At 42.2% G+C, this 259,714-nt stretch overlaps 2 protein-coding genes across 9 annotated transcripts; both read left to right on the forward strand.

Annotated features, from left to right (window-relative positions):
- Positions 1 to 19,834: 19,834 nt before the first annotated feature.
- Positions 19,835 to 214,995, forward strand: MON2 (MON2 homolog, regulator of endosome-to-Golgi trafficking). 8 transcript variants are annotated; one of them, XM_050923165.1, is made up of 35 exons: positions 19,835 to 20,028; positions 44,775 to 44,838; positions 52,045 to 52,172; positions 53,775 to 53,906; positions 71,098 to 71,227; positions 73,071 to 73,168; positions 74,158 to 74,283; positions 75,211 to 75,405; positions 81,588 to 81,712; positions 82,103 to 82,242; positions 91,525 to 91,678; positions 98,605 to 98,837; positions 100,455 to 100,536; positions 103,552 to 103,733; positions 107,720 to 107,832; positions 108,524 to 108,628; positions 109,040 to 109,120; positions 109,206 to 109,279; positions 109,357 to 109,447; positions 110,882 to 110,983; positions 113,959 to 114,069; positions 122,967 to 123,142; positions 138,997 to 139,159; positions 139,720 to 140,013; positions 141,139 to 141,337; positions 148,084 to 148,706; positions 154,696 to 154,839; positions 155,394 to 155,411; positions 155,701 to 155,829; positions 159,195 to 159,385; positions 175,818 to 175,878; positions 178,020 to 178,143; positions 178,870 to 179,095; positions 185,589 to 185,671; positions 214,759 to 214,995. In XM_050923165.1, the coding sequence occupies exons 1-35, from the start codon at positions 19,918 to 19,920 to the stop codon at positions 214,770 to 214,772; spliced, it is 5,022 nt and encodes a 1,673-aa protein (XP_050779122.1). In that variant the 5' UTR covers positions 19,835 to 19,917; the 3' UTR covers positions 214,773 to 214,995. The 8 variants fall into 8 exon arrangements, with proteins under 8 accessions (XP_050779122.1, XP_050779086.1, XP_050779094.1 ...); XM_050923129.1 differs by lacking the exon at positions 214,759 to 214,995 and adding an exon at positions 199,504 to 202,836; XM_050923137.1 differs by lacking the exon at positions 214,759 to 214,995 and adding an exon at positions 199,504 to 202,836 and having other exon boundaries at positions 178,888 to 179,095.
- A 34,857-nt stretch (positions 214,996 to 249,852) lies between these two features.
- LOC127034764 (uncharacterized) lies at positions 249,853 to 252,020 on the forward strand. Its single transcript, XM_050923987.1, has 2 exons — positions 249,853 to 250,259; positions 251,090 to 252,020. The coding sequence occupies exons 1-2, from the start codon at positions 249,854 to 249,856 to the stop codon at positions 251,581 to 251,583; spliced, it is 900 nt and encodes a 299-aa protein (XP_050779944.1). The 5' UTR covers position 249,853; the 3' UTR covers positions 251,584 to 252,020.
- The last annotated feature ends 7,694 nt before the right edge of the window (positions 252,021 to 259,714 follow it).

Here is a 259,714-nt window from a genome sequence, read left to right on the forward strand (position 1 = left end):
GAATAATAAGCACTCAAAAATAAGGTACCATCTTAAGTTTGACATAAGTTTGAGACATAGGAAATGTGGCTCTAATTCTGAACGCATGAGAAAAGTTAGTTTCTGAGTTGTAATGTTTGGAAAAATATTTTTAAATATTTTTTAAATGAAATAGTTAAAGCAACCTATTTTTCAGATACTGAGCTTCAAGCTTATGAGAAGAACCTAAATCTGTAGCCCACACTTACTGCCTGCATTGCTGGTGGTAAATTTAAGTTTTTCAGTTGGTTGTAAATTTCAACCTCTCTGATTGAAAATATTGCTTACTTTTTGTGGTGTTTCTAAAGATACTGCTTATTTTCGACAACATTCCTATAAGTTGCCTCTGACAACTGAAAAAGCCCCATATCGTGATTCTAGTAGTGTGAGAAGTGGGCTTGCTTTCAGGAGACCTAGATTCCCAACTCTGTCACTTTTCTCTCACCCAGTCCTTGTTTGGCATAGCTGGCATTTTTTGGAGTCTTTTTTTCCCTTTGCCTTGAAAAACATTTCTGTGAATATCACCAGTATAGTGGTTATTGAAAAATATGCAACAGTGGCTTCAAAATGTTTTCTTAGGGTGGGACATAGACCGAAATTATTTGATCTCATCTGTTTTGGGCCATGACTAGCTGGACTGCAATACATGTTTCCATATTGGTAGCATATAGGTATCCCTTTCTGCTATGCTGAGCATTCATTAGCCACAGCTCAGCATCAGTCCAGTCCCTTGGACTTTTTGAAGTATTACCCTTTCTGTATAGTAGTTTTGTTTATTCATTTTAAGAGCTAACTTTGGAAACGCTCATTTTGCTGGCAAACAGGCTGTGGCCAAGTAGAAGGGGTTTCCTGGCAACATAAGCTGTGTTTTGTATGCAGAGGGGCTTGGTCTGCAGCAAGGGAGATTTAGAAGATATTAGGAAAAACTTTCTAACTATAAGGGTAGTTAAGCTCTGGAATAGGTTACCCAGGGAGATTGATGACTTCTCAAGGTCCTTTCCAGCCTTACAGCAACTTAAGTATGTTTTTCCAGGAGCACTTTTCCATGTTGTCAAATTGCCATGTCAGTAGTTTAAAAGAATAATTAGAAACAAAATTTTAGTACTTTTGCTTTCAAGGTGGTAATGTATAGGCCTGAAACTCAAAGTTATGCTAAAGGTTTATTAAGACACACATAAAACTTTGTGACATTAGGCTAGGAAAGGTCATACAAAATGTTAACAAGCAGATTTTACATTACTTAGAGCGAAAATATATCTAAAGGTGGTAATCTATTTTTGTGAACTTATTTTTGCAACTGCTTAAATACATATGCTTGTAGTCAGGGAGTATTATATTTGCACCACCTGCAAAATGTGGGAAAGGCCCTATGGTTGTGCTTGTTCTCTATATAACTCAGATGGAGAAAAAAAGTTTAAAAAAAAACCTAAAGAGTTCAAGTGGCAACTTGAGTGTTAGAAACAGAACCTGCATCCTCGCTCACAATTTACAAAAAGCAAAAGATAAGATTAGTAAGAGTACAGCATACTTTAAAAAAAAAAAAAAAAAAGAAGAAAAAGAAAAAAGTAGGAACTTAGGAAGGCAAAGAAAGGTGTAAACAGTTACCAAAAAATAGCTGTGGTGTAACAAAGCGGGAAGCTTCCATGAATCATGCTAAATACAGACAGTCAACCTCTTCTAAAAATAGCTAAAATAACTTGTTCTAGGTCTTATATGTTCAAATGCTTTGCTATTTACCTTGCTAATTTTAATGCCTTTAGAAACTCCTTCCTTTCTGATATTTCTTTAATAGCTAACCACTGGCTTATTCTTCCTTCTCTTTAATTATAAGTTTTAAAAGCAGGTTTAAAACAAAAAGTTTTATCCTAAAATTTATAATCGATCTAAATTATAGGATTTAAATCTAACAATGTACTGGTGTCTACACTGAATTGTTTAGTTTGGAGAGCACCCTGGTGACTGAATGCTGCAGCCACCTTCGCTGATGAGCCACCTCCAGCATGACACACACTGGCCTTTTGTCTCCAGAGGCACTGCCCAGAGCCCCTGAGGAGATTGCATGGTGCGGGATGCCGATCCCTGCTGGTAATGCTAACGCAAAAACACCAAGGCTGCGCATCTCACTGCAATTGGTAACAGCTATTCAGGAGCAACAGCTGGGTGCTGCAGGGAGGGGCTGCTGCTTTGTCCCCCCAGTCTCCGCCCATTCTTTGGAGGCTATCATGGCCACAAAAAGCTCCACTGGTGGCTGCATTTGGGAAATGCTGTTCTAAAATAACTCAATTGCTACTTCAAATACTCAAAAACTCGTATTTTGGCTAACTTGGGATCAATCACCCCCTATCTTAATGACAATGATGTAAAATTAATAGTATTTCAATGGCCAGTCTCCTAAATATTTATTTTATTTTGTATTTGCCCATGTTTAATCCTTCCAGCTAAGTATTTGTTAGGCTAGCAGCTGGCCACTCAATAGGTTACCTGGAAGGAAACGTTAATAAGGATATTAATGTTATAATGCATATACTGGAATTTTTGTATATTGTGATGAATCCAGGATTTGAAGAGCCCCTCACACAGCCTGTTGCTCTGTTAAGGAAATTTTGTATGCATGTAAGTGTGATGTGATTGGCATCACAATTCCAGTCTGTGGATATGCTTGACTAGAAGAGTCCAACAAATCAGTGAGTTAGTCCCTGCTGTGTCTTGCCTGGCTCACCAAATAGCATAATTCAGTTGTGAGGATAACCAGTAATATGAAGGGGATATGACTGTGTAGTACCTAATCACAAAAACTACTAATATGGCTTTCTAACATATTCAGTTACTAACAACTTCCGTTTTACACCTCTGGGAAAAATTATCATTGAACACAGTTATTACTACTGTCTCAATTTGGAAAAAAGAATCCACAATTGATAGTATTTCAAAAGAAACACATCTTGACCAAATGTACCCCAATTCAAGGTCCACATAAATCCTTTAATTCTAAATTTTAAGATATCATGTTATTTAATTAGTAAGAGTATGGCCCAGTCCAAGGAACAATTGAGAGTCTAATTCAAAATGGTAATCCTGAAGTATTGATAATTCCCATGCATTTAAAAGATACAATTTTCTTGTGTTAATATTATTATACTCTATTAATTCTGTTATGCAACTTACAAATAATAGTGCAAAAGCAAAAAAACAAAAAAACCTGCCTTAAGGTATTAAATGGAGCTACTAAATGAACATTTCAAATCACACCAAAGATTAATGAGGTAAAGGCGTCATTATAATAAACTGTTACAGTGACAAGCAGAGGAGGGTGGTAACACATAGGTCTAAAGCTCTATGTGATAATAAAGAATTGTTAATCAAGACTCCTATGAAGCTTTGTGAAGCTAAGCTAAGAAAGCTGCTAATAAATGTTAGCAAAAACATTTGACATTGCTTAGAGGGAAAAATATATCTACAGTAGGACTGTTTATTAATTGCAGTTAACTCACATGATTAACTCAAAAAATTAGTCACAAATTAAAAAAAATTAATTGCAGTTTTAATCGCACTGTTAAATGATAGAATACCAATTGAAATTTAGTAAATATTTTGGATATTTTCCTACATTTTCATATGTATTGCATTCTGTGTTGTAATTGAAATCAGTCTATCTTTTTTTGTTACAAATATTTGCACTGGAAAAATGATAAAAAATATTTTTCAATTCATCTCATACGAGTACTGTAGTGCAATCTTTGTGGTGAAAATGCAACTTACAAATATAGGTTTTTTTGTTACATAACTGCATTCAAAAACAGAACAATGTAAAACTTCAAAGCCTACAAGTCTACTCAGTCCTGCTTCTTATTCAGCCAATCACTCGGACAAATAAGTTTGTTTACATTTACAGGAGATAATGCTGCCCTCTTCTTATTTACAATGTCACCAGAAAGTAAGAACAGGTATTTGTATGGTACTTTTGTAGCCGGAGCGTTGCAAGGTATTTACATGCCAGACATGCTAAACATTCGTATTGTGAAGCAAAGAGATTCTTCCCCCCCAAGAATCAGGCAGGCACAGATAGTACTGAAGGGGGTTTATTTACGGTACCGGGAAGACTGACAAGCAGCTTCAAAGGTGTGGGGTTACAGTGACCAATATTTACCTTTCTCTTATCACCTCACTTGCATTTATCTTGTTCTTATAGAGACAAATATTGTTTCAGAGACAGAAGGCACTTAATATGACAGTGACAGGAACAAAACATATGCATCAAAACTATTTTGATTACATTAATTATCCATGACTACCTTAAGGCAAAGGGGTGGGGTGGGGGTGAGTGTTTACAGATATCCGGAGGGGTGTGAAGGAACAGTTTGTTCTGTTCTGAGATCCGAGTTACTGGGCAGACATTTGACCATATAAGTTTATCAAGTGTTTACAGTTGTCAGTGTCCTTGGGCTTCTGGTGTTTCTGCTTGTTAGTTACGTGGGTTTCTGTTTCAGCTGCTAACTGAATTTCAGCTCTTGCTTAACAGTGTGCCCTTTCATGCTTTGGCCACCATTCCAGAGAACACGCTTCTGTGCTAATGGCGCTCATTAAAAAAAGAACGCATTAATGAAATTTGTGACTGAATTCCCGGGGGAGAGTTGTATGTCCCCTGCTCTGCACCTGTCCTCTGGAATGGTGGCCAAAGCATGAAGGGACATATGAATCTTTAGCGCATCTGGCACATAAATATCTTGCGAAGCTGGCTACAACAGTGCCATGAGAACACCTCTTCTCACTTTCAGGAGACATTGTAAACAAGAAGCGGGCAGCATTATCTCCTGCAAATGTAACCAAACTTGTTTGAGCGATTGTCTGAACAAGAAGTAGTACTGAGTAGACTTGCAGGCTCTGATATATTACATTGTTTTATTTTTGAATGCGGTTTTTTGTATATAAGTTTACATTTGTAAGTTCAACTTTCATGATAAAGAGATTGCACTTACAGTACTTGTATCAGATTAACTGAAAAATACTATTTTGTGTTTTACAGTGCAAATACTTGTAATCAAAAATAAAGTGAACACTGTATACTTTGTATTCTGTGGTGTAATTGAAATCAACATATTTGAAATTGTAGAAAACATCCAAAAAATTTAAATAAATGGTATTCTATTATTAACAGTCAGATTAATCATGCAATTAATTGTGATTAATTTTTTTAATTGCTTGACAGCCTTAACTGTCAGCAAACCAAAGAAGTTAATTATTTGCCCAGCTCTACATACAAACATATCAGAATGTGGTTGATATATTTCTCCTAGGTGCAAAAGTACCTCTTGGTCTCCAGTGACATTTTCAAACCATTTTGCATAGCTCTATTAAACGTATTAACTTTCATTTTCAGACACGACTAATCATTTTGAGTGCTTCAATTTTTGGGTGCCCAACTTGACACACATTAAGGGACCTGATTTTTGGAAAATGCTGAATCCCATTGGCCCACAATGACCAGCTGGTTTCACTGCTGATTTTCTCTGTATGTTGTACCAATTTCCTTCAGTAATTTCCTTTCCCTATTTAGCTTGTAAGATAATACTTAGTGCTGCCATGAGTGCAGCGGACTGAGCTAGATAACATCTGGAGGACCCTTCCAGTCCTAGGATTCTATGATTCTTCAGGACAAAGGTCATTCATTCTGTGAATTTGTACAACACCCACATAGTGTTTTTAAGAGCACTTGCCATATGTATAAAAAGCATAAGAATTGCAGATACAGCCATAAGTTCAGCTATGCTGTGCTTCTTCAATATATTTGACAGGTTTAAAAAACAAAAAAAAACCCACCTTTTCAGTGGGTAGTTCTGTTCAGATTGACTGCCAGTTACAACAAACACTTCTGACAACTGGTTGGCATGATGTGTATTAATCGTTAGTGCTAATTTGTACAGTGATTTGAGAGTTTCCCCTTCTTGCAGCTATCTACTATTAAGGGAAGCATATGGCTCTTTGGTGTTAGGGTTTTTTTGGATGTCTTTCAGATTTTCTATGAAGTATGTTTTTTTCTGTTTCTGTGTTGCCTTGTTATCTGAACAACAAGATTTACACCGAGTTGGATCACTGATTGTAAACACAGCAGCAACTGAGCAAAGATATACATATGGTGAAGGGCTTCTGAGTGAAATGTAGAAAAATAAATATTTCAATAGGAAGTGTATTATTCTTTATAATAGCAACAAAGGTGTGTGTGATACTTTACAGACAGAAAGATAAGACCCCATTACCCCAAAAAGCTCATAATCCAAGCTCCCTACCTTAAGGAGTTTATAATCTGGATCAGGGGTCGACAACCTTTCAGAAGTGGTGTGCCGAGTCTTCATTTATTCACTGTAATTTAAGGTTTCGTGTGCTGGTAATACATTTTAACGTTTTCAGAAGGTCTCTTTCTATAAGTCTACAATATATAACTAAACTATTGTTGTATGTAAAGTAAATAAGATTTGTAAAATGCTTAAGAAGCTTCATTTAAAATTAAAATGCAGAGCCCCCCAGACCAGTGGCCAGGACCTGGGCGATGTGAGTGGCACTGAAAACCAGCTTGTGTGCTGCCTTCAGCACCCGTGCCATAGGTTGCCTACCCCTGATCTGGATAGTTGATGTTACAATTTGTTATAGGCCTGCCTGAGTGGCAATTAAGTGGTCAAATATTTATCTGGTTTTGAGGAGGGTTGTGCAGGAGGTGCATATAAGAGAGGCTGTTTCAGGCATAAGCAGGCAGCATGAAAGAACAGGGCCTGAAAAATCCACTCACCAGCTATAGATTGGAAACTCTGCTGGGTGAGTGCATTTCCCTCTGCAGAATCAAAGCTTTCATTTTAAAAGATAATTGTATTCAGTTAATACATCTGTAGATTTAAATAGCATTATTTATGGCCAAATACTATTCAGCAAATATATTGCTCAGCTAATACTCATTGAATATATTCAGTGAATACTTTTTCTGCTATTTGCTATTATTTCTGCTTAAATAGAAAGTTGATTGGCAATATGTTGCAATCTAATACAGGGTAGAATTAAGAGTATACAATGTTTTATTCTTTTAAACTACAGATTAATTTTGGCAGAATGTTCCATCAAGAAAATTGAACTGAAAGGTTTCAAGGCTGGAATTTCAAAACTTTTAATTTAAATATAAAATGTCAAAAGTAAACATTCTGATATTTCTGGGTCAAAAAGTTTCAGAATACTTTATTTTGTCAAAAGTTTCAATATTTCAACATTTCATCCCAATTTAGGACAAAAAAACCAATTGTCACAGTATTGGAATTTTCTACAGGGCAATTTCCATCGCTGATCAGTTCTACTAGAGGCCTTGTTTAGGTTGGGTTCCCATGAACTAGGCGTTGTTCAGACATATAATAAATGACAGTCACTGCCCCAAAGAGTGCAGTTACTTGCAGTGGGATATATGTATAAGATTCTGGACTCTCCAGGTACACTTGGTAGCCATTTTTCCTTTATATATTTGGCAGTCAGAATGATATATTCAGGAGGATAGTGCTGAGTGTAGAGAGAAAGTAGCAGGATCCACTGCCCATTGAAACCAGAAATCTAGAGGGGCGGGGGGAATGTTAACTCAGATCATTTCTCTGAGACACCAAATGAGTATTTTGACTTTTTAAACCAGAACACTAACAGTGGATACTGAGACTGATAAAGGCTAACTTGAGACACAAAAATCACTGTGGGTCCTCTATCCAGTAACATGCAATCTAGTGTTTTACTGAACTTTTAATTTATTGGCAAGGATGCCCAATACTGGATTTTCAGTGTAAATAAGCATCAAGGAAAGTCTCTAGCACATAGTTATTGTTTATTACAAATATAGTATATTACCTAAGTATTCTATGTTAATATAACTTTTTTCAGTCATCCGAGATACTTCAGGTACAACTGGGATAGTTTTGGTTCAGTTACATTATAGGTATTACCATATTGATTAGGTATGGGAAGGAAGGATGGGCGAGTGGATGGAGCACTGGACTGGGACTTGAGACTTTGGTTCAATTCCGAGTTCAGCCACAGAATTCTTATGATCTGGGCAAGCCTCTTAATTACACTGACGGATCTTCTGTAAAATGGATGTGAAGGATGTGGGGTTTTCTGTAATATTTTATTAATATTATATGTCAATCTGTTTTTCTGTTTACTGGAGTATTACAAAGGGTTAATTCAAGCAGGAGGTAGGCATCTACACAGGAAGACAGTAGACTTCAAAGCAGCAGGTTTTCTGCATTATCCTTTAAGTATTTGTAATTGGGCTATTTGACATTATCTCCCACCCCCTGGTATGCTGACCAAAGCAGTTTGGACAGGCTCAAGTGGCAGAGGGGAAGACAAAGGACTTAGCAGGCTTTCACAGAGGGCTTGTCTCCACAAACATAGTTTGTAGCAAGCTGGGGTGTGAATCTACCTCTCACTAGACCCTACTGTGTCCGTGTGGACCCTACTGATCCATATTAATGTTTGTTAATGCACTTTGATCAAGTCCTGTTTCAAAGAGGATAGATCAAAGCACATTAATGAACTGTTAATGTGCATCAGCAGGGTTCAAATGGAGGTAGGTCATAGAGAATTTAGAAGACAGCCAGAAAAACCAATGACACAAAGCCATACGTTGCTTTTTGTAGTAGAAAGATACTGCAAGGGAAAACCTAATTGTTCATCAAAAAGAATGAGGAGTACTTCTGGCACCTTAGAGACTAACAAATTTATTTGAGCATAAGCTTTCGTGGGCTACAACCCACTTCATCGTATGCATGCAGTGCAAAATACAGTAGGAAGATATATACACACACCTAGAACATGAAAAAATGGGTGTTGCCATACCAACTGTAACGAGTGTAATCAAGGTGGGCTATTGTCAGCAGGAGAAAAAAAACTTTTGTAGTGATAATCAGGATGGCCCATTTCCAACAGTTGACAAGAAGATGTGAGTAACAGTGTGGGGGGGAGGAATTAGCATGGGGAGATATTTTACTTTGTATAATGACCCATCCACTCCCAGTCTTTATTCAAGCCTAATTTAATGGTGTCCAGTTTGCAAATTAATTCCAATTCTGCAGCTTCTCGTTGGAGTGACTTTGAGGTCTGTAATTGAGTGACCAGGGAGGTTGAAGTGTTCTCCGACTGATTTTTGAAAGTTGTTATTCTTGATGTCTGATTTGTGTCCATTTTATTCTTTTGCATAGAGACTGTCTGGTTTGGCCAATTTAAATGGCAGAGGGGCACTGCTGGCACATGATGGCATATATCACATTGGTAGATGTGCAGATGAATGAGCCTCTGATAGTGTGGCTGATGTGATTAGGTCCTACGATGGTGTCCCCTAAATAGATATGTGGACAGAGTTGGCAACGGGCTTTGCTGCAAGGATAGGTTCCTGGGTTGGTGTTTTTATGATGTGGTGTGTGGTTGCTGGTGAGTATTTGCTTCAGGTTGGGGGGGGGCTGTCTGTAAGCGAGGACTGGTCTGTCTCCCAAGATCTGTGAGAGTGAGGGATCGTCCTTCAGGATACATTGTAGATCCTTGATGATGCCCTGGAGAGGTTTTAGTTGGGGGCTGAAGGTGACGGCTAGTGGCATTCTGTTACTTTCTTTGTTGGACCTGTCCTGTAGTAGGTGACTTCTAGGTATTCTACTGGCTCTGTCAATCTGTTTCTTTACTTCGGCAGGTTGGTATTGTAGTTGTAAGAACGCTTGATAGAGATCTTGTAGGTGTTTGTCTGAGGGGTTGGAGCAAATGCGGTTTTATCTTAGAGGTTGGCTGTAGACAATGGATCGTGTGGTGTGAACGCTGGATGAAAGCATATAGGTAAGTATAGCAGTCAATAGGTTTCTGGTATAGGGTAGTGTTTATGTGACCATTGCTTATTAGCACTGTAGTGTCCAGGAAGTGGATCTCTTCTGTGGGCTGGTCCAGGCTGAGGTTGATGGTGGGATGGAAACTGTTGAAATCATAGTGGAATTTTCTTTTCCATGGGTCCAGATGATGATGTCATCAATGTAGTGCAAGTAGAGTAGGGGCATTACGGGACGAGAGCTGAGGAAGCATTGTTCTAAGTCAGCCATAAAAATGTTACCATACTGTGGGGCCATGCAGATACCCATAGCAGTGCCGCTGACACTAACCCTAACCCTAACCCATGAGGTTAATGTACGCCTCTGTTCATTCCTAGTTTTTATTGCACATTTCCAGTTTTGTCTTTCTGTATCAGCATCCATTTACAACTTGCTGCAAGGCAAAATCCTCTCCAGCTTGACTCTACCTTCTCCTATAGTGGAAAAACTCCACAAATTCCTACAGAAGACATAACCTGTAGAAACCATTTACTATATCTCATTTGTATAGTAGTGTGACTCAAGTATGATAAAAGAACAGGAGAACTTGTGGCACCTTAGAGACTAACAAATTTACGGAAGCTTATGCTCAGATAAATTTGTTAGTCTCTAAGGTGCCACAAGTAGTCCTGTTCTTTTTGCAGATACAGACTAACACGGCTACTACTTTGAAACCTGTCAAGTATGATAAGTATTATATCCAATAATTTCTGTATGTATATTCATAATGCACACAGGAATGTTAGTAAAAGGCTTGAAAGGAGAAAGTAAACTTGGGATTCCCCATCCTTAGGGCCTAGTTCTGCTGCAACTGAAAACAATAGAGTTGCCATTTTCTTCATTGGCAAGAAGACTGAGTCCTTAAATGCAGATTAGGAATAGGCATATACCCATTGGGATAGAATAGGAGGAATTGACACCTGGAATTAATGTAATCAGCTATCTTAATATCTTTAATTTAATAAAAGGGACTGAGACACATCCTTTGGAGCATGCATGTGTAATGGTTTCCCGAGGGAACTTTCTGAATCATATGATGTCTCTTGGATATTTTAGCTGGCACCTGGCCATGAAGTAACACTGTGATTCTTCTCACTGTTCACCACAAAATATCCTGTAATTTAATAATATGTATTTTCTGGGAACAAAATGCATATTATAAAGCAATATAACATGTTTCTACTCCAAAATGTGACCACGGATTTGTCTACTACTTTAGACAAGAAAGTCCCACTACTTTAACTTAAGATATGATTTTAAACTGATTTAGTTAAATGAGTGCAAGAGGTTGAGTGGACACACTTATTTTGGGTTTAAACCAGGCTTATTTTGGTTTAGGTTAATTTGATTGGGAACAGTCTTAGATTGAACCAAAATAAGCCACTTCTAAACTGCAATAAGAATGTCCACACAGGGATTTGTACCAGGTCAAACTGGTTAAAACTGATTTAAGTCAAACAAGTGCCACTTCTCCATTTAGACAAGGCCACTGTCAAAACAGAGAGGAAGGCTTGGCCTGTGGTTAAATAACTTATTCTCTCTGGGCCTTTGTTAACCACCCATCAGGATAATAATCCTTCCCTTGCCCAACTTGTCTATTTACACTGTAAACTCCTTGGGGCAAGGATGTCTTTTACTATGCGGCTGTACAGTGCCTAGGACAAAGAGATTCCAGTCTTGGCCAGGGCCATAATTAAGGCTGTGCGTCTTTCAAAGAGGTCATGGAAGTCATGAATTCAGGTATGGCTACATTTGGAATTTCAAAGCGCTGCCCCGGCAGCGCTGCGGGAGCGCTGCCGCGGCAGCGCTTTGAAGTGTGAGTGTAGTCAGAGCAGCAGCGCTGGGAGAGAGCTCTCCCAGCGCTGCATGTAAACCACATCCCTTACGGGTGTAGCGTGCAGCGCTGGGAGCCATGCTCCCAGCGCTGCTGCCCTGATTACACTGACGCTTTACAGCGCTGTATCTTGCAGCGCCCAGGGGGGTGTTTTTTCACACCCCAGTTGCAGCGCTGTAAAGTGTGAGTGTAGCCAAGGCCTCAGTGACTTTTTGGGACCTGTGTGACTTCTGCAGCAGCCAGTGTGGCTGATCCCCCGCGTCACCTGAGGAGCTGGGATGGCCCCAGGGCCAGCTGCACTGGCTGCTGCTCGGGCAGCCCCAGGCATCTGGCCCTAGGTGCCACTGGAGCAGCAACAGTCCCAAGCATGGGCCTGGAGCTACAATGGGGCCTTGGGCTGTCCCACCCCCCTAAGCTGCAACAGAGGCCCCGACTGCCCCCCTGGAGCAGCAGTGGCACCTCTGGACCCTCCTCCCCAGAGCAGCAGCAACACCCTGGAGGCCCCTCGCCAAGCACCTACAGTGCCTGGGAGCCCACCAGAGAACCTAAGTTAGTTAGGGGTATTTATAGTACAGGTCATGGGCCGTGAATTTTTGTTTATTGCCTGTGATCTGTCCATTACTTTTACTAAAAAATACCTGTGACTAAACCGTAGCCTCTGGAATAAGGTAGAGTGTGAATATAAAGCAGAATAGCTATTCTCTTTTTCCAAAACTATTCTGGAATAATTCCATGTGTAGACAAGCCCTTACTCAACAAGTCTGCTCCTGTTGTGTTTTCAGTCATATCTGCAGACTCTAATGACAAAATCATGTTTTTTACACCTGTTAACACTGCACAGACAACACAGCTATGGAAGAATGAGAGAAATTATATTCCTTCTAGTGAGAGAGAATTGAGCTGAAAATTGAAGATGAAATCAGGTTGGGCCCAACTAACATACGTCCCCAGCTGGAAAAACTGCGCAATGAGAAGCAGGTACATCCATCCAATTAAGATGATGCCTGGTCTGCAAGTTATTTTATATTTTACGTACAATATTTGATTCTTTTCTAATTAGTAGAGAATAGGGTTCGGGCTTTACTTACACAGCACAGAAATTCAGATTTTACACTAAAAAAAATTGAATACATAATAGTTTTCAAAGGTGGAAAATTTTTAACTCAAGTAATAACATTTTTTAGCAATTTTGTTATTCTTGTATTGCTTATAGTTCACTTTTAAACAAAATTGTGTTTTCCATATTTGAATACCCAATTTTGCTCTCAACATTTTTTTAAAGTGTAATTTTACTAAAACTATTTGGTTTCAAAGATCTTGAAGCATTTCTTTGAGTGCATATTGCTAGGACTTTATCATTTCAATTGTTTACATTAAAATGAAAAGAAATCGTACATTATTTACTCTATTATACTTTATGTATGTAATTAAAATTAATAATTTTCCTCAAGAAGTGTTAACAGTGGGCCACAGTGCGTATTGCAGCTGCACAGGTGGGCTTCAGGGGGAAAAGTTTGGGAACCCCTGCAATAGAGGTCTATAAAATCATGAATGGTGTGGAAAAAGTAAATAGAGAAGTGTTATTTACCCTTTCACACAATACAAAACCAGGGGTCACCTGATGAAATTAATAGACAACAGGTATAATACAAATACACACAATGCGCAACAAACTTGTGCAACTCATTGCCATGGGATGTTGTGATAGCTGGGTTCAAAAAAGAACAGGATAACTTCCTAGAGGAAAGGTCCATCAATGCTATTAGCCAAAATGGTCAGGACAGAACCCTATGGTTGGGGTGAAACCAAACCTCTGACTACCAGAAACTGAGACCGGAAGACGGGTGGAGCATTCCAAATTTGCCCTGCTCTGTACTTTCCCCCTGAAGCTCTGGTGTGGGCCATTGTTGGAGACAGATACTTACTAAGATGGACTATGGTGTGGCCCAGTATGCCAGTTCTTACATGCTCTTATGTTCTTACCCAGAATATCATTTAGCCCACTTGTTAGATGCATTTGGAGTATAATGTCCAGTTTTAGTCACCAGAGTTGAAGACGGACGCAATTAAGCTGTAGAAAGTACGGCAGAGGACAAAAACAGTGCTAACTGGAATGGATAGACTTGCATTTTAGATGCAGCACTAAAGCAGCTATAGTTTAAGTTTTTGTCAATTTTTATGGATGTGAGGAAACTAACAATCTGAGATTTAGTCTTGAAAGAGGATGATTTAAAATTAAATGATATGTCTGAAGTATTTAAAATTAGCTAAGAGATGTTACAAAAGTAAGCTTGATATACTTGGTTGGCAAACCACGACTAAAAAGGGAATAAGAACTTAAAGAAGCATTATATTAAATTTAGTCAAGTAGCTCACAGGAATTTAAGCAAAAGTTGGATGGCCATATATATTTTAAGGAGTCAGGAATAATGGCCATTTTTGTATTTGGGAATAGCCTACTACCCTTTCTGGGGGTAAAGAGGAAACCTTTTTAGCTGTTCAGGTTCCCCTCCTCTCACCCCATATTAGCAATAGGTTTGGATAGGAGGTTTCTGTGCATTGGGGTGTCATGCTGTCTGGAATGGTTCATAGCAGTAAGTGCCAATCTCAGTTCAGACTGTAAGAAAACAGGGCAAATACCTCAAACTGGTGGTATATTCTATAATTAGATTTCACCAAGCCAGTAACAAATGTGCACTCCTAGACTACTATATTAGTCTTACCATGGAGCCAAAGACAGTACCCTTAAGCTCTCCAGCCCCTACTTTACCATCCAAACTAGACTTTGTGATGAAAGGTTATTAAAACCAAAATTCACCACACATTAGGTTACTTCCGACCCCTAGGGGCCAGTCACTTACCCCAGGTTAATGGATACTCTTGATCTCACCAAAGACAATGCTGTGCCCAATTTATCTAGTAAACTAGTAAAGATTCTTTGCTGCTTTTAGTAAAGATTTATTAGCTAGGAAAAAGAAATGAGAGTTATTGAGAAGTTATGGAAGGCAAAATACATTACAGGTGAGTCTAAGTTTGTAGTCCAAATGATAGCAGAGATGTAGTATCTGCTAGTTCTCTGTAAGTCTCTCAGGGATACCTCTGTCCAATCGCTCAGGATTCCCCCTGTCAGAACCCATCAGTTCAGAGATACAGAATTGCTACCAGGGTTTATTTTTATAGCTGTTTTCTCTGCAAAGCAGTTTGTCAAGTGTTCCCATCACAGCAGGGGTCTGTAAATTTCCCATACTTTGACGTTGGCATGCATCTTCATTTGCAGTTCCAAGGCTCCAGTCCCATTAGATGGGCAATTAAATTACAGATACATAAAGAATACATTTAGTTACAGCAATCCAGACCATCTTTCACTAGTTTTCATGAAGTTCTTACACAGTAAGAAAATTCTCATCCTAATATTAATGCACCTGTGATCTAGGATTATCTAATTACAGGGATATATAATGTAACTACATGTAATCTGATAGCAGAAAACAGAATATAGATAAGTGAAGACAATGCCATTAACATTCCCTAGTTTTCATGAATTTAGAGCAAATGTAATTACTGGGCCATATGCCATGTAAATGTAATGTGATGACATCCCCCTTTGTTCTAGTCTAACAAGTGAATTGGTTCATGCATATTAATACACTTAACATTTCTTTGAAACTCTCACACATGTGAAATGACCTATGACTCCAAACTGAGCTGGTCAATCAGTGTCACAGGTGGGGGAGGGGTGTAAACCAAAAATAACAAATTATTTTGGAAAATTTCTATTGGCTTGATACAGTGGGGTTTCATTAAGTCATTTTAGAAATTAAGGGCTATGGCCTGCTTCTGATTCTATACTACTAAATACCTAGAAAAAACAGCTGAGTGACAGGTACTGTAGCACAAGAGATAATGTGACTGACACTATAAACATCATGAACTAGTCTGCCTTTGATTTATAAGTTGTAATCATATAGAAATAACTATCTGTATTGTAACACACAAACTGCAGGGAACTATCTTAGAATCAAATATTTTACATTCCAAGATATTTATCATTACTATTGTTATTGTCTTTATGCAATATTTTTAAAAGGTGAGCTATATTAAAACCACCAGAGGGCTAGATTCTGTCATGCTTACTCACATAGAGTAATAACTTATTCCTTCAGTAGTCCTTGCTGAAGAGTAAGTCACTACTCTATCTGAGTAAGGGTAGAAGACTATGGGTTGGATTAAGGAAAAAGTCATCTGTCTTCCATACAAGCTAATTTTTCAGGCAGCCCATAATGTTGATTATGGCTGAACTGGATGCTTAAAGTGTTTGTCTTTCTTTATTAAACATAGAGAACATTGTTTACTGTAAATTAACATGTACTGTATTTTATTACATATTGACTAGCTTGCTTGTTTAGGATATGATGAAACAATTCTTATTCATTACCCAATTGTAAGATAGGTAAACATGGCCACATAGTTGTCTTTCCCATATTTTGATTACAGCAATAACTATAGTAGGAAGCTTTAATTGAAAAGCTTGTGTTCAGAAAAATTCCACCCAAAACGCCAATTTTCTTTTACAAAGAAAGATACCCTTCATAGTAGCAAAGCATTTCTATGGCCCCAAATCTACAAAGGCTTGCACATATGCTTAACTTTAAGCATGCAAATAGCCCCAATCAGTGGGAATACTTGTGTACTTAAAGTTAAGCATATATGTAGTGTTTGCTGTTTTGGGGTTTATGTTTCCAAAACAGCAACATGCATAAGTATGAAAAAGAAAAACGGAAGTAAATAATTAAGAAAGTTAACTATCAGAAATACTTGACTATAGTCATAAATTGTATTACAATTATTTCCTCATTCTCTCTAAGGAAGTCATCTGTGTTCTCCTGTGAGCATATAATTTGGATTGGTCTGTAAATTACCATAAAGACTAAACAGCAGGATGTGATAGTTTATGCAAGAAAGATCTTTAGGAACTATTTAGTTAAGTCTTACAGAAGTCAATAGGGCTACTCGTGTTTATAATTAAGCATACTGGATCAGGGCCTTAGAACTAGGTACCATACATACTCGTTCATTAGCCTGTTTGTTTATAAGCTGATCCCCCACCCCACAGTTAGGTAAAAATAGCAAAAACTGTATGACCCTTTCATAAGCCAACCCTATATTTCAGGAGTTGTCAAACTTTGGCTCCTGGCTGTCAGGGTAAGCAGCTGGCACGTTGGGACTTCCCGCAGCTCCCATTGGCTGAGAATCGTGAACTGCGGCCACAGGGAGCTGAGGGGCTCCATGCCTGCAGACGCTCCAGGTAAACAAAATGACAGTGTATTAGATATTCAGTGCAATGATTCCATAGAGTTTAAAATCAAATTTTGGTGTAGACCCGTTTATAAGCCGACCCCTGCTCTCTGATGTGTCACTTTTTTACCAAAAATATTCAGCTTATAAACGAGTATTTATGGTATCTGATGCTTTTATGTTGTTATGGTAGCCAATCTCTCAGTTTAGTGAAATACTGTGGTTGAAATCTTGCCCCACCCTGAAACTAAACATTTTAAAACTCAAAGGATGATATCTTGCTCCCATTGAAATCAATGATAAAATTCACTTTAATGACTTCATTTTTCAACATGTACAATTTTTAAATTAATAGCCACATGATTCAGCATATCTCAAATGATATATAGCAAAACCTTTTGCTGAATATTAAATATATAAATCATTCTCTTTAAAGTGACTTTTCAGCTTTTGACCTCTACAGTGCATATTGAGATTTTTGTTTTTTAAGTCAGTATTATTAGTCCAAACACCAATTTCAAGCATTGGGTAAGAGGCAAGGAAGACTATTGCATTAGCCTCAATTTTTTTACTATGTACTATTTGGTTAACATGTTTCTAAAGGAAAAAGAAGGGCAAAAGGGGATGCCAATTTGTGAGAGAGACCTTTTTATGTTTGGATATAAAATACTCATGAAAGTAAACAAGAGAAAATGAATTATGGGAGAGCCATTGCCATGACACAGTCAGTGCTGTGTTCTGTTTCGCACTTCAAGTGGAAATTCATCATCTTTGTTTTGTATGAAAACCAGAGTTTGTCTCAAAATTTTCCACTCAATCTTTGAGTAAAGCTTGAATTTTCAGAGAAGTTTCAAGAAAATTGGTTACTTTGTTTCCAAATTATCAATCAGTAAACTTTTTGGGGCAGTTCTTAAGTCTCATGATTTTTCAGGCCCCTCTATTTTGAAGTCTACAAACCACAGAAAGTAAAAATATGTATGCGCTGAGACTTTAGTGGGCTGTCTGGTGTTATGTAATTATTTTGTTAATAAACAAAAGAAAAAAATTAGTGTTCCTTGTCACAACTGGATGCTTATGCATCACAGATAGCCAATTGTGAAGTAGCAGCTGGTCTGAAGGCCAAGACCTCTAAGGAAAAGTTCAGCTGGTTCAGGAGTGAAGCTAAAGTGTGTTCAGGAGCTCACTCCTAAACTGGCTAAACAGTTTAATGGAGAATATCATCTTTCACAAAGCACTACCTACTGTGTAGACTAGAATATCCTGTTTTTTGTGAAACCATTTAGCTGGCTCAGCACAGAAGCTCCTAGTCTTTGTGAAAATACTCTCAATTGCTACTTTAATGAATAGGGTCTTTGTGAAAGGAGTCATTGCTGTGTCAGAAATCCCTTCTTAATTAGCAATACATTATAATTGATTTCTTATGCACAATGTTTAACTAATGGAGATCATGGAAAAAAGTTACCAACATGAAAAATTCAGAAAGGAAAAGATTCAGTTTTGCAAAGGAAAATGAAATGTCTCAGCGATAGCAAAGGAAAATGAACAGTTTGTTTCATAAAATGTTGACCATCTCTACTTTTGAATGCTTTATGAGAGCAATATAGTACTACTTACTGTCACATGCCCCCAGTAATGTGCTTTCCACAAAACTAGGGCTTAAAACAGTAGAAAGAGGATTTTCTAGCCTAGTAGCATTTGTGTGGCATTACAGAAGAATATCCTCAACAAAACAGAGGCTAATTTAAAAAAGAAAAAGCTCTTTGTGTAAGTGCCTCTTCATGAAAATGGAACTCCTGAGCTGGCTGGGCAATTTCTTGAATATCTTGTTTTTCATAAATGTGCCCAGCTGCCTCAGAGCAGAGGTGGCCTGTGCACTTTTACAAAGATCCTGTTCTTTTGTGAAACTAGGCACTAGAGTGTTGGCACCCTTTAGAAGAAAAAAAAAAATTAATGGTGCAAAAAATAAGACTTAAGGTTGCACATATAACATATCTACAATACAAAACACAAGGAAATGAAAAAGGAATATAACAATATCTGCCTTCTACTGCTTCACCCCGAGACCATATTATCACTAAAATATCCACCACACAACCTTAATTTTGCCCCAGTAGATACCAACCAGCCTTTCCCCAAATCACTCAGCACCATAAACAGACCCAACCTTCCTCATACTCTGCACTTCGCGTTGCTCTGGAAAACCAAAGTGGCTCATGTTTGGGGGAGGGGAGGTGGAAGTCTGGCTAAGGGGGCAGAGCTGGGGCTGCGGTGTGCTGCAGAGCGGGTGGGTCTAGCGAGGCTGGAAGAACAGGACGGGTCTCAAGCGCGTAGTGGCCGACACCTCAACTTTTAATTCCCTCGCTTGTGTGGCTGCAGAGCCCCCGCGCCCCTCCCCAGCCTGTTCACCTGCAGCCCCCGCGGCAGGAGCGCCCATTGTTCCAGGGTCCCGGGGCCCGCTGGCTAACCCGCCACTGGGTGGTAGGTGTGTTATAGTCGGAGCCACCTGGAGTTACTGTGGGAGCCGCTCTGTCAATAGGCACCGTCTCCCCGGCGACACACCGACGAAAGGCGCTGGGTGTCACTTCTAGTCCCGCGAGCCCGCCTGGGGCGGCCCCCAAAGCACCTCACGGGCCGGTTACTCGCTGCCTACAGAGACGCCAGGGCAGCGCCCCTTCCCGCCTACGTTCACACCGGCCGGGGAGCCCCGCTCTCCCCGCCCTGCGTGCGGAAGCGCGGCTGACGCGGCGGCGGCGCCGCCCGGGATTGTGGGAGCGGGAGGGGACTGAGGCGGAAGGTTTCCGGCGCTTTAGCGCAGACGTGTCCGGCCGCGGCCGCGCGGAGCCTGGCGCTGTCCCGGCCCGTCCTTTCGCAGCTGCCGCCTCAGCCCGGGCTGGCGGCGCCATGTCCGGGACCAGCAGCCCCGAGGCGGTGAAGAAGCTGCTGGAAAATACGCAGGGAGACCTGCGGGGCCTGAGCCTGGAGTGCCGCAAGAAATTCCCCCCCGTCAAGGAGGTGAGGGGCTGGGGCGGGCCAGGGCCAGAAGGGGGTGGGGCAGCGTCCCAGTCTCACCCCCTGCCCTGGGGGCCCCATCAGAGCTAGGCCGGCGCCTGAGAGGCCTAGGGGGGCGCGCTGCGTTGTGCGTGCGCGCTGGGTGCCCGCCTGCGCTGGGCAGCTGCCGGATGCGGGCTGGTAACCCGGGCTGTGTTGCTGACAGTTTGGTTCTGTCTTTGCCCCGGTTTATAACCACCAGGAAGCTCTGGCGCTTCGGGTTGGACTTGGAGCTTTTCAAGCCTAGTCCCTGCCCAGAGATGGGTGTTGTGTGTGGCGGGGAAGAGTTGCGTTCCAACTAGTTCAGCAGGCTGAGCTCAGGCACTGTGTTATAAAACACTGCTCGTCGTCCGTCCCGTCCCGTCCCGTCCCGTCCCCCTAGTCTTATGGGCTTTTCATAATCAGTTCAGGTGCAGGCTGAAAGATGAAATTTAGCAGGGAAAATAACCGTTAGAAAGGAGAAGTAACTCTGAATGATCTGATGAAATTTGCTTGAAGCTTGGCTGAGTTATGAGGCTTTGCACATATTTTGCACATATCTTGTAGATGTTTAACAATAGCAGTATTTTTAACAGTAATCAGCCAACGATAAAAGAAAAAAAAGATAGGTTGCATTAGCTGTATATTGCTAATTTAGCCCTGGTTTTGTGCGGACAGATCCCTTCGCTTGCATGGCACCTCATTGACTTCAGTGAGGTTTCATATATGTACAGGGTTCCAAATTCGCAGATCTAGTTGTGGAACTGAGGTATTACCTATGAGTGGATGTGTACATCTCCCAAATGAAGGTCTCCAAATTCAATGTATCTTGTTTACCTGCTGACAAAGATTTCAGTGATTCTAAAGTTATCCATCATGCAAGGTGCACGCTAAGTGAATCAGAGCTCTTCATGAACTCTTTCTTTGGGCATGAGCTTTGCATGTCAACAGGTTGTTTTGATTTCAGGTGAACAAACTTATTTTCTTTAAAAAAAAATTATTAATGAAATGTCTATGTTAGGAACCAGATTTATTATTATAAGTTCTGAAACCAAAATTAAGGTTGCAAATGCAGTCTTAGATCAATATCAACTTCAAAATCACGCTTGTCTGAATTTTTAATCTCTTTTCTTAAAGTGTCAAGATTACTATTGCCGAAAGAGAGAGGAGTTTCCTTTTTTGATTATTTTATGCATTTAACAATATGTCATATGTAGTTAGTTTTCCTTTTTTCACCTTGGTAGTATCTCGCGTCCCATTTTTTGTGGGTTTTTCACACACAAACAGGAGGAAAAACACACTTAAAACTGTAAAAATGATTGTAAAACCACAAAAACTGAAAGTTTGTGTTACCTGAAACAACTTATTTCTTTTGACTACGTTTTACATTGACAGTGCCCCTTTAACTCTGCTTTATTTTGCATATATAGAATGATGTAGCTTCTAATCACACGCTCATATATCTCAGATAATACCATGTCATAACAGTTTTTCATTCTCATTGTAAAGTGCTTAGTGCAGGGGTTCTCAAATTTCATTGCACTGTGACTCCTTTCTGACAATAAAAATTAGTACAGGACCCCAGAAAGGGGGACTGAAGCCTGAGCCTTCCCAAGCTCCGCCACCCTGGGGAGAAGCAGAGGCAAAACCAAAGCCCCCTGCAGTGGTGTAACAAGGGCAGGGCGGGTGAGGCACTTGCCTCTGGTGCGCAAAGCAGAGGGGCACAGCTCTACTGCCCAAGTGGGGCAGAGGAGACAGGAAAAAAAAAGCCGCGATTGGTGGTAATTCGGTGGTGGGTCTGTCAGTCCCTCTCAGAGGGAAGGATCTGCCACTGAATTGCCACCACCGCTTCATTCATTCTTCTGTGGCAGTTGGGCGGCGGGTCCTTCCCTCCGAGAGGGACTGAGGGACCCACTGCCGAATTGCCGCCAAAGAGCCTGGAGCTGGCCCTTGCCTCAGGCGCAAAAATTCCTTCTTACAGCTCTGCCCCCGTGCCCCAGGCCGGAAGGCAAAGCTGAAGCCCAAGGGCTTCAGCCCCAGGTGGGGGGTCTGTAACCTTAGCCCCGCCGCCCAGGGCTGGAACCCTTGGGCTTGGGCTTTGGCCCTAAGCCCCAGCAAGTCTAAACCAGCCCTGGTGACCCCATTAAAGTGGGGTCACGTTCCACTTTGGGGACTTGACCCACAGTTTGAGAACCTCTGGCTAAGTGAATGAAGCAGAGCTAATCATTAAACATTTTGTCTGAAAATTAATCTTTGTCTGACTTAGAGTAATACCCCGACATGTAAAATGTTGCAGGTGAATCTATGTTGTAGAAAAAATTCTATGATATACTGTTTTACTTGAGAAATAATATGTGAGCAAATATGTTTTGCATTGTGGTTGTCACTTCACCTTGAATGGTCTCTTAGAATATGTATATGTAGTGTAGTCCCAGAATATTACGGAGACAAGATGGGTGAGGTAATATCTTTTATTAGGCCAACTTCTGTTGAAGAGAGACAAGCTTTTGAGCCACACAGCTCTTCTTCAGGCTAGCTTGTCTCTCACCCCCATAAGTTGGCTCCAGTAAAAGATTGTACATACATCACCCAACCTGTGTCTCTTAGGTATATTTCCATTATTATAACTTATCTCTGGATATAACTGGATGGACCCTGAAAGGTCATTGAGTCCAGCCCCCTGCCTTCATTAGCAGGACCAAGTACTGATTTTTGCCCCAGATCTCTAAGTGCCCCCCTCAAGGGTTGAACTCACAACCCTGGGTTTTGCAGACCAATGCTCAAACCACTGAGCTATCCCTCCCTCTATGTTTTAACTACTTATATTCAACAATCTATTCCACATTGTATGGGTATGTCTACGCTGCAGTTAAAAACCCGCGGCTGGCTTGTGTCAGCTCTCTCAGGCTAAGGCGCTGTTTAATTGCAGTGTAGATGTTCAGGCTTGGGCTGTGGCCCACGTTCTGGGACTCTCCCACCCAGGGCCATCCTTAGGCATAGGCAACATAGGCAGCTGCGTAGGGCACCTGAATATTTGGGGCACCACTGGGTCTTAGTGTCCACCCTCTTGTTTTCCTATCTCTGTTCTGACCCTTCCCGCAGGCTCCCACAGATGGCTGCTCTAGCCTGGTGAGTCTTCCCTGGGAGGGAATCTAGTAGTTAAAAGTGAAAAAAGCTCCAGCCTGCCAGACCTATTAGCACAACATTGAAACTGTTAAAGAGACATTCAAGGGGTAATAAAGCCATTTAACAGGCATTTGCCAACCCCAAGGTATATACTGACAGGTTTCAGAGTGGTAGTCCTGTTAGTCTGTATCAGCAAAAACAAGGACGAGTCCTTGTGTCACCTCAAAGACTAACAAATTATTTGGGCATAAGCTTTTGTGGACTAGAACCCATTTCATCAGATGTCCACGAAAGCTTATGCCCAAATAAATTTTTATACTGTCAGTTTCTGACTTTACTGACAAAAACAGTTGTGCATTAATGTAATATTTACACAGAACATATCAGTTTACAGGACCTTAGTTTAAAATTTGCTTTAAAAATATTTCATTAGTGAGCTGGTGAAGATTATAAAATCACATTTCTAAAAAATGCTTGCATAGAGTTTTAGATGCACAATCATCTTTAGCCTTAAATATGTGGATCTTCACACACAGTTTTTTAAATAAATCCTTCAAAAGACCTCCCTTATCTAAAATACACATTTTAATTACTATAGTTTAAAAAAAAGCGCGCTTCCAAGTCTTCCTGTCCATCCCTTCACCACCTCTCCCCCCACTCCCCACTGAAGAGAGCCCTTAAAGGGACAACAGTCCTTCCCTTCCAGATAGCTGGACAAAGAGTTCCTTTTCTTTACTTCTGACTATCTGACAAACTAGTTTTAAAAGAACCCTCCAGCAAAATCAGTACCTTAGTAAGACAAAATCCTTGTTATACCTAAAATCTTTGGAAACATATTTTTTTAAAGTTGGTGAAATTTCATAACCATGTCTCTTGTTATGGAGATCACACAAAGTAAATTATTGTTCCCTTTTTCTAAAAGCAATGAACATTGTTATGAACACACTAAACCTCTCTGATTAATTTAAAAGAATGTCTTTGTTTCAGTGAGTTAAATATGTAGTAATCTGGAATGCTGGCTTAAGATATGAGTACATTTAAAATATAAATTCAACTTAGAAATACTGATGAAGAAAATGTAAAACAGAGAAGAGCTGCATCATGTATTCCATTATATGTAATGTTGTATTCAGCAGAAGAGCTGACTCACCCTTACTATGAAGTTTTTGCAAATACATCTCTGACAAACTTCAGGGCATATCAAAAAACCTGTGACTGACATTTGTTATTCCCAAATTTTAGTGCTTTTAATTAGGTACTTTCTTCATGTCCATTCTGCATGAGGGAGAGTGCATGGAAATCTCTGTGGGGAACTATGACTCTCCGCCACCATGAGGCAGGCTGGGCATCTCATTATCCTTTGCTGTCAAGTCCCTCCTCCCCCTCCCCCACCAGGCTGTGAGCTTGGGCTGCCATCCGGCATAGGGGCACCAATTTAATAATACTGCATAGGGCCCCATAAATCCTAAGAATGGCCCTGCTCCCACCTCACAGGGTTCTAGAGCCCAGGCTTCGGCCCGAGACCAAACATCTGGACTGCAGTTAAACAGCTCCTTACCCCAAGCCCTATGAGCCCAGTCAATTGGTACGGGCTAGCTGTGGGATTTTAGTTGCAATGTAGACATTACCCTACGAGTACCTTTCCCAGATCTGAAGAAGAGCTCTGTGTAGCTCAAAAGCATGTCATTTTCACCTACAGAAGTTCGTCCAATAAAAGATATTACCTTAGAGAAGCCATTGTGTTTGGTAATCTGTGAGGTTGAGAAACCTTGGAATTGTTTCAATTATGAATAACTGTGGCATGAAGAGAAGAGAAATCATGAAACATACTCTTCATCTCTTCCCCCTTTCCCCCCCCGCCTTGCCCCAAAGTCTTAGATGCTTTTTCACAGCATATGTAAGAACATGTATCCTGAAGCTCCGGCAGTTCAGCCAGCATCATTATCCTTTATCCTAGGCTAATATGTTCTGGTAGGAGACCAACAGAGGTGTGCCTGTGATTTACTAGGTGATGTCACTTACAGTGACATTTGATACTGGGCAAAATGGAGCCTACAAAAAACAAACAAAAGTTCTAATGTCTTGAGCATATATTGCTGGCAATATTTCAGGTATAGTTAATATGCTATACTTAACCTTTCTATAATTCAGGGGTTCTCAAACTTCATTGTACCATGACCCCCTTCGGACAACAAAAATTACTACACGACCCCAAGATGGGGGACTGAAGCCTGAGCTCGCCCGAATCCCACCGCATGGGGGTGAGGGTGGGTAAAGCCCAATCCCCAATACCCCAGACGGAGGGTCCAAAGCTGAAGCCCCATGGCTTCAGCCCCAGGTACCAGGGTCTGTAACCTGAGCCCTGCCACCCAGGGCTGAAGCTCTTAGGCTTTTGCCCTGGGTCCCAGCAAGTCTAACGCCAACCCTAGAGACCCCGTTAAAACGAGGACCCACAGTTTGAGAACCACTGCTGTAATTGAATGGAAAAAACATCAGTTTGCTATTGAAGTTGACATTCAGACTACTCCTTGTGTTTTTCTTCATTTTTGGCTGTGTTATGTAATGGTATCCAAGTCTTATTTGTATCTCTCTAGATTTACACTATACACAGAGGTGTTCTGAAAATGAAAAATATATTCTGAGGCCAAAGAGTGATGTGATTATCATAAAGTTGTAAAATGCCTCATCAGTTTTTATTGGCAGACAAAGTTAATTAAACTAATGCAGAACTTACTCCAGTTTACTACAGAATTCTATTTCTATACTATAGAAATTGTCTCTGACAATTGGTGTGGTAGAATATCAGTGCAAAAGTGGAAGATTAAACCACTTGCTTAAAGTACTAATGGTTGAGCAATAGTTGATCCTCATGTTTACTACTCATAACATTAAACAACCTGAATTGTTTCAATATACAATATATGTATTTATCATTTGGTATAATAATTATTTTGTTTAATGTAGTAGGCTTGGTAGTCTTTATCCTTTTTTGGCAGGAAGTAAATGCTTAACTTCTAAATTTGGATTGAGCTGCATGGTATTAATAATACAAAACACAGCTAACCACTATTTTAACCTATTAGGCCTGGTCTACGCTATGGGGTTAGGTCGAATTTAGCCACATTAGGTCGATTTAAACACCTTGCTGGGTCAAATTTAGGGTAGTGCGGACGCAAATTGACGGTATTGGCATCTGGGAGCTATCCCAGATTGCTCCATTGTGACCGCTCTGGACAGTACTTTGAACCTCCGATGCACTAGCCAGGTACACAGGAAAAGCCCCGGGAACTTTTGAATTTCGTTTCCTGTTTGGTCAGCGTGGCGAGCTCAGCAGCACAGGTGACCATGCAGTCCCTCCAGAATCACAAATGAGCTCCAGCATGGACCAAAAGGGAGACACTAGATCTAATTGCTGTATAGGAAGAAGCATCTGTGCAGGCCGAACGCCGATCAAAAAGAAGAAATGCAAATATATTTGCCAAAATCTCACAGGGCATGTTGGACAGAGGCTACAACAGGGACACAGCAGTGCTGTGTGAAAGTTAAGGAGCTGAGGCAAGCCTACCAAAAGACAAAGGAGACAAACAGTCACTCCGGGTCAGAGCCCCATACATGCTGGTTCTGTGACCAGCTGCATGGCATTCTAGGTGAAGACCCTACCACTATCCCACCACTGTCCGTGGATACCTGCAAAGGTGGAGTCTCACGCAGCAGGGATAAGGAGGAGGAGGAGACTGTGCAGTAGGCAAGCAGTGAATCCGTTTTCCCCAGCAGCCAGGAACTTTTCATCACCCTGGAGCCAATACCCTCCCAAGGCGGGATCCCCAACCCTGAAGCTGGAGAAGACACCTCTGGTGAGTACACATTTGTAACTACACCACAAGGTTTAAAAGCAATAGTGTTCAATGTTTGATTTGCCCTGAAGAACTGGATGCATTCACGGTCAGTACAGCTACTGGAAAGGTCTGTTCACATGTCTGGGGATGGAGCAAGAAGCTCTCCTGGAGGTACTCTGAAAGCCTTTGCAGAAGGTTTCTCAGGGGGGCTACCTTATTTAATCTTCCAAGATAGGACACTTTACCACGCCAAGCCAGTAGCAAGTATTCTGGAATCATTGCAGCACAAACCATGACAGTGAAGGCACAGCTTCAGTCATGTGCATTCAGTGGCAGAGGACAAGAGAGAATTAAGTGAGCGCGAAGAGCAGAGGCAGGAGGCGATGCTGAGGCTAATGGGAGAACAAACGGACATGATGAAGTGTCTGTTGGGAGAGCAAATGCCCAAGAATGCAGGGGGTGAGTCTCCGGGCACCCAGCCACTCTACTCCAGAGGATGGCCCAACCAACAGAAGGCTGTCATTCAAACAGTTTGATTGTTAGGGTGACGACGACAAACAATGTGGCCTTGTCCTTCCCTCCTCCCCCACCTCACCTGGGCTACCTTGTACGTTCTTTTTTTTTCTTTTTAATTAATAAAGAATGCATGGTTTCAAAAAAATAGTTATTTATTTCGAAATGGGAGGGACGACTTGGCTCACAGGGAATTAAAATCAACAAAGGGGATGGGTTTGCATCAAGGAAAAACACACACAACTGTCACACCAAAGCCTGGCCAGTCATGAAACCGGTTTTCAAAGCCTCTCTGATGCGCAGTATGCCTTGCTGTGCGCTTCTGGTATCTGGCTGCTCAAAATTTTCAGCCAGGCGTTTTGCCTCAACCTCCCACCCTGCCATAAGCATCTCCCCCTTACTCTCACAGATATTATGGAGCACACAGCAAACAGTGATAACAGTGGGAATGTTGGTTGTGCTGAGGTGTGACCTACTCAGCAAACAGCGCCAACAAGCTTTTAAAAGTCCAAATGCACATTCTACTACCATTCTGCACTTGCTCAGCCTGTAGTTAAACTGCTCCTTACTACTGTCCAGGCTGCCTGTGTAAGGCTTCATGAGCCCTGGAAGCAAGGGGGTAGGCTGAGTCTCCAAGGATAACTATTGGCATTTCAACATCCCCAACAGTAATTTTGTGGTTTGGGAAGTAAGTCCCTTCTTGCAGCTGCTCAAACAGACTGGAGTTCCTAAAGAGGCGAGCATCATGCACCTTTCCCGGCCATCCCGCGTTGATGTCGATGAATCGTCCCTTGTGATCCATCAGTGCTCGCAGCACCATTGAGAAGTACCCCTTGCGGTTTCCGTACTGGTTGCCAAGATGGGGATATGCGTTCCGTCTATCGCCCCACCATAATTAGGGAACTCCATTGCAGCAAAGCCATCCGTTATGACCTGCACATTTGCCAGAATCACTATCCTTGATAACAGAACATCAATGATTGCATTGGCTTCTTGGATCTCAGCAACCCCCACAGTAGACTTTCCCACTCCAAATTGATTCTCAAGTGACCAGTAGCAGTCAGGTGTTGCAAGCTTCCACAGGGCTATCGCCACTCACTTCTCAGCTGTCGGGGCAACTCTCATTTTGGTATTCCTGTGCTTCAGGGTGGGGAGAAAGTAACTCACAGAGTTCCAGGAAAGTGGATTTACGCATGCAAAAGTTTCGCAGCCACTGTGAACCATCCCATACCCGCAACACTCTGTGGTCCCGCCAGTCTATGCTTGTCTGTCTGTCCCAGAACTGGCGTTCCACTGTATCAGCCAGCCCCAGTGCCACCATGATGTTCCAATTACCACAGCCTGTGCTTTCAGGAACATCTGTGTCCATGTCCTCATCAAAATCCTCCTCATGTTGGCGTCTCTTAGCCCAGTTCTACATATACTCCAGGATAATGCACGAGATGTTTACAGTGCTCACAACAGCAGTGGTGACGGTGAGCTGAGCGGGCTCCAAGCTTGCTGTGGTATGGCGTCTGCACGAGTAACCCAGGAAAAAAGACGCGAAATGATTGTCTGACGACATGTACCTGAAACCACCTGCGACAATGTTTTTGCCCCATCAGGCATTGGGAGCTTAACCCAGAATTCCAATGGGCAGCGGAGACTGCAGGATCTGTGGGAAGCTACCCACAGTTCCCCGCTGTGTCAGTCGATGCTAGCTATGGTAGTGACAGTGCACTCCGCCAACTTAATGCGCTTAGTGTGGACATATGCAATTGACTGAATAAAATTGATTTCTAAAAATCGACTTCTATAAAGTCGACCTAATTTCGTAGTGTAGACATAACCCTAGTGTTGTGGTGTTAATGCACAATGGACTGACAACGTTATTTGTAATTATTTAAGTTTGTGCCATCAGAGTGAATGATCTGGCAGCAAGTAATTTGGTAGGTGGGCTACCAGTACTATAGACTTAATCTTAAACAACAAATGCTTATTTGGATTTTGCAGTTATCACAAAGCTACAAAACATCTGTAGCAATAAAGATCTTAAGTTACCACCTTGAAAGCCTGATATTTTACCCTGTTTGAATGAGTTTGGTAGAGGAAGATCATGTTTGTGCTATTGACAGCAGCACTTTCAGTGGTGCTGGCAGTCCTCTGCATCAGAGGTTATTAAATTCTTTCATAGTGTGGACCACACATTTAACAGAGCCCGTGGCCCAGAGACTACCTCTTCCTCCTATTTTTAATCACCCAGACTTCCTGTTTATAATTTGGGACCATATATTGATGTTCTCCATATTAAAGACACTCAATTCTGTATTTCCTGGTAAGTTTATTTAATCACTAGGTGGAGAGAGAACAAAATAACTTAAACTAAGGCCATGGCTACACTAGAGAGTTGCAGCGCTGGTGAGGGGGTTACAGCGCTGCAACTTAGGATGTGGCCACACTTGCAAAGCACAGCCAGTGCTGCAACTCCCTGGTTGCAGCGCTGGCTGTACACCCGGTCGAGCCTCGGGTGTAGGGATTCCAGCGCTGGTGATCCAGCGCTGGTCAGCAAGTGTGGACGCCCACTAGCGCTTTTATTGACCTCCGGGGTATAAGGAGGTATCCCAGCATACCTTAGAAACCTCTCTGGTAATCATGCACACTCCACTGCCCTGGGCTCAGCTGACCCCACCTTTAAATGCCCCGGGAATTTTAAACATCCCCTTCCTGTTTGCTCAGCCAGGTGTGGAGTGCAATCAATCATTCAATCAATCAGCGACCATGCCTCCACGCCCCAAACGAGCCCCAGCATGGAACAATTCCGAGCTGCAGGACCTCATCAGTGTTTGGGGTGAGGAAACTGTGCAAGCACAGCTGCGCTCCAGAAGGAGAAATTATGATACCTATGGGCAGATATCGCAGTCCTTGCTGAGAAGGGGCCATGAACGGGACGCGTTGCAGTGCAGGGTCAAAATAAAAGAGCTGAGGAGTGCTTACTGCAAAGCCCATGAGGGAAATCGCCGCTCAGGAGCTGTCCCCACAACCTGCCATTTTTACAAGGAGCTGGATGCCATACTTGGGTGTGACCCCACTGCCAATCCGAGGAGCACGATGGAGAGTTCAGAGCAGGGAGAAGTGGGGGAAAGTGTAGAGGAAGCCGACAGTGAGGCTACTGGCGTGGAGGGAGACACCCCGGAGTCCCAGGAGGCATGCAGCCAGGAGCTCTTCTCAAGCCAGGAGGAGGCTAGCCAGTCACAGCAGCGGGAAGTTGCTGGTGAGGAAGAAGCTGAGGAGCGTGCTCGGGGTAAGCAGATTTTTATGTTTTGGGAGAGGACGGTTGGGGTTATGGCTGCCTGCATGCATACCTAAATGTGGAATAGCCCATTGATTTGCTCTATCACATCTCTGTAATTGGCCTTGGTAATCTCTTGAAAAGTTGCAGCCAGAGTGTGCGCAATGTGCTTTCGCAAGTTTATTGGGAGAGCCAGCGTGGTCCTTGTCCCGGTCAGGCTAACTCGTCCGATCCACTGTGCAGCTAGAGGTGGGGGGACCATGGCTGCACACAGGCAAGCTGCATAGAGGCCAGGGCGGAATCCACATTGCTGTAGAAGACCCTCCCTTTCTTCCCAGGTAACACGCAGCAGTGATATATCTGGCAGTAGGAAACCCTGTTGAGAATTTAGGGATACTTGAGTGCAGGGCGCCAGGTTCGCTGTCCCCCCCCCCCAGCCCCGCGGTGCGCTCCGGTCTCCCCACCCCCTTCCAGCACGTAACCAGCCCCGCGGTGCACTCCGGTCTCCTCCCCCTCCTTTCCAGCAGGCAGCCAGCCCCGCGGCGCGCTCCAGTCTCCACCCCTCCTTCCCAGCAGGCAGCCAGCCCTGCGGTGTGCTCCGGTCTCCACCCCTCCTTCCCAGCAGGCAGCCAGCCCCGCGGTGCGCTCCGGTCTCCACCCCTCCTTCCCAGCAGGCAGCCAGCCCCGCGGTGCGCTCCGGTCTCCCCCCCCCCCTTCCCAGCAGGCAGCCAGCACAGCTGTGTGTTCCTCCCCCCCTCACCAGCAGGCCGGCAGTTACGCGGACCGCCCCCCCCCGCCAGCAGCTCGCCACCTTCCTGTTCACTACTGTCCCCTGTGCAGGACACCAGCTACCTCCTGTACCCAGTGCAGATAAACCCAGTGACCCATCGGTCAGTTCCCCCCCCAGGTGCAGTCGGGGCAGAAACACTCACCCCATTGCTCGCCATGCCTTTGCTTCCCTGGCCTGTCTGTGTTATGTTAGGTATGTGGGAAGGATGCTACAAAAAGTCTAAAAACACCTTCACTGTGTGATAATAAACAATGCAGCCGCTGTGTATTACATGTTTCTATCTGTGTTTTTTTTAGTGACCTTGACTAATGCAGCCGGATCACCGGCCTCACGTCGCTTGCAGAACTTGAGAAAAAATCCGCGAAAATCAAAAGAAGAATTGATCAAAGCAGTTATGATTCACTACAACAGAGAAAGTAGGAAGACGCAGGAATGGAGAGAGAAAATGTCTGAGTGGAGGCAAACGGAAAGCAGGAGAAAGGAATTGGCTACCAAAAAAACCTCAAAGCAGATGATAAGCCTCCTGGCTCGCCAAACTGAGTCTTTCGAGTCTCTCGTAGCCATGCAGGCAGATCTGTACCGCGGTAACCCACACCCCGCCCAAAGCTCTCTTTCTTGTTCCCCAGTATTTGCACAAAACACCCTTCTCCAGCAGCCAGTTTCTTATTACCCCCAGCTGCCCCCAACACCTGTACGATCACCTACCAGCCCTGATAACTACAATTCTTACCCTGTGCACTCCACCCCCATTGCCCTGCAGCATAGTAATCCTGAAGTGCCGCAGACATTGAACAGTAATCCAAACAGGACATATTCAAACCTCTGAATGTACAGTCCACCACCCTAACCCTCCTGGCCTTTTATGTACTGTACTTTGAATAAAGGATTTTATGGCTTTTACAATACGTTTTATTATTGCAGGAAGTGGTAAATATTGTACCCCAAGGTAGAAAGGAGCACAGCAAAGGCACCAAACGTTACTGTTGGCTCTCAGCATCAAATTGCTCCCTTAAGGCATCCCTAATCCTTGAAGCCCTTTCCTGGGCCTCTCTAGTAGCCCTGCTCTCTAGCTGTGCAAATTCATCCTCTAGGCGTCGAACCTCGGAGGTCCATTCCTCACTGAATCTTTCACCCTTCCCTTCACAAATATTATGGAGGGTACAGCACGCGGATATAATAGCGGAGATGCTGCTTTCCCCCAAATCTAGCTTCCCATAAAGACACCTCCAGCGGGCTTTCAAATGGCCAAAAGCACACTCCACAGTCATTCTGCACCGGCTCAGCCTGTAGTTGAACCGGTCCTTGCTCCTGTCAAGCTTCCCTGTATACGGTTTCATGAGCCATGGCATTAAGGGGTAAGCGGGGTCTCCAAGGATCACAGTGGGCATTTCGACGTCCCCTACTGTGATCTTGCGGTCTGGGGAAAAAGTCCCGGCCCTCAGCTTCCTGAACAGGGCACTGTTCCGAAAGATGCGTGCATCGTGCACCTTTCCAGGCCATCCTGAGTAAATGTCAGTGAAACGCCCACGGTGATCCACAAGCGCTTGCAGAACCATGGAGAAATACCCCTTGCGATTAACGTACTCTGATGCCAGGTGGGGTGGTGACAGAATAGGAATATGCGTCCCATCTATTGCCCCTCCACAGTTAGGGAACCCCATTTCTGCAAAGCCATCCACAATGTCCTGCACGTTCCCCAGAGTCACAGTTCTTCTTAGCAGGGTGCGATTAATGGCTGTGCAAACTTGCATCAGCACCATTCCAACGGTGGACTTTCCCACTCCAAACTGGTTCGCCACCGATCGGTAGCTGTCTGGAGTTGCCAGCTTCCAGATTGCAATAGCCACCCGCTTCTCCACTGGCAGGGCAGCTCTCAATCTCATGTCCCTGCGCCTCAGGGTAGGGGCGATCTCAGCACACAGTCCCATGAAAGTGGCTTTTCTCATCCGAAAGTTCTGCAGCCACTGCTCGTCATCCCAGGCTTGCAGGACGATGTGATCCCACCACTGAGTGCTGGTTTCCCGAGCCCAAAGGCGCTGTTCCACGGTGCTGAGCATGTCTGTTACTGCCACAAGCAATTGAGTGTCTTGAGTGTCACGCGTTTCAATATCATCGTCTGACTCCTCACTGTCACTTTGCAGCTGAAGGAATAGCTCCACTGCCATGCGTGATGTGCTGGCAACATTCATCCGCAGGGTCCTCAGCAGCTCAGGCTCCATTTGTAACAGAAATCTCAGAAATCGCGCTGCAGACTCACAATGCCGCCAAAATGCTCAGAATGTGTAGCAAAGCACCACGGGGCATTGGAACAGGAAGCGGAAAGACCCGCACACTTCCTTCCCCTTCCCACAAGCCACAGCGCCAAAATGGGACGAGGTGCTCTGTGGGATAGCTGCCCACAATGCACCACTCCCAACAGCGCTGCAAGTGCTGCAAATGTGGCCACACTGCAGCGCTGGTAGCTGTCAGTGTGGCCACACTGCAGCGCTGGCCCTACACAGCTGTACGAACACAGCCGTAACTACCAGCGCTGCAAAACTGTAAGTGTAGCCATGGCCGAAAGCTGGTTTCAGAGTAGCAGCCGTGTTAATCTGTATCCGCAAAAAGAACAGGAGTACTTGTGGCACCTTAGAGACGAACAAATTTATTTCAGCATGAGCTTTCATGAGCTGCAGCTCACTTCTTCGAATGCATAGAATGGAACACACAAACAGGAAATATTTATACATACAGAGAACATGAAAAGGTGGAAGTATGCATACCAACAGAAAGAGTCTAATCAATTGAGATGAGCTATCATCAGCAGGAGAAAAAAAACTTTTGAAGTGATGATTAAGATGACCCATAGAAGGTGTGAGGAGAACTTAACATAAGGAAATAGATTCAGTTAGTGTAATGACTCAACCATTCCCAGTCTCTGTTTAGGCCTGAGTTAATTGTATCTAATTTGCATGTTAATTCGAGTTCAGCAGTCTCTTTGGAGTCTCTTTTTGAAGTTTTTTTGTTGCAGAATTGCCACCTTCAAATCTGTCACTGAGTGGTTAGAGAGGTTGAAGTGTTCGCCCACTGGTTTTTGAATGTTATGATTCCTGATATCAGATTTGTGTCCATTTATTTTTTGGCGTAGAGACTGTCCGGTTTGTCCAATGTACATGGCAGAGGGGCATTGCTGGCACATGATGGCATATATCTCATTGGTAGATGTGCAAGTGAACGAGCCCCTGATGGCATGGCTGATGTGATTAGGTCCTATGATAGTGTCACTTGAATGGATATGTGGACAGAACTGGCATCGAGCTTTGTTGCATGGATAGGTTCCTGGGTTAGTGTTTATGTTGTATGGTGTGCAGTTGCTGGTGAGTATTTGCTTCTGGTTGGGAGGCTGTCTATAAGCGAGGACTGGCGTGTCTCCCAAGATCTGTGAGAGTGAGGGATCATCTTTAAGGATAGGTTGTAGACTTTGATGATGCGCTGGAGAGGTATTAGTTGGGGGCTGTAGGTGATGTTTTCTTTGTTGGGCCTGTTCTGTAGTAGGTGGCTTCTGGGTACTCTTCTAGCTCTGTAAATATCTCCTGTCTGTGTGTTTCAGACACACAGAAGAAGTGAGCTATAGCTCACGAAAGCTCATGCTGAAATAAATTTGTTAGTCTCTAAGGTGCCACAAGTACTCCTGTTCTTTAAACTAAAGCTGTGCATCATGGTGCATACAGTCAATAAGACATACTTTGATCAAAAATAATCTTTTATTTTTAAAAAGAAACAAGCAATGATGCTTTAAAATTAGTTTTATTTGTAAACATATTGGATATATATAAAATAATTATAGATAGCAAAGTCATAGCTAGCAAAATATTAATTTCTTTCCTACTAATAGGACACATACTCATAAATTGGAATTTTAAAGCACTAGGAACTTAATTTTTTGTAAACTTTTAGTACATAGTTAGTTTTTCAATAAAATAGTCACCTATCAATATTCTTTTGTTTGTCACATGTAGTAACAATATAAATGTAGACTGTTTGCTTAGTTTGAGCATTGTTTAGTTTTTTTAAATGATCTAATTTACTATATTTCTGTGAATTGGAAAAACAAAGTGTTCTGATATTAAGAATGGAGTAAAACATCTTGCTTTGGTCTCAACAATATCTAGTTGTTTTCATCTAGTTTTATTCTGAAATATCTTTTATTTTTATACAAACATTGCAGAACTGTGTAGCCAGTTCAGGGGCATTACACTATAATGTTGTTTATTCCATTCTCCCAGCAAAGTATGGTAGCATCTGTGAACATCTTATATCCACGGGAAGATTTCATTTTTCTTTGATTTAAATTGAGTTTGTCACTGCTGGCAGGAAAGAAATCAATTTCCAGAAGATGTGATGAGGTTTAGTTTGAAGATAATTGAAGTCAGACTGTGACAAGTAAATCCTTCATATTAATTAATAGAAACAATCTGATATGGCAAGGTACTCCTAATTAGCCTAGCTTTTAGAACTGTAGCAGAACAGAGATGACTTCCTGAAAAATGTAAACATTTCAGCAAATGAAGTTAAGATAGTTAAAATAAATAAGAGAGACATCCAATGCTCTGCAGTTTAAACCATTCCAAGACACTATATCTGCACATCGGTTTATGGTTATTACTGTACGTCAGTTCAGGTATGAGTTTTTGAAGTATAGGAAAGTGATGTTCAGTGAACCTTATTTTCATTCCCAAAACTTTCAGGAATAAATTGAAATTTAACAAAGTAAAAGGCTTGATGCATAGTTCTACCATTTCCTTACCTGGATTTAATTGACAAAATTTGTAGAAAGCTAAAGACATGTATTTAGAATTTAGGTTTACTCTGAGAAATAAAATACACACAGTTATATGAAGGTTTGCAGTAATATTATTGAATTACTTACAGTGACTCTCAAATTTACACTGTCATATTTAAAAAAAAATCACACTTCAGCCCCAGTCCTGCTGAAGGCCTTGGACCCTTCCCCCCTTGGGCAAAAGCCAGAGGTGATGCATGGGAGGGGCATGTAAAATCACGCCCCCTCCCCATTTTTGCTAGTGTTTGCTGGCCCCACTCAGTCACATGATGCTGCTGGGGCCCCTCCCTGCATGGCAGCTGCTGGAGCTGGCAAGCTGGGAGCTGCAGGAGAACACCTGCTTTTGCTGCTGCCTCTCCCCATGGAGCTAAAGCAGTATCTTCTCCCTGCAGTTCACAGCTGTTTGCTGTTGCTTCTCAACATGGAGCTAATACCTGGGAGCTTCAGGGAGGAGCTGCTGAAGGTGAGAGGGGAAGGTGTTCCTGTGGGAGCATGACTCAAACTGTGGGGGATGGCAAACCTTTACATTGTGCTCCCCTCCCTTCCTCTCCCCCCCCCGCTCCGCCCAAGCAGGCACCAGTCATCTCTGGCAGAAGCTCCTAGACCCCCACCACAGGGCAGTAACCCTGAGCTCTCCAGCCCTCAAGACTGGTAGGCGGAGAATGGGGAGGGCATGGGGGGATTCCGCAAGCTGCATTTTGACTATAAAATTGCTACATGCAGCTAACGAGCCGTGGTTTGTCCATCCATGTACTATATCTGTAAACATTTTATTTAAGCAATTATATAGCTTAATATACATTTATTCAGATTAATTTGTACACTTTTTATTATGTAATAAAATAGTGAATAATGCATTCCTTATTTTCTAGATTTTTTTTTTACCTGTAATTTGTCACAAGGTGTGTTTGTATGGAACTGGAATTAAATTAAAAATGCACAAACAATTTGAATTTTTTTTTAAAGAAATCTACCTTGTGTGCTGGATACATAAGGGGGAAAAGGATTAATCAAAATATGATTTGTATTTAAAACTGGTGTTTTTAAACAAAGGAAGTATTATCTGTAATTTAGTGAATTGAACTGATTATTTCTGATCAGTATGTCCTTCAAGACTTTAGAAGTAGTAGATCTCATCCTCTCACACCTAGTGTTTATGGATAGATTGAAAGAGGGGAAAAAAAAACACGCTTTCCTGCTTTTTCAGCTGCCAGTTGTTTTCTCAACTTTAAATGAACTAGTTGTTGAACTGAACTAGTTGAATAAACTGAAATGAAGAAAATATTTTCTCTGCACCCGCAAAAGACTATCAAAAGCTGGTTTACAGCTTCAGCAAATTCTGGTTCTTCTTCGAGTGATTGCTCATATCCATTCCAGTTAGGTGTGCGCGCGCCGCTTGCATGTTCATCGGAAGATTTTTACCCTAGCAACACTCGGTGGGTCGGCTGGGCGCCCCCTGGAGTGGTGCCACCATTGTCCCGGATATATACCCCAGCCGCCCCTCATTTCCTTCTTACCGCCCGTGTCGGTCCTTGGAACAGTGAAGCACGACTTAGCTGATCTCTACCTCCCTAGCTTCTCGTAGTTCTTTCAACATTCTTGTGTATATAGTTCAACTTTCTATATTTCTGCTTAGTTTTATTAGTTCTTTAACGTAGTTATTGTATATAGTTAAGAGGGGTTGGGGATTAGCCCTTTCTCTTCACCCGATGCCGGGACCAATGCCCGGTTTACTGGGTTTCAAACCCTGCTTGGCTTGTCGCAAGCCGATGCCGACAGGAGATCCTCACGACTCCTGCCTTAAGTGCCTGGGGGAATCCCACCTTGCAGACAAGTGCCGCATCTGCAAGGCCTTCAAGCCGCGGACGAAAAAGGAGGAGGACTTTCATCTCAAACAGCTCCTAATGGAGACAGCCCTTACTCCTCCGACCTCGGCACTGAGCGCCGGACAGTCTGCACCGGGGAGAAGTGCATCTTCAGCACCGGAGCGCACTGGCACCGCAAAGGCCCCTCGGCACCAACCGTTGCCGGCCCAGAAGCCTGCCCGGCACTGCTCTCTCTCCCCGCGGGTCAAGAGGCACAAGACTCCTACGACTCCCGTGCCTACATCGCAGTCAGAGCACCCGCCAAAGTCGGACCGCCCGGCACCGACAACTGCTGTGGCACCGACAGCTTCAGCGCCGTTGATTCCGGCCTTGCAAGAGCCGTCGAGTCCGGTGCCTGACAGCTCCCTGGCATGCGCCGTGGTTGAGCTTATTATTCCCTCCACGCCGGAGACATTCTCTACACCAAGGGAGCTGACTGCCCTGACAGAGCCTGCGCTGCCTCAACCCCCGGCACCGCCGGTGCGGGTTATCCAATCAGTAGGCAAGCCTGTCCTGCTGAGACCATCCTCGCTCGGCACTGCGGAAAGGCACCCGTCACGATCGAGGTCCCGCCGGCGTTCTTAGTCCTGTCACCGATCCCGGTCCTGACGCCACTTGCAGTCCCGGTACCGCTCTCCATCTCGGTACCGGTCATACTCGCAGCATCGTTCGAGATCGCGCTCGCCGACCCGCTACTCTCAGCACCGATCCAGCTCCCAGCACCGTTCATGGCACCGCACCTCTCGCAATCGCTCTCGACTTAGAGCTTCGAGGCCTGGTTGACCTCCCGGCACTGCTCCGGTCGCAGGTCCCGGTCTCATTCCCAGTACCGGTATGGCACCCGGTACCGTTCTCCAGTGCCGCATGGAAATGGATCAACCAGACGCAGAGACCCTTCCCAAGTGGTTTCAGCTCCTCCGTGGCCGTCTTGCAATACATCGGTATCATCACATGCGGACAGTGCCTCCTACGCACACGACCGTGATTCGGATACTCACAGCTGAGTCTTCCAAGAGACCCACGGCCCAGACCAGGAACCTCATTAGTGGTCCTTCTGGACACCTTGGGCATATCACCAAGCCCAAGGTGGACCCGCAGTGACATCACGCTCCGTTCCATCAGAACACCGGGTGCCAGAGACCACTGTCAGCCGCCCCCCTCCTGCGTGTACGGAGGAATCTTCCATCCATGCACCGGACCCTCAGGTCCCACTGGTCCCGGACGTTCCCCATGATCAGGAGACCATACAGGACCCACTCGTCCTGGGCCTTTTGTCTTCCTCTTCCCTGGATGAAGCGGTAGTGGGGACATCTTCATCAAGCCCGCCTCCAATTGACCTCAGGGCAAACCAGGACCTCCTGAGGTGCGTCGCCCTGAATATAAACCTCCAGGTGGAGGAGGTTCCAGAGGTTGAGGACCCCGTGGTAGATATATTGTCGGCGGATGCACCAACTCGAGTGGCCTTACCGTTCGTTCGATCGATTCAAGCTAAGGCAGATACCATCTGGCAATCTCTGGCATCTATTCTGCCCACAGCCAGAGGAGTGGAACGGAAGTACATGGTGCCCTCTAAGGAGTACAAGTACTTATATGTGCACCCTGCTCACTGGTCGTACAGTCCGTAAATGAATGGGAGCACCATGGCCAGCAAGCCCCTACCCCAAAATCTAAGGAGGCTAGGCGCATGGATTTGTTGGGCCGTAAAATCTACTCCGCGGGAGGCCTCTAACTCAGAGTGGCCAACCAGCAAGCCCTACTTAGCAGGTATAATTACAACACCTGGGAGGCAGTAGGGAAATTCACAGAGCTGGTCCCACAAGACTCCCGCCAAGAATTTAAGGCACTATTGGAGGAAGGAAGGAAGGTGGCAAGAACTTCTCTCCAGGCCTCACTGGACGCTGCAGATTCGGCAGCCAGAACTGTGGCCTCTGGAATCGCCATGAGGCGTATATCATAGCTTCAGGTGTCAAGCCTGCCACCTGAACTTCAGCACATTATCCAAGACTTGCCATTTGATTGCCAGGGTCTATTCTCCGAGAAGACGGACCCTAGGCTACAGAGTCTGAAAGATAATGGGGTGATTATGCGTTCGCTCGGAATGCATACACCACAGACTCAGCTAAGATCCTTCCGCAATGCCCTTACCCACCGCCTAGACCAAGACAGGACTTTGGCAGGAGGCGAGGCCGAGGCAACCGCAGACGTCGGTCTGGACCTCAAGGCGGTCAGAATAACGGTCCCTCCAAGTCAACGATGGGATCCAAACCGAACTTTTGAAGGTGCGCCCGAGGGCGGTGTACCAGTTGTCTCCCAGGATCCTTTTCAGTTTTACGACTGCCTTTCCCCTTTCCTCCCTACGTGGACCCAGTTAACCTCGGATCGCTGGGTCTGACGCACAGTAGAATTCGGAAACCACCTGCAGTTTATTTCACTCCCTCCCAACCCCCCTCCTTGTCCCTCTTCAGAGACCCATCTCACGAGCAATTCCTCTTGCAAGAGGTACGGACGCTCCTTGCCATGGGAGCTATAGAGGAGGTACTGAAGGACTTAAGGGGCAAGGGGTTCTAGTCCCGGTATTTCCTAATCCCCAAGGCGAAAGGAGGCCTCAGGCCTCTCCTAGACCTGCGGGGACTGAACAAGTTCATGAAAAAGTTGAAGTTCCGCATGGTATCCCTGGGGACAATCATCCCATCCTTGGATCCCGGAGACTGGTATGCCACCCTCGACATGAAGGACGCATATTTCCACATTGCCATTTACCCTGTGCACAGACGGTACCTCCGGTTTGTGGTCAACCATCAGCATTTTCAGTTTACGGTCCTTCCATTTGGTCTCTCTACAGCCCCTCAGCTATTCACGAAGTGCATGGCTGTAGTCGCTACCTCCCTCCGTCGTCGTCGAATACATGTCTTCCCATACCTCGACGATTGGCTCATTCGGGGGACCTCTGAGGCCCAAGTCACCAGTCATGTGGGCGTCGTCAAGGACCTCTTCATGTGACACGGCCTGATGATCAACCTAGAGAAATCTACTCTAGTGCCCACACAAAGAATAGAGTTCATTGGGGCCATCCTGGACTCCAATCTCGCAAGGGCCAGTTTACCACGACCCCGATTTCAGGCAATAGTATCAATTATACAAAGCCTTCAAAACTTCCCGACAACTTCGGCTCGCACTTGTCTTGGCCTTCTCGGTCACATGGCTGCCTGCACGTTCGTGACCAAGCACGCCAGACTACGTCTGCGTCCCCTTCAAACTTGGCCCGCCTCGGTTTACCGCCCAGGCAGGGATGCCATAGATGTAGTCACCATTCCCCCGAGCATCCTAGGCTCCCTTGACTGGTGGCTGACGCCCTCCCTGGTGTGTGCAGGACTGCCGTTCCATCTGCCACAGCCCTCCATGTCCCTAACGATGGAAGCATCTTCTCTCGGCTGGGGTGCTCACCTCGGACATCTTCGCACTCAAGGCCTTTGGTCGTCTCAGGAGCTGGCGTTACACATAAATGTCCGAGAACTAAGAGCAGTCCGCTTGGCATGCCAGGCGTTCCAGCAACATCTTCAGGGCCGTTGTGTCTCAGTGTTTACAGACAACACAACAGTCATGTACTACATAAACAAGCAGGGAGGGACACGATCCTCCCCCCTTTGTCGGGAGGTGATCCAACTATGGGACTTTTGCATAGCCCACTTGATAGACTTGGTAGCGTCCTTTCTCCCAGGAGTTCAGAACACTCTGGCAGATCAACTCAGCAGATCCTTCCTGTCTCACGAGTGGTCAATTCATCTGGACATTATGCATTCTGTCTTCCGGAAGTGCGGATTTCCCCACATAGACCTCTTCGCTTCCTGTGAGAACAGGAAATGCCAGAGGTTCTGCTCCTTCCAAGGTCTCTCCCCGGGTTCGATCTCGGACACCTTACTGATTCCGTGGAAGAGCCAACTACTTTACGCCTTCCCACCATTCCCGTTGGTTCACAAGGTCCTACTAAAGCTCGGCAGGGACAGAGCTCGCCTGATCATGATCGCCCCTGCATGGCCCAGGCAACACTGGTACACCATGTTGCTTGGCCTGTCGATAGCCAACCCAATCACCCTGCTTCGTCATCCAGACCTGATAACTCAGGACCACGGCAGTCTTCACCACCCAGACCTGCAGTCCCTTCACCTCACGGCATGGCTCCTGTGTGGTTAACTCAATCAGAGTTACAGTGCTCTGCCCCAGTTCAACAAGTACTCCTGGGTAGCAGAAAACCTTCCGCTCAGTCTACGTATCTGGTCAAGTGGAAGCCTTTCTCCTGCTGGTGCGAAACGCAAAAGGTTACTCCCACCGAGGTCTCGATCCCCACCATCCTGGACTACCTCTGGTCTCTCAAACAGCAGGGCCTAGCGGTATCATCATTGAGGGTGCATTTGGCGGCCATTTCTACCTTCAACCCAGGAGACAGTGGCCGCTCTGTGTTTTCACACCTTATGGTCTCCAGGTTCCTCAAGGGCTTGGAGCACCTATACCCCCAAGTACGCCGCCCTGCCCCTACCTGGGACATCAGCCTAGTCTTAAACACACTTATGTTTCCACCATTCGAGCCATTGGCAACTTGCTCCTATACCTGTCCTGGAAGACAGTTTTCCTCGTAGCCATTACATCGGCCAGGCGAGTCTCCGAGCTTCGGGCGCTCACGGTGGACCCACCATATACTGTCTTTCACAAGGACAAGGTGCAGTTGCAACCACACCCAGCGTTCCTCCCTAAAGTGGTATTGGCCTTCCATACGAATCAGAACATCTTCCTTCCGGTCTTCTTCCCGATGCCGCACTCATCTCTACGGGAACAACAATTGCACGCCCTAGATGTCCGTAGGGTGCTCGCATTTTAGGATGAAGGGATGAAGCCCTTTCGTAAATTGCCCCAACTCTTCGTTGCAGTGGCTGACCGAATGAAGGGCCTGCTTGTCTCCTCCCAGAGGATCTCCTTTTAGGTGACGGCGTGCATCCGCACTTGCTATGACTTGGAATATGTTCCCTCGGGCCATCTCACCGCACAGTCCACCAGGGTTCAGGCTTCATCTGCTGCCTTCCTGGCTCATGTACCAATCCAGGAAATATGTCGTGCAACTACCTGGTCCTCGGTCCACACCTTTGCTTCGCATTATGCTCAGGTTCAAAAAGGCTAGAGATGATGCAGCCTTTGGCTCAGCAGTTTTGCATTCTGCCACAGCTCACTCCGACCTCATCGCCTGGGTAAGACTTGGGAATCACCTAACTGGAATGGATATGAGCAATCACTCGAAGAAGAAAAGACGGTTATTCACCTTTGTAACTGTTGTTCTTTCAGATGTGTTGCTCATATCCATTCCAAACCCGCCCTCCTTCCCCACTGTCGGAGTAGCTGGCAAGAAGGAACTGAGGGGCGGTTGGGTTGGCAGGGGTATATATCCGGGACCATGGCGGCACCACTCCAGGGGGCGCCCAGCCGACCCACTGAGTGTTGCTAGGGTAAAAATCTTCCGACGAACGTGCACGTGGCACGTGCACACCTAACTGGGATGGATATGAGCAACACATCTCGAAGAACAACAGTTACAAAGGTGAGTAACCGTCTTTTCTAGTGCTTAGTTAATGGTGTCCATGAGTTCATTGGTTTAACTTTAAAACTTTGGCAGCAAACGTATTGTTTAATATTAATTGAATTTAAATGCTTGTAATAGATTATAATAAATGTAAGCCTTAACACAACTTGTTATAATTTCGTATTTTAAATGCATGTATTTTTTAAAAGATGTTTGTTAGATTATTACATTAAACTAAAATGTATATTGAATTCAAGATGAAAAATAGTAGTCTAATTTGATGAAGTATCTCTTGTAGATTAGTTTTGATATTAAGTTCAGCAGAAATCACCATTTCAGAATGTTTTCATATACACTTCCCTCCGATCTTGTAACTATGTTGCATGGTTGTTTTGGGGTTAAAGCTGGAAGTTTTGTCAGCTGATTCAAATTGGACAACAGCCAGTTTTTCTCCTTGCTTCAGCTACTGCATCTGAGAGCAGTGGACAGGTGTGTTACCTGAATACTACTGCTAAAATAATCTGTGAAAAAAATGGTGATGTTTATATTATTAGGCTTTATGAGTCAGTGTTTCAGCTGAGATAAATGGGTGCAATTCATACATCATAGCAATTGTCATGCTGTTCAAAGACTTGGGAAGTCTACATTGTACAGGTTTTGTGTTTGGCAGAGATTATCTTCATAACCATGAACACCAGAAAAGTAATTCACTTTCTTCTTAAAAGTTGAAGTTCTTGATCACAATTGTGTGGAAAGAGATGGAGATTGCGGCTGCAGAAAGCACAAAGCCCTCACTGTCAGATTGGTTGTACATACTGAGAATACAACAAAACTGCACTGATGTTTGTACTGTTAAAATTTTCATTAACCATAGATAACTTCTTTCTTTTCAGATAATGTAGATGTAAACTAGGTGCTGAACTAATTGTTATCTCTTGCTTATAGGCTGCTGAATCAGGAATAATAAAAGTTAAAACGATAGCTGCAAGAAACACCGATATTTTGGCAGGTAATTATATACAGTAACAATACAATTGGGAGATGCATTTGGGTGACCAAAAGCAAAACATTTTTAAAGATGTTTCAGATACGTACAATCATCTTTCAGGTTTTTAACACATGAATCAGTAATATGCTATTGTTTGGGGCACAGCAAAAGAAACAACACAATAATGTTGGAATATCTTGTAGAATATTTGCATTTCCTTCTGTTACTCTATTTGTGTCAGTAAAGGGCTCAAAATTTTCTACGCTTGGGATTCTGCGCCAAAAAATTAAAAATTCTGCAAAATTATGCATATTTTGTTAAAATGATGCAATATAATCACACTGGTTTCAGTTGTTTTGGTAACTTATTTATACTTCAGTACAGTAAAAAGTCAAACTATTCAGCATTTCCTAAACACATGAAAATTAAATTACAAACATTTGGTAACTAATATCCTGCATTCCAGTTATAATTCTGGATTTTCATTTAAACTTCATTACAGAACACCAGACAGAAGAAGAAGAAGGGGGGGGGGGAAAGTAGAATGTCGTTTAAAATTGCTCAGACTTCCACACGTGAAAATCATACAGTTTTGCTAATCATTGTCCTGGACCTGGCTTGGAGCTTTGGGAAGTGTTTGGTTCTGATTGTCCTGACATTTTATTGACTGCTTGGTAAACGTTTCATTTGCCCTCAAAGTCCTTTTTTTTTTAAATCCTGAGCTGTAATCTAACCCCACTGTGCCACTTCGGCACAGAAAAAGGGAGGAAAGCACATAAATCTTCCTAGCTGATTCCCTTACTGTCATTTATAAGGCTTTACCTGACTCTGGCAATGTAGAGGCCTTAAAACTTTTACAGGTTTTATGCTCCTAGGGGAACTGACTGAGAATGGGAACAGTTATCTAACAATAGGAACATTAACAATGTTACTAGACAGGCAGGCAGCTACATTTCTGACTCAGAGAATGAGATCAATTAAGTAGCAGGCAGGCTGCTACGCTTCTGCCTCCAGCATAATAAAAAGCTCTACAGCTCCACGCCCTGCGAGCCACAGTAGCAAGCGAGAGGAACAGAGTCTCTCTTGCTTGTTGGCACACATGCACGCCCAGCCTTGCACCCTGACTGTGATCAATGTCTCCTACGCCCAGCCACTTCCCTCCCCCCTCCCGCCCGGCAGTGATTTGAGGCTCTGAGGCTGATCCAGGAATACTGGAACAGATATGCTGCTGGGAAAGAGGTGCATGTCCCCCGCAGATTTCTTTTGCATTTTTCTGAGTGAGGGGCACAGATATGTGGACCATGTGAGGGTGCACAATTCGGTCAGGGATAATTTTCAGTGGTTTTTCTACTGAACTGTTTGAGCAGAGAAAAGTAACAAATATTAACAACTCTTCTCAGGACTCTCAATATCTCTTGCTCACTGTGCGTGTTCATCTCACCAGTTGTTGCCCAGGGAATTGTACAATATGCCTATCTATCTAATGAGTCTTGCCTGTGGAAACTACAGTACCCAGCAGCCAGTGCTTCATCTTAATCTGGATAGAGGTTGCTCATATTGAGATGCAGTATAGCTTTTTGGGACTGGAAATCCCTGCGGGCTGCAACCGTGCATCTTAAAATGATCTGCCCAGCTTTCTGCAACTTTATTAAATTGCATGTAATCTGTTGGTTTCTTGCATGTTGCCATTAGAGCCCTCAGAAGGGCAAAAGTTTTTGGATTTCCATGAGTTAATACACCAGTGTTTAGCACAGCGGTACTTAAACAAAATCCCCACAACAGAATAATTTGAAAGATTGAGAAAAGACTGTGTAATGTAAGGGTACTTCTATATTAAGAGATGTAAAAATATTGTTGAGAAGGAGATTCCTAGAAGTGTTTGAAATAGCAGTCCCTCCCCTCTATTTTACTTTAATGTGTGTCTTTTATTTGTTTGTTTTTTCTTTGTTTTTACTGCTGTCATGAATGCTGACATAAGTGGGAAAACTATGCCAGGTAACATCAGCTATGCATCAAAAGACACAAATTTAAGACAAATAGACAAAAGAGAAATCTCCATTTAGTCATTAGGAAAGCTAGCAACATTCTGCGGAGTATTAGTTACATAAACAATTTACATTTTAAAAAAAGCTAGTTAATGGTGTAAAATTTTTCATCTTCATTCCAAGACTGAAGAATTGTGAAAGGTCATGGCATTCTGAGTATATCTGGACAGACTTTTTTTTTTTTTTTTTTTAAAGGAACACAAAGTATTTTTCATATTTCATGAATTCTTTTTTTCAAGTTAAAAATGAAATGTGTTTACTATAATTTGTTTCCTTCATCAATAATTACATAGATTTGTTGTTATAGGGCTACTTGTGAGCAGATACAATAAATATGTGTTTGAATTATTGACAAAAATCTTTAAGGTTTTCTGAATAGAGACTTATTTTTATTTTCTTTCATTTGCCCTACTTTGCCGTATCTGTGTTATGACATGATGGTTCCCTGACTGTTTATCTTTGTAGATGGGATTAAATATGTCAGTACGCTAGCTGGGAATCTTGTTATAATATGCAAGTGTTATGCTGCAGTTTAGTCCTGTCTTCACCGATAAGACTGAACCACATTATGACAAGGCTGGAGCTGCATCTTTCATCAGGAAGCTGTTGTGCTAAAGCCAGGCAAGGTTCAATTTGTAGTGTAGATGGGTCTCCAAATAGTGGTAACTAAACCTTGAAGGTAGTGTTCCATTGAGATGAGTGGAGCTTGCACTTCAGTTCTATGGTCTGGCTGCAGACTTAACCTAGTATTATTGTATTAGCTTATACTCTGGACATTCTTTGCAACCTCTTAAACTATAGCCCTTAAAGACAACAGGTTTTATCTATACTGAGATTTAATATGTTCTTAGCATCTTTCTAGATACATTGCAGAGTTGATGGAGCTTTAAAATGTAGTCTGAGATGTTTCCATCTCATTGTGCCTTGAAGCCAGTGCATAGGTTAATACATCAAGCACCAGACTTTTCTGGATAGGTGAAATGGACAGAATTCTCTTCAGATGCAATAGATTTAGATGAAGGAATTTTATTCCCTCTGTGGCCCATTCTGGTCTCAAATAACTTGCTTGCATCATTTGAAAGTGGGATATTAAAGGGATATTGATATTATAAAAAGTATACTTGTGTCTGGTATATTTTTACTTGTATTAAGTAAGTCACAATAGTTAGATGACTTCAACTGAAAGATTAAAGAGATTTTTTGCCATATTTTCATATTTTGCTAATGTTTGTTTGTCAGCTCTTTCAATGTTTGCTCCGTATAATCAGTCATTTTCATGTGTTTCATTGTATCTGACACAACAACAAAAGTTAGAAACTTCAAAGTTAAAAAGCCCTAAAGTTTAGATTCTGAGTGTGTGAATAAATTTAAGGAAACATGGATATTACACATGTGGAGATTTTGTTGATCCTGCTCATGAGTATTGACTAGCTGAGCTTTGCTATTATGTCAGTACTACTTCTCAAACAGAGATTACTTGAGGGGGAGAGAGGAAACACAGCTATAAAGAATGACATGGAGTTTACTATGCCTGTATCTTTTGCTAATGCTTGATAGTGTCCCTTTAAAGATTCTGCCAGTCTTTTCTGTTCAAGATATCAACATTTTCTGGTTTTGCTTTAGCTCAGTGTTTGCACATTTAAACTTAGGTAGTGCCAGTCTGATTTCCCAAATATCCTATTTAAAACCCCAACCTTGTATGGAGACTGTGTACATACATATGTACTGTTAAAGCTGAAAAATATTCTAGTTGAGAAATTGATGAGGCAAACATTACAACTGCTACAGGATTAAGGAAAAACTGCAAGACAGTTCATTGATCCATCATTAGAACGTTCTTATTTTTTGGTGCCAACTCGGTTGTCTTTCTTGAACAGATTACAAAATATCTTTAGCCACTGTACAGGTTTAAAAATTTAAATTTAAAGGTGGACTGAAATGCTTCTTTTAAATTAATGAATGGACTGTATAAGATCATAATTACACACACACACACACACACACACACACACACACACACTTACTTTAAAAATTATAAATACAGTAGATACATTTCAAAAGTAAACTAAGAGTTTTTTAATCTGTCAGGACCTGAGTTTATTGTTAAGCCTTCTCTTGGAAGAGTTTTGACATTGTTAAAAATTGACATCTTCCTTCTGCAGACTAAGTAGGGGTATAAAAGGGAAGTGGAACTTTGATGCAACTGAATTTCTTTCTGTCACTTTTAAAATGGGAGTTAATCTCCCAGATTCTGGTTTTGGTGATAACCTGGAGAAGACACTTTTAAATTGTATATCAGGATCCATCTTCAAAAGTTAGGTACAGATGGACCACAGAAATTGAGATAAATTGGGCTTTGTAGTAGGATAAAATACTTCCTACGACCCTGTCTACACTTGCAGTGGCACGTAGGGTATGTGTAGTTACATGTTGCCATGAAAGTCTGGCTTCGTTCACACTCACTGTGGTGTGTAGGTACATGTGGCAGGAAAAGACTTTGGCAGCATGGAGGCAGCAGGATGCTGTGCAACAAAGGGCTTGTCTACATCACAAAGTTGCAGCGCTGGTGAGGGGGTTACAGCGCTGCAACTTAGGAGGTGTACACATCTGCAGGGCATCACCAGCGCTGCAACTCCCTGTTTGCAGCGCTGGCCGTACTCCCGTTTTGTCTCGGGTGTAGAGGATCCAGCGCTGGTGATGCAGCGCTGGTAATCAAGTGTAGACACTTACCAGCGCTTTTCTTGACCTCTGTGGAATAAGCAGGTATCCCAGCATACCTGAGGAAGCCTCTGGTAATCAAGCAGGTCTCCTTCCCCAGTTTGCTCTCGCGTTCCCCGAACCCCCGAGCAAGCAGGTCTCCTTCCCTGCGGTTTGCAGGGTGGTTCGAGGAACGCGAGAGCAAACCGCGGCGAAGCTGGTCTCCTTCCCCGGTTTGCTCTCGCGTTCCCCGAACCCCCGAGCAAGCAGGTCTCCTTCCCTGCGGTTTGCAGGGTGGTTCGGGGAACGCGAGAGCAAACCGCGGCGAAGCTGGTCTCCTTCCCCGGTTTGCTCTCGCGTTCCCCGAACCCCCGTGCAAGCAGGTCTCCTTCCCTGCGGTTTGCTCTCGCGTTCCCCGAACCCCGAGCAAGCAGGTCTCCTTCCCTGCGGTTTGCAGGGGGGTTCGGGGAACGCGAGAGCAAACCGCGGCGAAGCTGGTCTCCTTCCCCGGTTTGCTCTCGCGTTCCCCGAACCCCCCTTGAAGCCGCCCAACAGCGCTGCAGTGTGGCCACATCTAACACCACTTGCAGCGCTGGTTGCTGTAAGTGTGGCCACTCTGCAGCGCTGGCCCTATACAGCTGTACTAATACAGCTGTAACAACCAGCGCTGCAAAATTGTAGATGTAGACATACCCTAAAAGTAGCACTGTAGAGGTGAAAGGCACCGCTTGGGTGTGTAGAGAGCTATGTAGAGCTGTATAGAGGTTCAGGCATGTACGGCTCATTATTCGCCTAAGCTGTGCCTCACTGTCAATGCTGTTGTTTATGCGCGCCCAGTTAGCACAGGTATAGTCTGTACTCTACTGGCTGACGTAAGCATAGACCTTTTTTTATTTAAATGTACAACATGTGTGATATTGTATTAAAGTTGTTCACCACCTTCTCCACTTTTTATCCTTGTCTCCTAATGATCATCTCTTGACTCCTTTTCAGGACTCTATTGGGAGTCATGTGTGGGGGATAAATTTACAGTATTTTTCTTCTCTTAATTGTTATTTGGAGTTCAGTGACAGTTGTAGAAAAAAATTATAAATAAAAGCACTTCAGTTCACTGATCAATAATTTATAACTCATGTTGTTAGAGAACTGTGGAACGTTTAGCAGAAGAGTACTAGTGCTGGATGTAAATTTGTGTTCTTGTGATTTAAAAAGCAGATTGTTTTGCTTAAAACAGTTTATAGCTGATTTTCAATTCTGATTTCTTTTTTATAGTCAGAATATTGAGGATTAAAAAGTGGCTTGTGCTCCTACACATTCAGGGCTGTCTGTCTGATTTTTAAATAAGCTTTTGATGTTGGCTCTGTAATGTCCAGATCTGTATATCTGTCAATACATTGTTACCCTGTAGTGGCTCTGAAGAAACTGCCATTATAGAATGCAGTTTGTTTAATACATTCACTTTGTCTGATCCTTTTATAAGTCCACGGATATAACATTCTTACAGGAAGCAGATGCTTTTAACAATCCTCTAGCCCTTTTTTTGAGATGTTTTAATCAAGAGGGCCTCAGTTTTAAATACTTTTTTGTTGCTCTTAACTTGATGTTGGTTTTCAGATCAGTTGTTGGAACACTGAGTAAAAAAACAAACTCTCACATATACTCCAAATGTCTTTGAGTGTTACATAAATAAAAAGCTGTTTGTCTGCTATTTGCCATCGTAGCACAAGCATAAGTTTTACTTATAAGAGCTGTGGTACAAAAATGACTAACTTCTGTTTTTCTTAAACTCATCGTATCCTTATGTGAATGTCCTATCCAGGGCTCTAAATGACCAGTCATTCTCACTACACTATACAGGGCCATGTGGTTGGTGATGAGTATTGCTTTGATGTTTTTTCCCCACCCACTCTGTCTGCACTGGTATACATCCTTTATGCTACACATGTAGCACCTCCTTGATGCACTGCTCCATACATGGATATCCAACAGACTGAAGAGAGTACAAGTTTGAAACTCCTTGCAGAGCCCAAAGGGGAAGAGAGGGCTTCTTGAAGATTGGAAGAGGCTTATGACATGGACAAACCAAAGTCACTCTAGAAGGAAGTTTGAGGGTTAGGGAGAAAGAAAGACAAAGATGAGGAGATGCACTAAAATGGGACAGAGTGAGGAGGACAAGCGGGGATGTGGGGATCAGAGCACTGTGGAAAGGGTTAAGAGAGGATAGGACAAGAAGCTCATTGGCAGGTCAAGTATTCAGGAGACTACTGGCATTTCTCTCACTCTTAATCTAATTGCTTCCCCCCAGTGCAAAAATATCTGCCATAAATTTCAATGGAGATTCTTTCTGGGTTTTGTTCTTGTTTAGGATTTGAATAACTTAACTGTTATTCATTATGTGTTTTATGACTAACAAGTATTTGCCTTACGTCGTTCAAATCAGCAAACTGTTAAAAGTTGACCAACTTTCCTTATCTCTGTTCAAAAGCATTGAAAGAGAACAGCTCAGAAGTAGTTCAGCCATTTCTAATGGGCTGTGGAACAAAGGAACCAAAGATTACTCAACTGTGTCTAGCAGCCATACAGAGACTTATGTCACATGAAGTTGTTTCAGAGGTAAGATGGATGTTATATGAAAATATTGTCTTGTATTGAAATATTTGAAGTATTCAGTACTTTAGCAAAGATAAAAACACTTACAAGACTGCTTTCTAAAGCTGAAACACATTTATGTATATTAAAATGGATATAATCGAGTGGAAAATGTTTTTTTGGAGTTTAAAATATCATTGTCAAAATCCAGTCCACCCCGTTGGAGCCAAAGGAAAAGTACATAAAATAGTTTTTTTTTTTTTAAGTATTCTTTTGTAGACTCCATTACAATAGTTGGATTCCTTAGTTGGCTCACTTGCAGTTAGCTAGGAAACACTATTGCCAAACTTGTACTGACATAGTGCAAGAAATCAGTACCACAAACCAGGAAGACCTCTTTTACATGATAAAAATGGCTGATTTGAAAAGCTGTTTTGGCTAGTGTAGTTGTAGTGCTGTATGAAAAGGGCACAGTTAAGCATTCAAAAGTTGGTACGTACCACACTTAAGAACGGAAGTGTAATCTTTACTCTGCCTGTCTCTGTGCATGAATAGTATGTTATTATATTAAAGTTTCAGTGGCATAGTTTTTGAATTCAGTATAATAAGTAACAAGAATAATATGCTTAGACAGCGGAGGTTTGTAGTGCCAAGTGTCCGTGACCACACTGCACAGCTTTATTTGCAGCATTTAAGAACTCCCCAGGTTTATTACTGATCTGGTTCAAGTTAATTGTGGGCAATGTCGTGACTGCCGCCAGTGTATGACCGGGCAGTGTCCTTTCCTGACCTCAAGTCCAATCTTCAAAGCTTGGTATGCAGAGACTTGTCTCCAAGGCAAGCATCATGACCAAAAAGAGCTAGCTATCAGTGGCCAATGATGACTAGTCATCTTGAGGCCAGTTCTCAGTGATACATCTTATTACTGATAAAGTCAAACCATAATGTATCCAGTACTCGCTGCTGGCAATGCATATGAAATGCCTCCAACCTCCCAATGTCTTGCTTAAGCAGAATCCATGTTTCAAATGCATATAAGAGGATTGGACTTACACAGGTTTGATAAATCTGTACTTCTGCATATAGTTTCACCTTCTTTTGGCTCCAGAGCCTATGCAGGGTGTTTGCATCCATTTGATAATATAGCATACAACTATTACTGTAGTCTTAAATACACATGTAATATCTAGTAGTACTGCTTTTTACTGAATATGTCAAACAGTCCATGAAAGTAATACGTACTCTCTGTTTAGACAGAGTAATAGACATATTTTTCTGGCATATATAGGTCACTGAAGTTTGTAGTCAAATTAGCTTTGTAGTGAATTGCCTCTTCCTCTAAGAGAACTTGCGCTTCTGGTTGAAAAATGAAGCGTGCACACAGGTTGACAGAATGATTAAAATATATGCCTTAAATAGAAGAGAACTGATCATGTAAGTCTTTTGATATCCAGGACCATTGTGACAAAGAAATTAGTATTGTATTCCCTGTGTGTTTATATGGTTGTAGGAAAAAAATGAATTTACTATAGTATATGTGAATGATGTATTTTAAATGTGTGTGTAATCTTGGTATTAAATGCCAAGTATAAAATTAATTGTATATATCAAATGATTTCTTCATAGGCTGCAGCTGGAAATATTATTAACATGCTTTGGCAACTGATGGAAAATAGTCTTGAAGAACTCAAATTACTTCAGACAGTTCTTGTTCTTTTAACAACCAATACAGTTGTCCATGATGAAGCACTCTCCAAGGTAGGAATTTGTTTATGTAACTGTGATATTTATTTTAACATGCTAACTTACTTATCTAAATCAGTTCCACTGAAGGAATGTACCTGTTTCCGAAACACAGGCCCTGACTCTGTGAACACTTGTTGAAATATTTAGTCCTTTAGTAAAGATAAAAATACTTTTTATGTAAGAGTGAATACGAAAGGATGCTTTGTCCTTATAAAGAATCTTTAATTCAAACATCACAAAGTACTTTACCAAGGAGGAGAGTAGTATTATTTCATAGAAGAGAAAACTTAAGTATGGAAAAGTTAAGTGAGTTGCTCAAGATGAAATATTCTGCTATTGTCTGGTTGTATATTGTAACTAACAGGCTTAACTGATCAGGAACTACCACTTGGTGTGATACCCTACTTTACGGGTCAGCAACCTTTCAGAAGTGGTGTGCCGAGTCATCATTTATTCACTCTGATTTAAGGTTTTGTGTGCCAGTAATAGATTTCAACGTTTTTAGAAGGTCTCTCTCTATGAGTCTGTAATGTATAAACTAAAATATTGTTGTATGTAAAGTAAATAAGGTTTTAAAAAGTTTAAGAAGCTTCATTTAAATTTAAATTAAAATGCAGAGCCCCTGGACCAGTGGCCAGGACCTGGGCAGTGGGAGTGCCACTGAAAATTAGCTTGCGTGCTGCCTTTGGCACGCGTGCCATAGATTGCCTACCCATGCCCTACTATACTCTGCTGGTGAGAATACTAGAAACTGAAATCTGTTGCATATTTTAAATATTCTTATTTTATAATATGTAGGAGATCAAGTAACAAGAATTTTTTAAATAAGTTAAAAGAAAAATATTTTTTAAAAAGTAATATTGGGAGAAATGTGTCTTGCCTTAATCTAGTAAGCATGGTCCACTATCAGTTATTCTTCTTTGGTAGTTGTAACATCAGTGGCAAAGTTCTGAAGAGTAGAACCTGGCAGAATTTTGATAGTTGGGCAGGAGTGTATGCATGCTTGAAATAAGGAAAACCAAAATAAATGCTAAGAGAACAGGTAGATGAGGTAATATCTTTTATTGGACCAGTTTCTATTGGAGAGAGAGAAGCTTTCAAACTTTCACAGAGCTGCTCTTTAGGTGTGGGAGAGGTACTGTCACTGTCACAGCTAAATAGAAGGGTAGAACAGATGTTGCAAGAGAGACCATTCATGGTGAAACGGAGAGTTAGCACCTGTACCAAGGACCAAGAAAGGTTAGTGGGTTCCACATTGTTATGAGACAAAGACATTAGATTTATATTAAGTCCATGATTTTTGATATCTAACAAAGTTATGAATTTAAGCTCCTAGACTCATATTTTGAAAGTGGTGTTCTACTTTCCTTTGAGGATGAGAATTGAAAGGGTAAATATGGAGTGGTTGCTTTGTGAAAATGTTTGCCCGTGGGTGATACGGCATTTGTCTTTTATCATTTTTCTGGGAGAGTTCATTTGACAGCGTAGTGATTCTCATTTCACCCACATAGTTGTTACTGGGGCATGGATGAAGTACACCACATGTAGTGATAGACGTACGTAGGACCTATGCATTTTGAAAGGTGCATAGTGGGGAGTATTGATCATTAATACTATGGGGGGGTATAAAGAGGAAAAACTAGAAATACTAGTAAATAAACACAACTGTAATATAGTTGGCATTATAGAGACTAAGTAGGATAATGCATGTGACTGGAATATTGGTATATTGATTGCTCAGCTAACTGGTGATCCACTGGATCATGGTGTACGTGCGAAAGGTCTAGTCAGATGCCTAATGAATCTGCTTATGGTTGACATGCCCAATTCAAAAGGGACATAGCGTATTACAAGTTTCACAGATCCATGTGTTGTCTGAGTTGGAGTTCAAGATTACAGCACACTGCTTTCTTCTTTCTCGCTTTGCTTCCATCCTCTGGATCAAAGCCACTTCATGTTGAGCTGTCCCCAGTGCCAGATATTCCTCCAGATTTAACGGAATTCTGCATGCCCCTTCTATTTGTCTACACTGATGTTGAATGATTTCACATAATTTTTGCACACATTGTGGTACAGTCATACCGTCTTTCTAGTGCCGTCTTGAATCTTGCTGTACAAAATATTCTTGTGGATATAGTCACCTCCCATTCTCCTGACATGACTGAGCCATTGCCACCCCTTCTTCTTGATAGTAGTTTCTAAGTGTGTCAATCCTGCATGCTTCAGCACCTCTGTGTTTGGTATTTTGTCTTCCCACTTTATTTCCAGAATATTACACAGGCATCTCATATTGTTCAGTCTCCTAATGTGTTTAGTATATGTTGTCCATGTTTCTGAAACGTAGAGCAGAAATGACAGCACTCAAGTCTCATAGATCCGTATCTTCACCTTAGTTGATAATTTGCTGTTATTCCATGCACGTTTCTGTAATATCTTGAAATTCTTAGCTGTTTTTCCAATTCTGTTAGTTCAATCTGAGGATCAAGTTTCCTGCTGATCATAGAACCCAAGTAGCAAAAGCTGTCAATGATGCAAAGAGATTTATGCTTCGGAGTAATGTCGAGCACTGGTTCTTCCACCCCTTGGTATATGATCACTGTCTTCTTGAAACTGATTGTCATCCCAAAGCTCTTGCATGGTGCAGAAAATCTGCCCAAGAGATTTTGCAGAGAAGAAAGTCAAGAAGGACAGGCAGAGGAAAAGAGGGAAGGATCAAAGATGGATACGCTTGCACTGAGGTTCAGATGGCAATAGGAGACAAACTTGTTGAAAATCTCTGGGTAAGGATAAAAGGGGTAAAAGACAAGGGTGATGTCATGGTAGGGGTCTACTGTAGAGCATATAACCAGGAAGAAGAGGTAGTAAGGCTTTTTTTAAACAACTAACAAAATGATCCAAAGCACAGGATTTGGCAGTGATGGGAAACTTCAACTGCCCGGACATCTCTTGGGAAAATAATACAGCAGGGCACAGATTATCCAACAAATTCTTGGAAATCTTTGGAGAAAGCCAGTAGAGGAGAGGCTGTTCTAGATTTGATTTGGACAGATAGGGAGCAACTGATTGAGCATCTGAAACTGGAAGGCAGCTTAAATGAAAATGACCATGAAATGGTAGAGTTCATGATTCTAAGGAATGGTAGGAGAGAAAACAGCAGAATAAAGATAGTGGATTTCAAGAAGGCAGTCTTTAGCAAACTCAGGGAATTGGTAGGTAAGATCCCATGGGAAGCAAGTCTGAGGGGAAAAACAGAGAGTTGGCAGTTTTTCAAAGGGACATTATTAAGGGGCATAAGAGCAAAATATCTTACTGCTTAGGATAGATGGGAAATATGGCAAGAGACCAACCTGGCTTAACCAGGAGGTCTTCAATGATCTGAAACTCAAAAAAGAGGCCTACAAAAATTGGAAACTAGGTCAGATTAGGAAGACTGAATATTTAAAAAAGCACAGGCATGTAGGGACAAAATCAGAAAGGCAAATGCACAAAATAAGATTAAACTAGCTAGAGCAGGGGTGGGCAAACTTTGGCCTGCGGCCGGATCTGGCCCTCCAGCTGTTTTAATCCAGCTGTTGAGCTCCCACCCCGGAGCAGGATCTGGGGCTTGCCCTGCTCCGGCCTTGGAGCAGTGTCAGAGGCCGCTCCACGTGGTTCCTGGAAGTAGCTGCATGTCCTCCCTCCGGCTCTAACACGTAGAAGCAGCCAGGGGGCTTTGCTGTGCATGCTGCCCCCACCCCAAGTGCCACTCCTGCAGCTCCCATTGGTCGGGAACCATGGCCAATGGGAGCTGCAGGGCTGGTGCCTGCAGATGGGGCAGCATGCAGCAGAGCCATCTGGTCGCAGCTCCACGTAGGAACTGGAGGGGAGACATGCCGCTGCTTTCAGAAGCTGCTTGAGGGAAGCACCTCCTGGAGCCTGCACCCCTGAGCCATCCCCCCATGTCCCAACTACATGCCCCAGCCTTGATCCACCTCCTGCCCTCTGAACCCTTTGGTCTCAACCTGGAGCACCCTTCCACAACCCAAACTCCCCATCCCCATCACCACTCCAGAGTCTGTACCCACAGCCGGAGCCCTCCCCCCACACACACCCTGCTCCAGCCCGGAGCCCCCTCCTGCACCCTGAACCCCTCAGTTCTGGCCCTACGTCAGAGCCTGAACCCTCACCCCAACCCCAATTGCATGAGCATTCATGGCCCACCATAACATTTCTATACCCAGATGTTGCCCTTAGGCCAAAAAGTTTGCCCACTTCTGAGCTAGAGACACGAAGGGTAACAAGAACACATTCTACAAATACATTAGAAGCAAGCAGAAGACCCAAGGACAGGATAGGCCATTACTCAATGAGAAGGGGAAAGACAATAACAGAAAATGTGGAAATGACAGAAGTGCTCAATGACTTTTTTGTTTAGTTTTCACCAAAAAGGTTAGTAGAGATAGCACATCTAAGAGTGGAACACCTGTGAAAATGAGGTAGTATCTAAAGCTAAAATTGTGAAAGATCAAATTAAAAATTACTTCAAGTTGTCATTGCTTGATGAAATATGTAAAACACTCAGGGAGCTGACTGAGGCGATATCTGAGCCATTAGCGATTATCTTTGAAAACTCATAGCAGACAGAGATTCCAGAGGACCGGAAGAGGGCAAATATAGTGCCAGTCTATAAAAAGGGAAATAAGGACAACCTGGGGAACTACAGATCAGTCAACTTAACTTCAGAACCCAGAGAGATAATGGAACAAATAAACAAACAGTCCGTTTGCAAACAACTTGCAGATAATAAGGTGATAAGTAATAGTCAACATGGATTTGTCCAGAACATAATGTCAAACCAACATAATAGATTTCTTTGACAGGGTAACAAGCCTTGTGAGTATGGGGGAAGTGGTATATGTGGTATATCTTGACTTTCGTAAGGCTTTTGACTCTCTCATAAACTAGGGAAATACATCCTAGATGGAGCTATTGTAAGCTGGGTGCACAACTAACTGGAAAACCACTCCCAGAAAGTAATCAAAAGTGGTTCACAGTCAAGATGGAAGGACATATTGAGTGGGGTCTCTCAGGGATCAGTCCTGGGTCTGGTTTTCTTCAATATCTTCATAAATGATTTAAATAATGGCATAGAGAGTACACTTATAAAGTTTGTGGATGATACCAAGCTAAGAGGAGTTGCAAGTGCTTTGGAGGATAGGATTCAAATTCAAAATGATCTGAACAAACTGAAGAATTGGCCTGCATTTGTCTTTACTGAATTTCATCCTATTTATGTCAAAGTATTCCACCTAGGAAGGATCAGTTGCACACATACAAAATGGGAAATTGCTTCCTAGGAAGGAATACTGCAGAAAGGGACTAAACAGGGATGTAAGAGTTTAACCAGTTAACTGATAACAGAAACCAATAAGCATCAAGCTAAATGATTAAACTCTGCCCAGAGTCCCACCTGCTGCTCCTGGGATCCTGAGTTCCCTTTAAGCTGTGAGGCTGCGCAGCAGCCTATTAAGCGCTGCACAGGCACTCAGGGCTGCGTCGGGGAGAGATGCCTCTCCCCTGGCCTGGAGCTGCTGCTGCCAGGGAAGAGGATCCCCAACCCAGTCTCCCTCTGGGCTGCCGGCTCCACACCCGGGCTCCGTCGCACCTGCCAGCCTTGCGCCCAAGGTCCCTGCTGCCGCTCGGGGTCCCTCCAGGTGGGCAGGCAGCCCTGCAACTGAGATCCCTCCTGTGGCAGGGGTCCATCGCAGCAGCTGCACTGCTGCTGCTCAGTATCCGGTGCGGCTGGGGTCCACAATGCCCACCCTGCTGCAAACCTCATGGCTGGGGTCCCTTCGAGCTGCTGGCCCTGTGGCTGGCAGCCAGGACTCCGGGAGTGCTGGGATGCTGACGCGGGAGCAGCAGCGGGGATCCATGCATCCCTAGTTCCCTGGGTAAACATTTAATCCTGTAACTGATAGAATTTTAATCAGTAACATGATTACTGTTTTTACACATTATTTACATCTCTAATCACAGGCTAAATATGAGACAACAGTGTAATACTGTTGCAAAAAAAGCAAACATCATTCTAGGGTGTATTAGCAGGTGTGTTGTAAGCAAGATACGAGAAGTAATTCTTCCACTCTTCTCCTCACTGATAAGGCCTCAGTGTGAGTATTGTGTCCAGCTCTGGGTGCCACATTTCAGGAAAGATGTGGGGAAATTGGAGAAAGCCCAGAAGAGAACAACAGAAATGACTGAAGTCTAGTAAATATGACCTATAAGAGAAGATTGAAAAAAAAAATGAGTGTATTTAGTCTGGAGAAGAAAAGACTGAGTGGAGGGACAAAACAGTATTCAAATACGTAAAAGGTTGTTACGAGGAGGAGGGTGAAAAATTCTTCTCCTTCTGAGGATAGGAGAAGTTGCAATTTAAGACCATTGCTTCAAGGGAGGTTTAGGTTGGATATTAGGAAAAGCTTCTTTATTGTCAGGATAGTTAAGCACCGAAACAAATTGCTTAGGGAGGTTGTGGAATCTCCCTCATTGTAGATTAATTTAGAACAGATTAGATAAACACCTGTCAGGAATGGTTCAGTTATTACTTAATCCTGGCTTGAGTGCTGGGCATTGGACTAGATGACCTATTGAGGACCCTTCCAGTTCTGCACTTCTATGATCATAGAGGTTGAGATACGTCTGCACATTTTGCATCTGTTGGTCTGACAGAGTCTGGCACCACTTTGAGTTAGCGGATCCTGGTCATTGGAGATCTGGCTTCCAATGAGGACTTTGGCAACAAGGTTGGGGTTGAGGGGTTGCTTCAAGACCAGAAGAGGGGGTTCAGGAAAGATTTCTTTCAGGATGTGGTCCCCATCAAGAATGGGTTGTAATTGTTTAATGATAATCCGTATGGATTCTGATGGGGTAGGTGACAGCTAGGTGTGTGTGGACGGAGTGTTTTTTCCCACATTCAAAAAGATTCTCTTGGGTTAGTTGAGTGACTTGTTCCATAATACAATCTACTTCTCTGGTGGAGTGTCCTTGTTTGGTGAAGTTTGTTTTAAAAGCTCTTCCTCATCTCTGTGAAGCTTGAAAGCTTCTCTGAGCAAAAGAAGTTGATCTAGTAAAAGATATTTCCTCACCCACCTTGTCTCCCCATTACTCTAGTCATTTGAACAATTTAATGCAGATCCTAAAAGCTGTAACTCTTTAAACATATTTTCAGATCACCAATAAATATGGTAATATGTATTGCTAATTAATACATACTAAAACATGACCTAATACAGCAAAGCAGCAAGATTCCATGGCTTAATTTGAGAGATTTTAGTCGATTGTATAGGCTGACAGTGCAAGGCCACAGATATTAAATACAAATTCATAGGTGAAATATGTATCAACTAAATAATTATTAAAATTGAAATGATTGTAGTTTCCTATTTTTTATTTAAAATCTTTGAACAATTTTGCCAGTTCACTTTTAGTGACTTTCAGACAGTTGAGAGAATCTAATTCCTGATGTCACAGAAGAAGACTTTTTTAAATCCATGGCACATCCATACTCTAGGTAGCTACATGCAAATCCTCAAAGCAGTGGGAACAAGCTGGTGACTGCAAGAGCCAGGAATTGCCACTGTAGTGTGAATATGTTTTGCATGTTGGGTCTGGATGTGTCAACTCCAGCAACAAAAAGTTAGTATGTGAGAGTGAAATTCCTTTTGGCATTATCATTTCATTGGTTTACCGTCTTTTAGTAAGAGTAACCTTGCAGTGACAAATATCTGTAAGACAGCAAAGGTAGCTTATGTAGCAATCACTGGAAAGGCTTAAGTCTCCTCCTGCAAAACTAATTTATACAAAGCTAGTATTGACAAATATTGTTGATGCCGAAGGCAATGGTTACATTTTAAATACCATTGTAGACTTGGAGGAGAGGTAGGCTATGTAAAATTACTAGCAGTTCAAGTTCTGGCTTCTTGCCACATGTGCAAGCACACGCAAAAAAACATTTTTTTTAAATATTGGTATTTAGAATAAGAATTGTTTCTTAGTCTAAATTTTACTATTAGAATATTTATTCCTAACAAAATGCTGTTTAGCACATTAATCATGACAGGTGACTTCATCCAGAAATGTTTACCTACAAAATGAAAGAGTATGGTGTTATTTTCCCAATCGATTCAATGCACTGGATGGAAGGAAAAAAAATCTGGGTTCTGCTGTTTTAGTCTGTCTTCCTCTGGACTTTAATAACTGGTTTAATTTTAGTTTCTTCCCTTATTCATCTGTTTTTACTGTTCCCCTGTAGCAAGAAATTCCTCTCTCTAAGACTGCAGAAGTGATTTTTTTAAAAAGGACTATTCTGTTGAGTAATAATCTAGTACCTTAAATCCACTACTCTTGTGCATGTGTGCATGTTTTTATGGCAAAAATATCTGGACCCCAAAACATCTTGAGCTCTGAAATCACAGCCAATACACTGAGGGTTTATCCTGACTAGTATTTTAAAGGAGGCATCCCCCAAAAAACCTATTTCCTAAATAGAGCTTGTGTTGGTGGCATGCTTTTGTTTTGAGTTAGAACTGAAATAACATTACAATATAATTTTAAAGATGCATTGTGTTGATGCCACTTTTCAACTGAGACAAAAATGAGGGTCTTAATTCACTTTTATCTTAATTCCATGGTACTTTTTTCAATAATATGTCTGTTGATCTATGTCTTGGCAAAATTTGGATTGAGGAATTCTGTGTACCAAAACTCCCCTTACAGGTTTTTTCTTCACTTTCTATCTAAATAGAATTATAAAAAGCATTCTGACTTGTCTCCTACTCACTGTGCTCTGAAGGCAGAGCATATGTTAATCTAGTCAATGTCACATTTTTCTGGGGAATAGAAATTATTAGAATCTTTTTCAAATGCTGTAGATCTGAACAAAAGGACTTAATTCTTTGTCTTTTCCCAGTTTTGCAGAATTGGGAGTCTCCAGTATCCAAGTTGCAAACAATTTAAAAATCATGTTTCTGTGTAATCTATTTTTTCTGTTACAGATAGTATCTAAGATTACTGTAACTGAAAGATTAGAGAAACATCTTTCATTATTTTTTCAGTGTACATTGTGCATTTGAAATCACGTGTGTTGACAGAGTGACCACATGGTTGAGTGCCTTAAAGGCTGCATGGGTAATTTTTTGGGGGAGGTGCTCTCTTTTCCCTTAGTGTTTATTTTATGTTTGGATGATTACAGTCCACATGTACACAGGAGGGAACGAAGTAGTGTTATCAGGGGCTTCTAGTGACTGCAGCAGCTGTGGCAGAGTAGCCCATTAAGGCAACTGGAAATTGGATAAATGTTATAAAGAACAGAGCAGAGAGTAATTCAGGATCTGGGGGGCTAGGCAGGGCCACCCAGAGGATTCGGGGGCCTGGGGTCTTCAGCAGCGGGGGGCCCCCACTTCAGCAGTAATTCGGTAGCGGGGGGCACTTCCATTCTGGGACCTGCTGCCGAAATGCCCCGAAGACCCACAGCAGGAGCCCCGCGCCGCCGAATTACTGCCGAAGACCCACGGAAGGACCCCCTGCCGGTGAAGACCTGGAGCAGCAGAAGCTCTGGGGGCCCGGGCCTCGCAAGAGTTTTCCGAGGCCCCTGGAGCGAGTGAAGACCCCGCGCCAGGGGCTCCGAAAAACTCTCGTGGGGGGCCCCTGCGGGGCCTGGGGCAAATTGCCCCTCTTGCCCCCCCCCGGGCAACCCTGGGGCTGGGGCAAAGTCACGAAAGAAACTGTAATCTTCACCTGCCTGGCCGCCTAGATGGCCAGTCTTAGGAGCAGTTTGAATATTGGCATGGTGACTTGGGAAAATGTAAGATTTGAAGCTACTTTCAATTTATTTTAATTGATAAGATTTGAAGTAATGTTTTCTGTTTTAAGTCTATGCTATTATTGACTTTTTTTGACAATCCCTTGTTGAAGGTTTTCCTTATAAGCAATTCAAAAGATGATATATCTCATACAGTGCTTTTTAACTTTAGAGTTAATGTATTTAACCTACTTTCCAGTTAGTAGTATGAAAATCTATAGCAACACAGACTTTCCATCTTGTAAGAGATTAAACAATTCATATAAGAATTTTATATTGGAACAATTGGTTTCCTGTGGGAAAAGGTGTGTAAGCTCCTAGATATTGATATCAGACATCTCACGACTTGTAGCTTGAAACTATACTCTGGCTGCCTCTAACAAGTTAATTTCCTAGATGATTATTTAAAGGTTTCCTACTTACATGCAGAAGGGTTTAGTTAGCCTGCCCCAGATAACATAGATCATCCAGTGTTTGGTCAGTTTTAGGAGGTTATTAAAAAATAAAACTCTCTCATGCCTTCATTTCTGCAGTCCAAGTGACAGGTATTGGCACAGAGCAAGGCTGATCAAGATTATTCAAATAGTTTATAAATACTTTTTATAGAGAGAGAAAATGAAATATTATTTTCCGTTCTTTAAGTAATGATTTCACCAAAGTTACTTCAAATACCTCTTCAGCACTTTCACAATTTCATTTTTTCCAGACATGTATTTTAAAAAATGATAATCTGTGTTGAGAGGTAAAGAAGCCATTGTTGAAAGCGACAATAGAGTTATTCGAACAGAAACCTTTCAGGTAGAGTTTTATTCTTGGTACTTCACGCCCTAATCTATGTCCTAAAGAACAGCAAAGCTGGTTGGCTTTAAGCGACTTCTGGAGTTTCACAAATAATCTCTACTTTTTTTTATTAATACTACAAAATGTCATATGTTGTTTTCAGCAAGAACAATGGAAATCTGGCATGAATCCATATTCCCCTGAAACAGTCACATACAGTGTAGTTCAGAAGCAGTCGTACTACGAGAGAGTCACTACTGTTGAAGCTAAAATGTGCCCTTAGCATCTTCACTAGATATATGGATGTTATTTTTTTGGTTGACATTGAATGCAACAGCATAGCAATCCCTGTACGAATACATTATATTGAATCATGTTCCTAGTCTTAACGAGACAAATGTTTCTGAGCCAGCCTCTGGGGGGAATTTACTAATAACTCTCTTAGTGAGGCATTCCGCTCTTGCCTCACTTAACATCAGTATGTCTAATGTTACTTAGTTATTCCTTACTCTGCTATTACGTTTGTAGTTTTTTCCATTCTCTGGTGAAGGAGTGTGAGACACAAAAGATAGCAGCCCTTAGGAGTTCCTTTTCTGATTTCTAACTCTCAGATCCATGTCTTTCCTTGTGGAAGCTGAGATTCAATCTCAAAAGTTCTCCTGTTTTTACAAAATGGGTTTTATCCCTATTATTATTATTATTTATCCCTGTATTATTATCTGTTTGTCAGAGATAGTGTTTGAGCAGAAGCAGCATCATTTGTAGGGAAAAAGGAAATCCCTTAAGAGGAGAGATTGTTAGATGCTGCATCAGGAACATAATAGTTGGACATTCTGTATTTTCTACCAACTGAAATTAAACTGCTGTGTGAATTTTTTAAACAAGAAAAGTTATATGCAGTGAGAGGCAAGGCGTGGGACGGGCCATGTTGGTTCATGTGTTTCCCCCCATATTTTTGCCAGGGTTTGCTGTCCCCGCTCGTCACCACAGGAGCCGGCAAGATGGGAGCTGTGGCCAATGGGAGAGGCAGCAGCAGACAGCTGGGAGCTGGAGGGAAGGGCTGCTGAGGGTGGAGGTCTGTCGTAGGGGGCGGTCACTTATGCTGTTGGGGAGGCAAACGTTTAAGTTGTGCCCCCTTACTATCTGCAGGCACTAGTCATGTCTGTATGCAGCAGTTACTACACTGTATTTTCTGTTACAACCCACTGTTTTCAGCCTCTCAGATTTATCAGACTAACATTCCTGGTTGACATTTTTCATGCTTGATCTCTGTTGGAAGGTGATATTTCTATATCTATGAACAGAAAAGGTTCAGCCATCCTTAAGTGAAAGGAAAGCATATATGAGTAAGAGGTAGGCACTCATATTATGATGGTTGCAAATATAAGAACAGAAAATACTTTAACCATTATATTTTTAACAAGAAAGAGTTGACTGAATTGATTGAGTTTTGAAAGTTGCAATTTAGCATTGAAATAGTCCTCACTGAGGAGTTAAGTATAGCCTATTCCAGGAGAAAAATGGTTTTACTTTGATCAAATTATAAGCCTTTGAAAAATCACATCCCAAGCATGTGTATCTTTCTTCATGAAGTTCAGTGGTGCATATATATACGCATGTAGCTAAGTTAATTGTGCAGGGGAGGGATAGCTCAGTGGTTCGAGCATTGGCTTGCTAAACCCAGGATTGTGATTTCAATCCTTGAAGAGGCCGTTTAGGCCAACTGAGGTAAAAATCTGTCTGGGGATTGGTCCTGCTTTGAGTTGGTGGTTGTGAGATGACCTCCTGAAGTCCCTTCCAACCCTGATATTCTATGATTCTCAGAGTTCCCAAATAGATAGAATTCCTGTTTAAAATTGGTATCTGGCATTGTGGAAGACTTAGCATCTGGTAAAAGATCTTCTACCTGCTGATTGCTTCCAGTGGTTCCCCAGGCCTAGGGAGATGCCTCAGGGGCTGAGAGCCAGTGTTCTGTTCTTGCTTCTTTCTCTGACTGACTTTCATAGTTTCAAACGTCATTGTATTTTTGAAGCCTGGGAATGCCAGTGGCAGAAATCTGAAAATTGCAATTTGATGTGCAGTAGTCCCCACGGAATAAGGGCATGGGCTTTTTCTGAAGAAAAATAATTTTTGTGTGACCTAGTTAAGAGTGTTTGAAAATCATGTAGCAACCATGCACAGTAGATATTTTTGACTCTTTAGTCCTCTAAAGTGCATACTTTTGAATAAATACTGAAGAGCATCACTCATGCAGGCTTAGAAGGGTGAATGGGTTTTGTTGAGTGTGGTTAGCACTGAAATATTTGATGTATTTTTAGCCTCAGAGTTGAATGAGACTTACATTGGCGTGACTAGTGAAGAGTCAGAGACTGCTAGCTGATTTGGTGTATTTACAGTATTTTTTTCTTTGATTTGTGCAAATATTCCCTTTTTTCTAATTACTGGTATCTTGCACAGGTATAGTTGGGATAGCTTTTTGATATTTGTGTATTCAAATTTCTGTTATTTAAACTGTATAGTCAAATCTTTGTTTTTTTTTTTCAAAGCAAAAAATACCCCAGGTAATTCCTCACAAAAATCTGTGAACATTACATTAAAATAGTAAAGCTGAATATTCAAAAGTTAATGTTGAATGCATAACCTTAACTCTGTTCCTTGAATCTGTGTATTACAATGCAATCTTAAGTTGCATAGGCACATGGTATTTTCTAAAATTACGCACACACAAAAGCTATGTTAAAAGAACACTAAGGACACAAAGTCAAGTGCTCAAAAGTTAGAAAGTGCAAGAATTAAGGTTGCCCATGCAACTTTAATTTATCCCTCTTGTGCATTATGATAGTTTAATTACAGTTACTCGTTGCTTAACCTTGTAGTTATGTTCCTGAAAAATGCTACTTTAAGCAAAACAATGTTAAACTAATCCAATTTCCCCATAAGAATTAATGTAAATGGTGGAGGGGTAGGTTCCAGGGAAATTTTTTTTGCCAGACAAAAGACTATATTTTTCTTTATTTTTATATACATACACACACAGGATAAGTTTTAAACAATTTAATACTGCCCACAGCAATGATGATTGTGAAGCTTGGTTGAGGTGGTGAAGTCAGACGATGGGATATTTCCCAGGGAATGTCTTACTGCTAAATGATGAACTAGTACTCCTTGAGTCCTCAAGGATTAACACGTTGTTAATGTAGCCTCACACTTTACAAGACAGGACGAATGGAGGGAGGTGAGATGGCATGGCAGAGAGAGGTAGGGGTGTGTGTGTGTGTGTGTGTGCGAGAGAGAGAGAGAGACAATCACACACCATGTGTGAGAGAGATGCACATTGCCCCTTTACCTACAGTGACCCCACTCTAAGTACACTGCCTTTTTAAGTAGATCAGCAAGTTGAGACAGCAGCTGCTGCCAGCAAGCTCCCTCCGTCCTAAACCCTGTCTTGTCCCGCCCCGCCCCGCCCTGTGAAGATGAAGTATAGGAGCGGTGGGGAGAGGTACACCCTGACATTTGCACCCCTCTTCCCCTGCTCCCCCCTGCCAGCACAGCAAGCAGGAGTCTCCTGGGAACAGCTCCAAGGCGGGAGCAGCACATGACAATGTGGGGAGGGACAGCTGATAGCCTGCTGGGTGGCTGCTGCACATGGAACTTAGGGGAGCTGATAAAGGGGCTGCCAGTCCACCCTGCTTCCAAGCCCCCACCAGCTAGCTTCAACAGGCTGCTCTTTCTGCAAGTAGTGGACAAAGCAGGTGGCTGCCAAACAATGTATAAGGGAGCATTGCACAACTTTGAACAAGCATGTTCTCTGATCAGCCATGTAACAATGTTAACTGGAACAATGTTAAGTGAGGAGTTACTGAATATAATTACGTACTATGCTTTTCACAGGACCCCAGCCTCATTCAGTGTACAGGATGGATGGTGCTCAGAGAATTAAGGTTGTGTAGTACATGAAGCTGTTTCTGTATAACCAGTGCCTTATTTGTTGCTGAATTTGGAAGATTGTGGGAAAAGAAAGAATGGTCTTGAAGTATTGGCAGTCGAATGCTACCCAGGAAACTGAATTCTGTCCTGGTCTCTGCAGCGGAAAATTAGTGGACTTTCTTGACCTTTTTGGCTTTAATCTCTTTGCCTATTTCTCATCTATAGAATAGGGATAATACTGTTTCCCTACCTCTTAGGGGTGTTGTAAAGAGAAGTTCATTGAAGTTTGTGAAGCAGTGAGATATTACTGTGGTGGGCACCACAGAAAAGTCTGTGAGGAAATTAGGAATTCTGTACTCAGTGCAGAATTTGGAAGGCATGCAGTAAATATAACATGCTACGTGTTGAATATTGAGCATCCTCCATTCTGTGCACTGAGTGAGGCAGGATCCAGTGGAAAAAAGTCTCATTAAATAACTATATACTATCACAACAATGCATATGCACAAGAGAACCAAATTAAGGTTGTTTGGGTAACAGTTATTCTGGCGTTTCTGAACTTTCTAGTGCTTTACTTTACAAGCTTAAGTCTTACTGTGTCATTTCCTAGTCTTAAAAATCAAACAAAAGTGTGTGTGCGTGCGCGCGCATACACACTGAAAAAACAGAACTTCTATCATGTGGAGACACTGACCATTCACATGGTTCACTGGCAGGATTGGAATCTTTAGATGCACAGACCTGTACCACTAGAGCTAATGGAGTGGAGTAGCTGATATCAGTAGCTGGCTGTCTTTTGTGGATGAGACATTAAATGGGATGGATGGTTGTGGTAGGGAAGGCACTTTGCCGTTGGATTTCATGCTGTTTTCTAGGTAGCAGAGGAATGTTGAGAATCAGGAACCCTGGATTCTAATCCAGGTTCTGGGAGGGAGCATGGTTTAGTAGTTACAGGAGTTTCTTTCCCTGTCTAACCATCTGTTCCCTCTGCCTCTGTATTCCAGTAGCCTCTCTGTGCCCCCTCCTCACTCTGCAGTCTGCCTGTCTTGATCCCTCACGCTTCATCCTGCCTACATCCTGTTTCTTCTCCTCCTTCTGCATTTCTCTCTTCTCTCAGCAGCTTCTCTCTGCATCCCCCACTCCTCACCTCTTTTCATTCTCAGCAAGTGGCTTCCTCCTCCTTTTTGGTGCCAGCAGCTGAAGCATGCAAGCAGAGGCAACGGAAGTCTCCCTCCTTTGTTTCATTATATGGTAGGGGTCGGCAGTCTTTGAGAAGTGGTGTGCCAAGTCTTCATTTATTCACTCTATTTTAAGGTTTCGCGTGCCAGTAATACATTTAAACATTTTTAGAAGGTCTCTTTCTGTAAGTCTATAATATATAACTAAACTACTATTGTATGTAAAGTAAATAAGGTTTTTAAAATGTTTAAGAAGCTTAATTTAAAATTAAATTAAAATGCAGAGCCGCCAGGACCGGGGCAGTGTGGAGTGCCAGTGAATCAGCTCGTGTGCCACCTTCGGCAAGCGTGCCATAGGTTGCCTACCCATGTTATATGGCATGGCAGCAACCCCTGGTGGTTAAGAAGAGCAAGTGCAGGGAAGAGCTTGCTTAGCCTTTGGCTGGAGCATGCTCAGTACAGACAGAATATAGCTGTCAAATTCTTAGCTATAGATGACACTGATGCTAATGCCTATAATTTTAAAAGTCTATATTTAGTATCAAGTAGTATTTTCTGGAAACTTTTATATGTGTAGTATCTTATGGTACTATGTACTAATCTGTGTGTGCCATGTGAACAGACTCCGTAAGTCAATTACAGAAAGAGAAAGCCAAACAAGGTTTTTAAATATCTGTGCAACTCACAACACATTGCAATGTTGCTATGTTGAAGTGCAACATAAGTGCAAAAAAAAAATAGTAAATTTAATTATAAAATGAATTATTTCAGGAGAAAATAATTTGTCATACAAATGAGAACTTCTATATAAAATACATAGTAAAAAGAAATGATTAAAATATGTACTATTAATGCAACGCAGTGTATTTCTGTGAGAAACATCTTGTGAATTACTGTGATTACTGTGTGAGGTGTTATCACCTTGAAGAGGAACCAACTTCTTACTGTATAGTGTGGTTATAACATCACTTCTCCCTATGGTTTGTATTTTAATTACTTGCCTTAGAGGAATGTGTGATCATGTAATTAGACCATCTCTTAATTCAAGAGGGGCAGAGTTAAGGTTGTGTTTACCTCTTTAGCTTTGGCATTTCCTTTGTGTGACTAACTATATAACCTTAATGTCCTCTCAACATAGTTATTTTAATGGAGAAGTGTTAAATTATATTTTACATGGTCACTTATTGTATTTGAATTGCCTGTAAAATTATTAGTTTTCATTGGCACATCTCTAACTTAGAATGTAGATATTACTTTGTCTAATTTCCATGAGATCATGGGAGCAATGAAAATACATTTTTTTCACAGCACAATCTAGAAATTTTTTGTATCAAACTTTAGTTCAGCTTTTCAGATAGACAGAAGAATAAAAAAAGTCATCTCTAGGTATCTTGATAAAGTAGAGGGAAAAATATTATGGTTAACTATTAGTTTTAGCTAAAAAAAATATACATTGTATTAACTGAAAATTGTTTGGCAGGCAATTGTTCTTTGCTTTCGACTTCACTTCACGAAAGATAATATCACAAATAACACTGCTGCAGCTACAGTACGACAAGTAGTTACTGTTGTTTTTGAGAGAGTGGTTTTTGAAGACGAACGATACAAAGGTAGATGTTTTCCTTTTGTTTTTTTGTGTGTATTTTAACCTGATTTCTAGAGCTGTATTTAAAAACACAGGAATAGTTACCTTGCTTAGACTCTGAAATATATAAATATATTGAAGAACGGAGTTTCTAAATGCTGCAAAAATTGTAGGCATAGCTCATTCAGTTTTGTTAAGTGGAATACACTTTTACCCCTGTGTTTGTACAGAATCTAATGTAGTGGATCCTTGATCCTGGTAGAAGAGGGGATGAGGATCTCATCAGTCTCTTTATATTGCATAAACAGGCCAGAGTGGTGTAAAGCTCTAAAAGCCAGGACAGAATTTCCCCAATGCAGGGACTTCAGAAAACAGCTTTAAGGCTAGGGTTTGCAAGGCTGTCCTTGAGTGGGGGCTGAGGGTAGGATGGTCATGTAGAACTGTGGAGATTGAGTATTTCTGTGAGTCATAGGCAGCTAGGGACAAGCTGCTGTAACTTAGGTAAAACTTTAAAACTGTATTATGTTGGAAGGCTGTGTAGTGGCCCAGAATTGGGTGAACACAAAGGTGGCTTGAAGTTACCATGACTCTTCCTCCTTTGGGCTGTGAATTTGGTGTTTCACAGCACAGAGTCTCACCATGGGCCTCTTAGCACTGCTGTAATACAAAAAACATTACTCTAGTGTTCCTGTTACTCTTGTTACTCCAAAAGAAAATAGGTTAAAATAGAATCTTAAGTAAAATCATAAATAAAAGTATATATATAGAACTTAGTCTTAGATCATTTATAGCAAATATCTTTAACTAAACTTTGTGAATATGAAGTAACTGACTAAGGAACACCTACCATATATACTCATTTATAAGCTCAATTTTTTTAGTAAAAAAGGGAAGCACCCGAGAAGGGGGTCGGCTTATGAATAGGTATAGAGAGGGAGAGGTGGGACACAACCCCTCCTCGCAACAGAGGGAGCAAAGAGAGGCAGCACAGCCAGAAGGGAAGAGGCGGATGCCAGAGTGTCTCCACTTCTGGCCACACTGCTCTCCCACCAGCCTCCGAAGCGGCTGCAGCTCTGGGGCTGGCAGGCTGCAGCTGTGCTGCTTGGCCCCGCCCCCCAGAGCAGGCTGTGGCCACGCCGCCTGGCCCACCGGAGCACGCTGCCCAGCCCACTGGAACATGCTGCGGCTGCGCTGCCTGGTCTGGCCTGCCGGAGCAGGCTGCAGCTGCGCTGCCTAGCGTGCCGGAGCAGCTCCAGCCAGGCCAGAGACATCCTCTCCAGATAAGGTAGGAAGAGATGAGATGGGGAGATTGTGGGGGTCCTGGGCTAGGGGTGGTGTCATGTGAGGGGTGGTCACAGGGGTTACTCCCCTGACCCCTAGCTTCTGCTCTCCGCCTTCCTCCTTCCCCCTACCCCCCGCCCAGAAAAATTCCCTACCAGTTCCACCTGGCCTGTCAGGGTAAGCAGCTGGTGCGCTGGCACACTTTGTTTACTTAGGTTTACCTCTATGCCTTCGGACACTCAAGGTAAACAAACCATCTCGGCCTGCCAGCGGCTTATCCTCATGGCCCAGGAGCCAAAGTTTGCTGACCCCCTGAATTATAGGGTCGGCTTATGAACGAGTTGTAAAAATTTTCCATTTTTACTTATCCATCTTGGGGGGAGTTGGCTTATAAACGAACTGGCTTATGATCAACTATATATGGTATTTTAAAGGAATACTCATTAATAAAAATGAATAAAAATCTGACCTTTATTTTTGAAACTTATTAGTGGAACAATTACCTGTTTGTGCCACTATTTGTCTTATAGGGGTAAATACTTGGTTGTGAACATTTTTTTTTTTTTTTTTTTTTTTTTTAAACACAGATATTATTGAACAACCAGTACAAGCTCCAGGAAACAGTAACAGAAGATCTGTCAGTACTCTGAAACCATGCGCTAAAGATGCATATATGCTTTTTCAGGTATTGGTAGATGTGTTTTAGGATTTGTGCTTAATAACTCTGCAGTTCTGAACAGTTGTTTTTTGTTTCTGAAAAGCCCCGATGAAGTTTCATAACTGAAGTTTTAATTTTTTTATAGTAGAGATGTGGGTCATGTGTTTACCAACAGATATTGAGGAATATTGTATTAGTAAAATTCAGCTATTTGGTAATTTTCCATTGCATAACTAAATTATTGAAGAGATTATAGTAACGAAGCACTTGTGTGACCAAAAAGGATTTTACCAGTATAGTATCGTGTTTTCTTAATTCAGTTTGATAGTCCTTAATAGATTATAATCATATTTGTCTATTCACTAACACATTGCTTATTTTTAGACATTTCCTTTTGGATTCTGTTTTTTGAGCATGCAAGTCATCTTTATGATAAAAGTGCACCTCGCTAGAAGTGATATGGACATCATGCCTATTATTAGAGCCCAGAGTTTTCAATCCTCCTTTTGTATGGTTATCATCAATAATGATGTGTCCTTTCCCAGAGAAGTGATAGGAAACTGAAGATAGGGTGAATGTTGGGAGACACTTTTAAAATAAGATATGTGGAACTGTCTTATGCATATTGACATGGAGTCATTAGTATAATAATTTCAGGAGCTTGCTTTTTTAATTTTATTTAACCAAATACTAAAAACTAGATAAAACTAGAGTGTGTTGCGTTACTAATTACAATAACACTATGAAGTATACAATGAAAATGATCAATACAATATTTGTTACAGCAGTCAGAAGCTTGCTGATTTATCTGACCTGTTAAGATGTTTTGTTTACTTCTGCTTTCAAAAGACTTATGTGCAGTATTTGTTTTGTTCGTACCATCATATTATTCTTGTTCTGTATTTAGTATGTATACAGATGTATTCATATATTTAAGGGGAAAAGTTAACTTCAGGTTGGAAAAGAATAGTTAATGACTGAGAAGGAAGAGAACTTATGTGATATTTGTTTCTCAGGATCTTTGCCAGTTGGTTAATGCTGATGCTCCTTACTGGCTGGTGGGTATGACAGAAATGACCCGAACATTTGGTCTTGAACTTCTTGAGTCAGTCCTCAATGATTTTCCTCAAGTGTTTTTACAAGTAAGTTATTTCAAAAGGAGCTGAAAGTTAACAGACTTTTACATCAGAGTTTTAGTAAGATAAACGTTGACTATTTGAAAGTGGCTACAATTTTTAGTTTGTGTTTATTGGCTTTCTGTTTTTCCTTTCCTAAAAGGTACAGCTTCATTTGGGGGTATCTATATTTGTGATTATGTGTAAATACATGCAACATGTAATTCTCTATAAGCCATAAATATCTTCTTAAGTTTCCAGTGTCAAGGTGTGTGCCAAGCAATGACATTTTTTGTCCTTCAGCATTATCATTTATTATACTTTTGAAGCTATTCTTTCAAAATATGGAAGATATATTGTGGCATCACTGTTCCCACAGCAAGCCTAACTTGGTCCCTCTTGCACAAAACTGTAGGAACCATAATTTTTTAATTTGCATGACTTTGGTGCATGGAAATACTCATTCATAACCTTGCAGTAATCCATTTAAGAGACTGGCCAAATTCAGGAGCAAGGTATATAAGTCATGTATTGGTAGATTAGTTTAACTTACAACCCACAGTGAGAAGGAATGTAGCGTGAAAAGAAACACTGTTTTATCATGCTTTCCTTGCTGCATGTCTCCTTTCCATTTCCTCATTTATATCACTTTGAATTAGGCCACATATATATTCATAGTACTAAGATGCATTCTAAATAAGAAGAATATATTTTTTCTATAAAATTAATCAAAGAATTAGCAAGAGTTGGACAGAGATTAATCACTGACATCTTTCCATGTAACATCTTTAATTTCCATTTTCTTAACTACTGGATTAACTAAATAAAAATGGTTATGGCTATAGCCATTGGTACTGATAGCTACTAAAGAAAGTCTGCTTTAAATCCTGGAACTGACGATGATTTTAATTTATATAACTCATTTTTAACATTTACTTTTTTTTTCCTCTGTAGCATCAAGAATTTAGTTTCCTCCTTAAAGAGAGGGTTTGCCCTCTTGTGATAAAGCTATTCTCCCCGAATATCAAGTTCAGACAAGGTTCCAGCACATCATCTTCACCTGCACCAGTGGAAAAACCATATTTTCCTATCTGCATGCGCCTGCTGAGAGTTGTCTCTGTTTTGATCAAGCAGTTTTACAGTTTGCTGGTAAGAATATATTCAAAGTATTGCTTTCACAGATCTACGCTCATGGGTGTATGCATGCACTCTGCACCATGGTGTGCTAGCGGCTTATAAATGTCAACTTACTAATGGTTATAGCTGTATACACTGTGTATAGCTTTCAGTATTTACATGTTCATAAACTATGTTTTGTGTTTGTGGACAATACAACTATTCTTAATCAAATGGAATAGACTCAGAAACTTTAAGGTCAGAAGGGACCATCATGATCATATAGTTTGACCTCCCAAGCACAATCTCTCCCACCTATTCCTGTATGGGCCCATAAACTCTGGTTGAGTTACGGAAGCCCTCAAATCTTGATTTGAAGACTTCAAGTTACAGAGAATCTGCCATTTACTCTAATACAAGCCAGCAAGTGACCTGTGTCCCACATTGCTGAGGAAGGTGATCCTCTGCCTTTCCAGGGACCTGCAATCTCTGTCCAGCCACTCTCTCTATGGCAGCTGCAGTCCATTGTCCTGGGGCTGCTTCCCAGGCAGCTCCAGCACGCTCTTCTGTCCTTACCTCAGGACCTCAGCTTGCAGACCGTAACAGTCAGCCAGGAGTGCTCTTTAGCTCCCCTGGTCCCAGCTGCACTGCTCTGTCTCAGGTACCTTCTTTCTGCTAGAGGCCTGATCTTCTCCCTTCAAGCTGCAGTCAGTTACTGAACTCTGCTCTGCCCTGCAGCCCTCATTATATGAGCCTGTCGGGCCATGATTGGCTGCTTCTCTCAGCTCCTTTCCAATTGGCTGCCTCTGGCACAATCTCCCTAAGGCTGCTTTTAACCCCTTTTCTGCAAATGAGGGGCAGCCACCCCGTCACATACCCCTAAAGAAGCTGCTGCTTATGCCTTCTCTTTGGGCAACTGCTTCACCCTTGCCCATTTCTCAACTAGAGGATGTCAGAAGAAGGTGGAATTTAAACCACCTGAAGAACTTGTATTAGTAAGATAGGGTGTCAGGGGCCAGTTTCCTATAGTTGCTGTTTTTGAGGGAGTTGTATTCTATCCTTAAACTATTTCCTTGTAAAGTCCTTGTGACATTTATGTATTTTTTAAATAAAAAATATTTCCAAATAGACATCAGTCGAACAAACAGATGTATGATATAGAGAAGTGTGTTACTTCAAGTACTACAGAGATTTCTAAAAGGAGAGATGTTGGAGGGATCTTTGTTTGCTCCTTCCCCACCCAATCCCTGTTAACCTCAACTAATACTGTTTGTTCAGCAGCAAATACTTTTCCTTTATCAGACCTCCATGAAGAGAATCACAGCTCTTGGTGTGTTTCTTTTTGCAGTTCTGACACTTGACTCGTGCTTCAGTTTATTTAAATCCTTTGATTTATTAGTATCTTATGTTGAAGATTTTGCAAAAAATTGGATAAGAAAAATATTAACTCTTGAAATGTGAGGGTGACTGCTAGGACGACCAGAAAACATTGACGAACCTAACTCCTGTGGTATTTTTCTTTTTAATTTTTTTTGGGGGGGTGGAGGAAAGGATAGTTCAGACTTTTGAATCACCTGTACCTGAAGTTTAAAACACCTCAGGTGTTTTGAATGACTCTTAAAAAAGGTCTTAGGCCCTTCATCTGACTATCAATCTGTGGATCCCTTATTGTTTTGTTCTGTGGTGAATAAGGTAAGGATCAGGAAATTAACCTAGCATTGTAAAATTTAAAAAAAGTTATACTGATAATATACATTTTTTTCCTGATCGTTCAAAATATGCTGTAATCTGTTATAAGAAATTTAAAAAAATTGTAATTAATTTTTTGTTTTTGGAATAAAGATATCACTCAAGAACAGTGATCCTTAAGCTCCCAAGTCAGTTGAGGGTTTTGAAAATTTTACCTAGTACTTGAATTATTTTAGTGTTTGGTGAGCTGATTAATTTTTTTATTTGCTTGATCTCATTTCTCATTTGAAAATATAAAGTAAAATGAATGTAGGAGGGCTCAGAGATAAAAAGAGAGATTCGGGAATCATTCATAAAGAGTTAATTGAAATATGTATGTATTTACAAAGGGCTTTAACTAATTTTAGAGATGGGATAAAATAGCCACTTAAGAAGTTAATGGTGAGGAAAAAATTTATTTAAAAAATTGGACACAAATGTAATAAGCTTATGTTTGTATACTTTTGAATGTATAGTTCTTTATCAAAGAAAAGTGCAAAGAATAAAGATATTCACTGAAAGCTCTGAAGCTGTATGCAGAGATCTAAATGAAAATACAGATATTCGAGTAGAATGGAGAGAGGAATCCCTTTCTAATGGCACTTGGATAGATGGTACAACCATCTTTTTTCATTCTTCATGGCAGGTGCCCACATGGTGTAAAAGCACCCAAATCTAAAATCCTTGTTAACTCTTAGAGATTTCAGTAATTTAATTTCCATGGAAATGGAGTTATCATCTAATGGTTAGTAGATGGCTCAGATTTTAAAACGTTGATAGAGCAGTGAAAGAAAGCTGATTCTGGTATTGCTATTGCCTATGCTAAACCTGTTAATCTCGCACATTTCATAAACATTAAATTCCCTGTTTTTAAAAAAAACCAACACATATTTTCACTTATGTATATAATGTAGCGGGGAGGACAGGGCAGGCAAATGTGGCCTGCTTTGGGTACTGCATAACCCAATACAATCTGCCATGGACTGAGTTCCCGGTGTCTAAACCAGGAATTCCACTTCTCACTGAGTAGTGGGGTTATGCCAGATCACCACAGGAATGAAAAACAGTGTCCATAAAGTAGTAATATCCACCTGGTTCTGCTGCCTTGCAGCCAGTTCTTGGTTGAACAAAAGCTAGAGGAGGAAACTCTGAACACAATATGCAGTGAAGAAAACAGACAGGTGTTACGGTAACTCAGCTTTGTCTTCTGGCATCTCTCCTGCATCCATGTCGGCTTCTAGACATTTAGTCCCCAAGGCTTTTGGTTGAGTCATTACTGCTGAGAGGATGGGCTTTGGTTCTAAAGCAAGCATCTGCCTCCCTATTTTTGACGCTTAGGCCTACACACCAAAGGTTTGCGTGTGATGGTTGCCTTCTTCAAACTCTCTTCTTGGAAAGTCAGGACAAAGTGCACTGGTATGTCAAATGGTCTAGAGGAGGTCAATGACCTTAGAAAGTCTGCAGTCATGGATAGAACGCTGAAGAAGTTTGACTTTTGTGTGGCCACTCTCTTTGGCACAGACTCTCTACATGACATGCATTACTCCTTTTTTGGCAAAGAAAAAGCAAACAAGACTGCCATGAGCACTGGAGTGCTGCACTGCATCATGTAGTCAAATTGGTTGACGGGAGGTGGTTGAGAGGGAAAGTGAAGAGAGCAAAGAGGAAAGCACAGCAGGTCTCAAGCACCAAGCATGCTGGTTTCATTTTCTGGCCCTGCGCCTTATACCTGCACCGTTAGAGGCAGGGACTGTCATTTGAGAACTGGAGTTTTTAGCTACTCGCAATGCTGCAGCATGACACACAGCAACTGAATTGCTTTGGTGCTTACACTACATTCATCTTTTGAGACTGACAGTTATCTTAATAAACAGGAAAAGATTCTGTTCACTGATCTGTGGACAGTTAGGAAGCATTGGTCCACTTCAGCTTGAAATTGCTTGTCTAGCACTGGCATATACCTGAGGCTTCAGAGGAAGATGAAAGTCCCCTATGATTGTTTCCTAACATTTTTTTCCCTAAGATTTATCATGGGAGAGCAAGAAGTACTGTGCAGTCGCAGTAGGTTTGGTTAGCTTATCCTGAAGTATGAAGCTTGTTATCAATTTTATTACTACAGCACACAAAGCCACTATTGGGATCAGCAACGCCCTGTTGTGCTAGATGCTATATAAGGGAGTGGGTAGATTTGGTCCCTGTCCCCTTCCCACCGAAATTTACTGATTTAAATTGGTTAGCTTATCCTGAAGTATGAAGCTTGTTATCAATTTTATTACTACAGCACACAAAGCCACTATTGGGATCAGCAAGGCCCTGTTGTGCTAGATGCTATATAAGGGAGTGGGTAGATTTGGTCCCTGTCCCCTTCCCACCGAAATTTACTGATTTAAAGCAAGATGTGCATATTGCACAAGAGAGGATAATGGTAATACATATACAGAATAACATAGGCTTTCACTGTGTACAGTTTGATGGTTCAAAGTCATCTGAACACTTCAAAATTATTTTTCTATCAAACCATCCTTCCATCCTATAATAAAATGACCCTGGGATCACTGCCTAGTATGATATTTTATCATTTTTATTTTTCCCCTTCTAAATAGATTATTCCCAAATTCCTCTGTCCTTACAATTATTAGTATTTTTGTTTTTGTTTTTTAAATCTTCACAGTTCCCTCAGATGAAGGGCCTTCTTTTACATAAGCCTTGCCTCATGGGATGCCTGTTTCTTATGAGGCTAGAAAGCTGAAGGACTGAAAGAAATCTTACTGTTTCAGCTATTGTCCAAGGAGCATCTAAGGATCTTGTCAGATGTTTGGTGCAAAATGGGGGAAAGTCCAATGCTCAGTTACAGAGTTGTATGCTCTGATTATTACTAAGTCCAGGGCTGTGACGGTGTTATGGAGTCTGCCCATTACTGCAGAGTCTGCTCATTACTGAGCTCCCCCCATTCCCACACTGCCCCACCTAACAATGAGTCTCCCAACCCCACCAAACAGCTAGGAGTCGAGAACTGCTAAAGTAGTCAAGACTTCTGGGACTGAGCAGACAGACTTGTGCTAGCTCTGCTTGAACTAGTGCACTAAAAACAGTTGTGTGATGCTGTGGCTTGGGTGGCTCACCTCAGCTGCTGCCCATCCTGCAACATCAACGTTGCTATGTTTAGTGCGCTAGCTCAAGCAGAGCTAGCTTGAGTCTGTCTATGCAGGCTGGAAGGCAGGTTTTCAGCTGCAACGTATATATACCCCCCAGGTCCTTCCTCTTGGTGCTGCTAACATTGATTGCTGCTGCTGACTCTCTTTTTTTTTCTAGAGGATGTTGAGGGTGGTCTTAAAGATCTCCTGCCCCTTGAAAATTCCATGAAAGGTTTCAGCCCACATGGTCTCTCAAGGATAGAGTGTAGGCTGCTGGGGGTTCTGTTGCCAAACTCCTGGTTTCTAAAGCACTATAGGGTGAGCTTGGTTAGTGCCCTTACCTCCTACCCCTTGAGGCTTCTGCTGTGGTGCTGCTGGTTCACACTTTTCATATATGTGTCTATATCCTTTTTAAATTCCACTAAACTATTTGTCTGGATGTTTTCCTGTGACATTAAGTGTACATTGTGTAAAATATTTCCTGTCATTCAGTGTCTGACATTTGACATATCTAATGAGAGATAAGAATCTTAATTTGCAGATATGATATATAGGAACAGGGCTTCAGATTGGGAGAAAAAGATAGTGTGCTCCAGTTTGTTCTCACTTGTTTTTTTTTTTAATTATTTTTTACCTGTAGTTGTGAGACGCTGCAACTATAACCATCTCTTCCTACATTTTTCAAGCATGGGTTGAAATGAAAAATCAGAGTTTGGATTAATAACCATCTTCCCATGCGTGTTTTTTTCCCTTACCATAAAGGTCTTGGATAGCTATTTTATCTTGATTCTTAATTCAGTTAAAGCTCTTTGCGATATTTCTTGCATCAATTTCACACATTTTGGCTTGAGAGCAGTTGTTTCTTACTTCAGTGTTAATAGTTTAGTAAGAGGCTTTCTGACTTGAACTCTTCAAACTGGGTAGGAGCAAAAGAACTCAGATGCCTGTTAAAGCTATTTGTACTATGAAACTCTGTTCTTTCACTAAAGTGATTAACTTTCAGTTGCTGCTGACCTCTCCAGCCTTAAAATAAGCCAAACTAATAGGGACTTGTTCTATGTCATTCTTTAAAACTTTGTTTAGATATGTCTATAAGGAATTTAACTCGTTTTAATGCCTTTGGATGTACAGTATGTGCTTGACATGTCAACACTCCCATGATCATTGGGTATAATTTTTTTTGTGGGGAAAGTATTTTTTTTTCTTATTGTTGACAAGTATTATAAAACCTGTGCCAAGCAGAATGACCCTGTATGTGCCAGGGATACTGGCACTTGCTGATATATTATATGCTTAGGGCTTAGGTGACACGTTGCTTTTTTTCTTTTTATGACTATAGCCTGTTTGTTTTAGGTAACAGAATGTGAGATCTTTCTGTCACTACTAGTAAAGTTTCTGGATGCAGACAAACCACAGTGGTTAAGAGCTGTTGCAGTGGAATCTATCCACAGGCTTTGTGTGCAGCCCCAGCTATTAAGGTAATACTTATGCCATATTTCACTTTATGTATTAAATGAAGAGATCATATTTATCTGTAGCAAAAAATTTCTTTGTGCTAAGCATTTAGGGACTTGAAAGCAATAGAATCTGCAGTGTGGAGTGTTTCTTGAAGTGCAAGGGAATATTTATTGTCCTTGAGTACTGAGCCATTATTAACAAACTTGTTTGTTTTAATGCCTTGAAACTTAAATATTTGTTCCAGAATTTAAAGACTTTATCAGCTCAGCCTATAAATAGTCCAGCCAGAATAAGGAAACATTAACCATACTATACATACATATTCATTTAAATAGCTGGCTTTAAAAATGTAGTTTTTACTCTTTAATTTGTTGATTACGTGCTCAGAAATGTTTTAAAACACTTTACAGGTCCTTTTGTCAATCCTATGATATGAAACAGCATTCTACCAAGGTTTTCCGTGACATTGTAAATGCACTCGGATCATTCATCCAGTCGCTTTTTCTTGTACCAAGCACAGGAAACACATCAACGACAGTAAACCAAACTGGTAAAGGCTTTTTTGTATTTTTTATTTCAAGTAGTTTCCTAATAATTTCTGATAATAGTCAAAAATATATTTGTGAAAATCTGAGGTTTGCTTATTTGATACAATTCTCAGTATAAATTTAGCACTCGTGAAAGTGAGAAACTAGCTTGAGCCAAGAGAAATGTAGTGCTGTGCAAGCTTGTACAGACTGTATTGTCAATATGCCTTTACTTTTCATAGTGCTAAGGTCTGACGGTCTGTTGCAATGGGTACTTCAGCCTGCTTGCAGCTTGGCGGCAGAATCGGACCTGTCAGTCTCTCACAGCAGGGAGATGCCCTGACGCTTGAAGTTCACTGCAGTTTTAGCTGCCTCTGCTGTGTCAGTGAGACCCCACCCTGCTGTAGAGTTTTTCTACGGGAAATTGCAAACTGCGGTTCAGATTTCTAACTGTCAGAAATTTGCCCCAATAATGTGATTGTCAGATTCCCAGTTGTGTCCCAGGGAGACTTTTGCCTTTGCGGAGACTTTTTCCTCCCTGCTTTGCTGCTTCTTCTGAGGTGTTTGCAGCAGCTGATGCCTCTGTGGCCTTTAGGGAGAGAGCTGGGCCAAGAAAGGCAAAAGGGAAAGGTCTTGTTGATGAGCTTTGCCTTCTCTGTGGGCAAAGTGCAGTTTTTCCCCCTTGGCTCAGTCCAGGCAGGGTTGTCTCTGCCTTCCTCTCTCAGGCAGGAAAGGAGGCAGACAGGAAGTAACTCCCCCACTTCCAACTCCAAAAGGGGAGTGGCATTGGATGAGTGGGGCACCAGATGGTAAATCACACTTAAGTCCCTGGAGCCTGCCCCAGCAGCTATGCCTCTGACTGTGGAACTCAGTCACTTCTTCCCCTTCAGCCCCCCTTGGGTTTCGGGTGGAAGGCAGTGGGCATAGTATGGACACTAAAACCACCCAAGTGCAATAAGAGGCCTTTGGGTCCTAGCCTCTCCTTGCTGTGACCTTTGTAATAGGATCCTCCTCCCCCCTTGGGATCCTTACTCAGCTCCTACGCTGAGACCTTCAGGGGAATCATAAACCTATCTGACATGTGTGGCAGAGTGTCTCTGAGAAATAACTTATTCTGAGAAACCCAATAAGGGAGGGCCTCTGCTGGGGAGAGAAGACAGTAAATCCCACCTCTTTGAGAGCAGAGAGATTGCTAGCCAATTTAAGCAATGTCTAAACTCAATTTTACTCCCCCCTGAAGCAGGATTATAGGGGACAAACTTCCAAAGGGGATATGCATAAACAAAAATAGCTCCCTGCTCGTCTTCACAGAGTACAATAGGGTGGATAATCCTCAGTACCCACGTCACCTGCTCAGTTTTACAATGTGCAGTAGGATGAATAATCCATAGTACTTGGTTCACTTTCCCACCTTCTTGGAGGTTCAGCATTGCAGATCTATGCAAAAAAGACCAAGCCAAACATCTGTGCTGGTTCCTCTGGGTGTCCACACCCTCCCCATCCTACCCCACCCCACTTCCTATTCAGGAAAGAGGAAAGCCAGCTGTGCAAATAAGAGTTAGGGGATCAAATAAAATATACATATTTTAAAAAAAAAATTTCAAGCAGATTACTGAGTCTGGGCAAGCATCACCTCCACCCCCTCTCCTGGGCATGAAAGCTCTCAGGTGGCCTCAACCCACAACAACAAAAGTAACTAGAAATAAAATTAAGAAGAGTCACTTCATGCTTTCATGAGCAATATTAACATGAGTGGACAGTGCTGCAGGTATGGTCTCTCTCAACCTAAAAATCCCATGACCAAAGGTCTTGTCCCTGAAAAAAATAGTGGGACACATATCTATTTCATCAGGTATATTATGAGGCTTTTCGTCACTGAGATCAGTTGATCAGGTAAATAAGTTCTTATTCAAGTAGTGTCCTATGGATGCTCCACTGTAGGTGTATCTGTGCCCCTTCGCCTCTAATCTGAGTGGAAAAGTGGAAGCGGTCAGCACCCCAATCCTCATTCTCTCATGTCCCTTCTGCTAAACACTTTTGACAGCTATTCCTTGCAACATCAGCTGCCTTCTACACACCTGTCACATCCCTTTGGAAGTCACCTGGCCTTCTTTCACAGCAGCTGGGAGAATATCACCTCTGACAGATGGGTCTTGGAAATTATTTTGAAGGGTTACACCATTCAATTCATGTCCCACCCCCATTCTCCATCCCTCTTCAGGGACCCTTCTTAAGAGAACCAGGAAGTAGAGAATCTGTTATGCTATGCCAATGAACCAGTTGCAGTGCAATTCAGAGGCAAGGGGTTTTACTCCTGTTATTTCCTGATCCCCCCAGGTGAATGGAGGTTGGAGGCCCATTCTAGATCTAAGGGCACTAAACGAATACCTGAAGGCACAGAAGTTCAAGATGGTCACCCAGCAGCCATTATTCTAGTTAGAGGAAGGAGATTGGTTTTCGTCCCTTAAGCTACAAGATGCCTACTTCCACATCTCAGTACGCCACAGTAGATTCCTACGGTTTACCTTTGGGCAGGACCATTATCAGTACAGAGTGCTCCCCTTTGGCCTCTTGTCTGCACCCAGGGTATTGTCCATGGTTCTCTCCACCATACTGCCTCTCCTGTGAACACTGGGTGTTATTTACCTGCATTGGGATGACTGCCTCTTCAGGGCTCCCTTATTTGAAGATGCAATATGAGCCACTCAGACAACCATGCATGCATTTGCGCAGCTAGGTGGGCGTGCAACTCAACCTGCAGAAATCAATACTGACCCCTGTACAACAACTGGAGTTTATTGCTGCCAAACTCGACACAGCACAGACTTACCACCCTCCTGAGTCTCAGACAGTCCAGGCCAGCTCCCAAATGTGGGTCAGGAACTGCCTGCAGATGTTAAACGCCTGACTATTTGTGAGGTGTCTTCAGATATGACTCAGTTCTGTCTATTCCCTGAACAAAGACAGACTAACCAAACTCTGATCAATGCCCTCCAGAGTAAGGCATTCCTTGGACTGGTGGAAAGACCTATCCAGTGTTCGAGCAGGCATGCCATTCATGCCATCACTACCAACATTGACTCTAACAGTAAATGCCTCCCTAATAGCCTATGGAGCCCACCTACATGACCACACAACTGCAAGGTTCAGGGCAAGTGATTTTCCACAGAAGCAGCCCTCCATATTGATCTTTTGGAGCTGAGGGTACTCAGGAATGTCTATGCATACTTTCTGCCATTCATCAAGAACACTCACACAAAGGTCATGATGGACAACGTGACCTGTATGTTTTACATAAATCACCAGGGAGTCACCAGCTCTTCTTCTCTCTGCACAGAAGTGCCCAAACTTTGCAATTAGTGCATCCATCACAGTGTGCTTTTGTCAGTCACATACTTACCAGGGATACAGAATGTGAATGCCAATAGTCTGTTGGAACTTTTCTCACGATCACAAATGGGAACTGAACTCAGAGGTGGTTCATGACATATTCGCCCTGACTTATCGATCTGTTTGCTGCTTACCAGAACAAGAAATGTTCTCACTAATGCTCCATTACTGGCCAGGAGAAACGTTCAATGGGAGACGCCCTTGTCCTCCCATGGAACAGAGATCTCTGGTATGCCTTTTCCCCATTTCCTCTTTTAACCAAAGTCCTACTGAAAATTTGACAAGACAAAGTGATAGTTATTCTGATTGACCCTTCCTGGTCAAGACAAGTCTGGTTCCCTTAACTGGCACAGATGAGCTCTGGTTTTTTCTTTGGCCCATTCCTCAACTACTCTCTCAAAACGACTGGCTGATCCTTCACCTCAACCTGCAATCCTCTGCCTCCATGCTTGGCTGCTTCTTGATTCCAAGACTTAGAAGTTGAATGCTCTGACAAGGTGAAAGATGTGTTGCTACAGAGCCGAAAGTCGACCCCTCAACATACTTACCTACAAAAATGGAAATGATTCCAAATTTGGTATCATTCTAAGCTCATAGACAAAGCCTTGTCCTCCCTTCCTCTGATTTTAGACTCCATTTTAGACCTCAGATGGTCAGAACTGTCGCTCTGCTCCCTTAAGGTACACATCGCAGCCATAATGGCCTTCCACTGTCATGTAGGTGGATACTTGGTGTTCACCCGTCCGCTGATGTGTAGATTCCTTAGTATTAGGAATATTTTCCTGCATGTAAGACCACTTGCTCCAACCTGGGATCTTAACCTAGTTCTCAGAGCTTTGGCTAGATCTCCCTTTGAGCCCATTGCAACTTGCTCTTTCTTACACCTATCCATGAAGACAGCATTTCTAATTGCTATCACCTCAGCGAGTTACATAGGAGAAATAGCGTCGCTGACGGCACACCCACCATTCATGGTCTTTTTTAAAGACAAAGTAACTCTAAGGCCACATCCCAAGTTTTTCCCTAAAGTTCTCCGCTTTCCATTTAAATCAACTGATCTATCTTCCCCGCACCTCCCCATGCCCTCCCCCCCTCCGAAAAAAAACCCACATCACAACAGGGAGGTGATTCTGCCTATGCTAGATATTAGAAGAACACTAGCATTCTTCTTGGACAGGACTAAGGACTTTAGGAAATCCCCTAATCTCTTCCTTTCGTTTGCAGAAAGATCCAAAGGCTCCATCTCAAAGACTATCCAAATGGGTCTCGGGTTGCATTAATCTCTGTTAGCAAGGATGCAACCTACTGCCTCTGTCTGGAGTCCGTAAACACCTGAGTTCAATTTCAACCTGGCCTCATTCCTTAAAGATGTGCCTATCTCGGAAATCTGTAGAGCAGCAACTTGGACATCTGCCCACACTTTCACAGAAAATTATGTGAAACCTGGAGATTTGGCCTCCAACGCCATCTTTGGCTCCTCAGTACCCTGTAATAACAGACTCCACTTCAAAGCCCCAGCTCTCCATGGGGGATACTGCTGTGAAGTCACCTACCATGGAGCACCCATAGGGACACTACTCAAAGAAAAAGAGAAAGTTGCTCAGCTTGTGCAATAACAATGGTTCTTTCAGATGCATGTCCCTATGCATGCTCCACAACGTGCCCTCCTTCCCTCTAGTTCTCAGTATAGGGCTCTTTGGTAGAGAAGGAACTTGGGGGAGGGAGGGGAAGGGGCACCTGCACAGTGCTACATAGCCTCGAGACAGACCACAAGGAGGAGAGAGCACATGTGCAGGCTGAACAGACACTGTTACCTAAAATCTCTGATTAGAGGCGCACCCATAGAGGGACACATCTCAAAGAACCATCGTTATTACACAAGGTGAGTAGCTTCCTCTTCTCAGCTCTCTTAATTCTACAGTGGGAAACTTCATGGAAGCTGAGGCTAATCAGAGTAATCAGAAAAGTAGATTTACAATCCTGACTCCTTCCAGACGCTATAGAAAGAAATGTATAGATTATGTGGCAAGTGAAGCAGGCTTTGAAGTACAAGAGAGAATACTACTTTGAATGTGTTATCTTGAACGTACTAGGGTGGTGAGATGAGGCACAGATGCCCTCAGTTGCGGGGAGCAATCTGCATGACTCCCAGGCAGTGCTATCTGGAATTGGTGTCCTGTTGGGTAACAGACTCTTTCAGCTAGAGAGCAGATGGCTACCAATAGCTTTGGTCAAAATAAGGTCACTGGGCGTTGTCCAGAGCTGATACTCTTATGGACTTGTGCAGAAATCATACGCACAGTTTTTTCCTATTTCCACTCTCAAGAAGTCCATGGAAATGCCAGAAAGTGAGTGAAAGCATACATAATCTACTTCCGATCAGAGTGATATGAAAGATAGGGACGCACCAGTGATACCCTAAATGCTCATTTACTGAGGGACTATCTACACTCATTCCTGTATTTGCTTTGTAGAGCCAGCTCTCTGTATAACTTTTCCTGAGTAATGTACCCAAGTATTCAAATTCTAGTATCCAAACTGTATTATTAAATTTAGTCACCTTAATTTGGGTTATTGCTGATTATTCACTTTTGTGTGTCTTATGACTTTTAAAATAAAATTTGTATTGTGGATAATCTAAGCACTATACCCAGATGTGCAAACACACTTTTCTTAACCTGTATATTATATAATTTTTTAACATTAGCTTTAATTAAAAAAAAAAATTTTGGAGCACTGAAATGGCTTTCAATCTCAGGCCTAGATTGACCTAGCATTAGATCTTCTGATATTTCTACCTCACAAAGGAGGTCTGCTTTTGGAAAAGAAAATTCTCCATCTAGCACCAGAAAGATTCAAAATGAATATTTGGATGAAGCAAGTGTCACTCTTGTGGACCCTAGAAGTTAACCAATAGTTGTTATTTTTTTCTGATGGTTGATGCAAAGTCCATAGTTTAGCTACTGTATTAAACAAGTGACACTTGGGGATTGTCTATATGAACGCTGTATAAATCTACTCCACAGTAGGTGTCCATTGGACTTTGCTGCTGCACACCAAAAGTTCCCTAGTGATCTGTGATCTTCTACTGTTTCAAAGCGGGATAAATCAAAGTGCATTAGGGAACTCTTAGTACATGGACACTTAGAGAATGGCTCGCTAGTGTGGAGTAGATTTATACCCAACTTGCTGTGAATGAAGTGTTCGTTTAGATGAGCCCATAGCTTGAATTCCACCTCTAATGTGGATATATCCAAGTGTCCAAGCAAAAAGGATAAGTCTCTGAACTATAATGGTCTCAACATATTCAAGAAAAGCAAATTTTATACAAATCCAGTCCAAGATTATAGAACCTAATTCCAGTTCTTACAGCACTGTTCCAATCGAACCTCAGTGGTAAAGGTCATACGTAACAGGAAGTTTATTTTAATGGCTAACTACTAACTCCAGTCAGACACATTTATGAAGTTGGGAGCTTTTTCAGATGAGACCTGTTATTGGACCTTAAATTCAGGCAAGTAGTCCTCCCAACTGTAAATTCAGTAAATTGTTCCTCCTTCTGTCAAGCAAGTCCAATCTGTAGAAACACTAACAAACTTAGAGCAGAGAAATTTGTTTCCTGTAATGAGGTCTGCTAGGTTGCCATGTGGCCCTTAATAAATAAATTCATCATATTCTACATATAGTGCAATCTTTAGCCAGTGATACTTTTGGCAGAAGTCTTCTCTACATCTCACTGCCCAAAGGAAGATAGAAGATATATAATGTACCTCCTTTTGGATGTCCATATTTAAAGGACACTCCTAATTCCCACCCAGGTAGGAGGCACATTGCTCTCAAAATCCAATTGTAAGATATCTGTGGACCATAGTGTGATGAAGAATAGGAAAATTTACTTGTGTTTACTGAAAAACTTCCATTCTTCAAGCAATAAGGTCTACAGATCCAGCCCACCCAGAGACAAATGAATCATCCACGATAGAGATGTAAATTGACATCCAAAATTCAGGTTTATTTTGTTGTGCTTTTTCTTCAAAATATAATTATCAATCCATAAGTTAGGCAAGTACAGGGAAATCATCTTGGCTGTGGAATTTGACTCAGCTGGAGGGAACTGCCTCTGCTGCCAGTGCCGGTTAGGCTCACAGGCTGTAAGCCAGCTGAAGGACCCATTGCAACAGAGATACTTATTACTCAAAGGAAAATTTCAGGTAAGGACAGATGCACTTTCCTATTCCTGATGGTCAAACATCTTTTTTTATTCTAGGGTGATTCTGAACCTCTCTTGAGAAGTTATTAATTATATGTAATTAAGCTAAATTATATAGGATTTGATGCATCTACAAGTGAGGAATAGAATGAGACAACATTTTCATATGTGACCAAAATGAGATATGGACCTAAGTTTCAGTAACTGAAATGATAGTACCACTTTTCCTCCTACCTGTACATTTCTTAATATCTACAGAACACAGACAGTGCAAGAAAATATCTAAGATATGAGGACATTTTTCGTGTTCCCTGGAAATTAAATTTAATCTAAAATTTAGTTTTCCCCACATCCGCATATTCCTTATTAAATTAGTTAACAGGAATGTTAAAAATGAAAAAAGTTACTTTACCTGACGTTTGTTAGACATATTTTGGTAGCTCAGTTATAAACGCTGGAGTCTCCTTAGTTCCCAGTGGAAAAATTTTGGGGGCTTGTCTACATAGGGAAATTAACTAGAATAGCTATTTTGGAATAATTCCCCATGTAGACACTTCCCTTCCCCCCCCCCCTCCCCCCCCAGAATAAGTGTGTGTACACAGGGTTGCTATTTTGGAATAGTTCTTGCTAAATTCACGCCCTAGCTAAATCCAAAATAACTTTCAAGTGTAGACAAGCCCTTGTATCCAGCACTATTATTTTTGCCTTATCTTCCTGTCATGTTTTCTCTATCCTTCATTTCACTCATTTTTCTTCCTTGCTATGTCTCCCTCTCCCTTTGCATGAGTCTCTTTCTTTCTTCCATGTTTCCTTATTCTCTCTCTCCTTCTTCAAACTCATGTCAGAAGCACAGATGCAGAGCGGCTCTGTGCAGCTGGCTTACTAACTGAATCTGTTGCTGGCAATGATTAATCAACTGTAGCGTATTGCCTTGTCAGCTTCTACCATAGGCATTGGCCTACAGTTTTTAAATGAATAGTCAGGTGAGTTGCTTGTGCATAGCAGGAAATTAAGGCCTTCTCTGCACAACAAGGGTGTATCTACACTGGTAAGTGAAGGTGTGATTGTACCGTGGGCAGCTGTACCCCTGCTAACTTTAATCTAGCTAGCACGGGTAACAGTAGCCGTATGTACATGGTGACATGGGCTTCAGCACAGGCTAGCAAGCCGAATACAAATACAAGGTTTCTGGAGGGCTTGTAGTCTGGTTACTAGCTGTGTTATTACATTTGTTACATATGTAAACCTAAAGTGAAAGAACTATTTTACATTTATTTATATCTTTATTCAGTTTAATGGTAACTCAGTAATCTCCTTTTTACTCCAACATATCACAAGGCTTTTTAGGTTTAATTTGCTAATGTTTTGAGCTCTTTGTTGGAAGGTGTTACAGAAGTGCAAAATATTTTATATTCTGAAGTGTGTGTGTGTGTGTGTGTGTGTGTGTGTGTGTGTGTGTGTGTGTAAAAACTGAATAATTTATATTAACAATGCTCCTTTAACTAAGAGAAACATACAAAATATACCTCATTGTGGCCAGCAGGGGCACTCGAAAGATGAGAAATTTTTATCAGGCGTGTGTTCTTGCATTATTATATGCATATCTCTGCACACAATGAAATACTGAAAAAGAATACTTTCTTCTAATTAAAATAAAACTCAAGTGCATAGTTTTTTATTCTTTCTGTTTTTGTTTAATTTATAGGAAGCAATACATCTGGTGGTACAGCCTCATCACAAACCAACCCAGGAATGCTGGGAATGGGTGGAGGTGTGACTGTATTACCTGCATTTGAATATCGAGGCACATGGATACCTATACTCACTGTAACAATACAAGGCAGTGCTAAAGCTACCTAGTAAGTAGTAAAATTACTAATGTCTCTCTAAAAATGAAATTTTGGGAATAAAAACATTTACATGTTAATTATGTAGTTATTCTTGCATTGATATACAGTGACATTCAGCACATTGCTGACGTTAGTCCTACTGTAGATTCTCTTCCTGTTGATGCCTATGCGGTGATCTGACCTTCTCTGTGTACTTGGGATACAGCTATGTCAACAGGAGAAGCCCTCGTTTTAACATAGTGCTGTCTACACCCGGGGTTAAGTCAGTAGAACTGCATCAGTCAGGGGTGTGGATTTTTCACAGCCCTGAGCAACATAGTTATATTGATGTAATTTTGTAGTGTAAACCTGGCCTTAGTGCCATCTCTTTAAAACTGTGATTTAGTTCCAGAACCCATAAAATTGCACCACACTGCTAACATACCTGAAATGGGTATTTTTAAAGCAAGTGGTCTGAATCTTCAAAAGTGAGTGCAGAGGTTTTCTTCTCAAGCTATCATAGATTTTTAATGTTTTTGAAGAATAAATTTCAGACACTATTTTTAAAGCAAGTGGTCTGAATCTTCAAAAGTGAGTGCAGAGGTTTTCTTCTCAAGCTATCATAGATTTTTAATGTTTTTGAAGAATAAATTTCAGACACTATTGAAGGTGTAATAGCATTTTGTGCTAGACAATGTCTATTTGAACAAGGAGATTAAGACTGAGTGTGCAAATACTGTCTAACTTACCCTGCTGTTCTTCATGTTTTAACTAAAAGTAGGTTAAGTATGAAACCTGGTTTATGCTTTGGCCAACAATTATAGTCTCCTGCTTTCTCCCTTTTCCCCCACTCTCCTGTTTCTCTAGAACTCTTCAGCTAAAATCCTCATCATCCTCTGGTTCTCCAACCGTATCCCATCCCTCACCTTTTTATCTGTTCATTGACTCCAGCTCCTTCTGAATTATGTTCATATTTTTTTCCTTATGTGAAAGACTCTATAAAAATTGTCCCCAACCTATGATCAGCTGTGATCTTCTATTCCCCTGCTTATACTCTAGAACCAGATTAAGGAAATCCGGGATGGTAGAGACACACTTGTATGGGAATTTGGGCCCTTGTCCTTGTCTTTTTGCTGCAGCTGCGCTCCCACACTATGGCTGTGCTCCACTTTGGGGTGGCAGCGATAAGGATCACCTACATAAGCCATCATTTGGGTTAATGGAAGTCTCTAGGGGCTCTCCCTACATATTCCTCGCCTTCAAGTGTATGAAGTCTGTCTAGGGGGTGGGAGGACTCTGCTACCATTCACCCTTGTCTGTGTATACTTCTGTAAACACCCCAGCACAGCCATGATAGCGTGATTGCAGGGAGGACCAGGGTCCTAGCCACATGGCAGATATCCCTGCCGGGATGGAGTCAAGAGCCCTCCAGAGCAATGGGTTTGAGTTGACACCCCATTTAAGATAATAGGGCTCTTGGCAGGTTCAGGCAAATATCAGTTACATTTAATTTGTATTTTCAGAATGTTATTTATTTGCAGTCATGAAATAGGAAGTATGTTTAGTGGCTAGTATATAGAACTGTGCCTCAGGAGACTTGAGTCCAAGTCCTGGCTCAGCCACAGACCTCCACTGTGATCCTGGGCAAATCACTTAATCTACCCTGTGTTTCAGTTACCGATCTGTAAAAGGAGGATACGTCTTCCTTACCTCACAGATGTGTTGTGAGGATAAAATTAATGACTGTGAGGCACTCAGATACTACTATAATGAGTCACATAAGTGTCCAGATAGATGAGGGCTCAAAACAGAATTGTAAAAAAAAAACAAAAACAAAAACAGATTTTTGTTTTCATTATGTGAGTCTAGGAGATGGGGTCATAGGTATATGCCTGTGCCTTAATCTGACTTGCCGCCCACTCTCCTAGCCTGTTCCCACTCATTTTGTCTTCTCCCACATGAGATAGTACCTCCTTTTACACTGTCCCCTACTTTAACATCAGTCTCATCCTTCCTTTTTTCCAGGTACCTGTTTCTCTCCTCTTTAAAATCCTTCAAAACTTATCTTTCTCTGCTCATCTTCCATCCTTAAACCCCCCTCCAGAGCATTCTGGTTCATCTCACACCTAATTTTATATTTTATTAATTAAAACAAAACTAACAGTTTTCCCCCAGAAAATAAACCCATCACCAAAACGTTATATCAGTCTGAATTTTTGCAAGTAACATTTCCTCTAGAGCAGTTCATCCTTTTTTCTCCCCCGCTCCCCTTGTTATCTCTCATCCACTGTGTGTCTAATTTTCTGTGTGATTATCAGTCAGACTTAAATTTGTAAACTCTTTGAAGCAGGGACTTTTTCTTTCCTATGAAGTTCCATATACACTGCTTGTGCTGTATATAACAAGGCAGGCAGAGTGATTTAAGTCAAGGTGATTAAATTATTTAAGTCACTGTGTTTAAAAAAAATCATTGATTTAAATTAGGTTGAGGCTTTGTTTAATTAATTTGAAAGTGTGCTATTCCAACTTTAGCTTAAGATTTATAATGAAATAAATTATAAATGTTGTGTTCTAAATGTCACTACGAATAGGGGATCTTATTTGAAAACTACTATAGACAAAACACAAAATATTGAAAATTAAGTCCCAAATTCTGCAAACATTTCAACAGGTTTAACTTCACTCACATGAATATTCCCTTTGACTTCAGTGGAACTATTTATCGTGTTAAATTGATAAGCACATAAATATTTTCAGCATAAGGGGCTAAAACTGTATTTTTATTACACTGTTCTTACTTGCATAAAATCTTTGTCACTTCAAAGCAAAACATGCTTTAATGTTAACATGAAAAGTTATTCAGACTTTTAATACATTAACGAAGTCATAGTGACCTTTTTTATATAGCACAAGTCAAAATTTCCAAAAACAGGAGCCTGTGATTTTAGGTGCGCAAGTTTCATTGACTTCATACTGAAATCCCTGATGGATGAATGTAGCCTGGTCAGAGCATTTCAGTATTCTAAGTATGACATTTCTTAAACAAAAAACACACTTCTTTGTAAAATCTGAAAGTCTGCTGACAATTAGGAAGTTAATTAAATGAGTACAAAATATCAATGCTAGGAATTTATCTCTAAAGTGGAGAGAGAAATAAAAATCATGATTTAAATTTTTTAAAAATTGATTAATTAAAAAAATTACATTTATCAACCCTATTATATAAAGATACATCTGTTGTAGTATTAGGCTGTAATATGATAAATTTGAGTGTCCTTGTTCTTGAGTATTGAAGCAGCAAAGAGTCCTGTGGCACCTTATAGACTAACAAACGTTTTGGAGCATGAGTTTTTGTGGGTGAATACCCACTTCAGATACCCATGAAGTGGGTATTCACCCATGAAAGCTCATGCTCCAAAACATCTGTTAGTCTACAAGGTGCCACAGGACTCTTTGCTGCTTTTACAGATCCAGACTAACACGGCTACCCCTCTGATACTTGAGTATTGAAGTTCAGCCATTCATGTTTTAATCTGTAACCCACGTGCTTCTGTGTAAAGCCACAAAAAAGTTATTTGAAACTGTACATCCAAAGTCCATGGATAATTAACAATACTAGTGCAAATATTATTCTCATTCTGTTTGCTGTACTTTTTATTGACTTGTAAACTTTCTTATAAACAGCTAAGTGATTAGAACATTTATTTAAAAAAAAAAAGATTATAAGGTGAGAGAGTTTTTTTCTGCTTGAATAAGTTGTGATTTAAAGACATTATTTTCCCCACTGAGTTACAGCCTTCTACGGATTAGTGTTTTACCATTTGCTAATGATGAAGCAAATATTTGGGACACAACTGCTGGGAGCTGGGGGTTGGGGCTTCAGCCCCACTCCTGCTGAAGCCCTGAGAACCCCTCCTCCTGCTAGGCAGAAGCCTCAAGACCCCCCCTTATCCCACTGGGCAGAAGCCCCTACTGCACCACCCCACTCGCATGCTAGTTGGGTCACCCCCCTTCTAGACCATTCCTGACCGGTCCTTGTTTAACATGTTACTGAAAACCTCCTATGACGGAGATTCCTTAACTTCACTAGGTAATTTGTTTCAGTGCTTAACTACCCTTACAGTAAGGAAGTTTTTCATAATGTCTAACCTAAATCTCCCTTGCTGCAATTTAAGGCCATTGCTTCTTGTCCTGTCCTCAGTGGACAACCTTTTATGTGCTTGAAGACTGTTATCAGGTCCCCACTCAGTTTTCTCTTCCCAGACTAAACAAACCAGTTTTTTTCAATCCTTTCTTATAGGTCATGTTTTCTAGACCTTTAATCGTTTTTGTTGCTCTCCTCTGTACTTTCTTAAATTTGTCCACATCTTTCCTGAAGTGTGGTTCCCAGAACTGGACACATTACTGCAGTTGAGGCCTTATTAGTGCTGAGGAGAATGGAAGAATTACTACTTGTGTTTTGCTTACAACACTCGTGCTAATACATCCCAGAATGATGTTCAGTTTGTTTTCCCAACAGTATTACATTGTTACCTCACTTTATTTGTGTCCACTATAACTTCCAGATCCTTTTCTACAGTATTCTTTCCTAGGCAATCATTTCCCATTTTGTATTTGTGCAGTTGATTATTGCTTCCTCAGTGTGTAGTAGAGCACTTTGCATTTGTCCTTACTCAATTCCATCCTATTTATTTCAGACCATTTCTCCAACTTATCAAGATCATTTTGAATTCTAATCCTGTCTTTCAAAAGCTCTTTCAGCCCTTCCTAGCTTAGTGTCATCCACAGACTTTGAGTATACGCTTTATGCCATTATCCAAACCATTTATTAAGATACTCAGTAGAACCAGACTCTGGGCCAATCCCTGTGAGACCCCACTTGATATGCCTCTCCAGCTGACTGTGAACCATTGATAACTACTCTGAGTATAATTTTTCAATCAGTTGTATGCCAATTTATAGTAGGTTTGTCCAGCCTGTGTTTCCCTAGTTTGCTTCATGAGAGACAGTATCCTGTTACAGGACAGTTGGTAGGGATGTATTGCTAGTGCTAATCAGCCTAATTTTCTGGGTAGGCTGCTTAGTTGTGTAAGTCTTGTCATAGGCAGTTCTCGCTAAGCAGGACCCTTAAGCTCTCCACCATAATATCTGATGGCTTTGAGTAGGTCATATTCTCCTGCTGGTCTCTGATGTTGCCCCTATGATTACTTTGCCAGTCAACTGTGCTCAAGCCATGGCCTCATTGAATGTCTGAATGCCAAAATGGGCCAACATACAAATACACTCTTACTCTTTTCTTGCTTTTGGGGTAATCAGACCAAGTTTCTATTTTGTTTTCGGCCTCTCAAGTCCCTTGTATATTTTTTCTCATAGATGGAGAACAAGTGACTGGTCTGCCTTACCCTGAGCAGTTGAAAGCAGGTGTGGGATGGGAATGGAAGGCAGTCTTTCCCATTTGTGCTTCCCAGAAGCAAGTTATGGGGGATCTCTCTTAGTATACATACCCAAGTTCTTCAGGGAGGATGCTAAAGGGAATAGCTGGGGCATCTGGGTAAGAGGAGGAGTAGTGGATGGTGCAGGGCGGTGGTATATGTGGATGGTGGGCTAGAGTAATAATGACTTAAGTAATGGGGTTGGTGAAGGGGCCTGGTGCAGCTGGACAGTTGGAGAGCTGCCTGAATTATCAGGTGGAGTTGTTGGGGCAGCGGGTAGTTTCTGGCACAGCACTGTCTCTCCTTGTGCTGGCTTTACTACTGCCACCACCCTTTGCTCCCTCCTCTTTTTTCCCACTGTGCTGACCAGCTCTGTGCTGGTTTTGAGGCAGAAGGGGAATAGCAAGGGGGAGGAGAGGCAATGAGGCTGCAACTGTCAAATAGTGATGTTTTGGTCACATGATATCCAGCAGTGATGAATGTAATCATGAACTTTGTACAGTAAATCCAAAAAGAGGCAACTTCATCACCAACACAGTCTTCAGAGCAGCAAGTTTTGCAAACAGTATGCGACCAAACTGATAAGGAGCTAGGTACACAAAAATGCAGATACTATGTTAAGTACAACACGAGAAATAAAATCTCATGATTAAATGCCTTGAATTTTTAGATACATTCAATGTACTTTAGAAGTCTTAAATGGAGCTTGTGAGCATGAACTAGTGCACTCTGTTTCATGCTTACAACATCCGTACAGGTGTGGAACCAATCAAATTCAATATTCTAGTTTAGCCAGAGACTGATTATCTGTTTTGATGGCTTGCAGGCACTGGGATCTAATCCAGATCCCTTGCTTATCAGTCAGTTGCAACTTCTGTAAGTGATTCCTATTCTACCTCTACCTCTTCTTCTGTGGCTTCAGTGGCTAGAGTTGTCTGACACAAATGGCTCAGTGAGGGATGAGAAGTATTTGGTTACCCTCCAACGTATTGCCTAGCTATGGTGGGCCTATGCAATAACTCTTCATAGGAACAGACAAGCAGTGACTTCCACATGACATATCCTTACTTTTTGTAATTTGTTTATTTTTCTGGTGGTTTTCTGAATTATTTCTTTTCCGATGTTTAAATTCCTTAAATCTGTAAGTGATAGATTTGTGGTACTGTGATTAATTTTGAGTTAATACAATAAGAATAAAAATAAAGTGATTCATTCGGAAATTGGTCAAATATTTAAGCAGATTTCACTAACACAAAGATTCATTGACATAGATATATAATAGTCTCAATATTGTTGTAGCTTTATATTTAGTCATATTTTAATTAGTTTTGGTGTATTTGGTGTAAGGATCTTTTTTTGTACCTTGTTAATACTCATTTAGGATATTACCACGTGACCTCTTGATAATTTAATAGTGGGTAGTGGGAGTATTGTCAGTTTATTTGATCAGTTTTTCATATTGTTCATTCAATTACCTCATCAGTATTGCTGTTAAATATTTTTGTAATGTTTTTAATCTTTCAGCCTAGAAATGCTGGATAAAGTAGAGCCGCCTACAATTCCTGAAGGTTATGCCATGTCTGTAGCATTTCACTGTTTACTGGATCTTGTCCGTGGTATCACTACCATGATTGAAGGAGAGTTGGGACAGGCTGAAACAGACAATCAGACCATGACTGAAGCAACTTCATCACCAATACAGTCTTTGAAGCAGCAAGATTTGCAGTCAGTATCTGACCAAACTGACAAGGAGCTAGGTATACAAAAATGCAGATACTATGTTAAGTACAGCCCAAGAGAGATAAAATCTCATGATTAAATACCTTGAATTTTTAGATACATTCAGTTTACTTTAGAAGTCTTAAATGGAGTTTTATAGAAGCATCTTAGCAGCTCCATAATAAAGATTGCTTGCATATTTACATTTAAAGCAGAGGAGCAAAATCCTCTCTTTGATACTTTATTTTAATTTAGTTTCTAAGTTTTTTATATACGAACTTTTTCTTGGGGCAAATGAATTTAATTTTTGGTCACATTTTTAATAACTTTGACAGAACACGCTTTTGAAAATCTCTTTTTGAAATTTTTTCTGACAACATTTGAGTTTCTGTAGTTGAATGGCCAGTCTCTAGAAACTCTTGACTTGTGGGCACTCTGTTTCACGCTTAGAACATCTCAGACATAAGCCACTTTTTTCAATTTTAAGTTATTTTCCTTTTTTGCTATATACTATTTTATCTGTGCAAGAAAAAGGCAATAGACCAAGTTCTACTAGTTAGTTCTGTTCTCCAGGACTACCTGCTGCCTCCCTGAGTCCTCAACTCAGCATAGCACAGAAACCCTGGAAGGTCAGGGAGACATCCTGGTCAATAGTGGTATTGGGATGGTAGGATATATGGCTGGGAGAAGGAGATCTCTGGCTGCAGAGGACAAGATGGAGGTTCCAGAGAAACAAAAGTTAAATGGGGCTATGAGCAGGGAGGGTGGAAAGGGAGCCTAATTAGAAACATAGGGGAAGAGGCAGAAACAGCAATGATACAGGGAGCTGATTAGTACAAGGAGTGGTGTTGAGCCTACTCCCTGGGCACAAAAAGACAGGGCTCCGATGGTACTGCTGCCTAGTATGCCAGGAAGCTGAGGCAGTAATGCTGCAGGGAGCAGAATGCCTCCATGCTAAGCGTCAACACTCAGTACTGTTTTCCCAGCTATGGGAGTTAGGGGCATATCATCAGGATGGGCCAGGGCGTCAACAAATCCAGAGCTCTCCATGGTGCTGCTGCCATGGCTCCACAGGAATACCTGACATGATGCACCTTCATGACATGCCAAAAGGCGGGGCAGGATGGGAGAAAAAACAACATGGATAATGTTCAAGTCCATCAACTGGGCAGATGCAGGGGATCCACTGGCTGTCCGCTGTGGCTGGGCAGATGCAGCGAAGCCATCGACCATGGCTGGACAGCTGCGCTGGGTCTCCCCGCTGAGGCTGGGAGCTCCAGCCCCCACGCAAAATTCACAGAGTTCAATGAAACTCACGGATTCTGTGACCTCTGTGACAGAATCCTAGCCTTGGTGATAGGGTGAAAATGCAAGGGAATTTGTTAAAAAGGTAAGGAGTCAGAGAGCAATGATTGGTGACTTAACTGGCAGTTTCCTTAATTTTTAATGATTGCATGGATGATATTTTCACTTCAGCAATCTTCTCTCAAATGTAACTACTTTTTTGTTTAGGAGACTATAAAAGTAATTTTGGCTTATACATTACTAACCTTAAAAAAGATCTAACAGCTAGCATTTGTGCATTTGTTATTGCACAGACAAATGCAATTAGCACTATAAAATCTATTAGCACTATAAAATCTTTTTTTTTTAAGTTAACAGAGCTGTTTGGGAAGAAATGGTGAATGCGTGTTGGTGTGGTCTTCTTGCTGCGCTGTCACTGCTTCTTGATGCCAGGTACTCACTCTATGTTAATTTTTGCTGATCTTCATTGGTTATGTTCACAATTCTGTCCAAAACTGTTTTTTTTTAAAGTTGTCTAGTTAGCTGGCTTGGACGAAGAAGCTGTTCACAGGAAATGGGGAATGAATGATTGTGGTGATTGTGATTTAAGGAAGGACAATCTGGCCTTGCAGGAATAATCTTCCTGATGATCCCTAAAAATCTAACATACGTCCTAGTTCTATGTGGAATGAGAAATCATTTTATCAGAGAATTTTATTATTTTTTTTACAACTTTTCATTAAGGCCAAGTTACAATAAAACTTTAACATACTATATTGTACGTTACTTATAACTTAATCAGGATCAGGTTAATATTCAAAAAAACTGGCTGAAGATTCTGGCCTGATGGCTGGGGCACCCTGTTCTTGCTAAAAAAGTTGACCCAAATTTCTAAATACCTATTCCCTTTTTGGTGCTTCTCTTGTGTACATAGTTAGTGTGAAAGTTTTTGCATTACAAGGACAGTCCATATTTTACTAGACCACAATTCCATAGGAGTCAGGGATCACTCCTGGAGCTGCTAACAATAAAAAAAAAAAAAATTGTCATTCTGTTTAAAACGTGTATCCTTTACTGGAGCATTAAGTGAGCAAATGAAGGGATCTCTAGGAAGCTGACATTTTGTTGTGAGATGAAACTATTTAAAAGCTTCCTCCCCAAACTCAAATTCCAGGACACAACCACCACATGTGCAAGTATGTTCCCCTTTCCCCCCAAACACTCCAAGTAGCAAAAATAAGATGGATTTTACCTAGAGTTAAATGCCATCTATAAACTAATTTATATTATTAAAAAAAAAATTGTTATGAGCTAGACAAATTGAAGATGAATTCCCTTTCAGTTATAGAGACACTCCCATCCTGATCAGTGTCTTTGTACCAATGTGTCTTCCAATTTTTTTTCTGGGTTTTTTTTCTTAACATCTTTTTCAGTAAAAATTTTATACATCTTAAAATTTAAACCTTTTGCTCCCACTATAACTGGATTAAAAAAATAGATAAATTCATGGAGGATAGGTCCATCAGTTGCTATTAGTCAAGTTGCTTAGGGATGCAGCCCCATGCTCTGGGTGTCCTAAGTCTCTTAAGTGCCAGAAGCTGGGAGTGGACAACAGGGGATGGATCATTCAGTAGTTGTTCTTTTGTATTCATTTCCTCTGTAGCATCTGGCATTGGCCACTGTTTGAAGACAGGAGACTGAGCTAAATAGATCACTGGTCTGACCCTAAATGGATGTTCTTATGTTCTTAGCTTCCTTCTGGGTCAACTCCTAAAATTGTGGTTAAATGTCTAGAGCAGGCCTGCACAACTCGTAAAGTGGCGAGGGCCACATTACTCCAAAGAAAACAGCTGAGGGCCAAAACCCCCTGGCCTCGCAGAAACACCCCCCGCAGCACCTCCGGGCCCCAGAAACACCCTGCCCCAGCACCACCCAGCCCTGCAGAAACAAACACTCCTTCCCCAGTGTCGCCCCACCAAAACAGCTGTGGGCCAAAAAGGAAGGTTGGGGGTGGGGAGATGATACTTATTTTAAATCAACCAGGGGCTCCTAGCTGAAGAGGTGGCTGGGCGCCCTCAGGGGCAAATTAAAGGGCCCGGGGCTCCGGCGGCCGGGGGAACCGGAGCTTTGCAGGGCTGGGGCAGAGATTTAAAGGGCCCAGAGCTCCTGCCACTGCGGGGAGCACGAGCCCTTTAAATCCTAGCCCCAGCCCGGCCGCCGGAGCCGGTGTGAGATTCAAAGGGCTCTGGGCTGCCCGCAGCCACCGGAGAGCCGTGAGCCGTTTGAATTCTGGCCGCGGCTGAGATTTAAAGGGGTCCGAGCTCCCCGCCGCTGCGGGCTGGGATTTAAAGGGCTCAGGGCTCCCCGCGGCTGCGGGCAGCCCAGAGCCCTTTGAATCCCGGCCGCGGGCTGGGGCTGGGATTTAAAGGGCTCAGGGCTCCCCACGGCTGCGGGCAGCCCAGAGCCCTTTGAATCCCGGCCGCGGGCTGGGGCTGGGATTTAAAGGGCTCAGGGCTCCCCGCCGCTGCGGGCAGCCCAGAGCCCTTTGAATCCCAACCGCGGGCTGGGGCTGGGATTTAAAGGGCTCAGGGCACCCCGCCGCTGCGGGCAGCCCAAAGCCTTTTGAATCCCAACCGCGGGCTGGGGCTGGGATTTAAAGGGCTCAGGGCACCCCGCTGCTGCGGGCAGCCCAGAGCCCTTTGAATCCTGGCCACAGGCTGAGGCTGGGATTTAAAGGGCTCAGGGCTCTCCGCAGCTCTGGGCTGCCCGCAGAGCGCCGTGTGTGCGGGATTTAGAATCCCCCCGCGGGCCGCACAGTGAGCCTCCGCGAGCCACGTGTTGTGCAGGCCTGGTCTAGAGAGAACCACCTTGTATCCAGATTTCACAGAAAAAATGTTTGACTTGTAAATATTAAAAGAATAGGATCTTTATATTATTTACATTTATACACACCTTTTAGTAGGACTTCAAATCGGGACCCAATGAAATTAGACTTTTGAAGATTTACATTTTAATTACTTATTTAATCATTTTTACACTAGCAGCTGGAATTTTTCAGTACGGTGTAATGATACCACTTAAAGGATAAAAGCTGTGATTACTTCCCTTGAGGGATTTATTTACTAGTAGCTATGGTTTTGCAATATTTTTAATTAGATATTTTTCTTCCAAAAACCCTCTTGACTTCTCATAGACATTCTTCTGATGGTAGAAAGCTAATTTAAAAAAATTACACATCCACTCTACACTCCTTATGCTAAATCATTCAGAATAGAAGAACTATGTAATAAGAATTAGAGTTGCAAAATGTTTTTTTAATTGGTTAAATTTGCTCTTTGACGATTTCAGTGTTGACAGTATTGTAAATGAATTCTTGCTGGCTTTTACCATCATACTTCAAACCAGCTGCTTATTTCTGTATAATGACTATCTGACTTGTCTCTATGAAACGATTTGTACTTTTTTCAGCACGGATGAAGCTGCCACAGAAAATATCTTAAAAGCAGAATTGACCATGGCTGCACTTTGTGGAAAACTGGGTCTTGTAACTTCAAGAGATGCCTTTATCACTGCCATTTGCAAGGGCTCCTTGCCTCCTCATTATTCCCTCACTGTACTGAACAGCACAACTACAACTCTCTCCAGCAAATGTAAGGGTATAATTAAGGCTAAATTGTATACTCATTTGTTTATTTAGTCTTATTCGCACGCTACGTTAACCCATGCTTAATGTAAAAAATGTCAAGCCACAATGACAAACTTGGAGTACTTTTCTTTTTCATGACATGACTGTAAACATATGTAAGTTTTTAGTGTCTGCTGGCATAAAATGTTTGGCAATGTGGTATGTGAGACTGGAAAAGCTGATACTTCAAATTGATACTCGTGACTGTGGCCCCACTGTGCACGTGCTGGAGCCTGCCCATGTGCAACACTTCGCATGATTGAGGATTTGATTTATTTATCCACTATAAACTTTGAAAAAGAAAACTGTTTTTGGTTTTTGTTTTTTTGTTTTTTAAAAGTGATGTGTAACTGACATTTCTGGTATTGATGCATCCTAGATATAATGGCTCTTAGGCCTCCATCCATTGTATTCTGAGTATCTATTTTTTTAATGTAATTATATTTTAAAAAATTGCTAAAAGATCTTATTTATTCTGTGCAGAAAAGTTTACTCAGCATTCATATTTTCAAGAAAATTATAAGTATTATTTCTTGCATGAGTCTTTACAGAGCACAAAAATATGTCTAAAATAACCTCTGTTTATAGTAGTCATATTTTTTGTAACTCCATGGGTTGGATCATATTTTCCACATCTGTGAGTGGTAGGGACCCTCTCCTACTTTCATGGAAGCTGGGTTTAGCTGCCACAGCAACACTATTCTCTACTCTCCCCTGCTATCCTTCGATCCCACCAGGGAATGCCTCAAGGTTGTGGGCCCTTGCATGAGCAGGCAATAGATCAGGGGTAGGAGGAGATACAGGTTGCAAATACAGGTAGTATAGTCCTTCTACCTATAATGCAAAATCTACTTGTAAATTGTTGAAGGCTAAAGCTGTTTTAAGCTTTCCTACAGATCCCTGCACTATGCACTATAGTCCCTCTCCTTACGACAAGTTTTCTAGACACATTTACAGACTGGGGAATTGTAACAGCATGTCTTAAATATAGCTCACACCTGTTGGGCAACTAGTGGGGGAAGAACCCTTCATAATCAATGTGGAAGTACAGGGTACTTGTGTTGATGGCACTGTGCCTGTGTTAGATCCCATGAGATGTATGGCTTCTAGGGAAGAAACCACTGATGTTTCTTGGGGAGACAAAAGCAGAAATATACGCACCCCCATTTGGAATGATCTGAGGAAACTCCGATTTTTTCTTTCCTTCATGAGGTTTTCCATAGGAGAGGATGATCTGGCCTATGTTGCAATTGGGACCATTAGCTGCCATGTCATATTATGACTATCATATACTTATAGGTAGGGCTACGTTTTAGTCATGGGTATTTTTAGTAAAAGTCACAGGCAGTAAACAAAAATTCATGGTTCGTGATCTGTCCATGACTTTTACTATATACACCTGACCAAAACTTGGGTTGGAGGGACTGCCCGGGGGCGCCACAGGTGCTGGGGGAGGACAGCCCGGGTACTGGGTGGGGGAGTGTGGACAGCGGGGTGTGGCTCGGGACCCCTGCTGGTGCTGAGAGGGAGTTGGCAAGGCCAGCAGGCTCCCTCGGCGCACTGTCTTCGCCCAGGATGCTGGCTTTGCAGCTCCCATTGACCGGGAACCACAGCCAATGGGAGTTGTGGGGGCGGTTCATGCAGGCGGAGGCAGCATGCAGAGCTGCCTGGCCATGCCTCTGCCTAGTGAGTGAGGGGGATGTTGCCACTTTCGAGGAACCCTCCAGGTAAGTGCTGCCCAGAGCCTGCCACAACCCCATACCCCTTCCCACACACAAACTCTGCTGCTCGAGGAGGGGGGCATGGTGGCTCGAGACAGCCCCAGCAGTGGCTGGTGCAGAAGTCACGGAGGTCATGAAAAGTCACAGAATCCATGACTTTCTGTGACACACTTGCAGCCTTACTTGTAGAATAAGAAGAGAAGCTTTGACTAACCTGGAGATTTGCACCATTGCAACTTGTAATAGTTCCACTGAATCGTAATTTATAATGGTGCATTGCATGCATATTAGCGCTGGTGTTTTGAGTGCATCGCTGCATAATTTGCAGATGCAGCATTGTAGTTACCTATCCCATAGTTCTCGGTACAGGTCTCAAAGAAGGAGCTTCCGGGGTTAGCAATCTACAGTTAAAAGGCATTATACCAATTTTTATAAAAACATGAACAGTATCAGAATTTTTCAGTGTATGAAATATGTATTTTGTAAAATGAAATGGCATTGTTATTGCATTAAAATATTTTTAATGAGGCTTAATGTTAAATATTCTTTAAAGAAGATTGAATGTATTTTATTTTGTCTATTGCATGAATTAAATTTAGGAATTTTCAGCTAAAAACAAAGTGGTGAGGAGTACAATAGTCTTTGCACAGGTTGGTTGCAGAAAGGGGCTAATTATCTTTATAGCTGTAATAGGACAGACCTGCCTGAGATGCTTTCCTATGGCAGGCTGCAGCACGACAGGTGCACCTGTCTGTTTCCCCAGTCCAGGTATAAAAAAAAATAATAAAAGTTCAATCTCTTTCACAGTCCAGTCCAGAGTCATGCCTCTGGGCATAACTTATTCAAATACATGTACAGTAGTCCAGCAGGCTAGCACCTCTGCTAGTTTCCTAGCCAATCCCTCCCTATTCCCAGGGAGGGCCTGCAGAGCTTTCTGTTCTCTTCAGAGTTCATGTCTGTCCTAGGCAGCTCTCACCTCCCCCCTTTCCTTTCTGCTTCCAGGCAGCTGTCACCTGTCCCTTTCCTTGCTTTTTCAGTCTGTACTCTTGGGCAGCTCTCACCTGCCCTTCTTTCTCTTCCCCTTATATGTCCTATGTGCCACCTTTTAACCCGAGTTGGGAGGCAGCTACTCAATCATTGGTGCACTGGCCCTGCTTTCTCTTAGAGGAGTCAGTCACTCTATGACTCTGGCACTGTACTTGAGAGGCCTAGTGCAGCTTCAATATTTTCACTTTGAATACACAAGCTACAGTGGTGCAGAGTGACTTAATTCATGGTAACCACAATGAGCCATACACAGAGAAAATGCAGTTTTAACAGCATTGGCAATGCTTGTGCACCATTTGAAACATTTTGAGTGTGGGTATGAAGTATATTTCAAGCATGACAAATGGCTTATTATGGTGTTTACAATACCAAAATCCTCCAGTGCAGATAAAACTAAAGGAGGACATGTGGTTTGTCATTCTGTAAAATACAGTAATACTCTCATGATCTGGTATTTAAAAGGAACTATCTCCCTGAAGTCCCAGTCAGTTTAAAGAAAAAATTAAAATAATTTCTGGTACTAATCTCCAGAGTCCCTCTCTGAGTTCAGTGGTTTTATAATCCTTTCTTATTTTTCAAATGTTTCTCTTTTTGTGTTTGGAAAAGCCACACATACAAGGGAAGGTGACTGACAGAGCAACTGAGTATGCACAAAGTAAACGAAGTAGAAAAAATAGAGCAAAATCCCTTTTTCTAATCTCTTCCCATTCTAATAATTATTTTGGGTAGTGTTCTTTGAATGGCTTTTGCACATTTCCACTCCTGTGCATTTGGACTGTCTAGGCGGCGGCGCTGGCACATCCAAAGAGTGGGGATGTGTAGAGTCCATCTCAAACACTGGTTACTGGTGAGTAGCCTTTATTTACTTTTAACAATAGTTAGGTACACATTTTTCAGGTAGAAGTGAGATTGTATGAGGTCCTTTTAAGTTAACGGTTTCCCTTTCAAAATAAGTATCTGTTTCGCTGCAAGTCCTATGCAATAATAAATATAAGTGAGAGACTATTTTTATCTATAAAATAAAGTAACATAATGACACTGCTATAAATATAACCTATGGGCTCAGTCCTGCAAAGTTCCCAACGGGACCACTCATGTGAGTAAAGTTACTACTTATGTTTTTGCAGCCAAGTTCATAGAATATTTACTGCATTTTACATGAGGATTTTTCTTTGTTCTCTAGCTTATTCGATTCAGGGGCAGAATGTTCAGATTATCAGTCCATCAAGTGAATCTCACCAGCAAGTTGTGGCAGTAGGGCAACCGCTAGCTCTCCAGCCACAGGGAACAGTAATGGTAAAGTACAATTTCTAAGTAACTTTTTTCTGTTGAATTGCTTCCTTTTTCTGTATCTGATTCTCTCTCAAGCCCTTTCTTCCTGTGTGATTCCTGACTACTACAATGAACTGAACATACTCACTATGACTAGTTGGAATTTTCTTGCGTATTTTCTTGTAGCAGAGATAATGGATAATCTTTTAGTGTAATAAGAGGCCTATTTTTCTTAAAGTAGCCTCCTAATTTTTTCATAGCTGGGAGAACCTGTGGACATGAAAGATCTGTTATCATGTGAGAGGTGGCCACTGTGGCTCTTTGTGCACCTGAATGACCCATTATCATGACCATGAATGTTCCCCTCAACTATGGTTTAAAAATGGTTTATGTAGACAGGGTCATATGATTGAACATCCATTTTTTTAAAAAAGTCAGACATCTGGAGAAACAAAGTGTCTAATTTCTGGAAATAAAACTGAAAATAATTTGACTCTGTTTACACTGTCAGGCTATTCCCAACCCTTATTCAATTGGGAATGGGGGACCAGTTGTTGAAAGCTGTTGAGTTACTTCTCTGGTATGGATGTATCACAAAAGTGCAGGTTTTTTATTTACTATATCATTAAATATTTTTTAAGATTAGTGATTTTACTAGGAATGCCATTGATGTCTCATAATACATAAATATAACAATGTAACATGTTCTGTCTAGCTGACTTCAAAAAATATCCAGTGTATGAGGACGTTACTTAACTTGGCCCACTGCCATGGAGCAGTTCTTGGTACATCATGGCAACTTGCCTTGGCTACTCTACAGGTATGGTGTAGGTAATGCATGTATTGCTTTTTTATTTATTATAATAATTCAGGGTGGGTTATGATTTCTAAGATGTGGGCATTATTGATTTGAACACGGCAACATATGCTTAGATTGTATTTTACTCATTATATGTTCTAATGTACATAAAGAAGTGCTCTAGCACTGTCCTCTGAACTTAGTTTGTTGCATCTGCCTGAGAGAGCAGGTGCAGACTGATTGTTCTCTAAAAGAGTTGAAGTATTAGCTTCTTCTCACAAACTGATGAGGCTTTTCTCATGGAACTCAGAAAAATATTTAGAGATCAGGTATCTCCAAATATACAAATATAGTATTTTATATTCATCGATCTTTATAGTTGCATTAGAAATTTATATTTTACTTTTAATTTAAATTTACTTTATATTTCAGCATCTCGTATGGATTCTGGGTTTAAAGCCTGGCGTTGGAGGTGCCTTAAAACCCGGGAGAGCTGTAGAAGGACCCAGCACAGTAAGAATAATTGTCCATTCTGTAATATAATGATTGTGCAATACTTTCTCTTGAAATCTACAAAATACATTTTTCTGTCCCTTAGGTTCTAACTACAGCAGTTATGACTGATTTACCAGTTATATCCAACATACTTTCAAGACTATTTGAAAGCTCACAGTAAGAGACATCTTCTTATGATCTAAGTATTTGTTTGTATCAGCGGAGACAGTGTTTTGATAGCTGGTATTTTTCAGGTACCTTGATGACGTGTCTTTACATCATTTAATAAATGCCCTTTGTTCCTTGTCTCTGGAAGCCATGGAAATGGCCTATGGAAATAACAAGGTATAGAACACTTTGTTATTACTTTTCAGATATGTATTTGTAAGATAGGCATCAGACTCATGTTTGTTGTTAAGCTAGATTACTGTTTTTAATATCAAAATAAGTTAATGTTACATATGATATGAGCATAAAATTAGCACATTAAGACAAGGAATTTTCTGGTTCTTAATGATTGGCGGTGCTACTAAATCTTCTGTGAATACTTTTGTGCAGTATTTTTATCATGTTTTCTAACATTAAGCAATGTTGAGCATTTCCATTAATAATCAGGTTGTAGATGGATGAGTTTTTAAAAGCTTTGTAGATTTCAGAAAGCTAGGATGTTGTGGAATGACATGGTATGCTCTGGGATATATTACAATGTTCCATTTCAACCAATACCTTCTAAAATGCTTGAAAACTAGTTTGACAGTGTTGGTTTAAAACTAAAAAAGCACATCATTACCTGGGAGTCCTGAGGAGAGAAGTGGAACAACTTTCTGAGCCCGCTACCCTCCAGAGATATTTAAGGAGCTTTAGGGGTGAGGATCCCCCTTGATGGGTGTGGTATTGGGTGGTGTGTTGCTTGTTCTTTTGTTTTGATGGTAATGTTTTCAGGAGAGAAGTAAATACAAAAATGACTAAATGATTTTTGGTTTATGATGTACTAAAATTATAAAACTGGGAGAGGGGACTTCAAAATGCAAAGAAATGAAATTGAGTTAAAATAGTTGGAATTTAATATCAACTAAAAATGAGAACACAGAACTTCACGTTAAGGGGAAATAGTAAAGTGCACTCTGCCGCATAATTGTAATGTGGCAGCCATTTGACTGTGTGGTAATAGTTAATTTTTTTTATAGTTGAGCATAAAATGCTACTGTTTTGTACACAGATCAATTGAATGGGAAATTGATCACATTTCTTCAGGAACTTACAACTTTGATCCTAAATGTAGGATAACAGCAATACGAGCTTTGCTAAATATTTAGATAAAATGATCTCTACTGTTGGCTTTTATATGTTTCTAATTTAAGTCTGTTATGATGGAACAGAAATTAGATTCTTTTGTTAGTAAAGTGTGTTAAGATTTTTCTGTTGGGAAGGATAGCATTAAAAAAATTATTATGCAAGAGAGAGAGCTTTGGCAGGGATTTTAATACTCATGCTACTCAAGCAAATTCAGTGTATCAAAAAAGGAAAAAACTGATATCAAAAGGGAGTGTTTGTCTCTTTTCCTATCCCCTTGTGGCTGGTAATAGCATATTGTTGCTGCATTTGTGGAAACCTCCCAGTCCCATTTAGCTGCAGTATGAGGTCTGTGACTTCCATAAATTGTTAAATACAATTACTATAATTAATGGAAAAATCTTACCAGGAAATCAAAAGAAGGGGAACATTTCTAAAATTGCACTAGGTACCTCTAATCATGTGTTTAAATTCCATTTTACTTAGGAACCATCTCTTTTTGCTGTTGCTAAACTGTTGGAAACGGGACTGGTTAACATGCATAGGATTGAGATTCTGTGGAGACCTCTGACTGGTCACCTCCTAGAGGTAACTGATTTGTCTCATCATAAATACTACTATATATATATATATATATATATATATATATATATATATATATATATATATATATAGCTCTTAGTAAAATCTTTCTAATATCTATCTTTCTGCAAGGACTTAACTAAAAAGGTAAAAAGAAGCATCAATATTCTAAATGTAACTTTTGATTGATCTTTTTAGTTTTAGATTGTCTGACTTCCTGTTTCTAGAATTGATTTATATCTCATTTACCTTTAAAGGTGTTATTGGAATTGTGTATTTTTTTTCCTGTACAGTCTTAAATATCTGCCTTTATATATTTTAAGTATGTTAAAGCAAAATGATTATCAGTTTAACATTTTTATATACTACTTGCACCTCAGAGAAGTTTAATTCTGGATTCATGTAGCCTATTGGGTAGTTAATGTTCTCAAAATGAAGTCAAGCACATTTCCCTGACATAGTAAAGCAATAATCACTATTCTGGGTTGGCACTCTTCAGCATAATCCCTCGGATTTAGCTCATTTCCAGAGCCTTCATCTTCCCCTGTGAGGAAGAATGAGGGTACCCTAGTTGCAAAGACTTAAGACAGAAGACCCTTTATCCTACAGGTCAGCTCAGTGTATTGGCCATCTCTTGGGTCTCTTACTCATATTTTCCTTCAGCAGCTGATTTTTACAGACTCTTGCCCATGCAGGACACCAGTCACAACTTGAAATGAAATGACAAATTCCACCTATAAACAAACATTCTTTTAAAGTGCTGCCTTAATACTTATTAACCTAAAATTGGGCCTTCATGATGTTATGAGAAAGATGGATAACACATAGTGGACACCCTGCCAGACTTCCACTGAGGGGGGAAAATCCTTCCTGATCCCCAAAACTGGCAATTTGGTCCGATTTCCCTCTCCACCCAGCATCTGCGAAACATAGTTGGAACTATACTTCAGTGGTATGTGGCAGGGAGAGCAGAAGAAATCCTAGCAGGATGGCTGCTGTGTACCTGGGATTAGAGCCCTGAAAATCCACGGGTATCCGCTTTATATCCATGGATATCCACGGATCATTTCTGTGGATGTGGAGCCCAGCTGGGGAGCTGTGGCGAACCCTCCACCTGACGGAGTCGGGGGAGCACTGAGAGCAGGCCCTGGCCATATCCCTGCCCCCTCGGCTCCCCACCTGGCCGAGGGCAGGTGGAGGGTCCGCAACTCCCCACCAGGTTCCAGCAGGGGGATGCCTGGGAACCTCAGCCTGGCCCCCAGTCTAGAGCCCTACAAATCTGCAGATAATTTTTGTGGATCAGCTGTGGACACACATTTGTGTATTTGCACCAGGCTCTACCTGGGATGTTTTCCATATAGCTGGGAGTAAAGGGCATGAGAGCCACCCTTCAAGCTTGGCTAGTGACAGGGCCGCCCGGGGGGAGGGGCAAGTGGGGTAATTTGCCCCGGGCCCCACAGGGGCCCCAACCAGTGTTTTTTGGGGCCCCTAGAATGGGGTCCTTCACTTGCTCCAGGGGCCCCGGAAAACTCTCGCTGGGTGAAAGGAACCCCCGCCGCCAAATTACTGCCGAAGCAGGGGCCCCTCGCTGCTGAAGACCCCAGGCCCCCTGAATCCTCTGGGCGGCCCTAGCTAGTGAGTGATAGACGGGGTGGTAGAGACACTTCTCCACTCCCCACCAACACATCCCCAGAACAGTTGAATCTGCCCTTCTCTTTCTCCATCTTCCCTTGGCACATTGCCTATCCCTGACAGTCCCTTACATCCCCATCCCCACTGACAAGAGGTTGGCGCAGTATTGTCTTTACAAATCACTGAAGGCTCAAAACAGTTTTTTCTTGAGACTGACACAGATATATCAAGTATGAAAACATGGAGAACTGCTCATGGTATGTTTGCATGGCTTTGCAGAAGATGATATGCATTTGTAGTGTTTTAATTTCTCTGCACTACAAATAGTGATTTATGAAAATTTAGAATTGGGCAATCTTGATGTGAGTTACATCAGTAAATTAATATCAGAGGGGTAGCCATGTTAGTCTGGATCTGTAAAAGCAGCAAAGAGTCCTGTGGCACGTTATAGACTAACGGACGTATTGGAGCATGAGCTTTCGTGGGTGAATACCCACTTCATCGGATGCATGTCAAGAGACAAAGGCAAGTCAATTTTGAGAGGCCAGTGAAAATTTAGTATCTCTTTGATTTATGGCCTTATACCTATCTTTTTCTCAAGAGTTTGAAAGAGGAATGGCTTGTCATCTTCACATTATATTTTCTAACATTTGTACAATAATTTTAGGGCTATTTAAATGTGTATTTCTATGTGTAACAAACCAAACACAGACAGACACACACACACACACACACACACTGGCTTTTGTTGGTTACTTCCAAACTGTTATATTAAGGAAATTTTTTGCTGTACTAAAAAATAATGAACATGAGTTTGTTTCTTAACAGTTCAAGGCCAAGTTAAATGAAAATGAGTTACAGGCACACCTTCTAGAGCAGAATTTGGTTCTTTGTGTTAAACCATTTTTAAGCTACCAATATCTAAATTAGCAATGATATGTATTGCCTTTTCATTTAATTTGTGAAACTATATTTTCTTGAACTGCCTTGATTTTCACATTGTTTACTTCTGCCTCTCTCCCTATTGCTTCCTCTTGTTTCCTTATTCAGAAGGTAAGCTTTTCCTACAGATGTGTTTTCCTTAATCATTGTTAAACTTAGTCTTAACGTTTGAGGACCTTGCTGTCTAATTGATTGACAGAAGCAGATTGTTTTGAGAAATATAGGAAAAATAGTGAAATTCAGAGGTTCCAGCTATTTGTCTCATTCTTGTAAATTAATATTTGATTATCATCATTATTTTAAAAACACAACATAGTTTATATATCCAGTTTGAATTGTGAAAGTTTACAACTCTTCTTGGTTTAAATGAATGTATCTTTAAATAAGGCTATGTGCTGTATCTTCAGGTTTGCCAGCATCCAAACTCCAGAATGAGAGAATGGGGGGCAGAAGCATTAACCTCTCTCATTAAAGCCGGGCTTACATTTAACCATGACCCTCCATTATCACAAAATCAGGTAAAGTAATTTTTTTGTGAAATAATTCTTTCCTTTTCTGGAATTCATAATGAACATGAAATCAGAGTCTTCCCTACAGGTAATTCAACAAACAATTGAGTTTATAAATACTTTAGATGGAACTTTGTGCATTAAGTACAGAGATCACGCAGTCTGATCAGCTACAACCTCCTTCCCTTCACACATGGAGAACAAAGAATGATGTTGCTAACTCACTGTGTTCATGTAGTGGAACAAAATATAGGCCACTGTCATCAGTACAAAACCATTCTAAAATGGTTAGAGGAATATAGAAAATTTTAACAGAAGGCACAGGATTTCAAGATACAATTTATACACCAAAAGAATCAATCTTTATCCTATCTCCCTATATAAAGCCATTATATATGAGAGAGAAAGTTAGCTGATTTTCCTACACATACTTTGGCTTTTTCTCTTCAGCTGTTTCTTAAATTTTTCTGTCGCCTATTCATTTCTCAGCATTTAATTAAAAAAAAAATTAGCCCTTTTCTGTAATCTTACTCTGTCCCTATAATTTTTTTTTTCTTTGGCAATATATATTTTTATTATCTGACTTTAAAAGTTATGTCTCTTTTTTAAAAGTGTAATAAAACTATGTTCTTTAGGGGTAGTGTTTCAGACACTATCTTTTTATTTAATAAATTTTACTTCAATGCAGATTTCCTACTGCTAATTAATCTTTTGGGCCAGATTTTCTATTTAAATCTGGCCCTTAGGCACTATTCAGTTTAGGAACCAGATTCTTAAAGTGACTGACCAGCTGAGAAAAACCACCATGAGAGAGAGAACTTTCAGCTGGCAGAAGACTGGCAGAGCTGGTTTCATTCACCCTAACATAGGGAAATTGCCAAAGAGAGGATGCAGCCATAGACTCATAGACTCTAGGACTAGAAGGGACCTCGAGAGGTCATCGAGTCCAGTCCCCTGCCCTCATGGCAGGACCAAATACTGTCTAGACCATCCCTAATAGACATTTATCTAAACTACTCTTAAATATTTCCAGAGATGGAGATTCCACAACTTCCCTAGGCAATCTATTCCAGTGTTTAACTACCCTGACAGTTAGGAACTTTTTCCTAATGTCCAACCTAAATCTCCCTTGCTGCAGTTTAAGCCCATTGCTTCTTGTTCTATCATTGGAGGCTAAGGTGAACAAGTTTTCTCCCTCGTCCTGATGACACCCTTTTAGATACCTGAAAACTGCTATCATGTCCCCTCTCAGTCTTCTCTTTTCCAAACTAAACAAACCCAATTCCTTCAGCCTTCCTTCATAGGTCATGTTCTCAAGACCTTTAATCAGTCTTGTTGCTCTTCTCTGGACCCTCTCCAATTTCTCCACATCTTTCTTGAAATGCGGTGCCCAGAACTGGACACAATTCTTGGTTGAGGCCTAACCAGCGCAGAGTAAAGCGGAAGCATGACTTCTCGTGTCTTGTTTACAACACACCTGTTAATGCATCCCAGAATCATGTTTGCTTTTTTTGCAACAGTATCACACTGTTGACTCATATTAAGCTTGTGGTCCACTATGACCCCTAGATCTCTTTCTGCCATACTCCTTCCTAGACAGTCTCTTCCCATTCTGTATATGTGAAACTGATTGTTCCTTCCTAGGTGGAGCACTTTGCATTTCTCTTTATTGAACTTCATCCTGTTTACCTGAGACCATTTCTCCAATTTGTCCAGATCATTTTGAATTTTGACCCTGTCCTCCAAAGCAGTTGCAATCCTTCCCAGTTTGGTATCGTCCGCAAACTTAATAAGCGTACTTTCTATGCCAACATCTAAATCGTTGATGAAGATATTGAACAGAACCAGTCCCAAAACAGACCCCTGTGGAACCCCACTTGTTATACCTTTCCAGCAGGATTGGGAGCCATTAACAACTACTCTCTGAGTACGGTTATCCAGCCAGTTATGCACCCACCTTATAGTAGCCCCATCTAAATTGTACTTTCCTAGTTTATCTATAAGAATATCATGCGAGACTGTATCAAATGCCTTACTAATGTCTAGGTATATCACTTCTCCTTTATCCACAAGGCTCGTTATCCTATCAAAGAACGCTATCAGATTAGTTTGACACGATTTGTTCTTTACAAATCCATGCTGGCTATTCCCTATCACCTTACCACCTTTCAAGTGTTTGCAGATTTCTTTGATTACCTGCTCCATTATCTTCCCTGGCACAGAAGTTAAACTAACTGGTCTGTAGTTTCCTGGGTTGTTTTTATTTCCCTTTTTATAGATGGGCACTATATTTGCCCTTTTCCAGTCTTCTGGAATCTCCCCCGTCTCCCATGATTTCCCAAAGATAATAGCTAGAGGCTCAGATACCTCTTCTATTAACTCCTTGAGTATTCTAGGATGCATTTCATCAGGCCCTGGTGACTTGCAGGCATCTAACTTTTCTAAGTGATTTTTTACTTGCTCTTTTCTTATTTTATCTTCTAAACCTACCCTCTTCTCGTAAGCATTCACTATACTAGACATTCCTTCAGACTTCTCAGTGAAGACCGAAACAAAGAAGTCATTAAGCATCTCTGCCATTTCCAAGTCTCCCGTTACTGTTTCCCCCTCCTCATTGAGCAGTGGGCCTACCCTGTCCTTGGTCTTCCTCTTGCTTCTAATGTATTGATAAAAGGTCTTCTTGTTTCCCTTTATTCCCATAGCTAGTTTGAGTTCATTTTGTGCCTTTGCTTTTCTAATCTTGCCTCTGCATTCCTGTGTTATTTGCCTATATTCATTCTTCGTGATCTGACCTAGTTTCCATTTTTTATATGACGCCTTTTTATTTTGTAGGTCACGCAAGATCTCAAGGGTAAGCCAAGGTGGTCTTTTGCCACATTTTCTGTCTTTCCTAACCATCGGAATAACTTGCTTTTGGACCCTTAATAGTGTCCCTTTGAAAAACTGCCAACTTTCCTCAGTTGTTTTTCCCCTCAGTCTTAATTCCCATGGGACCTTACCTATCAGCTCTCTGAGCTTACCAAAATTCACCTTCCTGAAATCCATTGTCTCTATTCTGCTGTACTCCCTTCTACCCTTCCTTAGAATTGCAAATTCTGTGATTTCATGATCACTTTCACCCAAGCTTCCTTCTACTTTCAAATTCTCAACGAGTTCCTCCCTATTTGTTAAAATCAAGTCTAGAACAGCTTCCCCCCCCCCAGTAGCTTTTTCAACTTTCTGAAATAAAAAGTTGTCTGCAATGCAGTCCAGGAACTTATTGGATAGTCTGTGCCCCATGGTGTTATTTTCCCAACATATATCTGGATAGTTGAAGTCCCCCATCACCACCAAATCTTGGGCTTTGGATGATTTTGTTAGTTGTTTGAAAAAAGCCTCATCCACCTCTTCCACCTGATTAGGTGGCCTGTAGTAGACTCCCAGCACGACATCACCTGTGTTTTTTACCCCTTTTAGCCTAACCCAGAGACTCTCCACACTTCCGTCTCCTATGTCCATCTCCACCTCAGTCCAAGTGTGTACATTTTTAATATATAAGGCAACACCTCCTCCCTTTTTCCCCTGTCTATCCTTCCTGAGCAAACTATACCCATCCACACCAACATTCCAGTCGTGTGTATTATCCCACCAAGTTTCAGTAATGCCAATAATGTCATAGTTGTATTTATTTATTAGCACTTCCAGTTCTTCCTGCTTATTACCCATACTTCTTGCATTTGTATATAGGCATCTAAGATACTGGTTTGATCTTGCCTCCTAGCTTTGCCCTGACCCTCCTTCCTCTCTGCCATTATAGCCCGGGCTCCCTCCTGTTTCCAACCCATATCCCAGGTCTTGTTCCCCACTTTCGTGTGGGCTTTGCTCACCTGTCCCCGTCGAACCTAGTTTAAAGCCCTCCTTACTAGGTTAGCCAGTCTGTGCGCAAATAAGGCCTTTCCCCTCTTCGAAAGGTGAACACCATCTGTTCCTAGCAGTCCTTCCTCGAATAGCATCCCGTGGTCGAGGAAGCCAAAGCCCTCCTGGCGACACCATCTTCGCAGCCAGGCATTCACCTCCACGATGCATCTGTCTCTGCCCGGACCCCTACCTTCAACAGGAAGAATCGAAGAGAATACCACCTGCGCTCCATACTCCTTAACCCGTACTCCCAGAGCCCTGTAGTCACTCTTGATCTGCTCAGTGTCACACCTCGCAGTATCATTTGTGCCCACATGGATGAGTAGCATGGGGTAGTAGTCAGAAGGCCGGATAATCCTCGACAATGCCTCTGTAACATCTCGGATACGGGCCCCTGGCAGGCAGCATACCTCCCGGGATGAACGGTCAGGGCGACAGATGGGTGTCTCCGTCCCCCTCAGCAGAGAGTCTCCAACCACCACTACCCTACGTTTCTTATCAGTGGTGGCAGCAGACCTCCCAGCCTTAGGGGTACGAGCCTTCACCTCCTTAACTGTTGGGGGTGATTCCTTCTCTCCTGTATCACGAAGAGCATAACGGTTATCTTTTACCACAGCAGGAGGGTTCGCAGCAGCGGTGGAGCACTGCTTGCTGCTAGAAGTAACCAGCTGGCTGTGTCCACCCTGAGCCTCCTCCTCCACTGATGTGTCAGATACACCCTGAGGCATCTCCTCCTCCACTGGTGTGTCGGTAGTCCTGTCAACTGGGACAGCACCGTCAGCTGTCTCCACATGGATACTGTCCAGGAATTGCTCATGGATATGGATGTTCCTCAGCCTAGCCACCTCCTCCTGTAGCTCTCCCACCTGCTGCCTGAGAGACTTACCAGTGGGCACCTTTGGATGCCACCCCCAGCCTGGATATCAGTAAGTGGAAATTGCAAATTACAGTCTTTGCAAGCCCACACCAGAATCTGGATAAAAGCATCCATGCTTTGGTGCTCTGTCTGGCTACAGGCGCAGGTGGAGGAGACAGAAGCAGTGCTGGCACAGGTGTTGCGGGTCCTCCTCACCATTGTAAGCTTCCCTCTGTCAAGCTCTCTCAAATTCCCGTCTACAGCTCCCTGTCAGCTCTGCTCTGCCCACAGATGCTCTATGTGTTCCTCCTTCACCTGGAGAACTCCCTTGCAAAACTCCCTGTTAGCAGCTCCTGTTCGCTAAGCCATGTTATATCGGTCCTTCATTGGTGTATGCTAGAGCTAGCACAGACTAGACCACAGAATCAGAGGGCTGAGTGCAGCTAGACAATGGTTGGATGCACTGAGGGAATCAAGTCCTTCACGTGGAATCAAACCAGCAAGGCCTGAGATACAAGTTCAGTGTTTTTTGACTGAGGACTAAGTTCTGGTGAGACCTGCAATCTTCCAGTCATTAGACATTTGGAATGGAAAATTATATCACCAGAACAAAGCAACTGTTAAAAGGAGAACTTTTAAGTTCACTCAATGTATATGTATATTTGTCTAAAAATTAAAGTAATGCATATAATAGAATCATAGAATATCAAGGTTGGAAGGGACCTCAGGAGGTCATCTTGTCCAAACCCCTGCTCAAAGCAGGACCAATCCCTAGACATATTTTTTGCCCCAGATCCCTAAATGGCCCCCTCAAGGGTTGAGTGGTTTGAGCATTGGCCTGGGTTTAGCAGGCCAATGCTCAAACCACTGAGCTATCCCTCCCCCCATAGATGGCTGTGACATACCAAATGAAACAAAGGAACATAAAAGTATTGTGTTTCATTTTAATGTGATATGGTCTGTTCCATTTAGGGTAAAATGTTTTGGAGATTTTTTCGGGGGAGGCGGGGTGCAGTTTGTTATTGAGAAATAAAAGCCTTTAGGACTTTGGCATGGAATGTCCCTGTCTGATACTATGCACTTCTCTTTTAAGTCCTCCTTTCTCCTTCCCATTGCATTTGAAGTTGACTCAGTAGTCGATATTAGTTACTGCTCATCTGTATCACTTCCCTTTTCATTTGAAAAACTGCACTGTGGAAAAAACTGCTAATTATGCTTTCATGGTGAATAATTAAAGATCTGTCAACCATGAAAAATAAATGAAATCCTATATCATCTGGTGCCTCTTAATATTATAAAAATAATACTCTATAAAAATGCTTAGCATTATTATTTTATAAGATTCATAAGCCCTGCACAAAATAATAGTTAATCTTCAAAACACTTCTGTGAAAGATTACAGTTTAAAGATTCCATCCTCTCAACATCCATTACATGAATACAAGATTGCCTGGTAACTCCCACAGCTGAAGAGTTATAGTGAGGTGCATCAATCCCAACATGGACAATTTTCCAATCCTGTAGTGCAAGTGGTACAGTCCACTGATGTTATTAGCTGTCAGTTCCTTTTGGTGTAAAAGGATGGAACATTCACGTATGCACTTTCATATAGGTAAAAATGTGTGACCTCGAAAGCAAAAACCTCCAAACTTTGAAGAGAGGCAGGTGTGGTGATCTATGTGGAGAATAACAGTACTGTGAGAGAACTTCAAAGGACCAGAATTACAAAGTAACTAATTTTCCCAACTTTGAAGATACCATTATCACACTGACTGTTGAGGAGAGCAGTGGCTGAACCACTAACACAAGTAGAATGTATGACCTGTTTTGTGGGATGTAAGGATGCATGTATAGAATCAAAAAAACAAAGAACTGGAAGGGACCTCGAGAGGTCATCTAGTCCAGTCCTCTGCACTAATGGCAGGACTAAGTATTATCTAGACCATTCCTAACAGGTGTTTGTCCAACCAGCTCTCAAAAATTAACCAATGTTGGAGATCCCACAACCTCCCTAGGCAATTTATTCCAGTGCTTAACCACTCTGACAGTTAAGAAGGTTTTTCTAATGTGCAACCTAAACCGTCCTTGCTGCAATTTAAACCCATTGCTTCCTGTCCTATCCTTAGAGGTTAAGAAGAAGAATTTTTCTCCCTCCTTCTGTAACAATCTTTTATGCACTTGAAAACTATTATCATGTCCCCTTTCAGTCGTCTCTTCTCCAGACTAAACAAACCCAATCTTTTCAATCTTCCCTGATAGGTCATGTTTTCTAGACCTTCAATCATTTTTGTTGCTCTTCTCTGGACTTTCTCCAATTTGTCCACATCTTTCCTGAAATGTGGTGCCCAGAACTGGACGCAATACTCCAGTTGAGGCCTAATTAGCACGGAGTAGAGTGGAAGAATTACTTCTCATGTCTTGCTTACACCACTCTTGCTTATATATCCCAGAATGATGTTCGCTTTTTTGCAACAGCATTACACCATTGTCCACTGTGACCCCCAGATCCCTTTCCACAGTACTCCTTCCTAGGCAGTCATTTCCCGTTTTGTATGTGTGCAACTGATTGTTCCTTCCTAAGGGCAGTACTTTGCATTTGTCCTTATTGAATTTCATCCTATTTACATCAGACCATTTCTGCAGTTTGTCCAGATCATTTTGAATTTTAATCTTATCCTCCAAAGCACTTGCAACCCCTCCCAGCTTGGTATCATCCGCAAACTTTGTAAGTGTACTCTTTATGCCATTATATAAATAATTTATGAATATATTGAACAGAAATGAACCCCACTTGTTATGCCCTTGTTATACCCTGCGGGATCCCACTTCTTATGCCCTTCCAGCGTGACTGTGAACCACTGATGATTACTCTCAGGGAACGATTGAGTGCTTGCATGGAGGGATATTGCCCTCCAAGGATCCTTGGTTATGGAAGTTCCCAACCAGTTTCACACCGGTGGCATGAAACTTATGAATGAGACTCTTGTGAAATCGTCATCCAAGAAGCAAAATTACAAGGAATGTGATTTTTCTTAATCCCAGTTTATACATGAGTAAACTGAGATAGTGGTTAAGTGAGTTGCTCAAGTTCACACAATAAGTCATTGCAAGAGCATGAGTGAGAATGTAGGAGTTCCTGATTCTTGGCCATGAGCTCCCAAAACCTGCCAAAGTCAAAGTGTTTGATACTCTGTGAAACAAAGACCCAAAAAGGAGGGATAAAGGTTGAAAGAATCTGGAAATAAATCTTCAGCTGTATCTTCAGTCTAATGATCTAGCACAGGGATGGCCAACCTGAGCCTGAGAAGGACCAAGAATTTACCAATGTACATTGCCAAAGAGCCACAATAATATGTCAGCATCAGTCCCCACCCCCACCCATCAGATCCCCCCACCTCCGCTCCCAGAGCTTGCTGCCCACCAGCTGCCCAGCCGATCAGCGTCTCCCCCTGCCTCCCTGCACCTCTCGATCAGCAAGGGGTGGGGGAAGGAGCGAGGGCACGGCAGGCTCAGGGGAGGACCTGGGAAGGGGTGGAGTGGGGAAAGGGCCTGTGGCAGAGCCAGGGGTTGAGCAGTGAGCACCGCCCCCCGCCCCCCCAGCACATTGGGAAGTTGATTCCTTTAGGTCCAGTCCCGGAGTTGGTGCCTATACAAGGAGCCACATACTAACTTCTGAAGAGCCATATGTGGCTCCGGAGCCACAGGTTGGCCATCCCTGATCTAACATTTGTTTGCAGTTATCAGGATGACAATTCCATTTACACTGCACCAAGTTTGTGTGGTTTGAATACATTTGGGTCTAAAAGAGTAGCCCTCATACTAGGGAATAGTTTGGTGCTTATTTTAAAATAATACATTGCAATCTTTTAATATAATGTTACATTTCCTAAGTTCAAACTTCACCTGCAAGATTTAAAAGTATCTCCAAATTTGTTGGGAAATACAGTACTTTAAGGAGGGAGAAAAAACCTATACCTTAAAATTATCTTCAAAAGTACCTAAAGAAGTTAGATGCCCAGCCTCCAACTAATGGCTTGTAGGCACTTTTGAAAATCCCACTCTAAAAAATGCAGGTTTGTTCTGTGTGGCTTCATAAGAGTGGTTTTAATCTGTTAGTTATTACTCTCCTTGTTGTTTCTCTATTTATTTCTAGAGGCTGCAGTTGCTTTTGTTAAATCCATTGAAGGAACTTTCAAACATTATTCATCCTGATATCAGGCTCAAACAATTGGAGTGTGTATTACAGATTTTGCAGAGTCAAGGTGACAGTCTAGGACCTGGCTGGCCATTAGTCCTTGGTGTCATGGGAGCAATCAGAAGTGATCAAGGGTAAGTGATTGATATAAATCTGATATAGATAAGAAAAACAGAGAAATCACCATTTACTAATACTCATAATTGTTTTTAGTTATTTCTATGTTCTAAATAGCTGGACTCCCCAGAAAAGAAGTTTTATTTAAAGTCACAGATTGTCAGCTTTCTACTGTATTAATCTTTCAAGAGACTTAAAAAAATCATTTGAAAATCTGCAGATTTGTACTGATAAGCCATTAGTATAAATGTTATGGAAAGGTTGGTGCTATGAAAGATGTGTGTGTTAGAGAGAGACCTCTGCAGAGTTTGTTACTGTTTTATATTACCGTGGAATTAAATACATTTTGATAGTAATGGTGAATTTTGACAGTAAAAATACTGATGAATGACAAGAGTAACTTCACAGATAAATTTTACATTAAACCTGGCAGAATAAACCCATGGCATGTTTTTGTTTGTAATATTTTAGTAGACCAATTCCCACAAAATAACTAAGTGATTCACAAGAGAAATTCGTATGACTTTTCCACTAGCTTATGAAAATGCATGCAACAATAAAGAAAAAGGCTGGAGGTGATTTCCATTCCTAAGTACCTTCATTACAGATGTCCTTCCTTTTATTCTTTCAAGCAAGATAGAACTTACTTTATAATATCTCTGCTCTGTATATGCACTCTGTTGGAAGATTAGAAATATTAACAGCTAAACTCAGAAAATATTTAATGGTTTCTCCCTCTGGCCCATAGAGTAATTGCTACATAGTGTTGATCTTATTTTAATAATCTCTGTTTAGAAGCCTAAAAAACAAGTAGAGAGGGCAAGAAATGAGCCAAAATTTTGATACAGAGAATTTAAGTAAGGTGCTTATTTACTCTCTCATAGCACAAGAACAAGAGGCTAAATGTTTAAAATTATTAAAAGGAAATATTTTACAGAATGTATAATTCACTTGCAGAACTCATTTCTTCACAATATCATTCAGATCAAGAACTTAATAGTAACAGAAAATATTAGACATTTAGATATTCTCATTATTCTTATAAGATAAACTACATAGGAGAAAACATTTGCAAAGGACATAAACCCTCATGCTGTAAGGCATAAACCAGCTGCTGACTGACGGGGTTTAGGGAGAAAACCTTCCTTTATAGACAAGTTATCCCATAATTGTCCATTATGGGGTTTCTTGTGCATTCTTCTGAAGCATTTGGTACGGGAGCATTGCCATTGTGAGAGAGACAAAAATATGGTTCAGTAATTTGATCCAATATTGAAATTACAAAAGAAAATTAGAACAGGAGTACATGTGGCACCTTAGAGACTAACAAATTTATTTGAGCATAAGCTTTCGTGGGCTACAGCCTACTTTGAGTGCTTGCTTATATCCATTCCATTCTAGGTATGTTTGTGCCCATGTGCACAGTCATTAGAGATTTTTGCCTTAGTGGTATCCAGATGGTCGTGCTGTGCTCATGTGTTGATATATTAGGCACTGCCGACCCTATGGCCTCTCAGTTCCTCCTTACCATCTGAGACAGTTGGTCAGAGCGCCTTGTCTTGCATCGCAAGAGCATTAGAGGTTCTTCACAGCCCATTGTCTGTCTGTCTTTGTATATAGTTTGTAGGTACTTAGTGTGACCAAGTTCCGAGCCTGTATTGGTGGGTCCTGCGCTACTGGGCAGATTCAGTGGCCTCAGAAACTCAATAAGGCCCCAGTACGACCTCCTTTTCTCATTGTAGTGGCAAGAGTAACTCAGTAGGCAAGAGCCTATTGAGTTACTTTCATCACTGGCCAGTATGGGAGATGGGAAGGGGGAATACCACACAGTCTCTGTTGCTCCATAGAGCTCAGTAGACACAGTTTGGCCCCCTGCCTGGACCGAGTCCTGCTTCCTTTCTCCAGGGGATCTCTAAAGTATGGCGGGAGGAGAACCCGGGCCCACCCTCTACTCCGGCCTCCAGCCCAGGGACCCTAATGGTAGCGGCTCTTGGAGGCTTTCCTTTCATCACTGACCCTGCTTTGATTCCCTGGGCCACTTCCCCTCATGGTTCCCCTTTTCCTAACTTCACCCTTACTTCAGGATTCAGGAATGCTTCCTCTCCTCCAGTTCCTTTCACCTCAGCTCCCCAGAGGCCACTGGAAGGAGAGCTTTTAAACAGTATAAGTGGGACTGTGATTGGTTCCAGCTGTTTCCATTAGCCTAATGGCCTTAACTGGTTAATTGGTGTCCGGTGTCTTAATTGGTCTAGAGTAGCCTTTGTTTGGCTATCCAGAGAACAGGGACCTGCTCATTCTGAAGGCTGATATCCCTGCCTTCCACCACTCTCATGTTCTTCTGGTCTGAATCTGTCACATTAGTTAGCAATTAAATTAAGTGTTAGGTTAGTTTGTAGTTAGAGTCCCGGCTGGGACTTTACCCCTGAGTGGGACATGCCCCTTTCTTCCAGCTTCAAACCATGCTTGTCATGCAACAGGCTGATGTGTATTAGTGACCCATGTGCCAGCTGTTTGAAGTGCTTTGGGGAGTCCCATAGGAAGGACAAGTGCAGAATCTGTAAGAGCTTTTGCCCCAGGACCCAGAAGGAGCAGGATATCCACTAGAGGACCCTCCTCATGGAGGCTGCGCTTTGTCCTATGTTGGAGATGTCCCACTCAGATCCCACACTGCCCACCTCTGCATCGGTGTGGAGCGCAACACCAGCACCATAGATGTGGCAAAAGAAGAGCCCTCTGGTACTGGAGGGGAAAGGGACCTCAGGCAACGGACCTATGTCAGGCTATGTGCCCTTCATGGGGGTACCACTGAGGTCAGACACCTGAGCCTACCCAGGGATCTGACTCCCAGGAGCAGCAGGAGACCTCGGCTTCTCCTCAGGTCCTTGTTGCCCGAAGTGGCCCCAGCAGGTAAAGAGCAGGTTGGGTGACCGGTACTGCAGACGCTGCACCAGGCACTGGACTTGGTAAGGCCCCAACATCTAAGGGCAAGCCAATCATGGGACCACCTCATAGGGCAGTGAAGCACCCTTGGTCCCCAGACCGCAGGTATAGATCACCGTCTCTGCGGCCTAGGACCCTGACACCGTGTCTCCAATCCCTGACACCGCACTCTCCTGCTACAAGACATGGGACACCAGAGTCTAGGCACTGGTCCCTGTACCACCGATACTAGCAAGCTTCCCATGAAAGATCACTATGGTGCAGGTCACCCTCGCTCAGGTAGTCTCCCAGATGTCAGTCCCCACCGAGGCGGGATCACTCCCTGTCATGGCATCAGTCTCCGGCCCCCCCAGTATCACTCGTCGGGCAGTCACCGATCCTCACCTCATCGGAAGTGGACTAGTGTCAGTTGGCAGACTCAGACCTTGACAGTTCTGCCCTGGTCGCCAGAAGAGCAATGGTTAGACTTGGACTGGGAATTCAACCCCTTTCCAAGGAGGGGTGGTTCACCGCTGAGCCGATAACCTGGCACGGCACCTGCAGAGACAGCATGGCAGCAGGGAAGAGGCCTGTTCAATGGCCATACTGGAACCTGTGCAGTGTGTCCTTGATGCTGGTCCCATGTTCCCATCAGTCCTCCCTTGTGGACTCGGACAAACCACCCCCAGCACTGCTGGCGCTGGAATCGGAGTATGGTATCAAATCTGATGTGGAGGCAGTGCATCGAACTCCAGCACCTAAGGAGCCATCCCCAGAGAAGGGGAGGGAGAACACGCCCCTCCCCCAGCAGTGCGCTTGTCATCGTCATCTCCGAACAAGGCAGTGGCAGTCCCTCCTAAACGGGCAGCCCCCCTGCTCCTCCACCATGGCCTGGGTCATGCTGCCCATCCACTCAGGAGTCCTTAAGATTGCCAGATCACTGTGGCAGACCTCCCCTTCGATTCTATCTGCTTCTAAGAAGGTGGAAAAGAAGTATTACCTCCCAGTGAAAGGGTTTTAATATCTGTATATATGCCCTCCAGCAGCGTCACTGGTCATGTCTGCCATTAATTAAATGGACAGGTAGGGCCAAGTCAGTGGTACACTGAAAAACAGACACCAAGAGGCTGGACAAAGCCCTGGCGGGGATGATTTAGTTGGTATTGGCCTTACTTTGAGCAGGGGGCTGGACTAAGTGATCTGCTGAGGTCTCTTCCAACCCTGATATTCTATGATTCTATAGACTTGCTTGGAAGAAAGATTTATTCGATGGCAAGCCTGCAATTTCGGATGCCTAACCAGTAGGCCCTGTTAAGCACGTACAATTTTAACCTGTTGGACTCCCTTAACAAATTCAAGGAAGCCCTCCCACAGGACCGAGCTCAGGAGTTCACCGCTTTATTGGATGAAGGCACAGTGGCAGCAAGGGGGGTCCTTCAAATGGCCTGTCACACTGCTGACTCAGTGACCAGAGTGTTCACCTCTGTGCTGGCCATGAGGTGTAACTCCTGGTTGCAGTCCTCCGGGTTATCCCAGGAGACGCAGGCCACTATACAGGACCTCCTGTTCGAGGGGGATGGGCTCTTCTCCAAGCTCATGGACTTGAGACTCCATGGCCTTAAAGACTCCCATGCCACCCTCCACTTCTTGGGACTTCATACTCCTTAGCAGGCCAGGAACTGTTCTGCCCTCTGCCTCCACAGTCTAGCTCCCCCCGGCTGAGCACCTACAGGAGAAAGGATAGAGACAAGGGGTATAAGCGGCAACATCCATTGTCTTCCCATTCGTCTTCTCAGCCTGGCCCTTCCAGGAACCAAGGAAGCCAGAAGCAGTCATGTTGAGGTTGCACTCGAGGACAACACCCCAGTCACCTCCCAGGATCCACACTTCCACAATTTCCTCTACTGTCTTTGCCGCTTCTGGTCGGCCTGGTCTCAGCTGACCTTGGACCGTTGGGTGCTCAAAGTAATATCCTCAGCTTACACCTTGCAGTTTATGGCTGACCCTCCTTTCCACCCCCTTCCTAGTCCGTCTTCATAGACCCTTCTCACGAGCAACTCCTAGTCCAAGAAGTCGAGAACCTCCTGTGCCTGGAGGTGGTGGAGGAGGTCCCTCAAGACATGAAAGGAAAAGAGGTTCTGCTCCCGCTACTTCCTAAGCCCAAAAGCAATAGGGGGCCTCAGTTCCATTTTGGACTTGCGTCGTCTCAACAAGTCTCTCAAAAAGTTGAAGTTTCGCATGGTCTCCCTGGCCTCCATCATCCTCTGTCTGGATCTGGAAGACTGGTACGCTGCCCTCGACCTGAAAACTGCATATTTCCATCTTCCCAGGGCACAGGTGCTTCCTTTGTTTTACTCTAGGCCAGCGCCATTTCCAATTCATGGCATTGCCATTCGGTCTCCTGTCAGCCCCAAGAGTGTTCAAGAAGTGCATAACACTAGTGGCTGCTACCTGAGGCGCTGGGGTGTTCAAATTTACCCATATCTTGATGATTGGCTAATAAAGGGTTGGTCTCGGGTTCCAGTGTGGCAGTATCGCAGTCCCGTTTGTTCTACGTGTCTCGACCTGAAGTTGTAAATAAATGAGAGAAAGTCAACCTTAATTCTGGTACAAAGCATAGAGTTCATTGGAGTGGTCCTCGACTCTGCTCAGGCCAGAGCCTTCCTCCCCAAGGCTCAGTTCCAAGACATGGTGGACCTCATCTCATGCATGCAAGCCCATCCTCTTACTACCGCTCACATGTGCCTGCACTTGTTGAGCCACATGATGACTTGCACTTACATGGCTTGCCATATGTGGCTCCGCCTCAAGCCCCTGCACAGGTGGCTGGCGTTGGTCTACATCCCCAACAGCCTGAACCATGTGGTCAGGGTCCTGGACCACGTAGTGTCATCACTCACCTGGTTGCAGAGTCCTGTATTGGTGTTGGAGGGAGTTCCCTTTGCGGCTCTATCCACATCGGTGACCTCATCTCCGTTGCCTCAGATCTGGGGTGGGAAGCCCACCTGGGCAATGTCAGCATGCAGCATCATTAGTTGAGTCCCTACATATCAACATCAGGGAGCTCAGAGCAGTTCGCCTGGGCTGCCAAGCCTTCTTACCTCACTTAAAAACAGAGTGGTCCAGGTCCTGATGGACAATATAGCAGCTGTGTTCTATATCAAGCAGTGCGGAGCCACACAGTCTGCCCTTTACGAGGAAGCCCTCAAGGTCTGGAACTACTGTGTACAAAACGGCATCCATCTCGTAGCCACTCACCTTCCTAGGGCTAGGAATGCTTTGGCAGATCACCTCAGTAGGAGCTTTCCATCTCACTACGAGTGGTCCCTCCACCCAGAAGCATTCAGCTCCATCTTCCAGAGGTTGGGGGATTCCCCAGAACCTGTTCACATCCAGGCAGAACAGGAAATGCCATGTTTTCGGCTCAATTCGGGAAATCGACAGACTTCCAGTTCGACTTTTTTCTGCTCCAACGGTTGGAGGCTTTGTTATATGCTTTCCTTTCACTGCTGCTGATTCACATAGTCCTGATGAAAATCAAGCAGAGCGAAAGTGATCATCATAGTGCCACTTGGCCATGCCAGTGTCAAAGTTAGACTCGGGACTCACAGTTTGTCAGACTCACAGTTTGTCAGTCTGTCACTCTGTTTTATTAGCACAGATAATGTGAGCACCATGCAAGACACAAACTGTCTTATTTATACAGATATAAGGGCGAGAACTTAACAAGATAACAAAGGAAGCAGAATCTAATAAGTTTACCTGGGCTGGACATGCCTATCTTATTTCCTTACTAACTATTACCCATCTTCTGTTAATGTTTCGCCATTAACACCATTGTTTATGTCTAATCTTTCTTTTCCTGGCACCTGTATTTCAACATTTCTTATTTCTACTTAAAGGTACCTACAACATTTCTTTAATCCATTCTTATTTTTACAATATAATTCATTCTACTTTCACAATCCCTCCTTTTGGTCAAGCTTACGCCATGACCAACAATTACTGGGTTCCACAAATCAATCATTCTTTATTTCTTCATCAGTGATATTTAAAATAATCATATTAGCACTCTGGTTTGGGGCAGCTATCTGTGTGGCATGTCTTACACCATTTTGGATGCAACAGGAGGTTAACTGAAAACATACAAAATTCAGTAGGATTCCAAACAGGATAGTCTGGGCTCCCTGAAACAACCAGTTTCCTATGCCAGAGAAATTGAACAGGTTACTTAGCCACTTCCATAAAGAACTCTGCTCTTCATGGGGAAAATATGCGATTTGTTCTAAGTAGCTAGCGCGATCTATTACCTCATTAGTATTGTCAGGTATAAACCCACAACACTGTTTTCCAATGAGAGCACGGGTCCCTCCTTTGGCCGCCAGCACTGTGTCCAATGCCTGATGGTTTTGGAGGGTCACCTGTCGGATCGCCCCTGTTTCTTTGGCCAGGGCGCTTAAACTTTCTCCAGTTTTATTTGCCATTATTTTAACTACTGTTTGTAACCTCAGGAGCCTTTTTGCACGGTGTATTACTCTCCCAAGTGAGATAAAGGAACTGCCAATAGCCTCTTCCCAAGTGTCATTACTGTTCCATATTGTGTTAAACGGACAAGGTCCTCCAGTGAGGTCTGGGGAATTGAGTGGGATAGCCAGGACAGGAACACCAGTTTGAGAGTGGGCTGGGATGTGGCTGCAAACCCAGCATTTAGAAATATTAAGGGTCTGAGCTATCCACACTTGCTGCTGGATAAAAGAATTGTCATTGTGGACTCCCCAGACCTTAAGACACCAACAGCCAAGGAACAGGCGCCACCAGAGGCACATGTTGGAGGCAGGGCCCTTCTGGTTCTGACAACCTCTACTGAGGAAACCGCAGTCACGGTTTTACGTCCACCAGGCAGCAGGCGCTAGGCTCGCTACTGCTCCTTCTTGAGCCTTGCTTTAGGTCGTTGTCTGCTTCTGGCAACCCTTACGAGAACGTAGATTGTAAGGTATTGCAGGCTGTTCCTCTACGTCTTCTTCTGGAGTCAAAATTGACTCTGCGTGGTCCCAAGGTGGTGATTGGTTCGCTAGAGGTGGTGCATTCTTACACTGTGAAGCATGTATCTACTCTGCGATGCCAGACAGTTTAACAGCCCTCTGGGTAGTAAGCAGTGCCTAATGATTCTTTGATGTCCTTTAAGTCTCTTTACTACTTTTTCCTTGACTCCGGCTATAACAGTGGCCTTCACACCTTATCTTTTCCTGATGCATATATTCCTCATTCACACAAACAGATTGAGAATACAAACAGCAGTATTTTATATCGAGCAAAAAAGCATTGCAAATTAAACCTTGCTAAGTTTTACAATCAATAACCAAGACAATTTATATTGAGACCCAGGCCTTCAGTGTTTCTCTAATTTACTTAACATAGACACAATAGAGAATGCTGTCTCTTTCTAACTAAATCTTAAAACAAAGAGTTAGAGAGGGCCCAATTTGTAGTGCATATGGGAAAACAGAATCTTATAGTCCCAGAGGGTCATTTCTTTCTGCTATTCAAAAAGAGTGGCTAGCCGGATGAAATCAAATCATACATTAATTCTTGTGGGACATTATAATATCCTGCTCCTACATATCCCCCTTTTGACACTAAGATTATTAATCACCAGTGTCACTTCTTATTTAGTCCACGTAATAGAAAATACTGGGAAGTGATTTGGGCCTGTGGCTGTAGCTTTGCATACATTCGTTTTTCCAACAGCACACTTTAAACATTTCAATTAAACACAGACAATTTAAAACCATAATTGTTTTTTGTAGTAACATTAGTGTGCCAATAGTTGTGGGAGACCGTCCAGAAAATGTTATACCAATGATAAGCTGTTATGTCTTTCTGCAGTGGCAATTCTTAACATGTTCCCATTTGCATGTATAATATGAATTGTCCGTTTCCCACATTGTTTTTTTTCTAGGAACTATGTTACCTTTTTATCTTTTAACAGATGATTGGTAACTGCCATTCAATGCCAAGATTGATAGATAACTTAGCTAAATCAGTGCTTACAGTAAGCTGAGACTTTCTTTTTGTTGTTGTTGTTGTGGCAAATAGTAAATGTGATTATTTGTAAACACAGTACTTACATTAAATTTACATTTGTCTTCTGATGGGTTGCTAACACTTTTTAAACACTTTTCCCCAAGAATTAACACATACACATAGCCCATTATACAGTACTTCAGTCTCATTATTAATTTTATTTCAGGATTCTAGTGAGATGTCTTTACTATAGGGCTTTGGAGCAACAGGCATGGATAAGCATGCCCACTTTTGAGGAGTTCACTTGGTACAACCTCTGGTGTCCAATAGTTTCCCTCCCTCCCCAGCCCACTGGCTCAAGGTCCTGGGTAGCCAGAAGGATTCCAGGTGCAATCTGGGGAGTGGGCTAACTTTCCATATCTTTGCTTCCAGAGTCTGTTTGTGTGCAATTTTAACAACGATTTTTTCACTTAACAAATTTTGTCTCACTGTGCTGGAGACATACTGCATCCATTTATATCGATAGGTATCAAACAATGATTTTTTTCCTTTGCTTTAACAGATGCATTAAAACCTTAATATTTTCTGATATTACCCAAAACATCTTTTGTTCTAAATATCTACATTTCAGTACGTTCCATAGCTATTGCAGTATGGTTTTTTTTTAACTTTCATTTGTTCTGTAGCTGGTATTAGCTTTTTAGATTTTCTGAAAGACAAAATTAACATTTTTCTACCCCTTTTGGGGTAGCATTGATTATTGCCTAAAGATTCCTTTCTTTTACAAATACGCTTGCTGATTGGGGAATTACCTCCATAGTTTCCTGGGTTTTTTGTTTTGTAGGCAGGCCAGGTTTTAATGGCTTCTACTTTTTAAGGATTTGGGGGAAATTAATCCACTGTTCAGTTATTAAATTCATGAGGTGGTATACCTCAGTTTTTCCTCTTATATAGCAGACCAAGTTTGTAATGTTTTTCCTGCTGTGTTAAGCTTTAAGTTTATTCACAGGTAATAGCTGGGAAGCATCATTACCATATTACCTTAAAGGATTTTTCCAAAAATCATACACATTATACATTGTTACAAGGGTATTTACTAACATTCAATTTATTTCAGTGTTTAATATTAACAATAACATTAGCGTTAAATCTATTAAAGGTATCTTGTTATACCATGTCTTTTATTTAGGCAATTTGTTTGCTGACCAGGTATGTTCTCTATTTGCAGCTTCTTTTGTGCTGGCAGTTGTCACCTTTCTTTATCAGTTAGGTAATTTGCATCCACACAGGCTTGGCTTTTGGATTCAAAGCCATCAGCAGAGCTCAGGGATCTGAAAAAGAAAACACAGCCTATTGCGGGTCTTTTTGGAGCCCTGATAAGATTTTAATTCAGCAGCACATTTCATTTGCATTTCTTTTACCCCTTTCTACAATATACACTGCACATGTCCTAGGGAAAATGCACATTCCTTCCATACTATAACTTTTTTTAAAACATTAGCCATATCAATTTTTACATAAGGTGTAACTGATTCTTTTGTTCTTACAGAGTTTTTAAGTACCCTTATCAAAGTGACAGTCTAATTACAGAGAGCCATTTTAAGGCTCAGTGTTTTTAACATTGCTTCTTTTTGTTTTGTGCACCTCACCTCTGCTGTTGCTTCTGGGTCACTGTTAATTTCTTATTCTTTCACTACAGCTCTTATCTGCTATTGTTACAAAAAAAAACAACCAAACAAACAAACAGAGTCCAGAATCTCTCCCTATTCTCCTGATTTGGACTGCCCTGCTGCAGCCATGACTTGGTCTTTATTTAAAAACATTTTAAATTTTGTAAAGACTCAAGTTACCCCTTAAGGGTTAAATGCTAAATCCCAAAGCCAAACAGCACAATTACCTGTGTCTTGCAAAAAGGTCTGTTGGTTTGCAGCTATGAATTAAAGAGTCAAATGAATTTTTAGTGGCATTAAAAACAAAAACAAAACCAATTTATCTTACACCTACAAAATAGGAGTTTTACAAACCAGATGTGCTGGTTTAGATTCTTAGAACTTTACATATTTTCACAGACAAATAGATACATACTCATTTTCTTTTCCTTAACATTCCTTTACACTGCTTTGTTTTTACATAGCTGTATATATATTTGGATTATTTACAGGTGTACTTTTGGAAAAGGGCCCATTTTCCCTTCAGAATGGCTGCAAAGAAACCCAGAATTCTCTCTTTAACGTGGTCCTTTTTAACATTTTCACAAAGTTTAACTGCTTAATTCTCTCCAGCCTCTGTAGAGTTAACTTTTTACTCTCTTTCCTTAAATCACTTGTTTATCTCCCAAAATGACACCTTTATCACCTCAGATTTCACCATTTTAAGTATTGTTCCAGGGGTTCATGTCTGCACTTACTGCTTTTCTTACTCCTGACACTATGCCATTAGGGCTTCCAGCCTGTTTTTCAATTTCTTTATCTGTTGCTTGCCTGCTTGTCTAGGCCCGATCCTGCTTTTTTCAATGAACCGTTTATGAGTGATATTATGGTCACTTCACAATTTTGAATGAAATGTTTAAGAAAAAGGACCAGGAATGGTGGGGTCTAGTTGAGGAGCCCACCATCCTTGCTGAATTGGTAGTGGAACACTTAAAGAATCAGTTTCTGAGGCAGACAACAAAGGGGAACAAAACAAGGGGCTTTTTGTCCTTTTTACAATAAGATGGGAGTATGAAGAGTGTTGGGATCGATCCAGGGTTTGGAGAACGGGGTAAAGGGGAGTGCTCGGTCTGGTGGTGGGAGAGGAGGCTTTTAATAAAGCTTGTAACTTATTTGAATATTTGAGAGAGGCGAGTTTTGATTTTATCCACCTACAATTTGCCTCTTCCCACCACTGCATGAAACAATTAATCTCTCTTTTAGCCAATTTAGTTTTAGGCTGGCCAAGTTTGTCCTTTAAGACGTCCACTAGGTCTTTGTTCCAAGATTTTAACAATGGCCACTGAGTTACGGGATCCCCCTGAGTTAGCCTAGACCATTTTTCCAGAAATTTACAGGAGTCCGGACCCATCCTAAAATACATAAATGAGCCAGCATTCCTTTAGGGAACTGCCCCGATTTAGACGTCTGGTTACCCGTACAGGAGGACTTCACACACCAATCCCACAAGAAGGAAATTCGGGTTCGTCAGAGCGATGCCCGGTGCAACACACAAAAGAAGCCCACAGGCTACTGCCTCAATCACCCTTGCTTTCACACCAAGGGTTTTACCCAAGGTGCAGTGCGGCTGCGATTGTGCAGATTCCACTCACTCAGACCACAGGGACAGGAACCCCTTGGTCAGCCGATCCCCGGACGGAGACGGCACCCAGACTCAAACACTCAACAGGAGAACGGATAGACACAGAGACAGGACAGTCCTCAGTCCGGACAAAACACAGAAATAATTACCTGACCAGATTCCTGATGTGAGATCCCGGGATCCCTACCAGAACAGAGTTGGGAAGCAACAGGTTCGATGGTGTAGACTTCACTGTGGTCATTCGCCTTTCCGTTCAGGTGGAGAACCGCTCGGGCCAAATGCCGAGGTGCTGGCTGCCACGGTCGTCCTACAAAAACGGTCAGGAATCACATGGCCCCAGTGAAGACGGTTGCCATCTCGGTGGGACCTCCAAATTGTCAAAGTTAGACTCGGGACTCACAGTTTGTCAGACCACTCTGTTTTATTAGCACAGCGCTCTGCTAATAACACCCAGATAATGTGAGCATGATGCAAGACACAAACTGTCTTATTTATACAGATATAAGGGCGAGAACTTAACAAGATAACAAAGGAAGCAGAATCTGATAAGTTTACCTGGGCTGGACATGCATATCTTATTTCCTTACTAACTATTACCTATCTTCTGTTAATGTTTTGCCATTAGCACCATTGTTTATGCCTAATCTTTCTTTTCCTGGCACCTGTATTTCAACATTTTTTATTTCTGCTTAAAGGTACCTACAACATTTCTTTAATCCATTCTTATTTTTACAATATAATTCATTCTACTTTCACACCAGCACTGTTTCTGCACGCTGCTGGAGGTCTCAGTGGCTGCTCCGTTATAGCTGCTACTCAGGCCTGACCTGCTGTCCCAGTACCACAGCAGTCTTCTGCATTTGAACCTGGCAGCGCCTAACTGCTTGGCTGCTGCATGGTTAAGTGCAGAGGAGCAGGAATGCTCAGCCACTGTCTAGTGTGTCCTGTTGGGAAGCAGAAAGCCCTCCATCAGAATGACCTACCTGGCCTAATGGAAGTGGTTTGCTTGTTGGACCTCGGATAAAGGTATTCGGCACGAGTGGGCCTTGCTGCAGTTGGTCCTGGACTAACTCCTGCATCTGAAGCTCCAAGGCCTGTCCCTTTCAACTATTGAAGTCCACTTGGCCGCTATTTCGGCTTTCCATCCACTGCTTGAGGGGAGGTTGGTTTTTGCCCAGAACATGACTGCCAGGTTCCTCAAGGGCCTCGAGCGCCTCTACCCACACATCAGGGACCCTGTTCGAGAATGGGACCTGAATCTTGTAACCACCCAGTCAAACAGGGCCTAAGCCTCCTCAGCAACATTCCTAGCCTATCCAGGACATCTGTAGAGTGGCCACCTGGTCGTTCGTCCACACATTCTCGTCTCTTTATGCACTTACCCAGCAGGCCCAGGATGATGCTGGCTTCTGTAGAGCAGTGTTGCAAGCCACAAGACTCTGAACCCAGCTCTGAGGATACTGCTTGTGAGTCACCTAGAATGGAATTGACATGAGCAAGCATTCAAAGGAGAAACGATTACCTACCTTTTGTAATTTGTTCTTCGAGATATGTTGCTCGTGTCTGTTCCATTACCCGCCCTTGTACCCCTCTGTCGGAGTTACTGGCAAGAAGGAACTGAGAGGTCATAGGTCAGCACCTAATATACCAACTCATGAACGCAGCACTCAAGGGGATGGTACAGACGACCCTACAGATACCGCTAAGGCAAAAGTCTCCAATGACTGTGCATGCGGGTGCACACACACCTAGAATGGAATGGACATGAGCAACACATCTTGAAGAGCAACAGTTACAAAAGATAGGTAACTGTTTTTTCTCTTACTTGTAGAGCTTGGTAACTGAAAACAAACATTTTTTCACAGGGCTCAGCTAATATAGAACTGATGCACCTCTATTCAGACTCTGGACCTTGTCTGAATTTATGTTCTGGATTGATCCATGCTTCTATAATCCAAGCGTGGTGAACTCTGGGTCAAATACTAGGGAAGCTCCAGAGTGAAGCTTGATTACAACCGTATATAACTTACATAGGTTATATGTAGGTTATATGTGCTTTGTGCTACAGAACTCTTCTATTTGATTTGCAGTATTTACGTGGAATACAGATGAATTTCCAAAGTAACCCTCTGAATATTAAAAGTGGAAATTATATGATTCACTTTCCTTTTCTTAGGAATCCTGTACCAGTCTCTGCCATAAGACAGTTACACACACAATTAGCTGTTTCAAGTGTCTTTTTACTGAATAACACTCCAAAGATAAACTATTAAAGCACAGCAGTTACAGCGCACCCTCACTAGACTAATCACTAATTAGAGAGTTATTTTTCTTTAAAATGAAGCATATAACACTGGCCTAAATCCTAAAATATATTTATATTTAAACCTCACAGAAAATACAGTCATGGGGACTTCTGGCAATCAGAGATAATCTTTCATATAGTCTCACCGTAGGTATTATATTAACAATTAGATAAAACAGTTGTATCGCATAACCAGTTGTTTCAGCATCCACAATACAGAGTGCACCCACAACTTGAAATAAGAAAAAAAAACTGACAATTTCTTTAGCTGTTAGGCTAAAATGATGTCTTTGATTTAGTGATGTAGTTCAGCTCACAAAGGAGTTGACTCCAGTCCGCGATTCCTCTTGTATGGAGTTTTCTAATCTCAATCCCACTGACTTCTGTAAAATTACAGGAAACTTTATTTAGAGCCAATCCATAGATTGTCTGGGTTACCCTGCCAGCTCCATCTTCTTCCTGCAAGGCTGAGCTGGATCTGATTGGACTAGATCTTCCAGCTTCTAACTAAGGGCATATGTGTGTATGTGCAGAAATATCTGCCCTTAACAAAGACTTCCACATCAGCTTCAAAACAGCTACTGTACATGGATAACAACTTTTGTACACTTTCTAGTGTGCTGAAGTAGCATCTACTTGTTTGAAGCCACTCAAGTTTCTGTACGACCATTTCGTCTTTTAATGTTTCCATGTCAACTCAGAGCAAGTGAAAACAGCAGTTTTAATTATAGCAATAATGTTTTTGGTTTAACCGTGTAAAATGAAAAGAGAAGAAAGAGGGTTACATGTTAGACACTGTCTCCTGCTACATCCAGTTGCTTAGCTGCATCCTGTCATGCATCTTTGGTTTCTTCCTTTCCTGCCACTTTCTGCAGGCCAGTTCGGTCTTGCCACCTAATTTAGGGTTTATATTGCCAAGGATAAAGATGTATTTTAGAATGTTAGCTAACAAGTTCTAAAACTCCAGTTAGACAAGCAAGTTGTACCTCAGCATGTGAAAGCTGGCAGAGTTGGAGGAGCCTGTGCTTCAGTTGGTCTAACCAACATGCTAAAGTACAACTTGCCTTCTCTGCATTAGAATTTAGAATGTGCTAGCTAACACATTCTTAAGAACAACAAAACAAAAAAAAGTCCACACCAAACACAAAACCCACAAACCTCTTTTTTCCCCAGTTGGGACAAATCCTAAATGTATTTCAAATTTTGCTTGAATCTAGAGCAAGTGTGTAAATCTGATTATTCTTCTGTAGTAATGTTGCATCCTGGTGCATAATAGAATAATTTGTACCCTCTTAAAAAAAATAACATGTACCTTATTTCAATTTCCTCAAGAGAGTCCTTAATACGAACTGCATTCCAGTGTCTTCAGCTGGTTGTGACAGACTTCCTACCAACCATGCCATGCACTTGCCTGCAAATAGTTGTTGAAGTTGCAGGAAGCTTTGGACTTCACAATCAAGAACTAAACATTAGCCTAACATCAATTGGTTTACTGGTGAGTTTCATTTGCATTCATAATGAGGATTAGTGTGGCTTTTATTTAATTAATTTTGTTAATGCTAGTTAATGTCTAGACTGTTATCCCGATAAAGGCCGGAAACTGCATGTCATTCTCTCATAAAACTCCCACTGAAGTCAACGTAAATGTACTGATAAGAATTTGTCTTTAGGTAAATTATTATTGAAACAAACATGATTATGTAAAATGAATGGTATTGCAGAGAGATGACGATTATCAACATTTTTAGTAGAAACATTATAGATTTTAATAATCCTTTTCTGATGCTTCAGTTTGTATATATCTGTGTCTTGAGAGCCTAAAAACTGAAGACTGGAAATAAATATAGTTCTTGATAATTGGTTTGTAAGAATAATTAAATGTAATCCTTCTCTAATCAGTAGAGCTGAGAGTTGCTTAGGACATATTTTGCAGTACACTTTAAAATGGGCAAATTAGAAACACTGCTCCTTCACAATCAGAGCAATTATCAATGTGTATTTAAATATTTTATTTTTCCATACATAAAATGTGTTCCTACATTTCTTTGTTTGTAGTGGAATATTTCAGATTATTTCTTCCAAAGAGGTGAAACCATTGAAAAAGAGCTGAACAAAGAGGAAGCAGTATTGCAGAAGCAGGCAGAAGAGAAGGGGGTATTGTTAAACCGTCCTTTCCACCCAGCACCACCATTTGACTGTCTTTGGCTCTGTCTGTATGCCAAGCTGGGGGAACTCTGTGTAGATCCACGACCTGCAGTTAGAAAGAGTGCTGGACAGACATTGTTTTCTACAATTGGTGCCCATGGAACTTTACTTCAACATTCAACATGGCACACAGTTATATGGAAGGTACTGAGCAAAAAACTGCTGTAGAATACAACATCCACATTTTGGTAGTCTCTGTCTCTTACACATGCTTATTGTAATACCAGTTTTAATTTTTATAGGATTTTTAAAGATAATATATTATTTACACATACAGAGTAACTAGGAACTATTTTATCTTAAACGTTCTTAGAGCTTCCAGATGGTTTCTTTTTCCTTCTGTGCTGCCCCTAGGCTAGCTTATCACCATTTTTACATCATCTTGATTTCCCCTCTCTACACAAATGTGCTCATGAAATTGACACCAGTATTTCAGTTTGTATCCTCTGGTCTTGGACTGTTGTATTGCTCATTCTTACACAGATAGATGCATGATTCCTTTGCATAAAATTTTGGTGCCCTTTGTGAGAGTAGCATGGCCATCAAAGACCCAGTCTTCCTTCTACCTCAGATAGAAAGGAAGACCTGGATCTTGTTTCTACCTGGAAAAAATTAAAGCAACTTCCTTTTCCTGGGGAAGAGCACATGGAACAAAGTAATTCCTTATCCATGTGACTTGGATGATCTAACAGGAGGCTTAGCTTTTCTGCCACTTCTGTTTCTGACCCTTTCCAGCCAATCAAGCCTATGTATGAAAATCCTTTTGCCTAGAACCTGGGCAGACTGCTTGTCCCTTGTGGGACTCATGTTCCACTATGATCATACCTAGCTTGATTCTGCTGTCTCACATTCCATCTGCATGGCACTTCAGACCTATTGGTCTCTTGACATCAGCCAATCTAAAAGAGAGACAAAAGCTACTATGGAGGCACTTCATAGGTTTCTCAGATTTTCTCTGGGAATAGAGCATTGTCAGTGTGTTGGTCTTTTATTAGCACTAGGGATATTTTCAAAGTTTCTGATCATGGTAATGGTGGCCCTTCATCTCAAGATCCATGTGCCAGCCTATCCAATCAGCTGGCTGATTCAGGTACCCTCACCACAGGTGCTGAGAAGGCTGGGTGAAACAGAGGAATCCTTCAGGTGCCTTCTGGAATTTAACAGGGAAAGGGAGAAAATGTGCGCTATTTTATGATTTCCTTGTTACATTTACCTGAGTTGAAATATGTGACTGAAATAATCAATGCATCCTTTTTCTGAATATCGTAGGTTCTGTTTCACCTGTTGGATAGGGTTAGAGAGTCTTCCACAACAGCTGACAAAGAGAAGATTGAATCAGGAGGAGGCAATATTCTCATTCATCATTCAAGGGATACAGCAGAGAAACAATGGGCTGAGACATGGGTATTAACATTGGCGGGAGTAGCGAGAATATTCAACACTAGGAGATACTTACTACAACCTTTAGGTAGGCTCTCTTAATGTTTAAGAACTGTTTGTTGTTTGTTTGGTTTTTTTAACTAATAAAACTGGCTCAGACAATTTCAGTGCTAGCAGTTGGCTCACTGGATCCCAGTTCTGTCAAATGTAACAATTCAAATATTTAATATTATTGCCAGATGTTGTAATATAACTTTTAATTTGTTTTGTGATAAGTTTTTTTTTTTTTTAGTTAGATCACTGGCAAAGTGTTTAATCTCACAGCTATATATTCTATAGTATGTGCTTTGAAAAGTGATAGCTGTTATGGAGCCTGCAATCTCAGGTGCTCAGAATTAGAATTCTTAAATACCAAGTGCGGCTACATTTGATGTTAATTCTATTATTCCTGACTCCAGATGTCAAATATTTGTTAAAATCATAATTTTGTAAGCATTTCTTGAATCCTTGCCAAAAATGCTGGGTTTTCCCCTGTCATAAACAGATAGCTAAGGGTTAATGTCTCTTTCACCTGAAGCACCTGACCAGAGGACCAATCAGGAAACAGGATTTTTTCAACTTTGGGTGGAGGGAAGTTTGTGTCTGAGTTCTTTGTCTTCTGCCTGACTGTCTCTCAGCTGTGAGAAGGATTTTTCTATTTCCTGCTTTCTAATCTTCTGTTTCCCAGTTGTAAGTACAAAGAGATCAGATAGTGAGTTATATGGTTTTTTTCTTTTTTATTTACATGTCTGTAGTTGCTGGAGTGCTTTAAATTGTATTCTTTTTGAATAAGGCTGTTTATTCAATATTCTTTTAAGCAATTGACCCTGTATTTGTCACCTTAATACAGAGAGACCATTTTTATGTATTTTTCTTTCTTTTTATATAGAGCTTTCTTTTTAAGACCTGTTGGAGTTTTTCTTTAGTGGGGAACTCCAGGGAAATTGAGTCTGTACTCACCAGGGAATTGGTGGGAGGAAGAAGTCAGGGGAAAACCTGTGTGTGTTACATGTACTAGCCTGACTTTGCATTCCCTCTGGGTGAGGGGGGAAGAAAGATTGACTCTCGGTAATTCTGTTCTCCAGGCTGGGAACGGGGAGGGTGGAATCCCTCTGTTTAGATTCACGGAGGTTGCTTCTGTGTATCTCTCCAGGAACACCTGGAGGGGGGAAGGGAAAAGGTTTATTTCCCTTTGTTGTGAGACTCAAGGGATTTGGGTCTTGGGGTCCCCAGGGAAGGTTTTTCAGGGGGACCAGAGTGCCCCAAAACACTCTAATTTTTTGGGTGGTGGCAGCAGTACCAGGTCCAAGCTGGTAACTAAGCTTGGAGGTTTTCATGCTAACCCCCATATTTTGGACGCTAAGGTCCAAATCTGGGACTAGGTTATTGACATGAGTGGCAGCGTTGGGAAAGATAGAATCCAGAAGCCAGTAGGAATATTATATTTTTCTTTTCTCTGCTAGGGACTTTTTAGCAGAGAGGGTTTGGTTTTCAAAGAAACCAGAGAGAAATTTTTTTTTCTGCTCTCTCTGGCAGTTTGTGGCTTGCATCTTAAGCAAGAAACCATTAAGGTGCTATTAAGAGTCTTTTGTCACACAATAGCACTCCCATTGAGAGTCATTAACAGCACTATATACATGCAAATAAAGTGGTTTTTCAGGTTTACTTAACATTGAAGATTAGCTAAAGGCACTGTTGCTAGGCAGACTTCAGGAGGCAACAGAGAACCTGCAGTTCAGAAGATAAACACCGGAGGGCACCCCAACACAAGAAAACAGGAACCATGACTTCTAAGGCAAAAATTGAGGCCGAAGAACAAATCAAAGAAGCTGAACACAGGCGAGAGAAAGAAAAACTCCAACAGGTCTTAAAAAGAAAGCTCTATATAAAAAGAAAGAAAAATACATAAAAATGGTCTCTCTGTATTAAGGTGACAAATACAGGGTCAATTGCTTAAAAGAATATTGAATAAACAGCCTTATTCAAAAAGAATACAATTTAAAGCACTCCAGCAACTATAGACATGTAAATAAAAAAGAAAAAAAACCATATAACTCACTATCTGATCTCTTTGTACTTACAACTGGGAAACAGAAGATTAGAAAGCAGGAAATAGAAAAATCCTTCTCATAGCTGAGAGAGAGTCAGGCAGAAGACAAAGAACTCAGACACAAACTTCCCTCCACCCAAAGTTGAAAAAATCCTGTTTCCTGATTGGTCCTCTGGTCAGGTGCTTCAGGTGAAAGAGACATTAACCCTTAGCTATCTGTTTATGACATCCCCTCATTTGCTGAGAGAGAATGCCTAACACAAAAAACATGTTCTGTAGTCTCAAACTATTAACGGGCCCTGATATTTTAACATTTATATATAGGTTGCCTTCATGTGAGCATCTGAGTGAACTTATTAATGGAGGGGAAAAAGTTGAGTGTCTTGAGGGGTCCACTAGCACAGTCAGTGATGTACATAATTTAAAAAAGGAACAAGGGAAATTTATTAAGCAAAAAAAATTGAGACTCATGAAGTGGAAGAAATTGAAGATTACACTCTTTCAAGTGATTCCTCTTCCTCTTTATCCATCCACTTTCCCTCTTATGTTATTTTAGTTCAAAATATTTGATTGGCATCTCTTCACTAACTGAAATTAATAGTGGTAAGTCCATCAGTTCTTTTTTCCTTCTAAATCTTTCCTTTTCTCTCCCCTCATCATTCTTTTTGTTTCTTCTCGTATGTTTGCTATTCTCCCCCCCCCTTTTTTTTTTTTTTTACCTTCTCTTCTGTCTCTTTTCTCTCTGCTTCTTCATCCTCTTTGTAGCTCTCTCTGGCATTCCTTACTTATTCTCCTCTCCCTTTTTATAACAACTTACCATTTTGGAATTTGCAAAGTTATTAGTATATAAAATAGGATTAATTAGCAAGTGCTGACACTTCTTGAACTGTACAACCATGTGTAGCATACATGAGTTTACAGTCTAACATAGACAAAATATTTCAGCTGAGTTATGCTTGTACTGAGAGGAGTTCTAAGTTAATGAACTTCATTTTCTGAATACTGTAAAGTGTGAAATGATATCTCTTAAATACATTCAAAATGGAAAAATGACAGATTTAAGGAAGTATATAGTTGGTGAAAAGTAATTTCAAGCTGTATTGATGAATTTTTGCCATCTACTTGGTCACATTGCCATGACAGACTGTGAGAAAAGGGAAAAGAAAAGAAAAGTAAAATTAATATTTGATCTGCTTGTTTCCTTTTAATTAATTTTAATTGAATGTACCAGGCTTTGACTACATGTGATATTCTACAGTTCTAGTACAGTAGAAATAGCCATTTGAATAAATGTGATGAAATAACTTCATACCTCATAGCACACCTTTCATGATCATTTTCTAGTCATGGATTTAAGCTACCTAAAACCAGATTTAAGGTTGCATACATACTAGTGATTTATAAGTAAAAACATTGCAGGAATATTGTAATTAAAACAACCCCAAACATTGCAAATGCTGAAAATTCAGAGTTAAGTTTAAAATTAACAGAAATCCATACATGTTAAGCAGTAGAAAGGTACAGTTAAGGCACCCAAACAACCTTCACTTCCTCCTGTAGTGACAAAAATTGAAAATCTTAATGTGTCCTTAAAAGTCAGTGTAATCCATGAGTACAAACAGTATTATGTACTACCAGAATTGTCTTACTGGGTTACTGAATGATATCACTACAGGTTGGAATTAAAGTTGTTTAGGTACCATAACTGCGCGTTTTACCCTCTCTCCTGCCTCTTACTTTCCATTATGCTCACCGTCCCACTTTCCTCCTTTGCTTTTCCCCCAAATGTCCTTTGCACATCACCTCATGCGTTTCTACTTCTGGTTCTTCCTGTTGAATTGATCTGGTGGAATGTATAGTCTTTTAAAAGAAATATTTAGGATTAATAGTCATTGTGTCATTATTGTTCATAACAGAGTTTCTTCATTTAGCTATATATGTTTTGAAGAGGATGCTAAATTTCTTCAAAGATCAATTTTTGTTATGAATTCAAGAAAATTAACTAATTTACTTGTAAATTCCCTGAAAATTCATTCTGTACTGAAAGATTGAATGCTGCAATTTAGAGGAGGGTACACTGTTCCTTCATTACAAAGTGATTGCAACCCTTCTTCAAATGCCAAACTCAACCTTAACTGTGTAACTGTGAATAGAACTTCCGTAATAAATACGCTGGTTTAACTCTCATCCTTTGAAAGGAGATCTGTGGTTTTGTCATGGAGAATTTTTGGGAAATAGCGTGGTAACAATGACCCAATACAGGGAATTAAAGTTATGGACCTGTTCTATAGTAACCACTTATTTAAACTTTGTAGGAAAAGGCCTCTGCATTTAGCTTTCCTTTGAGGACACTTCATAACTTCTTGCATATGTAACTACTTCTCCCTTTACCACCTTGTATTAAAATTCTTATTTTAATTTAATCTTGTTAGGTTTCTTTTATGTGTTTTCACGCTAGTTTTAGGTGCGGTACCTTGCTGCCACATATTTCCTTACCTAGTTGATGTAGACTGGGATTTTCAAAGGAACCTAAGGGAGTTAGGCACCCAACTTTGAATCTTTTGAAAATTCCTTTCCAATGTCTACAGGCCTCCACTCTGTGGCCACTATTCTTGTACTTTTGTCTCTGTTAAGTCTGGCTTCTACTTTCTTGCATTCTAGTAGTTCTGTGCCATAGGAGAATTGGTCTAGAGCATTCTGGCCTCATTTCCCTGCTACAGGATACATAAGGAATTGGAACAAGTGAGTTACTGTAGAAAACTGGAAATGGAAGACTAGATGCCGTGTTTAACAGCAGAATTATTCTCTCAGTATATTCATTAGCAACCCCCACAATCTTCCCGTAGTTCCCATTTCATTTACTAAATTGTTTTGTTAATCCAAGAAACCATTTTAGGTATTTCCATTAATTTCCAATTTAGTGATTGTGCTTCTAGTTGACATAATTAAGTTAGAGAGTAGTGCCTATCTCTCTTAAATAACTCCCTCAGCATGCCTATGACTCAATGAAGATATAATTATCATGGAATTTTGTTTCATTCAGAGAACCATAGGATCATATTGAATGGCTAGGGATCTGACCCTGCGTCCTTTATATACAGTTAACTCCTGTTGAAATCAACAGACATCTGGGCTTCAGCTTGTTGCCTGCAGGGATTAGAAAGGAATTTTTTCCTCTGATGCACAATGGCCAGATACATTGTGTGTGGGGAGGCGGGTAGGGAGGTTCTGGCTTTCTCTGAAGCATCAGAGATTGTCGACAGCTGGAGACAGGACACTGAGTGGGGTGGACCAGTACTCTGAGATAGTACAGATAATCCTATTTCATAGATGCCTGGCTGGTATATCTTGCTCACATTTTCAGGGCCAAACTGATCACCAGTTTTTGAGTTGGGATGGAATTTTCCTTCAGGTCAGATTGATAAGGACCTTGGAGTTTATTCAACTTTCTTCTGCAGTATGGGGCATGTATCGCCTCCTGCAATATGTACATATCTCAACTAATCAGTTTCCTGCCATTGTAGGGGCCTTGCATGTTCTCTGCAACAAGTTTAGAGCTTATGTACTCTACAAATGCTTTGCTGGTATAGTTACACTAGCAGAGCCCCTTAGTGAGATGCATCTTGCAGAAGGAGTTTTTCTGCTGGCATAGCTAAACCATCTCCACAAACAACATGAGCTATACCAATAGAAGCCCTCTTCTGCAAACATAACTATGTCTACACTGTGGGGTTTTCTGGCATAGCTGTGCTGGCTATGGGTAAGGCTATGATTTGGTCACGGAACCTCCATGACTTCAGCCCTGGCGGCTAGGAGCTGCAGGATCCCGAAGCCTCCTGAAGTGGCAGGAAGCTGTGCGGTACCCACGCTGCCTAACACAGTGGTGCTCCCAAGCCATCACGGGCAGGGCGAGTACCTTGTAGCTCCCCAGCTGCAGGTGGGGGAGGGAGGGCCATGACACTGAAATGTTTTAATCTAAGTAAAATAATTGGGCACAGTATAGGATTATCGGGGTGAAATTTAATGGTCTGAGATGTGCAGAAGGTCAGACTAGATGATCTATTCTAATAGTCCATTCTGGCCTTTGACCCTATGAAAACGATGGTATGCATAATGCTAACAGGATCAGTTCCACTATTCAAGATAAAGAGAATGCGTTTCCAATCATGTGGTGCAACATGTAGGTAGCAGATTTGGTATAAACCAGCGATACTCAGACTGAGGCTCACAAGCCACAAATGGCTCTTTAATGTGTCTCTCGTGCAACTCTCTGTAGCACACATTAAACATGTGATTTAATTATTAACCAATCTAAATTATTAACCAGTAAGGATGGTTTTACTATGTTGTTAACCAATTAATTTATCAACTTGCACTGAGATATTAACTTACTTGCTGTGAGAATAATACCTTCCTTCAAAAGGTAAACCTATATAGGAAGGTGGTATTCTCACAGCAAAAAAAAAATATATATATATATAATATAATATATAATAGCTAGTACTATAGCAAATTAAACAATGAACTCGCATTACTGTGGCCCTTTTGCTAAGTTGGCTCCAGAACCACTGAGGTCTCAGTGTCACTGGTATAATGCATTTTTTTTTTCACAAGCCAATTCTTTCAGAAAGCAGTTGAAGGCAGGTACCTTCCCCCTCCTCCAACTCCTGTGAAATGAAGGGGCAAAAAAAAAAAAAATCCTCAAACTGATTTAACTTTTTTTTTTTTTTTTTTTTTTTAAATAGGAGATTTTTCCAAAGCCTGGGATGTTCTTCTTGATCACATCCAGTCTGCAGCACTCAGCAAAAACAATGAAGTTTCCTTGGCTGCTCTGAAAAGTTTTCAGGAAATTTTACAAATTGTGTCTCCTGTCCGAGACTCAGAGAAACCTGATACGCCACCTGCTATTAATGTGCCTGCCCTCCTAGGGGCAATGACTGCTACTGGTCTGGGCAGATCATTCATGAGAACTGACTCTATAGGAGAAAGAATTGGAAGATATAATGAATCTGAGCCACCTATAATAACAGATGAGATTGAAGATTTAAATCTTTGGTGGGCTGCCTGGAACACCTGGTATAGGATTGGCTCAGAAAGTACAAAGCCTCCAATTACTTGTGAGAAATTGACTTTCATACCCAGCCAACCTTTTCTCACAGCTTTAATTCAGATATTCCCAGCTCTCTACCAACACATCAAAACTGGTTTCAGCATGGATGATCTCCAAAAGCTTGGTGTCATTTTACATGGTGCTGTTTCAGTTCCAATCAGTTCTGATGCTTCCCCTTTCATCCTGCCATCTTATACTGAAGCAGTTTTGACAAGTTTGCAGGAAGCAGTGCTTACCGCTTTAGATGTCTTACAAAAGGTAATATAATAATACAGCTTTAGATGTCCTTTGAAAGGTAATCCATACTATGTAGTGGTTCTTTTGCTTTGCCACCTGCACTATGTTGAGTTAAATTAACCTTAGTTGCCTAGTTACTTCTGGGTTTGTAATGTACTAATCTTCTGTAAAAGATAATTTTGCTTCTTTTGAAGAACAGTCAGAACCAGAAGCTCACCTTGTCTCCTGTCCCTACTACACTAAGCTTCTTGCCATTCAGCAGCTCTATATTGACATGAATCGTGTAATCTTTAATAAAATCTCTTCTGTATCACTGTGAAAATACTTAATATTCAGTACTGCATGTTCAATAATTTGCTTACTTGACTGTTAAGTTTTAGCATGTTAATGGGCTGAAAATGGAGTGGAGGCAATACACTCAGCCTCTGCGGGGACAGCTTTTCTTACATTGTTCACTCCAGCAATGTCTGGAAGGATGATGATCCTAATTTAAGGACTTGCAGTTGTGTAAAGTGGAAGAAAAAAGCATCAGCTCTCTCTTCCTCTTCTCCTCTCTTCCCATATCTACACTGTAAAAAAAAATACTAGTGCTTTGCTGCAGAAATTCTTATCAAAGACCTGGCCCTGAAGAGCACCATTCATTTAAGTGAAGAGTTTCTGTAATAGAGCTAAAACGCAAGGCAGCAGATAAGGGTGATCTGTATGTTCAGATCACATAACTATTCTGTGAAGGAAATAATCTGTTGATTTAGCGACAGAGTCCTATGGCACCTTATAGACTAACAGACATATTGAAGCATAAGCTTTCGTGGGTGAATACCCACTTTGTCAGACACATGTAGTGGAAATTTCCAGAGGCAGGTATAAATATGCAGGCAAGAATCAGTTTATACCTGCCTCTGGAAATTTCCAATACATGTGTCTGACAACGTGGGTATTCACCCATGAAAGCTTATGCTCCAATACATCTGTTACTCTGTAAGGTGCCACAAGACTCTTCGTTGCTTTTTACAGATCCGGAGTAACACGGCTACCCCTCTGATACTTGAATCTATTGATTAAATTAGTTATATCCAGTAGCCTTGATTTTCTTTTAAAATTTATCACTGATTAGATCTTGTTGCTCATACCTTTTAAATTGAAACCACCTGTCAGCACTTTTTCTTAACGTGCTGCAAAATGAGAGCTATGCTTAAAAAGTAGAAGGCATGGGCAGAAATGAAGTAATCCTCCAGGAACTTTCCTGCATTTAAAAGAAATATTCTGAGTGGAGGAACATAGCAAACTACTGTACTTCATCCTACCAATGCACCTTTTTTCTTTTTAGAACTGAAAATTATTCCTTTGCAAAAGTAACTGTCCACATATTCATTCATATTTTCTCTCTCTCTCTCTCTCACATATATTACTAAGATTACAGAGCGAAGCACTCAAATGTTAGGAAAAGCCAGAATTAAGGCTTGACTTCTGAGTACTTCACTTTCAACCTTAATAATGTTCCTTACACACACACACAAAGCTACATTAAATTTTCTAGGTTTTAGAAAAGCAAACTGAAAAAACATGGTGGTATATAGACATGCACGTATTTTGTCAGCAGAGTTGGAACCTTCAGACCCACCAAACAGACCTCCGCTACTTCGATCTAAGGAAGCAGGTAATAGTAATAGTGAGGTTATCATCCTCTATGTGGACCAGCACTGAAGGGGGAAGGGAGACTTTGGCAGAGGGTTTCACAGACATTTGCTGACAGTAGAGGAATGAGTACACTCAGGAATCTTGGGTTCCATTCCAAGTTCTGGAGGGAAGTGTTTTCTAGTGAGCATAGACACATGTCCCTCCAACCTTGAATTTTTCCGCTCCATCCCATCCAGCTTGTCCCTGTTGAAGTCCTGTCTCTTCCTCAGCCCTGGTTTCTCATCCAAACCCCATTCTCTTCGCTTATGCAGTTAGTCTCCAGTCCTCAGACTTCTCACTCCAGATCCAGACTCCTTGCTCAGCAAATCCTAGTCTCATCCGTCTCCTTCCCTCGCCCCCTAGTCTGCTTCCCCAACCAGTCCCAGTCTCCTGCTTACATCCTGATCCCTCATTCAATCTGTATTTCTTCCTTATGCTGTCTTCCAGTTACCCTCCCTGTTTCTCTCCCTGACTTCAAGTCCCAGTCTGCTGCCCAGCCAGTCCCAGTCTCGTCTCCACAATTCCCAGTCCCAGTTTCCCTCTCCCCTCCCTGCCACCCCTCAAATTCCTAGTCCCAATCTATTCTCACAGCACCCCTTACAGATACAGCTCTTGTCCCTTTTGCATCAGATAAGGCAGTGTTCTCCAGTAGTCAGGGCACAGCAGGGGGTCACTCAGAGCAGAGGAGAAACAGGCTTCCTGTTCTCAGTTTAACTGTTTGGACCTGGATTAGGCATGGCCCAGAGCATCCCAGAGCTGCAACCAGGGATGGGTCTAGGTATTTTGCCACCCCTAGCCTTCGGCAGCTTGCCTGCGGGAGGTCCCCGGTTCCGCGGATTCGGTGGCACGCCTGCGGGAGGTTCGCCGAAGCCGCGGGATCAGCGGACCCTCCGCAAGCAGGCCGCCGAAGGAAGCCTGCCTGCCGCCCTCGCAGCGACTGGCAGAGTGCCCCCCGTGGCTTGCCACCCCAGACACGCGCTTGGCATGCTGGTGCCTGGAGCCGCCCCTGGCTGCAACTACAAGCAAAGTCTTGCTGAGCTCCAGGCTGGAGCATGTTCATTCTGAACAGAATCTTCCAAGGAATTTAGCTGCTAAAATCTAAGCCTCTACTGAGCATGTGCAAATTCCAATTTTTCAGAGACTTATAACTTGGCTAAAACTGGGCAAATTTTCACAATTCCTCCGACACCGTGGTCAGATTTCAAGACCGTGCTCTAGAGCATGGAGGTGCTAGACCATTTCAAACAAAAGGTCAGTAGAATTTTTTAATATGGGCAAAACAATGTGTTTTTCCCTACCCTGGTTCTCAGAAATAGCCATACCGTTTTGAACGAAATTCCTCTGCACACCACTCCCCCAATCCAACCCCCACCCCAAAAAAAATAACAAACAGTATTTTCAGTTATTTATAACTTTGTCAAACTTTAACCGTTTGGCCTAAAATTTTCCATGCTGCATGTCTGTCTCATGCTGATTATTTGATTATTATTTATCCTTAGAAAGTAGTAGAAGCTGGGGACACTGCATCATATATGTTCTCACACAAGTCCCACCACTCAAAAGCAATTCATGAAAACAAAGGAATGGCAGTGGAAAAAACCACACATTAATCCTTGGATGTATAAAAAGGGGAATATCAAATAGAAATAGGGAAATGAGCATGGCTCTACACCTAGTATGGATTAAAAACACTACTAGAATACCGTGTCCAGTTCTGGTCCATACTTCAAGAAGGATGTGGAAATGCTGGAGAGAGTTCAAAGGAGGGCCACAAAAATGATCCGAGGGTTGAGGAACAAGCTTTAAGATGTGAGGCTTAAGGCGCTCAACCTATTCAGCTTATTGAAGAGAAGAGTGAGAGATGACTTGATCACTGGGTCTAAGGACTTGCAAATGGAAAATGGGGGGCTTTTCAGCCTGTCTGACAGGCATAACAAGATCCTATGGCTAGAAGTTGAAGTTAGATAAACTCAGCCTTAAAATAAGACACAATTTCCTAACTGTGAGGGTTGTTAAACATTTGATTAGCTTACCAGAGTAGGTGATGGACTCACTATTGCCTGGCGTCTTTAAAACAAGATTACATGTATTTTTAAAAGCTATGCTTTAATACAGTTTTTGGAAGAAGTTCTGTGACCTGTGTGGTTTTCGAATCTATGACTTCCCTATGGGAATACCCTTCCTTCATGGGCCATGGGGAGAACAGGATGGCCTGTGTTGCCCTCGTTATGTTCATAACACTTGCAGGCTGGCATTAAGATAATGACTATAATCAAATCTTATACTTCAGAGCTTCAGACGGGCTCCTGCAGGGGTAAAAAAGAATTTTTTTTCTCATGCACAATTGACCAGATGTATTCTATTTGTTTGTTTTGCCTTTCTCTGAAGCATCAGAGATTGGTCACAGCTGGAAGTGAAACAACGGATGGGGAGGACCAGTGTTCTGAGATGGTACAGGGCATTCTCTTTCTAGATACCTGGCTGGTGTGTCTTGCTCACATGTTCATGAGCATACTAATCACCAGATTTGGGGCTGGGAAAGAATTTTCCCCTGGTTAGATTGGCAGGGACTTTGGAGGTTGTTCACCTTCATCTGCAGTATGGGTCATGGTTCACTTCTTGGGATCATCTGGGCATATCTCACTTAATCAATTCCCTGCCATAGAAGAGGCCTTGGGTATTGATGGCACTGTGATCTTGTCTGTTCTCTATCTGTGATGCACAACAGTTTAGTTTCCTGAGGATTGACATGTTGTAGTCTAAGTACGGTAATGGACTTAATATAGGGGTGGCTGGGGAAAATATAATGGCTTGTGAAGTAGAAGAGTTATTTCTTATATGGAAATTTAAAAACGCTGCAGATCATTTACATACTTGGTCATACTCTGCAAGACTACTTTGTAGTTTCTAACATCTTTGGTATCTGTTTTGGATTATTTTCAAATACAGTTCCCCACTGAAGAACCTTTCATAGTTTTTAGACATTGACCCAAAGTATGTGGATTTTTTAAATATTGTGTATATTCTCTCATGATAGATGCTTTGGAAAATTTAACCCAATGTGCCCAAATGACTTCGGCTTCTAAATCTCATTCAAAGTCTATTTCATGGAGTATTTTTCACTTCTTCCTTTCTAGATTCCAGTGACTGATCAATGTGTGTATATATGATTTGTTTTTTAAAACCTAATAATCCTGTTTTTTATTCTTATACATGCAGTCTTTTTTTAACTTATCAAAATGCAGTGAAGGACTGTCACTCCAGTGTACCAACATCCATCAGACTGAATTATTAAAACTACAGGATATCAAACATTTTTGTTTAGACTAGTGGTTTAGTGTCACACTGATCAGAATTCAGTATTTGAGCTTTCTCATGTCCTGAGGTTATTAAGTGTTTGACAACTGTGATATCTGCACAATCCATTTTTGTTGGGAGGGGGAGTGTTTCATTATCTAGACACGCCTTTCATTGCCTGCAAGAGTGTTAAAGCTGTCCCCGGAGATAGAATTAATATGACATAGGGCCTTTTGTGGAGTAATAAAATGGAAGGAATCTTCTAACATGGAGAGGGGCTTGGAAAACCCCAAGGAGGAAGGGGCAAGACATGTGACGTTGAAGAAAATTAATAGAGTAACTTTATGGGATCATTGGCTTCCGCTTTGAAACTAAATGTCTTGGCTTTGCCTCAGAATTTATATCGCAGCAGGAAGTCATCATCCTGTTCTGTTCCATTGACATCTTCTAAGTATATCTTAACTAGAAAGCGCTGTATTATAAAGCTGTATTATGGTTCTTAGTTCTGTTGAAATCTTCCATATAGTCCTCATTTGATGTACATTGCTTCTTATAATATATCATTTTTGAACTACCAATTAAAGCCTTGTGATGATGACTTCTTGCAGTGTTAAATGTTCCTCAGAGTAGGACTTCAAAACACTGTGGCACAGGTCAACAGACAAGAAAACTTACACAAAGACACAAATTTTATTACTAAGACATCATGCTTGCTGGTTCAGCTTGATCCTGCAGCAGCCATCTTGCATTTATGCCACCAATCTGTTGTTACAGCATTTACTGTATTGTCTTAAAAAATTAACATTATGATAATATAGCAAGAGCAAACATGGATTAAACAAAAAATAGACATAGTTAGCAAATATGTCCAAGAAATTGCTGATAAACCTGCATTTATATTTTTGTAAAGTATATTCTGTTTTTTCTGAGAGTGGTTGTTCCTCTTTAAAAGCTCTTAATATTGGTGCAGTTCTTAAATGCTGAAATTTCATGGGGTAAATATTGAATTATAATGTTTGGCTTTTGGTTTTTATAGGCCATATGTGTAGGTTCAGAAAACATGCAGATAATGTATCCAGCAATCTTTGATCAGCTTTTGGCATTTGTAGAATTCTCCTGTAAACCGCCACAGTATGGACAGCTGGAAATGAAACACATTGCAAATGCAAAATATAATCAGGTAATTTCTTAGGCATCATTTCTGTTCCGTTTTTAATGTGATATCTTGTGAACAGTCCGTTCAGCTTCAGATGGATGTGGTTACCAAGACACATCCATTTTCCCTCATGTGCAAAAACTTTCTGTACATCTTGTGCTATCAATTAATTTATTATTATTTAGTTTTTGTAGGCATTTTCATCCTCTATATAAATTTTCTTTCCTATTGAAACTTTCCATTCCTCCTTAAAGGAAAAGCCTTTAATGAACATCAGACACAATAAATCTGAATCTTCCCAGGGAATCCGACATACATATCTTGCTTTATTTTATATTAAAAATATAATTGGACTTAAAATAATCTTATTTTGAAAAAATCTTCCACCGTAGTCGACAATTTTTTAATCTTTTATGCTGTGGAAATTAGAACACGATAAAATTTCTTTAAATCCATGCACATACTGATGGTTTTCAGTAAGCATGAAAATATAATTTTAATATAATTTGAGGTAATTGTTATATATGTATTAATTTTTCTTATTCTGTTTGTCCTGCTACACAATGGAATCCCACTAGATACAACTATTTGCACCGGTGAGTTAAATTTCCTTAAGATTGTCCTAATATAGTAGTTTTGCATAAAATACAGCACTTGACCTACTAAAATTTACCTTACCCAAATCTATTTCATGCTCTTACTCAGAATGTTATGTTTTTTCTTCATAAACTATTTTTTGCTTGGATCAAAACTGTTACCTTATGAAATATATTCTTGAGAATTTTGCATGCATTAAAACAGGTAAATGTAAAATGTAAGTTTTCTATTACATAACTAATGTTTTTTCATGTTTTCTTCAGTAGTGTACTAATTTTATTTTTCTAGGCAGAATGGGTAGCATTGAATTACGTACCGTTTGCTGAGAGATCTTTGGAAGTTGTGGTGGATTTGTACCAAAAGACTGCTTGCCACAAAGCTGTAGTTAATGAGAAGGTTCTTCAGAACATTATTAAGGTAAAAAGTTTGCATTCTGTTTATGAACTAAAGTAGTGACTTTTATTTGGAGCCACTGGGGAATAGTATAGATAGTACTGTCATGGGTTTCCCCCGGGGTGCCACATGAAACTGGGGTACCACTGAGCCCTTTGACCCACCAGCCTAGGCTCCTTCTCACTCTGTGCTGCTGTGACAAGCTGCAGAGCCAGGTCCTATACTTCCACCAGCATTCACACAGGTAGAGAGACACTCAGCTGCAGTTACATGCAGGCTCCCTGACCAGCCTCTGCTTGAATTAACAGTAGAAAGGCTACAGCCAAAATAACCACAACCCTTCCGCCTGGGACTCCATCTTAACACCACCTTCTGAGAGCTGAGATTCCACAGTCCAACTGCCTAGGCCCTGTGACCAGTGCCAGACTCCCCCACACCCCCAGATTCCCCACTGGCTTAAACACACACTTTCTCAAAACTTGTGGGAACTCTGGCGTATAGGTTTCCACTTCAGGGACATGTGATGGGGAAACACCTAACATACAGAATTTGCAAAGGTTCCAAAACCAATCATGCTTTACTTTAGACAGCATGAGAAATATACATCTAGTAAAAAAAAGTAAAACATTTGTACACCATCCTCTGCCTCACTTTCCTCACTACTCTGGCATGTTCCTCACAAACTGAAGGTCACTTTTTGAGGCTCTAGGTCTCCTCTTTTGGATCCCATTCCTACATTCAGGCTTCTATTCCAAATCACGGAGTTTTTGTCCTCCAGCCAGCTTCCTTTTATCTTGGCTGATCCTCCTGTCAAAGATGTCTCCTCTTTCTCCAAAAATCTGTTCCTTTGTTCCTCCTGTGAGTACTTTCTCTGAGTCCTCTTCCCCACCCCCAAGTCTCTCAGGCTATGTGGTTTTAAAACTTGATCTCTCAGCTCTGCTTCTATTGAAATTCCATTCCTTCAAATGCTAGCTCTCGGAGTTGGAAGAAATCTGGGTCACCTAGATTCAGCCAACCCTTTACCAGAAGTTGCTCACATGTGAATGGACAACCATCAAGGTTTAGCAAACCTCCATTGTCCTTTGTCTGGATGATCAGCCTAAATTCATAAGACAGATTTTCCACATCATGACATTATGAGTTCTTTAACCTTAGTGGACTGAAGTAAGATCATTTGTTTAAATTTATACAGTAGAACCTTGGAGTTATGAACACCTTGAGAATGGAGGTTGTCCATCACTCTGAAATGTTCATAATTCTGAACAAAACATTATGGTTCTTTTCAAAAGTTTACAACTGAACATTGACTTAATACAGCTTTGAAACTTTACTATGCAGAAGAAAAATGCTGCTTTTAACCATCTTAATTTAAATGAAACAAACACAAAGTTTCCTTACCCTGGTCAGATCTTTTTTTAAAACTTTTGCTTTTATTCTTTTAATAGTTTATATTTAACACAGTACTGTATTGTATTTGCTTTTTATTTTTGCCTCTGTTGCTGCCAGATTGCATACTTCCAGTTCCAAATGAGGTGTGTGTTTGACTGGTCAGTTCGGAACTCTGGTGTTCGTAACTACTGTGCTTGTTAAATGTGTGTATTGAGCTGTTTACTGCAATAGTAATATAATTATTCTGAGACAAACTTTTTCCTACAATAACTCTCAAACTCTACTTGGAATTCTAGATCTGAGTCTTGTGATTGTCTTAGGCGGGGGTTAGGCAGTAGGCAATTTTTCGTGCTAAAAGCTATTGACTAGCGATTAGGGCTGTAATATAGCTGAGATCACATAACCCTGTTCATTAGTTTGACTGTGTGGTAGCCGAAGCATGCAATAGATATAGACAAAGGTTAAAAAAAATGTGGATGCCTAAAAACTGGCTTCTAAATCCATATTTATGTATATGAAAATAATGGTGCATGACTTTCAAAAGTGCAGTGTACCTGATTACTGAAAATCCTAAATACAGATTTAGGAGTCTAAGATTAGACATCCTTTTTTGTAAAGTCTTGGCCACAGTATTTGCACCTGTGACTTTGGTAATTTGTTTGGTATGGCCTTCCATTCTAGCTATTATTTTTCAGTGCCTCATAATTTTCTCCAGTATGTTTGATCCAGTTGTTACTCAACCACAGTACTATGGCTTTCAAAATATATTTTAAACACACAGCTCATTAGGAAGTCATCCGCTGTTTATCTTTTTACCTTTGTTATTTAGGCATAAAATCTCCCAAATCAACTAGATGAGGAGTGCGGTTTTCAAAAGCAGTCAGGAGTGGCATAACTGCTTCCACTGAAATCAATGGGAATTTAACCATTGATTTAATTAGAGCAGATAGCACAACCATGAGCACTTCTGAAAATCATACCCTAAATGTTGTATCATTGAAACATACAAAGCCTTTGCAAGTATATTCTTGACCCTTCCACCAGATGTATGAGTACATTCTGGGCAGAGAGACAACTTCAACATCTGCAGAAGAAATCTTTAAAGCAGCAATGTCCTCTCTCTCTCTCTCTCTCACTCTCTCTCTGTTTGCAAGGCACTGCAACTTCAGGATTCTACATCTGCATTCTGTGGCAGAGTGGTGCTCCAGCTGATGGGCTCTAAAACATCTTCCTGTTTACTTGGCAGCAGTGCTCTCACCTTCCAGTCTTCCAACTCCTCTCTATCTGTTCATTCTTAAATTATTTAATTACGTGCTATATTCCCACTCATTGGGATTAGCAAAAGTCATATGACAGAGAATGGAAAATCTTATCTGTGCTAATTTTGTTTCTCAGGATGCCATCTCTGTTACTCCGTTCCACCTTTAACAGTTTGTTGGCCTTTTTAAGATGTCTCCTCTTATTTTTAATAATGACCAGATGCTTCACATGAATGATGTATATTGTTAATTTTTTTACATTTTACAAGAAGTTTGAATTCCTTATGGCCTTTTCTTCAAATTCGTGTCATCACAACTTGGGACACTGCAGAGCAATTCTTCCAAGGTAGACAGGGCTAATTCTTCAGAGCCCCCTCATAATGATGAACTACCTCCAATTTATTTGCAGAGGGAACAGGAACCAATTTGTCAGGATTAGCAGAGATGATAGATGTAGTCTAGAAAAAGAAAATTAGCAGGTAATTTTCCAATGTAATTGCTAATGGATTAACTCTTTAACGCTTCTAACCTTGAATTTGGTTAATCAAATCTGTGCTTTAGCCAGCTGGCATACAATCAGTAATCTAATAATCATATTTAGAAGAGAGCATCCCAAGTCCCACCAGAACATGGAGGGAAATGTACTGTGTGTGTGTGTGTGTGTGTGTGTGTGTGTGTGTGTGTGTGTGTGTGACATTTCTTCAAGAAAGTATAAAGCTTATTTAAACTTTCTTTTCACAGACACAGAGGATACCTCTGAGCCTAAAGTACGCCTGCCCCTCTGAAAGCACATGGAAACTAGCAGTATCTTCTCTTCTTAAAGTTCTTTCTATTGGATTGCCAGTTGCAAGGCAGCATGCCTCTTCTGGAAAATTTGACAGTATGTGGCCAGAACTAGCCAACACACTTGAAGACTTTTTATTCACCAAAAGGTACATGCAACTTTAAAAATAAAGTTGTGAAAAAATGTTTATAAATGTCTTACTATTTTACTAAACTGGTCTTTATGGTAGATAATATATAATTTGGTGTGTGAGCACACAAAACATGCACTCCAGTGAAAAGTCTTATATTTAATCATATTTTTGCTAGGTGGAAGTGTTTTAAAGAACAAATATACAAGTTAAAGAATTTATTTTAAAAAAAAAATAACCAACGTCTTTTGTTTGGAAAAAAGGGAGTTCAGACATTAGTATTACTTGCCATCCTAAACTAAACTGAGTTTGAAAGACAGGGTACAACTTTTCGTATTTGCCAATTGATCTTCATGCAAACCTCAGTGGAAACTTAGTCCTCATGCAGAATTATTAACGTGTATTCAGACCTTGTGGATTTTTCCACTTTATTAGAACTCAATGACTTTTTGTTGTTAATGTGAATGTCATGTTACTGTATGATTTTTTTTTCTTTTTTTTTTTTGGTAAGAGTTCCATTGTGATGCTTTTTTTCTACACTCTTCATGAGTTATGAATATTAAAATTTGTACTGCATGCTTTTCACTTGAAAACCTTTAGTGTTCATGGCTTTTTCTTTAGATCTGAAATTAATAAAATAGCTGCAAAGTATACTTAATTTTGTTAATGATTTGTTGAAAATCTAGAATATAATATTTATAATCCGGAATAGAATATTTTATATCTGTATAATTATCTGTCAAAAGCAAGTGTTGCAAAGGTGATTTCAGCAGCAGATTTACTGATAAAAGAGTAGAATAGTTCTATATAAAATGACAGCTCATGAAAAGCATGACGCTCCCTCCTTCCTTCTACAGCCATCTTTAATTATGATAATCAACAGCAGTTAGCCATAAGTAGAGCTAGAGGAACAAAATTCCATGTTTGACTCTCATCCTTTAGTGCCGTAATGGGTGATTTTGGGCTTCCATTAATAGGGTCACAAGATAATTATCTTGCTACTATGCTTCTTAGGTCTATGTCCATTTCAGAGAAATTTTGTTAAATAAGATGGACTTGAAACATTCTTTTAATGTTTTTCCAGAAAGATTAAAGGTACTTATATTGTCAATCAAGATTTTAATTTGTTTTGACACTAAATTATTGGGTTGTCTGTTGTTGAGAAAACATGGTTTAAATTACTTGTATGGTTGCATCTCCTTCTGCTATCTCTGGTGGGACTCATTCCTGGGATAAGTAATTTGAGTCAGCCTGAAACAATCAGTTTATTTTGGCTTACAATAAACCTAACAAAAACTCTCTCTTAATAAACTGAATCCGGTGAGATTATGGGAGAGGACTGGGTGAAGGAAAGTACATTTACGTGGAATGCTACCTTGGGGAATACATATTACTTGTAAAAAAATGAAAGAGCAAGGTTAAAACAAACTTGATAAATTACTCAAAAACTCCAAGCAGAAAGGATGACCAATTCAAGAAAGGTACTGGAATATCACACTTTTAATTTGTGTATTCCTGAGTGCATAAACAGATAAGTCCAAAACTTACTGTGTTAAATCTATTTTGATCAGTGCTATGAACATAATCAGCCCCTCTTAAAATTTCTTTCCTGTCAACATATTGCTCTGTGAATCAAATATGGGCAATTCATTCTCACCTTCAGGGTCCTCCATGATTTAGCTCCTTCTGTCTCTGATCTTCTCTTTTTATGCTCTTATAAATGGAAGATAGAAATCATTCCCAAGACTTGAGGCATCCTCAGTTACCCTAAGAACTTCCTTAGTTACTACATGTTTTGCTACAGCTTCCATATTGTGATTAATTTACCTCAGAATCATTGATTCTTGCAACCCCATAGTTCACTGGAGATCTGTTCTTCAGCGATAGACAGGTAATACTGCAAAAAAAAAATAAAAAAAAAATCCAAATATTCCTTGCTCACAACAGTCAAGACAGAGAATGAATTTAAAATTTACTTAAACAGATATTTCTTTCATACTTCCTTGCAGTGCTGTTAGAAAATACTCTTCCTAGAGTCCATTTCTAGAGATCAGTCTTGAAACTGTAATCACATCCTCCTGTAAATCAAAATATACAGCATAAATTCATAAGGATCTGTTTTGCACCCAGAAATCTTCTGGGAGACAGTGACTCTCATTTTTTTGGACAGTGGATACCATTTGTTGTCAGCATGAGTACTGGAGCTAATGAACAAGAGAGAGACATCTTGATGTTACATTCTCCACCTCCTCTATTCTTTATCCTCTGACATCCGCAGACATCACTAAATGGGGTCATGGTAGAAGGAATTTCTGTTAGAAACAGTGCCAGAAGCAGAAATATTCTTAGGTGGATAGTCCATATTATTTATCGTGAAAAGTAAAGTATGAAGGTCTAGCTCTGTTAGATGTCGGGAAGTGAATCAGATCAATGAATATGATGAAGTTCCAGATAGGTCCTGGTCACCAGGTCATATATATCGCATTGGAAAACAGTTTCTGAGTATACTGTGTGTACATCCCAATAGTTGGCTGTCACTATCATCTTCTCAGGTTTGCTTTTGGAATATATCACTACCAATAGAAGACTTGAAAGGTAAGCCTCTTCTCAACTATCTAAATACTTTTCTAAAACCTGGTACTGGAGCTTAAGCTGTATAGCTGTATTCTGTAAGGGCAAGTTCTCCATCCTCCCCAAATTCTTCTCTGAAGCAGTGATGTGGGGTGGCATGAGGGAACTGACATCAGCTCCCTGATCCAAAACCCTAGCACAAGTTAGAAGTGCAGAGGAGCATGTCTGACTTGTGCCATTATCCAGCAGAGGATCAAGCATTGCAGAGGTCTTCTCTTACTCTGTTTCACCCTCACTCCCTCCACTTCCCCCCAAATGCTGCTGACATCTACCTCTCCTTTTGTACCAAGTGAGGGAGATGACTGGCCAGGGAGGTAGAAGAGCTGCCTTCACTGGTGGAGAGTTCCCACACACGAGGGATTCTCCACTGATTATCTTGGGCCACTTTAAGTCATCTTTACTTTTGCACTTCTCTCATAGTAATGCAGACTTGGCAGACCAAAGAATCTGGCTCCTATAGTACTATGCATTTTTTTAAATGTTGTAACTTTATGCGGATTCTATTTGTGTTAAATTAAATTTGTCCTATTTAAAATAATGGTTAATTATAGTATTCAGTTCTTTGAACATTTTATTTCATGCTCTTGCCAGTTTTTTCTTAGCTTTGTCATTCTTTCAACAAAGAAAGTGTATTTGGTAGAAAATCTATACGTCAAACACACTGGTATCTGAAATAAGTGTATTTTCGGAAAACAATCTAGTCAGTGTTGCAGTAGTTAGCTACTACCTGTTATTTTTTGACTCTTAAGGCATGTGTGAATCTTTAAGCTTCAGGGAGAAATAGCAAAAAGATGCTTTTCAGAGATAATTAATGTTTAGGCCTTATCATTTTTGCGCAAGCTAGTCCTCTTAGTGACTGTTAGTGAAATGTCTTTGTTATGTTATTGCTTGACAGTGGGTTCTTTTTCTTGGACGTTGATACTTATTTGATGCAATCATAGTTAAGTAGGAGTAGTTTTGATTTAGTTTTCTGAACTATGACAGCATATGCCTTTGGGAATCAGAAAAGATACTCTTCTGCTGAGTCTAATAAGTCATAACATCTGCTTTTGGTATGCTGCAGTAGCCAGCTGATCTTTGGAACGCTTTTGAATCCCAATGACACACTCCAGATCTCTAACCCTCGCAGAGTGACAACAAAACTATAGTATACATGCTCCATGAATGCCTCTTCTACCTTACTCACTGATTTAGGTGGTGATGTATAGTAGAACCTCAGAGTTACAAACACCTTGGGAAGGGAGGTTGTTCATAACTCTGAACATAACATTATGGTGGTTCTTTCAAAAGTTTATAATTGAACATTGACTTAATACAGCTTTGAAACTTTACTAAGCGGAAGAAAAATGTTGCTTTTAACCATCTTAATTTAAATGAAACAAGCACAGAAAGTTTACTTTTTTAGTAGTGTACGTTTAACACGGTACCGTTATTTTTTTTGTCTCTGCTGCTGCCTGATTGCATACTTTCAGTTCCAAATGAGGTGTGTGGTTGACCAGCCAGATTTTAATTCTAGTGTTTGTAACTCTGAGGTTATACTGTGTATCTCTCATTTCACATAGGGTTGGTTTGTTTTTTTTGCTGTTCATTCCTCCATATTTCTGTGTATGTATTTTTGGTATGCCCGACTACTCTGCCTTCTTTTTTTCCTTCTTAGTATTTGCAGTAGAAATTTTATTCTTCTGCATTGATCAAGTTGTGTCATATCCCATATCTTTGTAAAGCCAGCTAAATCATAATTTTTTTCAATAATGAAAGCCTCTAGCTCAGCCTGCTTACTACTTATTCTTCTAGCATTAAAGTATAGACACATGTAAGATTTTGTTGTTGTTGCTCATTTCTTCGTTAATACTTTTGTCAGCATATCTTTTATTAGTCTTTTTTTTTTCACCTTCTCAAATAAGCCCATAGAGTCCCAGTTTGGTGTTTCAGATTCCCTTTCCCTCCTCCAACTCCTTCATGTATAGTTCTCACAAGCAGTTTTGTTAACCTAAAGCTCAAGAGATTAATTTATTTATTGTTCAAGAGAAGTTTCTCCAATTCATATACTCCTTTTAGTGAACTCAGAGGGCCAATGTGTAAACCTTAATTCCCTTATCCGTACACTTCCTATGCTTTTTTCCCCCTAAATAATCTTTCTTCATCAACTGTCAGTACAACCTAATACAACACTATTTTCCCTCAAAGATGAGTGGCAATTGGGAATACTGTTTAAAAAATAAATAAATAAAAATTAAAATAAAACCGTACCACAGTTGGTTGAATCATATTTTGCTTACATTGCTATGCATGGTGTGAAGAACTCTGACAGAGATTTTTGTATCCTTTAGAAATAGGGATTCGTAGTGGGAATTTTTAAAAAAGTCAAAGCAGCAGCTTTGAGGGCATTTTGTGATTTAGTTTTAGTTTCCATTTGTGATGCCCAGCATGGCGATCCATTTGATGTAGTATCACCAATCAGCGCCTTTCAGTGCTAGACTTTTCTAAGGCAAGTCGTACACAGCAAACAGAAATTGATCACATTTTCGACACTGTGATATTAAAACTGTTCAGTTCACCTGTAGCCAAGAAAATGTGCCCCAATATGGCAGGATGTATTAAATTTAATCTTTTCTCTTTTGTTAGGTGGTAAAGTTTATATAATGTGTCATTCAGAAGGAAACTTTCCAGAGATTTGCAATAAAATCCTTAGATTTCCTATTAGATTTTATCTTTGACCTTGATGGAGTGCCAGTTAGATATTCTTAGTACTCATTTCTTGAACACAATGGGTATGATATACTATAGAAGTAAATGCTTCCTTCATGACTGCACATGACTGACAGTATTAGTAAAGGGAAGTAGGTTATAAAGCCACCTGTGCAGCTATAGAATATTTTTATTGCAAAGACTAAGAAAAGTTTTTCTTATACAGTATAAGATTTGAATTGGCTGTTGCAACAAGTCATATGTACTGAAAGATGTGATCTTTTCTGAAGAGTTTGGGGGTTAAAAGTTGTCTTATCCATTTAATAAAAAAAATTGATTCATCCTGCAGTTCTTACTGCAGTGAATTTATAAACTCCCAGTTAAGAAGTTTATAAGGAATGAGTATATATAAACGATGATGCTTTTGGCACAGTGCAAGCAGGAAAAAGTTTATTTGAATCTGTCCTGTAACAGCTGCCATTCTATTATAGTGGAGCACTAGTACAGCAGTTGAGAAGCCCTTTGTTTAAAGGACAACTCTTGTTAGTACTCTAAAAAATCTACCTGGTTACTCAGGTTGTCTTGAAATTTGATGTGTCACATGGGATATGGGTAGTGATCCAAATTTGGGGTCTTTTGGTCAGTGGATTCCCGAGATACAACCCCTTGAAATAAATAGCTTTTTAAAAACTTTTTATTAATGCAAAGTTACAATAAAATATTAACATATTACATTGTCCATTTCTGGTTCAGGATCAGGTCAATATTTAAAGATTCTGGCTTTTTGGATGGAAAGTCCTCTTTTGAGTATACTCGAAATGGTGACCAAATTTCTAAATATCTGTCCTCTTTTTGACTCTTCTCTTGTGTCTGTACTTACGTAGAGATCAAATCACGACTCTGATCCTGGCACAGTGGTTACTCCTAGAGAGTGCGTGGGGACCCTCTAGCCCTGAGGGGATAACAAAATTCAGAACATTACTAGCAAAAGAGTTTGGTTCTCTGGTTAGGCTCTTGAGTAAGGGTCTAGCACAGTAGTTCTCAAACTTTTGTACTGGTGACCCCTTTCACACAGCAAGCCTCTGAGTGCAACTCCTCTTATCAATTAAAAACACTTTTAAATATATTTAAGGCCATTATAAAAGCTGGAGGCAAAGCGGGGTTTGGGGTCGAGGCTGACAGCTCACGACCCCCTTGTAATAACCTCGTGACCCCCTGAGGGATCTTGACCCCCAGTTTGAGAACCCCTGATCTAGCACGAAGCAGATCACACTGAACATATGCAAAGAACGAGGCTGAGAGAATTTATAGTTGGAAGCTATCGCAGCAGCTGGATTATAGCTCTGGGGGATAAGCAGTAAGACTTAGATCCTGAACTCACCCAGCCAGTGACCGTTTAAATCCTACTTTAGGCTGAAATCTGGGAAAGTCTGGAAGTACTGCTAAAATCTGTCTCTGTGAGGGGTTTTTATTTGGGGGGGATATAATCAAAAATAAAATAAAGGTGCGAATGATTGCTGGCATGGGAGGGGCACTTTAGGATGTGAAGGGAATAGAGATGAGGGGTTTGTCGCTGCTTTGGGGAGAGGGATGGGTGGTACTGGAGGTCAGAGAGATTGAGGGGATTGGAGGTGGGACACTGAGAAGGGGACATGGGGCTGAGTAACAGGTCTTGGGGAGAACAGGGACGGGCACCTGTAAGCCGCCATTCTCCCTTTCTGTGTATGTGCTGGGATCTGGAGCCCCCTTGCTCCTCTAGAGGAGTCTGAGCCCCTCTTCCTGCCCCCCATTATGAGAGCTGAGATATGGAGGGCCTTGCTTTTCTGTGGATATCTAACCCCCCCTCATGTGAGCCAGGTTCTGTAGTGGTCCCTGCTCCCTGTGGTGTCTGAGCCCCTGCTTCCCCATTCTCATGTGTGTGTGCTGTGATCTAGGGGGGGCTTGTTAGGGTTGCCAACTCTTAAGATTGGCCTGGAGTCTCCAGGAATTAAAGATTAATCTTTCCTTAAAGATTAAGCCGAATTTTTTAGTAAAAAAGGAAAGCACCAGAGATGGGGGTTAGCTTATGAACAGGTATAGAGAGGGAGAGGTGAGACACAGTCCCTCCCCGCAACAGAGGGAGCAAGGAGGGGCCAGAGTCTCTCCACTTCTGGCCACATTGCTCTTCCCCCAGCCTCCGAAGCAGCCACATCACCCGGTCTGGCCCGCTGGAGTTGGCTGTGGCCGCGCCGCTCAACCTGCCAGAGCAGCTCCAGCCAGGTCAGAGACATCCTCCCCGGCCTTCCTCGGATAAGGTGGGAAGAGATGGGATGGGGAGAGTGTGAGGGTCCCAGGCTAGGCGTGCGGTCATGTGGGGGGGTGGCCCCGGTTGTCCCCCCCCCCCAAATTTCCCCACCAATTGCTGTCCCTGGCCCATCAGAGTAAGCAGCTGGCGCACTGGGACACTTTGTTTACTTAGGTTTACCTCCATATCTGCAGACACTCAAAGTAAACAAACGATCTTGGCCCACCAGTGGCTTATCCTGATGGCCTAGGAGCCAAAGTTTGCTGACCCCTGAATTATAGGGTCAGCTTATGAGTGAGTTATAAAAAGTTTTCATTTTTACTTATCCATCCCGAGGGGGGGGGCGCCAGCTTGTAAACAAACCGGCTTATGATTGAGTATATACGGTATGTCCTGTGATGAAATCTCCAGGAATATATCCAACCAAAATTGGCAGCTGTAGGGCTTGTGCTCACCTATGGAAGACACTCACACCCGCACCATGTGAGGTAGGTTCTGGAGGGGATTTGCCTTTCTGGGTGGGTGTGAGTTTCTCTCCCTACTCTTCCCATCACATGAGATGGGATCTGGAATACCTTTCTCCTCTAAGGGGGCTTGAGCCCTTCTCCCTGCCGTTTTCCATGTGAGCCAGGATCTGGATGGGGAGCTTGCAACAGGCATGATCAGGGCATGCACAAAGAACCAACTGCTGTGAGATGACTGGGATGAGGAGTTGAGAATGAGTATGCTTGACACATATCAGAAACTCTTTCTAACACTGGAGAGGAGGGATGGAAACATCCACTGTCATGAATGCAGCAATTCATGCATCTCAGAGCTATTATTTCAGGCAGCATTCTCCACTGGGTATTTTCTTTCAGCTGCAAACATCTCATTGAGATGAATGGACCACTTCACACCACTCTGACCCTGCTGTGCTGCTGATGTGTAGAGCCTGTTCTCCCCATTCTCCTAATTTCATATAATAATATAATGGAGCGCCAGCTCTACTCTAGCTAAGGTCTGGAAGCTATTCCTGCTTAAAGATTGTCTCTTCTTAGTATTGTAAAATCCATATGCTTACATGGTTTAACTTGAAATTTGCTATACCTTGTGGGAGTGTAGTGTCGAATTAGTAAAATATCCCAGAGTGCATTGTCCCACATGGTGCTATGTGCATGGCCTCTGGGCCTCTATGCCCCCCTGAGGTGTTATAACTTTATCTATATTAAGACCATTTTTTGAAAAGTTTCCACTGTAGTTCATACTGTTTTGAGCTTCACTAGTGTTAGTAATAGTGGGAGCCAACATTTTAAACTTTGTTTCTTCTAAACCTCCTTATAGTACTTCTAATCAACATGGTACTTCAAATGCTGGTTTATAAACACTTAGGGTTTCTTTTGTTGCTAACACCACTAAAACTGAACTAATAACTGGCAGTGGTGACAGGCTTTCTTTCTTTGCAAAATTGCAATAGCATAGAATAGATAATTGCCCAGATTTTCTCAGAGTCCACTGATATTAGACCATCTAAGTAGGGGGTAGTAGGTGTTGCCATGGAAATCACAGTTGTGTTGGTAGAAAAGTTGCTGTGTGGATGCAAACTGAACTGTTTTCTTTTGATCTTGCCCCTTAATCATGATTTTGTAATCAGTTAGGCTGTGTCTACACTAAAACTAAGTCTGCTCCCTGGTTCATTACTTTATTTCTCAGCCTTGAATCAAGCATCCGGGATTCCTTTTTGTGCTCCTTCAATTGCTCTTTCTCTTCTTGGCAAACAGCTGGATTGGCTGCCATGATTTGTCTTCCCCGTTTCTATAACTAGAAGATGCAAAAGCACAAAGAGAAATCTCTGGCCAGCAAAGTTAAGGACAATAAGGTTAAGTACAACAGGAATAAAAGGAACCCCAGCAATGGTGGTATCCATTAATGGAACAACTGTCAATAATGTAAAAGCATAAGCATTCAGTAAACATTTCTGTTCTGTATATGGGAAAAAAGTCAGATGATGTATTCATATCAGAAGATGTTCATGATGAGGAAATACTTTTAACTCCAACAGTAGCTACTGAAGTTAGACACTTCTAAATCAGCAAGTCTGAATAACTTACATCCAACAGTTTGTAAAGAGAAGGTTGAGGAACCTTCTGAATCATTAATGTTGATTTTTAGTAAGGCTTAGAACACTGAGAAGGTTGCAGAGGACAGGAAGAAATTATTCTTTTTAAATAAATTATTCGTTTAGAAAGATGAATGAGATCACCAAATAATAATAGGACTTCCAGTTTGACATTGATCCTGGGGAAAATAATAAAATGGCTAATATGGGACTCAGTTTAAAGATTAAAAGAGGGTAACTAAAGTCAATCAACATGGGTTTATGGAAATCAGATCTTTTCAAACTACATTAATATTTTTGATGAAATTACAAGTTTAGTTGATAGTGGTAATAGTGTTGATTTAATATACTTTGATTTCTGTAGGCATTTGACTTGATACCACAAAATGTTTTGGTTAAGAAACCAGAGCGATACAATTCAACATGGCACTTACTATATTGATTAAAAACTGACTGACTTACAGGTCTCACAATATAATTGTAAATGGAGGGGTTATCACTGGACAAGTATATTTCTAATAGAGTCTTGTAGGGATTGGTTCTTGGCCCTGCACTATTTTTAATAGTTTTATGAGTGATCTGGAAGAAAACACTAAACTTTTACTGGTAGTTTGTAGACCATAGAATCACAGAATATCGGGATTGGAAGGGACTTTAGGAGGTCATCTAGTCCAACCCCCTGCTCAAAGTAGGACCCAATCCTCAACTAAATCATCCCAGCCAGGGCTTTGTCAAGCCTGACCTTAAAAACCTCTAAGGAAGGAGATTCCACCACCTCCCTAGGTAACCCATTCCAGTGCTTCACCACCCTCCTAGTGAAAGTTTTTCCTAATATCCAACCTAAACTTCCCCCACAGGAACTTGAGACCATTACTCCTTGTTCTGTCATCTGATGCCACTGAGAACAGTCTAGATCAATCCTTTTTGGAACCCCCTTTCAGATCGTTGAAAGCAGCTATCAAATCCTCCCTCATTCTTCTCTTCTGCAGAGTAAACAATCCCAGTTCCCTCAACCTCTCCTCATAAGTCATGTGCTCCAGCCCCCTAATCATTTTTTCCAATTTTTCCACATCCTTCCTGTAGTGTGGGGATCAGAACTGGACACAATATTCCAGATGAAGCCTCACCAATGTTGAATAGAGGGGAATGATCATGTCCCTCGATCTGCTGGCAATGCCCCTACTGTACAGTCCCAAATCCTTCTTGGCAACAAGGGCACACTGTCCACTCATATCCAGCTTCTCGTCCACTCTAACCCCTAGGTCGTTTTCTGCAGAACTGTTGCCTAGCCTTTCGGTCCCTAGTCTGTAGCAGTGCATGGGATTCTTCCATCCTAAGTGCAGGACTCTGCATTTGTACTTGTTGAACCTCATCGGGTTTCTTTTGGCCCAATCCTCTAATTTGTCTAGGTCTCTCTGTATTCTATCCCTACCCTCCAGCATGTCTACCACTTCTCCCAGTTTAGTGTCATCTGCAGACTTGCTGAGGGTGCAGTCCACGCCATTCTCCAGATCATTAATGAAGATATTGAACAAAACCGGCCCCAGGACCAATCCTTGGGGCACTCCGCTTGATACTGGCTGCCAACTAGACATGAAGCCATTGATCACTACCCTTTGAGCCCGACGATCTAGCCAGCTTTCTATCCACCTTATAGTCCATTCATCCAGCCCATATTTCTTTAACTGGTACATAATGAAGAAGACAGGTCACTGATACTGAATGACCTAGATCCCTTAATAAGCTGGGCTTAAGCAGACCATATGTGTTTCAGTATGGCCAAATGTAGTGTCATTCATCTAGGAACAAATAATGTAGGCCATACTTACAGGATGGGGGACTCAATCCAGGGAGGGAGTGACTCTGAAGAAGCCTTTGGGGTCATGGTGGGTAATCAGTTGAACATGAGATTCCAGGCTAAAAGGCCTAATGTGACCTTGCATGTATAAACATGGGAACAGGAGTAGGGAGATTATATTACCTCTGTATTTGGCACTGGTGTAACCACTCGGGTCTAGTTCTGGTGTCCACACTTCAGGAATGCTGTTGAAAAGTTGGAGAGGGTTAAAAGAAGAAGCACTTAGAAGCCAAGCCCGCCATAGTGCCAAATTTTGGCTTAGCTCAATCTTTAGTATGTGACTGCAGGGCAGAGATGCAGATAGTTAAATGCGGTGGAGGAGTTCCAAAATTAAAATATTAGATTTGGATTGCAACACTTTGGAGCTTTCAGTGATGGAGCAGTTAGATGCTGGACAATCTAGATATTGACTTGTGACACACGCAACAGGAGAGAAGAGACACAAGAGTGATCAAAAGATTGGGCAATGTGCCTTTCAGTGAAAGACCCAGAGTTCAGTCTATTTAGCTTACCAAAAATAAGTTGAAGGAGTGATTTGATCACAATCTGTAAGTTTCTACAAGGGGAACATAAATTTGATAATTGAGAGTTCTTCAGTTTATCAAACAAAGGTGCAACAACATCCAATGGTTAGGAGTTGAAGCTAGACAAATTCCTACTAGAAAGAAGGTGCAATTAACACAAATTGTAGTGGATTTTCCATCAATGGAAATTAAGTCAAGATTGAATGTTTTTCTGAAAAATATACTTTACTTCAACCACAACTATTGGCCTTGAAGCAGGAATTAATTCAGACAAGTCCTCTGGTCTATGTCATTCAGGAAATCAAACTAGATGATCACAGTGGTCTGGCCTTGGGATGTGTGACTTTACCTGAATAGCCTATTGTCTCTTAAGTTGGGGTAGGTTTGTAAGCTACCTGTGGGGCTGGATGTGGGTAGATTTTTTTTTAAATTTTTTTTAATGAAACCTAGGTAGGAGAGGAGAAACTAAAATTATGTGCAAGGTTGTATGCTAAGCAGTTGTTGGTGTTGCCAATTAGCCCAGGCCAATGAAAAAATAAAACATTAATTTCTCCGTCATGGAACATAACATCTTCCACGCAATAAGTATTGCTTTCTTTATAATGGAAATGTAGAGAACTAGATTGTTTTTTCTAATAAGCCAAAATCATTCTGAACTTTTAGGAGTCAATATATTATTCTTTCAAGTTAAACTTTAATTTGCACCAACAGAGCTGTGAGTAGCATGCTGGTGTATTACTTCATAACAATAATTCTTAGAGACTCTTTTGGAAGCATTATATGACGTAATATTCAAAACCAGAAAAAGTGTGTGCATGTGTACATAGAATGTAACATACCAAAAGCACATCAAAAGAACACTGAGGTTGAAAAGTCAAGCATTCAAAAGTGGGGAAATGCCAGAATTAAGGTTGACTATGCAAGCTTTAATTCAGCCTCCCCTATATGTATGCATTGTGATACAACTTTTAATTACATCACTACAGTTCTTGCATAGACACCTTCACCATTCAGTGTACACGAAGAGAGTGTTCACTGAACAGGTGGCTAATCAATATCTTTATGCCCTCAGCATACAGTATTTGTGGGTCCTGGGCTGGCTTACTGCACAGCAACCAACACTTGCAGCAAATACAGAACTTTAAATTTTCTTACTCCTTTTTTTATGGAACTGATTACCGCAGTATCTGAGTGTTTCACAAACATTATTTAATTTATCTTCACACTATTCCTGTGAGGCAGAGAGCGATTGTTTGTAGTATCTAGATCAGTGGTCCCCTAACTTTTCGTGGTCAGGCCCCCCATGAGAGCCAGGGCCGGGAGCAGGGAGCAGATTGCGTAAAGGGCCAAAACTGGGGCCACAGCTTGGAGTGGGGCTAGGAACGGAAGCCATAGCAGGGCTGCAACTGAGGGCAAGTCTGGGGCTGGGAGCAGAGCCGGAACAGAGCTGGAGGCAGAGCAGGATCTCTTCTTTCCCGATGGGGGCTGGCCAGGGCCTCATTGTGCCCCCCACAGATGTTTGTCCACACCCATCTTGGAGGGGGTGCCTCACAGTTTGGGGATCTCTGGTCTAAATTGTTTTTAAAAACAAACCAGGAATAGAGAATTTCTGTTTGCATCATTGTGAATCTTTATATCCATAGCACAGCCTTTACCGCTTGAGCTAATGGAGTAATTGGTAGAAGTAGTAGGCTTTTATCCTCAATTTACACCAGTCACTAGCTAGAGGTAGGGTACACAGTTTGCAGTGGGTTCTACAAGAATTTTCTAGACAGCAAATAAATTTTAGGACTTGGGTGTTCTGGAGGGGAGTATAGTGGTTACCGACCCTTCTGTTGTTTTTCCTCCCTCAAGCCTATCCCCTTTTGGACATGGCCCGCCTTTCTTTACTTTTATCCACCTCCAAACTACACCTGTCCGTTCTGCTCCTTATTCCTCTGCATTCAAGTAAGGTGTCTTTCTCCTCCTCCTCCATGCTGCTTGGCCGCTAGCATGGAAAGCACTGAAAGCAAAGGAGAGAGAGTCTCCTTCCTTTCAGTTTTAGTGTCAGGTATCACAGTGGCCCCCAGCAGACAGGATGAGCAATTACAGGGAAAGTCCTGAAGCCGTGGAATTAAGTATGAACAATGTGGTTGTCATAAAGGAGGTATGTGGGACTGGAACATGTTCAGTGCAGACAGAATGTTTGGAGAATCTAGCTGCCAGATTCTGAGAGGCTTCCCCTGAGCATGTGCAAATAGCCATTTGCATAGGGTTATAAATTGGCCATATGAATTTTCATGGGAGAAGCAAAGTACATGACCCTGACCCCAAAGGGACCTCTCTGCCCGTCTTCAAGTCTCTACTCTAAAGCCTGGAGGTGCAGGAATTTCTCCGTCAAAATGGTTGTAAGAATTTTTTTACCACTGGCAAAAAAAACATATTTTCCCCTAACTTTGTCCTCAGAAATTGCTGCATCATTTTTACTGCTTGGCAAAGTTATAAGCAACTAAAACCAGTTTCTTATAATGTACATCGTTAGGCAAACTTAACTATAGAAGTCCCTAGACCAATGGTTCTCAAACTTATGTACTGGTGACCCCTTTCACACAGCAAGCCTCTAAGTGCGACCCCCTTTATAAATTAAAAACACTTCAAAATATATGCAGGCGGCAAAGCAGCTGACAGCTCATGACCCCCCCCCCACACGTAATAACCTCATGATCCTCTGAGGGGTCCTGACCCCCAATTTGAGAACCCCTGCCCTAGACAATAAATTACATATAAAATGTAAATTCAAATATAAGGATTGGGTGCTGTCTACCTACAGGACAAAAAGACTATGCCAACTGTTTTGAAACTTACAGACTCATAGACTTTAAGGTCAGAAGGGACCATTATGATCATCTAGCCTGACCTCCTGCACAACACAGGCCACAGAATCTCACCCATCCACTTCTATAACAAACCCCTAACCTATGTCTGAGTTATTGAAGTTCTCAGATTGTGGTTTGAAGACCTCAAGCTGCAGAGAATTCTCCAGCAAGTGACCTGTGCCCCATGCTGCAGAGGAAGGCGAAAAACCTCCAGGGCCTCTGCCAATCTGCCCTGGAGGAAAATTCTTTCTGACCTCAAATATGGTGATCAGTTAAACCATGAGCATGTGGGCAAGACTCACCAGCCAGCACCCAGGAAAGAATTCTCTGTAGTAACTCAGATCCCGTCCCATCTAACATCCCATCACAGACCACTGGACATACTTACCTGCTGATAATCAAAGATCAATTGCCAAGTTAATTGCCAAAATTAGGCTATCCATCATACCATCCCCTCCATAAATTTATCATGCTTAGTCTTAAAGGCAGATATGTCTCTTGCCCCCTCTACTCCCCTTGGACAGACGCTCTCAGCCACATAAATGAAGGGCACATACATTACAAAAGTGATGTGACATTGTAAAGGACAAAACATGAAATTGTTCAGAATTAGTAGTTTGTGAAACACCCACAATACTTCAGTTTCATGTCAGCATCGTGATTTAAAATATGGAACAAGCCCAAATATTTTTATGGAGTAGAATTCAGTGATGGATGCACTCTTGTTAAACAGGAATGAGAGAAAATGAACATTTGGTAGTTCAAATTATGTGTTTTTTGATTTTTTAAAAAAGATGGGAGAGTATTCTACCAAAAACAAAAATCGGATATCTGGTAGACGTGGGAAAATCAAGTAAAGTTCAAATTAAGTGCTTTTTAAGGTAAGCTTAAAAATTAAAATGACAACAATCGTATAACCTTGTGACCAGAGAGGATAAGCAACAATGGTAAAATATGTTTGATCCACTGCAGTGTCTCTGTGGAATCTTTGTAAAGGGTTTACAGTGACAATTTTAAATTTGCTATTATGACATGAACAAAGAGGAACCTGTTGATACACTGATAAACTATTCTTGTACCACAGTCTTTATCTTTGCATATTTCTGATTTTTTTAATTGAAGTGCTGTTTTTTTAAAACACTAATACAGATGATTCCAGACACACACAATAGCTAATGAAACAAAGCACATATCAAAACAATACTGTCAGTGACAAATGATTACTATTTAAAGTCAATAATCAACTGTTTTTGTAACACTTTATTATGGTTTCTTATTTTTTTTTATACAATGTTTTTTCCTCGGTCCTTTTTAGGTTGTTTTGTTTATTCATATGCTGTAAGGTTTGTATTCTAAAATATTAATTAGTCTGGCATATACAGTACTAGCTTTATGTATATACATATTTTTTATTTTAACACCGTGCATGCTGCTTTCTCTCTCTCTTTACAATTTCCAGAAGATTCTATGCACTTTAAAAATATAACATAATATTTTCATGTTTCTTTTTAGTATACCTCCAGATAATCTTTCTATTCAAGAGTTTCAGAGAAATGAGAGTATTGATGTTGAGGTGAGGAGACTAGAGTGTTTTTGTATTACCTTATATATAAACTAACTTGGAATGTTCAACCTCATAGGTAACAGTCATAAATTAACAACTGGAGAAAACTGTGGTTGATATTGAATTTTACTAACTTGGCTGCAACTTCTTTTTTGATCAGTAAAAAAGATGCTAAAACCAGGGTCCAGATTGTGGCTGGCTTTTGGAGTGTGCTTAGGGGTGGGAAGTCATGCACAAGGAGTTCTTTGTTGGGATCAGCTGGGGTGCAGGACAACCCCAAGGAATGGGAGGAAGTGAGACATGTCTCTGTCTCCCACGCATTATCTGGTTCTGCATAGAGGGAATGCATGTGACAGCCTCCTAAGGGATGGCATAATTGCTGCAATTCTCCAGATTTCACTGAAGCCTCCTGCTTTTCTGAATTAAAAAGTCTCCTAAGCTTTCTCTGAGAAGGTGCAACTCCATCCAATCCCATACTCAAGATCATACTTTAATGGCACAATCTGTCCCATAATTGTTAAATAGAATTATTTCTGTATTCATAAATAGTCCTTATTAAATGTTCATAGAGGACCACACTGTGAACCCCTTACTCCCATTTGTGAACTGTTACTCACACAACTGCTTACCATTTGAGAGTAAATGTTCACAACCTGACCTAAAGTGAATGCCTCATGTTGCACTTTCTTAAGAGTGAAGCAACACTCTTGATTAATCAAGAGATAAACATTCAGTAATCATGATTATTTAAGCAGTCATCGTGTTCACCTATATAAAAAAACAAACAAAAAGTAGGAAGATATGATCCTTGCTCCAGGAACTTTAAATCTGAATGGACAGATGAAGCAACTCAGACACATAATGCCCTTGATGACCTCAGGCAGGTTGTCAGACAGCACTGCAGTTTAAATGGGTGTATTACAGTACTTGGTTAGGTTAACATTGGAAAAGCCTTGGAGAACAAAGAGACATTTGAAGGAAGAGAGATTGGTCACTTTTCACATCTGGGCTGAGATAGGAGTTCTAGGTTGAGGGGCAGTGATAATTAAGTGCTTTCAGTTATCTCCCAGGGACTGCAGCCAGGATGTACAGAGCTAAGGATTAAAAATGAAAGCAGGGTTCCCTGTAGTGGCCTAGATCAGTGGTTCTCAACCTACACAAGTCTTCCAGAGGATACATCAACTCATTTAGTTATTTGTTTAGTTTTATAACAGGCTAAATTAAAAAGCACTAGCAACGTCAGTACAAACTAAAATTTCATACAGACAGTGACTGTTTTATACTGCTGTATATACTATACACTGAAATGCAAGTAAAATACTTATATTCTAATTGATTCATTTTATAATTATATGATAAAAATGAGAAAGTAAACAATTTTTCAGTAATAGTGTGCTATGATACAAAAATGTTTTTGTCAGATTTTGTAGGCATGTTTTTAAGTGAGGTGAAACTTGGGGGTACGCAAGACAAATCAGACTCCTGAAAAGGGGTACAGTAGTCAGGAAAGGTTGAGAGCCACTGACTTAGATCTAGTGTGCAGTAAAACAGACCTACTGGTGTGCATGGGACTCTAACTGTCTCATGTTAGTTCCTCTCAGGATCAAGCCAAAAGAGGACTTTCTCTTATAAAGACATTCTTCTGCTTGGTCTTGTTAATACACTGTCTTAATCTTCTAGTTAAGATGGAGTAGGGAGGGGAAGAGGAGGTTTGGTTTTGAAGGTCAGATTGTCCCTTTCCAAAACTGTCTAAATTCAGTCTGAAGTAAACATTTCAGCAATGATTTTCAAAATTCAGTGGGATCTGTTGAGTGATCTGTCCTTCAGATGATCAGGCAAATGCCTAAAATATGAATTTAGAAGCCTAATTTTAAGCTCCTGTTTTTGAAAAATTTAGACATCCTGTATTAGCAATTTTACAGCAGTAAGCATAATAAATATAAAAGATGTTGCTTCTCAAGTTTCACTGAGCATGACGATTCATACTTTATTTGAACATTTTCTTATATTTAATGAATGCATCCAGACTATAACTTCCTGTATCTTGTTCCATTTCTTTAAGTGTAGATATGTCTTCTAAGTGTTAGTTATAATTTTAAGCATTGAATTTTTCCTAGAAAACAAATTTAAATGTATTTCATTTGTTTTAGGTTGTGCAACTCATCAGCACAGAGATACTGCCGTATGCTAATTTTATTCCCAAGGAATTTGTTGGTCAGATAATGACTATGCTTAATAAAGGTTCAATACATTCTCAGTCATCCTCATTTACGGGTATGTAACCTGAATTATAAACAAAAGATAAGAACAGTGTAAAAATCGTATGGAAGGCAAATTAAAATGTGCATATTACAATACCGATTTTACCAAAGATTTTAAACTGCTTGTAGTACTTATTCACCAATATTGTGAATAAATTCCCAGCCCACAAAGGTGATCTCAAATATTATAATTTTTTAATCTATGGGATAACTTTCATGCTATGAAGAATGCATAGTATTCTGTTTGTTTGCCACTTTCTGGTAATATTTCTGCATTTTGGAGTAAATATCTTGTTTAAGGATGCACTCTTGTCTCTTTGTACTTACCTAGGCTTTGAGTCTTTTTTTTTTTAAACTGTCTTTCTCCACTTCCCACTCACTTTGGTCTCCAGCATACAAGTTAAATAGGTACTGGTAATAATTTCAGGCAATTGCAATGCATAAAAAAAAAATCCTGTTCTTTGAGATTGAGTGACTTTGATAAAAACTAAGGGATGTAACTGACTAGACATTGCTTTTAGATTAAAGCTTTATAGCTAAATTAAAACACTAATTGAAAATATGTAGCTGTTTCTGAATTTTATGTGCTATTTAAGAATGGCTGTATGGCTGTCTTTTTTCAGAATGTGTGCTTTACAGTATTTGCAAATGTTACCATTTTAAATACTTTAGATATGATTAAGGCAGCTATTGAAATAAAAAATACAGTATGTTTACCATACTTGTTTCACTGTTAAAGATTATTTTACTTTGACAGAAGCAGAAATAGATATTCGAATGAGAGAAGAATTTTCTAAGATGTGCTTTGAAACACTGCTCCAGTTTTCATTCAGTAATAAAGTCACAACTCCTCAGGAAGGATACATCTCTAGAATGGCACTGTCTGTACTCTTGAAAAGATCACAGGATGTACTGCATCGCTACATAGAAGATGAAAGATTAAGTGGCAAATGTCCTCTTCCACGGTATGTACTGTATGTATTTTACAAAAAAGGGGAGGCACGCCAATATTTTATGGTTGAAAAAAATGTATTTATAATTAAGAATATAATTTGACCTAAAAAAAACCTCTATTCTTCCTCAGGTAGTGTCAATATGGGTGCTCCACCCTAGGTGCAATATTTCACCTGCCTTCCTCCTTTCAGGAACCACCTTTACCACCTGCAGTGTCTTGGAAGTCCATCACTATGGACAAGTGGGTTTTGGAGATAATTTCCTCTTTATACCTGACAACCCTCCTTCTCTGTCCATTTCAGGGACCCTCCCATAAGAACCTGCTATGGCAGGAAATAGATCCCCTTCTACACCTGGATGCTATAGAACCAGTTCCAACACAGCACAGAGGGGAAGGGGTTTTACTCTAGATGTTTTCCGGTCCCAGAAAAGAGAGAGTTGGCAGTTGAAGATCCAGCCTAGATTTAAGACTACTCAATACCTTTGTGAAGGCACAAAAATTCGGAATGGTGACACTTGCAATGATAATCCCATCACTGGACCAAGGAGATTAGTTTTCGGCCCTAGACTTTCAGGTTGCATATTTCCACATTGGAATCCACCCATCCCATAAATGATTCCTATGCTTTACAGTAGGCCAGTACCAATCAATTGCACACACGCAAAATGGGAAATGACTGCCTAGGAAGGAGTACTACAGAAAAGGATCCTAGGGGTTATAGTGGATCACAAGCTAAACATGAGTCAACAGTGTAATACTGTTGCAAAAAAGAAAACTTCATTCTGGGATGTATTAGCAGGAGTGTGGAAAGCAAGCCTAGAAATAATTTTCATTCTACTCCTCACTGATAAGGCCACAACTGGAGTATTGTGTCAAGTTCTTGAGCTGCATTTCAGGAAAGAAGTGGACAAATTGGAGAAAGTCCAGAGAAGAGCAACAAAAATTATTAAAAGTCTAGAAAATATGACCTATGAGGAAAGACTGAAAAAATTGGTTTTGTTTAGTGGAGATAAAAAGACTGAGGGGGGGGACATAACAGTTTTCAAATACATAAAAGATTGTTACAAGGAGGAAGGGGGGATTTTTTTCTCCTTAACCTCAGGATAGGACAAGAACCAATGAGCTTAAATTGCAGCAAGGGCGGTTTAGGTTGGATATTAGGAAAATTTCTGTTAGGGTAGTTAAGCACTGTAACAAATTGTTGAGAGGAGTTGTGGAATCTCTGTCATTGGTTTAAGAACAGATTAGACAAACATCTGTTTGTCTAATCTTAGGAATCGTCTAGTTATACATAGTCCTGTCCTGAGTGTAAGCGACTAGAATAAATGACCTGTTGAGGTCCCTTCCAGTCCTACACTTCCATGATTTTCAGTACAGGGTGGTCCATTTTGGCCTATCATATGCCCCACGGGTCTTTTCAAAGGTCATGTTAGTAATAGTGTGTCACCTCTGCAGGAATGCAATTTTCCTGTTGCCTTACCTAGACGATTGGCTTCTGAAAGGACACTCCTGGGAGGTGATTTCTCAGGCAATGAACTCTTCCTGAAGCAGGTGGTCCACTTTGACCCCTGTGCAAAAGAGCCTTCCTCCCAGTGCACAGATATATGTCCCCTTCAGACTTAATCAGTACGATTCCAATCAGCCCTTAGACCCTGGTCAGGTACTGTCTCTGGCTACTGGGGCATATAGTGGCTGGCACTTTCATTATAGATCACTAAACTCCTACCAAATTCACAGTCAATTTCATGGTCAGAGGATTAAAAAATTCGTAAATTTCATGATTTCAGCTATTTAAGTCTGAAATTTCATGGTGTTGTAATTGTAGGGGTCCTGACCCAAAAAGTAGTTGGGGGTGGAGTGGGGGGTTACAGCATTATTATAGCAGGGGTTACGGTACTGCTACCCTTACTCCTGTACAGCTGCTTGTGTCAGTGCTGCCTTCAGAGCTGGGCAGCTGGAAAGCGGTGGCTGCTGGCCAGTATCCCAGCTCTGAAGTCAGAACTGCAGCCCCCGGCAGCAGCGCAGAAGTAAAGATGGCAGGGTATGATATTGCCACCCTTCCTTCTGCGCTTCTGCCTGCAGAGCTGGGCCCTCAGTCAACAGCCGCCACTCTCCACCTCCTGAGCTCTGAAGGCAGCAGCACAGAAGTAAGGATTGCATGGCATGGTATTACCACCTTTATTTTTGCGCCGCTGCTTTCCGAGCTGGGTGCCCAGTGAACAGCCACCACTCTCCAGCCCCCCAGCTGTGAAGGCAGCACAGAAGTAAGGGTGGCAGTACCACAGTCCCCCTAAAATAACCTTGTTGGACCCTGCCTGCAACTCCCTTTTGGGTAAAGACCCCCAGTTTGCGAAACACTGGTCTCCCCCCATGAAATCTGTACAGTATGGGGTAAAAGCTCACAGAGGCCAAATTTCACAGTCTTTGGTGCATTTTTCATGGCTGTGAATTTGGTAGGGCCCTATAGATCACACATGACTGCTTATGCGGTGCCTTTAAGGGTAGTTCAGGATGGTTTATTCGCTTAGCAGACACAGTCTCAACATGTTGCTTTCCTTACCCAGTTCTGTATAGTTGATGGAAATGTCCTCACAACTTGTGTGCAGGAGTCCCCTTCATCTGTCCTCCCCCCAACAACTTTCATAATGACTGGTGCTTCCCTGTTGGGATGGTGTGCGCATCTAGGCTCCAAACAGTTCAGGGTAGGTAGACGCCTCAAGAAACTTCTCTGCATATCTTCCTCCTGGAACTCAGTGTTACCCTGGAAACACAATTTAGGTATCCCCCAGTAGCTCACCCAGTGACATCTCTAAGGTTTACCAAAGGCTCCCTCAAAACAACCCACATATTAACCATCAGGTCTGAGTCTCCAGGATGGCTAAAGCAATACCTGGAGGACACAGATACAGACTTCTGATAAATGATTGACCCAGGTAGTATAATTCCAAAACAAGTCACCCTTTTATTGGTGCAAACACAAATCCTTAACACAGTAACACAAATCCCCAACACAACAGGCTAAAGCACCCCCCAAAACTACATTACCACACAGCTTGATGTGATGCTAAGTGACTGCACCCTGCTTATGGTGATCGGTCATTCACAGGCCACTGACAGTTCCAGGTAACTGTCTTTAGATTATTCCTTTCTGATCTTCTGCTCTCCTGCTCCTGGTCTTTTCCCTCTTTACTGAACTGCTCCTGGTCTTTCCCTCTACTGGACTGAATGGACAGTACCAAACAGGCAAAGCAAACGAACAGAACACTGATGTCCTCTGTACCTCTTCTTATATCCTCTTCTGACAGGCTTGATTGACATGTTGTTTTGCTTGCTTTTGCTAATATCTTTTTGTCAGAACTCTCCAGAGCACATACCACTTATTTCTAAAATATTTGGTTTCATGATCAACAATTAACTCATTACTTGCTATTTTGCAACATAGTTTATAATATACCTAGTCTTATGATCAACAACTGCCTCATTTCAGGTTGTCCATATCACTTTGCAACGTTGTCTTTAATGTACCCAGAAGGTGCCCAGCCTCATGGTCAATGTTATCCCTGTCAACTTCTCCCATGACAATTTCAGTACTACATGACCTACATATTTTCATCTAATAGTGGAGTGACTCTTGCTTATTCAAAATGGAGGCCTGGGATACAAGATGGAGTCTGGGGCCTTCAAAAAGGGGTTTCTCTGGTATCAAGGGCAGGCAGATGTCTCCAGTTTCCTGCCGCTAATTAGAGGCAAAAACATAAAGATCATGACTGACAATGTGTCATAAATGTTTTATATAAACCAGCAAGGAAGAGCAAGATCCCCCTTCCTTGTGCTGAAGCTATAAAGCTTTGGTATTGGAGTATATTAAATCAGATTTTTATCACAAAATACCTTCCAGGAGTTTAGCGTGTGACCGCGGACAGACTCAACAGGCATTTCTCTCAAGACCATGAGTGGGGGATAGATTCAGCCGTACTTCACCACATATTCTACCAATGGGGTACTCCTCAGATAGACCTCTTCACCCCAGCAATAAACAGGAAATGCACCCAGTTTTGCTCCAGATCTGGTCTGTGTCATTGATCCTTGGGGGATGCCTTCACCTCCAGTTGTCGCCAGGTGTTCCGTAGACGTTCCCCCCAACTCCTCCAATATCCAGAGTCCTACTCAAAATTAAAAGGGACAAGGCCAGAGTTGACAAACATGGTTTCCTTTTCTGATACAGATGACAGTGTTCTCCCCAATTGCTCTTCATACCACTCCTCCTCTCACCTTTTAGAAGAGTGGGAAGATCCTTCACCCCATCTTAGAATCCTTCACCTCAAAGCATGGGCATAGAAACTGCCTATTCACAGCACGTAAAAAGGGGGTTACTGCACAGCAAAAAACAGTCTGCACTTACAGAAATGGACAATATTTGCTCATTGGTGCAATCTCAAACACATTGCACCAATAACCTCATCGCTGCCAGACATACTGGGTTACATTCTAGAACTACAGACCTCAGGATTGTCACTGAGTTCCATTAGAGTTCATCTGGCAGCCATCCTCCAGTGGAAGGTTACGCTGTATTTGCCCACCCAACGACAATGAGGTTCCTCAAAGGCCTGTGCCAATTAAATGCCCTACTACAGTTCAGGACCTCAGTTTGATTCTTAAATGCTTTGTAAGACCACTGTCTGAACCTATGGCTGCCTGCTCACAACTCTGTTTATCAGTGAAATTGGCATTTCTGTTTGCCATCACATTGGCTCACTGAATGGGGGAAATGGGGCTTTTAAGGCATACTCCCCATATTTTTCATACTCCCCATTTTATGACACAGTACCCATTATTTTCAGAGACAATGTTACATTATGACCATACCCCAAGTTTTTGCCAAAGGTACCTTCTGATTTCCATATTAATCAGCCCGTTCACCTCCCTGTATTTTACTATAAACTTCACCAGATAAGAGGGAAGCGTTGCTCCACACACTTGATGTCAGGAGCGCCCTTGCCTTCTACCTTGATAGGACTAAACATTTCAGGAAGACCTCCAGATTTTTGTCTTGATCTCAGACAGAGCAAAAGGAGCTGCAGTCTCTAAAGAGAGGCTCTCTAGCTTGATAACTGACTGTATTAGTAACTGCTACCGATCTCATAATCTTGAAACATCCACTGACTTACAAACTCACTCTGAAATCTATTTCCACCTCCACAGTCTTTCTTAAGAATGTTCCTATCATTGAAATGTATTAAGCCTCAACACTGGCTTCTATGCATACGTTTGCTGACTGCTATGCTATAATTCACAACTCTGCTTCTGATACTGTGTTCGGCTCAGCAGTACTTTCTTTCACACTGAATTAGACTCCAAAGCCGCCTCTTCCTTAAAAGGGAACTTCTCTGTAGTCACCTAGAGTGGAGAACCGATAGGGATGCTGCTTGAAGAAGAAATGGTTACTCATCCTGTACAGTAACTGCAGTTCTTCAAGATGTCTGACCCGATGGTGCTCCAGTACCCCCCCTCCTTCTGCTCTGCTTCAGTTACCTGTCATGGGGCTTCACAGTAGAGAAGGAACTGATGATGGTTAGCCTGTGCAGTGCTATATAGCAACGCCATGGAACACAAAGTGGAATAACATGCATGCTCAGGCTGAAAAGAAACTGCTATGAAAAATCTCCCACAGAAGTACAAGGAGCACAAATGCTCCAAGAGTGGACACACAGAGAGACACATCTCGAAGAAATGCAGTTACTGTACGGGACGAGTTACCATTTGTTATGGAAGAATGTGTAAGGGCAGGGAGATCCAGATCAAATGCCAAATTTGGGAAGGCTATTGAAAGGAAGTGCCTTTAAGAAGCAGTTATCCTCAGGACTATTGCCCAGAGTTCAGGAGTGCAACATATAATAGTACAACTGTATTTCATTGTCTCTGAAAAGTTTCTGTAACCATCTCTTCCTTTATTTCTAGCAGAGCTATTGATAGGTTGATGAGAAAATAATAGTTCCTAAAAATAAAATAAAGTAATAGCAAAGTATTAGTATTTTGAAGCATTAGTCATACCATAGTTGTTGTTGAAATAGAAAACTGAACATAAATATATAGTAACATTTTTAAAAGCACTTAAATAACTTAGGCATCTCAGTTCCATTTAAAAGCTTTTGAAAAATTTATCCATTGAGTACATGATTGAATAAATGACTTCTGTGGGACTACTTATATGCTTGAAGTTAAGCACATATATTAGTCTTTGCATGATTGAGGCCTATGTATTGACATGATTTCAAAAAATTAAATATAAATTGGTCACACTTATGTGGGAAAATGACATCAGTTAAAGATGAACATTAATTACAGCATTAAATAACCTTGGTTTCACTGGGTTGCATCTCAAAGGTTTTGTTATTCAAAATTTGTTTTTGTATTTGCTGTATAAAAGTCAACAGAAAAATCGTATTCTGGGAAACATTTTTTGAAATTGTACAGTTGATAGTTTATATATTTTCCCCTTGTAGGCAGCAAGTAACAGAAATCATATTCGTTTTAAAAGCTGTCAGTACTCTAATAGATTCCCTTAAGAAAACTCAGCCTGAAAATGGTAAGTTGTTTTAATCAGAAGTCTAAACAAAATTGTGTACATAATATGTTTGTGCAAAAAAATATATTTAAAGCACTATTTCATAAGAATCTTAATTTGCCCTTTCATGTTTGTGTAGGTGCCGAGTAGAAATTTTTAAAACATCTCTTTAACGAGTCCATCAGCCTACATAAATAAAATAGTAATATCATCTAACTCTTATATATTGCTTTTCATCAGTCACTCTCACAACACTTTACAAAAGAGCGTCACTATAATATCACTAGAGTAGAAAGCTTCCAGCTGAGGTACCAATGCTCTTTCTTAATCCAAAACATTTTTTGGTAAATAATTACTATAAAATATAAGATCTTAGAGTGATTTTCTTTATCTTTGTATCTTTTCTTTATCTCCCATTGTAGTCTACATTAATCTTGCTAAATCCTTGTTTACCAAGACCATATTCTATTCAGTCTTAAAGCTCTCATTCACTATTAGGTCCATTAAGATTAAGATAGTCATTTTTGTAAAGTGATATGGATGTTTACTTTTCTAAAGATACCGTCTGTGTAATACTTTTACTTCAGAGTGTTGGCTCCCTAATGCTGCACAAGCAGAATTCTTGTAGCTTTTAGAACATTTTTGGTCAGTGTTCACCAGTAGTCTTAACTGTTGCTCTTGGAAAACATATCCAGTTCATTCTTGACCATAGTCAATTAAGGAATGTTCATCAAGAGCTGTGATTCTCCTGCTACCATTCAGCACCACTCGGCTTCTTTACTTTGCTGCTTCACTGAGTCTTTCTTCTGTTTTTTCATTTGCCTTCAGTTTAGTGTTTTAAATATAACTTTTTACTTCCATGTCTCCTCACACTATCCTCAGACACGAGTGTCAGTCACCTCTCAACCTCTGAGCCCCATTAGGTCATTTTCTGTGCACTCCCATAGCTCTTTTGTGTTGGTACAAATCTTTAATTCCTAGAGTATGTCTACACTACAAAATTAGGTCGATTTTATAGAAGTCAATTTTTTAGAATTCGATTTTATACAGTCTCTTGCATATGTCCACACTAAGCACATTAAGTGGGTGGAGTGCAACTAAGCGTATGTCCGCACTAGGCGCATTAAGTCAATGGAGTGGCTAGCATCAACTTAGAGTGGTGCACTGAGGGTAGCTATCCCACAGTTCCCACAGTCTCTGCTGCCCATTGGAATTCTGGGTTAAGCTCCTGATGGGGCAAAAACTTTGTCGCGGATGGTTTTGGGTACATGTCGTCAGGCCCCCATCCCTCCCTCCATCCATGAAAGCAACAGCAGACAATCATTTCGCGCCTTTTTTCCAGGGTCCTGTCTGCCGGACCCGCTCAGCCCACTGCCTGCCTGGATGATCGGAACCCCAGGCAGGCAGCGGGCTGAGCGGGGCCAATGGACGGAGCCCCAGACTGGCAGTGGGGTCTGGGACTCCGTCCACCAGCTCCTGCCAGTCGGGGTCCCACTCAGCTGGCAGACCTCGGTGAGGTCAATCAGGGGTGCCTGGACAGACATGCCTATCTTCCTCTTAGAGCACCGAATGGGAGTGAATTCAGGTCATTCTCTTCTTTAAGTTTCATCTCATGGAGATTCAGTCCTGCCTGGAATATCATGCGAGCTGGAGGCTTCTGCCGCAGGCTGCTCTCCCAGCCAGAATTACCGCGTGGTTGCAGCTACCCCAGCCCTGCCCCTTGCTCCCATGGCTCATGAAGTCTGGACAGTAGTAAGGAGCAATTCAACTTGTGGAATGACAAATCCCGAACAAAGGATTGCGCTCTATGGGCCACATCTAGATTATTTTAGTGTCCTAGATAGCATTTAATTCCTATAAAAGGCTTCATGAAAATTTTCCCCTGCCCCTAACAAAAATTTTAATTTATCAGAGCAGCTGAAGGTAAGGAACCCGGGACTGTAACTTAGAGAGAGCTTCCATATTATTTAACTCATAATTGATATAATTCAAAGTAAAATTTCACAGTGCGGTCTGTTCTAAGGAGGGGAGTCAGAATAAGGAACAGTGGCCTGTTTCTGCCCAGTTTTGAACTGGCGAAGTTTCGCGTGTTAGGGGAACGTGATCACCACTACACTAAAGGGCTTTCACATCTTAGGTGAATGTGATAAACACTACACTATGGGGCTTCTCTTGTTTTGCCACAGACTTTGCTGAATGCACAGCAATGTTTTCTCGCTACAGAAGCTACCTAATGCAAGGTCTATATCTATGGCCTTCCTGCTCACAAAGCGGTCATGCCCCCGCCCAAGGCTGACACAGCACAGAGTGCATGTAACACAGCAACCTGGCTTGGGCAGGATTGCTAGTGAGGCATGATACTTTTGCTGTTAAGCAAACACAGCAGTTCTTTCCTCTGCCACTGCATGCCTCCATGCATTATGCTGTGCCCTATCAATGCAGGAGGACTGCATGAGCTTGGAAAACGTGTCATCGCCAGTGTAGTTTTTTCGCCTTCTAATCTGCGATAACCTCAGGGAGAGAGATGATAGGGGGAGCGTAGAAACTTTCGGGGGTGGACTACATAGTCACCTGCGCTGATGAGCTCCCCACGCTGGCCAAACAGGAAATGAAATTCGAAAGTTCTCGGGGCTTTTCCTGTGTACCTGGCTAGTGCATCTGAGTTCAAAGTGCTGTCCAGAGCGGTCACAATGGAGCACTCTGGGATACCTCCTGGAGGCCAATACCGTCGAATTGCATCCACGCTACCCCAAATTCGAACCAGCAATGTCGATTTCAGCGCTAATCCCCTCGTCAGGGAGGAGTACAGAAATCTATTTTAAGAGCCCTTTAAGTCAACAAAAATGGCTTTGTCATGTGGACGGGTGGAGGCTTAAATCGATCTAACACTGCTAAATTCGACCTAAACTCATAGTGCAGACCAGGGCCTAGATTCTGTGCCGAGTGCACTATTTTCTTTGTGCATCAGCACATTTCTCCACTTGGTTCAGTTTGCCAGAGCTGCTGCTTAATACCCCTGAGGAAAAATTAACACTCCTTAGAATCAGATTACTCTTGACTCTTCTGTTTTTAATTATTGTATTCCAAAATCAAAAGTAAAACTCATGCTGTTGGAAAAAACTTTCTTAGGACAGGGAGCTAAAAATAGACAGCAAACTAAACAAGGCATATAGTTTAAAACTCCAATTTGTTGAACTGGATGAGAAGTACTATCACGGATATGTGTTGTGCTGTCCTTTCATGCCCTCTGCTGTCTCTGTTCTTGCATTCAGGAAGGGTTCTGAAATTGACAAGAGGCGTGGTTCCTGAAAAGCTTCAAAAAGACTGCTGCAGCTATCACTTTGGATGGCTAATAGTCTTTATTTTCCTCTCCTACCCTAATCAGAAGCATATTTTTAACTGCCACTTTTCAAGGAGGCTCACATCTTTTTCAAACATGACCATGTTCCTTAAAGGGCTGCTTGAAAATCCCTTAAAAATGTCTACAATTTTTTTAGCAGAAACAGAAGAGAAAAATACAAAACTAAGAAAGCTTTCAACAAGAATAGAATGGAGACTGCTAAAAAGCTGCTTCTTTTTGCCAGCTCTGGAAGTCTAACATCATACATAAATTTCCTGCGGTGCATTACTGTCTCTGAAATAACGTGCAAAATATGGTAGATTCCACTTAATAGCAATCCTAATATTAACAACTTCCCTAGTTAATAGCAGCATTTTGCCAGGAACCAGTCCCATCACATTGACTTAATGGAGTTCAAATAGTGGCAACTGCATGACACTATTGAGAACTTTTTTTTTGGAGGATAAGTCACAAGCACAGGTAGGTTTGTGGGACTTCCACAGGGGAAAGAAGCACTGGGATGTGCCTTTCCTGGCTGCCTCCCCACAAACCTGACTGCAGCCAAAGACCAGCTGCCAGCAAAGGAGGTAAAGGACTGGGGTGCCTGTATCTCCTGCCAAAGTCCCAGCAATGTGGGCCGGGAGGGGAGGTTGTGGGCAGATTAGCAGCAGGATTGGGGGCTGCATCCCTGATGCTGGGGATTTCCACAGGGAATGGTGGTCATGGGGACACACACAGCTGCGTGGTATCTCTCCATGCACTCCCCAGGTTGCACCCGCATGTCCCAGCACTTCCTTTCTTGGCCACAGCCCCACAAACCTGCCTTCCACTTGTTGGCAATTTCTGGGTAATGGAAACTTTTGTTGGAAACCAAGAGTTTGTTAATAAGTGGAACCCACTGTATCTGAGATTTTCTATCCAGTTTATGATCCTAAAGGATAGCATGCATTACATTAAACCCTGGAGACCTACTAACCTGAAAATGCTTCATCTTTATATAGTAGGTGGTTAACTTGCGCACAGAGCCACAACATAACTTCATTGTCTGTCAGCAATTCCTTTGTGAGGCAAGTTAGTCATCTTTGTGTGTCTACCTTATCCCTGATAAATAGGTTCTTCCTAGAGTAGTTTTCCCTATGGGTGTGCGAGTGTTTGGTAGCACACTTCGGGTGTGCGAGTGTTTTGGTAGCAGTATCTGCCCCTGCACCTAATATGTCCTTGTGCTCCATCTTAGAGCTGCTGCCCCTCCAGTTTTTTCTTCAGCTGCGTGTGCTAGAGACAGAGTTTTTGTGGTGTCAGTTAACTTCAGATTAGCTAGCTTGCTCATCTGGTTTTTTTTATTTTATTTTACTTAAACTTTTTAATGTAATGTTTATTAATTCCCCACACACACAAACTACAGCAAGAGCCTATCTGCAGCTTGTTGGCCATATGCAACCTGTACATTTGTAAGATCTCATGCCAGACTGCATTCCCAGTGCCTTCAAGCCTGGCTCAAGCACAGCTTGTCCAGGAGGTTGTCTATCTCTGAGTTCTCAACTCTCTGTGAATGAAAGGATCCCTGCAAGGTATGCTTGTATTCACTCCCCCACAAGGATCATCATTACAGATGCCTCTCTGTTAGGCTGGTGATCTCCTGGCACAAGGCAGGTGGACCCATTAGGAGTCTGCTCTTCACATCAATCTATTTGAGCTCAGAGCAGTTCAATATAAGTGCAGTAATTTTTTTCCAAAAATCAAGAGTCACGCAGAAGAGACATGATCAACAAGAGAGCTACCATATTTTATGTAAACTGCTGAGGGGGAGCACAATCCCAATCCTTGTGCACAGAAGCAATGAAATTTGGAACTGGTGCATAACCCACCAAATCAACATCTCAGTGGCATTTCTATCACGTCTGCAAAGCATCATAGTAGAAACGCTGAACAGACATTTCTGTGAGAACTACAAATGAGAGCTGAGCTATCCTGTCCTACAGGTAGTGCTCACCTAGGGCAGTACAGGGATAGACCTCTTCCTGATGCCATACAACAAGAAATTCCCACAATTTTGCTGGGTGGGAGGGATGCCACCATAACTCATTAGGAGATGCCTTCTTCACTCCTTGGCCACTAAGGGTATGTCTACACTGCAATAAAAAACCCGTAGCTGGCCCAGGCCAGCTGACTCGGATTCACGGATGTTGGGCTAAGGAGCTGTTTAATTGCAGTGTAGACATTCAGGCTTGGGCTGGATACTGAGCTCTAGGACACGGCAAGGTGGGAAAGCGCTTCAACGTATTTTAGAAAATAATATTCATCAGCTACTTTACAATTCAGGATCACCAACTACCAGACATTAATGGCGAAGTATAACCATCCAAACCAGGCTGAACTCCTTTATTGAATATCTACCAGCAGAACACAGAGTGATTTCAGGCAATTATTACAGAAGGCCAACTGCTTGCCATACCATCTCTGCAGGCCTCTCTTGACACTGCTGATACTGCCGTTCAGTCTATTTCTATGGCAGTAGTTTTGAAGAGGACCACCTGGTTTCAGCTCTCAGGATTTCTAAAGGAGGTCCAGAATATGGTTGAAGACGTCATTTTTTTTGGTACTAAACTGTTCACTGACAGCACAGGATGAGTGCACACATTAAAGGACTCCAAGGGCCACTTTACATTTTCTCTGGGGATCTATACGTGTACACAAAGGAGAGAGTTTAGTAAGTCCCAGACAGCACAGAGATCCTGCCCCATTCAAATTCCCAGAGGCCACATGAACTTCAGTGCAAGAGACAGGCTCCAGAGGAGAAAATCACCCATTTCCCAATCTTCCACTTCATAGCATCAATTTTGACAGGGTGGTTGAGGTCCTGAGCTGCTGTCCCCTTTTCATACCAACTGCAATGTTTCTCTCTCTTTCCTTCCTCTCTTTGGCAACCGCCAAGTGATAGATTCCTAAGCCTAAGTGTAAACACTTTCAGTAGGCTTGGGAATCTATCACTATGGATGAGCGGGTTTTGGAGATCATCCACTTCATTTCTCTTCTGCCTTCCAAGCCCCCTTTCCTGTCCCTCTTCAGGGACCTCTCTCATGAGAGTTTGTTATGACAGAAAATAGACTCTCTTCTACTCTTGGGTGCTCTAGCTTCAATTCCCGTGCATCACAGAGGGAAAGAGTTTTATTCCAAGTATTTCCTGGTTCAAAAAAGAGAAAAGAAAAAAAAAAAAAAGGTTGGAGACCCATCCTCAATTTAAGGCTACTCAACACCTTTGTGAAAGCACAGAAATTGAAAATAGCAACATTTTCAACAATTATTCTGGCACTGGACCAAGAGGATTGGCTCTAGCCCTCAACCTTCAGGATGCATATTTCCATGTAACGATCTACTCATCCCACAAAAGATTTCCATGTTTTATTCTCAGTCAGGACCATTTTTAGTACATAGTGCTCCATTTTGGCTTATCAGCTACCTCAAGGGTCTTTTCAAATGTCGTATCAGTAGTATATCAGTCACATCAGTAGTATATCAGGAGTAGTGGCACACTTCCACAGAAAAGGAATTTTAATGTTCCCTTATCTAGATGTTTAGCTCCCTGGGCCTAACTTCACAGACAACTTGCAAAGACATTGACCTCTTTCTTAGATTGGGCCTGCATTTCAACATTCAAAAATCCACCTTGACCCCTTGCAAAAGTTAGAATTCATAGGAGCTAATCTTGGGCCAGTAGTGGCAAGAGCCTGCTTTCCAATGCACATATCTGTGGCCCTATCCAGCATAGTTAACACAATCCAGATTAGCATTCAAAGCTCAGTCAAGAGCTGTCATCAGCTGCTGGGGCATACGGCAGCTGGTACTTTAGTTATAGACCGCACAAAACTGCAAATGTGGTGCCTTCGAGGGTGGTTCATGACTGTTTATGCACTGAACAGACAGTCTAACTACATTACTTTCCATACGCACCTTCATAAAGGAATCTCTCAAGTTGTAGAAATACCCTCATAATGTTTGTGCAGAAGTCTTTCACCTTCCCTTCCCCAGCAGTTGTTATAATGACAGATGCATCCCTGTTGGAGTGGAGAGCGCATCTAGACATCCACATGGCCTAGGACAGGTGGATGCCTTAGGAAACCACTCTGCACATCAGCCTCCTGGAACTCAGGGCTCATTCTCCCCTGACACCTCTAACATCTAAAGTCCTATTCAAAATAAAAAAGGACAAACCAAGAGCTACTCTTAACAGTCCTGACATGACCCTGACAAACCTAGTTTCTTTATGTGATACAGCTGGCTGTTCACTCACTGATCACTCTCCTGATTGCTCCTCTTTTCCTCTCCAAGGAACACAGAAAGATCCTTCACCCCAATCTTGAGGGTTTTCCTGCTCATAGTACAGCTGGTTGATGATTAATGGTCTTAAAAACAACCTGTAATTATGTGGCACCTACATCTCTGGAGCGCCCCCTGATTGAGTTTGTGTTCCTGCAGTTTTTTCAATTTCTCAGCTCATGGTACCCCGATCAGGTTGCTACTGCACAGCAGAAAACCATCTATGTGCCACACTTACAGAAGCGGACAAGATTTGCCTGTTGGTGTGATCTCAAAACATATTCCAAAACCTCATTGTTGTCAAATACTGGACTACGTTCTAGAACTAAACTGTCATTGTGTTTTGTTAGAGTATACCTGGCCGCCATCACAGATTTCCATTCTCCAAAAAAAGTTATTCCATATTCGCCCACCCATTGATGATGAGTAAGGCTACATTTTAATCATGGGTATTTTTAGTAAAAGTCATGGACAGGTCACAGGCAGTAAACAAAAATTCACAGCCCGTGACCTGTCCACTTGTACTATGTACCCCTGACTAAAACTTCGGCCGGGGGGGTGCGGGTGCTCTGGGAGTGTGGAGAGCAGCAGCGTAGGACCTCAGCTGGTGGTTGGGGAGGGTAGCAGCGTGGGCCAGGGACCCCTGCTGGTGCTAGGGGAGGAGGGACCAGGAGGTGGCACAGGGCCAGGAACCCCTGCTGGTGCTGGGAGGAGGTTTTGCGGGGCTTGCAGGCTGCCTACCTGGCTCTGTTGTGTCCCTGCAGCTTCTAGGGGGAAGAAAGGCCAGATCGGCTCCACGCGCTGCCCCCACCCACTCTGGCTCTGTAGCTCCCATTGGCCAGGAACTGCAGCCAATGAAAGCTGCAGGAGTGGCGCCTCTGGGTGGGGGCAGCGTCTAGAGCCCCCTGACCCGTCTGCCTAGGAGCTGCAGGGACCTGCCAGCCGCTTCAGGGGAGTGCCCCTCCAGATAAGCACCACCCGGCACCCTGAGCTCCCTCTCTCACCCAAACTTCCCCAGCAGCGCCCGGTTTGGGTGACCCAGGAGCTGCCTGATCTGCTCGGGCAGCCCCAGAGCCAGCTGCATCGGCCGCTGCAGAAGTCATGGAGGCCACAGAAAGTCACGGAATCCATAACTTTTATGATCTCCATAACAGACACACAGCCTAAACAATGAAGTTCTTCAGGGGGCTTGGAAATCTTTTTGTCAGTCAAACGTCCTATTCTGGTTTGAAATGTTAATCTGGTTGTTAAATGTCTTACAAGATCTCCATTTGAACCAATGGCTACCTGCTCACGCCTCCATTTATCGATGAAAACAGCATTTCTGGTAGCCATCACGTTGGCTCGATGGGGAAGGGGCCACTTGTTGAATTTCCAGAGAGGTCCACACCTCCATTTATAAATTTTTAGGGGGTTGCAAATGAAAAAAGGTTGGAAGCCACTGTTTTAGCATATCATTAATGACACCCTATGTAGAATAGACCAGAGCTATGCCAAAGATTTTTCTTGCTCTGGGTGGCTGAGGCAAAGTTTACCTCACTCCTGCACCTGCTCCCAGGGTTGGGGCTGGAGGGATTGGTCATTTTGGTGTCAGATGTTGCAGGACACACACAATTCAGTTCTTGTGAGGTAATCAAAGGAAAAACTGACTTAGTTATATTGATTTAAAATGTCTGTACATTTAAAAACTAGATATACATTCTGTTTGTGATTTGGAATTTGAAGCAGTGTATTTTTATAAAAGCTTTTCTGCTCATTTATTATGAGGTTCACTGGCATGAGGCCCACATACCACTTCCCTATTTTGAGGATGAGCATCCCAATAGTTTAGGGTTCTAGGATGCTTTGTAATACAAATTATTCTTCGAGTGATTGCTCGTGTATTCCACAATAGGTGTGCGTGCTTTCCACGTGCACCGGTGCTGGAAATTTTTCCCCTAGCAGTACCCGTAGGGGAGCGCCCTAGCGACCCCTGGAATGGCGCTCCCCGCACCCTCAGTTCGTTCTTGCCGTCAGTGAAAGTGCTTTGGAACTGCTCCAGCTTTGCTGTAGCTCGTCCCCAAAACTGCTTGTTAGTTCAGTGTGTGTACAGTGTACTACCTGTAGTTAGTCAGTCAGTTTAGTTTAGCTACAGCGCCCAGGCCGGGGCATGCCCCATTCCCCAGGTTTTAAGTCGTGCAACACATGTAGTGGTTTGAGCATTGGCCTACTAAATCCAGGGTTGTGAGTTCAATCCTTGAGGGGGCCGTTTAGAGATCTGAGGCAAAAATCTGTCTGGGGATTGGTTCTTGCCTTGAGCAGAGGGTTGGACTAGATGACCTCCTGAGGTCCCTTCCAACCCTGATATTCTGATTCTATGTAGGCGATCTATGTCAGTGAGTGATCCGCATGCGGACTGTTTACGCTATTTGGGGGAAACCCGTGTCAGCAATTGATGGAAGATTTGCAAGTTGTTTAAGCCTCGGACCAAGAGAGAAAGGGACATCTGGTTCTGGGCTATTCTGATGGAGTTGGCACTGGGCACCACAGTGTCGGTGCATGGCGACCCTTCGGTGCCATCAATTAGTTGGCACCGCTCCCTGTCCCTGGGGCACGCCAGGAAGGCTAGGAAGAGGCCTTCTTTGCTGCGGCACTGGAGTAAATCCAGGGCAGAGGCTAGATCCATGTTGGGCAGTCCTCGATCCCCATCAGCTTCTAGGCCTTCAACTCTAGTCGAGTGGAGTAGCCTGGCCCATTCGGAGCAGGCCTGTCAAGATGGCCTCCACACTGGAGGCCTTGCAAGCAGCCTGGGATGTTATGTCCATGCCGGTACCAGGAGGACCGCCGATGTCGGCCCTGCACTCCAGAGGCAAGCCACCACTGGGATCTCCACAGTCACCCCCGGCTCAGTACCAGTCTCGGTCGAGGGAATGTTCCTGACACTGTTCACCGCCCAGCGTCCATTCGGGGCACAGTCCACATGGACTGCCCTCAATGCCCACCAGGCCGCCTGGTTTGGTTCCGTCTGATCGAGACTCTTGGCACCGCTCCGCCTCAAGGAGTGAACACTGACAGGACTGAGGTGGTTGACGCCAAAGATCCTCATCTCAGAGGGCTATAGCAGTCAGTCATGGCACGAACATTGACATCGTTTCCATTCATCGTCCCGCTCCAGGACCCCACACGTCACCAATTCCGCAGCCCTGGGCATTCATCGCCAGCATCTTGCCATTGCGGGTCCACTCGCTGGAGCCGATCATGGAGCAGCTGTTACTGACGGTACCAGTCCTCCATGGAGGGGTCGCAGTCCCGTGGTTGACATCGCTCCTAGCGTCACCACTCCTCCTGGTCCAGGGACAGCGGCAGGTCATATGTCAGCCTGGCCTCTCTTTGTAGTCATCCATTGATGAGCCAGGCCGAACAGCTGGCTCCCGCCGGTGCCACAGCAGGTGCTGTGGTCTGCTCAGTGGTACCAGAGGGCACCGTGGCGCCTGACGCAGCCCCCGGTGGGGGCTCGCTCGGTAGCTGGAGCTTCAGAAGGACCATCAGCCTCCCTCTCCAGACCTCCGAGGAAGGAGTCGGTGGGACGTACATCCTCAGCTCTATGCCCGGAGACCAACCAGGTGGTAGACCCTCCAGTGCCGGTGGGGACACAAAGTACCGTGCCAGCCTCTTCACTCTCACCAGATGAGGTGATTACGGCCCCTCCTCCCTCCGTCCCACAGGAGGACTTTAGGGCTCACCAAGAGCTCTTAAAAAGGGTGGCATCAAGTCTCCACCTCCAGGCAGAGGAGATGGAGGAGCCCTTGGACTCTCTATTTAATATACTCTCCTCCTCAGCACAGGGCAGGGTGGCCTTGCCTCTCCATGAAGGGATGGTGAAAATTTCAAATGCCCTATGGCAAACCCCAGCCTCATTGGCTCCCATCTCTAAGAGAGTGGAACGCAAGTATTTTGTACCCACCAAGAGGCATGAATACTTATACACCCACCCTGCTCCTAACTCCCTGGTGGTCGAGTCGGTCAACTACAGGGCCAACCAGCCCCTACCCCAAAAAATAAAGATTCAAGGAGGCTGGACTCATTTGGAAGAAAATTTGTCCTCGAGCTTCCAGTTACGGGTGGTGAACTACCAGGCTCTTCTGGGCCAGTATGAGTTCAATCTGTGCCCAAGTTCGAGGACTTCCTCCAGGAGCTCAACAGGAAGGAGTTCAAAGTGCTGGTGGAGGAAGGCACAGCGGCTTCCAGGGCAACCCTGCAGGCAGCTTCAGATTCAGCAGATACGGCTGTGCGGTCCATGGCCTCCGTGGAAAGGCGTCATGGCTTCTGCCCTCTGGGCTGTCCAGCAAGGGGCAGACCTACCTGCAGGACCGCCCGTTTGATGGCAAAGCTCAATCTGCGGAAAATGGATACAAAGCTGCATGGCCTGAAAGACTCCCGAACGACTCTCCAGACTCTGGGTCTCTATGTTCCGGCTCCGGCTAAACCTAAGTTCAAGCTGCAGTTCAGGCCACCCAGTCAAAATACAAAACTGGTTATAAGAGGCCCCACAGAGGCAGTCTCGGCCTTTCCCCCCAGCCTGGATCCTCCAAGGGCAAGCAAATGGGGAAAAGGCGGTTTTGACAGAGTGCCCTACCAGTTCTCATCAGGGATCCAGCCTCAATATAGCTTCCCCAGTCGGTTGTGTGCTTTCCTCCCAGCGTGGTTGCGGCTGACCTTGGACCGATGGGTCCTCAACATCATCTCCCGGGATACACCGTCCAGTTTATTTCCTCCCCGTCCAACTACCCCTTGCCCCCATCCCTCTTGGGGGACCCCTCGCATAAGGCTCTGCTTGAGCAGGTGGTGTGGCGGCTCCTGGGCCTAGGGGCGGTGGAAGTGGTACCGGGGGAGTTCAAAGGCAAGTGGTACTACTCCCACTATTTCTTTATCCCGAAGGCCAAAGGGGGGCTCAGGCCCATCTTGGACCTGTGAGGCCTGAGCCAGTACATGGTGAAGCTCAAGTTCTGCATAGTCTCTCTGGCCTCCCTGGATCCCAGGGACTGGTACGCCACCCTTGATCTGCAGGACGCATACTTCCACATTCATATATTCGAGGGACACAGATGCTTCCTCTGTTTCACAGTGGGACAGGAACACTACCAATTTATACTACTCCTGTTTGGTCTGTCCACTTCCCACAAGGTATTCATGAAATGTATGTCACTGGTGGCGGCCTACACACACTGGATTTGCGACAGGCTCTGGCTTTTTACTTGGAGCAGACTAAGCTGTTCAGAAAGTCCTTGCAACTGTTCATCGCCTCGGCTGAGTGCATAAAAGGTCAGCCGATCTCCACTCAGCGGCTCTTCAACTGGATCACCTCGTTATTCCTGTTATGACCTGGCAGGAATCCCTCTGCCACCAATTGTGAAGGCTCACTCGACTCGGATGCAGGCCTCATCGGCTGCCTTTTTGGCCCTTGTTCCCATTCAGGACATTTGTAGAGCTGCCATGTGGTCTTCAGTTCATACGTTCACCTCGCATTATGCGACTGTCTCTCAGACCAGGGAGGACGCCAGGTTCAGCAGGGCTGTTCTCCATACCGAGAGTTTGTGAACTCCTTCCTACCTCTAACGGATATAGCATGGAATCACGTATTGTGGAATACATATGAGCAATCACTCGAAGAAGAAAAGACCATTACCTTTTTCGTAACTTGTGTTCTTCAAGATGTGTTGCTCATGTCTATTCCACATCCCACCCTCCTTCCATTCTGTCAGAGTTGTCTGGCAAGAAGGAACTGAGGGTGAGGGGAGCACACAGTGCCCTTTATACCACACCATGGAGGCACCACTCCAAGGGTCACTAGGGCACTCCTCTACGGGTATTGCTAGGGAAAAAACTTCAGGCACCGGTGCACATGGCAAGCATGCACACTTATTGTGGAATAGACATGAGCAACACATCTTGAAGAACACCAGTTACGGAAAAGGTAACTCTGTTTTCTTTTTCTTTGACTTTTAGTTTTTAACAATGTCCTTCTGTGCTGAATATACATCTTCACCCCTTATGTCGTATTAAAAAAAAAAAACCCATTTGGGGCTCAATGAGATTGAGGTAAAAATCTGGTGTCCCATAGCTTTCTTAGTGTTTTTCTTTACATATTAGTTAAAAATGCTTTTCTACTGTAAAAATATGAACAATATTACATTATTTCATTTTGTACTTTCTGTTACAGTTGATGCAAACACATGGGCACAAGTTATTGCGTTGTACCCAACTTTAGTTGAATGTATCACTTGCTCATCCTCGGAAGTCTGTTGTGCTCTCAAGGAGGCACTAGTTCCCTTTAAGGACTTCATGCATCCACCAGCACCCAAGGTACAGAATGGAGAGTCTTGAAAAGATCAAACTTTTTTTATTTTTGAAAGAGAAAAAGTATCCCAAAAAAAGAATATTTGTTCATAACTGAGACTTCTCTGAGGAAATCTCTTGTGACTAGTACTTGGCAACCAGTGTTGACCTTCTTTCAGTTGTACTAACAAGAGCTTTGTAATTCATGCATACAACAAGCTTACAGCTCAAAGGTTCCAGAGTGAGTAGCAGTGCAAGCCTTTAATAAATTTAACTGACAGGATGGAATCAGTTGTAACCTAATGTACTTGCTACAATATATTGAAGTGGTGACTGAAAAGTGGGCTTATGTATAGCTTGTGGTATATGTGTTAATGATGTAATTAAAAAAAAAGTATTTCAATTCAGTCAGGTTGATTAGGCTGGTGTTTTGCACCATTTTTTCAAGTACAAAATTGTACTAAAATTTTATGCAAGATGGTACTGTAACATTCCATATGATTATCTGTAACCAGCCTTTGTAAACAAAGGGAACTGATGAACTTGTGTGTATAATAAATGGTACAGTTCTGTATAAAATAGTTGCATTTATTATTTAAATTCTTTTTAAAATATTGATAATGTTAAATGCTTGAAAAATGTATTTATTATGAATACTAAGTTGTATGCTTGCATTTTTACGTACAATTTGCCTTCATAATTGGCAGATATGGTTATTCATATCTGATCATCCAGTTAATTTTTTGCTTATTTGAATGTATCTTATTTCAACAAAGATGTCATATGATGAAAGACAGCAAACAGCCAATGATCTGCTGATTTCAAACTTTAAAGTAGGTGATTTGAAATGAGTTTGAAAGTGTGGAAATATACTGTAGCACTCCAACTCTACCATACCTCACATCACAATATATTTGTTTCAACATACTCGTTTACATAAGTCTATCCATTTTTTATGTTTTTGGTAGTTGTCCTGCTTTACAAAAATGTTTCATATTTGGGATTTATATCTCTCTTTTGCCCATAATGGTAGTTGTCATTGTCTTTGAATTATGATCCAAGAAAGGTGATTTCAAATATCTGATATATTTGGCTGTAATTTTTGTTTGTTTGTTTCAGTAATCTTAAGCGCTCTGTTTTGTACTGTCTTCAGCCCAAACAATAATTGTTTTAACCTTCAAGTATAAAATGTGTGCGTGATATAAACCATGAGAAGTGTATTTTTGAAGTTTGTTATTCATTTAGAAGTGCAGTAAACTTTCTGTCATGAAGTAAAATGTGAATTTTGTTTCCCTTTCACGTACTACGTAGTTGAAGCAGAATACTTTTGAGTACTGTTCTTTATAAAGTTGAATTGTGGCATAGCATATTATATTCCTATTCAATGAATTGTTTCAGTAATATTTCACCTGTATTTAGGTATTTATTATCATCCATGTGAAGAGCTTTAAAACATAGCTTTAAAACCATAAAAATCTAAAGTTAGACTCCTGCATCCACAGCTAGGCACCTGCCTGGTTTTTCCAAGGTGCTGAATTCTTAATAGCTGCTATTGTCCTGGCCCAGTGCAGAGGACTGGACTAGATGACCTATCAAGTCCCTTGCAGGCCTACATTTCTATGATTTTATGAAATCAGACAAGGTCCTTGGGAGGAGTTGGGTACTCACTGCTTTTAAAAATTGGGCAGACAGCTTCCTATGGATTATAGAGATTAACTTTAGGTTCTGGACTTCTAAAATATTGTGCAGATATTAAAAACAAGGATCATTCAAACACTTTTGTGAGTTAAAAGATTGGTTTATATGAATAGATTAGGGTTGCTAACCCTCCAGGATTGTCCTGAAGTCTCCAGGAATTAAATATTAATCTTTAATTAACAATAATGTCATGTGATGAAACTTCCAGGAATATGTCCAACCAAAATTGGCAATCGGAGAATTGATGTAAAGTTGAAAGAGTTGCTAGTAGAGTGTTTCATTATGAATTGGTCAGAATTAGAGAGTCTGTAAGTGCATAGTACTATGCAACCATAGTTTTAAATGCTTGCTCCTTTTATGCTCCAGATTATATTATTATTCTCATTTAAAAAATAGGAGAGAGAGAGAACTTTCCTTTGTTTCATTTTCCATCATTGGGGATTTTTAAGAGCAGGTTGTACAAACACCTGTCAGGGATTGTCTAGATAATACTTAGTCCTGCCTTGAGTGCAGGGGACTAGACTAGATGACCTCTCGAGGTCCTTCCCAGTTTTATGATTCTATACTACAGTAAATGCACAACAGGCTTTAAGACCTTGGATAAACTAGTTTCTTCCCGAGCTTTAGAGAACACAAATTTTGTATTAAGAAACCAAATATTTTCCGTAACAGCTGAGTTTGGGTAGGTCTTGAGATGTTTTAGTTCATTTTTAGTGTAAAAATAGCTAATTTTGAGAAGCAGTTCCAAAATGCCACAATATGGAAACCTATACACCAAATGAATGTCAATTTTTGGATTTCCTCTAAAACTGAAAATAACTGCAATACTGATGAAAGCAACATATTTTTAGGGCCAGGTCTTGCTGACTTCAGTGGAAGGATGGTCAGGGCCCATAGTGTCACTTAAAAAAAAAAAAAAAAAAAAAAAAGAGCACAATAATGGTATTTAGACGTCTCTATTTTAGCTAGCTATGTCAGAGCTTATTGTTTTTAATTCCTGTTTATTTTATTTGGGAAAGCAGGCTAAAGATACATCAGACCCAATAAAGGATAACAGTATATGCTCAGTACAGTGAACTTCCTTCAGCTTGATATGTATAAACATTTTCTGTTTTCTTTATGTTCTTTGCTTCTACAACTTAGTATTCTTTATTGCCTGGGGGGTGGGAGGCACACCTTTTAAGAGACATTTAAAACCAACATTCTTCTATTTATTAGCTTATTTTTCCTCCCCTTAGTCACCAAATTATTCTTAGGGCATTGTACATCTGGAACTCACCTTAAAGCTTTGGTCTAATCTAATCAGATATTCTTACCATTTTTTATATACATGACTAGCTTGTGAAAGATAACAACTTAAGCATTTAATTTAGAAGGACGACTTTTCACTGTGGATGAAAGTCAGCCTCTTTACAATGTCATCTTGCTCATTTATAACTCTAGTATTCCTTACATTTGAAGTATTGCTTTCTTTTCCTCTGCTGAGAGTTCTTGTTTTCTAATAAATATTGATACAGGAGCATTGATGCAGACAGTCTTTATGGATCTGTAGAATTTTTATTTAATCAATATTTCTAGTAATGGAGATTCTGTACTTCCTCCTTCGAGAAATATCTTAACCAGACCCTGAAGCTTCACATACATATTTATATTTTTAACTTTATATACATGAGTAGTAGTCCCATTCAAAGAAGTACTCTCACGTAAAGTAAAGTATGCGCATATGTGTTTGCAAGGTTGGAGTCTAACTTATTTTAGTTTAAAATTCACTAAAATGCACTGGATCACCAAAAGTAGCTAGGGAGTCCAAGTAATTCTTATAGCCTTACGAAGATAACTTCTTGAGCTCCCTTCCTGCAATGTACTAAAAGGCTCTAGATCGGGGGAGGTAACCTATGGCACGCATGCCAAAGGCGGCACGTGAGCTGATTTTCAGTGGCACTCACGCTGCCTGGGTCCTGGCCACCAGTTTGGGGGCCTCTGCATTTTAATTTAATTATAAATTAAGCTTCTTAAACAGTTTTAAAACCTTATTTACTTTACATACAACAATAGTTGAGTTATATATTATAGACTTATAGAAAGAGACCTTCTAAAAATGTTGAAGTGTATTACTGGCATGCAAAACCTTAAATCAGAGTGAATAAATGAAGACTCGGCACACCACTTCTGAAAGGTTGCCAACCCCTGCTCTAGATTCTGTGGAACATGTCTTCCAGTAATTATAAAATTACTGAATGCAGCCACCACCTCCTAAAAAAAAATTATCGGCAGCCAGGAGTGAAAATGGGAAAGTCCAGCAGATACATTGAAAGGAACATATACAAGATATTGATATATTGGGGAGAACTTACCTCATCTCCATGCCTCAGACATTGCAACAATATGAGCAAGACTTCGAGCTTGTATATAATCACAGTTTATCTAATAAGAAAAAGTGAGTATATACCCTAATTTCAGTTTAGAACATAGGCTCTGGATGGAGAAAAGTTGCCACAGCTTCCAATTTTTAATAAGTTTATTGAATATTATGTTGAGTATCCTGATATCAAAAAACAAAATACTAATAGGTGTAATATCTGCATTTACTGAAATAAGATCTTAAAAGATTGCATTATGGTTTTGCCCAGATCAAAAGGCATTTCTCCTCTCATCCTGAAATTCAGACAGGTAGTTCCCCAACTAACCCTTTGTCCATGGTTACAAGTGTTAAAAAATGTATTGGAGAAAAACACCAACTGTAGGTTGGGTCTGCAGATGCAATCAGTAGCCTAACCCAGCTCCCATTATAGTTTGTAGAATGTCAGAGTTGGAAGGGACCTCAGGAGGTCATCTAATCCAACCCCCTGCTGAAAGCAGGACCAATCCCCAGACAGATTTTTGCTCCATATCTCTAAATGGCCCCCTCAAGGATTGAACTCACAATCCTGGGTTTAGCAGGCCAATGCTCAAACCACTGAGCTATCTCCCCGCTGGAAGTTCTACTGTTGACTTCAGTGGGAACACATTCTATTCTTGTTCCTGTCAATTTAGGATTATTTTTAAGTGAAGGAGTCTGGAAATTATTAATTTCTCTTGAAAAGAAGACAGTATGCCAATTTACTGTGCATGAAATAATTGCACATAGGAAGAAATCAAATTGTAGTATTAAGAAGATGGTTTAACTTTTATAAGGCCACCTTAAAATAATCTAAATTTTTCTTAACTTTCTGGGTATTGTAAGATATAATTGTAGAGAGTTCATATTAGTTCACTGTTAGTATTACTCTAGCAGTTGAGTAAGATATTTTTTCTAGTAAAGGAGGATGTATTGAATGGAGAAGCTGGGTGAATCGTTAATAATTGATATTTATAGATCAGCTATTCCTATTTTCTTTCTTAGCCCTGGTCTACACTACGAGTTTAGGCTGAATTTAGCAGCATTATGTTAATTTAACCCTGCACCCGACTTAAAGGGCTCTTAAAATCAATTTCTGTACTCCTCCCCGGCGAGGGCTTTAGCACTAAAATAGACCTTGCTGGGTCAAATTTGGGTAGTGTGGACGCAGTTCGACGGTATTGGCCTCTGGGAGCTATCCCAGACTGCTCCATTGTGACCGCTCTGGACAGTACTCTCAACTCACGTGCACTGGCTAGGTAGACAGAAAAAGCCCCCGGAACTTCTGAATTTCGTTTCCTGTTTGGCCAGCGTGGCAAGCTGATCAGCACAGGTGACTGTAGAGTCTCAGAATTGCAAAAGAGCTCCAGTATAGACTGAACAGGAGGTACTGGAACTGATCACTGTATGGGGAAAAGAATCCGTGCAGGCAGAACTCCTTTCCAAAAGACGAAATGCCAGTATATTTGCCAAAATCTCCAAGGGCATGATGGACAGAGGCTACAACAGGAACACACAGCAGTGCCACGTAAAAGTTAAGGAGTTGAGGCAAGCTTACCAAAAAACAAAGGATGCTGGTCAGAGCCACATACATGCTGCTTCTATGATGAGCTGCATGCAATTCTAGGGGGGGCCCCTACCACTACCCCACCACTGTCCATGGACACCTGCAAGGGGGGAGTCTCACGCAACAGGGATGACAATTTTGTGGATGAGGAAGATGAGGAGGAGGAGGTTGAGGATAGTGCACAGCTGGCAAGCAGAGAATCCCTTTTTCCCGGCAGCCAGGAACGGAACTGTTCATCACCCTGGAGCCAATACCCTCCCAAGGCGGGCTCCCGGACCATGAAGCTGGAGAAGGCACCTCTGGTGAGTGTACCTTTTGTAAATATAATACAGGGTTTAAAAGCAAGCGTGTTTAATGATTAATTTGCCCTAAAGACTTGGGATGCATTTGCAGCCAGTGTAGCTACTGGAAAAATCTGTTAATGTGTCTGGGGATGGAGCAGAAATCTTCCAGGGACATCTCTATGAAGATCTCCTGGAGGTACTCTAAAAGCCTTTGCAGATGGTTTCTGGGGAGGGCAGCCTTATTCAGTCCTCCATGGTAGGACACTTTACCATGCTAAGCCAGTAGCAAGTAGTCTGGAATCATTGCAGAACAAAACATTGCAGTGAATGGGCCCAGGCTTTGGTGGCATTCAAGCAACATCCGTTCTTTATCTCTCTGTGTTAGCCTCAGGAGAGTGATATCATTCATCATCAACTGGTTGAAATACAGAAAATTTGTTTTAGGGGGCATTCAGAGGTGCCTGTTCCTGCTGAGCTGTTTGCTTTTGGATGAAAAGAAATCATCCCCGCTGTTAGCCATGCGGTGGGGGGAGGCCCGCTCATGCTGAGCTGTTCGTGTTTGGCTGACAGGGATCTTCCCTGATACTAGCCATGTGTAGGCGGGGAGTGGAGGTGAAGCGATCGTCCCAGAGAATTGGGGTGGGGGGGATAGATTGTGCTGCACATTCACCCTAAAACCGCAGCCCCTCCTTTTAAATGACCAACCTAATGGACTTTGCTTGATATGGGAAAGAAGGGCGCTGCTGTTTGAAACTGTTCCCACATGTTTTGAAGATTGAAGAAACTGAAACCCTTTGCCTTATCATGGCTGCCTGCAAGCCGAATTCTGTTGCCCAGCTGAGTGTGTGTGATATCTCACACCAAACTGGCAGGCACTCAATATAAGAGGCAAAATGCGACCTTGTACCAAAAGCACATGTGCTATGAAATGTGAATCACTTGATTCAGTGTGAAATAGTCTTCCCTTTGTTCTCTAAAATGTATCTTTTAAAATACTACTCTCCCTTCTTTTCCTCCCGCAGCTGCAAATGTTTCTAAACTCCCCCTATCATCTCCATCCCAGAGGCTAGCACAGGTTAGAAGGCGAAAAAAACACACACACAATAATAGGTTTTCAGAGCTCATGCAGTCCTCCCACACTGAAAGAGCTCAGCAGAATACTTGGAGGCAAACAATGGCAGAGTCCAGGAAAGCGTGAAATGAACATAATGAGAGGAGGGAGGAGCATGCTGAGAGGAGGCAGGATGCAATGCTGAGGCTAATGGGGGAGCAAACTGACATGTTCAGGCATCTGGTGGAGCTGCAGGAAAGGCAGCCGGAGCACAGACCGCCACTGCAGCCCCTGTATAACCGCCTGCCTTCCTCCCCAAGTTCCATAGTCTCCTCACCGAAATGCCCGAGAACGCGGGGGTGGGGGGTGGGGGAGAGGCTATGGGCACCCAGCCACTCCACCCCCGAGAATTGCCCAAGCAACAGAAGTCTGGCATTTAATAAGTTTTGAACTGTAGTGTGGCCTTGTCCTTCCCTTCTCCCTTCATCTACCACCCCACCCGGTGCGTCCCTCCTCACCCACCCCTCCCGGGCTACCTTGTGAGTTTCCCCTGATTTGTGTGATGAATTAATAAAGAATACATGATTTGGAAACAGTAATGACTTTATTGCCTCTGAAAGTGGTGATCGAAGGGAGGAGGTCAGTTGGCTTACAGGGAAGTAGAGTCAACTAAAGAGGTGGGTTTTCATCAAGGAGAAACAAAGAGAACTGTCACACTGTAGCCTGGCCAGTCATGAAACTGGTTTTCAAAGCCTCCCTAATGCGCAGGGCACCCAGCTGTGCTCTTTTAATTGCCATGGTGTCTGGCTGCGTGTAATCAGCGGCCAGGAGATTTGCCTCAACCTCCCACCCCACCATAATCATCTCGCCCTTACTCTCACAGATATTGTGGAGCAAGCAGCAATAACAATGGGAATATTGGTTTCGCTGAGGTCTAACCTACTCAGTAAACTGCGCCAGCGAGCGTTTAAATGTCCAAAAGCACGTTCTACCACTTGCTCAGCCTGTAGTTGAACTGCTTCTTACTACTGTCCAGAGTGCCTGTGTATGGCTTCATGACCCATGGCATTAAGGGATAGGCTGGGTCTCCAAGGATAACTAAAGGCATTTCAACATCCCCAATGGTAATTTTCTGGTCTGGGAAATAAGTTCCTTCCTGCAGCTGTTAAAACAGACCAGAGTTCCTGAAGATGCGAGCATCATGCACCTTTCCCAGCCATCCCACGTTGATGTTGATGAAACGTCCCTTATGATCCACCAGTGCTTGCAGCACGATTGAAAAGTACCCCTTGCAGTTTACGTACTGGCTTCCAAGGTGGTCCGGCCCCAAGATAGAGAGGTGCGTTCCATCTATCACCCCACCACAGTTAGGGAACTCCATTGCAGCAAAGCCATCCGCTATGATCTGCACATTTCCCAGAGTCACTACCCTTGATAGCAGCAGTTCAGTGATTGCATTGGCTACTTGGATCACAACAACTCCACAGTAGATTTACCCACTCCAAATTGATTCCCAACTGACTGGTAGCTGTCTGGCATTGCACACTTCTAGAGGATTATCACCCCTCGCTTCACAACTGTGAGGGCTGCTCTCATCTTAGTATTCTTGCGCTTCAGGGCAGGGGAAAGCAAGTCACAAAGTTCCATGAAAGTGCCCTTACGCATGCAAAAGTTTCACAGCCACTGGGAATCATCCAAGAACTGCAACACTATGCGGTCCCACCAGTCTGTGCTTGTTTCCCGGGCCCAGAATTGGCGTTCCATGGCAAAAATCTGCCCCATTACCACTATGATGTCCAAATTGCCAGGGCCCAGGCTTTGAGAGAAGTCTGTCTGTGTCCTCATCACTATTGTGATCGTGCTGTCGCCTCCTCGCCTACTTTTGCAGGTTCTGTACATACTGCAGAATAATGCGCGAGGTGTTTACAATGCTCAGAACAGCAGCAGTGGTGATGAGCTGAGCGGGCTCCATGCTTGCAGTAGTATGGTGTCTGCAGGAGAGAAGGAGAGCAGAGTTGCAGCAGAAGCGGTGGATGACGATGGATGCCACGAGAATAGATATTTATACAGAACGACGAGAGGACCTGCCAGGTGGATTCATGGCACCAGGAGAGCAGAGTTGCAGCAGAAGCGGTGGAGGACGACGGTTAGCACCTCGCACATTTCCTGAGGAAGAACACACGTACCCAGGAGCATATGACAGACAACATGGAGAAATTTGCTATTGAGACAAGAGCAGCAGAGCAGAGTTGCAGTGGAAGCAGTGTATGACTACAGTTAGCAGTCTTACTGCACTGTCTGCTGACAGCAACATCCAGGACACAACAGCGACAGTGTTGGTGAGCTGAGCTGAGTGGGCTGCACGCTTACCGTGGTATGGCGTCTGCACGGAAAAAAGGCACGAAACGATTGTCTGATGCTGCTTTCACGGAGAGAGGGGTGAATGATAAAATGTACCCAAATCCACCCGCGACAACATATTTGTCTCATCAGGCATTGGGAGTTAACCCAGAATTCCAATGGGTAGCGGAGACTGCAGGAACTGTGGGATAGATACCCACAGTGCACTGCTCCTGTCATGGTATAATCCCCCACTCTGAACCTTAGCGTCCAAAAGATGGGGTACCAGCATGAATTCCTCTAAGCTCAATTACCAGCTTAGTACTTGTAGCGCTGCCACCAACCAGGAATTCCAGTGCCTAGTACACTCCAGTCCCCACCCCAAAACCTTGCCCAGGGACCCCCAAGACCCAGTCCCTCTGGATCCTAACACAAGGAAAGTAAACCCTTTCCCTCATCGTTGCCTCTCCCAGGCTTCCCCTCCCTGGGTTACCCTGGAAGATAACTGTGATTCAAACTCCTTGAATCTTAAAACAGAGAGGAAAATTCACCTTCCCTCTCTCCCCCTCCCAGACTCTCCCTGAGAGAGAGAGTAATCCTAACACAGAGAGAAAATTAACCTCTCTCTCCCCCTTCCCTCCTTTCTCCCCACCAATTCCCTGGTGGATCCAGACCCAGTCCCATGGGGTCTCACCAGAATAAAAAACCAATCAGGTTCTTAAACAAGAAAAGCTTTTAATTAAAGAGAGAAAAGCAGTAAAAATTATCTTTGTAAATTTAAGATGGAATATGCTACAGGGTCTTTCAGCTATAGACACTGAGAATACCCTCCCAGCCTAAGTATACAAGTACAAATTAAAATCCTTTCAGCAAAATACACATTTGCAAATAAAAGAAAACAAACATAAGCCTAACTCACCTTACCTACCTAGTACTACTCACTATTCTGGACATATAAGAGACTGTATCAAAGAGATTGGAGACTGTTCCTGATCACTTTCCTCTCCTCTAAATGCTTCAGAATTGATTCATTGAGGACCTGCTAACATAATTTTTCCAGGGACTGAGGTGAGGCTGACTGGCCTGTAGTTCCCTGGATCCTACTCCTTCCCTTTTTTAAAGGTGGACACTACATTAGCCTTTTTCCAGTCATCCAGGACTTCCCCCAGTTGCCATGAGTTTTCAAAGATAATGGCCAATGGCTCTTCAATCACATCCACCAACTCCTTTAGCACCCTCAGATGCAGCACATCCGGCCCCATGGACCTCTGCTCGTCCAGCTTTTCTAAATAGTCATGAACCACTTCTTTCTCCACAGAGAACTGGTCACCTCCTCCCCATGCTATGCTGCCCAGTGCAGCAGTCTGGGAGCTGACCTTGTATGTGAAGACAGAGGCAAAAAAAAAGCATTGAGTACAGTAGCTTTTTCCGCATCCTCTGCCACTAGGTTGCCTCCCTCATTCAGTAAGAGGCCCACACTTTCCTTGACTTTCCTCTTGTTGCTAACATACCTGAAGAAACTTCTTGTTACTCTTAACATCTCTTGCTAGCTCCAAGTGTGATTTGGCCTTCCTAATTTCACTCCTGCATGCATGAGTAATCTTTTTATACTTCTCCCTGATCATTTGTCCAATCTTCCACTTCTTGTAAGCTTCTTTTTTGTGTTAAGATCAGCAAGGATTTCACTGTTAAGCCAAGCTGGTCGCCTGCCATATTTACGATTCTTCCTACTCATCAAGATGGTTTGTTCCTGCAACCTCAATAAGGATTCTTTAAAATACAGCCAGCTCTCCTGGACTCCTTTCCCCCTCATGTTGTTCTCCCAGCACATGTGAAGTGCTGTTGGTAACTATTCTTAGTGGAACTTGGTAGAAATATATTCTCTTTGCAATAGATTTCTCCTTTCTTTTTTATGTTAATTACAATTGATCCAAATGTCATAGTGACTCTGGGAGCATTCTTTCCTAATATTTTTTTATAAAAATAAAATTCAAAATAGAGAATTTATAACTGAAATATCCACTTGTATTATCTGTTTTTCTAGTTCATTCTTATATCATGCCTAGGACTGGGGTAAAATAACTTATGTCTACACAGCAATTAAACATCCAGAGCTGGACCAGGTCAGCTAACGTGGGCCTGGGCTGTAATATTGTTGTGTAGACATTTGAGCTTCAGCTCTGGCTAGAGCCTGAATGTCTACACAGCAATTTTTAGGCCCCCCCCCCGCCCCCGTCTGAGTCAGCTGATCCAGGCCAGCCATGGCCATGTTGCAGGTCTTTTATTCCTGTGTAGACATACCCCAAATGCCTTCCAATAGTATAACAAATTACATGACTAATATCTGTAACATGTAGTTTCCAGTTCTTTGGAAAAATATCAATTTAGAATTCTCTACTGTCTACTGCACTTATTTTTGGTTTTATAATCAAAACAATTCTGTAATATTTTCATTTTTCTCAAAATTCAATTTTGAGAACTTAAGTTTCCTAATTTTTACACTGATTTATAGAGTTTTGAATAGTCATTTCTCAGAACCGAGTTACCTGTGAAGTTTATTGCCCTATTTCATGCCCAACCACAATTGCATAAAGCCGGGCCCTGTGTTTCCTCAGTTAATCTGTCCCTGTCTAGTAATAATTTTCATTGTCTTTGCTGGCTTCAATCAGCAGCTGTATTGAATTAATTCACTGTATCCATGTGAGAAATATTCTTATCATGATTTTAACGATGGGGAAATTGAAGCACCAAGGGAGTGATTTGCGTGAGGTCAGACAAGTCTTTGCCAGAACCAGGAGTACAACTCAGCTGTTAGTTGCCATTCCTAGGCTTTAGCCATTAAGCTACACTACTTCCATTTTTCCTACCAGAAGCATGTTGTTTTTTAAATTATTTTGATGTCACAAACAAAGTTACGGTTGCTACTTATTCCAAAGTTGCAAGGACTCTGAGGAAGCACAAATCCTGTTTCTCTGTGTATGTACTTTCTTTAATAACATGACTTAAAATGTCTTGTAAACCATATTCTAGTGTGGTATCTGGTATACTTATTAATTAAAAAAAATAGTAAAGGTAAAGATAGAATATTTTCCTTTACTTTTCCCAAGCCTGTCCTTTGAGCAACTTGTTTCCTCTGATTTTTTGTTGGTAGAAATGTGTCTGCTTCTTGTTGATGTGATTTCAGCTTTTTCAACTACAGTGAAACTTGTTAAAACTGGCACTAACGGCATTGCTGTTTGTATTAGCAAGGCCCCACTGAAGGTGTGGTGTTCTGCTCTGGCATCAGCTCCATCATCATTAGCATTAAAAGTTTTGTTAGCCAAATTATCCCCATATTGATACCTCTGATAGCCCTGATCTGTCTAGTGGATTTGTAAAAGAGCAGCCACCATCTTAGCCCACATCTACACAATGGACCTTACAGTGGCACTTCTGTACTGCTGCAGTTGTGCCACTGTAAGGTCTCCTGTGTAGCCACTCTATGCAGGTGGGAGAGAGCTCTCCTGCCAGAATAATTAAACCATCCCCAACAAGTGGCAGTAGCTATGTTGCCATTTTTGTAAGTGAAACTTGGGCAGGGGGCTGTTTTTTTTTTTTAAACACCCCTGACCAACCCAAGTTTTGCTGACAAGAGCTTGTGTTGACAAAGCTGTAGTGAATTAACTTATTGATGCACAAGTTATGCTAGTTCTGCAAAGCTGAGCCAAACCAAAGTAAAATCAGTAAAATAATAGCATTGTTCTAAGTGCCTCTGATTTTATCATGCGTCTTGCAGGGTTTGGGGTTTGTTTTTAAGCTTCAGTTTCTGAAGTCAAGTGCTTTCCTTAAAATGCTTTAATAAAAAAAAGGGTTCTGGCTTTCACGTTTATGCAGCAAAACTAGAACATGTGCTGTGACTATCCTAAAAGCCGGAAGATCCAATATCCCTACTGATTGTTTTTTATACAAGTCTTCTGATTTATTAGGGCCAGAACCTACAACCACACACCCACACTTTCGCAACTACAGATCCCAGAAGCCCATGCGGGCAGAGACCTGCGCAGCAACGGGGGCCCTGCCCGGTGTTTTCCCGCGGATTTTATGTAATCCCGGATCTAGGCGCGGGAACTGTGGGAAGGACTCTCCGTCTCCTGACCGCAGCCTGCGGGAGCAGGGTCCAGGGCGGCTCCTTTCGGCCAGTCCGGAGGGGCGTGAGGCGGGCTCTGCGGAGGGTGGCGCAGGGTCTGCCTCGGCATAGAAAGCTCCCGCCGGCCGGCGCCATCTTTGCTGGTTGGGGGTAAGAGGGGGTCCTGTTCCCGAAAGGCAGCAGCGCCCCGTCCCTCATTCAAGATGGCGACGGCGGGGTGATTGACATGCCTAGTCACGTGGGCACTAGCGGGTGAGCCCCTCTCTCCCCGCACACGATCTCTATGGTGCAGCCGGCCACACAGGCGGCGGCGACGCGGGACGGCGCCTGAGGGGGGTCTCGTGCTCAGCGGAGGGGCTGCGTCGGGTGGCCTCAATCAGTGTCTCTTCAGCAGCGGCCGTACGGGGGGAAGCTCGGCTCGCGGGAGGAAGCGCCGCCGCCGCCCTGTCGCGGGGCTCCCCTGGGGCGGGGGAGGGGACAGACCCGCGCCCCGCCCGCCGGCAGCGCTGGGCTCCTCGTTCGTGCGGATTAAGCGGCCTGGGCCCGTGTCCCCGCCAGCTATGGCGGGGCTCTCGGGGGAGGAGGCGGGCAGCGGCGGCAGGTCAGTGCTGGTCACCGGGCAGGCGCAGGAAGGGTGACCAGCTGCACTGGCAGCGTGCGATGCGGGTCCTGGCCCCTGCCCGAGCGGTGCCAGGGGAGGGGGGGTCTCGCCCCGCCCGCGCTGGGGCTGTCAACGCTAAACCCGCGCTTCGGGCCGGCTGGCGGCTGCAGTGTCGCTGTGAACGCGGGGCGCCCCGCGCGTCTCTCTCAGGTCACGCCAGGAACAGGGCAAAGCCGAGCAGGGAGCTGGGCGGGGTTTCCCTCTGCTTTTCACAGCCAGGCAAGGCGAGTCTGGCTGATGTCTGCGGCAGATACGGGAGACGAGGAACATCAAAGGACCAAGAATCCTTGTATCTCCGCTCTGGTTTCTCTGTAATTTCATTTATTGTCCAACGTTGCCTGTCTGCTTATTTTCCTCTTCAGGATGGGTCGGGTGCACCATGGCCCTGGCTGAGGTAGTAGTTTGTGCTGTTGGTCGGGTTGTGACATTGCCCGCTGTGGAGATAACTGCGCAAGCTACTGCCTTGCTAGTGCTGGTGATGATCGGCTGCAGATGAAGACAATGACAGTGGGAATCCCCTTTGTTTTCCCGGGATTGCATGCTGATGGGGTGGCAAACAATTCTTCCCCCTCCTCCTGCAGAAATTGAGCCTTTCCTTGGCTACTGAAATGTGAGTGATTCCTTTTTACACCAGTGAGATAGATATTGCTCTGTTGGTGCAGCTGGATGGAAGACCATTAGTTTGGGGCTTTTTTTACACTATCTTATGGAATTTTGGCTGAAGAGCCAGTACAGTATCTGCTTCTTTTAATGCTTAAGGTTATTTTTGCCAGCCACCTTTTAAAGGGGATGGGTCTAATGTATTCTGAAGACATACAAGTTAATGACTGACTGGTATTGTTTCTGTGTATTTTGAATATATGTTGCTTGAAATGTTGTATTTGTATTTAAAATCACAAGTATATATTTATACTGAAAAACTATGGATATTGTCTGGGACAAGCTAATATGTATGAAGAGCATTTCATCGCTTATTGGGAAGACAGTATTTGTACAATACAAGCTAATTAATTTTATTTTGCTTAACGTTTACAGATTTCTTCTTCTGAATCTTTAAAATGTCTGGGGTACATTTTGATTATTTCACAGTAAAGCAAATGAACCTAAGAAGTATGGATGGCATAAATGCATATTGCTCGCATTTTTTATCAGAGTGATGATTGAGAGATACTTTTTGTGAATTTTAATATGTTGACCATGCTTAATGGTGTGAATCTGAAATGTATTAATATGCTTACAATAAATGTACATAACTTTGTCTTGTATTGAGAATTTAGTTCTTCAATTATATGTCCTATAACACTGAATTTACATTATTTCTGCATGTTTGCTATTCTAATTTCATTTGATACATCAGAAAAAATTGTCAAAGCTATGACTAATTTTTTTAAATAAAGCTAATGCCTTAGCACTAACTATCTCTCACAAATATATTATATTTAGTAAATTGGGGTAGAGTTGGCAAGATGTATCTCATAAATAAGGGGGGGGGGTGTTAATGTTTCAACTTACCAATAAGCAAATACATTTTTGGTTTCCAAATCAGACTGAAATAATATAATAAAAATATATTATGTGGCTTTAAAGACTTTTTTTTTTATGTTGGGTACAAGTTGAACATGTAAAGTATTCTTACAGGATACAGAAAATCTTGTATCTATCATTTCACCCCATAATCTTTTTATACATTGGTAGTACATTTGTGCATTGCAGTGCTAGCCCTTTGTAATATAATTTCGTCTTTAAAAAGTAAATATGATTTTCACTCTCTCACTAAGAAATTTTAGGTGATTTTGCAGTTTGATAAATGAACAATGGTTGTGTCAAAGTATTTTATTTAAATGCAGATAATAAATCCTGTTGTAATACTACTTAAAAGGACAAAATGCATGAAAATACCCAGAAATCCAAAATGGAAGTGACTGAGATATGCAAACATATAACAAATTACACTGCTTTACCAAACAAGGTCGTCCATTAAGTCACATTTGAAGTTAGTGTGTGCTAAGTTTTCAGTCACTCCCAGGACAGTGATCTAAAGTAAAATGCCTTTTGTTTTTCCTGTGAGTAGATGGTTCTACCGGTGACTCTATAGTAGGGAGAATATATTCTCACTTACTTACCACTAGGATTTTATAAGGTGTTCTAACACTGACCACCAATGTGGAGAGCCTTGAATTCTAGTTGTATGTGAATACCTGGAGCAGGGGTCGGCAAACTCTGGCATGCAGCTCACCAGGGTAAGCACCCTGGCGGGCCTGGCCACTTTGTTTATCTGCCGCGTCAGCAGGTTTGGCCGATCGTAGCTCCCACTGGCTGGTAAACAAACTGGCCCAGTCCACCAGGGTGCTTACCCTGGGGAGCTGCATGCCAGAGGTTGCTGCCCCCTGATGTAGAGCTTCACTTTAGATGTGTTAGATAATTGGAACAAATTTACCCTCAAATGTGTTGTGTTCTAGTGGTTGATTATAAAGAATAAATTTAGAATGTTCGTGTAGATGGAGGGATCCCATATTATAATAAATGTTTAATAACTTTATTGATGTGGCATTAAAAAATGGTACCTATGGGGACTAGTCAAAGAGAGCTGCTTTCTCAGGCACATGGGGTTGTTCTTTCGTTCTTAATATATAGTTGAAGCGTCTGTAATAAGTATGATTCCAGTACCCCTATTGTGAGTTTTCCCTACCTCCCATGGAGCGCTTTAGCAAGATGTCAGTTTAGCGTAATGGTATAATGCCCGAATTTCTCATTTAGTCTTTAAGGTACAGGTCTGTCACAATTTACATGCATTTAACATGCGTAATTTCAGCTTTACGTGGTCAGCAAAAAAAGAAAAAGAACGATTTTAATACTATATCTGTAGTGCGGGCGATTTGGCCCGCCATTACGCTCAATGTAATTTTGACTATACGCAGTTTTCGCTTTACACGCTGACCGTGGAACGTAACCCTAGTGTAAGATGCGACAGACCTGTACATGAATGAGTAAGGGGACTAAAGTTCTATTCCTAGGTCTGCCATGGACTTGTGCATGACCTTGGGCAAGTTATTTAGAGCCCGATTGTCCAATTCTTGACTTCAGTGCAGCTGTTCGTATGAATACGGGCTGCAAGATCAGCCCTTTACTTTCTTCCTGAGTTGTTGTTCTTGCAAAATGAGAATAATGCCAATCTTACAGGTACTGTGAAGTTAAATTCACTGTTGTTTCTGAAAGTGATTTGTGATTGCCAGATGGAAGGAACTGAGTACAGAATCAGTGTTTTACAAATTTAATGATCCTTTACAGGACTTGACAAATCAGTATTCAGAGACAAAAAACTTAAAATGCATCCTGCTGTTTCAAATGTTGTATCATTGTCATTGTATACAACATATTTTTTTTTATATTAACTGCAAGGGGTTTCAACTAATATCCTTTTATATGAATTCCCTATAGAAAAGTTAAAATAGGCACATGACTGAGTTGATGGGATCCATGTGTGAAGGCATTTAGTTCATGGATATAGTGTCCCTATTGTGTTTTCCGAGTGAGAAAGTAATGCAAGAAAAGTTATTATGTAGCTTTGAGCGCTTTTGAGTCATAAAATGATAAAAATGCATTGAGAATCACAGCATAGCTGATTAAGCTTTAGATGCTCTTTTTCCCTGATCTGATGCCCTTCTGCACTATTGTCTTACCTATTTTGAGAAGAGGCAGCAGTTGCTCTCCCCACCAGCTATGTTGTGCCAATCCCTGTTCTAAAGAGACTGGCACACATCAACCTAAAACCTTGTACTAATGACAGTTGTTTCCCTGGAGGGTGCAGTTGCCCTTTCTGTCAGCAGGGAGAAGGCCCAGTCCCCATACTAATAGAACTGATACTTGAAAACTCACAATTGCTAGAGTGTTAAAAAAAAATAGATCAGTGTAAAGCATGTGATGAACAAAACATCCCAGGTGCAATTTGGAGACAGACCTTCAAAAAATATTGAGTAAAGTATGCAGCATTGTTGTCGATCCCAGGATATTAGAGATAGAAGGGGGGTGAGGTAGTATCTTTTATTAGACCCAACTTCTGTTAGTGAGAGAGACAAGCTTTTGAGCTTACACAGAGCTTTTCTTAGGTCTGGAAGATGTACCCAAGACTTGTCTACATTTGAAATGCTGCAGCTGTGCCACTGTAGTGCTTCAGTGAACATGCTACCTATGCTGGTGGGAGGATTTCTTCTATCAGTGTTGGTGCTCTGCTTTCCAAGAGGCAGTAGCTTAGTCCATGGGAGAATTCTCCTGTTGACCTAGTGCTAGTGCTGCCTACATCAAGGGTTAAGAATCATAGATTAGGGTTGGAAGAGACCTCAGGAGGTCATCTAGTCCAGCCCCCTGCTCAAAGCAGGACCAACCCCAACTAAATGATTCCAGCCAGAGCTTTGTCAAGCCAGGCCTCCAAAACCTCTAAGGATGGAGATTTCACCACCCCCCTAGGTAACCCATTCCAGTGCTTCACCACCCTCCTAGTGAAATAGTGTTTCTAAATATCCAACCTAGACCTCCCCCACTGCAACCCGAGACCATTGCTTAGGTTGGTTTAAATGCATTGCTCAGGGATGTGGATTTTACACACCCCTGAACATCATACCAACCTAATTTCCAATGTAGACCAGGCCTTGGGTGTCACAGCTAAATGCAAGTTGGAACAGATTGTTTAGCATAAGTGGTTAACACATATTTCAAGAGACCATTCTATATGAAATAGCCAGTTAAGACCTCTCCATAGAGGGGAAAGGATGGGAGAAAAGGACTGGGGGCAGGGTGAGATTTAGTGGTTTATAGATTGTTGTAATAAGTGGGTTTTTATCTTTTATCATTTTTCTGTGTGAGTTCATTTGAGAGCAAAGTGATTGTCTCATTTCACCCATATAGTTATTTAGTGTACTGGATCAGTAAAGTATAAATTCACAGATAGTTAAGGCTATAAATATGCATTAAAGCATTGAAATACTGCTTTTAAAAAGTATTTGAAAACTAGGTAATTCAGAGAAAGTTGTATGAAGAACCTTTACTCTGACCCTTGGAGTTCATCTCAGAAGTGATGCTACTCTTGCATCTTTAGCCAATCTGTAAAATGGATATTCTTAGTGAAATGATGGATGGAGAATGTGTTTTTTGTACTGCACATTGATAAGAGCTGAGATAATATTTTGTTGTGAACTGCAGATGGGTGCAATAGGAGGGTTCTTATCTTTAAACAGTGAGATGGCAAAGTTTGCAGATGATACTGAACTGCTCAAGATACAAAGCAGACTGTGACGAACTTCAAAAAGATCTCACAAACCTAAGTGATTGGGCAACAAAATGGCAAGTACTGTAATGCACATTGGAAAAAATAACCCCAACTATGCATACGATATGATGAGGACTAATTTAGCTACAAGAAGTCAGGAAAAAGATCTTGGAGTCATCGTGGATAGTTCTCTGAAGATGTCCATGCAGTGTGCAGAGGTGGTCAAAAAGGCAAACAGGATGTTAGGAATCATTAAAAAGGGGATAGAGAACAAGACAGAGAATATATTATTGCCCTTATATAAATCAATGGTACGCCCACATCTCGAATACTGCGTACAGATGTGGTCTTCTCATCTCAAAAAAGATAACACTGGCACTAGAAAAGGTTCAGAAAAGGGCACCTAAAATGATTAGGGGTTTGGAATGAGTCCCATATGAGGAGAGATTAAAGAGGCTAGGACTCTTCAGCTTGGAAAAGAGGAGACTAAGGGGGAATATGATAGAGGTATATAAAATCATGAGTGATGTGGAGAAAGTGGATAAGGAGAAGTTCTTTACTTTTTCCCATAATACAAGAACTAGTGGTCACCAAATGAAATTAATAGGCCTCAGGTTTAAAACAAATACAAGGAACTTCTTCACGCAGCGCACAGTCAACTTGTGGAACTCCTTACCTGAGGAGGTTGTGAAGGCTAGGACTATAACAGCGTTTAAAAGAAAACTGGATAAATTCATGGAGGTTAAGTCCATTAATGGCTGTTAGCCAGGATGGGTAAGGAATGGTGTCCCTAGCCTCTGTTTGTCAGAGGATGGAGATGAATGGCAGGAGAGAGCACTTGATCGTTGCCTGTTAGGTATACTCCCTCTGGAGCAGCTGGCATTGGCCACTGTCAGTAGACAGGATACTGGGCTAGATAGACCTTTGGTCTGACCCGGTACAACTGTTCTTATGTTCTTAGGCAAATGAGCTGCAAGTGTGATTAAGTATATATAAGGTATAGGAAAAGAGAGGTTTGGAGAAACTTAATTTCTGAATCTTGTGACTTGCGTATTTGGATTAGAATATTGTAGTTTTTTCAGTCTGCCAATATGCACTTACACCTTGCCTGAGAGATTCAGGAAGTCCCTTTGTTTTTAGAAAATATTTAAATCTTTTATTTCAGTGCTTTTATCTTTATTTTTTAAAATTTTCAACCTTCCCAGTTCAGCTAGTAGATTTACAGACTTCACAGTCTCTGTGTGAATGGATTATTGAAAAAGGTTGCACTTGGAGAGTGAATAGGGAGATGGGTCACTGCAAGTGTTCTCTAATTGGGAGTTAGTAGAACTGAATGAAAGGCTTACACCTGATGGGAATTGGCTGGAGGCTGTGTCTGCACTCTGGTGTGGTAAGTGTTACATCAGAACGAGGGATGCTGGCACATGTATCCTGGGAGATAAATATGAAGTCTGGACATAAACTGTCATTCTTTATCCCCATTCAGGATTATGATTGCTGAAGAGAAGGCCTTCTTTATCTGGCCTTCCAGTCTCTCTCCCCATAGACTGCTTGCCACTCTGCCTATCTTTCTTCCAATTTTCTTTGTACCTTTACTCCTTGCTCATGTTTCCTATCAGCTTACCTGCCCTCCAATACTTTCCAAGCCCTGCATTGCCCATTACCTCTCAATAGAAGTTGGAGCTTTCCTGCCTGTGTTGGACTCTTGATATGGTTTTGCTGCCGCCTCAGTCCCCACATTAAGTTGTACTAAGGTAGTGATTTAAATCCGGAATGGCCAGTCTGGCATTTGTGTGTGCTTGTGGAACAGTGGATTGTTTTTCCATCTTTTTCCTTGATCACAAGGTTTTTCTATTTTTAAAGTCTTCCAAGGTGAAATGCTGTTGCCTCATGTTCCTGTTCCAAAAAGGAAATTAAGAATTTCTGCCTCTCCCCCACCCTGAAGATGTATGAAAATTCTGCTCCCACCCTCTTTTGCAGGGAAGTGAAGACGTTGCTACCAAATTCACCATGCACAATTCTCTTTCAAGAATATCAGAGTGGAAGGGTAACACAAAGTATCCAGTCCATCTCCTTATGAAAGGGATAGTTGGGGATGCTGACAAATTTTCACATTTCCATTGCTGTGGCAATCACTTACTTGATAGACAACAATACAAGGCATATATAAAAATACCATCATGAGTTGGGGTCCTGGAATGATATATAATTCTGATGCCAGTAGCCTTGAGCTGACTCGTGTTCTATTACACCCCCTCTTCAGGAAAGAAGATGTGAGGATCACAGGTGAAAAGAGAGAGAATGACCATGATCTTTTAGAGAGAAAAAAATGGCAAACTTTCAACTCTTGCACTCAATTTACATTTCAAAGCTAAATTCCCAGAGAGTGCCCCCCCCATTTTTTTATTATTATTATAGAATTGTGGCTCATGCTCCAACATTTAAGGCTGAAGCTTAGTTTTCATTATAAGACTGTTTTAGCTGTTCAAAGTTTGTTTATGAAGTTAGACATTTTTCTCCCAGAGATAAAAATGTGTAATACATAACATTCACTTCTTCTTTTTGGGGTGGAGGGTGCAGATGGGGCAATATATAAGTGTACACATATGGAACATGCACAAAAAAATTCAGTTGGAAAGCAACTTCTTTGAGGAAGGAAGGTTGTGTGAGGTCAAAATATTTCAAATAATTGAAAGCTAGTTATCCTTAGCTATAATCAAAACTTGGAATGTTTTTCTGTACTTGAATGCAGAAGTGTTGCTTTTTATGCTTAGGTAGGATTAAAAACTATATCACTCTGGACAACTAGGGTGTCTACAAACCATAGGATTGACCAGTGAGGGGGGCTTATGGTTATGACGAAAAAGGCTTCAGACGTGTGCCCTATCTAATGTGAAGTAGTGGATGTGATTTTTCTAGTTCTGATGGTGATTTATCATGTTATCAGCTATAATTTTAAGGGCTTACTACTTTTATTTGTTAAACCCCTTTTGGTCTGCTAAGTATATAAAGTAAACTTCAACATATCTTTCAGCAAAGATGCCAAATTATAGATAGTCATTTAGATTCAAGGATACTAAGAAAATATTGATATATAGAATTAGTATTAAAATTAATACAATATAGATACTGGCTGGTATTTCTCTAATGGATTAATATAGAGATTTAAAAAGTGAGATTCAAAATTAATATTTGAAGAAGAAAAGCTAATTGAAAGTGCTGTTCACAATCACTGTCAGGTCTGTTTATTTTGTAATTTCTTCATTTGGGGGTGATCTTTATATATTCCCAGCCATCATTTGAACTGTTAGTTTCCACAATCTGGAAAGGTGTGTTTGTTGATTGGGTACATGAGTTCCATGAGGAAACGTTGGAATTAGGCTGAGATTTTAGATTAGAGAGACAGGTTTGGAATAGAGTGATACATCTGTGAGTCATCAGCATATAGATGGTAGTTGAATTTATGTTCGTGGATGAGATTACCCAGAGATAGTGTGTACAGGGAAATAAAAGAGGGGCCAAGGACAGAGTCCTCACAGGCAGGCCCTCTCAGAGATCCAGAGAGGCCCGGGCCACTTCTGGCTTTTGAGACCCCTAACCATAATAAAAAAAGGCACCAAAAAAAAGAGGGAGACATAATATGAATATTTTTTTTTATTTAACATGCTTTTCTAGCCTTTTTCTGTGCAAATGCACTAATTATTGAGGAAAAATCTAGGTTTTGTGTAAGGTCACAGTTGATATTAAGCATGGCGAGCCTATTCAAACGCTCTTGTCCCATAGTTGAACAGTGATAGTTCTTTACCACGTTGAAGGTGCGTTCACCTGAAGCCACTGTTGCAGGCAAACAGACAAAAATACGCAATGCAATTGTAATATTAGGAAACATCCCAGAGTCCAAATTTGAGTATTTCTAGAAGCAATTCCTTTGGCTTGCTGTCCAATTTAAAATTTGTGGAATATATTCGTTTGAGGAAGATGACCTCATCATTGAAATCTTTTGAGATTTCTTTTGTTGTACTGTTGCTGAAATTGTTCAGCTGCAGAAAGTAGATCTTCTTTACTCAGTCTGAACTGCCAAAGAAACTCAAAAAGGATACAAATTGGTCGCAGTGACTCAATTTGACATGTAAGACCTGATCGAGTAGAGTCAATGATGACAAGGAAGACATTGACCCTATAATGCTGCTCAGCATCAGATTCAGTAGGTAAATTGTGATTGGTGGAGAACTCAGATGAAATGCCAATTTTCTATGCTACTAATTTGGACTCAGGATTGCATCCCATTGTTCAAAAATCTGTTAAATGTCATTGATAAGATTTTCATTGTTATCCCTCTCAACATCAAGTGTAGCATTGCGTGCTTCAATTACCAGATTAGTTTGATGGATCATTGTAAGTAGCTTCATCTGCAAAGATGACATCAGAATGCATTCAAATTTGGACACGTGCTTCTGAATAGATTGAAGTCCAGTTCGAGCCTGTGCAGTGAGATTGAGAGTTTCAAGCTCATTTAAAGCCTTTCTCACTGAATTCAAATGCTGCGCAACTGGCTGAACACCATCAATCCGTGCAGACCATCTATTTTTGGATATCCCATGCAGTGAAACAGGAAGATAATGCTTCAGAATTTCCCACCTTTGTGGACTGCTACTGAAGAGATTGTACATTTGCTGAACAGTTCCAAAGTAAGTAAGTGACTCCTTGCATGATTCAGCACAGTCAACACCTACAAGGTTTAGTGTGTACACCTTTGTACTTCCCAGCCATATTAGATCCATTGTCATAGCCTTGACCAATGCAGACTTGAAAATCTAACTTAAAACCTTCTAGAATTGCTAGTACTCAAGCAGCAATTTCTTTTCCAGTTTTTCTCTTGAAATTATCAAAGTAAACCTTTCTTGAGTTGAGAATTTTGAGCTCTCTACAATCTTGACATATCGAATAACCATAGTAATCTGTTCCTTGTGAGAACAATCTGGAGTGGCATCAACAATGATTTAAAAATACTTGGCATTTCAAATCTCATCAGGAATTGTTTGTATGAGTGGCCCACATACCTCAATAAACTCGTTTTGTATGTGTGGGGAGCGATAATAGACTTGCATGCACTTTTGACTCTCTTGTGATTCTCGAACATGTTTAACATTCTCTGATTAAAAGTGGGTCATATTTTCTAGGCATAATTGAGCTCCTCAGCAAGTTTTTCCATTTGCATGATCACCAATATTTTGACTGGAACCAAGGAGAGGCAATCCCCACTCAGAAAGAAAAAGGATGACATTCAGGATGCGCTCAAGAAGTTTCTTCCAGTTATTAGTTTCTGTAGAGAGTACAGTCAAGAGTAAATTCTCAGCTGAACTTTTATCTGATGCTACCCAACTGCCTGATTTCCATGCAACATAGTTTTCTTTGTGTGACATCGAACTCTTTTAGACTCATAGACTTTAGGGTCAGAAGGGACCAATGTGATCATCTAGTCTGACCTCCTGCACAAAGCAGGCCACAGAACCCTACCCATCCACTTCTATAACAAACCCCTAACCTATGTCCAAGTTATTGAAGTCTTCAAATTGTGGTTTGAAGACCTCAAGCTGCAGAGAATCCACCAGCAAGTGACCCATGCCCCACGCTGCAGAGAGAGGCGAAAAACCTCCAGGGCCTCTGCCAGTCTGCCCCGGCGAAAAATTCCTTCCCGACCCCAAATATGGTGATCAGCTAAACCCTGAGCATGTGGGCAAGACTCACCAGCCAGCACTCAGGAAAGAATTCTCTGCAGTAACTCAGATCCCATCCCATCCAACTTCCCATCACCGACCACTGGGCATACTTATCTGCTGATAATCAAAGATCAATTGCCAAAATTAAGCTATCCCATCATACCATCCCTTCCATAAACTTATCAAGCTTAGTCTTAAAGCCAGATATGTCTTTTGCCCCCACTACTCCCCTTGGAAGGCTGTCCCAGAACTTCACTCCTCTAATGGTTAGAAACCTTCGTCTAATTTCAAGTCTAAACTTCCTAGTGTCCAGTTTATACCCATTTGTTCTTGTGTCTACATTGGTACTAAGCTTAAATAATTCCTCTCCCTCCCTAATATTAATCCCTCTGATATATTTATAAGAGCAAGCATATCCCCCCTCAGCCTTCTTTTGGCTAGACTAAACAAGCCAAGCTCTTTGAGTCTCCCTTCATATGACAGGTTTTCCATTCCTCGGATCATCCTAGTAGCCCATCTCTGAACCTGTTCCAGTTTGAATTCATCCTTCTTAAACATGGGAGACCAGAATTGCACACAGTATTCCAGGTGAGGTCTCACCAGCGCCTTATATAACGGAACTAACACCTCCTTATCTTTGCTGGAAATACCTCGCCTGATGCATCCTAAAACCACATTAGCTTTTTTAACGGCCATATCACACTGGTGGCTCATAGTCATCCTGTGATCAACCAATACTCCAAGATCCTTCTCCTCCTCTGTTGCTTCCAACTGATGTGTCCCCAATGTATATCTAAAATTCTTATTATTAATCCCTAAGTGCATGACCCTGCACTTTTCAGTATTAAATTTCATCCTAGTACTATTACTCCAGTTTACAAGGTCATCCAGATCTTCCTGTAGGATATCCCGGTCCTTCTCTGTGTTAGCAATACCCCCCAGCTTTGTGTCATCCGCAAATTTTATTAGCACATTACCACTTTTTGTGCCAAGATCAGTAATAAAAAGGTTAAATAAGATTGGTCTCAAAACTGATCCTTAAGAAACTCCACTAGTAACCTCCTTCCAGCCTGACAGTTTGCCCTTCAGTATGACCTGTTGGAGTCTCCCCTTTAACCAGTTCCTTATCCACCTTTCAATTTTCATATTGATCCCCATCTTTTCCAATTTAACTAATAATTCCCCATGTGGAACCGTGTCAAATGCCTTACTGAAATCGAGGTAAATTAGGTCTACTGCATTTCCTTTGTCTAAATAATCTGTCACCTTCTCAAAGAAGGAGATCAGGTTGGTTTGGCACGATCTACCTTTAGTAAAACCATGTTGTAATTTGTCCCAATTACCATTGACCTCAATGTCCTTAACTACTTTCTCCTTCAAAATTTTTTCTAAGACCTTAAATACTACAGATGTCAAACTAACAGGCCTGTAGTTACTCGGATCACTTTTTTTCCCTTTCTTAAAGATAGGAACTATGTTAGCAATTCTCCAGTCGTACGGTACAACCCCTGAGTTTACCGATTCATTAAAAATTCTCGCTAACGGGCTTGCAATTTCATGCGCCAGTTCCTTAAATATTCTTGGATGAAGATTGTCTGGGCCCTCCGATTTTGTCCCATTAAGCTGTTCAAGTTTGGCTTCTACCTCAGATGTGGTAATATCCACCTCCATATCCTCATTCCCGTTTGTCATCCTTCCATTATCCCTAAGCTCCTCATTAGCCTTTTTAAAGACTGAGGCAAAGTACTTATTTAGATATTGGGCCATGCCTAGGTTATCCTTAACCTCCTTTCCATCCTCAGTGTTTAGCGGTCCCACTTCTTCTTTCTTTGTTTTCTTCTTATTTATATGGCTATAAAATCTTTTACTATTGGTTTTAATTCCCTTTGCAAGGTCCAACTCTACTTGGCTTTTAGCCTTTCTCACTTTATCCCTACATGTTCTGACTTCACTAAGGTAGCTTTCCTTGCTAATCCCACCCTTCTTCCACTCCTTGTAGGCTTTCTGCTTTTTCTTAATCACCTCTCCGAGATGCTTGCTCATCCAGCTTGGTCTACAACTCCTGCCTATGGTTTTCTTCCCCTTTCTTCGGATGCAGGCTTCTGATAGTTTCTGCAGCTGCGACTTAAAGTAATTCCAGGCCTCCTCCGCATTTAGATCCACAAGTTCTTCAGTCCAATCCACTTCCCTAACTAATTTCCTTAATTCTTTAAAGTTAGCCCTTGAGAAGTCAAAAACCCTGGTCCCAGATCTATTTTTGTTTATCCTTCTGTCTAGTTTGAACTGAATTAGCTCATGATCACTCAAACCAAGGTTGTCCTCTACAACCATTTCTTATATGAGGTCCTCACTACTCACCAAAACCAAATCTAAAATGGCATCCTCTCTTGTTGGTTCTTCAACTACTTGGTGAAGAAATCCATCTGCTATCATATCCAGAAAAATCTGAGCCCTATTATTCTTGCTAGCACTTGTCCTACAGTCTATATCTGGGAAGTTAAAGTCTCCCATGATCACACATTTCCCATTAGTGTTTACTTCATTAAAAACATTAGAGGTCTCTATCCATGTCCAAATCAGATCCCAGCGGTCTGTAGCACACCCCAAGCACTATCTCAGGGGAGGCTCTAGTAGCTTTCTTTCCCAGTGTGATTTTTGCCCAGACAGACTCTGTCTTGTCCATTCCATCACTTCTTATTTCTTTACAGTTAACCTCCTCATTGATGCACAATGCTACTCCACCACCTTTGCCTTTATTTCTGTCTTTCCTAAACAGCACATAGCCTTCAATACCTGTACTCCAGTCATGACTACTATTCCACCACTTTTCTGTTATCCCTATAATATCCGGTTTCACTTCCTGCACCAGTAGCTCTTGTTCCTCCATTTTGTTCCCTAGGCTCCTCGCATTAGTGTACAGACATCCTAATTTTTGCCGTTTGGCTTCACTGACATTCTTTACCCTGTTAGGCACAGACATTCTACCACCAGCATCACCTGTTAGTCTGCTATCTAGACTACCCTTCCTCCTTATGCCAATTCTTCTGTCCATGACTGTATCCCCTCTTACTTTGTTTACTTCCCTCTCAAGGTTAAATTCTGGCGTGGAGATCTCCTGGACATCTCCCAACCATCTCCCCCAAATTCCTAGTTTAAAGCTCTCTTAATCAGTCCGGCGAGCCTCCATCCTAGAAGTCTATTTCCCTCCTTACTCAGGTGAGGTCCATCCTGAGAGAACAGTCTTCTATCCGTAAATGCATCCCAATGGCCGTACATCCCAAAGCCCTCCTTATAGCACCACTGCCCGAGCCATCTGTTGATCGCCATAACCTTGTCACACCTTTGTTGTCCTTCTCTAGGAACCGGCAGAATCCCACTGAAGATCACCTGAGCCTCGATTTCCTTAAACGTCTTCCCCAGTCTGGCATAGTCTCCCTTGATACATTCTAGAGAGTATCTAGCCGTATCGTTCGTTCCCACATGAGACAATCAACGGATACTTTCCCGCTCCCACTAGGATCCTTTTCAGCCTCAGGTCCACATCCTGTATCTTAGCACCTGGCAGATAGCACACCCTTCTGTTCTCCCGATCAGCTCTAGTTACAGGCCTGTCTATTCTTCTCAGTAAGGAGTCTCCAATCATGTAGACCTGCCTTTTCCTGGTGACAGTGTGATTCTCCGGTCTATCCCCTGCACCCACTGGCTGCAAGTCCTCTCGATTCCTATTCACCCTTGCAATCCTCCTGGGGCTTATATTTGGTGTTGCCTCCATTGACTCCTTCCCTCCTCTTGTAGGACTATCAGCTCTTCTCTTTTTCCTTGCCCTCTCTCCTTCAGCAACCACCTGCTGTGCCCCTTTTTCATTTTCCAACTCTGCAAACCTGTTCCTGAGTTCTATTTCTCCTTCACTGGCCCATCTTTTCCTCTGCCTGGTTCTCTTAGTCACATGCTTCCACCATCCACATTCCTCACCCAGCAGTCTCTCCTCTGAATTCTTTGGTCCTGCTTCCATCTGCACGTCTGAGCTTATCCCTTCAGCCCCCTCGTGTCTGTGCTCCATCACCTGCTCAAAGCCCCTTCTAAACTCAGTCAGAGTTTCCACCTGCATCTCCAGTCGTCGGATCTTTTCTTCCATCAGCTCTATCAGGCGGCACTTCATGCAGACAAAACTCTTTTCAGGTACCCCCTCCAGGATCATGTACGTGCCACAGCTTCCACATCCAGTCATCCTCATTGTGTCTTTCACTGCTACTTCTGTATCAGTCATAGCCTTCCCACCTAAAGCCTGGTAGTCCACCGAACACAACACAACACAAACCCCCAGCAGGCACCAGACCACCACCCAATCCCTTAACTAACCTGTCAGTTCCTCTGTCTTAGTCTCCCCCGCAACCTCCCCCTGTAAACTCCCTCTGAAATTCCCCTGTTTACAGCTCTGTTTGCTGGCTGCTATGCCGCTGCAGCTGTCTGTGATGTTTTGTGATGGCATTCCCTTTTTCAACTTCCTTCAGCCTCTGTTCATGCTCCATCCTGATTGATCAGAGAGAACTGATGCATTTGCAGCACTTTTGTTCAAAGTGAAGCAGGGTGCACAGTACAGAATTGTTTTTCCGTACTCCAGCATAACCAGTTTCTTGGGCAGGTCTCACCATTTGGAAGAGTTTTTGTCAGCAGATGAGTAGAGAGAGCATGATTATCAGCATCTCATGGAATGTTACTTGGAATTTCACAACTAATTTGAAGAAAAGATTGCATTTGCTGAGCATTGCTCTTATCAATAATTCCAATGTCAGTCACAGTCAAACCTGTAGTACTCGTGAATTGCTCTTGCTGCATAAGATCTACATCCTCCTGTTGCTGCTGAGTTTCTTGATTGTACACAGGATCTTCTGCTGCATCTGTTACTGTTGGCACATCTCCTTCTTGACTACTGTCTTCATGTTCAGATATTGGCATTGAACTGTAACCTGTTGCAGTTGCAGAGTTTTCATTATCTGTAGCATTGTTTGTTGGAAACGGTGTGTTTTCCAGTGGTTTGAGAAATGAAGTTATTGGCTTTGAGCGCTTAGCTGCTGCTTCACTCAGTTGTTTTCGCAATCTCTTGCTTGCACCGCTTTCAAATCTCTTCATAGTAATCTAGTTGGTCAATATGTAGCCTTTCCACAATTGAAATCTGCTGTAAATAAGTAGCTTATTGACACTTGAAATCTTCTACTGTAAACATGTACACGAATGCTGAATAATACACAAATGCTGAAAAGACTTAAAATGAAAGAATGCTAATTAAGAACACAAAATGAAACAGGTTATTATCCTTATTACTGAATTAAAACTCAAGCACGCAATATATAATATAACAAGCTGAGCTGAAGACAAAGGGATGATATATAGTAAACACAGACATGGATACAGACAGAGGGATAAAGTCCAAACATTTCAAATGTGTGTCCTCATGAAATGCACTGTACAAGATTATCCTCACAAATTTTCACCTTGAATCTGGGTCTATAGACTATGAAAGCTTGGCCATCATCATAGGCTATCAAGCTAGGGCTCAACCAACCAACCAGTCACTTCTTTTAGCTACCATATGAAGATAATAATGAGGAATTCTCACACAAAAAATAATTCCTTAGTCAACTAGATGTAAAACTAAACACTAAAATGTAACAATTCTCTATCTTTAAACACACACTTGATCCAGCACCAGCCACTAGTAGTGGTTTGTTTATATAATCAGCTGATCTGAGAGGACACATTCTACACATCTAATCTTTTGCTGTCAGAACTGATATATTTTTATTAATATTTATGAACATTTTTAACTCTTTAATATGACAAAATCTATATCAGTTAACAAAAAAATTGTCTTTTACCAAATCACATCTCTTATTTGCTTAAATTTGCAGCTCTAAGCTGAGTGTGTGTCTCATTTTGGTCCGATACGGATGCACATGAAAATAAGTTGTGAAATTTATCAAATATCAGAAAATTAACAAGTGTCTAAATTTGAGGCCTACTTTGAGCTTGAGGCCCAGGCCAAATGGCCCTCCTGCCTTCCCCCCACCCCCATTGGCCCTGCTCACAGAAAGCAGGAAGGGGGGAATGAGCAGGTACCAATGAGAAGGTTCCAATGAAGGAGTGATTAGCAAGGTAGAGAGAGAACCCAGAGAGGACAGAGTTGCAAAGGCCACAGCAGGAGAAGATTTCAAGATGAGCATGGTCAATGGAGTCAGCTAACAAGTCAAGGAGGATGAGAATGAAGTGCTGGTTCTGAGCTTCAGCTAGGAAGATGTTGATAGAGACAGACAAGAGTGTTTTCAGTGGCATGCCAGGGATGGAAGCCAGACTGGAGAGGGTCTAAGATTAAATTGGAGGAGCAAAACTCTGGACAGTGAATATGAACAGTGTGTTAAATGAGTTTAGAGATGAAAGGAAGAATAGAGACATAGGGTTTGTCTATACTTATGGCTAAATTGGCACTGCTGTGATTGATGCAGTGGTGTCGATTTAGTGGGTGTGATGAAGACAAGCTAAGCCGACATCTGTACTCCAGCTCCCTGAGAGGCTGAAGGTAAGTTGGTGGGAGAGTATCTCCCATCGACACAGCATGGTGTAGACACTGCTGTGAGTCAGCCTGAGTTACATCAACTTCAGTTTATGTAACTGAAGTATCATAACTTAGGTCAACTTACAGCTTTAGTGTAGACCAGCCCTGAGAGGCAGGGGGTAGTTTAGAGAGTCAAGTGTGGTTAGGAATGTGTGTGTGCAGGGGTTGTTTTGTGTTTTTTTTTGTAAAATGGAAGAGATTAAAGCATGCTTGTCTTGTGAGGAGAAAAAGCCAGAAGAGAGATGAAGGGAGAGATGAAGGAGAAAAGTAAGGGAGGCAATGAACATGAGTGGGAGGGAGATCAGGGGATAGAAGGGATGGGATCGGGCTAGAGGAGGAGATTGGATGAGAAACTTCTGCATCTGTGGTGGGGGAAGAGAGGGGAGTTGTAAGAGGGGAGGGGAGAATGGAAGATGAGCAGAGGGGTAGGGGAAGCTGATGTCATGTTTTGCCAATTTTCTCTTGAAAGTAATCTGGTCCTGTGCAGAGAGTGAAGTAAAGGCAGGAGTGCAGGGTTTCAGAAGTGAGTCAAAAAGGTGGTGGAAAGATAGCTGGGATTGCATGTGTGGGGTTTAATTAAATTGGAGATGTTGTTTAGCTAGGAAGTTGGCAGAATTAAAAGAGGAGAGAACAACTTTGTAGTAGAGGAAGTCAGCAGGAGTTCCACCAGTAATGCTCTTCAGCATCAGAGCAGGAGTGGAGGAAATGGATGTTGGTAGGTTTGGCAGAGTGGACCTTGTGATGGGAAAGAGGATTAGAAAAGTCAGAGGGTGAAGCATTGAGATAATTAATTATATCAAGGGAAGAGAGGGTAGGAAGGAAATTGCTGAGAGCAGGCGAGAAGCCATCAATACTGATGGACTGAAAGTCGCAATAAATCCATGTTTACTTTTCAGTCATTTGTTCTTTTGGAAGGTGGTTTTTACAGATTGTGTGATAGCATCTGGTCCTCATGATTAGGGACCTACCAAATTCCTGGTCTATTTTGGTCAATTTCATGGTCATAGGATTTTAAAAATCATAAATTTAATGATTTCAACTATTTAAATCTGAAATTTCAGTGTTGTAATCGTAAGGGCCCTGATCCAAAAAGGCATTGTGGGTGTGGGTGTCGCAAGGTTATTGTAGGGACAGTTGCAGTACTGCTACTCTTACTTCTGTGCTGGTGGTGGCTGCTGGCCAGGAACCCAGCTCTGAAGGCAGAACCGCTGCCAGCAGTAGCGCAGAAGTAAGGATGGCATGGTATGGTATTGCCACCCTTACTTCTGCGCTGCTCTATGCAGAGCTGGGACCTCAGTCAGCAGCCACCACTCTCAGGCCACTCAGATCTGAAGGCAGCAGTGCAGAAGTAAGGGTGGTATGGTATGGTATTGTCACCTTTATTTTTGCACTGCTGCTGGCAGGGTGCTGCCTTCAGAGCTGGGTGCTTTCTGGCCACCCAGCTCTGAAGGCGGTGACCCCACTACAATAACCTTGTAACCCCCTGCTACTCCCTTTTGGGTTAGGACCCCCAATTTGAGAAATGCTGGTCTCCCTCATGAAATCTGTATAGTATAGAGTAAAAGCACACAAAAGACCAGATTTCACAGGGGTAGACCAGATTTCACATTCTGTGATGCATTTTTCATGGCCGTGAATTTGGTAGGGCCCTATTCATTATGATCAGTAGCTACTTTTTGCAGGTACTCATCCCACAGTTCAGGAACTTCTGCCCTTTAGGCCTGGCATAACAAAATATGTATGTAACTGCTTGGATTAATAATAATAATTATAATAATAAAGGATGTGTGAGACCCAGGGGTGACATGCAGTTTTTGGTTTTAAAGAGACCTTTTTATAAAGGGCTGTTCCATGAAGAAATGTTTGGGTGCATAAGTTTTTAAGAGTGGTTGATATCCTGGGATTGGATGATGAGAAAGTTTATTGTTTAGGAGTAGGTGGTGATTTTATTTAGGTTTGTAGCTTTCCCCAGAAGTCTTGATTCCCGATCTGTTGACAACTGTGCCTTTTTGATGTGCACCTTAGAACAGATGACAGGTTAAAGCAGTGCTGCTGTATTCTGGGAATATGGAGACCTGAGGAAGGGGAGGGAGACTTGGTTATAGGCCATTAGGTCCCTTAGTCTCTGTAGTGGTGGGCAGAGGGAGACATGGCAAGAAGAAACATGTTTTACAATTATTATATGTACTATTGTAGTACCTAGGAACTCCATTCATGGACCAGGACCCCACTGTGCTAGTTGCTGTACAAACACAAAACAAAAAGCCTCTGTTTTATCTTGTTACCATTTGTTTCATCTCTAAATATCTCTTGTGATACCAGCAGACAGAGATCCTGGTCTTTTTGGCTTCGGCTTATAAATGCAGGTCAGTGTTCAAAAAAGGAAACCACAATTCCTGATTTGATAAAGGATGAGATCCCTAACTTTACGTATATTACCAAGACATGACTAGATGATGTTCCAGGGTTTGCTTGGCACAATTGGTGCAGCATGAACTGAAGGAAGGATAGGTGTGTTGGTGTGACTGCCTTTTTGCATCCAATCAGAAATGTAGGTGGTGTCCACTGCCAACATTGGATCAAATACAATATGCTTATCTTGTATGGGAATCCCAGAGTGAAGATGAGATTGCTTCTATGAAATCCATCTGTGAGCTGTTAAGATGTCCTCACTATGCTGACTCCGAGTTGCCAAGGGTGATGATGCTCGTTGATTTCAACATTTTACATGGACGGCAATTTTTCTGAAACCACTCGAGTTACAGCCATCCTGATAACCATGGTATTACTTAGGCATCTGTCCATGATTTGCTTTAGGATTGGAAGTGGGGATTTGGAAACTAAATTGTGGATTGAACATTATCCCTCTTCAACTTCTGGTTAGGATACAAGTCTCCTCTTGGGACAATGGACCTGTTTTCATGGTCTGCCCTTGAAAATTATTGGAACCTAGATCATTTTCAGAAGACTTTGAGGGAGAATTACTCAAAATTACTTTAATAGCTCACTTTAGCAATGGTTTGGTAGAATTTTATACTACTCTGTCTTCGTCCATCCAAGTGATTGTGACCCCCAGATATCCTCTTTCCTGGGTTTAACCTTATAGGTCACTTTGGTTTCTGGAGGACCTGTGGCAACTGAAGCAGAGGAGAAAGTGTTTAGAGCGCTGATGGCAGAAGTTTTGGGCTGAAGTTGTCTAATTGAATCATAGAGGGTTTTTTCAGTGTTTCTGTTGTAGCTTTGTAGAGCGATTTCTTTGCTTCCATAAAAGTTTCAAAAGTAGAGTTGTTTCGGGTGATGAATAACTTGATTAATCCAAGTTGCCTTGCTGGGTTGCTAATTCAAGTACCTCTTATTATGAGGGATTTTGTTTGTACGTTGCAGATAAAATCTCTCATATTCAGTTCGAATCATCTGAATGGGTGGGTGCAGGGCAAGTTTTTGAGGAGAAAAACACCCTTTTCTGTCTGCTTGACTTTCTGAGTTACTGGAAGTGTTAAAAACATTTGATGCAACAATCTGCTTGTGACCTGTGTCCTTTCTGCCTTGTGAAGGCCAGTGGGGAAGTACTGAGTCAACTCTTGACTGTCATTGACTCCTTGAAAGAGAGTTTGTCTGTTTCACATAAAGAAGCATCTGTGCTGCTCAAGAAATTCTCACTTGACTGTGACAACATGAACAACTGCTGTCCTGTGTTCAGTGTTCCATTTCTGCTAAAGAGTACCAAAAAGGTCTTGGCAAGACAACTCTCACAGGATCTAGTTGTCTCAAATCTCTCTCCAATCCTTGTTAGTCTGGCTGCTGAGTTGGGTACTGAACAGAGGCCACATTGATAAATAATCTGACAATGGATGAAGATCAGGTATCCATTCTGATATTAAATCTGTCAGCTGCCTTCGATGCTATTGATAATGAGGTGTTTACTTGTGTCTCAGTAGGGGTGGATAGGGCTGTCCTAGAGTGTCTGTATTAACTTCCTTACAGAGTGCTCTCCAAAGTTAGTGGTGGGAAAGTGCAGCACCTCATAGAGGGAACTCTCACAAAGAGTTCTGTACGGTGTACCTGCCATGTCTAATCACTCTTATTCAATGTGTATATGGGCCATTTAGAAGGTTATTTAAAGAGACATGGGCTGAGGTTGTTTCAGTATACTGATGAGACAGTTTGTCTCTGTTCTGACCCAGGCAAAACTGTCAGCTACTAGTTTAGTGTTTGGGTGAAATTGGGGCATGGATGAGAACTAACTGACAGATCCAGTAAAGATCCGACAGAGGTGATGTTGATTGGTTGAGAGAAGTATCCAGAGTATAGAGCAAGAATAATTTACCATTTAAATTGAAGGTGTGTATCCTCCATTTATTCACCAGGTTTACAGTCTAGGTTTCTGATGAACTTACACCTACTACTAAAAGGTCATGTCAGCAGATGCAACACATAACTGTGGGTAGTGGAGGGGCACAACTGAAAAATTCTGTGGGGGCACGTGACCACAACACATGTTGCGTCTGCCTCCACCCACTGAACTTTGATATGTATGTAGACAACATACTCTAGCAACTTCCTCCTCCTCCTCCTCCTGCTTTCTGTCCTCTAGCTTCCCAGGCCCTTGCAGAGCTTATAGGCATCTCTCACTATCTGAGCTACTCTCAATCAATTTAGCAAGTGTTCCAAGACTTGTTAGCAAGACCAGCAAAAAGGGCAACACAGTTGGGATGCACAGTCCTCCATGCACCAGGGTGGATGATACCAGGTTGGGATGGTGCTTAGAGCTAGATCATTTCAGTTATCAAGAAGTTAGAATTATCAGTCACTTTTTGTTGGAGCGGGGAGTATGACATTTCCAAATCGCCTTCTCCCTGATAGGCACATTGGAGGCAAGTTGCTATTGGGATTGCATTGAAGCAGCAGCAGGGTTCACCCCCTGTTCCCTCTTTCCCCCCTAGCCTGCTCCCCTCATTTGCCCCCGGAGTTCTCGGGCTGCATGGATTTCCACCCGAGTTGACTGGTGCTCCATGTCACAGCTCCTCTTCCCAATCTTGAAGCAGGCAGCGGGAAGGAGAAGCGGCCCCATATAGCAGAAAGAAGGTCATCCTGCAGCCAGCCACCCTGCTGCTTCCTCCCTTCCCGCACTGCACAGATACAAGGTGAGTGCCACCACCAGGGGAAGCTGTTGCCTCCTCATTGCTGGGTATTTCAGCAAGAGGCAGCCAGATAAATCTGTGGAGCATGTAATCCCCTGCCTTGGAGTCACAAAGATGCTTGGCTGGTGTGTGAGGGGTTTTCCTGAAAGTCACATCTGCTGAAGCACAAGGAACAATGCACAGAAACATGATTATTAAATTAATGCACAGCACTGAAACATTTCAGTAAAATACACATTTTGCAACATAATCACTTCCTCACTGACCCTTGGCAAGCACACATCTCTGCGAATACCTAAAGCACGGTGAGTGTTGGTGGCAGGGTGGGGCACTCCACATGGGGAAAAGAGCACTCACTCTATAAGGATTCTGGTGCAGCCATCTAGGGAAAAATTCTAAAATTCTCCCACACTTTTCCATAGGCGGGGGTCATTCTAACAGATATCTCGCTGTTAAGGGTAAGCAAGGTACATCTGCTACATGATTGTGGCTCCCTATCCTGCTAACCTGTGTGTTGCTTTGGTCCCTGCACAAGTGATTGCTGAATGGCGCAGGAAAGTTCCTGCAATTGGGGAAGGAATAAAGTTGCTCTGCCAAGGAACCTTCAGTAGACGATTGGTGAGTACCTCCAGGAAGCTTTCCTGGAGATCTCCCTGGAGAATTCCCGGGAGATCTCGGCATGCATCAACACCCTGTTCTGCTGTATTGATTAGCTACACAGAGAAATGTCCAACTCACAGAAACACAGTGATCCTTCTACATTTCTGTACCCTGAACCCATCTCCACACTACACAAACCAAAAAGCCACTTACCAGGTGTCTCTCCTGCCTTTTGCTTGCCAGAGAGCAACCGCTGAGACAGGCTCGATACCTCTGGAGTGGTGAACAGTACCTGCCTGCCTGCCTGTCCTACCAGCCAGCCCTGTCAAGAGCTCCACATCATCATCTAACTCAATCTCTTAATTGTAACTTTAGCACCCTCGTGGCCAAGATGTGCGCTGCAGACAGCTCTGGCCAAGAGAAGGTGAGCACAGGAATGCAGCAGGAGAAATCCCTTCCACCCCAGGGGCACCTGTTCCAACCCCCCCAGAGTGAATACACACACACACAGGAAAAGTACAATGGATATAACAAAGGAAGATATTTATTTACAGAAGGATGAGAGGAGAAAAACAACAAGTGGAAATATAGAGGGAGCAGTAAAACAGGGCTGCATTCAAACCAAGTCCCCACAGGCCCACTGGGAGCACAGTCCGACAGGGCAGACACTGAGCAATGTATCTGCACACAGAGTTCAGGAGGCCTGAGCAAAGTTCCAGTCCAGTTGTGAGTCGGGTGCTCCTGGTCGTCTTCAGCACCAGTGAACTCTCCCCAACAAACCCCTCTGGTGCCCTCTTCTGCCGCTCTCTGGAAAGCCACACACAGCGACCACCTCCCCACTTAACTAGCTACAGCCTCCCTTCTTGTTCCCAATGCAGAGTCACAAGCCCCAGTACTCACAGCCCCATGCAGCTCTGGGCAACCACGATACTGGGTCCAGCTCCTGCCTGTCCTTCCCGGGCAATTCCCCCCTGGCATTGTGCTGCTCTGGGCTCCTGTCCTGGACTGTCCCCGATTGGGCCTGTCCGCCTCAGGCAGGTTCTCCCTGCTTCACTTTTCCAAGGCCCGCTGACTGCCTCTCTCTCTCTCCCTGGAGCTCCAGCCCTGCCCCCTAGAATTTCCCTCCTTTTTCTTACTCTCCGCCTCCCCCCGGGAAAAAGATTTAAAGGGGCCATGCTCTCTAAACCCCAAAGGGGTTACATAATCAATTACTTCATCCTCTGGGTTAGGTCCTCTTTCCACTGCCTCCAGACCTGCCAAAGTATCCACAGAGCTCTTGGCAGTGGAGGTTGGGTCGCCACCGAGGATAGCGTCCAGCTCCTTATAGAACCAGTAGGTCTTAGATGCAACACTGGAGTGATTTGCCTCCCTCGCCTTATGGTACGCCTGCCTCAGCTCTTTATCTTCACTCTGCACTGCAGCATGTCCCAGTCATAGCCCTTTTCACACAAGCCTCAAAAATTGTGCCCAAAGATATCCCAATTCCTACTGCTCAAGCGCAGCTGGGACTGCACAGCCTCCTCTCCCCATATACTAAGCAGATCTAGCAGCTCCACAGTGGTCCAAGCATGAGAGCATTTGCCATGATAACATGCCATGGTCACCTGGGACCATGCGAGGAGACCTCTCCTTGCCGAGCAAACAAGAAATGGAGTTTTAAAAATTCCCAGGCCTTCTAAGGGATGGGGTAGATAGTTGTTTACCCGACTGCAGGGCAGTGGAGTTCAAACTGCTGATATGAGCACTTATGATGGGCATTGTGGGACACCTCTTGGAGGCTAATTAAAACCATAAAATCAAGTATGGTGTCTACAGTGGCAGTTTGTCAACAAAAATTTAGAGGAAAAAGACTTAGGTCTCTTGGGGTCGCTGTATTTTGTTGACAAAACAGGGCATTTTTGCCACAAAAAGTCTTATTGCAGTTTGTACATACACTGTTTTGTCGACAAAAACTGACTTTTGTCAACAAAGCTTTGTAGTGTAGACAAGGCCTAACTGTCTCTCTTGATCCTGCTTTATAACTGCTCCCATTTTGTTTGCAATGTTGTTATAGTCATGTTGGACTCAGGATATTAGAAAGACAAGGTGTGTGAGGTAATGTTTTTTATTGGACCAACTTGTTGTTGAAAGAGACGGGCTTTTTAGCTACACAGAGCTCTTCTTCAGGTCTTTTGTTAACCATTATTGCATTGTGTCTTTCCACTATTATGCTTTTTTAAGACTGCAGCTAAGTAGCTTCTAAGCATTTCAGTCTTTTGTCATCAGTAGATTGGTCTGCCTGTCTTAAGTGGTGGATTCACTTGTTGTTTTTTTCTTATACTTGCACCTCTTTTATAAAGCACATTTCCCACCACCAGCAGTGCAGCTCCACCAGGTATTATCTCCACTGTGGAACTGTTAATAAGAACCAACTGTTGATATTTTGGCAGCACAATCCCCTAGACCTGATCTGAGCAGGGTTGGCTGATAGTCATTTAAATGATGGCTGGTCTACACAAACACTACAATTATGGCTACCTTTTGTGGAGGTGCAACTGTAAGAAATTTTAAGAAAATTTTGCTTTCACTTTTTGCTGTCCTTGAATTTTCATGGCAAATCCTGCTTTTACTGTGAGTTTAATTTGCTGCCTAATGCAACACACATTTTCAATAAGGTTATTTTTATATTAACAAAAGAAAAAGCATGCAAGTAATTCAATTAAGTCTAAAACAGACTAAAAAAATCTGATCATTTCATCTCATTGAACACTTTTGACAATTCAAGATTTTAGAAATTGTGCTTCATCAAGCCTTGATAGCTTGGCTCCTGCAGCTGGGAAAGAAGCAGAAAAGGTGTAATGAGGCCATAGATTAGTTACATATTAAACAAGTGGCAAGTCTCTTTAAGACCAGCATGTTCTACAGCAGAAAAAGAAATTCAGTAGAGGATGCTGTGGATATTTTCCCATCCTGGAGGAGGGTGAAAGGGTACTTCATATCAGACTAACTGCAGCTGGTTTTAGTTAATAAATTAATTTTTCCCTGTTGAGGAAATTGTGTACAAAAAGGAAGTAGGAATACATTTTCGGGAACACTTTTGCTGGAATGCTGTTCACAATATTATTTCTAAAATGATGATAGTCAATATTTTGGCAATTTAAGGAGCACTATCCACAAGATATATACTATATTACTTATACTAGTTACTCAGATGGAAAACTCACTTTTCTCTGGAGGAATGATGGTAACAATTCTGGAATGTAGCAGAAATGGACAAAACAGTTTATGCATTTAAACATAAACACCAGTTCTATTACAAAATTGGGTCAAGTTTTGCACCGTCAGAACTTGCCAAGACAATGTAGCCTTTGACAGAACTTATGTTTGTCTGTTACAGCTGTCCCCCTGCTGCATTCCTTTTTCCCCTCTCCTTTCTGTTTGTCCTGTGTGGCCGCCCCTCCCGGCCATTGTGCTAACTAAAGTCACAGCCCTATTCATAGGAATGGCTTGTACACACTAACTGTAGCCATTGCTCTGCCTAGGGAGGGGGCTTCTTGCTTCTTTGTTTGGCTCCTTTGTTCGGACCTGGGCTCGGTGTGGGGGGCACTGCCCAGAAATGCAAGACCTGAAGTGGCCAACTAATTAAGCATATGAGTCATACCTGTGGCTCAGAACATGCCCAGGCATGCCTATGCTTACCTGCAGCCTTTCCCTGCCTTCTCTCCTCCCCTGTATCAAGAGGAGCCAATCAAAAGTACTGGTGGGAAACTGCCTGAGTTTGCCTTTAAAGCCGGACATTTTCTGATCAGACCTCGGAGAAGGTCCTTGCTTTGCCATCTGGTCTGATCAGCTAGGGGTCTTTGGGGGGGCCCTCTCCCCGCTCTCGTTTGTTTTTGAGCATACCCCCGTTTTTAAACTCCCCTCCCACGAACAACGAATTTGTGCCTGGAGATCTCCTGATTATTGTAAGCGAATCGAGTCCTCTCTCCATCCTCCGATGCTACTGCGGTTCCTGCCTCTGTGCTTGCTGCTGTCCTGGGGATTAGTAAGAACGCCCTCTTGCAGACTCTCCCTGTCCTAGCTGCTGGCCTTGATTCCCCAGCAGACAGACCCAAGCTAACTCCTTGGTCTGTATCTGTAATCTGTTTCTTGCTCCACAGCGCATTTGCTGCTAAAAATAAGCCTGTGCCGCTGCTAAGCTGTGCCTTCCTGGACTGTATCCTGGGCCGCCGGCTTGCAGCCGCCCCACTGCTGCAGCCACCCCTCCCGCCCCGGGGGCTGTACCCTGGGCACACACCACTCTGCCCTCTGGAACTGCTCCCCCTCCCGATCAAAGAATCGGCATAGTGTAAGGTGCACCTATTAGAATCAGGTTCTTAGTCTAGATAAGTTGTAATTTCATTTTGCATAGCTGTGGTTAAGTTAGGCTTAAAGAATTGTTTGTATTGTGCTCTGTAAGTTAGGTTTAAAAAAGAATGGTTGCATTGTGTTCTGTTACTTGCTAATTTGTGTAGTCTTGGTTAAGTTAGATCATAAATAAGATTTTGCTATGTTCTGTATAATTGTGGTTAAGTCTGTCTTCACGCTGCCCTAACCCCCACCCCACCCGCAAGCTTGCCCGTGTCTCCCCCCGAGCTCCCCAGTCACTCGTTGTAGTCTCTCTGCTGTTTAAGCTTGCAGCCTGTCTGCTCTCTGTGTCTTCCTGAGTTTAAATCTCCCTCCGCAGCGCCTCTGCCTTTGGTCTCTGCTCCACCACGTGCTCCTCTTCCCCCATCCCCCAACCTCATTCCTCTACCACTGCCTTTCTCTCTCTCTCTCTCTCTCTCTGTCTCTCTCTCTTTTAATCCCTTCCCCCACGTGTTCACCCCGCTCCTACTGCTGCCAAACCTCAATTGTATTACTGAAGTCTAGCATAAAACCCCATTGGTTACCCTTTTTCTCTCTGACACACCTCACATTTTACATTTACACCACTGAGACACATTTTTACCTAGGGTTGTTGGTTATTTAACACATTTTACCCATAACTGTTAGTTGGTTATATGCTGCTATGACACACCCTTTACATAGAAATTGTTAGCTACCTGTTACATTTATACTTCAGTGTTAATTGGTTACCAACTGTATTGTACCCCACTATTGAAACCCCCTATACTATTTACTAAAAGAAACCCCTCCCCAATTGTCTACCTTAACAGACCCCATACCCCTCACTATTAAGAAAATGCAAAAACAGGGAAAATTCAATAAAGTTTATTTTGCACCCCACCAGTGCAGTAGTTGTCCCCTAAGATCCCCTACCTGCCGGCAGGGTCAATGTTATGTACAATGAATGATCTTCTTTGCAGCCAGGGTTATGATGACTTTTGAATCTTTAACTTAAAATACTCTTTTTTTAAATTGAAAGAGATTTTGTCTCTGTGTAAAAACAGCAATTGTTCACTGAAACTTTTGAAGATAGAAAAGAAAAGTGTTAGGAAATAGGGATTTAATTGTCACATTTAGTCCATCCCTAGAGGAAAACTATTAGCTGCTCCCCCCTCCCCCAATTTTGTAAGGCAAAGCAGCCATGCAAATTAGCAAAGGGGACAGAAGAGGAAGAGAACCTAATGCTGTGGAATCTTGAACATTGGTTAATGGTTTAACACTATTGTATATAATGGGGTGGCCAAACTTACTAACCCTCTGAGCCCCATACAATAATCTTCAGAAGTTTGAGAGCCGCAAGAAACACACAACCACCCTGCGGGAGTGCAGAACTTCTGCTCTGATGCCCCCCTCTGAGGGGCTAAAGCCCCTTGACCCCAGTGGCAGATTTAGAGTTAGCGGAGCCCTGTGTGCAGCTTCATTTTTGGGTCTCTTCTTCCCCCAGGACCAAGCCAAGAAAAATAACATTCTCTTATCAGGTCCCCTCACCCCCATTTTTATTTTTTTCCCTTCATCCTTTCCACAATCCTCTTCCTATATTATAAGTAATGGGAAGTAAATGAAAATAAAAGTGAAGTACCTTGATTGGGGTAGGGGGTTGGGTGCAGGGAGGGTGTGGGGATCAGGCTCTGGGAGGGAGTTTGGGTACTGGGTATGGGCTCTGGGCTGGGGCAGGGATGTGGGAGGGAGACGGGGGGGTGGCACTTGCCTTGGGTGGCCTGCCCAAAAGCGACCGGCACACACACTCCTCTGGCAGCTCTCCTAGGCCAGGGAGGGCAGAGGGTCTCCATGCACTGCTGCCCACAGCTGCCACCCCTGCAGCTCCCATTGGCAGTAGTTCCTGGCCAATGGGAGCTGCAGAGTCGGTCCTTGGGGCAGGAGTAGTACACGGAGCCTCCTCCAGGGGCCACAGGGACATGCCAGCCATTTTCAGGAATGGTGCGGCGGGAGGGAGGCAGAGTGGGCAGGGAGCTGCCTTAGCCCTGCTGCTGGCACATCTCTGCATGCCCCTTAAGGGTAGGGGAGCATCGAGTCTCTGTGTGCAGAGCCACCTCCCCCCTGCCAGGGGTATGCGGAGACATACCAGCAGCCAACTACTTCCGGGAGCGGCCTAAGGCCACCGGCCACAGCATGCAGGCAGCCTGCCTCTCTCAGTCCTGCTGCACTGCTGGCTGGGACTCAGGGCCAGGTTGTCAAATGAGATTTGTCCTGCATTTTTGCAGGGGCCTGCTATCATGCGGGGGGCGTGCCAACGCTTGGTTTGTTTCATAGTAAATCCGCTTCTGTGTGAACCCCTTCTCTGCAGAGCAGAAGCCCCTTGTCCCAGTGCAGGGCAGAAGCCCTGAGTTCCCCTGCCCACCAGCCACACTTTAAAAGAACCACACACTGGTTTGGCCACGTCTGGTATTTTACCTGTCAGAAACCCCAGAGTTAGCTGGTTTTGATCACTATTTTGTGGGTGAGGGTAAAAGGAGACCTGTTTCCCTATAGGATTATGCATTTTAGGTTATGGATGTGTGTTCTACCACAGTCTGGAACATATCATCATCCATTTCCTTGATAAGAGGAAGTTCAGGGTGGGAAGTTGTGGGGAGGTTCTCCTAAACATAATTAGGATGGAGACAGAAAAGCTAGAGAACAGGAATCAATGCAATATGTAAATGGAGATAGGAGTGGAGAGCAGGCGAAGAGAAGGTCAAGAAGAATAATGAAAGAGGAACATAAAAGAGCAGAGAGCTTTACTAAAGCAATAGGGTACATGTGTTCACTGTTTTTGTAGTGGCTGTTTAAGAGGAAAGCCTCCAGTTTCCTGAGGGGAGAAAGTAGCTTCTTAAAGCCTGTTGAGAACTAGAGTATAGTTTTGTTATTAGCAATGCTCATTAATGGTGGATGGTACATATATATATATATATATATTAACAATCAGTGTAAAAGATCCTAATCCCACTATTAATAAAAAAGAGGCCATGGTGAAACTCAGAAAAAATAATGCAGAGAAATACTCTTCTTACAGACAATCCAGTTTTGAGCAGTTAGGGACAGTAGTGATATATGTAGATATTTTATAACAAGGTGTGTGTGTGTGTGTATAGGAGTTGGGGATTTAAATAAACAAACAAACGAACAAAAACCCTAGCAGCTTAAAAAAAGAAAAGAGTATGATAGCAATTCTAATTTTGGAAACTTTTGCGTTCTCATTGCAAGATGATTTGAAAGCCTATGGGTGGACCTTTGCCTAGTAGACAAAACAGAAGAGTGACCTGATGCTAAACACGAGCAATGATTGTTGTGGTAGAAATATTAGGAGTAGAGATATTGTATGTGGAAGATACTTTAATTATGCATTAAAATCTAGTTAAATAAATCTGACAGTAAATGTGGGTGGTGATGACCAGCAATTAGTCCTCCCTACAAATAAAAAAGACTGGAAAGAGGAAAATAAAGCATTCAGCATTTTTTTTTCCAGATGCATGGTTATATATCATAGAAATGTAGGGCTGGAAGGGACTGATAGTTCATCTACTCCAGTCCCAGGCATTGAGACATGACTAAGTTATCTAGACCAGCATTTCTCAAACTGAGGTCTGTGGAACCCCGGAGGGTCTGCAAGGGAGCTCCAGGGGGTCTATAGGCCCTGCTAATTAACTCCTTTCCCTCCCAGCACGGTGTGCAGGAGGCGCTGGAAAGGAGGGGAAGGAGCAGAGAAAGAGCACAATCGAGGGAGAGAGAGAATCATGTCCAGTGCCGCTGCCCCCACTGATCAACTCCTATGAGGGAACAGCTGCTGGGGGCGCTAGGGGAGGGGGGCAGAGAAGAGGATGAGCAGGGGTGGGGTCTTGGGGGAAGGGGTTGTCATAAACAGATAGCTAAGGGTTAATGTCTCTTTCACCTGGAAAGGAGTAACCTGAAACACCTGACCAGAGGACCAATCAGGAAACAAGACTTTTTCAAATCTGGGTGGAGGGAATTTTGTGTGTGAGTCCTTTGTCCTGGTCTTGTGCCTGTCTCTCTCTTGGCTATGGGAGGATTTCTGTCTCTTGCTTTCTAATCTTCTGTTTCCAAGTTGTAAGTACAAATATAGTAAGGCAGTAAGGTTTATATTGTTTTCTTTTGTATTTACATGTGTGTAGTTGCTGGAGTGTTTTGAATTATATTCTTTTTGAATAAGGCTGTTTATTCATATTTCTTTTAAGCAATTGACCCTGTATTTGTCACCTTAATACAGAGAGACCATTTTTATGTATTTTTCTTTCTTTTTACATAAAGCTTTCTTTTTAAGACCTGTTGGAGTGTTTCTTTAGTGGGGAACTCCAGGGAACTGAGTCTGTGCTCACCAGGGAATTGGTGGGAGGAAGAAGTCAGGGGGAAATCTGTGTGTGTTAGATTTACTAGCCTGACTTTGCATTCCCTCTGGGTGAAGGAGGGGGGTGGGGGAGAGATTGGCTCTCTCTCCTTGTGTTTCCAGGACTGGAAATAGAGAGGGTGGAGTCCCTCTGTTTAGATTCACGGAGCTTGCTTCTGTGTATCTCTCCAGGAGCCCAGGGAGGGAACACCTGGAAGGGAGAAGGGAAGGGAAATGGTTTATTCCCCTTTGTTGTGAGACTCAAGGAATTTGGGTCTTGGGGTCCCCAGGGAAGGTTTTTGGGGGGACCAGAGTGCCCCAAAACACTCTAATTTTTTGGGTGGTGGCAGCAGTACCAGGTCCAAGCTGGTAACTAAGCTTGGAGGTTTTCATGCTAACCCCCATATTTTGGACGCTAAGGTCCAAATCTGGGAATAGGTTATGCAGGGGTGGAGTGTGGGAGGGGCCTGGGGCTGAGTGGAGGCCTTGGGTGTCTAGGGCAAAATTTTAAATCAAAATGAGGGTCCTCGGATTACTAAAGTTTGAGAACCACTGACCTAAACCATCTGTAGACTATCCTGTTTACTAGAATAGAATCATTGTTTCCTCTTTTGATCTAAAATCATGCTTGCTGCTGATGGCAATGTACAGTTATATGTGCAAATCACCTGAGCTCCATAATAATATCGCCATACCATATGCGTGGGTCAGGCATATGGACTATGTGTATAGAATATGGGCTTATATCCATATTCAATGACAAAAAAAACTGTTAACACAGTATTAAAGTTGCTTGGTGGTAGGTCATTTCCTTGCAGAACTTTGAGTTGAGCAAATCTCAGCCTTCTTAAAAACAGAAAGGTTGTCCAGAAACCTTAGTGTTGCTGAAATATATAAGCTCTTCACCTTTTTTTTACAACCCATTCATTCTCATCCACAGAATTTCTTCTAACAAAATTAAAGGACAAAAAGGGGAGGGAGGAAGGGAAGTTACGCATTTCATTGAGTTGCTGTAGCAATTACTCAGATGCTCAGCCAAACCAGAGAAAACTACGCATACCTCCTCCACATAAATCTCTTATGTGGTCCAAATCTACTCTCAGACATTGTATGAGGTGCACACCACAAATAAGTCCCAGATAATTTCCATTGAAATGAATGACCACAGTGGCTCATAAACCAAAACTTCTTAAGGCATGGGTTAGACTCTTCAGGTGGTCTACATTGACATCATGTTTTACCCACCCTTTCTCCACCCTATCAGCCTGTAGTCAGCAACCTCTATGTCATGGTAAGAATGAGGAGTCCAGTAGCAACTTAAAGACTAACAGATTTATTTGGGCATAAGCTTTCATGAGTAAAAAACCTCACTTCTTCAGATGCATGGAGTGAAAGTTACAGATGCAGGCATTATATACTGACAAGAGAAGGGAGTACTTCACAAGTGGAGAACCAGTGTTGACACAGTCAATTCGATCAGGGTGTAGTCCACTCCCAATAATAGATGAGAAGGTGTCAATTCCAGGAGAGGCAAAGCTGCTTTTGTAATGAGCCAGTTACTCCTACTCCCAATTCAAGCCCAAATTAATGGTGTTAAATTTGCAAATGAATTTTAGTTCTGCTGTTTCTCTTTGAAGTCTGTTCCTGAAGTTTTTTTGTTCAAGAATAGTTACTTTTAAATCTGTTATAGAATGTCCAGGGAGGTTGAAGTATGATATATGTCAAGTATCAGAGGGGTAGCCGTGTTACTCTGGATCTGTAAAAGCAGCAAAGAATCCTGTGGCACCTTATAGACTAACCGACGTTTTGGAGCATGAGCTTTCGTGGGTGAATACCCACTTCCTCAGATGCATGTAGTGGAAATTTCCAGGGGCAGGTATATATATGCTAGCAAGCAAGCTAGAGATAATGAGGTCAGTTCAATCAGGGAGGATGAGGCCCTGTTCTAGCAGTTGAGGTGTGAAAACCAAGAGAGGAGAAACTGGTTCTGTAGTTGGCAAGCCATTCACAGTCTTTGTTCAATCCTGAGCTGATGTTGTCAAATTTGCAGATGAACTGAAGCTCAGCAGTTTCTCTTTGAAGTCTGGTCCTGAAGTTTTTTTGCTGCAGGATGGCCACCTTAAGATCTGCTATAGTGTGGCCAGGGAGGTTGAAGTGCTCTCCTACAGGTTTTTGTATATTGCCATTCCTAATGTCTGATTTGTGTCCATTTATCCTTTTCCGTAGAGACTGTCCAGTTTGGCCGATGTACATAGCAGAGGGGCATTGCTGGCATATGATGGCGTATATTACATTGGTGGATGTGCAGGTGAATGAACCAGTGATGGTGTGGCTGATCTGGTTAGGTCCTGTGATGGTGTCGCTGGTGTAGATATGTGGGCAGAGTTGGCATCGAGGTTTGTTGCATGGATTGGTTCCTGAGCTAGAGTTATTATGGTGCGGTGTGCAGTTACTGGTGAGAATATGTTTCAGGTTGGCAGGTTGTCTGTGGGCAAGGACTGGCCTGCCACCCAAGGCCTGTGAAAGTGTGGGATCATTGTCCAGGATGGGTTGTAGATCCTTGATGATGCCTTGGAGGGGTTTTAGCTGGGGGCTGTATGTGATGGCCAGTGGAGTCCTGTTGGTTTCTTTCTTGGGTTTGTCTTGCAGTAGGAGGCTTCTGGGTACACGTCTGGCCAGGTACACTATTTAAATTGTTGTTTGTCTTTTTTTTTTTCTTTTTTGTTTTTGCCAAGTGCACAAAGTTGAATTCGCGCATGTTAAATACGTATAAACTGAGACTCGCCTGTACAGACTAACATGGCTATCCCCTGATACTTGACTCTATGTCATGCTGTTCTCCTTCCTCTCCTGCAAACTTCTGTAACCTCTTGATTCAGGAATTGCCCCAGCATTCACGTGTTTATATACTATCTTTTTGTTCTAACAGATAAAGAAGAACTGATTGCAGAACTAAAAATTAATGGTAGCTTAGATACAAGTGGTCATAACTTGATAACATTTATAATTGCAAGCAGAATAAAGTTTAAACCAGTAAAATATATATATATATATACTTGGTATTTTAATAAGGCCAGTTTCATAAAGCTGAAAATTATGAGCCAGATCAGCTGAGAGGAAGAATTTAATCAGAAAAATGGGACTCATCTAAGAACACTTTACTAGATGCCCAAAAAGCCACAATCAAGGGAGAATGTAGGAGCAGGATTGTATAATAGTACTATAAGAATAAATGTACTAATATATGTCCTGATTTTATCCTGCCAGTCACCCTTTTTGAACAGCTGAAAGGAATGACCCTCTGGGACACTGGTAGAAATGCATCTGACAGACTGCCAGTGTCCATACTGACCCTGAGCAGGGACAGACCAGAACAATCCTTATGACTGATTATGGTCACCCTTTCATTTTAGGATAAGTTATAATGTCTACTTTGGTTTTCTATATGTATTACAAATTAGGCACTCTAGTTAAATATATATTTCTTTGTTTTAAGGTTTAGTAAGTAAGTAAGTGACAGGATCTTGTATTGTGTCTGTGGCCAGGTCCAGACTAGAGCTTTAAATCGATTTTAAGAGCTCTAAATCGATTTAAAGCTGTAACCGTCCACACTACAGAGTGCATAAAATCGATTTTAAGGGTCCCTAAAATCGATTTTGGAACTCCATCAAAACGAGAGGAGTAACCCCAAAATCGATTTTTTAAAATCGATTTTATGATAGTGTGGACGGCCATCGAAGTTAATGGCCTCCGGGACGTATCCCACAGTGCTCTAGTGGCCGCTCTACACAGGTAAAGGTACTCTTCTGCTGGCCAGGTAAACAGGAAAAGCCCCGGGAAGTTTGAAATTCCATTTCCTGCTTGCACAGCGTGGAGCTCTCAGCAGCAGAGAGAAGAATGCAGTCTCCTGAAAATAGGAAAAGAGCTCCAGCATGGAGCACACAGGAGTTACTCGATCTGATAGCTGTATGGGGAGAAGAGTCAGTGCTTTCAGAACTGCGCTCGAGCAGACAAAATGAGAAAACCTTTGAAAAAATTTCTAATGCCATGCGGGAGAGGGGACATACCAGGGACTCCTTACAGTGCCGAGTGAAAGTGAAAGAGCTCAGACAGGCGTATCAGAAGACCAAAGCAGCAAAGGGCAGGTCAGGCTCTGCCCCCAAAACATGCCGGTTCTACGACGAGCTTAACGCAATATTGGGGAACAGCGCAACGACGAACCCCCCCTTGTCTGTTGATTCAGAGGTGGGTGTCGTGATTCCTGCAACTACGGAAGATTTATTTGATGGCGATGATCAGTATGATGAGGACCAAGAGGAGGAGGCTCCAGCAGAGAGCACAGAGCATTTTATCCCCCCAAACAGCCAGGATCTTTTCCTCACCCTTACTGAGGTTCCCTGCCAGCCATCTCAAGGCAGTACTCCAGAAAATGAAGCTGAGGGACCGTCCTCTGGTGAGTGTAATTTTTTTTACTAAAAGCTTTGGTTTAATGTAAGCCTTTTTTACTGGGTGCTTCAAATCAGTACGTGTACTTAGAGTCACTGACCAAGTAGATTAAAAACCTTTCCTAAAACAGTGACCCATGAGGTGGTTTTTAGAAAAGTCTCCATTGTAACAGGGCGGATTCATCCTGCTTGTTGGGGGAACGCGAGAGCAAACCGGGGAAGGAGAGTAGCTTCGCCGCGGTTTGCTCTCGCGTTCCCCGAACCACCGAGCAAACCGCAGGCAAGGAGACCTGCTTGTTCGGGGACCGCGAGAGCAAACCGGGGAAGGAGAGTAGCTTCGCCGCGGTTTGCTCTCCCGTTCCCCGAACCACCGAGCAAACCGCAGGCAAGGAGACCTGCTTGTTCGGGGACCGCGAGAGCAAACCGGGGAAGGAGAGTAGCTTCGCCGCGGTTTGCTCTCGCGTTCCCCGAACCACCGAGCAAACCGCAGGCAAGTAGACCTGCTTGTTTGGGGAACGCGAGAGCAAAGCAGGGAAGGAGAGTAGCTTGATTACCAGTACAATCTACTACAGGGATTACTAGCCATTATTAACTTACCATTTTCTCCGGGCATGGTCTGTGTGCTCCCCTGACCTGCGTCTGAGCAGAACTCTCTGTCCTCAGCCACAAGCAATAAGTATTGAAGGAATCCTAAGGTGACCTTGTGGTAAAGTAAAATGTTCAAGGTTCGGTAACAGGCACAGGTCAGTGAGGAGAAAGACTGTATGCATGGTTGTGTGAAATGTGTCTCTTATGATTCTTTTATCACTCTTTCCAAACCCCACCCCCCCACACACAGCTGCACATTTCTCCAGCCTCCCTCTCGCTTCTCATCTACGTGGGGGGGGTATCATAAGAAGACTGAGGAAAAGGAGGACGCGTGAGGACATGTTCACCGAAATTATGGCAGTAACCCGTACAGAGAGAGCTCTGCAGGGAGACTGGAAGCAACTGGTCGCAAAGTACAGGGAGGCTGCCAGTCAACGCGAAGACAGGAGGGACCAACGCGAAGACAGGAGGGACGCCAAAAATGATGTCAGGTGGCAGGAAGATCAGCGCTGGCGAGCAGCAACTCTGGATCTTCTTCGTGATCAGACTGACATCCTCCGCGATATGCTGCAAGAGCTCCGTGGTTTCAGAATGCCCCTACAGCCCGTGTATAACCTCCCTCAGTACTCACCCTGTCCCACACCTTCCAGAACCAGGCGTGTAAGAACGCGTGGGGGAAGGCTCTCTGCACCAGCCCCCTCCACTGCTGCGGACACTCCAACCAGAAGGCTTTCATTAGATTGAAAAGCCCTTTGTGTCCTGTTTTTTCCCTCCTCTAATGATCCAAACTTCTCCCATGGCACCTTTGCCTATTTTTACTCTCAGGTCATGCTATTAAGGCAGTGTGACTGTAGTTTGGTAATGAACTAAAGCAAGCAGCTTTGGAAAGCTGCACGGAAGCTAGTTATCAGCATCAGGATTTGACAATTGGGGATATGGGTAATAAAGGGAAAACAAAGAAAGCAGCCATACCGTAACCTGGTCCATGAGAATTCTTGTTCTGTCTTCTCTGATGCACTTTCTTCTTTCAAACCTCCCTCCCCCTTCCTCCAAACCTCCCTCGCTCCGTCCCCCATAGAACGCTGAGTTATGAAATTTCATGCACAGTATTGTAACAACAAGCATGATGCTTGATTGATGAAAGGGTCTTATTTTAAATAAAGAACACAATTCTTGTAACAAATAGTAGTAACTTTATTTTCAATAAAAAAGCAGTTAAGGAAGGTTGCAGGTACTGTGCCTAGCAGCAGACGGAAGCAGCTAATGGTGGAGGTAGGTAATAATTGGGAAATACAGAATTATATGTTTTCCAATGGACAGCTCTCGCAAGTAACCTAAGCAAGCAATTGAGGAATGCTACAGGCAAAGTATCTTGCAGCAGCAACACCGCATAGACGGGGAGGGCAGCAATCAATTGAAAGGAAAATCAGCATTCAAACTGTACCCTGGCCCATGAGGAAGCTACTTTCAGTGCTTCTCTGATGCGCACAGCATCCTGGTGAGATCTTCTAATTGCCCTGGTGTCCGGCTGCGCATAATCAGCGGCCAGGTGGTTTACCTCAGTCTCCCACCCCGCTATAAAGGCCTCCCCCTTGCTCTCACAGAGATTGTGGAGCACACAGCAAGCAGCAATGACAAAGGGGATATTGGTTTGGCTAAGATCTGAGCGAGTAAGAAGCGTTCGCCATCTCGCCTTAAGCCTGCCAAATGCACATTCTACCACCATTCTGCACTTGCTCAGCCTGTAATTAAACAACTCCTGAGCACTGTCAAGGCTGCCTGTGTATGGCTTCATTAGCCAGGGCATCAAGGGGTAGGCTGGGTCTCCAAGGATAACTATAGGCATTTGGACATCTCCAACTGTTATTCTCTGATCAGGGAAGTAGGTCCCTTGCTGCAGCCGTTTAAACAGTGTAGTGCTCCTGAAGACACGTGCGTCGTGAACCCTTCCTGGCCATCCCACGTGGATGTTGGTGAAACGTCCCTTGTGATCCACCAGGGCTTGCAGAACCATTGAAAAGTACCCCTTGCGGTTAATGTACTGGGCACCCTGGTGTTCCGGTGCCAAAATAGGGATGTGGGTTCCATCTATGGCCCCCCCACAGTTAGGGAATCCCATTGCAGCAAAGCCATCCACAATGGCCTGCACGTTTCCCAGAGTCACAACCTTTCGAAGCAGCAGCTTAATGATTGCTTTGGATACTTCCAGCACAGCAGCCCCCACAGTAGATTTGCCCACTCCAAATTGATTCCCGACTGACCGGTAGCTGTCTGGCGTTGCAAGCTTCCATATGGCTATTGCCACTCGCTTTTCCACTGTGAGGGCTGGTCTCATCCTGGTATTATGCCGCTTCAGGACAGGAGAAAGCGAGTCACAAAGTTCAAAGAAAGTGCTCTTACGCATGCGAAAGTTCCGCAGCCACTGCGAATCGTCCCACACCTGCAGGACTATGCGGTCCCACCAGTCAGTGCTTGTTTCCCGTGCCCAAAAGCGGCGCGGAACGGGTAGAACCTCACCCATAACCGTCAGGAGCTCCAACGTGCAGGCGCCCGGGGAGTCAGAAAACTCGTTCTCCAGTTCGTCATCGCTGTCGTCCCCGCATTCAAGCATTCTCTCTTGCATTTCTGCATCATGGGTCAGCAGTGATAGAACGAGAATGCGTGAATTATTTACAGCGTTCGCGATCAAGGACAAGAGCAGACCTGGATCCATGCTTGCTGCAAAATGGCGTTTCCCTCACTGCAGCCAGTAAAAACAGCGCGAACTGACTGTGTGCCGTTTACAGGAAGGGGGGGGGGGCTGTACCCAGAACCACCCAGGACGGGGACTTTGATCCCATCATGCACTGGGCTAGTAACCCATAATTCCAAAGGGCAGGGACCCGTGCAGGAACTGTGGGATAGGTACCCAGAGTGCAACGCTCAGGGAAAAGATGGACGCCAGGGAACATGGACGCTCAACATCGATGTAAGTACCTCTAGTGTGGACGCGCAAAATCGATTTTATAAAGCCTGCTTTATAAAATCGATTTTAATAACATCGATTTTACCCTGTAGTGTGGACGTGGGCTGTGTTAAGGAGATTAGAGGAACATTGAAGGCCTGGGCCCCAATGTGAATTGTTTTGATTATAAGATTTAGGAAGGCTTAATTTACAATGTCTTTTGCTCAATATAAAATGCGACTGTTTGTATACTCAAAGGTTTCTGTAAAAGACTGTTTGTGTGAATGAGGAATGTATGCATCAGGAAAAAATAAGGTGTGAAGGGCATTGTTATAACCAAATAGCCAAGGAAGGAGGAGTGGAGAGCCTTAACGACACCATCAACACACATCCATGATGAAGGAAGGGCAGATTGATGACCCTGAGGTAAGGCTGGCACCCCTAAAGACAATTGATTAAATCAAATCCGGGACAGGATGATCCCCTCAGAGATGTTTTAGAATGTTTACATCAAAGGATAACACCAATTAAGAAGTAAGCTGGTCAGAATCTATGGATTTTGCTATGTCAGTTTTCAACAGAGAAAAAAGACTATAAGAACAGGGTGCTTTGTCATGGGACTTTAGGTTCGTCTTGCCACTACTCCAGGAGCATCAGATTGTGACCAACAGAGCCCAGCTCTCCTCTGCGACCAATCTGGCTGGCCACTAGATTGATCCAGACTCTGGACTGGTACCTATAAACATCAACTGGAGAGAGAGAGTGTGAGAGAGTGTGTGTGTGAGAGAGAGAAAAGCATATCTAACTGCTGTATTCTCAATAAATGCAGCGTTTTTGCCTTCTCCCCTATAAAGATCCTGTGTGCTGCTTATAAGTATAACAAGAATGCAGTGCAAGTTAAAAAACCAGACCCGATTTAGAGGGGAAGTGAAGGTAGCTATAATAAATAAAAAAAAGTTATGTGTAACAAATAGAAGGAAAGGGAGGATGATAGTCATGAATTATCAAAGTTAGGAACTATAAAAATTAATAAGGGAAGTCAAGGGACATAAGAAGAATTCTATGACTACAGGCCTGTGCAACAATTTAGGCAACCTACACAGTCACCTAGGGTGCTGGGATTTGGGGGGCGCCATTTTATTTGGCAGTGACCTTAACGGCTGGATTGGCCGCCCTGGTCGCCGCCGTCATTTAGGCGGAGGGAGCTGGGGCACGGGAGCATGGGGAGGGCCGCCTGCAGCAAGTAATGGGGAGGCGGCACACAGGGGAACTCCCCACCCCAGCTCACCCCTGCCCCGTCTCCTCCTCGAGCACGCCATGGCTGCTTTACTTCTCCCACCTCCCAGGCTTGTGGTGCCAATCAGCTTAGATGCCACAAGCCTGGAAGGCGGGAGAAGTGAAGCAGCGACGGCATGCTCAGGGTGCTCGTGCGAGGAGCAGGGGTGAGCTGGGGCGGGGGTTTGCTTCAGAGCAGAGGGTTGGGGGTGGGGAGCTGTGCAAGGGGGGCACCTCAGGGCAGAGAGAGGGAGCTGCCATGGGAGGGGCGCCTCAGGGTGGGGGCCAAGGTGGAAGTTTCACCTAGAGCACGAAACATCCTTGCACCGGTCCTGTATGACTAGTAGAGCAATACTAGGACAATAAGGAGTTTTTTAAATATGCTGTGAGCACTGCTGGAGTATTGTGTCCACTTCTTGTGCCCATAATTCAAGGAGTTTTTTAAATAATCCTTACAATGGTATTGGTCCATTACTAGATGAAAATAGAATTATCAATAATAATGCAGAAAAGAGGTGTTCAACATTTATTTCTGTTCTGTATTCCGGGGAAAAAACAGATGATATAGTCTTATCATATGTTGATGATCGCACTCTCTCCATTCCACTAATATCGCTGGAGGATGATAAACAGAAGCTATGAAAGTTAGACATTTTTAAATCAGCAGGCCCAGAGTTTTAAAGGGGCTAGCTGAGGAAATCACTGGACTATTAATGTTGATTTTTCAGTAAGTCTTGGAGTACTGAAAGAAAGCTAATGTGATAATTTTTAAAAAGGGTAAACAGGGTAACCTAGATAATTATAGACTTGTCAACCTGAGAAGCCCAGACAAAATAAAGGAGTGGCTGATATGGAATTTGATTAATAAAGAAATAAAGGCAGATAATGTAATTAGTGCAAATCAACATGGGTTTATGGAAAAGAGATCCTCTTAAACTAACTTGATATTTTTTATGAGATTATAAATTTGGTTGATAAAGGTAATAGTGTTGATGTAATATACTTTGACTTCTGTAAGGCATTTAACTTGGTACTGCATGACATTTTGATTAAACAACTAGCATGACATAAAATTACTGGCACACAGTACATGGATTAAAAACTGGGTAACCAATAGGTCTCAAAATGTAACTGTAAATGGGGAATCGTCATTGAGACGGTTTGTTTCCAGTATGGTTCTGTAGGGGTCAGTTCTTGGCACTATGCTATTTCACATTTTTATCACTGACCTGGCAGGAAACACAAAATCATCACTGATAAAGTTTGCAGATGACACAAAAATTGGAAGAGTGGTAAATAATGAAGAAGACAGGTCACTGTGATCTGGAGAGCTTTGTAAACTGGGTTCAGACAAACAATATGCATTTTAACATGGGTAAATATATGCAGCTAGGAACAAAGAATGTAGGTCCTACTTACATGATAAGGGACTCGAACCTGGAAAGCCGTGACTCTGAAAAAAATTTGGGGGTCATGATAGATAAACAGCTGAACATGCGCTCCCAAGGTGATACTGTGGCCAAAAGAGCTAATGTGAACCTTGGATGTATAAATGGGAATCTCAAATAGGTGTAGAGAGGTTATTTTACCTCTATATTTGACACTGCTGTGATCACTTCTGGAATATTGTGTCCACTTCTGGTGCCCACAATTCAAGAAGGATGTTGATACATTGGAGAGGGTTCTGGGAAGAGCCACAAGAATGATTAAAGGATTAGAAAGCATGCTTTATAGTGATAGACTCAAGGACCTCAATCTATTTAGCTTAATAAAGAGAATGTTAAGAGGTGACTTGATTATAGTCTATAAATACCTATCTCAGGAACTAATATTTAATGGACTCTCCAGTCTAGCAGAGAAGGAAATAACACTATCTACTGTCTGGAAGTTGAAACTAGACAAATTCAAAGTAGAAATAAAGTGTAAATTTTTAAGGGTCAGAAACATTAACCATTGGGACAATTTGCCAAGGGTTGTGATGGATTCTCCATCACTGACTATTTTTAAGACTGGATGCTTTCCTAAAAGATCTGTTCTAGAAATTATTTTGGGGGAGTTTTATGGCCTATGTTATACAGGAGGTCAGACTAGGTTATCATAATGTTCCCTTTTGGCCTTAGAATCTATGACTCATTAGCAACCATGGCATCACACGCATTTATTTTCCCTCAGCAGTCAAGGTACCTGCACTGTCTATTCTAAACCTTGGTGCTGTGTGGCTTTAGGAATATCAACATTAATCTGCCTGAAATTAGGAAGTAGCCATTTCTGTGCCTCATATTGTCTCTCCCACCCCACACTCTCTGGCTTAGTAAAACAGATTTTCTCAAACAACCAGTCCAAGGGTTGCCTACTACCCATCCTCATTTCCCACCCTTCCTGTCTCCCATACCCCCATTACACCAGGTCCTCTGTCTCCTGCTCCTCCTTACCCAATATAACAAAATGTTTGGTTAGACTGCCCACTGACTGTTCTGCTGTGTTCACCATAAATTGCCCCATAAAATAAAAACACAGTATAGCAGAGACAGCTTGTATCAGGCAACATGAGTTATTAAATGTGTATTGCACACATATACAAAGATTCGGACTGGAAATAACAGTGGCAGGTTGTTCACCAGGGTTAATGGTGTTGGCACAGTCCTCGAACTATCCAGGCAAACGTAAAGTGGCTGCATAGAAATGACCTCAAGGTTTTTTCTTTAGTGGTGCACTGCAATCCTTCCAGACTTCACATCTATGCAAACAAATAAGTGAATATTTTCTTTAATAATTTTCACAGTTTGGGGCCTCAGTGGGTGCCATGCTCTACCTTGGTAAAATGTGGCTAATCAAGACCATTCTGACCTGCAGAGCCATAATAGTTTGCTATCTAGCTCTACACAAAGAAAACCAACCAACCAAAACATAAAGATCACCCTTGGAAGCAACACCTGAAAATAGCTATAATTTTTGGGGGTCTTATGTCTCCAAACCCCCTGGCTCAACTGACCCCAAATTTGGAACACTAATCTTACTCTGGACTCCCAGCGCAGATATAATATGCCAGCGTGTGGATTTTAGAGCATTTAGAAGTATTGTCCTTCAAGCAGGAAGGATAGAGGGATGATGGAAAAAAAGGGCTTCTCTACCAATCCACCTGTAGCATAGGAATCTCTGAAAGGTGTGAAGTGGCCCATTCATCTTATAGTGATGTTCTCAGCTGCAAGAGAACACCCCAAGAGACCAGTGCAACCTGAAACAATAGCTGTAAGAGGTGAACTGCTCCATTCACCTCAGTGGGTGTTCCCAGCCCCCTCCTGAGCACTTTACAGCCGTGCTATGCATGAAGTATACCCATTCTCAGCTCCCCACCCAAAGTGGCAGGACTGAAGACAATCCCCAAAACCTTGCCCACATACAGGGCCGTGAGGAGCTCTCAGACTCTCCCAAAAAGACAACACCCTCCAGAGGCTGATTTAGGGGGGAGGAGGGAGTCTGGGATGCTTTCTAGGTGCACACAAGACTGTGGGTTACCTTGTTACCTGCTTGTCTCAGTCAGAGAGAGATTTGCTGGTACTAAAGGGGTGACAGCTCCCTGTCACCCGAGTTTATTAGCCATGCCAGATAAACTCAGGACGCTGTCAGTCCTTTCTTTGTCTTGCAGGTAACATTTGGTGCACCCCAGTCTCTGAACTTCCTTGAAGAGTCTTTCTCTGTGGTATCCAGCCACTGTCACTGGACACTCACAGTAAGACTGCTCCCTTCAAAGAGCAGTATACACATCAGCTTATTTGATTCAAGTAAGAGCTCACACTTTGCTTAATGTTAACAGCACTCAGATCTACTGATGATAAAACAAAGAAAAGGTTATTAGCAAAGAGAGAGCTTCAAGTGCTACTGAGTAAGGGTAGTAGAAACAGCTATAGTAACAAATGAAACAAAAGTAGACCATGCTGCTATGAGACTAAACACAACCTTAGGAGGGTAAAGTCTTTCTCTGGAATATCCATCTCACCTTCAGCAACTTCAGCACCACCAGAACCTTGGGTCAGGATCCAGCTTTCATGGATACAAAAAGTGCTGTCATTCTTGCGCCAGCAGTGATGAATAACAAACATGTCTTGTTGCTCACTTATAGTCCAGTAAACCTTTGAAATGTACCTTTTTGAAATGTGTCCCCTCCCTACCCGAAGAGATTCTTCATAGGCACACATGGGGGGCACCAGTAGGGGCTCAGACACCCCTAGAGGGCAAGCCCCCCATATCCAAGCTTTATGTGAGGGGTGGGGAAGGGCGCCTCAGAACTCCCTAGAGGAGCAAAAGCCCCTCAGAGCTGGGCATACGCACAAGTGAGGAGAATATGGGGTTGATTGGTGATCCTGCCCCATGTCTCCCCTCCCAGTGTCCCACCCCTCCCTCACCTGAGCCCCAACCTCTTTCCCCTCCACTTCCACCCATCGCCATTTATCTGCCTCCCCCTTGCTTCTGAGCCCCAAACCACCACCCCCATTTTCCCACTCCTCTACACTCTAATGCCTATCTCCTTCCCATCAAGCTGTCACATATCTAATTCCCTCTCAAAATACTTTGAGTATTTTCCCCCAAAATAAAATTGCCACCTGTGACTGTCAAATTTTAGCCACCACCAGCTAGAGTCAAAACTCCTTTTGTTTT

The sequence above is a fragment of the Gopherus flavomarginatus genome, chromosome 1, assembly GCF_025201925.1.
Source record: "Gopherus flavomarginatus isolate rGopFla2 chromosome 1, rGopFla2.mat.asm, whole genome shotgun sequence".
Taxonomy (NCBI): domain Eukaryota; kingdom Metazoa; phylum Chordata; order Testudines; family Testudinidae; genus Gopherus; species Gopherus flavomarginatus.

Bases quoted from the DNA above. Each gene is read 5' to 3' on its own strand.
- LOC127034764 (XM_050923987.1), top strand. From the start codon at position 249,854: ATGCGGGAGAGGGGACATACCAGGGACTCCTTACAGTGCCGAGTGAAA. The intron at 250,260-251,089 runs GTGAGTGTAATT...CCCCACACACAG, and splicing joins AGCTGAGGGACCGTCCTCTG to CTGCACATTTCTCCAGCCTC.
- MON2 (XM_050923129.1), top strand. From the start codon at position 19,918: ATGTCCGGGACCAGCAGCCCCGAGGCGGTGAAGAAGCTGCTGGAAAAT. The intron at 123,143-138,996 runs GTAAGTGATTGA...AATTTCCTCAAG, and splicing joins GCAATCAGAAGTGATCAAGG to AGAGTCCTTAATACGAACTG. The intron at 139,160-139,719 runs GTGAGTTTCATT...CTTTGTTTGTAG, and splicing joins TAACATCAATTGGTTTACTG to TGGAATATTTCAGATTATTT.